Source organism: Budorcas taxicolor, chromosome 24 (assembly GCF_023091745.1).
Source record: "Budorcas taxicolor isolate Tak-1 chromosome 24, Takin1.1, whole genome shotgun sequence".
Classification (NCBI taxonomy): Eukaryota; Metazoa; Chordata; class Mammalia; order Artiodactyla; family Bovidae; genus Budorcas; species Budorcas taxicolor.
The window spans coordinates 14,908,257-15,190,217 of record NC_068933.1 but is presented as its reverse complement, the minus strand read 5'-3'; the positions used below and the strand labels follow the sequence as shown (position 1 = coordinate 15,190,217).

At 41.5% G+C, this 281,961-nt stretch overlaps 8 protein-coding genes across 12 annotated transcripts; 5 read left to right on the top strand and 3 right to left on the bottom strand.

Annotated features, from left to right (window-relative positions):
- The first annotated feature begins 35,702 nt into the window (after positions 1-35,702).
- Positions 35,703-64,662, top strand: PDLIM3 (PDZ and LIM domain 3). Of its 2 annotated transcripts, XM_052661279.1 has the most exons (8): positions 35,704-35,897; positions 44,902-45,053; positions 46,294-46,378; positions 53,529-53,596; positions 58,588-58,851; positions 60,388-60,518; positions 62,152-62,263; positions 63,687-64,662. In XM_052661279.1, exons 1-8 carry the CDS (start codon positions 35,805-35,807, stop codon positions 63,874-63,876), a joined length of 1,095 nt encoding a protein of 364 aa, XP_052517239.1. In that variant the 5' UTR covers positions 35,704-35,804; the 3' UTR covers positions 63,877-64,662. The 2 variants fall into 2 exon arrangements, with proteins under 2 accessions (XP_052517240.1, XP_052517239.1); XM_052661280.1 differs by lacking the exon at positions 58,588-58,851 and having other exon boundaries at positions 35,703-35,897.
- A 7,992-nt stretch (positions 64,663-72,654) lies between these two features.
- Positions 72,655-84,928, top strand: CCDC110 (coiled-coil domain containing 110). Its single transcript, XM_052661258.1, has 6 exons — positions 72,655-72,664; positions 72,996-73,100; positions 79,865-79,920; positions 80,354-80,419; positions 81,865-81,975; positions 82,817-84,928. The coding sequence occupies exons 1-6, from the start codon at positions 72,655-72,657 to the stop codon at positions 84,926-84,928; spliced, it is 2,460 nt and encodes an 819-aa protein (XP_052517218.1).
- Positions 84,929-88,463: 3,535 nt separating this feature from the next.
- Positions 88,464-99,321, bottom strand: C24H4orf47 (chromosome 24 C4orf47 homolog). The gene is made up of 7 exons (XM_052661509.1): positions 99,178-99,321; positions 97,827-98,046; positions 96,317-96,454; positions 96,147-96,222; positions 94,349-94,528; positions 90,129-90,295; positions 88,464-88,512 (listed from the first exon to the last, which is right to left on the bottom strand). Exons 1-7 carry the CDS (start codon positions 99,275-99,277, stop codon positions 88,464-88,466), a joined length of 930 nt encoding a protein of 309 aa, XP_052517469.1. The 5' UTR covers positions 99,278-99,321.
- Positions 99,322-104,329: 5,008 nt separating this feature from the next.
- UFSP2 (UFM1 specific peptidase 2) lies at positions 104,330-123,114 on the top strand. The gene is made up of 12 exons (XM_052661426.1): positions 104,330-104,400; positions 107,252-107,330; positions 110,213-110,396; positions 110,478-110,544; positions 113,194-113,351; positions 113,744-113,936; positions 115,493-115,639; positions 116,059-116,223; positions 116,423-116,547; positions 118,030-118,106; positions 119,014-119,138; positions 123,016-123,114. Exons 1-12 carry the CDS (start codon positions 104,398-104,400, stop codon positions 123,100-123,102), a joined length of 1,410 nt encoding a protein of 469 aa, XP_052517386.1. The 5' UTR covers positions 104,330-104,397; the 3' UTR covers positions 123,103-123,114.
- On the bottom strand, positions 109,407-125,850 carry ANKRD37 (ankyrin repeat domain 37). Of its 4 annotated transcripts, none has more exons than XM_052661427.1 (6): positions 125,711-125,850; positions 125,339-125,491; positions 124,440-124,612; positions 123,714-123,917; positions 119,801-119,903; positions 109,407-109,538 (listed from the first exon to the last, which is right to left on the bottom strand). In XM_052661427.1, the coding sequence occupies exons 1-5, from the start codon at positions 125,735-125,737 to the stop codon at positions 119,897-119,899; spliced, it is 564 nt and encodes a 187-aa protein (XP_052517387.1). In that variant the 5' UTR covers positions 125,738-125,850; the 3' UTR covers positions 109,407-109,538; positions 119,801-119,896. The 4 variants fall into 4 exon arrangements, with proteins under 4 accessions (XP_052517387.1, XP_052517390.1, XP_052517388.1 ...); XM_052661430.1 differs by having other exon boundaries at positions 124,440-124,531; XM_052661428.1 differs by lacking the exon at positions 119,801-119,903.
- Positions 125,851-126,175: 325 nt separating this feature from the next.
- LRP2BP (LRP2 binding protein) lies at positions 126,176-155,459 on the top strand. Its single transcript, XM_052661514.1, has 9 exons — positions 126,176-126,208; positions 132,768-132,894; positions 133,617-133,729; positions 138,130-138,243; positions 150,416-150,558; positions 150,639-150,744; positions 151,660-151,883; positions 153,254-153,428; positions 155,394-155,459. The coding sequence occupies exons 1-9, from the start codon at positions 126,176-126,178 to the stop codon at positions 155,457-155,459; spliced, it is 1,101 nt and encodes a 366-aa protein (XP_052517474.1).
- Positions 155,460-158,422: 2,963 nt separating this feature from the next.
- On the bottom strand, positions 158,423-249,327 carry SNX25 (sorting nexin 25). Its single transcript, XM_052661411.1, has 19 exons — positions 248,968-249,327; positions 226,128-226,212; positions 222,686-222,902; positions 218,354-218,526; positions 216,266-216,452; positions 198,674-198,744; positions 189,509-189,690; positions 184,529-184,660; positions 182,547-182,819; positions 180,030-180,194; positions 178,637-178,768; positions 175,149-175,289; positions 173,612-173,725; positions 168,627-168,791; positions 166,807-166,924; positions 162,865-162,931; positions 159,850-160,043; positions 159,290-159,390; positions 158,423-158,769 (listed from the first exon to the last, which is right to left on the bottom strand). The coding sequence occupies exons 1-19, from the start codon at positions 249,325-249,327 to the stop codon at positions 158,689-158,691; spliced, it is 2,958 nt and encodes a 985-aa protein (XP_052517371.1). The 3' UTR covers positions 158,423-158,688.
- A 13,624-nt stretch (positions 249,328-262,951) lies between these two features.
- Positions 262,952-279,173, top strand: CFAP97 (cilia and flagella associated protein 97). Its single transcript, XM_052661485.1, has 4 exons — positions 262,952-263,969; positions 272,131-272,396; positions 277,784-277,934; positions 279,043-279,173. The coding sequence occupies exons 1-4, from the start codon at positions 262,952-262,954 to the stop codon at positions 279,171-279,173; spliced, it is 1,566 nt and encodes a 521-aa protein (XP_052517445.1).
- The last annotated feature ends 2,788 nt before the right edge of the window (positions 279,174-281,961 follow it).

Sequence of the window (281,961 nt, the reverse complement as noted above, 5' to 3'; positions counted from 1 at the left end):
AATAAAGGGAATTAAGAGAAATCAGTGCAAAATATAGAGAAAATGTGAGAGATAAAAACTAAAATGTCTGAGATTCCTCTGGAAGTCAAGTGGTGAAGACTCTGCACCTCCAGCGCAGGGGGTTATGTGTTTGATCTCTGGTCAGGGAACTCAGATTCCACATGCCCTGTGGCATGGACAAAAAATAAATAAAATAAAATACCGTCTTCTAAAAAAATAAAAAAGAAGAAAGAAAATGTCCTGTGTACTTTGTATACTTTCTCTACATACTCATGTTGCTTCACAGAGAAGTAATTATGCTACGCACAATCTTCCTGCTATGGGCATGACACTTTGTGGAGACCAGGATAAATAATTAAGACACCCATGTCCATAGTTTATTTCTCTGCTGTTTTGTTCCAGAAAGGATTCCAAGCAGCTGACAGGGATAACTCTCAGCCTACAGGAAAAATGAATGGCATAGGATTAAGGCGCTTCAAAAAAAAGGAGAAGAATGTTTCTTCTTTTTAGAAGCATTTAAAGGTATAAACTCTCTAGTTCACACAGAAAAAGCAGAAAGAAATGTTGGAGATGATATAGCTGTGTAAAGAAGACAGACCAAAATAAGAAAAAAATGAAGATTCAATCAAGGAAAGCATGGTGAAGAGCGTGTGGGAAGTGAGCTGGGCGACATGACACGCAGCTTAAGAAGATGACGCTGGAGCCTTTAGAGGGAGCAAGACGGAGGCCAAGAAACTGGCGGCCATGCTGGTCCAGGTGTGGGGAAAGGAGAGTCTACAGTAAGGCCGCAGCAGTGGAAAACGTGTCAGAGGGGTTAGAAAAATAAAAGCAGCAAGACTTGGCCAATGACTGGGTTAAGGATGAAAGGAAATGGTGGGGTCTGTGACAACTATGCGGCTCCAAGCCAAGCCAACTGCAGGAATAATAAAAGCAATATGAGAAATGGCCCACTTCCAGTCTTGCTCTTAGAAAAGAGTGATGGTAATTTATTTTCCACATAAAAGTTTTCTGTGATAACAGTATCTATAGACGTAAAAGTAAAAATGAAAATTTTTAAAAATTTGTTCTGAATCAGTATACTTAATAGCTGTAAGAAGCACTCTGATTTACAACATAACATGTCATTTGTTATCTTTGAAGCATAAGAGAAATCAAAAATATAAAACACTGACTTAACCCAAAGTGTTTGAATTTATAAGTGTTATCTCACACTGAGTTTATACACCTTGTGGATTGCTTTATTTTTGCAGAGCTATCTATGATTACCAGTTTTGGTTTTTGTGGTTTTTTTTTTTAAAGTTTATTCTTTGGTAGAAATAATGTAAAGCTATTTGTAGTCTGTTAAGCAACATGGTACCAGACTAGGATGGTACCTAATGGTACTTTCTGTCTCTATGAATTTGCCTATTTCAGATATTTCTTACCAATTGGATCATAGACTGTGTAGCCAAACAAACTGCCGCAAGAACTCATACCCTGTTGAGCAGCAGTAAAAATTTACTTTAGCTCAAATTTAGTAATTAGCATCTCAGACACTTTTGGTTTAAGACAATTTAATTTTGGTAAAGATTCATTAAGAGCAAAGCACACTGGCTAACCAATTTTTTCTCCCCTTCCCTCTTCCTTCCCAAATTGCTCTGGATCTAAGGGAAACCTGAGGATCCTCCTAGCAATGGTGGGGGCAGACGTCGTCCTCTGCTGGCCTCTGCAGGGCGGCGGCCTGATGAGGCTGGACTCTGGATCTTTGCCCTCGGGACAACTGGTCCACGCTGGACTGGGCAGACGATGGCTTCCCTCGTCGCTGACATCTGAGCCCAACACTGTCTCCCGCCACCCAGATCACTGCCCATGGCAGTCGCCAATGCCAACTCCTGGCTTCTGTATCCACACAGAGGGTGGGCCTTTTTCCCCCCTCTTCACACCCTGCGCCTGTCATGGAGCCTACATAGAACAGGCATTCAACAATGTTGTTTGAGTGGGTGAATACATCCTTCGAAATCCAACTAAAATATTATCTCCTCTATAAACCTTTCTTTAATGCTGCCACCCTTCGCACCCTCCATTGCTTGTTCTGTGCTTCCATAACAAGCGGATCTTGCTGCCAGTGGAGCAGGCTGCATCACAACCCACTGTATGGGTATCATCTCTCACATAATAAAAATTCCACTGCCCCTCACTGCCCAGAGGAGGAGCTTCCCAAGGCCGCCCTCAGATCCTTGCCACATAAAAAATATGCTCTATACCCCAGTGGAGACACAGACATAGAGAACAGGCTTATGGACACAGCTGGCAGGGGAGGAAAGAGAGGGTGGGATGTATGGAGAGACTAACATGGAAACATACATTATCATATGCAAAATAGATAGCCAGTGGGAATCTGTCGTATGACTCAGGGAACTGAAACACGGGTTCAGTGACAACCTAGAGGGGTGGGATGGGGAGGGAGAGGGGAAGAGGGAGCGGACATGGGTAAACCTATGGCTGATTCACGTTGATATTTGATAGAAATCGACACAGTACTGTAAAGCAATTATCCTTCAGTTCAATTCAGTTCAGTTCAGTCGCTCAGTCATGTCTGACTCTTTGCGACCCCATGAATTGCAGCACGCCAGGCCTCCCTGTCCATCACCAACTCCCGGAGTTCACTCAGACTCACATCCATCGAGTCCATGATGCCATCCAGCCATCTCATCCTGGGTCGTCCCCTTCTCCTCCTGCCCCCAATCCCCCCCAGCATCAAAGTCTTTTCCAATGAGTCAACTCTTCACATGAGGTGGCCAAAGTACTGGAGCATCATTCCTTCCAAAGAAATCCCAGGGCTGATCTCCTTCAGAATGGACTGGTTGGATCTCCTTGCAGTCCAAGGGACTCTCAAGAGTCTTCTCCAACACCACAGTTGAAAAGCATCAATTCTTTGGCATTCAGCCTTCTTCACAGTCCAACTCTCACATCCATACATGACCACAGGAAAAACCATAGCCTTGACTAGACGGACCTTAGTCAGCAAAGTAATGTCTCTGCTTTTGAATATACTATCTAGGTTGGTCATAACTTTTCTTCCAAGGAGTAAGCGTCTTTTAATTTCACCTAACCTGCCTCTTGTGAAATCTGTATGCAGGTCAGGAAGCAACAGTTAGAACTGGACATGGAACAACAGACTGGTTCCAAATAGGAAAAGGAGTGTGTCAAGGCTGTATATTGTCACCCTGCTTATTTAACTTATATGCAGACTACATCATGAGAAACGCTGGACTGGAAGAAACACAAGCTGGAATCAAGATTGCCGGGAGAAATATCAATAACCTCAGATATGCAGATGACACCACCCTTATGGCAGAAAGTGAAGAGGAGCTAAAAAGCCTCTTGATGAAAGTGAAAGAGGAGAGCGAAAAAAGTTGGCTTAAAGCTCAACATGCAGAAAACGAAGATCATGGCATCTGGTCCCATCACTTCATGGGAAATAGATGGGGAAACAGTGGAAACAGTGTCAGACTTTATTTTTGGGTGCTCCAAAATCACTGCAGATGGTGACTGCAGCCATGAAATTAAAAGACGCTTCCTCCATGAAGTCCTTCAGTTAGAAATATTTTTTAAAAGTATGCTCCATAAACATTCAAAGTAATTAAAGCCTTGTCATTTTAAATTAGTTAGATTTCTTTTCAAAAATAGTAATATGGAAATTTTACAAAATAATCATATGGGTATAAAATGAAAAGAAGTGTCCATTCAACCCCAAATAGTTTCAAGAGCCAGTATTGAAACTCTTCAGATTTCTTTTTAAATGAGTATTTAAAGTACTGCCTAATAACCTGAGTTAGTAAAGGAGAAAATTTACACTAGAGGTTCCTAAGTGAAGAGGCCAAGAAGGGATTAAAGGCAGAAAGAATTGCATTTGCAGACTCACGCACCGCACCAGAGGATGAAGAGGCAAGTAGGGCCCTTGACGATGAGAAATTTGAATTTCCTCCTGAAGCCAAGGACAAACCCTGCCTAATCAGTTCTATCAACAAATATGTATCTCAATTCTCCAACGGAATGAAATCTTTCCAATAGTTACTTGAATTTTTCTCCACTGATTACCTGATAGCACCTGCCTATGGATGGTTTCTGACATAATTTGGTTTCCAGAAAAATTAAATCCAGGCACTTGTGGGTTCAAGAAAATCTGAAGATGGTGGTACTGAACTGAGACGTTCAGATTGTGAATGTACACTGAGTTGGGAAAAGAATGAACACTGAGATTTTTATTATTCTTTCCATATCAATATGTCCTCTGTTTTCTCTAAAGTCACTTCAGAATTTTTCGTACACAATGTCCCCTTAGAGGAGGCTTACAGAAAAAGAAGACAGGCAAGCTAGGTGGTCTTCCTACTAAATCGGCAGAAAAGTTTTCTCCGGACAGTTTCCCCAGAACCAAAAGTGCTATTGATCAAACTAAAAGATGGAGAACACAAGCTGAGGCTTGGAGAATGGAGGCCTCCCAACGGAGTCAACAGAGAGCCATGGTTCTGAGCACTGGTTCTGAATCAAGCCGCCTGGATTCAGACCACAGCTCCACCATTCACTGCATATCCTGGGCAGGTAATGTATGCCTTCTTCTGTTCCCTTGTAAACTGAGATCATTACAGGACCTATGGCTAAGGCTGGGGGTGGGGGTGGGGGTGTGAATGAGAGTCAAGTTGATATATGTGTCCTGTCATCATCCCCTCCATCACTCATCATTGTCTGTGTTCCTTCACATCACTGTCTGTTTTCCTCATCTATCTTCTGTGGCCTCCTTTCCAATAAGTATTACCTCACAGCCTTCTATTTTATCCCAGATAACCATTTCTTTGCCTTGGAAATGAACACAGATCATTCTGTCATTTTTGAGATTGCATCCAAGTACTGCATTTCAGACTCTTGTTGATTGTGATGGCTACTCCATTTCTTCTCAGGGATTCTTGCCCACAGTAGTAGATACAATGGTTCACCCATTGCAGTCCATTTTAGTTCACTGACTCCTAAAATGTCAATGTTCAATGTTTAACCACTTTCAATTTGTCTTGATTCATGGACCTAACATTCCAGGTTTCTATGCAACATTGCTCTTTACAGAATCGGACTTTACTTCCATCACCAGTCACATCCACAACTGGGTGTTGTTTTCTCTTTGGCTCCATCTCTTCATTCTTTCTGGAATTATTTATCCACTTTTCTCCAGTAGCATTTGGGTATCTACCAACCTGCGGAGTTGATCTTTCAGTGTCCTATCTTTCTTTTTGCCTTTTCATACTGTTCATGGGGTTCTCAAGGCAAGAATACTGAAGTGGTTTGCCATTCCCCTCTCCAGTGGACCATGTTTTGTCAAAACTCTCCACCATGACCCGCCCATCCTGGGTGGCCCTACACTGCATGGCTCATAGTTTCACTGAATTATACAAGGCTGTGGTCCATGTGATCAGGTTGGTTAGTTTTCTGAGATTGTGGTTTTCAGTCTGTCTGCCCTCTGACAGAGGATAAGAGGCTTACAGAAGATTCCTGATGGGAGACTGACTGAGGGGAAAACTGGGTCTTGTTCTGATGGGCAGGGCCATGCTCAGTAAGTAAATTTTTAATTCAATTTTCTGTTAAATAGTGGGGCTGTGTTCCCTCCTGCTGTGAAAGTGCTGTACTCAATATGCCAGAAAATATGGAAAATTCAGTAGTGGCCACAGGACTGGAAAAGGTCAGTTTTCATTCCAATCCCAAAGAAAGGAAATGCCAAAGAACACTCAAACTACCACATAATTGCACTCATCTCACACGCTAGCAAAGTAATGCTCAAAATTCTCCAAGCCAGGCTTCAATAGTACGTGAGCCGTGAATTTCCAGATGTTCAAGCTGGTTTTAGAAAAGGCAGAGGAACCAGAGATCTAATTGCAACATCCACTGGATCATCAAAAACGTGACAGAGTTCCAGAAAACATCTACTTCTGCTTTACTGACTATGCCAAAGCCTTTGTGTGATCACAACAAACTGTGGAAAATTCTTCAAGAGATGGAAATACCAGACCACCTGACCTGCCTCTTGAGAAACCTATATGCAGGTTAGGAGGCAACAGTTAGAACTGGACATGGAACAACAGACTGGTTCCAAATTGGGTAAGGAGTATGTCAAGGCTGTATATTGTCACTCTGCTTATTTAACTTATGTGCAGAGTACATCATGAGAAATACTGGACTGGATGAAGTACAAGCTAGATTCAAGATTGCTGGGAGACATATCAATAACCTCAGATATGAAGATGACACCACCCTTATGGCAGAAAGTAAAGAGGAACTAAAAAGCCTCTTGATGAAAGTGAAAGAGGAGAGTGAAAAAATTGACTTAAAACTCAACAAAGAGAAAACTAAGATCATGGCATCTGGTCCCATCACTTCATGGCAAACAGATGTGGAAACAGTGACAGGCTTTATTTTGGGGAGCTCCAAAATCACTGAAGATGGTGACTGCAGCCATAAAATTAAAAGACACTTGCTCCTTGGAAGAAAACTTATGACCAACCTAGATAGCAAATTAAAAAAGCAGAGACATTATTTGCCAACAAAGGTCCATCTAGTCAAAGCTATGGTTTTTCCAGTAGTCATGTATGAATGTGAGAGTTGGACTATAAATCAAGCTAAATGCTAAAGAATTGATCCTTTTGAACTGTGGTGTTGGAGAAGACTCTTGAGAGTCCCTTGGACAGCAAGCAGATCCAACCAGTTCATCCGAAAGGAAATCAGTCCTGAATATTCATTGGAACGACTGATGCTGAAGCTGAAACTCCAATACTTTGGCTACCTGATATGAAGAACTGACTTATTGGAAAAGACCCTGATGCTGGGAAAGACTGAAGGCGGGTGGAGAAGGGGATGACAGAGGATGAAATGGTTGGATGGCATCACCGACTCAACGGACATGAGTTTGAGCAGGCTCTGGGACTTGGTGATGGACAGGGAGGCCTGGCGTGCTGCAGTCCATGGGGTTGCAAAGAGTCGGACACAAGTGAGAGACTGAACTGAACCATTTCTTTTGGGGGCTTCCCTTGTGGCTCAGTGGTAAAGAACCCACCTGCAATGCAGGAGATGCAGGTTCATTCCCTGAGTCGGAAAAATCCCCTGGAGGAGGAAATGGCAATCCTCTCCAGTATTCTTGCCTGGAGAATTCCATGGAGAGAAGAGCCCGGCAGGCTACAGTCCATAGGGTCGCAAAGAGTCAGGCACAACTGAGCGACTGAGCAACACACACACAACCGTTTCTTTTATACTGTAAAATTAGGAAATGAAGAACCCAAATACCTATGAGATATCAGTATTAGATAGAAAGACAACTTCATTTTCTCTTTTCTTTGCATAATGCTTTTCCAAACTCCTACTCTGGCCACTCCACCAGAATGGAGTAAAGGCTCCCAAACAAAGGGTGAACATGAATGAAACTACACCTGGCTTCCCTTTTCTGGCTGGTGACACTCCAGCCCCTGACTAGAAGGTTCAAGAACCCTGTTCTGGAAATGGATATTGGAGATTTGGAGAATGGCGATTTGGCTCCTGTTCATAAGCAAAGGCTTCTTTGAGAAAGAAAAGACTGTGTTATTTTACAACCTTATCAAGTTATACAACCCTGGCTGATTTCTGGAAATAAGTTTGTCATTGAAGGCATGAGGCAAGCACCTTTTTAAATTATTGCAAGCAATCTGTGGAAGCATAATGCCAACCCCCACTCTCAAAGGCCTCATTGTGACTGCTGGTGCTCGGAGCTGCTAATTGCTGGCCGCCTTCCATCCTCCTCCTGCAAACACCATACCATATTTGTCTTTCAGCTGTCACTATTTGTTAGGGGCCTATAAACAGAGAAGATGCTTTCTTAGCAACCACTGTGAAAACGTAGAACACTCCCTTCCCCCACCCCCAAAACAAGCCTGAAATGAGGAAAGAAAAGAAAAGGGACCTGACCAAGGTCCATGAGAAAGTCAGAAGGACAATCCAGTACAGAAAGTTTCAAATACTGCTGGCTGCCTTTGGCTTGGGGGAAAACAAAGGAAAAAAACTCACAAGAAGCTTTCAGAAGCCAGCTGCCAACAGATTAAAGGGCGACTAGAAATGATCTCACCGCCATTTGTAGACGTCTGGTCACACGGATATCTGAGAGATAACCAAGAATAATCTGGTTACGTTATTCAATTTTACTTCCTTGGGGAATGCTTTGGGCTTCATCTTGCTATTTTTAGTCTTTGGTGTCAGACACCACAGGAAGTCATGGCCAAGGCAGTTCAAGGATGACATGTTCCTCCAGAACAGGTAAAAGTTCTGGAAACCAAAATGACCGAAAAAGCAGCTGGAGATCAAAGCATTCAAGAGATTCTGGAATGGAGGAATAGGGAGGAGATAGGGAGGTTTTTGTCGATAACCACAGAACAGCCTTGATGGATGCTACATTTTAAAGAGCATTACAGAAAATCGTCATGTTTGTAAAGAAAGCAGAAACTTAAAAAAAAAAAAAAGTACCACAGAGGATCTGTGGGAGCACCTCTGGCCACTGAAGCTTTCAGGAAGTTGAAAATGTTTCTGGAGTTAAATCAGTTCACTCTCGCCAGCCTGAGAACAGCCAGTTTGGAAAACAGGACTTGTAGGCATGGAAACAGCAGGCATCTTGGTAACAAAACTCATTGCAGGGTTTAATGGAGAAAAAACTGTGGAGAATCCTCAAGAGGGAAGGATAGTTTGGTGCAATACTGCAAGGCCAGAGAGTATGAAACCTAAACTGAGAGTAACTAAAATATGCTAAGCTTCAGTAATTGAGTGCAAGAGTTTTGTGAGCCATGATCCTTCAAGTGCTGCCTGTTGGCAAGTTATCTGGGATGCTAATTATCAAAGCAATGAAAGTAAAGGACACCTAGAAGAAATTATTTAATCCTATATTCCCACTAGGTCCTTGAAGACATATGACAGTTAAGAGATAGTTAAGAACTAACTCTCATGAACAACGTTTCAAAATTGGAAAAAGCAAAAATATTGTGAACAGAGTTTTTATATTGAATGCCAACTTTCTTGCTCATCTTGATCCCCACAATAGCTCGTTGATAAGGATATTATCTGGGCTTCCCCAGTGGCTCAACAGTAAAGAATTCGCCTGCAATGCGGGAAATGCAGGTTCGATCCCAGAGTCAGAAAGATCCCCTAGAGGAGGGCATGGCAACCCACTCCAGTATTCTTGCTGGAGAATCCCAAGGACAGAGGAGCCTGGTGGGCTACAGTTCATGGGGTTGCAAACAGTCGGACATGACTGAAGCGACTAAGCAGGCATGCATGCACACAAGGATATTATCTCTACTGCATTACACATGAGGAAACTGAGGCCCAGGGGAGTTAAGGTCTGTAAGCATCAGAGCCAGGCTTCCAGCCTAAGCCAGGACTGCTCCTCCCCTTCATCCAGCCTCCATCCTGAACATACTGTGATTCAGGTAAGGCTGTAGTGACACATGTGGGTACAACAAGCCACTCCTACAGTGCTGGTCCTGCCCCCATCAGAGCATGCCACTGCATGAGCAGGCAGAGGGCATAGTGTGCATTTTTACTGTAAAAACAGGAAACTTTGTTGTATACTGTTTGTATTTTTTTAAAGCTCTTTTCCTTGGTCACAAATTTTGTCTTTGTGTTTTTCTCTTCCTCTACCTCTTCCTCTTTTCTCCTTTCTCTCTCCACTTTTACACACTCAACTTACACTGGAGCCCCAAGAGTAAAAGGAAGCTCATGAACTCAGGACTTCCCAGGGTACTGGCTGTGGCCAGTAATGACCACCACACCCACATCCTCCTCCTCACCCAGCCTGACTCCAGCTGCTTTGTTTGCTGATAACTAAATAGTAAAGGCAGCAAACGGGCAGCCTCAGGGAAAACAGGGGAAGCAGTCATAGCTATTGCCAATTTCTCATGACCTCTGGTCTTCTAGGAGGCCCTGCTAACATGGACAGAGAGTGATGGTGGAAAATGGAAAATTGAGTGGAAAGTACACTCACTGTTAAGATAGGTTTGGTGCAATTTGGCTGCCCAGCTTCTGAAATCTAAAGGTGGAGCTCTGGTCTGGGGACAGCAATGTGACAGTATATGATTAGAACTACTGTGAATATTCTAACCTAGTCCCTCAGTTTCACGTACAATATTTAATCACTTGTTGTTCCTTCTCCATTTTCCCCCAATTGTAATTTATAGATTTTTTTTTTTTTCTGCCAGGATACTAATAGCAGTGCTTTTCATTAACCTCAGCTACAATGGGTTTAACTGTCCACTAGTGACTAGAATATGAACTTCCTTCCCTTAGTGAAAAGAAATTGACTTAATACAACATCAGAGAACAAAAGAAGAGGGAGATCTATAAACTACTTCAGTTGCCTGTGTGCTTAGACATGTCTGACTCTGTGTAACCCCGTGGACTGTAGTCCATGGCAAGGATACTGGAGTGGGTTGCCATTTCCTAATTCAAGGGATATTCCAGACCCAGAGACCAAACCCACATCTCCTGCATCTCCTGCACCGGCAGGCAGATATTTCATCCCTGCACCACCTGGGAAGCACTTTAGCTACTAAAACACAATAATTCTTCAAGATTATTTTCAATACATGTAATTACTTATATTTGCAACCATTCATTCACATGAATTTATACGTTATGAAAATGTGGTATATACTGACAATACCAAATGCTAGCAAGGATATAGAGTAACTGGTCCCATACACTGCTAGTAGGAATGCAGAAGAGAACAACCACATAGAAAAACTATTTATCAGTCTCTTTAGTTAGATATACACCTTCCATAGGATCCAGTCAGTCCACTCCTAGGAATTCACAAATGAAAACATAAGTCCACACAGAGTTAAATATAAGCATTCAAAGCAGTTTATTCATAATAACCCCAAACTGAGGGGAAAAAAAAACAATTTTTCATCAATAGGTAAAGATACACAGACTGTGGAATATCCACAGTACAGAATACTACTAAGGAAAAAAATAACAGAGGAGGAGGAAGAGTGGACAACTGATACAAAATACAGGTGAATCTTAAAATCATCATGCTAAAGGAAAGAAGCCAAACACGAAAGAGTCCATACTGCATAAGCCGATTTATATAAAATTCTAGAAAATGTGAACGAAGTCATTGAGACAAAAAGCAGATGAGTGGTTGCCCAAGGCCAGGGAAAGATGCTGCCAAACATCTTACATAGTATGAAAGCCCCCTCATAATAAAAACTATTGGGCCCAAATATCAGTAGTGCTGAGGCTGAGAAACCTGAGCTAGTCTGACCAACCAAAAAGTGAGAAGACTCAAATTACTAAACTCAGGAATGAAAGATGAGACATCACTACCAATCCTACAGAAAGTAAAAGGATTATAAGGACAGGCTATGAATACTTCTATGCTAACAAATTAGGCAATTTAGATGAAATAAGAAGGTTCAAAAATAAAAAGGTATACAGTAACAAAACTGAGTGAAAAGGATAAAATAGGAACAGATCCATGACAAGTAAAGAATTTAAATTAGTAATTGAAAATCTTTCTTCAAACAAAAGGCTAGGTCCAGATGTCTTCACAGGTGTATGCTATAAAATATCTAAAGGACAAATACCACCATTCCTTCAAAACTCTTCCACAAAACACAAGAGAGAACACTTCCCAACTAGTCACTCAGGACTAGTATTCCCCTAATACTAAAAAGACAAAGACATCAAAAGAAAAGAAAACTACAGGCCAATAGTCTTCATGAGTCTAAATGCAAAAATTCTCAACAAAATGTCAGCAAGCTGAATTCAACAACATATCAAGAGGATTATATACCAAAACTGAGTATGAGTACAAAGCTGACAATATCTAAAAGTCAATGTAAAATCATTTTAATATAATATGAATAAAGGACAAAAACCATGTGCTCATGTCAACATATAGAAAAAAAGCATTTGTCAATATCTAACACTCAGTCATGATAAAAAGTCTCAAAACTAGAGATGGAAAGAATTTTGTCAACTTGATAAAAGGATTCTTTGAAAAAATCTCCAGCTACCATCACACTTATTGGTGAAAGACAATGCTGTTTCCTCTAAAACTGAGAAAAAGACCATATATTATATGACTGCATTTGTGTAATGTCCAGGAAAAGTTAATCCATAGAGACAGAAAAGAAGAGAGAGAGATACTTACAGGGTAATACGATTTTATTCTTGATAAATGGACTTTTCCTTTCTCAAGCTAGCTGGTAACTGCTGACTAAACTCCTCCTTGGCCCCAGGATGTCTATATTTTTTCAGAAGCTCATCTCTGATCCCAAGGAGCAGGCAAATACCCTCTGCATGCAGAAGGAGTGTGTGGTCCCCTCAGAACCAGAAGGGGTTTGCTTCAGAAATACGGGAAAGGAACATTGAAGAAAATGCTGTTAAGGTCTCCAAACCTGAATTTTATCATTCAGAGGAACAGGTCCACATCTAAGGAGACAAACAGCACATGTTCCAGGAAGAAATGTCACTTCAACACAAAGGCATTGCTCTGGAATCAAGAGAGTCAGAGAACCCAGCTATGATGGCAGTGCTTTGGAGATAAATCCCTCTGTCATCACACCACTTGATAAACAAGTCACACCAAGCCTCTCAGCAACTACAGGAGTTTTCAGCACATCACAGAGAAATAAATGGAACCTAGTCAGAGGGGACTGTTGAGAGCAGAAACACTGTTACCTGCAAGTAAGCAGCACCATACCCGGAATGCTGTGAGCACTTGCTCATCAGCATATGGATGCAGCTCAAATCCCTTCGCTGTCCTCACATTACATAGAGCATGGCAAGACCTTGAGTCCTGGACACCACTGGTGGAGGAGACAGATGTCACCATCCACCAAAATATCTATCTGCATTTCGGCTGGTAAAGTTACAGAGTGCTGCCTTTCCCCATGTATCATTTTGCAACCACGACCAACCAAGAGGCAGAGGACCAAGAAAACGATTGATTAGTGGCCTGATTCTTTCTGTTTAAAAGCCAAAGAATTTCAAAATCTGCCTGCTGAACTAGCATAATCTTATGTGTGTCCCAAGAACAGCAAAGACCATGGTAGAGACATTTATCATCATGATGGGAGAAGGGTGTCTGGAGGATGGATCCCAGACACAACAGCAGGGCCTAGGTAGGAAAACTGCTGATCCCCAGCCAGGAGTGTAGCTGACGCTCCAGCCACACTGTCACAATATGTATGCTAAAAGGCAAATGGTACTCACAGTAATGGAAAGAGATGTGTCATTAGAGCTATAAGGCTTTGGTGTTTTGTTGTCAAGGAGGTTTGTTGTGGGATATTCTTGGCTGAATATAGGCTTAAGCAACCACGAGGAGTAAAAAGTTCAGTCAGTCCCCTTGGGAGGCAGAGATGCTGGTGACCACAGAGACCAGAAGGTGCCAGGACCAGAAGTGCTAGCATCCAGCCCAGAGGCTCCATGGGTCTACCTGTCATGTAAATGCCATCACTTAAGTACCAGTGCATCCCGGAGCAAAACAGAAGCAGGTGTTTTCTCAACACCTGTATAAGGACTGCCTTCACGATGAAAGGAAGAGACCAAGAAAGAGCAAATTGGCCAGATTGGTCCTACTGTGTTGAGGGTTAGTGTCTGAAGAAAAGAGACCCAGGCCCACTGCAAAAATAATAACATTAGAAACCTTGGAGCATGTCTGCCCCTCATTCTCCCAGCGAGAGAGGCCTGGGGGCATCGCTCTCCGCTGACTCCAGCAGCACACTAACGCCAGCGGGAGGGAAGGGCCCCAGGGCACCCAAGCCAGGGGAGCGAGACCCAGTCCTCTCTGTGCTGGGCATCTGAACTGACTTCCCATGGAGTCTCATCTATGTGGAAATTCACATATATCTATTCATTTTCAACACTGCTTTCCTGAAGTTTATAAGTTTATGACTTTATTCTTGACTTAGTCATAAGTACAGTCTGTGCTTATCTGGCCAAGTAACCCCCTCAAGAGAGAAAAAAAAAAAAAAGGAATGTATGTACTTTCCAGTTTGGAAAGGAATATGTACTTGGTGTACATTAGTCTTATTTATCATGTTTGCTGGCTTTCAAGCTTTTGCTCAGGAACTATAAAATGGGTTTAAATAAAGCAAAAAGGAAATTGAATTCCATCAATCAATACTCTGAAACACAACCAAAATTAGATGTCATAAGGTTATACCATTTCATCACTAATAATTAATATTGTCTGTGCAGGCCTCTTTTGAGAAAATATTTATGTTTTGTTTCCTTTCCTAAAAAGAAATTCATCTTCTGGCCTCCCCACAAATTGAAAAGTTATATTGTAAGCTAGAAAAAAAAAACAAAGAAAACTATTGTAGCCCCATTGGTTAATTTTAAAGTGAAATCTGTTGCAGAAAAATATTCTTCCATCTGAATAGTCAGAAAATAAACTGATTTTGAAGCTTTCTATTTTTCTTCAAGAAAAAGTCTGACTTAGAGGAACTATAGGTCACAGAATCACTATTTTGCTGAAATCAAAATTCATATTAAACTAATAGTTAAATCAGGAATAATTAAAATGTTTGATGTGCACTTTTTTCTTTTTGACTAAAAATGATCATTTCTCAGAAGATATAGTTTTTCTTATGCTTCCTTCCTATATGTTATATAGGGTCTTTTGATTCACTCAAGGAATTACAATATTTAGTGATGAGAGACAGGAATTGTGTGGGAACCCAGGAAGGTAGAGCACAGCTAGGGGCACCTTGGGACTGGACTGAGTGTGGTAGGCAGAATCCTAAGGTGGCCCCAAAGACTCCCACTCCCCGGAGTACACACCCTGTGTAATCCCCTCCTCTTGAATGTGGAGCAGTGAGTATGGTAAGACAGTCACTCATGATTACACTGTTATATAAGACGCTGAGTAGAAGACTGGAGTGAAATCCCCATGCTGGGCTTGAAGAAGCATCCTGCCAAGTGCGGAGATGGCCATGCAGCAGGGAGTGACAGGCAACCTCTGGGAACTGAGAGCCTCAGTCCTACAGCCACGGGAACTGAATTCTGCCAATTGAGCCTGCCAATTGAGCCTGGAAAACCCTGAGCCTCGTCTGACCACAGCCCCGCCGACACCTTGACTTCAGCCTGTGAGAGCCTGAGCAGAGGACCCAGCTAAGCTGTGCCTAGACTTTTGAAATTGTGGTAAAATAGATTTGTCTTAAGCAGCTGAGTCTATGCTCATTTGATATTCAACAATGGAAGATTAATGTGTTAGTTACCGTCTTGCCACTCAGGGATAGAAATGTGACAATGCTACCAACCTGTGTGTGATAAGCAGCCCACATCCTTGATTCTCTGCATTTTGACTCCTCATACTCATGGTTTCTTCAGGACTCTCCTACTTCATGCCCACATATCTTTTCTCATGCTCCCACTCATAAGTCTCTATTTCATAGAAGCTGGACAGACCAAACAATAAATGTCCTCAAAAGTGCTTTACCTTACTGAAGCACCTTCGTAACGTCAACTAATCCTCAAAACAGCCCTTTGGGGTGAATGTCATTATTATTCTCATTTTTTTTTAATAAATCAAGGAGTTAGGAGACTTGAGTGGAGATTCCAGGCTCAAACCCAAGACATCCTGCCTGATGTCTTGGACACACAAATATTGAAAACTTCCCAGGAGAGTACTGACAACATACACTGCATTCTTTCCTCTTGAGACAAACCATGGACAAGCTACTACAGAACCACCACCCAGCTGCTCTGATTATGATGCTTTTGCATTCCCAGTAGTGCCTGAGTCAGGAAAACCTAGGTGTAAATATTTGCTCTGTCTATGACCATGACGAGTTACCTCTGTGAGCTTCAACTTTCTCAGCTGCAACATGAAGCTATAGCAGAACTTACTCCAAAATATTTTCATAACACCAACACCAAGACAAGGGCCACTGCCATGTCTTACACCTCTGTAGCTTGACAACAATTAAGCAACCTCTAAGGAGGACTCAGATGAATAAGCTACTTCAATTCAGTTCAGTTCGGTCACTCAGTCGTGTCCGACTCTTTGTGACCCCATGAATCACAGCACACCAGGCCTCCCTGTCCATCACCAACTCCCAGAGCTCACTCAGACTCACGTCCATTGAGTCAGTGATGCCATCCAGCCATCTCATTCTCTGTCGTCCCCTTCTCCTCCTGCCCCCAATCCCTCCCAGCATCAGAGTCTTTTCCAATGAGTCAACTCTTTGCATGAGGTGGCCAAAGTACTGGAGTTTCAGCTTTAGCATCATTCCTTCCAAAGAAATCTCAGGCTGATCTCCTTCAGAATGGACTGGTTGGATCTCCTTGCAGTCCAAGGGACTCTCAAGAGTCTTCTCCAACACCACAATTCAAAAGCAGTTAATTCATATTCTAATCTGAATGGATGTCCATGTGGGTGAGGGAGTTTCCATGAAAGAAAGAACTGACTCTTTTTCATTTGGGAAATAATTTCTCAAGAATTTAAGAGCAGTCAGAAGTCCTTGAAAGAGCAAACTAGGAGTGGGTTTGCTCAAGCACAGGGCAGTCCTACTTTTGGAACTCTATTGAGGGGGCCAGCTCATCACCATGAGAAAATTTCCAGAAGGTTCAACATCAAATTTAAACTATGTATAGAATCAAGGTTAAGATAAGAGCATGGACTTCAGAGTTGCCCCTGGATTCAAATCTTGCCTCTGGGTGTCCCTTGGTGGCTCAGTGGTAAAGAATCTGCCTGCCAGGGGAGAAGGGTTCAATGCCCAATCCAGGAAGATCCCACATGCTGCAGAACAACTAAGCCCGCGTACCACAACTACAGAGCCAGCACTCTAGAGCGTGCGTCTCAACTATGGAGCCCAGGGGCTGCAACGGCTGAAGCCCCAGGGCCCGAGAGCCCGTGCTCCACAACAAGAGAAGGCACCACAATGAGAAACCCTCACTCGCCACAACTAGAGAAAAGCTCACACAACAACAAAGACCCAGCACAGCCAAAAATAAATAAATTATATTTTAAAAATATCTTGCCCCTGCCATTTATTCCCTGGACTTGCCTCAATAAGTACTTAATATTTTTGTGTCCTGGATTCCTCATAAACAAAAGAAGGATATTAAGTGTTTTCTTCATGGTGTTACAGAGAGTATTAAATGAGTTAATATATATCTAAAGTGCTTAGAACAGTGCCTGGATGTGGTAAACTCCTATATACGGCTGAGGACAAAAAAGGAAGAAGAAAAAAATTAATGCTTATTGAGTGTTCATGAATAAATCACTCTGATAGTGTTTTACATATATTCTCTTAATAACTTTTTATTATAGATCTTATTAAGTAGATACGATTTGCCCTGTGTTTTAAATGAGGAACATGGATAAAGACAAATTAACCATATTTTGTAAGGTTACAGAGCTAATATGTGGTAAGGCAAGGACTTGAAGTCAAAACTAGGCTTAATCCTGCTTTTGCTATAAACACAAGCTCTGTCTTTGAAGAATGAACTATCTACAGTAAAGGTTCACAAGTAAATGACTAAATATAATAAGATGTAAATGCCAAAGTAGAGCTGTATACTAAATAGAGATACGTATCTGTAGGAACGAGGAGTTCCTTGGGGTGTCAGAAAAATGACATTTGAAACATGAATAAGATTTCTCCAGAAGAACAAGGGCTTTCAGGTGGGAGACAGGGAGAGGAGTGAAATACTCACAGATTGAGATGCACAAAATAATATCTGAAGTACTGGAGGGCCAGCAAAGAAAACGACCAAGACTGCCGTCTCTGTGAATGGGGACTTGGGTGGCAGTTCACACAGCATGTTGCTACTCACAGTGATTCCAGGAATTCATCTCTGCCTTCAATGTCAGCACTTTCTAATTGTAAGCACCAAACTGCTCTGTGTCACTGCCTCTTCCCAGCAGCCCAACCCCAGGCCAACTACACACCTAAACTGCACACATCTTTAAGGTGTTTCTTCTGTCCTCCTTGACTGCTAGCACCCACTGCACTTTATGTTAGAGTGTGTACGCCTCTCACTGTATCTTGATTTCTATCAGTCTGCAACAGCTTCCAGAGCCTGCTTCATCAGTTCCACCTGCTTAAGAATATATATTTTCCAAAGATTTTTCAGCCCTGCCTCTATTCCAGACAAAATGAATCTTCTGTATTGTTACAGGCTATTTCCAACAGACCTTTATTATGTTGCAGTGACTGTCTATGTGCCTCTTTTCCCTAATGTCAAGTCATTAGAGCGAGCAATAGGTATGTTCATCTCCAATTTTCTTGTCCAATGCCTCACATATAAACATGCGATAAATAAATGAACAAATGCATGAATGAATGATAACTCAAAGGCCCCTGCCAGACATTGTAAGAACCTCCATCAGATGGATCCACCCATTCTATCCAATGTTTTCTTCCAATAACCTTCACAAGACAAATTTTAGACTGGTCTTCTTCTTACTCAGTCTTTCTCCTCCCACTCCAACCATTTTCCAAGCTCCCCACTACCTCTTCCTTTACCTTCAATCACACAAGATGCGTTTTTCCACCTACATAGTTTTTGCTAATGTTTACCAGCCTGCAAAGCCAAATCCTCTCTTCTCTGCCAACTAATAACAAACATACTCTTCACAATGTACAAAACACCCAAGTATCCTTCCCTGACTGTTTCCCATCCTTGAGACTGTTTAGAATTGTCTTTAACTTTTGAAACCGCTAACGCTCATTTGACCCATTTACTAATCTCAAGTTGTTTTGTACAACCATATTTGTCTTCTTGAAGCCAGGGAATGTCATCTTATGTTCCATTTTTTTCTGTCATTATCCAATGCAAGACACATAGGAGTTTTTAAAATAAATGAATAATCGAAAAACTGGCAGATTCAGAATGGCTGCTTAAAGGCTAATCTAACACAGTGTTATCCAAAATATTTTCAGTAGGAATAATAAACTACTATTGCAATTAAGTATGATATATGGACAAGGAATTTTAAGAAAAACCAAGCTAATTTTCCTCTGCTAAGAGAACTGAAATATGACTGACCTTTGTCATGTGTAAGTATTTTCAGAGATGATGCAACATACCTAGATTCAAGGCCATGCAATTGTTCCGTGAGTGGATTTTGCTGGCTGGAGAGCTCCACATTTGCTCACAGGCACACAGGCTCCTGAGACCATAGATTCCATCCGCACTCCTGGGTCCAGCTCACATTGTACGTGGACTGCGGCCCTTGCTCTGATCCCTGAAGCTCTGGCTGACAGCCCACCATTTCCATCCAAATCTTCTCATCTGGAATGAGCAGATCCATCTTCTTTGCCAGAATAGGCCTCAGCCCTAAACCAAGTCAGGGCAGCTGTTTGCCAAACTTGGAGATGACGTTTGATTCTATCAATATGGCGCTGAGCCACTGAGGAGAAAATGACAGAATGGAAAATAATGACGCCCAATTTCCAGAGGAACAGCCATAATGTATTTTTAAAGGATCTATCTAGCTGGCTTTGGCCGGTAGGGCTTCAGTAAATCTCATCCTCATTTATATTCTTTTTACATGTTTGTAAAGAATGTAAACAGAATATTTAGTTTTACAAAAGTCTCTTTCAGTGTAAAGTTAAATTGGACGTTTCTTGAGATTAAGGAACTTTTAAACACTTCTGACATAAACAGAAGAAAGACGGGAAAAAAAAATAGGAAAGCAAGGAATGCTTTATAATTCTCCCTTCTTGATTATTCACTGGTTCCCTCTAGATGTGTAAAACTTCAAAACTTCAAAATGTAAGCTGATTATCTGCCCAAACTGGTCAAATCTCATTCTCAGGTTGCTTTAACCTGAGATGAAAAAGAAGGCCACACTCAATGGCAGAAGACTACTATCTGACTCTGCCCCCACGACTGGGCAGTCCTCCCAACTTCCCTGTTCTCCCCAGGAGTACCTCACTTGTACACCACGATGCCTTCTTTCATGGTCTGGTTCCTAGAACTGTTTATACCAAAAATGACAGCTTCTGCCAATGTAACATGATGAAGTCAAAACCGCCAATGCCCAGAGAAGCTTCTATCACTCCTGCCTATGCCCACTGAAGTCACCGATCCAAATAACAGTTCCAAGAAAAGTGGGCAATACAGCTACACCAAGTCCAAAATGTACCTGCTCCCTCCCAGAAGCAATGACATTACTGCTAATGTCTACTTATGTTGTTGGGCCACCAATCCCCAGGAGTGAACCATGCCCACTGTTGAGGGTACTGCTGGCTAACGAAGTTGCCCTCTGAAGCTACCAGTTTGTTCACACTAGAGTAACTGTCAGTTGTTGTTTAGTCACTAAGTCGTGTCTGGTTCTTTTGTGACTCCATGGACTGTAGCCTGCCAGGCTCCTCTGTCTATGGAATTTCCCAGCAAAGAATATTGGAGTGGGTTGCCATTTCCTTCTCCAGGGGATCTTCCCGACCCAGAGATCAAACCCATGTCTCCTGCATTGGCAGGCATATTCGTTAGCACTGAGCCACCGAGGAAGCCTGTAACTGGCACTATGTGTCTTAAATCACATTGACATTTTCATGAAATCACTCTTTCTCATTCTTATAACTTCTTGCCTTAGGGCTTAGAAACCCACTGATACATGTTTTGATATTGACTGGTGTGGCTGACCTGAAATGATAACTACTAAGTACAACACACCCACCCTTTTAAATTCTCCAAGCCAGGCTTCAGCAATACATGAACCGTGAACTTCCAGATGTTCAAGCTCATTTTAGAAAAGGCAGAGGAATCAGAGATCAAATTGCCAACATCCAATGGATCATTGAAAAAGCAAGAGAGTTCCAAAAAGACATCTATTTCTGCTTTATTGACTATGCCAAAGTCTCTGACTGTGTGGATCACGGTAAACTGTGGAAAATCCTGAAAGATGGGAATACCAGACCACCTGAACTGCCTCTTGAGAAACCTGTATGCAGGTCAGGAAGCAACAGTTAGAACTGGACATGGAACAACAGACTGGTTCCAACTAGGAAAAGGGATACATCAAGGCTGTGATAATATACATATACATTTAACTTATATGCAGAGTACATCATGAGAAATGCTGGGCTGGAGGAAGCACAAGCTGGAATCAAGACTGCCGGGAGAAATAACAGTAACCTCAGATATGCAGATAACACCACCCTTACGGCACAAAGTGAAGAAGAACTAAAGAGCCTCTTGATGAAAGTGAAAGAGGAGAGTGAAAAAGTTGGCGTAAAGCTCAACATTCAGAAAACTAAGATCATGGGATCCGGTCCCATCACTTCATGGCAAATAGATGGGGTAACAGTGGCTGACTTTATTTTTCTGGGCTCAGAAGTCACTGCAGATGGTGACTGCAACCATGAAATTAAAAGACGCTTACTCCTTGCATGGAAAGTTATGGCCAACCTAGATAGCATATTGGAAAGCAGAGACATTACTTCGTCAACAAAGGTCTGTCTAGTCAAGGCTATGATTTTTCCAGTAGTCATGTATCAATGTAAGAGTTGGACTATAAAGAAAGCTGAGCGCCGAAGAATTGATGCTTTTAAACTGTGGTGTTGGAGAAGACTCTTGAGAGTCCCTTGGACTGCAAGGAGATCCAGCCAGTCCATCCTAAAGGAAATCAGTCCTGAATATTCACTAGAAGGATTGATGCTGAAGCTGAAACTCCAATACTTTGGCCACCTGATGCAAAGAGCTGACTCATTTGAAAAGACCCTGGTGCTGGGAAAGATTGAGGGCAAGAGGAGAAGGGGATGACAGAGGATGAGATGGTTGGATGGCATCACCGACTCAATGGACATGGGTTTGGGTGGACTCCAGGAGTTGGTGATGGACAGAGAGGCCTGGAGTACTGTGGTTCATGAGGTCACATGACTGAGTGACTGAACTGAACTGAACTGAACTTATGGACTCACACCAAACCTCCGAGTATTATCCAATTTCTTATTCTCTCTTGCTCTAGGATCAATTTCTTCAGAAGAGGTTACTCACCACAACTACCTGCCGGGCTCTTCTGTCCATGGAACTCTCCAGGCAAGAATACTGGAGTGGGTAGCCATTCCCTTCTCCAGGGGATCTTCCCAACCCAGGGATGGAACCTGGGTCTCCTGCATTGAAAACAGATTCTTTACAATCCGGGCCACCAGGGAAGCCCCAACTACATGCAACTGCTGCTGCTGCTGCTGCTAAGTCACTTCAGTCATGTCTGACTCTGTGTGACCCCATAGATGGCAGCCCACCAGACTCCCCAGTCCCTGGGATTCTCCAGGCAAGAACACTGGAGTGGGTTGCCATTTCCTTCTCCAATGCATGAAAGTGAAAAGCGAAAGTGAAGTCGCTCAGTTGTGTCCGACTCTTCGTGACCCCATGGACTGCAGCCCACCAAGCTCCTCCATCCATGGGATTTTCCAGGCAAGAGTACTGGAGTGGGGTGCCATCGCCTTCTCCAGCACTGCACCTAGTAGATAGCAACTAACACTTTAGTGCCTGGCCAGCTCATGAGTCCTTTATATATGCCAGACAATCTGGAATTCCATGGCCTGCCTGCTACAACTATGTGTTTTCTTTTTTGGGGAGTATTTACTTCAAAGACAATAAGAAATGGTCTTATCTTTGTTGATGCCAAGTGGTGGACAAACCCAGAAGTTCAAAACTTGAGTTCCAAAAAGCATAGGCTATGGACAGGGAGGCCTGGCGTGCTGCGATTCATGGGGTCACAAAGAGTCGGACATGACTGAGCAACTGAACTGAACTGAACCAGCTCAATTTTGACTACTTGGTAATTTTGTTTTTCTTTGTTTCTTTTGTGGGTGTCTCTAGAAGTAACTTCAGATCTTCTTTAAAGAAGTTAAAATCTGTATCCTAATTCTGAGGAAACCCACCAAAACCTTAACAGAATATGGTACAGAAAGTTAGTATCAAGAAAAGAAGTTTTGAATTTCTTACAATTCATTTAATACCACAGTAATTAATTGGAATTTGAATTTCATAACCAGATATCACAATGTAAGGATCACAGGACTCTGTTTGACAAATCTGTGATAAAGAGTGCTCTTCTAATTTGAGGGTCACAGAGAAAAACCCACAAGAAGATACACTGCTGTCAGACGTGGACGCCCCGATTGCCACGGCTCCACCCACTCCCCATCACAGCTGGATCACCAGGCAATATGAAAGCCCCCCAGGCAGACTAATTCTTTGTCATCTATTTTAAACTGCTTGGTAAAATGAAATCAGACATGCCTGCAATTCTAAGAATGCCTGCTAAGCCTCCCACCAACCTCTCAAGTCAATCACCATCTCATCCGCCTTCAAAAAATATTTAGCTAAAGGGATATCTTGCCTCCAGTGGGGCCCTGTGTTATTTAAAAGAACACCATAAGCTATGGGCGGAGATGTGCTAAGTTTAACCCAGGAAAGAGAGAGAAAACCTACGGTGTTTTCCTAGGACGAAAGGGTATGTCTCCACTAAACAGATGAGCATGTAAAATATGATTGGCAGGCAGTCTTTATAGTAGAATCTCTGTGACACCCACAGATGCAGTGTTTTCTTTCTCGTGTTAGGTTCTTTTAAATGTCACACTGCCAGGCAAATGTACAATTCATTATTTACGTTTCACTTGCAGACTAGCATAATCAAACTGTTTCACTGAGATTTTTAAGAAAGAAACAATCTTAAGAAATATATATATATATATCTTAAGAAATACACAATCAACTAACATTTTTCAATATTTGACACATTTCAAAATAGCTTTTAAATCCTTTCATGGTTTCATTTTCAGGAAGCTTTTAATCTGTGGTAGGTCAATTTGCTAGCTGGAGGCGAGAATTTAGGGAAATATAAATCAAAGGATTCAGTTGCCATATTAACAAGCTGGCTACAACCTATTTCACGCCCTCACACCATTCCACAAGCCCAGTCAACCACCTAAAGTATGCACATACCCAGTAACAGGGAAATTAGACAAAATGTATGTGCAGAGAATTTCCCTGATGGTTCAGCAGTTGGTAAAGAATCTGCCTGCAATGCAGGAGATGCAAGTTCGATCCTTGGGTTGGAACGATCCCCTGGAGGAAGAAAAGGCAGTGCACTCCAGTATTCTTGTCTGGGAAGTCCCATGGACAGATGAGCCTGGTGGGCTACAGTCCATGGCGTCACAAAAGAGTCGGACATGACTGAGCATGCATGTATGTACAGAACAGCAAAAACGCATAACCATTGATAGAAAACTCCCCAAAGACCATGACCTCTTGAAAGGAATTCATTTTTTCACCTAAAGAAATGCATAATTATATCTACCTCTTCTAATTTCTAAGAATATAGATGACCCCAAGAATAATGCTACCATTCACTATCCTGAGAACAGAAAATGTTCACCAAGTTCACGTGCCTCATTAACTTCCAAGCAAACAGCTCCAAGAAGATAGTACTCCCTGATGTAGGAATTCAGAAAACCTTCAAAGAAGACTACAGACTCCGGCTGAGTATCAGGGTGGAGAGTTTATCAAAAGCATGGAAGGACTCCAGTTGCCTCGCTGATCATCTTTGGTAAGCTGAGTAATGACATGTGAATTATGGATCTGATCTCATTCATGATTCAAGTTAACTTTTTTGTGTGGTAAGGACACTTAATACGAGATCTACCCTCTTAGCAAAGTTTTAAGCGTACAGTATGGAACTGCTAACTAGAGGCACAGTGTTGTACAACAGACCCCAAACTTATTCACCTTACATAACTGAAATGTTACCCCCACCGAACAGCAGTTCCTCATTTCCTCCTCCCCTCAGGCCCCTGTTTCTATGAGTTTCTGTGGGTTTGACTATTTCAGACACCTCATCTAAATTTCCCTTATGCCCTCATGGCTCAGCTGGTAAAGAATCCTCCTGCAGTGTGTGAGACCTGGGTTTGATCCCTGGGTTGGGAAGATCCCCTGGAGAAGGGAAAGGCTACCCACTCCAGTATTCCGGCCTGGAGTCACAAAAGAGTCACAAAAGGGTCAGACATGGGGTCACAAAAGAGTCAGACATGACTGAGCGACTTTCACACACACACGTCTAAGTAATGTTACACAGTATTTGTCCTTTTGTGACCGGTTTATGTCACTTTAACATAATGTCCTCCAAGTTCGTCCAGATTGCAATTTGGTAGCAGTAGGGGCATTCTCTGAGGGCATTCTCTCTCAGGAACCACAATCTAGTTCCAGAATCTTTTCATTTCCCCCAAAATGAAATCCTGCACCCATGAAATAGTCACTCCCCATTTCCCATAGTCTCCAGCCCCAGACACAACTAATCTGCTTTCTGTCTCTATGTATTTGGCTGTTCTGAATATTCAGATAAATGGAATCATACAACATGTGGGGAGTGCTCATTAGGTGGCTGCGAGGAGAAGGGGAGCCAACACCTAGGTCTGAGCCTTGATTAGCAACACTGGAGGTGCTCCTCACCAGAACGGAGGGGAGAGGAAGGGAAAGAGGCAGAGGATTCAAATTTTGGACAATCTGAGCCTGCCTTTCTCTGAGGGAAAAGGTTAGCAGACACTTCGATATATGGCTCTTACATCCAGAAAAAGAAAGTAATGACAGAATATATATAGCTCATTAGGGGAGACAGACTTTCAGTTTTGCTTTGAAACTCAATTATATATTATTATCACTCTAACACTTCCTGTAAGTTTAAAAGCCTGGGTACTGACCAGAATTTTAATCTCTTATGAGGCCGTATGGAGATTTGTCTTGGTTTATGGTGACACCTCAGTTTTCAGCTCCCTTTAGGGGCTTACAGGCATTCTCTGTCACGTCTAGAGCAACTCTGCACACTGTCTGTGAACCCCTCCTTGTCTAAGCATAGACAACATGTATAAGTGCACCACAGGGATACCACATGTACACAAATACTTCCCAGGCTTTGCCTACCTTTACCATGGTCTTGACCCAACACTCTATAACCAGGGAGCTTTGTTTGCAATTATAGGCGTACACTAGGCTCTTTTGGACTTCCACAGTGGGTCAGTGGGTAAAGAATCTGCCTGCAATGCAGGAGACTCAGAAGATGCAGGTTCAATCCCTAGATAAGGAAGATCCCCTGGAGGAGGAAATGGCAACCCACTCTGGTATTCTTACCTGGAGAACCCCATGGACACAGGAGCCTCATGGGCTACAGTCCATGGGGTCGCAAAGAGTTGGACACAATGGAGTATCCATTCATACATACATAGGTTCTTTCAGATTTCAGGAATGATCTGAAAGACTTGGTAAAAACTGACCCATCTCAGAAGCCTCTGATCAGAAATCAGCTCCACATTGAGAACATGGCTTACCTACCCAGAAGGAGTCAACCATGATTCCCATGGCCCCACTCCACCCCCCTTACATATCGGTCACGATGCCTGTAGTCCTTCTGTACATTTATCTCTTAAACATCTACCTTTAAAAAAAAATTTTTTTTTGACGTGGATCGTTTTAAAGTCTTTACTGAATCTGTTACAACACTGCCTCTGTGGTTTATGTTCCAGTTTTTTGTCCTGGAGGCATGTGGGATCCTGGTTCCCCAATCAGGGATCAAACTCACATTCCCTACATTGGAAGGCAAAGTCTTTCACTACTAGACCACCTGGGAAGTCTCAACATCTATCTTTTTTAGTAGTCTGCAAGACTTATACCAAAAGCCACGTGTTATTGCCCACCGTCACTCTATGTTCTCATATAGTGACTGAAAGTAATTAATCACATAACTGTTAGTAACATGGCCTAAGAAACTGGTGGTGGTGGTGGCGGTTTAGTCGCTGCTGCTGCTGCTAAGTCACTTCAGTCATGTCCCACTCTGTGCGACCCCATAGACGACAGCCCACCAGGCTCTGGGATTCTCTAAGCAAGAACACTGGAGTGGGTTGCTATTTCCTTAGTCTCTGAGTCGTGTCCAATTCTTGTGACCCCATGAACTGTAGCCTGCTGGTCGCCTCTGTTAATGGGATTTTCTGGCAAGAATACTAGAGTGAGTTGCCATTTCCTTCCCCAAGGGATCTTCCCAACCCAGGGATCAAACCTGTATCTCCTGCATTGCAGGAGGATTCCTTACCACTGAAGCACCAGGGAAGCCAGGGAAGTTGATTAGATACATAGGAAAGGGTTTAAGTTGAACTGGGGACTGAGACCAAGAGAGGAGTGAAGGTGAGTGAATGAGACAAAGACGAAGTTGGACCATCCCCACCCACCATAAACTACAAAGGCATATACAGTATATATCTTTTTCTATAAAAAATATTTGGAAGGAGGCTCCCAAGCCACTCCAGCCCATTAACCCCTGTCCCTGTTAATGTTCTCTAAACAAAAAGGATGTTGCTACCTCCCAGTACCATGGTTAGTAAACATTTGTGTGGACTAGCCAGTATCATTCTAGCTCAAAATAAAGACTCTTCTTGGGGACTGAAAGTAGATTTTTATAGGGGCCCAGAGGGCAAGCATTGGAGAAGGAAATGGCAACCCACTCCAGTGTTCTTGCCTGGAGAATCCCAGGGACGGGGGAGCCTGGTGGGCTGCCATCTATAGGAGCCCAGAGTCTCGCACAGAGTTGGACACGACTGAAGCGACTTAGCAGCAGCAGAGGGCAAGAGGAAAGCAGTCAAGAAACAAAGACAAAACAGAGATCTAGGGGACTTCCCTGATGATCCAGTGGTTAAGCTTAGGGAACCCAAGTTTGAGCCTTAGTCAGGGAACTGAAATCTCACACTCCAGCAGGACAACTAACCCTATGCACCACAACTGCTGAGACTCCTGAGCTCCGGGGCCCACAAGCCACAGCTGGAGAGTTCACACACCCCAAGCACAGCCAAAAAACACAATAGAATAGAATTAAAAACTCAATTAGATACTGCTGCTAAAAATGAGTAAAACCAACCAACCAACCCCAGACATCTGCAATAGTCATAGTCATGCTAGTTAAGAACTAGGTGGCTCACTCAGGCAGGTTTAGAAGCTGGAGGCAGACGGAGAAGCCTAGAAAACCAATGTCTGAGGACTCACCAGTGCTTGATAAACACCATAGAACGTCCACCTGGCTATAGCCATTATCAGTAGATAGGCTCGGCGAGCAAGGACCCTCTCTGCCCCTCAAGAACTCCTGACCAGTGAGGAGCCCTCCATGGTCTCTGAGGGTGTCCGACTCCCAGGTGACAAGAAGCCCTGGGTCCGAGCGGGGCGGGTCCTGAGCTGTTACCAGGCGAGTGGTCCGCGTCTCCCTGGCCGCCCTGCTGTCCGGCCCTCAGCTCCTACTCGGAGGTCACCCGGCCAGAGGCTCAGGAGCCGTCCAGGCGGGTTGAGTCCCCATCTGCCACGAGAAGATGCTGTCCGCGCACCACACCCGGAAGACAGACACCGGTTTCACCCTTGACCCGGCCAACCTGACCTCTCGGGCGCCGCCTGCACACCTGGCGCTCAGACTGCAAGATGCTCGCTGGGGCGGGACCAGGTACCAGGCGGCGGCTGCTCGAGCAGAGGCTGCGCCTGTGAGAGCCCGCGGCGCATGGTGAAGCCTCCTCGCGTGTCAGGACACACCCAGCCCTCGGCGCAGGCCTCGTGGCACCTGCACTGCTTTTTCCTCCGGCGACCTCCCCCTAGCACCTCACAAACCCGTGGCCTCGCTGGAAAACTACTGCGCCCGACCTCACAGAGCTGAAAAGTTTCCATGCGTGCCGAGAAGGTCCCCAAAGTTTCCTTATGTGCAGAGGCCTGAAGGGGTCGGGGGCCGCAATGTACACAGAGGGTATCCGTCTCTTGCCGCAGCCTCTTGGGTTCCTCCTGTTCCTCCTCTGCCTCTGGTTTCCGGTCACTCCCTTCCCCAGGTTTCCAGCTCTGCGGAGCCCTTCTCCAGGCCCTCTGCCTCCTTGCTGGCTGATAAGTGAAGCCAGACAGCCATCCAGAATTTTTTTTTAAGGTGTGTTTTTTTTTTTAACATAGGCTATTTTTAAAGCCCTTATTGTGTTCGTTAGAACCTTGCCTCTGTTTTATGTCCTGTTTTTTTGGCATGTAGGGTCTTAGTTCCCCAACCAGGGATTGAACCCACACCCCCGGCATGGCAGATGACGTCTTAACCACTGGACCGCAGGGAAGTCCCCAGACTTTAAGTAGCTGCAGGCTTTTATGAAACCTCGCAGTGAGATGCCAGAACATGAGATGATCCTGGAACCACTGACATTTAAGAGGCAATTATGGAAGGGAGCTTTTGAAGAAACTCAGGAGCTTCCAGTGATACATGCCAGGAAAAAAATCCAGAAAATTCCATGACAGGATCTAACAGATCCATGGGAAACAGATGGAGAAACAGTGGAAACAGTGTCAGACTTTATTTTTGGGGGCTCCAAAATCACTGCAGATGGTGATTGCAGCCATGAAATTAAAAGACGCTTACTCCTTGGAAGATAAGTTATGACCAACCTAGATAGCATATTCAAAAGCAGAGACTTTACTTTGCTGACTAAGGTCTGTGTAGTCAAGGCTATGGTTTTTCCTGTGGTCATGTATGGCTGTGAGAATTGGACTGTGAAGAAGGCTGAGCGCCGAAGAACTGATGCTTTTGAACTGTGGTGTTGGAGAAGACTCTTGAGAGTCCCTTGGACTGCAAGGAGATCCAGCCAGTCCATTCTGAAGGAGATCAACCCAGGGATTTCTTTGGAAGGAATGATGCTAAAGCTGAAACTCCAGTACTTTGGCCACCTCATGCGAAGAGTTGCCTCATTGGAAAAGACTTTGATGCTGGGAGGGATTGGGGGCAGGAGGAGAAGGGGACGACTGAGGATGAGTCTGGATGGCATCACGGACTTGATGGACGTGAGTCTGAGTGAACTCCGGGAGTTGGTGATGGACAGGGAGGCTTGGCGTGCTGCAATTCATGGGGTCGCAAAGAATCGGACACGACTGGGCGACTGGACTGGACTGAACTGAACAGATGCACAATTTTAATGGAATAAGTAGACCAGAGCCTTCACTGAATTGGTTTTAGTTTGTACCAAGAGCATCCAGTTCTACATATAAAACTTAAAGGTTTCATTATCCTGGAGGAAGAGCAAGTGTGTGTGCTTTGCAGATGGTCTTCCTGTAGTGAGAAGGCTTTCCTCCAACTACAACTGCTTGGCCAGGACTTGGAACCTGAAATGTTCATTCTCTTTGTGTGACCAGAAAACTGGAACAAATGGGACAGAAGTACTCATTTCCCTCCACTCGACACAAGTGGAGGCTGAGCCCATTATTCTAGAACAGCAATAACATTGTCCAAATAATATAAACAGACTATATATAGTAATTACTCACTAGTTATTGTCCCCGTTTTTCATCTTAAAAGTCTTCAAGAATTTTAAGAAAAGAAAACATGGGGCCAGTAAGATGACTGTGTATGGAATCTAGTTCTATCTGGACTAAACTGATATACCAAGTACAGAACACACACGTTTTATTTGTTCAGACACCAGTCACGCGGCCCAGTGGTGAAGCAGGTGGAAACGCTCAAGGAGATGGCCAAGGCGTCTGTGATAGATTAAATTCTAGCTTTAGTGCTTCCCTTCAAACCTTCTGGGTGACTAAATCCAGGCCAGGCATCCAGCCATCCAAGTCTAGAGCTCCCTGTACATTTCCCCAGGGTTTCCACTCACTCTGTTCTCATCTGAAATGTTTTTATAGTGATGATAAAATGACTCCAAACAGAAAAGCTCCAAAACACATGGTCTCTGTTACCGAAGCATGAGTTCTAATGTATTTCTATTATAACTATTACCTTGGCTCTTCTAATGGCTCGTAAGCGTGTTTAAAGAGAAATCTAGATAGAATCTGAGGGCAGTTAACCCTACCAAGTAAAATACCATTTGACTGAAGATCAGGTCTTTGATTTCCCAAGACCCATTTAGGCAGGAACTTCTAGGGACCCTGAAACATCAAGAACAGGTTGCGGTGAGCAAGATCAACGCCAACTTTCTGAGGAGTCCTTTTCCACTGGGATTTGTGACTCCACCTAGGTCCCCAGGGAAAACAAGCTTCTGGCTTCTAAAAGACCTCAAACCATGGCACTGAATAGCCAGGAGAGGTTGTTAGAGGCTGTCTGGGGTGGATAAACCTTAGCAAATGTGCATTAAGAGGCAACATGAAGGAACTTCCCTGGTGGTCCAGTGGCTAAGAATCTGCCTTCCAAACGCAGGAGACATGGGTTTTGTCCCTAGTCAGGGAACTAAGATCCCACCTGCTCCAGGGCAGCTAAGCCCATGCACCACAACTACCGAACCCATGCTCTAGAGCCAGGGGCTCCCTAACTAGAGAGAAAGCCTGTGCACCGCAGCAAAAATCCAGCACAGCCAAAAAGAAAAAAAAAAAAAAAGCACTGTGAAATAATAGAAGAAGCAGGAAGTGGCAGAAAGGGACAGATCTAAGCTTGAATCCAACTCTGCCACTTATCAGCTATAACATCTTAGGTAGCTTCCTTATCTTCTCACTGGCCCTATTTCTGAATAATAATTTCATAATAATATCTATTCTGCAGGATTGTCTTAGGAATCAGAAATAACTAGCCTGTTAAATGCTTAGCACAATGCCTGACATGCCATAGTAGCTCTTCTGGTCAAGATCAAGTTCACTTTGGCAGAACTAGAAACAGGTAAGTAGTCCACAAAGAAAGAAGCTTCTTCCTCAAGCTGCCAGTGCCAGGAAGCAACCTGCCCTCACTCAGCTTCAAGTCCACCCACAGGACAATCTAGTAAGGATGGAAATACCCCAGATAAGCGGCTGCAATGGGAAAACATGATAAAAAAACTCTCATCCTCTGACCAACTCTCTCTTTCTCTCTCTGACACTGCAATTTGCAAAGGCCTAGCATGCAAATGGCAGCCACCAGCAGTAAAAGAGGCTGGTACCCAGAAGTCGCCCCTATTTGCTGCTCAGTCCACAGTGCCTCAGTTCTCATTTCCAGCATACTGATGAGTCTCTTGATTGTTATTAGTTAATTCAGTACAAACAGTGGGAAAACTCAGTGACATTTCAGAGGGGAATACCAAATGAACTTGAGCTGAACCATCGCATGGTCCCAAGGAGTGTGACGACGTGGGAATGAAACAATGGAGGCTCCTGCCAGCACCGAGGGCAGGCACAGAGCATGGAATTCAGTGTGGTTAATTCTCCAGAAGAGATTTCACAAGGGCCCAAATCCTCCAAAGCATGAAAATCACACGGGCTCTTACCAAAGAGGAAGTCAGATACAATGCAGGGAAGGGCTTGGGAGCACTGGCTGGCTGCCCGGGCCCCTGGGTAAGTTGGTTTGTGTGGCCCATACCAGCAAAGACACGCAAATACAGCACCAGCAAGGTAGGGCTGGGGGAGCTGAAACCCTTGTGAACAATGAGCATAACAGAAGCTGTCAGGAAAGGTGCTTCTTGGTAGGACTATTGTGGAAGGGAGAGTCAAGAAGGAACAATGAGCTTCCCTAATCCAACCAATTCCAGTCAAGACCAAAACCTGCTTCTGCCTATGGAAGATCCCCTGGAGGAGGGCACGGCAACTCACTCCAGTATTCTTGCCTGGAGAATCCCGTGGACAGAGGAGTCTGGCGGGCTACAGTCCATGGGGTCACAAAGAGTCGGAGACGACTAAAGCGACTTAGCACAGCACGGCACACTTACCGGTAATTACCGACCACCTCCTCAAAGCCCTGTACTAGATGGCAGTTTTGGTAAATTCCAATGAAATAGGACACCTGCCCTGGAGGAACCTATTGTCTTGTTGGGAATGCAAAATAACTCTCAGGAAAATGTCAACCTTGGGACTCCGCTGGTGGGCCAGTGGTTAAGACTATGCTTCCAATGCAGGGAAATTCTTGATCCCTCGTCAGGGAACTAAGATCCCACATGCCAAGCAGCCAAAAAATAAATAAATAAATAAAAGTAAAGAATAAAAATAAAACATCATCCTTGGAAGATTATGTGCCTGTCAAAATCCAGACTCATCCCTTGTCCCTGTGTTTAACCCCAGCATCCATCACGTTAGCAGGCGCTTGGTTATACTGGAGAAGAACTAAATTCAAAATCAGGATATATTGATGAGAAATAAGAGTTAAGTCAAGAAAATGTTCGGGGTAGATACTGGTGGCCAATCGAGTCTTCCCATAAAATGTGGAAAGGCAGTAGTCTGTGATAGAGAAAAGAGGACATTTCCGAAAGGATGAACCACACATATGAAGCCACAGTATAAGATTTTAGAATCCTATGCGTTGATTTACTTTTTCTTAATGTGTGGTCCACAGACCACCCACAGTGGATTTTGGCCCGAGCAACTGAATTCAGATCTCTGTAGAGTGGAGCCCAGGAGTCCACATCTCTGATAAGCACCCAGGCTGTCTTGTGCAATGTGCTGTGCTGAGTTGGACACAACTGAACAACTGAGTTCAACAGCTGAGTTGTTCAGTCGTGTCCAACACTTTGAGACCCCATGGACTGTAGCCTGCCAGGCTCCTCTGTCCATGGGGATTCTCCAGGCAGGAATACCGGAGTGGGTTGCCATGCCCTCCTCCAGGAGATCTTCCCAAGCCAGGGACAGAACCCAGGCCTCCCATGTTGCAGGCAGATTCTTTACCATCTGAGCTACCAGGGAAGCCCCCCAGGCTCTCTTAATGCGCATCAAAATTCAGAACCACTGACTGAGGGGGTCTTAGACTTAAACACATATTCTTCCTTTAAAGACAGAAAGAGAAGTAGGGAAGGAAGAAAGGATGAAAGAACTGTTTGGGACCAGAAAACACCTATCCTCTAGGATTTTATATAACCTGCCACTGTGGACAAAGTAGTTCCAACCCAGGTTTTGCGATTTACACGATTTCTGGGCTAGTCAACTTTGCTTTCTGCTTCCTGAATCTGTCCCCTCTCTGAGTCTTAAAACCACATACAAATAGATTAGGCTGCTAATAAGGCATACTCTAGCTCTTCTTATCTGAAGTGAGACAGCCCTGTTGTATAGGGCATGAAGTCCAAGACACTCATCCTTGGGCTTTTTAAGCATTTCATACTTCTCCTCCCTTGTCCCTCCCCTTCTCCTTGGGAATCAGAGCATCCTGGAATATAACACAAGAAATGTCTGATTCCACATGGAGCCTAGGCAGGACCCCCCCTCAGACTATCCTGGTCTTCAGACCTACACCAGCCACACCCTGGAGTCAGGCAGACCTGGGTTTGTGATCACAGCTGTATCACTTATTAGCTATGTGATCTATGCAAGTAACTTCTAAGAAATTACTTCTTTACCAGAAAAAAAAAAAAAAAATTGAGAAGAAAAAGAGCAATCTGATGGGCTTGCCATGGGGATGAAAAGGACAGGGATAAAGCAATCACCGTAGCACCTGGACAATTAAGATGTTCACTGCACACCCACCCCTCCTCTTTCTCCTATACCCAGTTTCATCCTGTTCAGGGGTCCTCTTGCACGGCTCACACAGGACAGTCTCAGCTCCTAGGTTTCTGTTACACTCGCCACCCGTGTGTCAAAAACATAAGTTTACAGACTGAATTTGAGGGAAGTACAATTACTCCAATCAAAATTAAACAATACTTTGGGTATACTGGGGTTCCCTGGTGGCTCAGACAGTAAAGAATCTGCCTGCAATGCAGGAGACTTGAGTTCGATCCCTGGGTGGGCAAGATCCCCTGCAGGAGGTCATGGCAACCCACTCAGCATTCTTGCCTGGAGAATTCCATGGACAGAGAAGCCTGGTGCAGGTTACAGTTCATGGGGTCGCAAAGAGTTGGACACGACTGAGCGACTAACACTTTCACTAACACTTTGAGTATACTGACGAATTATCTTTTCATATACACTTTTAGATGACCCATTGGATTGGGGGCCTTTACATAATATTTTCACTTTTAGATTTCTTTGTTTTTTAAAAAATAGAAGTTTAATATAGTTATATTATCATAGATTACATAAGGGCTTCCCAGGTGGCGTTAGTGGTAAAAAAGAAAAACTGCCTGCCAAGGCAAGAGACATAGGAGACGCGGGTTCTATCCCTGGGTGGGAAAGATCTGGAGTAGGAAATGGCATCCCACTCCATTATTCTTGCCTGGGAAATCCCACGGGCAGAGAAGCCTGGTGGGCTAGAGTCCATGGAGTCACAAAGAGTCAAACTTGACTGAAGTGACTTAGTGCACAGGTACACACCCACATGTGGTGCGAAGCAATGTGCAGAAATAGTTCATTTAATTCTCACAGCAACCCTACCAGAGAAGGACCATAATTCCCTGCAGGGGAAACTGAGGCTTAAGAAATTAAAGTACCTTAGCCAGGGTCACACACTAGTAAGCCACCATCAAAGAACTCAAAATTGCTCAATAACCAATTGCACTGATGATGCTGGTCTTCTTTTAACTTGAAGTATAGAGGCTGTGGTTTAACTGCTTTTAACTTCCAATGAAGTTCCCTGTGGCTCTCCAAGCAGAAGATAAACAGTAGGACAGGTGTTACTTTAAGAGAGGGATGGGAGTTGTAACCCGAAGCCTCCTCCAGCCTTAAGCCCAAGAAGTCTGGGAGGCTGCGCCCGACCCGGTGCGTCTGTAAACTCCCGCGGGTCTGGCACGTCTCTTTCTTCCAAAGTTGGAGCTCTCCTTGGTGGGAGGGGGCGGGGAGGAGGGGAGGCCAGTGACGTCACTCGGGAGCGGGGATAAAGCTCCCGGGTCGCGGTCCAGCGAGGACACTGCCCCGGGAGTGGAGTGGGCCGTGCCGCTCGGGGACACTCGCTGCGGCCCCGCCCGAGTAAGGCCGTGCCAGGAGGCACCATGCCCCAAAACGTGGTCCTGCCCGGGCCGGCGCCCTGGGGCTTCAGACTTTCGGGGGGCATAGACTTCAACCAGCCTTTGGTCATCACCAGGGTATGTGTTTTCCATCCTTCGGCTGCAAGTCGGGGACTCTGGCGTGCCGCGGGCCCCCTCGGGGGAGGAGAGCGGCCAGTGAGCCACTGGGGTGTGCTGGGTGGGTCCTGGCTTCGGGTTCACAGGTCGAGGGACGGCAGCATCTCAGCGAACAAAGTTCGGAGGATGCGGAGCGGCTTAGAGAATTAACCACGTCCGTCCTGGTGGTCTCTGTCTGCAGCCTCTTGACCTCCCACAGTTTTCCGATGGGGGTGAACTGGTTGCGTGGTTTCCCTGTGAGGTGGGCTGCCTTCTCTCCCTCGAAGCCGGGTTTCCTTTCAGTAACAAACGAGGTGGGATCAGAAAAGCGGAGACGGTGGTGCTTTGTTGGAGAGAGCGGAGACGGTGTTGGAGAGAGATGCGCGTCTGAATGCTTTCCTTGTCTGGATGAAAAGTTCAGGGCGCTGTTCGGAGGGCACCACCTGGGCTGGCCAAGTTGGAATCTATCATATCAGCCCAGACGGGGAAAGTTACTAATTTGTATTACTAGGTTTCCAGGCATTTTGAGTAAATACTTTCCAAAGCTGGAACTTGGCTTAGATATCATCACCTATAACTCAAACTATAAAGAAAACGTGTCAGACAGCTTCCTTCATCTGATGGAGAGCCATCTTTCAGACTAGTAACTCTGAAGATAATACTTCATTATCAAAATCAAGCTTTCCTTAAACTTTCAATTTCCTAAAGTATTGTCCAATTAAGAAAAAAGGAAGTGAAAAAAAATTCAGGATCTGTCCTGTCAGTAAATTTATAGTTGGTCTAGTTGATTTGTTTCTAACATCGTCTTAACATAAAATTGATATTATTTCAATTATTGCATATGAATATATATATTAAACCTAATTTTCAAACATAAACTTTCAGCATATTTATATCTTTACTATGCTTTATTTTCTTCCTTATTGCTCATACTATATTTTATAAATGTATACTTTATAATCTGACTAACGGACTTTGAACAAAGAATTCTAAATTCTAAATTCTACCTATGGGTTTTAAGAACCAATGGCTTTTTAAAAATATCTCAAAACATATGGATGCATGGAACATTTCAAGCTTTGTTTTACATTTTTTGAAAACATAAACACATCTGACATGTGTTTTCATATGGACATAAGAACTTAACATACTCCCAAAATGTTCCTAAGTAAATTAGGCAGAAAATGGTTCAATGATCTGGGCCAAGCAATGCCTTTTATGGATTTACCAAAGGAAACAATTTCCATTATCTCTACAGAGAAATATTTTTAAAGTTTCTAAAGTATAGTGTTCATTTGTTTATATTAAATGAAATAAGCTTTTGAATCCTAACAAATCCTATTTATATTATAAATCCTAACAAATCATATTATAGTAAATCTTAGGGAAACAACTTTGTCACAAAAATCCTTTCAGTGATTTATTAAAGAAGTATCTTGCTATTACTGTGGAACATATCAATATGATTAATCTCATGCTTGAAATGTTGAGTTGTTGACTTTATAAACAATGTTTATTTCAAAGCAGAACTTAACATTTTGCACTTGACTGCAGGAGCTATCAGTAAATATATTTGATATAATGACAACTATTATTTGGTAAGCCAATTCTGTTTGAATTTTTAACTCATAATTAATTTGTGTCACTCACAGTGACACTTGGTTCAATAACAGTGCATATGAACACATATGATTATTTTATTTCACTACTGATTCTCTCTTCAATTAATTTAACTCAAGGACAGCAGGTACCGCTACACTGCTTTGTTTTCATCCACTTAATTCATTTCATCCACTTAATTTACCTACAACCTCTTCTTACATTATACCTTGTACCACAATTGTTTGAATACATCTGTATCCCAGATTGCATGCTCCCCTGCTTAGGGCAACAACCAGCAGATTTAGGGGGCTACTCAGTGCCAAGCACAGTGTCTAGTATCTCTTACATTACAGAATAAAAGTAGACACAATATGAGTGATGAAGTCATTTACTTTTGAGATAACTTTATAAATTTATCCTAATTGGTGTACCTTTTATTATTCTAATAGGTGTACACTTTATTATCCAAGTGTACCCAAAGCCGTTCACACGGTAGATTCTTATTCAATAAATGAAAACATAGTCACTTGAACTTTTTTGCTTTAATGAACACCTAATTGAGAGTACATCCACTGAAATTATTAGAATACTAAAAATCATTTGGGAAAAAGACTAAAAGATATGAACATACTTATCAGTATTTTAATTAGGTGGTAGAATAATTGTATTAATTTCTTAATTTTTATACTGTGTTAAAAGGTAGTGGATGAGGTTGTGTGTGCATTAGTATACTTTTGCCTGCCATGCACCCTTCTAAGCCTTTCATACCCACTAACTCACTTGAATCTCACAATAATCCTATCAGAGAAGTAGTAGTAATATCCCTTTCTGCAGATAAAGCGAGTAAGTCTTCAAGAGCTTTATAACCTGCCGATGACCACAGTGGTGGGATGGACTTTGATGCAGGTCGACTTGCTTCCAAAGCCTGCATCCTCCAAACACATGAAAGATTCTGCTTATTGTACAGATATTTCCAAAGAGGCATTTTGTGCCATGCAACTCATCACCAGGTCCTGTTGATCCTATGTCTTTCAGATCTACCATTTTCCTCTTTTTCTTCCACTGTCCCCCATCAAGATTTCATAAGTTGAAACCTAGTTGTCTCCCTTCTCGATTCACCATGCATATTCTCACCAGCCATCTCTGAGATGGTTGCTGGTTGATCCTATCTTCCCCATTTTTAAAAGTTCTTCAGTGGTGTCCCCAGTTTATAGAGAATAAAATGTGTGGTTTTTAGCATGACATTCACGGCTTTCACCTTCTCTCTCAACTCAAGTGTCCAACTCTGTTTCCTCCCTCTCTTTTCTCTCCTTTCTTCCTCTCACTGTACAAATATGTAGTGGGGCCCATACTCTGGACCGCTTATGATTTCTCTGACATAGCTTTCTCTAATGTAGCTTTGCTCTTGCTATCATTTTTCTCCAGAATTCTCTTCCCCACCCATTCCACTGTCCTCTGTGCCTCTGGAAACCCATTTAAATACCACTCCTCCAGCCTGATTCTGGTAGCCATCATTTCATCCACTTAATTACTGTAGCTCTTGACCTACATCTCCTTACATTACTCCTTGTACCACAGTTGTCTGAGTACATGTGTATCCCACAGATTGCATGGCCCCCTCTTGGCAACAACCAGCAAATTTGGGAGGGGGGCTATTCAGTGCCAAGCACAGTGTCTAGTACCTCATATATGTTACAGAATAAAAATAGACACAATATGAGTTATTAAATTGTTCACTTTTGACATAACTTTATTTTCCTAGTAGGTGCAAGTTATGTTCTCAGAAATATCCCACAATAAATAAAAAGGAAAACTTTTATTGTTCACTGATTTGTTTTATGTAAGTTCTTAAGCATGCAAAGAATTAAAACACCAGTGCCTGTACTGGACACCAGAATAAGTCCCATGAATGAGATATGGTCCTCAAGACAATTCAATTTTTATCCTGCAAGCAATGCCCACCCTTCCCTTCCTCACACTCTACAAAAGCAGATGATAGCAATGCTACTTAGACAGTGGTCCTCTGCTCCAGCCTCTGCTGGGGAGCATGGTTTACAAAATAACTCTTTCCATCAGTTGAAATTACAGTTCACAAAATTAGGACAAAGGGTCCCCACCCAATAATTGTTTACCATCCAATTAATCAGCCAGGTAAAACTCTGTATCATAAAAAAAACATTAGAAGTAAGATAAATTGGGGCTTCCCTGATGGCTCAGATGATAAATCAAATACCAAACAATCTCAAAAAAATTTTTGAGCAAATTGGTTGTGATCCGATTTGTAGGAAAGTAGTTTCTAGGCAGAGAAGGCAATGGCACCCCACTCTAGTACTCTTGCCTGGAAAATCCCATAGATGGAGGAGGCTGGTAGGCTACAGTCCATGGGGTCACTAAGAGTCGGACACGACTGAGCGACTTCAATTTGATTTTTCAGTTTCATACATTGGAGAAGGAAATGGCAACCCACTCCAGTATTCTTGCCTGGAGAATCCCAGGGATGGGGGAGCCTGGTGGGCTCCCGTCTATGGGGTCGCACAGAGTCGGACACAACTGAAGCGACTTAGCAGCAGCAGCAGTTTCTAGGCAAAGGTGCTCTTTACTTGGTGCAATGTGAATTTAAGTTGCGGATGTTTAGTGTGGGGGAGGGCATTGTTACTGCAAACACTGTATACAGCTGGCCTAGGTATTTCACAGAAGGTTCACGTCTCTAAGTGAGCAGCTTTTCTTCTTCTGGAAAAAGTTTCTAAGGAATCTCTCTCTGTCTTAAATGTTTGGACCACCCTGAAGGTAGATCTATTATCATAGCCAAGTTACAGACAGTTTGTTTTCACAAATGGTCCAGTTTGGAATAAAGCACAGGCTTCTTTTGTGTACATGATGTAAAATGACTGTATACATCTCCTGCCAGTATGTCCCTTCCCACTCACTTCCTCTTCCCTCCTTTGTATACCGAGCACACCCAGGATCAAGATCACTGTGACTGAGAATGCTGTATACGGACCCGGGTCCCAACATAGAAAATGTTAGGCTTTAACACAGAATAGTACTTTAATATAAACTATATTGGAAATTTGAACTTTTAGAAAGCAATGTTTACAGTTGAATGAGGTCTTTTCCCACATAGCCCTCGGCAACTACTTACATAGTATTTACATCACGTTAGGTATTATAAGTAATCTAGAGATGATTTCAAGTATACAGGAGGATGTACCTAGGCTTCTGGATTGGACTGGAATCTTTATGTTGAGCAAAGACCCCCCACCTCCCCTCCCCCTCACCCAGTGATTCTTCTCATCCGACAAGTTTGAAACCATGTGTTCAGTGACTGGCGGCAGTACTGTTTCCAATGATCTCTTAAATGCTTTTGACTTTTGAGACACTAATGAAACTGAATAATAATCCACTGAAAACCTCTTGCCTCATTTTACCTCTCTCTTCTCTAATTTGGGGAAATGTTAAACTATAAGCAGTAATATAAATGAAATGCAAAGTAATAATATAAAGTAACGCTGGGAAATAATAGATTCTTGTGATTAAACAGATCGTTTAACTTCCTAAAACCAGGCCAATTTAGTGGTCACTTGCTGATCACTAACCTTGCTGAACTTGAGACCCAGGAAGAAGGGAAGATCCTATTTTCTCCTTCTCTCTCGTCCATCTCTCGACACACTTTTTTTCTTTCTTATCAACTCTCACCTTGGAGGTCCCAGGAAATCAATGTCCAGGTTGAATGCAAAGTCAGACTCTGGTTCCGGCGTCACCATCAGCCGCCTTTCCTATGTGACTTAATGAAACCACTGGCGACAGAGCTCCCAGCTTAGTGAGAAGCCATAGGTTCCTTAGTCACTTTACCTCCTCTCATGGAAAAAAAGCAGCCTCCTTTGTCCAGCCTGTCTTAGAGTTGTAATGGTAGAGTTATTAGAAAGAGTTTTGTAAATGTAATATTTTGGGTAAGTATAAGATAGTTATTAACTTCCATATTAACATTGCTAATTACATTTACTCATGCGTGCAAACTAAGTCACTTCAGTCATATCCGACTCTGTGCGACCCCATGGACTGTAGCCCACCACCCTCCTCTGTCCATGGGATTCTCCAGGCAGGAACACTGAAGTGGGTTGCCACGCCCTCCCCCAGGAATCATCCTTACCCAGGGATAGAACCGTCGTCTCCTGCAGCTCCTGCATTGCAGGCTGATTCTTTACCACTGAGCCACTGGGGAGGCCCACATTTAGTCATATTCAGTATCTAAGTTCAGCACACCAGATGTCTCTGTTTAAAATTTATATAGAGCAATACGCACCAAGCCTACCCTCAGATGTTTACACTTACTGGAACCAGAGCTAAGAAATAACGTTAGGCTTTTCTAAATCAATATTGAGTATTATATGTAAACCAAATTTAAGTATATTAGAAAAGCTAGTTGAGTCTTTAAAAGCAAACACATTGAGCCATGCTTTCTCATGTTTTAACTCAAAGAAAAGCATTCTGAAAAAAAAAAAAAAGCATTCTGGTCTTAGAAGTTTTAAAATAGACTGTATTGATTTTTGATGAACTATAGCTAGAGAAAATTAAAAGTTTGAGGTTATTTTTATCTCTACAAGCCACACTGGGAATGGAAACTCTTATTCTTCTAACAGTTGTGAGTCTGGGAGAATTTCTAAATGGAAAAATGGCATGCCTCCCAAAAGTTGAGATGTAATAATCTCCAGTTGTCTTCACCCAGGGCCCCATTATGTGTCCCTACTGGAAAATAATCATGATTCCTACTGTGAGATGATCAGAGACATGAACTGAGTACAATAAACATTTTATTGATGAGACTGAAGATCTAGGACACATGAGAATTATTTATTTTCTTCTTATGAATATAAATTTATATGAATTATTCATTTATACAGGGCTTCCCTCATAGCTCAGTTGGTAAAGAATCTGCCTGCAATGCAGGAGACCCTGGTTCGATTCCTAGGTTGGGAAGATCCGCTGGAGAAGGGAAAGGCTACCCACTCGGGTGTTCTCAGGCTTCCCTTGTAGCTCAGCTAGTAAAGAATCCTCCTGCAATGTGGGAGACCTGGGTTCGATCCCTGGGTTGGGACGATCCCCTGGAGAAGGGCAAAGCTACCTACTCCAGTACTCTGGGCTGGAGAATTCCATGGACTGTATAGTCCATGGGATTGCAAAGAGTCGGACATGACTGAATGACTCACTTCACTTCATTCAATTATGTGAATCTTGGGTCTCTCTTAGAGCCATGAAGATAACTCAATGACTAGTTATATCGATGACTAGATTAAGCAAGTGGAGAAAAAATGAAATAATGACTGATCCTCAGTTAAACATTAGGAATGATCTAATTTATTCCTGGAGCAGTTTGAGGTTTAAGTCAAGTTCCACATATTATCCAGGCTTCCTGCATAGCTCAGTTGGTAAAGAATCTGCCTGCAATGCTGGAGACCTGGGTTTGATTCCTGGGTAGGGAAGATCCCCTGGAGAAGGAAATGGCAACCCACTCCAGTATTATTGCCTGGAGAATCCCATGGACAGAAGAGCCTGGCAGGCTACAGTCCACAGGGCCGCAAAAGTCGGACATGTCTTAGCGCTACCTTTCTTTTCTTTCTTTCCACGTATTATCCTGCTCTAACCAGTGGGAACTTGCAAAAGGAGCAGTGACAGATTGACATTAATAGCCATCATCTTTGGGTGTGTGCGGACTAGTTCTTTTTTGTTTCATAAGCTCTGATTAAATGTCCACTTCATTCATCTTTCAAGTAGTTATTCATCAGCTGGGAACACTGAGTATACACTGGGAAGCATTAGGAATATACATAGTATTGTCCTTCAAGAAGTTGAGGTTGGGAAGACACAATACCCAAGTAAATAAACAGGCATGCAAATACAAGTTGTCTTCATAGAGGGAAAGAATGGGGCGTCACAGTGGAGAACGATGGGGAGGGGCTGGAGACGCTGTATCAGAGGTCTGGGGAGGTCCCATCGTGACGTTTAAACCTAAACCAAAAGGATGAGCAGGAGCAACAGGCTGACAAGCATGTGGAGCATTTCAGGCAGAAGGAACAGTGCGTGAAAGCCCAGAAGAGGGTGCAAGCTTGGCCTATCTGAGGAGCTCAAAGGAAATCTGACTGGCTGTAGGGCAGTGGACGAAGAGGAGCAGAACGTTGTGAGATCACGCTAGAGAAGTAGGCAGGGTGACACCAAGTGAGGACTATTCATTGTCAATTGGATATACCCAGAAAAGCTGGGAGTGGGTATAGCAATCAAAAGAAACATTACGCTTGCTCCTTGGAAGAATGCTATGACAATGTAATCAGTGGCACAGTTTAATTGAAAGCCGCCATCTTATTAGTTGTTTTCTACTTATTCCATCTCTTCTTCGTTTATGGAGAAGAGACTCTAAGTGGACACAAAACTCTCTTGTGTCTGTAGTTCCCAGGGGTTCTAGACTCTCACTGTTTAACTCATACTTGGCCTTTAGCAATTTGTTCACAGTTATAGCTAAATTCTTCTCACTAGCTTGTACACTTGGCCCCATCTTCCTTTGTGCTCTGATACAAGTGAGCCTGTGCTTACGTCTCATCTTTCCATGGAGATGCCCATCTTTCCTTAGATTCCAAGCTAGTTGGTTGCCCTGCAACTTCAGTTCTCTGGAGTCTGTGCAAAGTTATAATTTTGCATATTATCTGGCTTCTTGTTAATACAAGAGTGATTCTCTTTCCAGCTTTCTATATCCCACCCAAGTGCATTATAGGGATGCTAAATCTGTTTCAATTCAAATATAAAAGCACCCCAAATATATTAATAGCAAAGTTATATTCCCAAATAGAGAGTCTGGGGTGACCAAAGACTCTAAGAAAGCAAATTTTTATTTAAAGCAAAAATATGATTCAAACAGGGAGTCATGGAAGATGTTTTCAAAGAGAATTAGAAATGTCAAGATGGAGAAAATGTGGTTAGTAAGAAATAGAATTATCTCACATAGCAGGAAAGTAGAATACAATTGGCCAATTAAGAGTTAAGCTAGATATAATATTTTCTGCAGGGGACTTCCCAGGTGGCTCGGGGGTAAAGAATCCACCAGCCAATGCAGGAGCTGCAGGAGACTCAGGTTTGATTCTTGGGTCTGGAAGATCCCCTGGAGGAGGAAATGGCAACCTACTCCAGCACTTTTGCCTGGGAAATCCCATGGATAGAGGAGCCTGGCAGGCTGCAGTCCATGGGGTCACAAAGAGTCACACAGGGCTGAGCCACTGAGCACAGTAGTTCCTGCCCAGTGAAGCATTTAGAATGTTACCAAGGTGAAGTACAAATGTCAGGCACAAAAAAGGTGCCACAGGGTGTTGATTTTTAGCTATGTGATGATTTCTTCCAGATCACTCCAGGAAGCAAGGCGGCAGCTGCCAACCTATGTCCTGGAGATGTCATCCTGGCTATTGATGGCTTCGGGACAGAGTCCATGACTCACGCTGATGCACAGGACAGGATTAAGGCAGCAGGACACCAGCTCTGTCTCAAAGTTGACAGGTGATCTTTAATTAATGGGGGTAAAATTTGATCTGTTTTGCAGGAGGACCTGAACCAGAATGATAAATGACTTCATCCTCCCCGTGAGGAAGAATATTGCAGGACCCAGAATTTTAACTGGCTTTTTTATATGTTGGCCACTTTGGTCTGTCCTTCACTGAAGTCAGTCTGGTAGCTGTTAACAAAGGAGTTCTAAAAAGAATTCTCTGGAATGTCAGAATAATGAAAGAGGCTAAAAGAATTTTTTTTCCTTCACTAACCCAGTTGGTCGACCAAGAAAATAGTACTGGCCATACAAACACCAAACAGCATGTCTAACTACACTGCTGTTCTAAACATGGTAGAGAATGGAATGGAATTTCCCAGAAGAATCTTCTGCTTGCCAAACTGTTATCCTATTAAAATTTGGTTGCTAATGTCCTGTATGCTGTTTTCTGTTTTGTACTGAATTCAGCCCGGAAGAATCTCACAAGGTATGAGAGGACATGGGCACATGAGGGTTTTTAGACAAGGAGACATTTCTGATCAAAAACAATATTAGGAAATCGAACCTGATCTTTTGCCATCAGACCCGAGATCTGAAACTGAACTGTGAAAAGAATGATCTGTGGCCGTGGTTAGCATGTGTGTCTATCCTGCTGCTGTTGGGTCCACAGTTTTCCCTGCTGTGGTCCAGAGGACACAATCCATCAGCCAGTCTGCCATTTCATGGGGTGAAACTGACTCTGTCCCTGTCTCTGCATCACCTGTGTTCCTGCCAAGCACATAGTTCCGTAGGAGCCACACGACCCTGAGTAGATACATGAGAAGAGCTGGACGGAGCCCATTTCCTTGATGCCAGCAGCAAATCCACCTGGCACATCATTCACTGCCTCCTGTGGTGCCCTACATAGGACAGGAGGGAAGTTGAGAAGATCCAGGGGGGTTGCCCTGTGGTCATCTGCAGGGCAGGTCGCCAGGATCTCCCTCTCCCGTATGCTTCCCGCATGCACGGCAGACCCACTTTCTCCAGAAACTCTACGGTGTCCTTGCTTTAGTCCAAGTTGCTACAATCGAATACCATAGACTGGCTGGCTTAAGCAACAAACATTTATTTCTCACAGTTATGGAGGCTGAAAGTTCAACATCAGGGAGCCAGCATGGTTGGGTTTTCGGGATTCACAAACACAGGAAATTAAACTGTATTAAAACTAGAAGTCCCATTAGAATTTGGGTTTACAAATTTTATTTTTATTTACAGGGCGGAAGCTCGCTTATGGTCTCCACAGGTAACTGAAGATGGAAAGGCTCATCCTTTCAAAATCAACTTAGAATCAGAACCACAGGTATGAATTTTGGAGTTAAACGATGTTCACATTATGAAGAGAAGTATTCTTAGGTAAATATCTTATTAAAAGACAAATATGTTCTCATTAGGGAAAAAGAGGTTATATCTATCTATAGCCTGCTTATTTTTTCATTTTTCATGATGGACATCTGCCAAATGACCATGAGGTAACTCAAGAAATTTAAGATGTTGAAACAAAGCAAAACAAAGAAAGGTCGACCATTTGAAACAGGTGTCTCTAATCTAATAGTTATTGTGACCTTCAATTCCTCAAAGTCTTCACCCAACTCTGAGGTTACATCCTTCTTTAATTATCAGTTCAGGCATTCTATAATTAAGTTTACTCTAGGAAGAGAGTTTTGCATTATGTAATCACAATAATATTCTGCCTATGCAGCTGAATTACAAAAGAAAAGGATTTTCCCTTCAGGCAACTCTAATGAGCTAAATTAATCTAATAATCTGATGCTTATCTGTCTACTTTCAAAATCGCCAAAACAAAACAAAAAAAAACTGAAATTAAACTGACTCCCAGTTGTGCTGTGTGGACAGTATAATCAAGAAAAGGAACCTCTGCTTGGTTAGATGCTCCCCCCATTTAGAGAGACAGACAGACATAGTTTGAATAGTCCCTTTTAAACAAGTATCACTACTAAACTGATTATATCTAATGAAAATGAACTGAAAATATATTTATAATTTGTGCTTCAGCAAGGTTTCCATTTTCAGGATCATCAGCTCCTGAATTTGTCCCTCACATTTTCCCCTTGAGGGCCTAGGCCCCCATTCATTTTATTCTTGGTAAAATACGTGGAGAGTACATACTACATGTGTCTCATAGGGCTTCTAAAGATTGAAATAAAATAAGATAGGAAAACAACTTGGCATATTGCATTGCTCTTAGACTCAGTTCAGTGGGCGCTCTCATTATTGCTGGCGTACCACCCCCTCCTGCCAGGCTGCGACCGGAAGGGCTCCTGGCCTCTCCTGTCGGTGACATAGGAGGCTGCCTAGGTGACAGAGGCTGAAGGTGGCTTAGCCTGGCCTCAGAGGTGGGTGGGTGAATAGCACCTGTCATCAACATCTTCTCTGATAGAAGAAAAGGTTGGAAGGAGGAGCGAGAGCAAAGTCCTCCAGGCAGAGCGGTCACTTGTGGACAGCCCTTGGCAGTAATGCCCAAACCCACCTGCTTCCTCCAACCCTCATCACTCAGAGGCAACACAGGAAAACAGAGAGCACGTGGTGCTTTAAAAAAACAAAAACAAAGAAGGAAATTTACATGCATATATTGACACCCCCATCTCCTATTATCACTAGGACAAACTGGATAGAATTCTGAGTTTCCTTGATCCATGTAGAGGACACATTGAAAATTGTACGGCACCCTTCTGCACATTTCTATTCAAACTTTCTCCTAATTTTTTAAACCCAATTTCACTGATATTAAAATAAGGGACCAATTACACATGCTTGACCAAAGTACCAAATCCTCAGTGATCCCTGATCATGTTGGAGCACCCACTCAGGCACATGGATGATTCAGCAAGTATGGATTTTATTAAGCACAGGGTAAGCTGAGAGCTTGCTGCGAGCCTGTGTTTTTCTATCATCTCCCCAGACCAGACTTGGAGCTTATCTGACCTTTATTCTTTATTGCAGATCCATGAGTTTTAATTTATGGCTATGGTTATTCCAAGACTTAATTTTAAAAGATAATCCAAATGTTAAATACCCTGGTCTCTTGTCAATCATTTGTTAGCACATGTGTCCTGCATTTTGGGGTCAGACAATATAAATATTTATGATACTACACATGGGGAAAAGATAAAGAATGGGATCGTTTTTATTAAAAAAAAAAAAGAGGTGAAGACTGAGTTAAGGGCTACAGAAGTCAGTCAGATGGAGCCTTTGAACATTCCATTAGACTGAGTCATGACTAACTTCTTACTTGCACCCTCTCTCTAAGAGGCTGGTGTTTGAAGAGCTCAGAGATAAGGACCATTTCTGTTCTTCCCCTAAAGAACCAAAATATTCCTACTCCTTATGACCCTCAGCCAGATTTCTGCATGACCAGCTCATATAACTTGGCATTTCAGGAAAGACCTTCCCTACAAAATATAGCTAAATTTCAGCATAACCTCTGCTATCTGAAAATTCCATAGCACAAACTGGAACAAAATGTAGGGATAAGTATCAGTGAATTAACTTGTAGACTGAGACTGAAGAACTGGCCAAACTGTGCTTATGTTTGTATTCTTTTTCTAAAAAAAATTAACACAAAGCTATGCAAAGAAACATCTTGCAAACAGATATCTTTTCTTTCCCCAAATGAGAACTCCACAACTAAAGCAACCCCTTCTGAGCAATAAAAGTGTGTCAGTCTGAAAAACAAATGCCAGTAAGTCTTTAAAATGCCATTGTATATGAATGGTAAAATGTTGCATTTGAGTGATAGAATAGTTGAGTTCTTGTTTCTCAACCCAAGTCAAACTTCTGTTGTAAGTTATGTGACCTTTGCTATTGAACTAAAACACTATTTTTCATTTTAAAGGCAATATATATTTACTGGAGGGGTGGTGGTGGAAACCATGACACCCTACCATGCAAGTACAGCCATAAATAATAAAATGTTAGTGTATTTTTTTTCAGCTTTCCCCCCTAGGAATAGGTTTAAGCTTTGGGGACTTTTTCTTACATAGTTATAGTAATAAATGATACTAAATTTTAACATCTAGATTTTTTTTCATTTTTCCATGCTATTATTATATAGCTAAATTTTGGTTTTATGAATTAAGACTCCAATCTTAGGCTTAAAAGAAACCTTAGAGGTTGTTTAGATCAACCCCTGGCCATTGGATAAACTCCTTCTAGACAATCCTGAACATGCCTATGAGCAGATGGGTGCATTTTTCTATATAAAGTATAGAAAAGGACAAAAGGTATGTGTTAGAGTTCTTTGTCCTTCTTCAAAGGTTACATTCTCCAATAAGGTATTACCCTCATCTTTGTTTAATATTAGCTGAACTATTCAAAATTATAATGTAGTTATCACAAGACAGGAAAGACGCTTTTCAGAAATAAAAATGCTGTTTTCTAAATGAGAAAAGACTGCATCCTTTCCATAAAAGGTTTGACAATAAAAACATGCTATCTGCACAGTCAAGTAGGGTACAGAAGTAGGCTTGAAGTTGTCAGATTTTCATGAAATAACTTCATTCTGCAATGTTCTGATAACTGGGCGGCAGCCCGCCCAAAACGAGTTTTCATAAAATCCTCGTTTCCCCAAACTCCTCCCCACTGACTTATGGGAGAACACTTGAAACATATCACTGAAGTGAAAATATGAGTGGTTTTGTTCTTCACTTAAGGGATGAGCATGAGGATGGGACAGGGATTGTTGATACATTTCAACCATGATAAAATATAATCATTTACTAAGTGTACTTTGATCTGAGCGCTTGATATAGTTTGTTTCCTAATTTTGCCACCGTTTTTTCTTATAAGTAGCTCTACATACTGTCACACATGTATCAGACATGTTGTGTCAAAGCTGGTCATTGCCTCAGTTCTCAGACCAAATATTTATTCAAGTAAAAAACTGAAAGGTGAGCTCTCTCTGAATGACAACATCTCTGAGGTCATTTCAAGGACTGGGGAGATTGCTGTCAAGAGCTGCATTCTCCCAGTGTCAGCAGATCTCTGTTAAGTCTCTTAGCTTTCAACCTGGCAGCTCTAGCATTTCATTAATTCAAAATATTATTCTTTAATATGAGATCCTACCATTTAAAAATAACATTGAAAAATCTAATTAATCGCAATAATTACTTATTGAATTCCTAAGAGAGAAGCGTCATTTAGATGCTTTTGTCTGGGTAGCAGAAACACAAGAGCTGGACTATATTAACTGCTAGATAAAATTTTGACAGTATTTTTCCATTACTAATGATTTTCCAGGAAAATATAAAAAGGAATTAAAGTAGAATAGCAAGCTTCTAATTGGTCTTGTCTTTTGATTCTGTTTGACCATCGACAGTGATGTAAGACTTGGATAGAATGCTGCCTCTCTGTGCCATATTTACATTTTTTGTTTACCTTTAGTGTATACACTTCACTGTGCTTTTTGGAATAACTCCAGCAACCCATAAACTAATGCTTTGCAAAGCCTGAATACAAATGTTTGAAGCCTGTATTAGAAACATTTCCTTTTAGGATCTGAGTAAAAAAGAGAGGGGTTTATTGTTTCATTTTAACAAATTACATTTTTGTGACATTTGCAATATATAACTAAAACTGAAAATAGCAAAGAAAAGCTTGGAGCTAATTAACTTATGTGCTGCTTTTTGAAGTACTACTAGGGGCTATTATTGCACAAATATTTTCAGAGCAGATGCCTCATTTATAGGTCAGTTGCCATCCATGTTTATTTATCATTTTAAGACTAAGAAATAAGGGCAGAGATTTTTTTTCCTCATAAAGCGATCACATTATGTTACCTAATTTTTTGTAAAATCAGTATTACATACCAACATCTTTAAGGCATATCACTCTCACTTAAAAAAAGAAAAAGCTAAATTCCACAAAGCTTGAGTCCTTCAGTACTTCTTTATATACTCTTTTGATTAACCTGAGAGATTTATAATACACCAAAACTAAATTGGGCAATTAGCCTTCTGTCTTCTTTCACATCCAAAGTAACCAAGGCTTGAATCATGTCCATCGTCATTATTTACAATTATTTCCCATTTACTTTTTTTCATGCCATAATAACGGCTAATTGTAATGGTTAATCATAAAACACAGCCCATCCAAATTCATTATTAAATCAGTCAAAGCAATCAGATGGTACCACTGTATCAATCTTTGTACATGTTTTCACATTTTCTGGGATTCAGCACTCTTCTAAAGCCATATTTGATTGTTTCAATCATTCTTCTCTCTAATATCAGCAACTACATTGTCACTCAACCAACTCCTAGGCAGTGAGCCATTATTCTGGAGATTAAAGATTGAATCAGTAAGATATGAGTCAAGTCAATCATACTATAGAATCACAGACCTTCTTTTCAAGTTCAAGAGGCTATTAAAATATGCTGTCCAAAGTAGTTGAGAGAAAAGCTCTTATTCAGCACATTGCAGATTTTCAGGTACCATGAGACTTGGGGCAGTTGGAGTCAAAGTCTCTGTTAGAGCTAGTGTTTCCATTTGCCTTGTCATAGCTATTTTGTAAGTGGGCTTTTTCCAATAGGCCTAAATGGGGGAACACGAGTGTATATGATGACTGCCTGCTCAGGAGAACCAAGAAGAAGCATTGTTCTGGTTGGGTCCCTAATGTAAGTTGTTGGCAGTCCCTGAAATCCACGCAAAACTGTGGTTCCACCGCTAAGAAAGGAACACAAGCTTTTTTCTGAAAAGCACACTTCCACACCTTTCTCATCTATAATCACAAGGGGAAAATGACACAAATAAGAATATTACTAGATGTTTTTAGTTTTTAAATCAAAATTGTCTCCATTAACATTTCAAGTAATCATAAATGTTTGTACTATTTGAGATCTCTGTGAAACACTGTCGGTGAAGTCACAAAAGTAAAGGAGGTTGATGTGAATGTGTGAGTGAAAATAATGTAAAGACGGATCTTAACTAATTCTGCCAAATGAGAAGGTTTGAAAGAGAATCAGCTTGTGTGTATTTTAGCATTTGTTTTTGGTTTTCTTCTGTTGCTTAGAAGAAGAAAAAGTTTAGTGACCTGACAAAATTATCCATCTGTATAAAAATTGGAAAACTTGATTCCTACATTGAAAGATAATAACAGAGTTTCAGATCATTCAGGCATGTTTCAAACTCAGAGTTTTGGATTGAAGTTTGTTCTTTTTCCCTGAGCAATAAAGTGAAAATGCTTCTGTAAATCACCTACATTCACTGTCTCTGTAAACTTGAACCCACAACATGAAATCAGCACAATAAAAAGGGAGGGTTTTCTGTAAATATTTTTCCTGCTTTAATAATGGAAGTCCTTTAATTTCTATTATTTTTTCAAAATTTAAGGCTACATCTTAATGCAAATTAAGAATTTTGTTTATTGTAGGAATTAAGAAAAAACAGGAGAAAAGACTTGATTAGTTACAATGATGCAGGACAGTTATTCATAAATGTTCACTCCCTTTCTGATTGCTTTAGTCTCCCATTTCCTAAAATGGGGGAAATGTTAAGAGAAATTTTATCTAAGTTCTACTTAAGACAGTGTTACATAGAATCATTTTTCTAAGCCAAAAAATCTTATTTTTGACACAAAATTTCTGGATTGAAATGAATCCTATGAGACTTTCTTAGATGAAATCAGTAGCGAGCAGACAAATGGTACAATATTTGCATTATTTTATACTTCAAATAATATCAGCTCCTTTGCACCTTAACATACAGTGACGTTCACAACACATATGCAGTTCACGGCAAACGTAGTCCTCCTTTAACCCTGCCATTAATCTCGTAGTGGATAAAGAAGCCTTGATTAACAAGAGCGATGCTGTTGGTTTGTGTGCTAATGGCTTTGTTGTGCATTCTGTGGCTTTGTGTATTTTGTCTGCCATTGTACAGGAGTTCAAACCCATTGGTGCCGCGCACAACAGAAGGGCCCAGCCTTTTGTTGCAGCAGCAAACATTGATGACAAAAGACAGGTAGTGAGCGCTTCCTATAACTCACCCATTGGGCTCTATTCAACCAGCAACATACAAGATGCGCTTCACGGGCAGCTGCGGGGGCTCATTCCTAGTTCGCCTCAAAAGTAAGTATTCCACTGGTTTCTGGCTGCCATGCTCTCCATGGTGATAGTAAGGCTGCTTTTCCTTTCCAAAGTCCAGCTCTTGCTGTTTGATTTTTACTTTCCTGAAGGCACGGATCAGATTTTTCTTTTAAAGACAAGCATCTAGAACATGGTTCTAGGGCCCAGTCTGCCAGTTCCTGAATGTTTAGTGAATAAATGGTTGAGAGGAAGAAATCGCTCTGGCTCCATCATCACCCTTCTTACTCATGTCAATATCAGGTGATAAACAATCCTTTCTGTACAATTGTGCATGTAATTTTATCTAAAATATATATATATATCTAATAATCCTCCACTGAGGGGCTCTTTAACGCTTTGTTTTTACAGGATGTGAACTACTTTGAACACAAGCACAACGTTCGGCCCAAACCTTTCATAATCCCAGGCCGAAGCAGGTCATAAGCTTTAAGATGGTGAAGTGTGGAGTGCATGCCTCCTTAATAAATCCTACTAATCACCAAGATACATAACTCTTAGGTGTTTGGAGTGACTTTTCTTTTTTCAAGCTTACTGCAAAAGCAAAAGAAACAAATTCACCTAGCGGAGGCTAGCAGCCAACTCACCTCCATTTCTGAGAGTAAATATTGACAAGATTATAGAGCTGTGAAATATTATGCAATCGCTGTGTGTATTTATAACTGATACCCCGGCTGCTCTGAGAATCCCATCCAGAACACAGTGACCTTTGAGGTTAGCAGACATACCCTGTCCCAGGGCAGGATGGCCCAGTCAGCAGGAACAAACATGAAAACCAGCCCCCAAGTCAGGAGTAAAGAAGCAGGTGAGGCAAACGTGGAAAGGCTGGTGCAGCTTTCTGTGTTTGACGGACTCCATTCATCCCATCTCAGCACCTAGTTCTCACTGTGTCATCAGAGCCTGCTGGGTAATCCCACTCATTCTAGCTCTTACATAAAAATAAATTTGCCTTCTTATGGATACTTGTGTGGCTTCCCTGGTGGTCAGCTGGTAAAGAACCTGCCTGCAATGCAGGAGACCTGGGTTCAATCCCTGAGTTGGGAAGATCCCCTGGAGGAGGAAATGGCTACCCACTCCAGTATTCTGGCCTGGAGAATTCCATGGACAGAGGAGCCTGGCAGGCCACAGTCCGTGGTGCCGCAAAGTTGGACACAACTGAGAGACTAGCACACATACGTACACACACACACACATATACATGGATACTTGCAAAGGAAGAGAAGCCACTTGGCATTTTTCCACTTGGGGAAAATAAGTATAAAGAGAGAGTTGGGAGGGAGGGAGATTTACTGGGTAACCCTCATGGATAACTGTGCACAGACTGGAATAATAATGAGCAAGATCTCTTCTTGTCTGTCAGAGAAACAGATCATCGTCAGACGATCCTTTACAAATCTTCTCTAGAAATTAAATTCCAGCCTACGAGGAAAGAAATGAATGTCCTGTATTGCCGCATCAGGCAACAGTGACTTCAGGAAACCTGAAGTCCTCTGACCTCAGCTCCATCAACCAGCCCAGAGGAAGGAAGTAGGGGTTAGGCTGGATCAACCCTAACAGATCAGTGAACAATGATTTACATCAGGTGTCCCAATTGGTGGTCCATAGGTGGAGTCAATTCACAGACAATGTTTTCTTTAACCCTCCCATTGTTTAAACATACGGAATTTAGGTCAGTGCCTTAAGATGGAACATCTACTCTCCATCTTGGCAAAATACCTTTAACTCCCAAGCATATCACACCTGGCCCATTTTCATATATGTGTGACCCTCCTGGCCCCTGGAGACATCTGAGTTTATGCTGCTTGCCATGGATGGTCAGTCATCACTAGATATATGATTTCCATGTGCAGACCTTTCCATGAGCTAGAGTCAGGGCCAGAAAATGACCTCAAAGTAAGCCAATTTTGTGATATCAGACTCAGAAAGAGGAAATGGAGTAAAAGAGCTGGAGAAAGATGCTATTAATAATAAGGCAATGACCACCAAAGACATCTGACCCCACTAGAATGTAAACATATTATATCTCCACTACCAAGAAATGAGGCTAGGACAATAAATGCTCAGCAAATGTTCATTAGATAAAGGAACAAAATCTCGAGAGTGCCTAATTAGACTTCCTAAGTAGCAAGAAGAATCAGGAGCTGTTATTCCTCCTGCATACTGGCAACTTTGAACAATCCTTTTTGGCTTCTTTCAGTTTTTTCCTCCTTCATATTTCATTCTCCTCTACATCCCTTTCTATTTCCCCACATTCAACAGTTTTCCAACCCCACTCTCAATAACATTAAAAAAAAAAATTGGGTTAAAAGTTAAAATGCTCTTTTACTATTGAATAAATATATATACATACATCTTCCTAAAGAAGCATAGTAAAACAGATACACTTGCATTCTTTTGAGGTTAACATAAATGTAAGCTCACTAACATGAGCTAAAGAACTCCATGAGGCTTGAGTAAAATGATACGAGTAACACAGATCTTGCTTCTGCTAAAGACCAATAACATTTAATAGCAAAATTCAGGGTAAGTCAGAGATTCAGGTACGTAATGCCCTTCTTTTATATTTTCATTTAATTCAAACATGGTGATAATGACAAGCTACTCATAATTTTTTCATTGTAAGGTGCCTTTCAATCTAGCTAAGTTTGGAAGAGGGGAGAGGAAAACCAGATATGAAAGGATTTGCTTAAAAAGCCGGTACCAGTAAACAAACCTTAAAAAATTCTAAAATTGCTTCTATTATCCTCCCTGTCTTCCTGTGGCCCCTCACTATTTGCTCTAGCTTCCGAATTTCTTGTTCTTACCAAATAATTCTTCATCAAGGTGGAATTTTGAGTGGCTACTTACCAAGCAATAACTACACCATTAATAAATGACTTTTGAATCAGATATAAGTTGGAGATACCAATATAGTCATCTCCCTGGGTCTTAATACTAGTTAGGGTTCTTTTAATGGTTTCATCATAACTGACCCATATTAAAAGAAAAGTGTTTTCATATGAAAATATGTAAATGTTTAAAGCCAAAACTAACATTCAAAGTACATACAAGGCATTTTATAGATCCAAGTGATAAAATACAATCCGGTTAGTGGTTTTTGGACAAGCTGCATCCGAAAGCATGTCCCCAAAAGTCCATATACACAGCAGGGAAATGAGTTCTGTGTCTAATGATCTACCCAGTTGTATGATAGTAATTGAGCATATCATCAGCCTTACAAGTTGCCAAGTCAATAGCTCAATGTCATGAAATTTCAGCAGTATCTACCTTTCCAAGTCACAGGAATAGGTCATGCTGACCCATGATCATCTCCACATTGACTAGAGTCCATGAAAACTATTTTTTAACCATCAGTTCAAGAGCTTGTTTAAAATCGTTCCAGAAATGTATAAAAAGATAATTGTCATTTGCTTAGGTTTTATTTCCTATGTGAATAGATAGACATGGGCCCTTAAATAGAGTGATTACGAAACTAGGAAATAGAAGACACAATCTCTGCTTAAACAAAATTATGTACACGGACATGCATGTATATAAGAACACTAATAAGAGAGGGAAAATAATACTAATTACAACTATAACATAAGTTCTATCTGTAAGTTCTGAGTTAACCATAGTTTACATCTCCACCATCTAACACCATGCCTGGGACACAGTAAGGTCAGAGTAGTTATAAAATGCTTGTGGAAAAGGTTCACTATTTTAAGCTCCAGTCTCCCAATATTGAAATTCAGTGTCTCAAATCCCTAAATTACAATTCAATAAACTTCATTACACTGAGGTCAAATCAGTATGATCCTGACTGAACTGCACTCTAACTGAAATTTCATTTCTACTCTTTTATCAACTGAAGTCAATTTCAGCAACCAGTATAGTGTTAAGCCTATGAAAATGGTGAATAAACCACTTGATATTTTTGTGTGTGATCAGCCAATTTACTGACTGAGTTTCAAACAGGTTCTCAACAGCCAGGAAGTAAAGGAGCACGTTCACATTAACCTGCTTCGTTTAGTCTGTGCAGGTCAAATCGGATAACACAACACAAAAAAATTTTTTGTAATTTATTTAGCGACATGGGTTGCCCAGACTAACCAGGCTGCAACACTGATGAAGCCAACAAAATCAATCCTCAATATATTGGGTTTGGAGTTTTTCCTCTCTGTATGGGCCTGAGGTTGACATTAATAGCCCTAGAGAGTAAATGCAGGCAGGGACCATACTTGAGCGCTAAGGGAACACGGACTTTGAGATAAACACGCCATATAAACTGTTCTCTGCCTTGAGTTTACAGCAACACTAACTTGCAGACATGATAGAAGCTGACATCAATGCTAATGTTTCCTTTGGCTTTGTCTTAAATAACTATGCTTTAAAAAAACACAATATATTCCATTTCTCAAAAAAATGCATTTGTCATGCTGCATTTAAAATGCATGTAGAAAAATGACTTTTAGTCATCAGCATGTCAGTTATGACTAACCTCATATCTGTAGAGAATTCTATTCATAGAGAATATGAAATTTCTGTAGTTCTTAAAATTGCATGACTGGCCTTTCTGATGTTTTGGTAAGTTCCTTTAACTTGACTTTAAAAGGAAATGAAAAATATGCATGAAAATATATATGTGCTTTCAAAATTTTGCAAGAAATAGCTGTGCATTAAAGAAATATATATACATATCTTAGCCGTAAGTTGCATCCAAAGAGTCTGAGATCACTTTATTTGCTCTCTAATTATTAATTTCAAGGTGACAAGCATTTATTGGCTATTTCTAGGACCTGTATTAAGTCACCAAACAATTTCTTAATGTGTAGTCTCCACAAAATTAGAGAATTAAATAGAAGAAGTTAAAATAGTAACAAAATATTTATAAAATGTCATAAAACAATCTTTATCACATAACCTCAAGTTGCCAATTACTTTGAATTAAGCCCAACTATATTTCTGAAAATACTTATTTTGCAATGTTTAGCCTGAATATTTGATTGGATCTTCACTCTGCATATTCATATTACTATTTGTGTAGGATCATTCATTAATATTTTAATTTTAAATACTGCAGCTCAGAAATGTAAAAGGATTCCAGCTAATGCAATTCCCCTGAGCCACTTCCTTTATACACCACTCTTTTCCCATGAAGCTTTCACCTAGCAGAGCCTATTTTATAGTACAGCGGAGCCAAAAAATGCAGTATCACCGGTATCTTTTAATTCTGTGAAACTTTTTTCAATCGTGAATTTTTTAAAGTGTTCCCTTTCTAAAACAAATTCTAGCCAGAAATAAACATTTCTTTTCCACTTGGTTTAATTCACCTCTTACTTTTAACCTCTCTGTACTTGTTCTCTGTGTTCCCCTGTCTGGACTTTCTGGTTCCTGTGTTGTCTTCTGTGTGGCGTGGTCATTAACACAGCGGACGCAGTACTCCGTCCGGTGTTGACGGCGGCAGTGGGCGTAGCACCCCTTCTTCTGTCAGTACTCTTAGTACTATTTGCCCAGGTGACTTGAAAGTTGCTGCTAAGATGGCCCCTAACATTCCTTTGGAAATGGAACTTCCCGGTGTGAAGATTGTACATGCTCAATTTAATACACCCATGCAGTTGTACTCAGATGACAATATTATGGAAACACTTCAGGGTCAGGTTTCAACAGCTCTAGGGGAAACACCCTCGATGAGGTAATAAGAGTCTTTCTGAACCGTGGGCATATTAACTAAACACATGGGCAATGTCGACTTTACTGTTATCTTGTAACATTGTCTTAATCGAAAGAAAGCTTTCAAGAAAAAAAAAAGTACTAAGGATTTATTGCAGATATCTAGGCCTTGTGATAATGGCAATTTGGGAAATTAAGCAAGCAGAGTTTTATGTGACAGCAATAAAATGAAATCATGGCAGGATGAAATGTACATGTCTTTTGAAAAGCTACAATGTACTTTACAAATCTCTGGTACAGTACTTCTCAAAAGTGATTTATAATCTGGGATACTGTGTTTCTTCTTTGGGTATCAAAAACTGGGGAAGGGATGGGAGGTTCAGAGAAGTTTTAAAAGAAATGATACCTTTTGTCTCTTCTAATGGCATCTTGTGGAAGAGTTAATTATTTTTCCATTTACTATTTGTGCCATGAGTAAAGGTTTGTAAGTGAATATCTCAGGCTACTAATGTAGATATCTAATTTCCATTGGTCTCTATTTTGACTAATTTCTTCATTATGCATATTTGTTCAAAGTACTTTTCAATTAAAAAGATTAGAAGATAAAACCTAATTACTTCTTTCAATATTATAGAACCATTATAAAGTATTATGATGCTTACAAGTGCTATGTAACAATATCCCAAAGATAGCCCTTGGGATGAGATAATAATAGCATAATGTATTTCAAAGCCATTTGCAAGGAGCTTCAGATAGGTAAGATGATTATTTCCAAATATGATATAGGCAATAAAAATTTGTGCAAATAGCAACTACCTTTTCTAGATAATGCAATTAAATGACAAAATAGTAAAATATTACAGTGCCTGACATGTATTTTTATTGTGGCATTTTTTATCGTTCATCATGAATATATTTGTAGAAAGTCTATTAAAATATATCATCTATCATTTTTGTAAATGAATTATAATGTAGCTATTTAGTAGCCTATACAACTGACTTCTGTGTGAAAGTCACTATATTATGCGTTTTCAAACACTGACAAGTTGAATTCTTCGATTTACAAGCAAAATGTTACCTTGATTCAGGAGTTAACAAAACTAAATCATATTTGATATTTGGTTTAATATCAAAATTGAATCTGAATTTTATTAACATCTTTATGACTGAGATAAACTGGGCTCACTCATGCACTTTCTATCACACATATGTGGTCTTTTATTTCTAAAAGGTTAATTTTGTTCACATTTTAATTATATATCCATCAGACGCACGCATTATTTTTTAAATTACTATTTCCTAACAACATTTCAGTTGCCCTCCAAAAGATTCTTCCACATGGAGAAGTGCTGAAGTGACCCCCAGGTTAATCAATGATATTTTTAAGGCAACCCGTGTGAATTCACATTATACTTAGCTGTAATAGAAATTAACTTGAGAATACGGAATCTCTGTTCGGGAGTTGCTATAAATATAGCAGTCACTGCTTATTGATATCTTGTGTCTTCCTGCGCATACGCACGCTCCTGATGCGGCTTCGCCCGCCATGTCGTTTCAGTGAACCCACGGCCTCCGTGCCCCCCGAGTCGGATGTGTACCGGATGCTCCACGACAATCGGAATGAACCTAGTCAGCCTCGCCAGTCGGGCTCCTTCAGGGTGCTCCAGGAACTAGTGAACGATGGCCCTGGTGAGCAGTCCGTGAATGTCTGCTGAGACGTTGTTGACAGAGGTTATCGCAAGGGTCAGGGGAAGGGAGGGCAGCAAGCATAACGGGAATGAAAGTCTAAAAATTTATTTTCATCAGTCATCAAATGACTCTTTGCTGTAAAAGGATTTGGTGTTGCCTGGTTTAGGAGGAGAACATCCAGAACATATTTAAGGAGCCATCAACTTGATGGTAAAAGATCATCAAAGATAAATCCTATCTCAGTAGTCAAGGGCTAGTTCAGCTTATTGATCATAAAAAACTGCAAGATTTCTCAGCCTCCCCCTTATCCCAGGCTATCATAATCATCAAATTTTTAGATAATACTGGAATGAACACTCGCTTTGTCCCAAATCCTGTGCCGAGCTGCTTTGCACATGTAATCATTTAATCCCCACAATAACTCAGTGAGGTAGGAGCTATTATTTCCCTTATTTAACAAAAGAGAAAATGAGGCATAGAGAGGGTGGATTTGCACAAAGCCACACAGCCAGTAAGAAACAGAGTTGGGTCTCCAGCCCACTCCTGGGGTCTCCAGAGTTCATGCTCTTACCAATGATTTTCTGTGTCCAAAAGATATATACTGTCCTTCAGAAGTTGCACAGAAATGCAAAATGCCCCATTAGTATAGCCATTATTAAAAAAATGGAAAATAAGTGTTGTTGAGGATGTGGAGAAATGGGGACCCTTGTGCACTGCTGATGGGGAATATGAAATGGTGCAGCCACTGGGAAAAACAGTATGGCAGTTCCTCAAAAAGTGAAACAGAATTGCCACGGGATCCTGCAATTCCACTCCTAGATGTATGCTCAGAAGAACTGGAAGCAGGGACTCAAACCAATACTTATGCACCAGCATCCACAGAATTATTCACAACATCCACATTATTCACAACAGCCAGAAGTTGGGAACAACCTAAATGTCTATTTACACATGAATGGAAAAACATAATGTGGTATATATCCATAAAGTATGCTATTATTCAGCCTTAAAAGGGAATGAAAATTCTGATATATGCTGCAACATGGATGAACCTTGAAAACATTCTGCTAAATAAAATAAACCAGGGACATAGAGACAGATATAGCATGATTCCATTTATATGAGGACCTTAGAATAGTCCAGTAATAGGGACAGAAAGTATAATAGAGGACACCAGGGTCTGGAAGGAGAGTGAAATACAGTTAATGTTTCCTGGTTACAGAGTTTCTGTTTTAGATGATGAAAATATTCTAGAAATAGGTATCAGTGATGGCTGCACAAAATTGTGACCATACTTAATGCTACTGAATTACACACTTAAAATGGCAAAGATGGTCCATTTTATGCTATGTATATTTTACCACAATTTAAAAAAAGAAAGATGCAAAATGTTCTCTGTTCCTTTGGGCATTTGGTAACAGCTCCCTACAACAACAGTTTTTTAACTAATGTTGTTTCCTAAGGTCCTGTTTCAGAATAAATTATGCTTGAAGGAACCCTGGTTCTTTCCAAATGATCATTGTGGGTAGGGCTAAGAATTCCTCAGGTTAAAGTGCACACCTTAAAATAGAAGCAAAGTATCAACGGTAGCCAGCTGCTCCCTGGCCATAAATGGAAGCACTTTGCTTTTCAGATGACCGTCCCGCTGGAACTCGGAGCGTGAGGGCTCCAGTCACAAAGGTCCATGGCGGCGCTGGCGGCACGCAGAAGATGCCATTCTGTGACAAGTGCGGGAGTGGCATCGTGTAAGTTTCGTTTTCAACCCCAAATTCACCATCAGTCTTGGCGTCAGTTCCCTACTTCCTCTAGAAGAGACTTGAAGTTTTACAAAAGACAAATTTCTATTCAGCGAACTGAAATATAAATGTCCGCAACACTGAGGGCAGTCTGACCAGAAATCCTTTTAGGTGTACCCCAAAATTAGCATAGAAGGTGAACTGGAAATCCTGACTTATAATTTCAGGTATATGTTCGTAAAAGGAAAATGCCCCAGAAGTATATCCTAAAAGTCATTTCCGAGAATCATGATTTCGCTTCAAAAAGCCCTCCCTGTGTTGATGCATAGTCTTTTAATTCTTCCTTTTCTGTATAAACCCAGGAAAACAAATATGGGGGTCACCCAGTTGTTCATTAAAACACATTATCCTTAGTCAGTTTCTTAAAGTTGCACAAATACTGAAATATGATCTTTAGACACACAGTCAGCTTCCATTTTAAGGGGCTTTAGGTGTAAATAGCCACCCTTGCTAGTTTCAGATCTTCAGGTGAACCAGATCATTGCAGTCCCTCCACCTTCTGGCCCGGGGGAGCATGTCTTCCATCCCCTTTTTCTGTTCCCCTGTCACTAGCTCTCACACTGAGGAGCTATCAGTGTAGTCACCCAGGAGGCATCCCAGGAGGGTAGGGGAAGGAGATAAGCCTGCTTATAGCATAGAGGGGGTTGGGAGATAGAGAAACTAGCAGGACAGGGGGTTGGGGGCAGAGAGGACCTCGAAACACACGACAGGTCGTGATGTTACCCAAAGTATTGGGGTGGCCAAAAAGTTTGTTTGGGTTTTTCCATATGCCGCAATGGACAAACCCGAAAGGAGTTTTTTTGGCCAGTCCAACAATTGTTGCTCCCAAGTTGGAGTAAACTGTCTCAACACTTTACTGTCAAAATGCAAGTGTACCCACGCATGGAAATTCCATCTCTGCCCTTTGACATGTTCTGTGTTCCATAGCGTGGACGCTGGACCACCAAGCTAGACAGTTTAAGCAGAGGGACTTTGGTTGTATAGACAACAACCTTGGTCACAATCCGATTCCTTTGCAGAGGATTGATTATCTGCATCATCTCTCCTGCTTCCAAAGAAACAATGGGGAGAGATCATGAAGTAAGATCCTATCATTTCTCTAAAAAAAAAAGAAAAGAAAGAAAGTTTGTTTGAAAAAAAAAAGCTGAAAAATATTCACACGTGAACAACAGAGAGAAACCCATGCAGGTTTATTGTTGTCTTGGCTCTCCCTGGTAACTGCATCAGTTCCACAGCTGCGCCCAGTTTTACAGCTATTCTTTCCTGAATGTGAAACACCTGCCTTATCTGTAGTGTTGTCTCCCTTTCGGTCATATTTTTGGCTGTATGTGTGTGTTTGTGTGTTCACGAGGGTCTCCTTTTTCCCCACCAGTGGTGCGGTTGTGAAAGCGCGGGACAAATACCGGCATCCGGAGTGCTTCGTGTGCGCAGACTGTAACCTCAACCTCAAACAGAAGGGCTACTTCTTCGTGGAGGGGGAGCTGTACTGCGAAACTCATGCCCGGGCCCGCATGAGGCCCCCAGAGGGCTACGACACAGTCACCCTTTATCCCAAAGCTTAAGTCTTGGGCAGAACCAGCACGCACACACCCACGCACATCCACACAGGCTGGTGTTAATGGCTTTGGGGCAGATTTATAGCAAAGTGTTGACGCCAAATCTAGAACCAAGATTTTAGACACTTACTGTATTTTTAGGAGAAAGAATCGGAGGTACATGCCTGTTGTAACACAAACATGCATTCAACTGTTTGGGGGGGGAAGCTTAGCAATAACTTAATGGCATTTAAAGCAATAATTTTTTCATGCCATTCTCCACAGTTTCCATTTATATTATTATGACCATCAAACGTAAACATCAAGATATTTGGGGAGTCCAATTGTCTTTCCTTAACCAGCTGATTTTGCAATTCTAGTAAATACCAAATGACAATCTCGTATTCTAACAAAACCTGCAGTGTCTGTTATCTGTTTCAACAATTACAGTGCATGTCAGAAATTTTCTAGATCTCTCTAGTTTCATATTCAACAGTCATACTGCTGGATGCAACATAACGTAATAAATACATAAAATATTTTAAAAATACCTAACAAAGTGGCACTCGCTGAATTCAGATAAAATCAACATTCCAATGAGGGAGCCCGGTCCTAATTTGTCGTGTACAACCTGAGTTGTACATGAGTGATAACTCGGATATTTTAAGGAAAAAAATATGGTTTCTTTAATTTTTATAACTCATTTGCTCTTTCTTATGAGCCCACAATTTCTGCTGATCAGAGGGGCAGTTTTAAATTTGCTAGTTAAAGGTGATACAGTGTCAGATTAAAACTGTTTCTGTTGCTTTGAAATAGTCTCTTTCATTTTAAATGTCTCTTTCAGATAAATATTCAAAGTTCAGACTCCATCAAGGCTAGTTCTTTATTCTCAAGGCTCACCACCACCATCTTCACTTCCCAAAGGTGGCACCTCCAAGAGGAGACATTCAGGGGACCCTCTGGGGAGGAGAGGGGCTGCTGCGTTCCTGGGGTCCTGCTTGTATTCTCTGCTGAAAATCCATGGTTCCACTTGTGCTGTTTTCTCAACATAGTTGGAACCAGGCAACAAGCCACCTTTACCACCACCTCCAAAAGCCTCAGCTCAGCTTTCCCTGGAGTCATGGTTTCTTTGCATCTCAGACACGAACCCCATCTGGCCCCTGGCTCAGCTCGGGCACCTTGCCCTTCACCATGGTGGTGCCATGGCAATGCCCCCTGACATGCATGTCTTACCTACTTCCCAAGCTTGTCCCTGGGGACAAAGGAGAAGTTACGAAACTGTACTCTCCAAGTATAAACCATGGGAACCAGCAGGCTGGGGAGGTGGGAACTGTCTCAGGTCCTTGGTCTCACCCCCTTGTCACAAAGCCATGTCTACCCGACAGCAGCTGCTGCCTCTGGGCTGGGAGCAAGGATCCTCCTATTGTCCCAGATGGAAACTAGGGCCCGTGTTGTACTGCTCTGGGATTCTCCTAAACTTCTCTGATTATTTCTGACTCTGACCGGTCTGGGGTTTTGAACTAGTGACACAAGACAGAATACCTGCCCCACCCCTCTGGGCCATTTGAGATAGAAACCGGAACCCCTGCACCAAAACATGAATTCATCCACAGAGCAATTCAAAGGAAATAGAAAACTATGTGATCAAAGAAATGATTGTGTTCAAACACATTACTTTTTTGGTTCAGATGTTATTTTTAATTTTTTTTTTTTCTGGGAAGGACATAATCTTAAAAGTTTGGAAGCTAGAGAGCAAAGGAGTGGGAACTGATTTAGGAAAGCTGAGAAAGTTAAAATCCAAAGCAGCAACGGAGAAAACTGAAGACTCAACCCCGAATCTTGAAAAGGCGAGGGAACTGATAATATGGGCATTTCTAGACTAGGGGATAAAGGTAGGGTTAATGATAATGAGGATCATGGACAAGCTGTTTGAGAAGCACTTAATCCCCACTGTATCCCCTCTCTGCCCCTCTCTCACACACCCATAGCCTTTCCTAGTGGAAGTTTGCCTGGTATTATCTGGAGAAAGTAAAACAGCATCTCTGGAGTCAGGAAGCAAAGTTGAGGGTACGTGTACCATACTAAAAAGAAGTTAAGTAAGAATGAAAGACTCATGAGAAGAAAAGTGTACATTAGACATTATGCTATACATTAATGCATGCTTTGTTAGATATCAGACAGTATTTTCCTTAAAACTATATTTTACATATTTTATAATGACATTAAGTTCAGATGTTCAATAATGAGGGGGAAAAGTAGTACAGTTTGAAAAATAGTAGTAGTATAGCTCTAATCTGAAATTCAGGAGCCATATGGCTTAAAGCTGATAATTCAGTCTATGTGACTAAGGTTTGTGATTATTGTTGTTTAGTCACTAGGTCATGTCCAACTCTTTGCAACCTCCTGGACTGTAGCCTATCAGGCTCCCCTGTCTATGGGATTTCCCAGCCAAGAATACAGGAGTGAGTTGCCGTTTCCTGCTCCAGGGGATCTTCCTTACCCAGGATCCAACTCGTGTGTCCCGCATTGGCAGACAGCTTCTTTACCCCAAGGCTTATGAAGCAAATTCTCAAATTGTATGTTCATTATTTTTAATTAAAATTATTCTTTTGATGATTAAACCTAGAATTTGAACATTAAGATAAATTTATGACAATTAACCAGTAGAAATGAATGCAATATAAAAGTCATTTTAAAACATACAAAGTACAGGGTGAAAACAGCAATGTTAAAATAGAAAGGAATTTAAACTTTTTAAAAAAGTAAACAAATAAAAAAGCAATATTTCTGCCTGTACTAGCACTTTGTCTTTCAATAATGAATTCATACCTGGGCTTATATAGGAATTCATGCCACAGACAAAGAATGCCAACCGGTTTTTATTTGGCTCTCAGAATACTATATCTTCTGAGAAAACAGATTAGTCACTGTTTTTAATATTTATAAGCTTATTAAAACCAGCAGTGATCAATGAAATCATCTCTGTTTAACAACTCTAGGCTCATGATTAACTAAATGGCTCTTTTTTCAGAGTAAACTCAGGATAGAGTTGCCACACCCTCTACCAATGGGACAACTGTTTGAATAAAAAACAGTTCTGGTTATCACATACATTTGCCCCTGTGTAAGCAAAGTAAAGTTAATGGCTAATATGATATGCAAACAGTTCATTTATCTCTACATAAGATAATCTAAAGTTTGTCCATCACAGGAACATTCCAAGATAGGCAGGATGGAGCTTGGGGGTTCTTCTACTAACAACCTGAGTTGCAAAAGTTTGTCAAGCTGTCCTTTAAACAGATTTGATTTTAGCCTTGAGAAACTACTACTTTATAACCATTACTCTTTATTACCATGTCATCATGGCCTAATGTCCTTTTTTTTTACTTATGCTGTGCTATCTGAATCTTAAGCATAAAAAACAAAATTGGAGAAAGATTGAGAGCATTCAGATAATTCAAGCAAATAAACCATTTACTTGATCTACATGAATATTTCAAGATAATTGTCTTAAGCTTCTATTCATGTTGGAGAGCACTCAATAAATACTTAGTTGACCCCTTACCAAGTAAGATATGTTGACACCGAACCCAACGAAATGGATTTTTGAATACACTGGCTATATTTACAAACTGACATTTTCAAGCTAGCTAGAATGCTTCATGTGGTGAAGGTTAAAACAAAGTACCTATCAGAAGTGGTTGCTTTATCATAATTTCTTTCGTTCAAATTTTGTAGCAATGTTATTCATCACACTTCAGAAGGGCATAAAATGATTATATACAAGTTGTTTCTGAGCCAAGGGCAAGAATATGTTGCAGAGTCTCAGACCTACCTCTTATGAGATCAAATTCCCATTTTATCTCCTTTCCTGAAGTAGAGAGAATTGAAAAACACAACATGAATTACCTATCATGTGTATATATGCTAAAGCGCACGTGTATCTGTGGTTCACTAACGCACCAAGGTTATGCTACTAATGTGGCATGAAAGAGCCTGCTTTGTGTACCATGATGCCTCACACAGGGGCACATGCTGTTCCGCCTACCCCTTCACACATCTGGGCTCCAGATGCTGCTGAGTTCCCGAGGCTTTCAGCCTTGACCCTTCCGGAACCCTGCTTCATGTCTCAAACCTTGTCGCTCCTCCACATGAAGACAGTCCTTGATTCCAGTGCTGCTTCTGCCAGCCAATGGAAAAGACTAATTGCCACTAACAAGTACTATTAATTTTCTACTTGCCCCCTTTATGTCAAATCAAATACTTGTGTCTTGTTCTGAAGACAGCCCTTTAATCTAAAAAAAAAAAAAAAAAAGACTTCAAGGGTAGGAATTCTAGACATATGGAAGACTTCAAGGGTAGGAATTCTAGATATATGGAAAAAAAAAGTTGGAAAGAGAACTTGAGGAATAGAGTAATGCGCATGATCTGGACCAATAAGGACCAAGTCTCTCTCTCTCTCCTTTTTTTTTTGACTGTGCTAGGTCTTTGTTGCTAGACATGGGCTTTCTCTAGATGCTGCGAGCGAGACTACTCTATAGTAGTAGCCACACTACTCTATAGTGTGGCACATGGCCTTAGTTGCCCCAAATCATGTGGAATCTTCCCGGACCCAGGAATTGCACCCATGTCCCTTGCACTGGCAGACAGATTCTTAACCACTGGATTACCAGGGAAGTCCAGACCAACAGTCTCTTTGACCTTAGGAAGGTTTGTCCAATCTGTAGAGATGATGATACTGAGCTTGGCTCTCTGACAGAGGCTGAAGCAATATGGAATGCACTTTCTCTGAAACGAGGCACTTCCATTAGATAAGGCTGTGTTTGTGAATCTTACAGAGGGTGCCTATTTTTCCCACTCAGTCTTTCTGTGTCATGGACTCTTCTCAGCCTGCAAGTATGCTCACATACTCTCCACCATGCTAAAACTCTCTCTTTCCCTTATATCTATCCCTTCTCAAGCTCCCTTGATAATCCTCTGTGTATCTCTTTAGTCCAGGCAGATCAACTCCACTTTCTGAGTTTCCCCACTACACCACTCTTTATAAGTCCCCTAAGGCAGCAATCAGCTTCCTAAGAGCCAAAGCTACCGGCTATTCTTAGTGAGTTGTGGGGTCTATTCTCCTATATAGACGAAATCAGGTTAAAATTAGCTCCAAAAGATACCTAAAGATGGCTGTGGATTTGCATTTGCACATAGTAGCCTTTGAGATGGTCCAGTAGCCATACAAGACGTAAGTCACCAGCACAGAGTTCCCCTGACCAAAGCACTAACCTCATGACAATTGTCCAAACTTACCATGTCCCTCGTGGCTCATCTGGTAAGAATTCGCCTGCAATGTGGGAGACCTGGGTTTGATCCCTGGGTTGGGAAGATCCCCTGGAGAAGGGAAAGGCTACCCACTCCAGGATTCTGGCCTGGAGAATTCTATGGACTGTATAGTCCATGGGGTCTCAAAGAGTCAGACACGACTGAGCGACTTTCACTCACTCACTCACTTGGTCACTTTTTCACACTACTATAGACCTCAGCTATGATTAATGATAGCCTTGTGATCTCAGGGTTCTAAAAAGATCTTCTGGAGCTAAAACCCCAGAAGCATTTCAGTCTGGTAATAAATTGCTAAGAATAGCTTTGACTAGCTTGTTTTTGTGCAAGCTCTTGAATTTGTTCCAGATTCTTGATTCTGCAGCTGTTAGTCAACAGGTGAAAATGGATTCCGTAAGAAGAGCTAGTATTTGAAGATTCTGAAATATTGTGACTCACAGATTTAAAAACAAACAAACAAACTGGCAGTACAGATTTTAATTCCAACCTTTAGCAATGAGCTTCACAATAAAACATAAACAAACAAATCAGACATTTTCACAGCAGTTTCCGCATTGACTGACATGTATGGCCAGGGAAAGCATATCCCCTGACAGAAAATTCTCCACCGTCCACCTGATATGAGGTCAAATGAAATAGGAACAGTCTCACCATACTGAGAAAATAGTACAGGTGACATGTGACACCATATCAGGGAAACAAACTTTTAGTTCTAACATTAATATTTATACCTCCTCTATACTTTTGTAAAATTTAGATGAAATGTTGTCCTATATCATAAAACTGTGATTTGCTATGGGTAAAAACAAAACAAAACAAAACAAAATAAACTGATTTGTGGCAAAACTAGGGTTTCAGAATCAAGAAGTCTAGCACTGACCAGTTAGGAGAGCTTTTGAAAAGTTCCTAAACCTTCCCATGTTTCAGTGTTTTCCATACAAATCTGGAAAATAACATTTTTCCATGAAATTCCACACTTCTCAATACCATGAAGTATAAGCTAAGAATATTTCACCAAAAATTTAATTATTAGGGCAATAATTACACTAGGGAGGGAAAAAATTGAGCATCCCTCAGAGTAAGTGTTTTGATTCTAAATTTTGCTCACCAATTTCAGCTGGGATCATCAACCTTTTTAGTGTCACAGGCCCAGAACTATGATAGGTGGGGCCACGAATAATCAGATAAGACTTCCCTGGACATACATTCACAAATGCAATAAATACTCCCCAAAGTGACCAAATACGTCCATTTTGGGGGTGACAGTTTCTCTCCTTAACCATCCAGTTTCTCTCTCTCACCAAAAAACAGGGTCTCCACGTGTCTCTTGGTGTGAGGCCCTCACAAGCGGCCTCTTCTGAGGGGATACCACTCATATCGTAGACACTTTGATTATTAAAGATATTTTAAAAATGTATTATAACTTTGTTGGCTCCAAAGATGGGCTTGTTGTATATTAGTGATAATGATTTTTGGACAAATAAATTATTTTTAAAAGTTATTCTTTAGTTTACAAAAGAGAAATGAAGCTTGTAATCAAATGATCTTGTTGACCTAACATCTAAAATCAACTGAACTTCTAAGTAAAGAACTGCTGCTCTCATTGATGAATTGATTGGGAAGTATCTTAAAATTAGAGTAGACATCTACTGAAATTAGCACACTGGCCAACTTTGAGTTTTTTGATACTGTAGCTCTTATCATCTCCTTTTTATATCCTGTACTGAACGGTTTGGTTGAATCATCTCATGTAAATCTACAAGTAATTTCTGTGCACACATCTGCCATCCTAACCCACAAACATGACACAGACAAAGCAGCTATTGTAGAATATTACGTTATATTAATTATCATGTTATTAGATATTAATATATAATGTTGCATAAAATAAACTATTTTATAGTAATTTCTTATTTGTTATGGAAATTTCATTAGTATAGTGATTAACTTCCTAAAATGTAATGCTCTTTTGTCTACATTCTCCCTTCAAAATACTGAAGTTTATTCAGAAGAGTAATTTCACAGATACATTGATGAAAATGTTTGCAGCTCTTCAGAAAAAGTTAACTTTGTCACCATCAATCATCAGTGGAGAACCTAAGTTCTCAAAATTACAGTTTGCCAAAACTGTCTACAACACCACAAAAAGATGGCCAAATCTTCCAGAGGCCATTTCTATAGGCTAGGAAACAAGAAATTTACAGCTAGTAAACAATGAAACTATGATAAAGAACTTCATTTCCATGAAATCGAGGCACATAATTATTACATAATAAATTATTCCATCATGACTTGAAATTCCTTACTGTGACTTAAAATCTGAACTTTCAATTGTTTTATATTCCATCTATAATGGCTGTTATCACAAAATAATAACATATACTCATTTAATAGTTTCATTTAAACTGCTCCATTTTCTGATGGGCAAGGGGGTTGACTGTGGCCAGGGTCAACCCGTCTTTACTTGAACAAGCCCCTGCTTCCAAGGCAACATCCGTCTTTTACAAGTGGTTTACCCAGCTGCACAGGAAAGCAGCATGCTCTACAAATGAAGACTGGCGCCTCTGCGACAGCTCTAATGTGGACGTTTCAATACACTGCTATTGTAAGTTCATTACTGGAAATAGGGGTCTTCTTTTAACCGCAGCAAATAGATGTCCCTGTCTAGGATAGCTTGAATCTCAAGTCGCTGAAACTGACCTGACAGATGGGTTGAAACAAGAGGAACCGAAGAGAATGAAACAATGAAATGGCAATCAGAGAGATCAGAGCAGGAGGGGAGTTCCTAGGTGTCTGTGTCTCTCCAAACACCTCGCTCTGTCCACACAACTTCGGCTCAACAGGTGCTGCGTTAAGACAGAGTCTGATCAATTTCTGGATGAGCCGGGGAGACGCGGGGGGCAGGGAGGGGGGCGCCCTAATGAGTTTGTCACTGGATTTGGGGGGCACAGCGAAGGTTGGTGGAGAAGGAAATGGCAAACCACTCCAGTATTCTTGCCTCGAGTATCCCCTGGACAGAGGAGCCTGGTGGACTGCTGTCCATGGGGTCGCACAGAGTCGGACACGACTGAAGCGACTTAGCATGCATGCATTGCAGTGGAGAAGGATATGGCAACCCACTCCAGTATTCTCGCCTGGAGAATCCCAGGAACAGAAGAGCCAGGTGGGCTGCCGTCTATGGGGTCGCAGAGTCGGACACGACTGAAGCGACTTAGCAGCAGCAGCGAAAGTGGGACCTTCCCAACACGCGACCGTTGCAGATGCCGCTCGGGCGGGGCGGGCGTTTGGGACCCGGGACCCCAGACCCCAGCGCGCATCTTTCTCCTTCCCACCTCCACCGCTGCGCGCGCCCCTACTGCCCCTCGCGCGGTCCCCGCCACCCCGTTGCCAAGCAACGAGATGCCTGGGGCTAGCAGCAACCGAGCAGAATGCCTGGGAGGAGGGAAGGCAGTTGGGAAGAGGCCTTGAGTAGCAGAAATGAGCCCGGGTAAGAGCCAGGCTGGGGTGGGACTGGCCTTTGAGGGGGCGCCCTGGGAGGTGGACGGGTACTGGAGAGCGCCGCCTCTCCGACCCCGGCCCCTTTACTCCCAGAGCGAGTCGGGTCTGGGGTGCGGATCTGCAGGACCAGCCGCGCACCTCCGCCGGCCAGGAGGAAGGCATCCCGGCGCCCGCCCAGCCTCCGGCCCAGCGCGCCCTCCGGTGGCCGCTCAGCGCGCCCGCGCCCCGCATCCCCAGGCCTCGTCACCCTCCTCCCCAGGCCTCGTTTCCCTCTTCCCGGCAAAGCCAAAAGGCTGAAGCCCAGTGCTGTTTTATTACAGAAAAGCGTCCTGAGGAAGAGGATGAGGTTGACTGCGTCCTCCTTTCAGCATCCAAGATCCTAAATTCTTCTGAGGGAGTAAAGGAAAATGGTAGCAGTGAAACAGGTAAAAAACAAACAAACAAACAAAAAAACCGGCCAAGCTCGGCCCACAGTGATGCTTCTGCCTTTTTACTGTAGCAAAACTACAATAAATGACGTAGCAACCAGTACGCCGCCTAAATCCCCTGGCCCAGCTGGTGTACTTCCGGTAACTGTTCGGCTGGTACTAACAGTAACTAACACAGAACATTTCCTTTGGGCCACGTGTGGTCCTGAGCACTTAAATGGATCAACTTAATCTTCACAACAACCTTATGAAGTAGGTACGACTGTTCTCATATTACAAGTGAGGAAACTGAAGAACAGAGAGGCTAACTAACTCCTCAAGGTCACACAGCAAGTGATAGAGCCAGCATTCAGCAGGGTAGCTGCAAATGTCCAGGCCTTAACATACCTGCTACACTATACTGCTTCTCTGAATATCAAATAAGAAATTGCTGATTTTTCTGGACAATCACTAAAAAGATAGCAATTCTTTCCAAAAGAACTGCTTTTATAGTAAATATCTGTGGACTACTGGAAGGGTGTATAGGGAGGGTGTTTGAAATAATTAAAGAGCCGCAGTTTTCAAGCTCCATATAAACCATGAATAAGATGTGCGGGGGTGGGGGGGCATCTAAGCACACTGAAGTTGGAGTCTGGCTTCCTCCAGAGAGGCTGCAGGAGGCTCCAGGGCTCTCAGAGGGGCCTGGTGTTCATGAGAGATGTCAGGAGAGGTGCAGAGTGCTGGGGGCGGGAGGCCGTCTCTAAACTAATGGGCCACGTTCAGATCTACAGTTGTCCCTAAGCCACACAGGACACGTGGGCCATCTCCACGCAGAGGGGCTGGGAGAAGTAACCAGAAATCTGAGGTCAGGACAGGTTTGTCCACCTTCAGAAACCAGGGACCTTCACAAAGGCTTTGTTAAGGGCTCTGAAAACAGGGCTGGCACAGCCACACCCCTGCAGACAAAGACAGTGGGATGCCCGTGACCACCAGGATAAGCCATACCTCAGTGGCCCCCACGAGGACAGTGGGCTGACCTGCCCCTTCTCCGCTCTTCTGAGCACCGCCCATCTTCTGGGGGGAGGCCAGGCAGGCACCCCTGTGCAATGTGTGGGTGGGTGGGGGTGGTTCCCGAAGTCCTGACCCAGGGAGAAGTCCTCACAGATGGTTTAGACAGTTCCATACCGCAGGGAGCGCGTTTAAGGTCAGAAGAGACTGAGACTTGAATTTGGCAAGACTGTGTTCTCCAACGTGAGCGAGATGTAAGGCTCTGGAGGAAAATGCCAGCATTCACAGAAAATGACGTTATATGCAAAGTAGCACATAGGCTTGGCTGAGAGAGCCGGTCTTTCTCGCTAGATGGTGGGTATAAGGGCAGGGGCTCAATCAGTGAGAGATATTCCAAGTCAGGCATGATGAAGGATGGCAGGGATCTTCTGCCTACAGCTAAAGATGAAACTCGGACATGTGACCCTGTGCCCCACCCTCTTTCTGTTCTCTTAGCTACATTTCATCATCACCACGAGATCTGTTCTTTGGGTACTGACCAACAGAACATTAATGTGATTTGCATAAATAACACCGAATTACAATGCTCTGCAATAGTTCTCAGGTCTCTGATTTTAAGTAGTTAATATATGAAGTGGTGGAGTATATGGAATGTCAGAGGTGGGTGGGGAGTGAGCAGTTTTATTTCAAACAGGATGGGAGGAGACTTCATTAGCAGATGACATCTGGGCAAAGGCCTGAAGGAGCTCAAGGAGTTGTCAGTGCAGATTTCTGGGGAAAGAACATTCCGGAGAGGAGAGCAGCTTCAGGGGCCCTGAGGTGGGAGGAGGCCTGGTATGTTTGAGGAATAGCTAGTGACGGGGGCAGAATGAGCGAGGAGGGGGAGGATGGCAGGAGGGTTCAGAGAGGAAACTGGGCTTTGCAGTTCCATGTACGATGAGAGGGCTTGATCTGAGCAAACCAGGAAGCAGTGGCGAACTGGAGCAATCATCCCTGCTCTCCATCTCAATTAGAAATTTTAAATTTATCAAACCATCATCATATTGATAACATCCTTGCTGCTGCAGTAATATTAGTAACGTTTTCTTGAGTACTTACTGTATGCCATGCACTGTGTAAGGCTTTGCCTAGAAACTAGACAGTATCCCTCACAGCAAGCATCTGGCGAAGTCAGGCTTCCAGCCCAGGCAGCCTGGCTGCAGAGCTCCCGGGACAGTGCCTTGTTCAGGGACATACCCTCCCCGGTGCCCTACATTTCCCCCAAAGCAGTTACTCCCGTCCTACACACTCTATCCTCTGTGCCCCTCACTAGAAGGAGAACTTCACATGGGCAGAGATGTTGCGTGTTTTGTTCAACTGTAAGATCGCCAGCACCTTGGACAGTACTTGATAGACACAAGGTGTTCAAAAACAGTTGTTGCATGAATGAATGAAGGTTTGGATGGAGCAGCTCACAAGGCTTCAGAAAACAATTCCTTCTAGGAGTGAACGGGAATTGCCACACCAAAAATCAGTGTTTGAACCTGAGAATTAAAAAGCTTCAATTACAGAGTATCTAACATCATATATAGAATTATTACCACATCGCATTTTAAAAATTCAATTGTTCTCCCTGCTCTGTTAGCTACAGCTATGTCCTTAAAACTTTCTCTATACATTGAATGGGCTGCCCTGGTGGCTCAGTGGTAAAGAATCCACCTGCCAATGCAGGAGACTTGGGTTTGATTCCTTGGTGGGAAAGATGCGCTGGAGAAGGAAACGGCAACCCACTGCAGTTTCTTGCCTGTGAAGTCCTATGGGCAGATCTGGTGGGCTATAGTCCAAGGGGTCAGACATAACTTAGCGACTAAACAACAAAAATATGTCTACTATGACATAAGCTCCTTTAGACTTTAGAATAAATTCCCCATATCTTTACCTAAATTACCTCAAAAGGCATCCTGTTGCAAACCATCTTGTTTTTAAATTCCGACATTTAAATATGAAACAGCTAGAGAATTTAAGTTGAATCTAATCTGAATAATATTTCTTTCAATCTGAATAGAGATTAGGCCTCTTCAGGACTGGCACCACATCCTCTACTTAGTCTAAATATTTCCCAATATTGTACGTTTAGCAAGGACTTAATAAACTGTGATGTGTGATTCTGTTCCCTCTCCTGTGCTTCATTCATAACTTCTCTCCAATTCTAGAATCACAAAATCCTATGTGGTTCTTTAAGTATTGATGAATTTTAAAATCATCTTCCCGTTGGGAGTAAGGAGCAGCCAGTGTCTCTGAAACTCATAAGAAAAATAAAAAGTTCTTTTGATAGCTTTTTAAAATAAATGACTCTGTCTGCCTAGCCTGTATCTTCACTGAATCATCGGAACTTTGCTGGAGAAAAACACTCACTTCTGAGTCATACTGTGGATCTCAATGCCATTTGGAAAAGTTACTTTATTTCCCCAGAAAACACTTTATCAAGCCCCCTCCAAGATAACTATTTCACTTTTCTTGTTTCATGAAATCTCCAGCACCTCTCACCACTGCCTCTCAATGGGCAACATGATCTCATACTGTATGAAAAAATTAGAAGCAGTCAGACCCAAACACCCTGACCCTCAACCTTAAATTCTGCCAAGCTACCTGGCTGTGTCCCACATTCTCTGCCGCCCCCACTTCCATGGAAGGACTGTCCCTGCTCCATCACAGGCCATTTCCTCCAGATCATATCTCTCCTGGAATTCTGTAGTTCTTAACTTTGGCCTCATTCTCCAGAATTATTCTTCTTCTCCATTTCCACTACATGGTTTCCATAGCAAGCAAGTAGATTAGACTCTCTCAAGTTAAAAAATTTCTTGGACCTTCATATTTCTTCCCCCAAATGCCTGTCCCCACCCAGGCACCTTATCCACTGCCACAGTAAAGCCAGAAAATGCTGCCTATATATATATCCAGTGCCACAAACCTCCACCTTCCACAGGAGAATGAGATGGAGGGAGGGAGGTCCATGTAGAAGCCGTCTAGAAAGCCCATGCTCTTTCCTTAAGATCTTCATTCACTTTATCTCTTAACCAAGTCTTTGGATTTCTTTTTGCCCCACATTTCTTACTCCATCTTAGCAAAAGGAGTCCTTATATTCAGCCGTAAGCTTGCAAGTCCTAACAAGACAAAGGAAATCTGTGCAGAAAAGGGAGACTGTTGCTGCGGGTGCAGGAAGAGATAAAATTGTGAATAGGAAATTCATTAAGAATAAAGCTAAAGCCTGGGAATATTTACAGCAATAATATCTTCGGGTTTAAATAGTTTTGTGAGAATTATAGTTACAGAACAAAGTGTGAACATCATGAAACATGAAAATATCACTATCAAACATCATGACAACTGGGGAGGAAGGACGAGGCCAATTTTCTCATCATTTACCCCTTTTTTTGGCACGGATGGAGTGAATCACACTGAATATTCACATATGTTATTTGCAGGCGGCTTCTTTACCTGCTGAGCCATCAGGGAAGCCCCACTTAAAACATAAAATTTCCAATCTCTTAATCTATTTCATGACCCATTTCCAATATTTTATGAGAGGGCTCTCATAAGAAATAATCTCTCATGCAGTGAGTAAAAATCTGAATACTAGCAATAAATTTGACTATCTGCAGTTTTATTTTATCAAATAAAGTCTAATATTATTATTTAAAAGTAGAATGCATAATATGATCTCATTGATTGAAAATCATTTGTTTTCTTCCACATATGTATCTAGACAGCTGACTCACGGGTAGGTACCTAAAGTTTTGTTGTTGTTGTTGTTGTTGTTGATCAGTCGCTAAGTCGTGTCTGACTCTTTGTGACCCCATGGACTGCAGAACACCAGGCTTCCCTGTCCTTCACTGCCTCCTGGAGTTTGCTCAAACTCATGTCCATTGAGTCAGTGATGCTATCTGACCATCTCATCCTCTGTCACCCCCTTCTCTTCCTGCCATCATTCTTTCCCAGCATCAGGGTCTTTTCCAATGAGTCAGCTCTTTGCATCACATGGCCAAAGTATTGGAGCTTCAGCTTTAGCATCGGTCCTTCCAATGAATATTCAGGGTTGATTTCCTTTAGGATGGACTGGTTTGAGCTCCTTGCTGTCCAAGGGACTCTCAAAAGTCTTCTCCAGCACCACCATTTGAAAGCATCAGTTTTTCAGTGCTCAGTCCTCTTTATGGTCCAACTCTTTCACTCGTACATGAGTACTGGGAAAACCATACATAGGTTTGACTATACGGACCTTTGTCAGCAAAGTGATGCCTCTGCTTTTAATATGCTGTTTAGGTATGTCATAGCTTTCCTTCCTTTTATTCTGGATGGTGAGATTCTAGGTGATATATTCGGAGAAGGCAATGGCAACCCACTCCAGTACTCTTGCCTGGAAAATCCCATGGACAGAGGAGCCTGGTAGGCTGCCGTCCATGGGGTCCCTAAGAGTCGGGCACGACTGAGTGACTTCACTTTCACTTTTCACTTTCATGCATTGGAGAAGGAAATGGCAACCCACTCCAGTATTCTTGCCTGGAGAATCCCAGGGACAGAGGAGCCTAGTGGGCTGCCGTCTATGGGGTCATACAGAGTCGGACATGACTGAAGCGACTTAGCAGCAGCAGGTGATATATTCTTTTTTCATTTGTATTTTGATCTATTAATATTTGAGTTCATCAGAAGAGGTTATTTATTTATTTTAAAATTTTATTTATTTATTTTAATTGGAGGCTAATTACTTTACAATATTGTAGTGGTTATTTTAGAGTTTGAAAAACTTTGGGATGCCTTACAGGACTGGTCCAGACCTTAACTTGAGTGCCTTTTTTCCTCTCTGAGATGAACATTTCTGACTACCATTTTATTCCCAGTAAGATACAAAGCTGAGCAGTAACCAGATGGACTCATTGTCCATCCCTGCCCTGTGATGAAGGTGGGATTCTTCAGTTGGCCAAATGACTCCAGGTTGTGAACCAAAGCTGCTCTCTCAGTGATAAGGGCCAGATTGGGACAGGATGGGAGGGAAGAGGCTTTGCAACCAGTTTCTATAACATCTGGCAGACTTCCATTCCAAAGGAGCTATGCTGAACTCTTTAGAAACCTTCTCTTAAACAACAGAAATTGCCAGCCTAGGGGGAACATTCTAATGTAACTTTCATTTCATTCAGGACATGTTTCTAAAATTTTTTAAATAAAATTTTTGCATATGTCATGAAATTTGAAAACATTATATAGTGTCTCCGGCAGATCTAAGATCTGCTTTTTAGGGAGGAACACATGGATCTTTATAGCACTTTGCTTAAGAACATGATAAGATCTATGTTCTATTAATCCAAACTGTTTTCCAGATTAAGGAAGAAAAACATCACATGGCTGTTTCATAGACACTGAGACCTACATAGTACTTTGCCAAGGGTCTCCCATCATATGAGAACTGTTCATTTTTATACCAAAAAATATACAGTTTATATCCCTGAAACAAACAAAGGTATCTAAGTTTCAGAGTAGTCTAAGTTTGGTGTTGCAAGTTAATGATTTATTATAAAAGTAAAACCACTGTTACAACCTCAAGTAGGTGGAGTATTTTAAGTCAGATGAAAATTATTTCTTAATTCGTTATACAGGTAGCACTGGGTGTTTCCTAATGTGAGTATCAGTCGTCTCATTATCTCTTTGCCTCACCATCCAAAAAGCTAAAAGATTGCTTTCCATTAACATTGTTTAAAAATAACAAGAATTAAATCACATCATTTTTCAATTTTACTTTTTAGAACACGGCTGTGTATCAGAATCAGAAAATCAAATCCAGCCACAATCAGCATTGAAAGTGAGTATATTTCATTTTCTCAGAAAACCTATGTAAAGTCTTTTCTTTCTCAGAAAACTTGAGAGTGAGCAAGAATGATTAAGAATGTAACCCAGCCACCTGACTCTCCATATGATCCCCGTAATAGGCAACTTTGAGGGATATCTTTTTTAAATTCTAACAAAGTGTGCATTCATGTGTGCTAAGTCGTTTCAGTCATGTCCAACTCTGTGCGACCCCATGGACCGTAGCCTGACAGGCTCTTCTATCCATGGGATTCTCCAGGCAAGAATACCAGAGTGGGTTGTCATGCCCTTCTCCAGGGGATCTTCCTGACCCAGGTCTCCTGCATTGCAGGCAGATTCTTTACCATCTGGGCCACTAGGGAATCCCATAACAAAGTGTATGTTCACCTACAGATGTTCAATTGCATCCCTGTATAACTTTGTTATAGGCCCTTCAGCAACAACTGGAATCGTTTCAGGCTCTCCGAATACAGACTCTGCAAAATGTTAGCATGGTATGTTTCTTTTAATTTACATAGAAAATATCCAAACTGAGGACACCATCATACATATCTAAGCTGATGACCCCTAACCACTTGATTACTTGAAACTAAATGTGATAAAATAGAGCTGCAATCTATTCTAGACCCCAAATTTGGAGGAAACTACATTCTATTATACCTGTATTTTTTTTAAAAAAAAAAGTATGTTTAAACTGCTACCTATATACAGTCTACAGATAGGGACTCTCGTCATAATTGATACAAAATCTAACTCAAAGTAAGGGGAAAGTGCACTTTGTTAGCTCTGGTAATGAAAACCCCAGGGATAGTGCACTTGCTGCTGCTGCTGCTAAGTCACTTCAGTCGTGTCTGACTCTGGGTGACCCCATAGACGGCAGCCCACCAGGCTCCCCCGTCCCTGGGATTCTCCAGGCAAGAACACTGGAGTGGGTTGCCATTTCCTTCTCCAATGCATGAAAGTGAAAAGTGAAAGTGAAGTCGCTCAGTTGTGTCCAACTCTTTGCGACCCCATGGACCGCAGCCTACCAGGCTCCTCTGTCCATGGGATTTTCCAGGCAAGAGTACTGGAGTGGGGTGCCATTGCCTTCTTCTCCGCATAGTGCACTTGGAGACATCTTTATCCATATGACCAGGACTATATCATTTGAGAACCAGCCTCCCTCCTTATCATGGTTCTGCTTTTGACAGTATCGGATTCTCAGACTCTAGGTGGTAGCAAAAGGGTTGCTAAAAGTTCTGGCCTTTATCTTTCCAGACTCTAGTTAGAGAAGAGACTGTGCTTTTCTCTCTTAGCACTTTGTCCTGATTCTGATGGCCCCACATGTATTCTTGAAAGCAGTCCCTGTTCAGAGGGAGGCAACGCTCTAACTGGTCACATGCTCACCCCTTGGAGCTGGAGGTGGGCTCTCTACCATTGCCAAAGGCACAGGAACTTTATCCAGAAGAAACAAGGGGTAGTGTTAAGAGGACAGGGTGTGGATACTGGGGATACAAAACACAAAACTTACAACTAGAGGGTTGTAAACCCTCTATAAACTTCATCCTGATATTCCTGTACTAGAAGCAAGTGCAGGGAAACGGGAAGAGAAGATAAAATCCTCCTGAGGCTGACACAACAGATTCCACTCTGATGACAGAGATCAAGGATCTCTGATTTATTCAACAACATAAAAAGCAAACATCTAAAGTTATTTTAATTCAGAAGATTTTACTTTCCTCAGTTAAGTCTTTCTGATTTTATAATCACATAGTAAAGGCATACTTTTCTTAAAGATTCCTTCAGTGATAGAGATTATAATAAGTTTAACTTATTTATATTTTATATGATGGCCAATAATTTTTATGTATAGGAAATTTAAAGATATCTTTTAATTATAATATCTATTATTCTTGTGCATTCGTAAGTTTATAAGGTCTGATATTCTTGTCTTTTAAAGGTACAGTCTGAAATCAGTGAAATATTGAACAAAAGTATTATTGAAGTAGAAAACCCACAATTTAACCCAGAAAAAAATCTAGTATTCAGCACACACAGTGAAACGGCTTTGGTATGTTCTTCAATATAAAATCATTTCTACATTTCGGTACTTCAGAAATGTTACAACCTTTGATCTTCATCTTTACGTTCTCCCCTTCTTCACAGGATGATTGGATTGTCAGAAGTGAAAATAAGGAAACTCCTGTCCTGAAAACCCTGAAAGATGTATGTTTACCTCCTCCATACTTCTACAGTTTTCTTGTTTCTCTTAGAAGAGCAAATGAGGGGCATTTGACTTTGTCCAGATTTCTAAAGAGTCCCAAGTAAATGGAAATGCAAGGCAGCTTTTATGGCCTTTCTGTCCACTTATGAGTTCTCCTACTTTTAGGATTGACTTAGACCTAGAGTGAATTCTCTAGAACAGCTCCAAACCAGAGTCACTGTGTCTCCACTTATTAGAACTCACATTTCCAGAACAGTCACAGCCCTAGATTCACTTGAAACTAGGAAGACAAGCTAAGGTTGACATACAGAAGGAATGAAAATTTTCATTTTCTTTAAACTTCCCTTTGAACTATGGCTGCTCTCTTCCCCATCAATGTATGATGGTCTCTTGAGAAATGCTAGATTTCTATTTCTGAAATTGAGGGGTTGACCCTGCTATCTCACTACTTGAGAAAATAAGTATAATTTCTAAGCAACCGGTGAAGACCAGAGTTACAGACCTCAAAATAAAGGTAGATTTTCCTGCAGAAAATGAATCATACTTGTTAGGCTTCTCTGCTGAAGAAATGGATAAAATGTTCATTCTGGTTGTAAAAATATATCCTCCCCAAATATTGTCTTAATTTGTTGGTCATGTAGCAAATGATAGTACATTTACAGTGTGATGTGATTTTTATTTTTACTAGCCTGTAGAGAATCAAGAAGAAACCCTTTCTACGGAGAAAATTCATCATTTTGAGGATTCCAGGACTCTTCATTCAGCAGAAGAAAAATTCAGTAGTGACAGTATTGACAGTCTTCCTCAAAGTATAGATGTTCCATGCCAGATACATTTCAAGGACATATTAACTCTGAGAACTTCAACAGATAATTCAGCTTCAGAAAATTCTGACAGGTTGAAGAATTATAATAACTTTTATAATTTTCTACCTAATGCACCTCAAAATGGGATGTCTCAAGCTGAGACATTAATTCTGGATAAGTCCAGAATGACAATGCCTTTTGTCAAGAATGGATTTTGTGAAAATTTAGATGATATTTGCCATTCCATCAAACAAATGAAGGAAGAGCTTCAACAGTCACATAATAGGGAACTGGCACTTACAAATGAACTGCAGACTTTAAAAGCTGTTCCAAGGCATGCGAATTATGACCTGCCCCCGGTTCACAAGGAAAAAAACAATTTCATTAAGGAAGAAAATATTGAAAGTAACTTAAGTGAAGATATAAAATCAAAGAGAATTTTGGAATTAGAGGCATTAGTAAACAAATTGCTCCCACTTAGGGAAACGGTGTCAAAATTCCATGTGAATTTTTGTAGGAAATGTAAAAAATTATCTCGGAGTGAAATACACAGGGGAAAAAGGAATGAGAAAAACAATAAAGAAATTCCTATCACTGACAAGAATATTGGAGATTTAAAACTCCATTCCAGAGTCCCGAGACATACACTGGCATTCTTTGACCCAACAAAATATGAAATGAAAGACAAAGAAAAACAACCATTTACAGTAAAACGAGGATCAATAATATTTGAAAATGAGAAAACATCCAAAGTCAATTCTGTTACTGAGCAATGTGTAGCAAAAATTCAGTACTTACAGAATTATTTGAAAGAATCTATGCAAATACAGAAAAAAGTAATGAAACTAGAGAATGAAAACCTAACCCTTAAAACAAAAATTAAACCTCTTGTCTTTACCACACAATCTCTGATACAGAAAATTGAAATGTATGAAAAGCAACTTAAGACATTGGTTGAAGAAAAGAATACTCTCCAGTCCAAGTTAACTAAAACAGAAGAAGATGGCAAAGAATGTCTTAAAGAATTGAAAAAAATAGTTAGCAACTATAATGTTCTCCAAGGACAAAACAAAACCCTCGAGGAAAAAAACAGTCAACTTTCTTTGGAGAATCAACAAATAATAGAAGCATTAGATCAACTGAAAAGCAAGGAACACAAAACTCAAAGTGATATGGCCATTGTCAATAATGAAAACAAACGATTGAGCATAGAAATGGAATCAATGAAAACAAATATTCTATTGATACAAGAGGAAAAAGAAATGTTAGAGAAAAAAACACATCAGCTTCTAAAGGAAAAAGGTGCACTGGAAAATGAACTGAAAGAAACCCGCCTAGAGACAGCACAGCTGAAAGAGAAAGAAAGACTGGCAAAAATCGAACAAGAGACACTTCTTCAAATAGTAGAAACAGTTAAGAATGAAAAGCTTCATCTTGAAACCACCTTACAAGAATCTACTGCTGCGAGAGAGATGATGGCAAGAGAAATTGAGGCTATTCAAACATACCAGTCTACCGCAGAAGAGAATTTTCTGCAAGAGATAAAAAATGCAAAGTCAGAAGCAAGTATTTATAAGAATAGTTTGTCAGAAATGGGCAATGAATGTGAACTGTTATCAAAAATGGTAATGGAAATTAAGACCGATAATCAGCTTCTAAAAGAAGAACTAAAAAAAAATAGTCAAGAAAGTATAAAATTTGAAAATAGCATCAGTAGACTTGAGGAAGACAAAATACTCCTAGAAAACTATGTAAGAAGTATAGAGAATGAAAGGGACACCTTGGAATTTGAGATGCGGAATCTTCAAAGAGAATATTCAAATCTAAGTGAAAAAATCTGCAGTCACCATATTGACCTCTCAAAAATGGGTCACGTTTCAAGGAAAGATAAATTCCATTTTGACATCTATGATATTTATGAAGACACCTCTAGTCCTGGGAATAGGCCTCTAGCCCTTGGTTTGAAAGGTATGTGTATCTTGGTGGATTCATAGAAATGTGTTTAAGATTTCTTTTGTTTATCAGGCATTAGCCAGAGGACAGTAATAAGGCAAACATTATTTTTGTAAGATTTGTATCCAATTCATTACACAGTTGAATTACTTAGATTTTGGTCCTTTGATGAGATGTGTTATTTATACTACTTCTATATATTGTATATGGCTAAAGCAACTTTGGTAGCAAGCAGGAAATTTTGTTAATTATTTCCACAGTACACTTAGCAGTCCCATCTTTTCAAAAATTCTCCTTTTTTTCCCCCCAGGAACTCCAAGTAAACTGTATCAACTGCTTCCATCCAAGACATGTAAATAAATTTCTGAAAACAATATTTCAAAATCTTTCATCCGGGTACTTTTTTCAACAAAAAGCTTTAAATTTACCTCCACATCTGATCACAATTACCTTATAATTGATTGGGCTAATTTTTTAATTAGAAATTGGAATTAGGTATATATTCTCATGCTGTCAAGAACTATAAACACCTTGAAACTTTATCCAGTTTGTAAGCTAATAATGTGTTATAGCCTGACGCAGTGTTTTGAGTTCCAGTGGAAGACATGAGAATCCTGGATCAGAGACAAAGGAGCTTGTTGCTCCCGGCAACAGCAGTAGGCAGAGTACCAGCCCTTTCCCATGGGTTCTTCCAATTCCGACAGGCAACATGAAAAAAGCCACACAGTGGTTATTACAAGAGAGAACGCTGAGCTTTCCCTTTAAATACAATAATAGGTCAAATAGCCATTTTAATGTCTTTATTTGCTAATTCCATCTTCTCTACCATTATGGGGTTCATTTCTATTGACTGATTTTTCTCCCCGGTTGTGAGTTACATTTTCCTGCTTCCTGGCACGTCTAGTAGTTGTGTTTTGTTTTTGTTTTTAAACTGGAAGATGGACTTTTTTTTTTAATAATTGTATTTACTTGTTTATTTTTGGCCGCGCTGGGTCTTTGTTGCTGCGCAGGCTTTTCTCCAGCTGCGGTGTGCAGGCGACCCTGGCAGGTAGGCTTCAGCAGTTGCTGCTTGTGGGCTCTGGGGCACAGGCTCAGTAGTTGTGACACACACAGGCTTAGGAGCTCCACGGCATGTGAGATCTTCCCGGATCAGAGTGCAAAACTGTGTCTCCTGTATTGCCAGGTGGATTCTTCACCACTGAGCCACCAGCGAAACCAGGATTTTTGTGAATTTTCCATTGTTGAGCATCTGAATTTGGTGTCTTCCTTCAGAGATTGTTGGACCTGGTTGTGCTGGGTTGTGCTTACTTCTGTTGGAAATGGTTGTACTTACTTCTCTTTCAGTCAGATCCTTTTGAGCCTGGTTTTTTAGACTTTCATTAGGGTGGGTGCAGAGTAGCCTCTAGCCTACCCTAGCAGCTCTGGAGCCACCGCCAAATGCAGAGGTGGGAACACTCTAGCCTTGGCTTGTTTGGTGACATTTATCACTATGTAACGAAATGAATTTTAATTCATTTATGTCTACCCGGAAAAAGTATTAGCTACTCTGAGACAAACGTATTCCCCTCTGAGGCTCATGATACCCCTGATACTGTCTTTGAGATGTTCATTCCACACTGTCCTTTGGATAGGAAATAAAAATCTTAAATATTCCTTTAGAAAACATTTTTCAGTTTTCTTTAAAAATTTACTCTTTTAGAAAAAAAGTAAACAGTGATGAGGCATGAAATAAAAATACACGTTTGGCAACAGGAAAACTTCTCGGTACCCTCTGAATCCCTTCAAAAGTCACATGTGTATCTGGATTGACCAGGCTTCTCCACCATTGGAAAAAACTGGGTCTTGAAGCAGAGCACTGCAGCCTCTACACATTCTGATTTTCAGCTCTGGGAGGCCTAGAATGGCAGAGGGACGAGTACTAAGAAAAACACCATGAATCAAAAATAACTCCCCCAACACACTGTATTAATCAGTTCAGTTCAGTCGCTCAGTCATATCTGACTCTTTGCGACCCCATGGACTGCAGCATGCCAGGCTTCCCTGTCTATCACCAACTCCCGGAGCTTACCCAAACTCATGTTCATGAAGTCAGTGATGCCATCCAACCATCTCATCCTCTGTCCTCCCCTCTCTTCCTGCCTTCAGTCTTTCCCAGCATTAAGGTCTTTTCAAATGAGTCAGTTCTTCACATCAGGTGGCCAAAGTATTGGGGCTTCAGCTTCAGCATCAGTCCTTCCAAAGAATATTCAGGACTGATTTCCTTTAGGATTGACTGGTTTGGCCTCCTTGCAGTCCAAGGAACTCTCAAGAGTCTTCTCCAACACCACAGTTTAATTAATAGATACTGTAAACTTCCCTTTTAAATACCACCACTACCCCACCCCAACTGAATGAGAACTATTGAGAGATACCTCACTATGAATTACGGGAATGTATTTAAATCATAACTTTTGAGAACAGATTTTTTTAAAGTGATAGGGCCAGTGAAGAGGTAACATGGGAAGGAAGAGGATAAGACCTAGAGAGGCAGCTACAGAGGCGAATGAGAGAACAAAAGGACCAATTTCATCCACCTTGAAACCTGGCCATTTTTTATAAGATACTGAACTGAAAGTGCATTCCACAGTCTCTCATCTCCCACACACATCCTAGACCCTCACCAACCCTGCTCAGCCTGGGGCTGCCACTGGCAGATCTGACGCTTTACACGGGATATACATAGAAGGCACCATACCATATTAACTGAGCTATCTGCCTCACTATACAACGTATGTATATGAGAATCTATTAAATAAGATTGGATCAGTACTTCCCTGATGTTAAGAATGCTTTAATGGACCGAGACACTTGGATAGCTGTCAATTCAACCTCCAGATACCTCCAAGAAGGAACAGCAAATTAAGAATTTACTGTAAAGCAACTATACTCCAATAAAAATTAATCTTAAATCAAGCTATAACTTGATTTAGGATAATATTTGTGATAATGTAAAAAAAGATATTTCAATAAACTCAAAATACTAAACAAATGATAAACTTCTCAACAATCAGATACTTTTTTCCTTTGCTTTAAACATATGTGCTAGAGCATCATAGAATTTTCTCAGATCTGTTCTCTGGATAGCCAGAAAACTTGAAACCACACTCCTCCCCACCCCACACAAAAACCAACCAGAAAAACAATAACACTTAATAGAAAAATAAGCATTCATTGTCCACGTTCTACCCCTCCAGTCCCCATTTTCATCCCTACCCTCCAACTCGGCAATATTTTTAATGTTAGGAGCAAAATGTGTCAAATGAAAGAGTATACTTTGAGATCTTATAACAGTTTCAAACATTCCTAAACATCTCCTCAGAAACACAGATCAAGAAACAGAGCAATTATTAACAAATATTAGTCATTTATTGATATAATAGTATGAAAAGAAGGAAGAGCATTAGAGTCTCAGCCTTAAATTTCTTCTGAATGTTTGAGCTATTTGCTCCACACATCTTACGTATTTTTTCGGATAATGAGCACTTGGTAGTATATTTTTGGTAGTCATGACCTGTAAGGTTATTTGTCTTTCAGATGCTAATAGGACTGTACTGAAGCAGTCTTGTAGTTCTTCGTATTTAGTGCCCTAAAATTGGAAAATAAATGCATATTTAATTTGATAGGTACAGGTAATAGATCTGTATATTCTTGCAAAAAAAAACATTTTGCAATTAATAGTTAACAATCCAAACAAAACCAAACTTTCTCACTAAAGAAAAAGCTTCATGTATATCAGATATACTTTTAAAATGTAATTTAAGAGGAAAAACTGGTTTATGAGACCAATTTTAAATACTACTTCTCAGAGTTTTAAAATTAGGCTAAAAGAAGCTATAACTTGATTTAGGATAATATTTGTGATAATGTAAAAAAAAGATATTTCAATAAACTCAAAATACTAAACAAATGATAAACTTCTGAACAGTCAGATACTTTTTTCCTTTGCCTTAAACATATGTGCTAGAGCATCATAGAATTTTCTCAAATCTGTTCTCTGGATAGCCAGAAAACTTGAAACCACACTCCTCCCCACCCCACACAAAATTCCATTTATTTGAGTGTGAGTGTGTTGAGGAAAATTCTAACTTTACTGTCAGTTCGGTTGTCAAAGGATAAAGGTCAAAGGACATGGAAAAAAGGCTCCACATCTTTGTTTCCCAAATGAATCCTCTACCAACTAGCCTGCAAAAAAATATTCCTATAGACAACAGTTAAACTATATAAATAATGAAGGGGCAGCCTTACTTTCATGATTATAATAATGATGTTTTTACAATCACTATCCACAAGTAATAAAGATGTACTAGTGTTTCTACAAAAGGCATATTAATTTGATGTCCTTTTCCTAATCCATCGTATGATTACAATTAAGTTAGAAATATGTAAGTTAGTCAAATTGGCATTAAAACTTTTTCAGTGAATAGGCAGAAAGGGAATCAAATGAACTCTTAGTAATTATGATCTTTCACATATAACAAAAGAATGACAGGCTGTCCTTTTCTAAATTATATTCTGAACTTCTAAGAACTTTTCAGTTTTGAGAGTGCTCAAAACCTAGGAAAGATTCAAGTTTTATGATACATGAATAATATATACTTTTCCTCAAAGTATTTTTAATTAATCAGAATATTTCCAGTTCTCATAGAGGGTTATTTAAAAGTTTAAGACAGAATAAGTATCATTAAGAGTCCACACAATTACTGAGTCTGGGGCCTATACAGAGATAATAATTTAATGAGTCAAAAGATCCTTTTAAGAAACAGACAATGTTAATATGTACTACTAAGTGAAATATATATATATATATATATATATATATATATATATATATATATATGCATGCTAAGTCACTTCAGTCGTAACCAACTCTTTGTGACCCTATGGACTGTAGCCCACCAGGCTCCTCTGTTCATGGGATTCTCCAGGCAAGAATACTGGAGTAGGTTGCCATTTCCTTCTCCAGGGGATCGTCCCAACCCAGGGACTGAACCTTTGTCTGCTTGGTACAGATAAATTAAGCTTTTTCAATTGAGAATTTCAGAAGATGGGAAAGAACTTCTATAGGGGAGGGCAGGTATAAAGAAGAAGCTGAGATTTCTACAGTCACCCAGATTTGTCAACTTTTGAAAGTGTATGTAAATAAAAGATATTACTCTGAAGAAATCCAAAAGCTGGAAATAATTTATGAGCTAACATTACCACCTTTTGACATTCAAAGCCATTATACTTTCAACTGGTCTGCTTTTTGGTCCACTTGGTGGATGGAAAACCTTAGCACTTTTGCTGGATGGGCTTTTCAATTTAACCACGTAAGGGTCAGCAGAATGTGAAGGGTAAGGATCAAATGTTCCTGCCTTCATTCCACCAGCCTACAAGTAAAAATGAGACAGTTTAATGTGGTTCTGTCAAAATGCTTCTAACAAAAATTAGATGTGAAAAAGGTCATATATATTTGTGTACTGTACATGGAGCTGGTTTTACATTTAAAGAAAACTGTTTATTCTGTTTAATTCAAATACCAACAAAGGGTCTTCCTACCACCAATTTTATGGGTTAAGACACTATAATTCCAAAAGTTCTCTATTAAAATGCATACAGTTATAAGAAGGTAATATTCTCAACTATTGCCAACAGTTAATATACTAGTGAGTTAATCAGATCAGGCTATGAACTACACAGGATTTGAGTCCATTCCTGAGGGAGTGAGACCCAGGTCACATGTATTTCGATACAGGAAGAAGTTAGGGTTCAGAACCAGAGGACGAGAGATGAGGCCAAAGGTAAGGTTTATCCAAAAGGAAGCCTGGCACAACACGAATTCAGTAAACATCAGTAAATGATGGGGAAGATATTGAAAAAAAGTTTTTAATAAAAATAAAGGAATAGTACATAGAAAAAGAGAGTGAGAGGCAAACATAATCCACAATCAGTCCTCCACACCAGCAAGGTCTGCATCCTCAGATTCATCCAATCTCAGGGTGAAAATATTTTTTAAACGAAGATTTCCAGAAAGTTCCCCAAAAGAAAAATTGAACTTGACATGCACAGGAAACTATTTACATAGCATTTGCATTGTATTAGATATTGTAAGTAGTCTAGAGATGATTTACATTATACAGGAGGATGTGCAAAGGTTACATGCAAATACTAGGCCATTTTATGTAAGGGACCTGAGCATCCTTGAATTTTGGTATTCTGGGGGTAGGGGGCAGTGGTCTTGAAACCAATCCCCCATTGATACTGAGGAATAACTGTACCATACATTGTACTTTTCTTATAATCTATTAAGAGAAGTCAATCATTTTTGACCTATATGCAAAACAAACATTTGCTTTGACTTTTTAAACTGATACATATCAACAGGATTTTCATCATATATGGTCACCAAGAAAACTCTATTCAGTCATAATAATCCATTTAATTAGTCATCCTTTCTCTTACAGTGTCTAAGTCAGATATATAAGAAAATGTGATTTATTTGAAAGATATAGTTGTAATTTTTCAAGTTATCAAGATTGAGACATATGGATTAGTTTAAAAGCAATAAATAATAAGGATTCTAAAGAAAATACAATTGATTAATTAATTGATGTAAAAGCAAAACAGATGAATAGAAAATAGAAAAATATATATGGTAAGTAAACCAACTCACCAGATGATGCTTAAAAAATTAACAGGTAAATCTACATTATAAAGATTGAGAAGCAGGTGGAAGAAACCTATACATATATGGAATATCAAAAACTGTAAGATAATATTTTTTTACACCTCTACATTGACAAATTTGAAAACCTGAATTAAATGAATGGTTCTCAAAGAAAAATATTGTCAAAGTGACTCAAAGAGAGGACACCTACAGAAAATAGGTGGACATCATGTAAGAAATTAAGATCAGAACACTTACTATGAGAAGTCTTTTAAATTTTCAAGGAAAAGATATATTTGATGCTATTAAACTCTTACTTTAAGATGCTAGCATCTACATATATCAAAATAGAACAAGGAATGTAAAAATATAGACCAGTCACAACACTTATAATAATTGATGCAAAAATACTTAATAAAATATTAGCAAATAAAACACAGTATTACACTTAAAGATTAATACAACACAGTCAAGTGAGAATCATTTCAAGAAATCTATTATTTTTACTCACCTTATAATAAGTTAGTGGAGAAAAACAAGATGGTCTAGATAGATTATACCAAAACATTCAACATAATTCTACAAACATTCCTGATTTAGTCTTATTTATTTAAACATGAACGCTAGAGGTATTCCCATGATCCCCATATCATGTCTAAACACTGGGCACAAGCATGACATGAGAGAGAGAAATATTGGCAAGGAAGGAGCAAAATTATTTGCAGATAATATAATCATATATCTAAAGATTCAAAGAGAATCAATGAAATACCTATTAGAATATAAAATTTAATAAAGTGCCAGTTACTTTTAAAAAATCAGATGTTTTAATAAGAGCAACTAATATAAGTGGATTGATGGGGAAAAGAAACTATTGACCAGGACCTTAAAATAAGAATAAATATGATACATAAATCTATGTGAAACAAAATATAAAAATCTATAAGACAAATAAAGGTTTCTGTAAGTAGCTTAATTCTAGATAAGAAGATTCAAAGTATAAAAATGCTAATACAAGCTAAAATCTAAAGATCTCATTTTAGAGCAAAACACCAAAGGTCGTTTTTCCCCAGAACTTCACAAAATAATTCCAAAGTTCTAAATAATAACTACTGGGAAACAGTCATATAAACTTATTTAAAAAATAATAAGAAACTAGACCACCCAATATTAAAATGCAATAATAATTAAAAATAGTTTGGTACTGGTAGAAATAAACATCAATTAAACAGAATGAAAATTCAGGGGAAGAAAACACTAAAAATGGGAATTTTGATTTGATACAGTGGCATTTCAAAACAGGGGTGTTAATTATTCTATCTGTGAGATCAGGAACAATTGGCTCTTTAAAAAAAATTCAAGTCTCAGTATAATAAGCTACACCCATTTTAAGTTTACAGATTCTGTGAGTTTTCCAGTAGTCATGTATGGATGTGAGAATTGGACTATAAAGAAAGCTGAGTGCTGAAGAATTGATGCTTTTGAACTGTGGTGTTGGAGAAGACTCTTGAGAGTCCCTTGGACTGCAAGGAGATCCAACCAGTCCATCCTAAAGGAGATCAGGGCTGGTGTTCATTGGAAGGACTGATGCTGAAGCTGAAACTCCAATATTTTGGCTGCCTGATGTGAAGAGCTGACTCATTTGAAAAGACCCTGATGCTGGGAAAGATTGAGGGTAGGAGGAGAAGGGGACAACAGAGGATGAGATGGTTGGATGGCATCACTGACTCAATGGACATGAGTTTGGGTAAACTTCAGGAGTTGGTGATGGACAGGAAGGCCTGGCATGCTGCAGTCCATGGGGTTGCAAAGAGTCAGACATGACTGAGTGACTGAACTGACTGACTGATATACCATTGAAACCACAAAGGCAATCAAGATATGGAACATATCCTCCCCTCAAAGCATCCTTCTGTCCATAAACCTGAATTTTGAAAAAGATAAAAGCTGGATCCTTACCTTGTTCTTTCCATCAAAATATATTCCAGATGAAAATTTAAACGCAAAAGGATAAGACTAATTCAGAAATCAAGAATGCATATTTCACTAATGTTGCTGGGAAGGAAAGTCATTCTGAGAATGACATAAACTCAGCACAGAGGACTCATAAAATCATTATTTTATATGATTTTATCATTATAAAGTTTATATTTTATAATGATAAATCATTATTGCTATTTCTGAATAGCACAGAATACTATAACCAAGTCAAAGATTCAATAGACTAGAAAAATTATTTTCAACACAAATGATAAAACAATATCCTTAATATATGAAAAGATCTTACAGATCAATATGAAAAAGACAAATGTCTTAATAGAACATTTGCAAGTAAAAGGAATACACAATTCACCAAAAAAAAAAAAAAACTAAAAAAAACTATAAACTAAGTCTATAAACTGTAAGGGAGATTTTTATTTTTATTCACACTTGTAAACCTCAGCAGAAGGAAGACAGTTCATTTTAATCACCCTTCAAAAACTAAAGATGGTCTGACTTTTTATGGTTTTGAGAAAAACTATACCTAACATCTAGACAGGTGCTTAGAAAATTCATTGTAAATTAAAATACTTTAGAGATGAGTAATAATTATTTCATAAGGGCATCCTTATTCCTTATGGTATCCACATTCTATGACTTTTCATAATTTCATCAAAACGGGTTTCATGATTCATGGCAAGAATATAAACAAATGGGAAATAAAATAATATGACAGCAAGAGGCAACATTTCTTTATGATGCTTAATATTTTTTCATTCTAAAAAATTTAACTTACCTTTTTACCAGGAGAAGAGGGCTTAAAAGGGTTTCCAACTGTTTCTTTCTTCTCTGCTTTTTTAATTGGTGGTAAAGGTTTGTCAGACATGTAAGGATTGGTATCAAAATATTCCCTTGGGTAAAGATTTAGTTTGAAAGCTGTCCCTTTAAGTAAACGATGATGTTCTTCACTCTCTTTCTGTAAATTAAGGGGTTTGAAATTACATTAGGTAGCATAGCAAAAAATTACTCAACACTGCAAGTAACGTAAAGTTAATTTAACTTTAAATTTTAATATAAGCGTGCAGATTTTTTAAGTATATACTTCTGGGTTCACGTTTTTGAAACATTCCTTTGCTATGTTCTATTTTTATGACACAAAAGATATGCTTGCTTAGGAAGAAGCACAGCTATGATTGTTCATCTTGAATACAAATTTATTTGATGTATATAGCTATATCACTTGAGCAAATCTTTATTAACTATTTATAATATGATATAATACATTAAAAATAACAGTCAGTTTCTAGTTCAAACCCTAACTCCTTCCTGCTTTCTAGCATTTCCCAGGGACACTGGGAAAATTACTGACCCTTTTAGTGTCACATTTTCTTCAACTATAAATGACGATTATAACATCCCCCCGACCCTTAATGCTATGATAAAGATTAAATGCAATTATGTGTTCAAAGTACCTGGCACATGGTAGGCCTTCAAAGAAATGTCAGCTTTTCTCCTAAGAATAAGGAATACTTACTTTTTACATTACAACACTTCTATGTTACAATATTATTTTAGGAAATTCAGGGACATAAAATTTCTGACTTATGAATAGTAAGTTCTAAATGCGGAATGAAAGAGTTTTATTCTAAAGAGAGAAAAGTATCTTATATCCATAAACGTAGGATGAAAGACTAATTATAAGCTATTGATAAAACTGCCTTGTATGTATTTATATATTAGGTATTAACATTCCTACAGAATATATTTTTCTATTCTATGTAAAAAGTAGTTTACATAGAATCTTATATAAAGTGAAGAGTCCATACATAGAAACAAGAGATGACTATTTTTAAATGACCAAGGTTTCTGCTCAATTTAATAGAAAACTTTTCCTGGGTTTGGACATGCCCATTTGCAAAATTGGCCACTATTCTTCTATCTCATGCGTGCATGCGTGCTAAGTCACTTCAGTCGTGTCTGACTCCGTGTGACCCTATGGATTATAGCCCGCTAGGCTCCTCTGTCCATGGGGATTCTTCAGGCAAGAATACTGGAGTGGGTTGCCATGCCCTCCTCCATCTATCTCACTGCCATTTAAAGACACCACAGCCAAAATTATTGAAGATTGCATGCTGAAAAAAAAACGAAAATTTAAAAACTTATATCCTTTTCTAGTCTCCACTTCTTCCCTTCTCCCCAATATTCTTCCATTCTGTTCACTCACCATAATGGCCTGATCAGCCCAAAAGGACAACCACTGCTTTCTTAGGCACAAAATATTAGGGTGTGTTGGGAATACAGCTAAGGATTAGGATACAATGCTTAGAATCAAAATAGAGAAGAGTTGATCAGGCCATGCTGACAGAAGTCTCACAGCTAGTTTAGAGAGATGGAAGATAAACTATAGCAGAAATTAAAGCTCATCCAGGGAATCTAAAATCAAAACGGTAAAATTATTACAATTCCTAAACATCAATCTGCCATTGCCCACATAATACAAATAGATAAAATAAACCCTAATTGGATCACAAGTGAATTCTCTAAGTCAACTAAATAAGAGAAAGAGTGAAATAAGTTACAAGAGATTCCTTTACCTTGTTATTTAGTTTTGCTGCATCATAGAGATCAGAAGAGTGTGAAAACTGCTTACCTATGGTAATATTTGCATAGCTAAGGAAGGAAAATAATGATGATGACTTCAGGGTTCAGAAATTAAATTTTTAAAATTCAAAACAAATGATATGAAAGTATTGAAATATCTTACCCATATCCAGTTCCTTTCTTTCCTGGGTTTGTGTATAAATTCTTTCCAGGTGGCTCATATTTGTCTTTGGGTTTAGACTGAGCACTGAAAAACGGGACTGGGCCCCCTATGGTTCCATAGTAACTTCCTAATCCACAGCTTAAATACAGTGTAACGAGAACAAAAAGAAGCAAGTTCAAATAGCGAACTTTGTGTTATATGTATTTTACCAAAATTTATAAAATATTATTGAAAGAGGAGCAAAATATACGCAGTAGATTTGACTTGCTTAACTTCAATAAGAAAAAAAAAAACTCTTGTTATTTTTTTAATCTAATTTTCCCTATTATTCAAAGTCAAAAATTCCATTTTAAATGTTCTACATAAACAAAGCTTTAGCAATCTCTAGGAGGTTAGAAGAGTTTACATTAGTTCAGTTAACCACAAGAATAAATAGACCCTTTGTGTGTTCTTCTGCTGTGTTTTTTCTAAAATTATTATTTTTTTTAAGCATAGTTTATTGACAATATTATATTAGTTCCAGGGGATGGGAAAGTTGAACAGGAAAAGTTGTTATAAGGATAAAATACATATGTTACATGAAAAAGAAATAAAGTAGTAGCCCCAAAAATACACATTGTAATTTACATCTAAGAAGAAAAGTAAGAAACCCAAAAAGAGTAGTAATAATGATAATAAATAGTTCACACTTCTCCAAAGTGTACAAAGGTAGGAAAAGATAAAACTATAATAACAGAAAAGAAGACATTCTCTACTCTTAATAAAGACAATTTAACTTGGAAGACTGAAGCTTTACTAATCTCAAAATCACAAATAAGCACAAAATTATTTTTCAACCAATCCTCATCTGTCATAAACTCTAGATTGAGAGTCAATGTTACTGAGTGTGAATTAACATCATATTATAAAACTCAGCTATAGTATATCACATAGATTATATGATTTTATCAGTTTAAGGATTTAAAGGTTAAAAAAAAGAGAAACTTATACTGACAATTTTACAACTAAAATACTGTTAAGCCCCTACATGTAACTTCATCATGATTTTTAAACAATGTACCTTTGATAAATTATCCTTTTTACCCAAAAAAGATTTCTCCTAATTTCACATTTTTTATTTATACTTTTTTAAAGTTTTAAAAAGCAGAAAAAATAGTCAAGGCCACAGACATGATGACCCAAGGCAATTTTTTTTCTAGTCTGACTATTGCAAGATTTTCAACTAAAACTTATTTTCATTATTTAGTTGGCTTTATTAGTATAAATTGATAGAAAATAGTGACATAGATGACTAAAAATTTAATGTGACAGTGAGAATCTACTTAATCAATTACCCTGCAACTTAAATCACCCAATACAACTGTCTCCATCTAAGACAAACTTAACGTAAAAGTCACACTTTAAAAAATGAGTCATACAAAAGTCAGTCCTACAGAAAAATCAACAATTTAGGCTGCAGCAGAGAGAGTGATGCAGGAGATAGATTTAAGATTTTCTCCCCAATACTTACGGCTTTTTCTCTCCACTGCTGGGGAGGAAAGCTTTGCTTAGATTTTTTTTGGCTTCTTCCATCATGTACCGTCTCCTCACTTGATTTGGATTGACATAGCTTTCACCTTCAAAAATCCTTGCAAAATGGGGATCAAAATAACCTGCCTGGAGATTGGACATTTCTTTGGATCCCCCAGGTAGCATCTGTCTATTTTTGCTTGCAGCTTCATTAAAAGGCCCTTTAAAGATAAAATAGGAATATGACAATTTTGAGCTCACCATTAATAAAAGGAAATGAAAAATAACAGAAAACTTTCCTGATCCTTGCCACTAGAACACCAGGGCAACAGAGAAAAGTTTCAAAACATGATTTGAGCTGATGAGTTTTGAGCTCTTAAATGCTGTTTCAAAATGGTCACTGAAAGATCCATATCAAAGGCTTCACTGACAATAAGAACTAAGGCATTGCCATAAAACAGTTTAATAATTAGATTGAGATTCTCTTAAACTCTGAATCTGAGAGCTGGAAGAGGCCTTACAGGTCACTGAATCCAATGCTTTCCCATAGGAAACTGTTTTGCATCTTGCCTTTTTAACAATTTATCTTAGAGATGTTCCATATCAGCGTATTCTTTTTTATTGTTTTATTTATGACTTCTAAAAAACTCAGCATATTCTTTTTTATTGTTTTATTTATGACTTCTAAAAATCTCTCAGGTATTTATTTGGCACTTCATTTTCAAGAAAGTGATCGTGGATGGCCATTTTAGATGTAAATGTAAACGCTATTTGTATAGTAGAGTGTCCCAACTAAGGGGAAAAAAAAAAAGCCAACAGTTCAGTCCCTTCATGGCTGTGATTCCCTTTTTGGGCTTTCCAGGAGGGGTGCCAGTGGTAAAGAGTCTGCCTGCCAATGCAGGAGCGACAGGGCATTGGGGCGATTCCTGGGTCCAGAAGATTCCTTGGAGAAGGAAATGGCAACTCACTCTAGTATTCTTGTCTGAGAAATCCCACAGACAGAGGAGCCTGGAGGGCTACAGTCCATGGGCTTGCAAAAGAGCCAAACACAACCTAGCGACTAGACAACAAACAAAATATTCTGGGAGAAAACTGCCATGCACCTTGAGAATAAAATACAAATACCTATGAGGAGAATATATGAAGGTAGGATAGTCCAAGAAAATGAGCTTCCTGATCTAGCTTAAAAAAGTTATCTCTTACCGATAGTGAAATTTCACAGGTATTTTCAACTTTATACTGAAAGCTTTAAAATACAGACCATTCAAAAAGATCATTTAACAAACATTAAAATCAAAATTTTATAGAGGAAACATCCACTCAGGCTGTAAAGAAAACCAAATTATACTTACGATTAAACTGTGACACATATTTATCCCCCACAGTGATATATTCCATCTCACTGAAGAGGCCAATCCTCTCCATGTCAGTCTTCCCTCCTTCCACAGGCATGGCTGCTCCCTGTTGGCCGTGTGCTCTATGTTGGTGGCTTCAGCGGGTTTCTTAGTGCTACTTCTATAGCAAAATTCTACTCCACACTGAAAAAATACAGGAGAAAATGTAGGGAAAACGTGATTCTAACTTTTAGTCCCAAATAGTTTCAGTCTGAGAGTTAACATGCACATAGTTACATCATAAAACAATAGTCCCAAGCTATATATGGGGAAAGAATCTACTTTGTGGGGCTGAGGGGGAATAATGGAGATTCAAAATTATCACCACGAACTCTCCCCTTGAGTCTCCAGCTGAAATATCCACAAATTAAAAAGGAATGTTTATCTGTGGCACTGCCATTCATCTGTTACAAACAGTAATATTATGACGGTACAGTTCAGTTCAGTTCAGTCACTCAGTCGTGTCTGACTCTTTGCGACCCCATGAATCGCAGCATGCCAGGCCTCCCTGTCCATCACCATCTCCCAGAGTTCACTCAAACTCACGTCCATCGAGTCCGTGATACCATCCAGCCATCTCATCCTCGGTCGCCCCCTTCTCCTCCTGCCCCCAATCCCTCCCAGCATCAGAGTCTTTTCCAATGAGTCAGTTCTTCTCACGACGTGGTCAAAGTACTGGAGTTTCAGCTTTAGCATCATTCCTTCCAAAGAAATCCCAGGGCTGATCTCCTTTAGAATGGACTGGTTGGATCTCCTTGCAGTCCAACGGACTCTCAAGAGTCTTCTCCAACACCACAGTTCAAAAGCATCAATTTCTTCGGCGCTCAGCCTTCTTCACAGTCCAACTCTCACATCCATACATGACCACTGGAAAAACCATAGCCTTGACTAGACGGACCTTAGTCGGCAAAGTAATGTCTCTGCTTTTGAATATGCTATCTAGGTTGGTCATAACTTTTCTCCCAAGGAGTAAGTGTCTTTTAATTTCATGGCTGAAATCACCATCTGCAGTGACTTTGGAGCCCCCAAAAATAAAGTCTGACACTGTTGCCACTGTTTCCCCATCTATTTCCCATGAAGTGATGGGACCAGATGCCATGATCTTTGTTTTCTGAATATTGAGCTTTAAGTCAACTTTTTCACTCTCCTCTTTCACTTTCATCAAGAGGCTTTTTAGTTCCTCTTCACTTTGTGCCATAAGGGTGGTGTCATCTGCATATCTGAGGTTATCGATATTTCTCCTGGCAATCTTGATTCCAGCTTGTGTTTCTTCCAGTCCAGCATTTCTCATGATGTACTCTGCATAGAAGTTAAACAAGCAGGGTGACAATATACAGTCTTGATGTACTCCTTTTCCTATTTGGAACCAGTCCGTTGTTCCATGTCCAGTTGTAACTGTTGCTTCCTGACCCGCATACAGATTTCTCAAGAGGCAGGTTAGGTGGTCTGGTATTCCCATCTCTTTCAGAATTTTCCACAGTTTATTGTGATCCACACAGTCAAAGGCTTTGGCATAGTCAATAAAGCAGAAATAGATGTTTTTCTGAAACTCTTCTGCTTTTTCCATGATCCAGTGGATGTTGGCAATTTGATCTCTGGTTCCTCTGCCTTTTCTAAAACCAGCTTGAACATCAGGGAGTTCATGGTTCACGTATTGCTGAAGCCTGGCTTGGAGAATTTTAAGCATTACTTCACTAGCATGTGAGATGAGTACAATTGTGCAGTAGTTTGAGCATTCTTTGGCATTGCCTTTCTTTGGGATTGGAATGAAAACTGACCTTTTCCAGTCCTGTGGCCACTGCTGAGTTTTCCAAATTTGCTGGCATACTGAGTGCAGCACTTCCACAGCATCATCTTTTAGGATTTGAAACAGCTCAACTGGAATTCCATCACCTCCACTAGCTTTGTTCGTAGTGATGCTTTCTAAGGCCCACTTGACTTCACTTTCCAAGATGTCTGGCTCTAGATGAGTGATCACATCATCATGATTATCTGGGTCGTGAAGATCCTTTTTGCACAGTTCTTCCATGTATTCTTGCCACCTCTTCTTAATATCTTCTGCTTCTGTTAGGTCCATACCATTTCTGTCCTTTATCGAGCCCATCTTTGCATGAAATGTTCCCTTGGTATCTCTAGTTTTCTTGAAGAGATCTCTAGTCTTTCCCATTCTGTTCTTTTCCTCTGTTTCTTTGCATTGATTGCTGAAGAAGGCTTTCTTATCTCTTCTTGCTATTCTTTGGAACTCTGCATTCAGATGCTCATATCTTTCCTTTTCTCCTCTGCTTTTCGCGTCTCTTCTTTTCACAGCTATTTGTAAGGCCTCCCCAGACAGCCACTTTGCCTTTCTGCATTTCTTTTCCATGGGGATGGTCTTGATCCCTGTCTCCTGTACAATGTCACTAACCTCATTCCATAGTTCATCAGGCACTCTACAGTGTGGTATAATTACTGTATAAACAACATCCTTCTTTTGAGAAGTTCAAAGTTGACTGTAAGATCTTAATTATATAAGGCAGTCATTTTTAGTTTAAACCCTTCTATCTAAACATACTACATTGTCCCTTGTATTAAAAATTACAACTTACTTTTACAGAATGCACAACACACCTAGGGCATTACCTTATAATTCTTGAATTTTTTCAAGTTTAATGTATATAACAAATGTGCCACTTGGCGAAATCAGTTCACAACGGGGATAGATAGGAAGAGAGGACAACTGACTAAGCAAGATAAACACAAAGAAGAGCAAAACAAAAATCCACAAAGAATTCAGAGTATTTGTTAAAGAGCAGACTGCAACTACGAGTTCTTGAAATATCACTCTAAATATGCAACTACATATTTGGATGTTTCCTTTAACTAGACACGTTCTAAAAAGTTGGACCGAAGAACTAAGAATGCTTGCCTCCATTTCATGGTAATATTTTTGAAGCACCAACTAGATCTAGGTACTGGACACATAGGGTGATGAATAAAACAAACATCGGCTTACACTTCCCAGTTTATAATCCAAGGCAAGAAACTTCTGCTTCGAATTTATAGCAAGCTGTTTCAATGACAGGACTGCCTATTTGAATCTGTGGCTCATCCTCTCCTCCTCCTTGCCATCCTACTTCTGATCACCTATGCTTTAAAACTAAACGTCAGTCAGTTGGAGGGCACTAATTCGATTTGTTTCATGTTTCAAGGCTCCATCTCCACCGCAACCTTAAAGCCTTCCTGTGCTGCTACAGGGGCTCAAATCCTTTAAATGGCTCATAAGGCCACTATCACCCTCACCTGTCACCATGGCAACCCCTCTCCCTGGAACCTAAGCTCCAATTGTCTTTCAGTTCTCAAGTCAGCCTCTCCAACCACAGGACACTAGCACATGCTGTCTCACTTTCGCCAGGTACTTCACTGTGCCTACTCCATTCTTTCCTCAATACTGATCCTTCTGATGAGCTCATTCTTCACTTCCTTAATTCACTTCATCATAGCGCCATGCACTTCCCTCTCCAAGCCCTGATCATGGATGCTTATTTTATATTGGGTTATTTTACATTCACCTTGTAGGGATCTTGAATTAACTGCTGTTTTCCCTCACTGGGTTTTTCCAGTGGTCATGTATGGATATGAGAGTTGGACTATAAAGAAAGCTGAGCAGTGAAGAATTGATGCTTTTGAACTGTGGTGTTGGAGAGGACTCTTGAGAGTCCCTTGGACTGCAAGGAAATCCAACCTGTCCATCCTAAAGGAGATCAGTCCTGGGTGTTCATAGGAAGGACTGATGTTGAGGCTCAAACTCCAATACTTTGGCCACCTGATGCGAGAGCTGACTAACTGAAAAAGACCCTGATGCTGGGAAAGACTGAGGGCTGGATGAGAAGGGGACAGCAGAGGATGAGATGGTTGGATGGCATCATCAACTCGATGGACATGGGTTTGGGTGGACTCCGGGAGTTGGTGATGGATAGGGAGGCCTGGCGTGCTGCGGTTCATGGGGTCGCAAAGAGTCGGACACTATTGAGCGACTGAACTGAACTGAACTGTGAAAAGTGAACGTGAAGTAGCTCAGTCGTGTCCGACTCTTTGCGACCCCATGGACGTTAGCCCACCAGGCTCCCCAGTCCATGCAATTTTCCAGGCAAGAGTACTGGAGTGGGTTGCCATTTCCTTCTCCAGAGGATCTTCCCAACCCAGGGATCGAACACGGGTTTCCCGCACTGCAGGCAGACGCTTTACCGTCCGGGGGGATCTTGAATTAACTGCTGTTTTCCCTCACTAAACTGTGGGCTCCAGTGTGACACAGAGGGAAGAAAGGAAAGGGAACAAAAGGAGAGTTTTTGCCTTGAATTTTTCCACTACTTAACTCTTCTTGAGCAGCATTGGCAAAATTTTTCATTCACTTATTTAACGTTTTGCAAAACCCTCCTCTGAGTAGGGCTTGCTGGTAGAAGTTATAAAACTGAGATTTTAAAAGGCATAGATACTGCTGTTAGAGAGCTTATACTCTTAGACAAGACAATAAAGTATAACATAGTGGAACACGGCAAGTACCCTTCCAAAGTTATGGATAAAGTGTCTTAGGGGATGAAGGAGGGACAGAAAACTTCTGGGGAAAATGATGTCCCATTAGGGAAACGGAGGTTCAGGTATCTAAAAGACAGTACCTGATAGCTGCCAGTACCAAGTCACCTCGGAGAAGGGTACAAAGATCAGAGATCAGACTGTTTCAGCTTCAGTCCGAGCCAAGCTGCAAGAGCGACCAGCGCCATGAAGCTGCCCCCGCGCGAACGATTCCCGCGCTGGACTTCGCCACGCAGCGGGTCCGCACGCTAGCCGAGCGGCGGAGACCTTCCGCGCCGCGTTGCCCCGGCTACGGGAGAATCCATTCCGAGAAGGAACGTAGAGGGAGGCTAGGTGGAGGGTTCGCATACGGTCGAGGAAGACACAGACAGAAAGACGCCAAGAGGATGCGGAGGACCTGCGTCCATCATTCGTTAGGACTTCCGCTCCCCGCCCCGTTATCCCCCCGCGAGATCTGGAGTGGTGGTACGCCCCGTGACGCACGCCGCAGGGCATGTTGGGAACGGTAGTCGGCCCTCCCAAATCCCGCCCCCCGGCGGAACCACTTCCGAGCCAGCCTCCTGAGCGGTGGGTGGCCCTCCGTGTTGCTGTCGGCGCCGCGTAGCTGATATGGTGAGTATTACCCCCCCAGCCGGCCACCGACTCCTGTGTGGTCACCTCCGACCTCACTAGCTGCCTGCGAGTGGGGCTCTGCGGCCCTTGAAAGAACTGAGACTGCCGGGGACCGGTGGTCCGGGCCTTCCCGGTAGGGCCGGAGGGAAGCCGCCCCCGGACGACCTTCGGCTGCCCGGCTCCACTGCGCTCCCTGCACCTTTCCCTTGCGCGTGCATTTTGAGAACGAGGGAATCATGAGACGTTTTTGAAGGTTTCGAAGAAAGAGTGGACATGGAAAAGAGAAGAGTAACTTTCCACGTAACTCTTGTTCTCTCGGCAGTGTGGTGGTAACACTTCCCTGGTTTCCCCCTGACTGCTCAGGCACGTTCTGCTGCAGTCCGGTATCCCTGGATGTGTGTTCAGTACTTTTCTTTACACCCTGTGCTTTGTCCAGAATTTGTATCTCTAGCTTAGAGATGTATTATGAGCTCCAGAGCCGCATATCTACTAACTGTACCTCCACTTAGTTGGCCCATATATATTTTAAACTCAGCAAGTTCAAAACTGACTTAACCATACCCACCTCACCCTGCTCTTCCTCCAGTGACCCTGTCTCGGGTCATTGCGCCACCACTCACCGCACCGTTGTTCATGCCAAACACCTGGAAATCATCCTTGACATCGCCCTCTTCGCAGCTCCTGAACATCTGTTCCGTGACCAGATCCTATGAAATCTACAGGGGATTCCCTGATAGCTCAGTTGGTAAAGACTCCGCCTGCAAAGCAGGAGACCCCGGTTCAATCCCTGGGTTGGGAAGATCCCCTGGAGAAGGGATAGGCTACCCACTCCAGTATTCTTGGGCTTCCCTTGTGGCTCAGCTGGTTAAGAATCCGCCTGCAACGCGGGAGACCTGGGTTGGGAAGATCCCCTGGAGAAGGGAACAGCTACCCGCTCCAGCATTCTGGCCTGACTGTATAGTCCATGGGGTCACGAAGAGTCGGACACAACTGACACCTAAATGGTTGTCAGTCATCACAGTCTCCAGTTATTCTTGTCCTTGGCATCATGAGATCTAACCCTTGGTTTGGTCTCTTAAGTGGTCTTTTAAGCAGGCTTTCACAGTCAGAGCCTCTGCCTGGGAAAGGCTTGGCCACCTTCACCCCTATCTTTACTTTAGAATTTGGAATGTTCTTTGGAGTGTTTCCTTTGGAATACTCTACTTACCCCTCAGATCTCAGTTTAAATATTATTTCTTCAGAGAGAGTCTCAATTCAGAAGTGTAAGGAGATTCTAGTGTGTTCACATAAGATCTCTATGGAGCCTTCAGAACAACCCTGTGATGTATATTTTTCCAGTATTACAGAAAAGACACACTTGAGTGATTAGTTACAAGGTCATACAGAAAGTCACAGTTAAGGGTTGCTGTTGCTAACTTTTATTGTCAGTATCTTTCAGTGCCATTAAATATTTTTTATTCAAATAGGTACATAGTATTTAATCAACTTCTTATACTTAATAGATTCTTATTGATAACAATTTAGGTGGGATTTTGTTTGTTTTTTGCTGTGATGAACAACAGTATGAGAAGTGGACAGCATTCAAGCTAACTTTGTCCTGAGCTTTCTTGATTATTTCTTTAGGATAAATTCCAAGAAGTATAACTGGGGCAAAGGGCATGGCCTTTCAGTAGGTTATAATTTGGAAAAAAGAAGCAGTCGCCTTTGGAACAATGTGACAGAGATTATAAATGAGAAAAATAGTAATGGTACCTATTTTGAGTATCAAAGTTAGTATATGTCCAGTCATTTAGCATAGTGCCTTCTACTTTTTTAAGAGCTCAGTAAATGTACTACTTACTGATTTAGTTAAAAATAGGACTTTTACTGTGTAGTATGGTTCTTCATCTTGTTCGGGGCATATTTTGAGAATCTGATGAAATCTTTGAAACCTTTTCCCAGAGGTTGCCTTCCTCTTTCCCACTCTTTTCCCCAAGCAAAATGATATCTCTTTTGTCGTATGTCATCAACTACATGAAACTCAACATATGGACCCAAATTAAGAACTGCTAATAATTTCATTTTACAAGTGCTTTTTTTCCCCTTTATAAGTTGCGCGCATTTTCCTACAGCATTAAATATTCACATAAAGCATGATTTTTCATTGCTATATAATGTTTGTAATTATTTAATTGGTTTCCTCTTGTTGACAGGCTAACATTCATATACATTAATCTTTGTGTGTTTTGCAAATTTCCTTAGATTAAATTTCTGTATGCAGAATTACTAGACCAAGAATGTGAATGTAAGGCTTTGGATTCTTATTGCTACATCACCCTATGATGAATTCTAGGAGTTTATACTTCCACCATCAGTGATGTATTAGTTTCCTCTCATTGTCTTGCCCACCAGTTGTTATCATAATAGGTTCAGTATTCCTGTCCCATTCTTAAACCATTTCTTGACCGTTGATCTTTTCATGGCATTGTTAAACCCTATGATTGTGAAGACTACAATTTAGAAATACTGTCCCAGAGCAGTGTGGTCCGCAACCTTTTTCCTTTAGAATCACTGATATAGAAGAGTTTTTAAATATCCTCCCCAGACCAATTTATCAGAATCTCTGGGAGTGTAGCCTAGGAATGGGTACTTTAAAATCCTCAGGTGATTTCAATGTGGAACAAAGGCTGAGAATCTCTAATACAGAATTTATGGTGTTGTGTTTTTCTCCATAAAGCAAGGAATTAACTCAGAAAATAATTTGAAAAGTCACAGTTAATTTATGCCTTAATCTAAATTCACTTAGATTCTAATTTATATAAGGATGAGTTTCTTTTGTTTTACAATGAAATTTTGGTTTTATTTGTCTTAGGTTATTTCAGAGACTATGGATATACTCTTCAGAATAAGAGGTGGCCTTGATCTAGCTTTTCAGCTAGCTACTCCTAATGGTAGGTCTTCCAAGATACTCTCCTTTTTTACTATAAAAGCGACAATGAAATATGGTGAGATTCTTCCCATTTTGCAAATGAAACTGAGTGTGAGGGTGAATAAACTGTCTAAAGTCAAATAGTAAGTGATATGAATTGGATTTAGATGCTGCATTCCCCACCACTGCTAGCCCATGGGGCTCCTCTGCACATTAAGGTGTCCCCTTACTTAAGAAGCTTTACTGCCCTCTCCAAGAAAATTGTCACAATAAATGCAAATATCCACCCTGAGCATACTGTAAATGAGACAGCTAGACTTACACTTTGCAGACTTAAATAGTATATAACCCTAAGACTCCAGAACCCATTCTCTTGAGGTCGTGTGGTTTAGGAATGGCAGGCAGGTTCTATGGGAGAAAAATCAGCAGTGTTGGTATAAACCAAACTCTAGGATGTCTTCCTGTTTCTGACTGCTGCCACAAACCAAGCTAAAGGATATCAGAGGAGGATGACAAGGAGCTGTGTTTGAGATGTGTTTCATTTGAAATGCCACAGTACATCAAGTGTGAATTTGCAGCAGGCAATTGGTAATTTAAGTCTGAAACTTGGGGGAGAGTGGTCAGAATTGGAGATAGAGAACTTAGTATATCCCAAGGATGATAGTTAATGCCTTGTATTAGATGAAATCACTCAAGAAAAGTATGATCAAGGGTGTCAGGAGCCACAGAGAAGTTCAGAAAGGTGAGGAATAAACAGTGTCAGAGTTCCTTCAAGATCACCAGCTGATGATTATTTACTGGTCCCTTGGAAAGAGGAAGGGAGAGAATGCAAGATGGTCTTTCTGACCCATCCCTTCATATTAAAAAATTGTTCTCTGTGTTGGTCCACATCCTGACCCCACTCCCCAACCAAATAAGTAAGTCTCAAGGACAGAGACTTGGGCATCAGTAAGTTTTTTAGTTGATTCTCTAATGTGCAATCAAGATGAGAATCATTTTGCAAGAACTAAGTCAAACTCGTTTTTAAGCCTATCTTATCAGTAAAGTATTGTTTCTTGGGCTTCCCTGGTGGCTCTATCCACCAATGCAGGAGACATGGGTTGGATCCCTGAGTTGGGAAGATCCTCTAGAGAAGGAAATGGCAGCTCATTCTGGTATTCTTGCCTGGAAGATCCCATAGACAGGAGTCTGGCGAGGCTGTAGTCCATGGTGTCACAAAGAGCCGGACATGACTTAACTACTGAGCTCCCACACAGTGTGTTACTTGTGTGGATAAAGCCTTACATTTTACAGCTCGCTACAAATTGAAGTTATCCTTTGCTATGAACTTAACTGCAAAGTATAACTGATCTATCAGTCAACAGACATAATGATGTAATTTCAAATGTAAATACGGACTGCACATACTTTTCACCCAAATAATTGATGTATTTGAGCTTGTCTTCTGACTTGATAGTATTACCCCTGCTGTACCCAACTCTTTGAAACACTCCTTGAAGGGAATCATTAATGAGGAAATACTGAGAACGGAGGTGCTTAACTTTAAAGACATCACAATTATTTAGATATTTCATGGTCTTCAGGGATGGGCAGAAGGTAATCCAGGAATTATGTTTGTCTTTTGTAGTAAAACTATAAATCTTTAAATTTGGATTTCTGAAACATATTAGGATGCCTTTATATCTGACTTGTTATAAGTAATCTTTCTCTCCCACAACTTCAAGGTATTTATTTATCAAGATATTGACATGATAGTTAAATATTTTAACCACAGAGTTAAATAGGTTTAGGATTTAGGAGTATAAAACTGGGACAAATATTTAAATATTGTCTTCTTCAGATATATCTTTTTATATAGTTTTGACTCTGGAACCATGAAAATGGTTTTTATATTCAAAAAATTCTATTAAGTAAAAAGGAAATCATTGAAAATGAAGTCAGACAAATACCAGGTTGGTGACATACCACATAGAGGGAAAAAGAACATGAGTTAAGAACACAATACTTTGTACAGTCTTAGTGGGATATAGTTTGAGGAAGAGAACTACTAAGAAATTCATATCTCACTCGAGTTTTATTTCTGTAAGTAATATGGTATTTTGAGAGTGATTGGAATCCTCATCCATTGCTGATGGGAGGGTAAAATGATGCAGTTCCTCTAGAAAGCGGTTTGACAGGTCCACAGAAAGAGAGCCACTATATGATCCAGCAGTTCCTTCTGGGTTATTACCTAAAAGAATGAAAGACATATCCACACACTAACTTCTGCACAAATATTTGTAAAATCATTATTCATGATAGCTAAAAGATAGACACAACCCAAATATGTATCAGCTTACAAATGAATAAAGAGTATATTCTGTTCATATAATAGAATATTATTCAGCTATAAAAAAGAGTGAAGTGCTCATTCATGCTAGGGATGGATTCACAGTTGGTTGAATCTTGAAAATATTAGGCTGAGTGAAAGAAGCCAGACACAAAAGGCCACAAAATGTGTGATTTTATTCATATGAAGTGTCCAGAGTAAGGCAGTCTATAGAGACCAAAAGTAGGTTAGTGATTGCCATGAGTAAGTGCAAGAGTTTGGGGAGTGACTCCTGGGAAGTCCAGGGTTTATTTGGGGGTGACGGAATGTTCTGGGATTAGATAGTGATGATTGTAAACCTTGTGGTATACTAAAAGCAACTGAATTGTACACATTAAAAGAATGAATTTTCTGGTCTATGAATTTTATCTCCATTTTTTTAAAGACAAAACAAACCTTTTTTACATTATTGAATCTGAGGAATGGATGTTTGGGGATCACTTTTACTGTGCTCTATATCTGTGTGCTTGGATGCCTTCATGTTGAAAAGTTTACAGTTTTTCATATTAACTTCTGTTTGTGTTCTTCTAATTTAGAAATTTTTATCAAGAATGCAGTAAAACATGTACTGAGTGACCTGTCAACCAAGCTTTCTTCAGATGCCCTTGTGTTCAGAATTTGCCATAGTTCAGTGTACATATGGCCTAACAGTGACATGAACACCATTCCAGGAGAGCTGACCAATAGTTCTGCCTGTAAGAACATAATGCGCTTTATTCAGTGAGTATGCTTGAAGATTGCTAGAAATGTCTTTACAATATCATTTCATATTATAAATATCTCTGTATATTAAATTTTTAGATTTGAACAGGAAGAAGATACAAAACGAAAGTTCATGAAGAAGAAAGATAAAAAGTTATCAGACATGGTAAGCAAATCACCTGTCTTCTTAGTGATAAAAATTTTCAGCCCTTGAATTTGGAGTTGGGTGAGATCTTAGAAAGTTCTTATTTTTTTTTTTTTTACAGATCAGATGATTCAAGTCCAGAAAGATTAAGTGACATGCCCAAGGTTATACCTCTGTTTTATATATCTAAACTTTTGTCCTTGAGTATGTTTACAAATTACTTAAAAAGGAATCATTCTGAAACTTGACACTAACACATTATGCTGTATGAAATAGTAAATGATAAGTGATTTACTTTTCTTCACAGTTTTGGTTCTGTTGATTTTTGAACCAGTACTCTTGAGTATCTGCCACGTGCCACAAACTTTGCCAGGTATTAGAGATGAAAAACAGAGCAGCTACTTCAAGGCAGGAAGCTGTAGAAAGTTAATATTTAATATGACTGTAGCATTTTTCCAGAGTGGACATGAGGCTGGAGATGTGGACAGAGACCACTCAGGGGACTCTGAACAAAACCAGTAGCTGTAGTAATAAAGAGAAGGGAATGGATACAAGAAATATTTAGGGAATGAGAAGGATTGTACTTGGAGACTAATTGGATGTGAGATGACCAGCTTCTTGCTTGGATAAAGATGGGAGATGGGGAAGACATGAGGTCAGTGTTGGTCATACTGTTTGAGACACCAGTGAGGTGTCGACCAGAGCTGTGAGATTTTTACATGTGGAATGTACAAAAAAACTATGGGCTTTGGATAAGGATTTGAGAGTTACCAGTCGTTGGAGGAAGGCAATGGCACCCTACTCCAGTACTCTTGCCTGGAAAATCCCATGGACGGAAGAGCCTGGTAGGCTGCAGTCCATGGGGTCGCTAAGAGTCAGACACGACTGAGCGACTTCACTTTCACTTTTCACCTTCATGCATTGGAGAAGGAAATGGCAACCCACTCTAGTGTTCTTGCCTGGAGAATCCCAGGGACAGGGGAGCCTAGTGGGCTGCCATCTATGGGGCCGCACAGAGTCGGACACGACTGAAGCGACTTAGCAGCAGTAGCAGTAGCAGCAGGAGGTTGACATCTTGAGGGTTACAGGTCAGTTATTTTGTAGAATGTTTCTCAGATTGGGTTTGAGTTTGTTCTAGGCCACCTTATGGTAGGTTCAGGTGGTCATTGTTGATAGGAATACCAAAGAAGTAACGATGTCCTCAGCACATCGTATGAAAGAGGCATATACTTAGTTGGTTCTCGTATCAATGACGTTAACGTTGATCACTTAATGTGGTAACTGCCACTTTTCTCCACTGTGAGGGTCCTATTTTTTGCCCTGATAATTAGAAGGTATCTTGTGGGAAGATGCTTTGAGTTTATGTATATATCCTATTCCTCATCAAGTTTTTACCCAACACTTCTAACATCAATTGATAATTGTTGTCAGAATCTAACATTAATCTGATGGTTGCATAGTGGTGATTTTTTTCTAAGTCTTGTTTCTTTTTACATTTACAAGATGACTTTGTACTGTAAGGAAGAGCTTTTCCTCTTCGCTGTGTATTAACTGCGTGGAAGCATGGATTCCTGTTTTATGCAATGAGTTGTCTGTTAACTGTCATCAGTTATTTTGATGCTCGTATTTTCTAATTTGGCCAAGAGAAACTTTATGCTGGCTCCAATGTCCTCTTGATACTGTACTTTTGAATACTTAGTACTTTCTTCCAAGGATGTTCCAGGTTCACGTACTTTTGCTATTTCATCTCAAGAATCAGCCATTTCCCCAAGGAAGGCAGACATGTATGCACACATACTATACATATAGAACGCACACATCAATATTTACCCATGTAAATCATATACCTCCAGTTCTACTTCAGTCTCACACAATTCCTAACCTTTTCCTGGTGAGAAACCTGGCTTCCAGTACTCTTTAATATTTTGCTAAATTTGTTTAATATACAGAAAGCATTTTCAGAATTGTTTTTCCATACCACTATCAAAATCAAACCTTCTAATAGAGTTCATTATTAGTATGTCTTTAGAGCAGAGGTATATAGTCATAATATATGTTTAAAAGTTGTCTTGATGTGTGGTATTGTATCTTGTTTATTCATTTTTTTGGAAAATTTTAAATCTATACAAATATAGTACAATGAACCATGGTGAACTTTTAATGCTTCTGGATACATAATCGGTCTGGTTTCATCTTCACTTCCCACTCACTCTATGCCTCTCCTCAGATTATTTTGAAGCAGAGAAGAATTTTTCTTTAAGCTAAAAATTGTGCTTTTAAATAATTTACTGTAATATAGTTTGCTGCCGCTAAGTCGCTTCAGTCGTGTCCAACTCTGTGCGACCCCAGAGATGGCAGCCCACCAGGCTCCCCCGTCCCTGGGATTCTCCAGGCAAGAACAGTGGAGTGGGTTGCCGTTTTGTTCTCCAATGCATGAAGGTGAAAAGTGAAAGTGAAGTCGCTCAGTTGTGTCTGACTCCTAGTGACCCCATGGACTGCAGCCTACCAGGCTCCTCCATCCATGGGATTTGCCAGGCAAGAGTACTGGAGTGGGGTGCCATTGCCTTCTCCAGTAATATAGTTTATATGGTCCTTAAAAAGTCCTTTTACTTACCTTTTATATTATTGTTCAGTGTGCTTTAAGTTAACTATTACTGTTTATCTTTATAGCATCAAATAGTAAATATAGATCTGATGCTGGAAGTGTCAACCCCTCTGGCCGCCGTAACGCCCATTATTGAAAGAGAAAGCGGAGGACACCACTACGTTAGTATGACTTTACCAGTTGATGCAGTTTTATCTGTTGCTCCAGAAGAAACGTGGGGAAAGTAGGTATCTTCTAATACTACTGTCACCTTTAAATGAGGACCCTCCCCCAAAGTAATCAAAGCCCATTTTTAAGTGTCATTGAGGCATATCTAGGGTGGTGGTTGTTCTTTTTTGCTATGATTTACTCCGTGTTTATTATTAAACTAAGAGTCATCTAGTAATTCAGTGTTTATTGAGGAAGTAGGATAATATGCAAAACCTATAGAATTTTCCATTTATTTGCACAGAGGAAATTTAGTTTATTTAACATTAACTTTTTATTATTTAGACTTACTTTAATAAACCCAGTCCTATCAAGGGCATATTAGGAGTATATTCACTCTACACTTTCAAGTATCATAACTATTATAACTTTTATTAATGCACTTGTATATTCCGCCCCCCCCAACAGAGTTCGTAAACTTCTCGTTGATGCAATTCATAATCAACTAACTGATATGGAAAAATGCATTTTGAAATACATGAAAGGAACATCTATTGTGGTTCCTGAACCACTGCACTTTTTATTACCAGGGGAAAAAAATCTTGTAACAATTTCATATCCATCAGGAATTCCAGATGGTCAGCTGCAGGCCTATAGAAAGGTAAAACCAGTTTTCTTAGAAAAATAAAAATATTCATTTTGTATTTAATTTTGTGCTTCTAATAAATAGCCAGTGTTTTGTGATTTAATTTTATAAAGTGTGGATGCACACTATTGGCTTTACATCTTATTTGATGTCTATTCTCATGTAACTATTTAAAGTTTTTTAAAAAAAATATTATGCTAAATTATATATAACATTTTAATGTCATATATTTAGTGAAGTTCATATGTTATTTTTCTATAGTGAAATTTAAGAATGAAAAGATGCTTACATGCCTAGAGTAGCTGATGAGTGCTATTTAATAACTTCCTTTTCTTTTCCATTACTTGCAGATTTATAAAAAATACAAGATTACAGTTAGAGAAGGGAAATTAGATTTTGTTCTGTTTCTAATTAGGATTTTTAGTACTACTCCATCCCCCACCTCCCAGGGTCATTTGGGTTTTATTAGAGGCATTTTGAAGAAAACATGATCAGCATTCGAAGAAATGAGATTTATTGGCAAATGACTGGTTTGATAGTGTATATATATATATATATTTTTTTTTTTGGTAGTATGTATTTTTTGTTAGTATATATTTTTGATATGTGGCCTTGCCTGCTGCTTCTGCTGCTAAGTTGCTTCAGTCGTGTCTAGCTCTGCAACCCCATAGACGGCAGCCCACCAGGCTCCGCCGCCCCTGGGATTCTCCGGGCAAGAACACTGGAGTGGGTTGCCATTTCCTTCTCCAATGCATGAAAGTGAAACGTGAAAGTGAAGTCGCTCAGTCGTGTCCCACCTAGTACCCATCAAATTATACCATGGAAACATCTTCGCAATCTCTGTCCCTGAAAAGAGATGTAACACTGTAACCTTCTGTGCCTCTCTGTAAGTGCCAAATGAATTGATTTGCAGAGGCAACAGTTACACAAGCTAATGATCTCATTCAAACTGCTCGAATACATAGGAGATATCAAAAAGATGTCAGACTTTCAGAGTAACTACTACATGTTTTTATACATTTAGAAATGTGTTACCTTTTAAACATATATGTGTATTTTTATTTTGATGCCATATTGGTCTTTAAACCACCAATTTCCATTCTGTAATCTAATCATTACCCCTTATATTTGTTAAATACTCTAAGCATGATTTTTAAAACTGAAAACCTAAGCATGACTTTTTTGGTATAGTTATATCATTGTTAATTACTCATTTACAAGACTTTCAAAACTAGTCTTTAGCCTGGATTTATTTTAGCAGACTGTGTTACAATAAGTAATTTTAAATTATCTCAGTTCTTTCACTGTAACAAATTATATTCAATTTTCTATAATCTCTTCCAGTTTCTATCCATATACATAGATAAACAAAAATAAATCCTTTTTGGTTTTAGTTTAAATCTCACCCTCTTTGACCTTCATGAATTAAATCATAAGTGTTTGATAACTTGTATAACCAGTATATAGTAAATTTTCTGTTTTGTATCTAGTTTGGGTTTATTTATTGACTAGGAACCTATATCATTTAACCTTTTTTCTCTTTATTTCCTGTTGATTCTGGTTTTATTTAGGAATTACACGATGTCTTCAATCTGCCTCATGACAGACCTTATTTCAAAAGGTCTAATGCTTATCATTTTCCAGATGAACCATACAAAGATGGTTACATTAGAAATCCACATACTTATCTCAATCCACCTAACATAGAGACTGGTATGGTGAGTTTAGTAATTATTTATACGAGTTGGTTGATCATTAGTGTCATTAGTTGTTTTTTGCTTGTGCCCAGTGGATGTTTGATTATGATTAATTATTTTTTTATTCTCGGCAGGACTTAGGTTGCTAATATTTTGTTAAGATTTTTGCATTTATGTAATGATACTGTCTTATAATTTTATTTTCTCATACTGTTCTTAGTTCACTTTTGTATCAGTAATACACTGATACACTGAAAGAGTTGGAGAGTATTTTTTTTTAATTTTTTATAAGGCACTAAAAGTAACAGTCTAGCTCTGAAAACAGTAAATGACTCGAGCATGTGTATGTATATATTATCTTAATAGATGGTATACATATGTATACATATAACATATACATCTACAGTTAATATTTTACTGTGTTTCTTCTTTTTATATAGGTTTACGTGGTCCAGGGTACATATGGTTACCATCATTATATGCAGGATCGAATAGATGACAATGGCTGGGGCTGTGCTTATCGGTCTCTGCAGACTATCTGCTCCTGGTTCAAACACCAGGGATACACAGAGAGATCCATTCCAACACACAGAGAAATCCAGCAGGTACAGAACATGCCATTGTGAATTATATGGACGTTTCATGAACCCTAATATACCATTAAATAATTATACCTACCTCATGGTCCAGACTTACTTCTGTTTTGAAGGGAAAAAACATACATACTGGTAATCAAGGGAAATGCCCTACACATAATTTTTAATAGCTGTCTTGTCTATAATTTTTTTTGTATTTTTAAATAAGGCTCTAGTTGATGCCGGGGACAAACCAGCAGCATTTGTCGGATCACGGCAGTGGATTGGATCTATCGAGGTACAGCTGGTGCTGAACCATTTGATTGGTGTAACTTCAAAAATACTGTTTGTCAGGTAAGGAAACTTTAAGAAATTTGAGAAATCACTTCAAAGAGAGTTTGTCACTTTTATTAAAAGAAAAAAGTGCATTTTTCCCCCAATTTGTTTTTGCTCTTTTCTCTTCCTCCACATTGCCCCCTTGCTTTATAAACCTCATTTTTTCCAGTCCTAAATTTTTTTGCTGTTATTTTTTAGAAGATGTTGGTGAGTAAACTTTGTGATATGTACTTGTACGATCTAGGCCTAGTCTTAGTCTGGAAGAGGAAAAATTGGAAATATGTCAACTTTGAGTAGTTACAGAAGATCTGGTTTTTTAATGCAGAAGTCATTGAATTCTTGGAAGGGAAAAATCACATATTGATCTATTACCTACCTTTTTGTTTATTCCTACTCTCTTGCTTCCTGAGATCTTAAGAAACTAATCATGTATCCAAATATAATTTTATCTTTTCCTTATCTATTATAATAGGAAATTTTATATAGGAAATAGGAAATTTATAATATAAAAATATAAAATCTATAAATAGGAAATTTTCTTTTCCTTATCTATTAAAAATAGAATATTACTATTCTAATCACGCTTCTAGTATTAAATATGAGCAAATATTAGATAAGATTGATTTCTATGACCATCTCTAGCTTACTCCTTATATATGAGCTTATGTTTTTAATACATTTATTATGACAACCTTGATAACTATAATGTCATAATCCTTATTGTCCAAGTACTTTAGTACATCTGATTTCACAGTTGCAATTTGGATTGGATGTGGAAATCAGTGCTAACAAATAAATAATAGATTAAGCAGTGAAGTAGATGGTGATTAAAAAGTGAATGTTTTGACACATGAAAATGTTGCTTCATACATTCCTTACGAAGCAAGAGCTAAGGGTTAGTTAGCACCACCTGGCACCTACATTCTAAAAAAAAAACAAAAATTCATCTATTCATCTTTTCTATTCTCAGAAGTAAAAACTGTATGATATTGAAAGATTACCTAAAAATATGTTGTACTTGAAAACGTTTTGCAGTTTTCACACTGGCTTCATAGACATTGTCTGTTTTAGTCCTGGAATCTCCTGTCACATAGAATGGCAGGTATTTTTGGTCCCAGATTAAAGATGAGGAATTACAGGCTCAGAGGTTGATGATAAGAAGACAAAATCTCAGGATTTAAAACCTATCCTTCTGAAATTAAATCCACCCATAAGAGTCCCCTCAGTATCAAAATGACCACTTTCAATCTTAGGTTAAAAATCCAGAACCTTCTTTATGCAGTTCTAGAAGCAAAGAATCAAGATCTTCTTTCCTAGCTCATTTAGTGACCTTAAATATTTAGAGCTTGTATTGCTTTAATTTGCTCTCAGTTCCCTACCACATAATTTTACTTAAATTTATATCTATATTTTTAATAACCAAAAAGATAGAAAACATTAGTTCCCAAGCTCATTTGATCTTCAGAATAGTTCATCTGATAGAAACTGGTTTCTTTCTAGCCAAGGTTCTGAAATGGCCTCTCAGGGACGGGAACTGGCTAATCATTTCCAGAGTGAAGGAACTCCAATAATGATTGGTAAGATGTTTTGGAATCTTGTGTCCTTTTGATAGATGGAGAATATGTGAAACTTATCATTAATGTAAATACATAATGGCACATAATATCAGTCCTTTGTAAACATATTAAAATTAGCTTTTACATCATGCATACTGACCTCGATATTTTTTAAAATTTCCAAGGTGGGAGGAAAGTTATAAAAAAGATTATAATAACTAGAAGTAGTAAAGGCTAAGAAGAGATTTGATAACTGTGTTCAAATAGACTTCAGAGCAGATTGGAAAAGAGACAGTGGTCACTCAGTATAGCATCAGAAGTCATGGCTGTCAGGAACTTGGCTCGCTGTGTGACATTATGCAAATTGCTTAACCTCTCTGGGCTTTCTTTGTAAAATAAGAGAATTGGATTAGCTAATCTAAAGATTCATAATTCTATGAGAAATAAGACTTGTCCTGGGTGACAGAAGGCAAGCTAAGACTGGTATGTAAGAAATGCAGGTAGGCAGATGTCAACAAACTACAGAAAGTACTGACTGAGTAGACAGGCTGCACCATTGGAGGCACTCAGAGCAGAGATAACGTGGCTTGTCTGCTGAGAGAGGCACCAACAGCAATGATTGTCACCCTGCTGTGAGGAGTTTAGACCCTCTCTGGCCCTTTTTAAGTCCAGTTTAGGTAATTCCATGAATATTAAAGTGACATAGAAACCTAATATGATTATAGATGTGATTGTATCTTTTCTGTCCTAAAGATGTGATTTTGTCTTTTTGGAGTATATTTGACATTATGTCTTTTCCAGTTTAGGGCAATCAGTTTTAATATTATGTTAGATCAATTCATAAGCAAAATAATCTTTTTCAACTGAAATTGAATGGAAAGTTGAGACTAATATATGCCCTCTCATTTCTTTATTTCCTCTTCTATAGGGGGAGGAGTTTTGGCTCACACAATACTAGGAGTTGCATGGAATGAAATTACAGGACAGATAAAATTTCTGATTTTAGATCCACATTATACAGGTGCTGAAGATCTGCAGGTTATTTTGGAAAAGGTAAGTGTCTGTTTAACAAATAAATACAAGGAAAAGAACCCAAAACCAGGAGGGAGAACTGGAAGCTAACAGAAAGATGGATTGTAAACTGAGAACAGAGATCCTCACTATAAGGAAGGACTCTCAGCCTCTGATGAGTAACTCTCTCTAGGTATGAAGGCCAGGGGGGAACTAAAGTAATAGAATACAAAACTCATAAATATATTCCTTTGGAGACTTTACAGCATTTTGTGAATATAGTGAGATTTATCAATGCCTCAAAAAAGAGTGAAATATATAACGTTTATAATTTTCAAATTAACCAAAAATTGGCAGTATGATGGACATTATGGAGACTTGGCTGCTTTTATATATATATATATATATATATATATTTTTTTTTTTTTTTTTTTTTTTTTTTACATATAACTTAATCTCATTCTATGAAAGATTTGAATTTGAAACAAATTTAAGAATATTTGTTAATGCCTAAACTACCAGCTCGGAGAAGGCAATGGCACCCTACTCCAGTACTCTTGCCTGGAAAGTCCCACAGACAGAGGAGCCTGGTAGGCCGCAGTCCATGGGGTCACTAAGAGTCAGACACGACTGAGTGACTTCACTTTCACTTTTCACTTTCATGCACTGGAGAAGGAAATGGCAACCCACTCCAGTGTTCTTACCTGGAGAATCCCAGGGACGGGGGAGCCTGGTGGGCTGCCATCTATGGGGTCACACGGAGTCGGACACCACTGAAGCGACTTAGCAGCAGCAGCAAACTACCAGCTAAAGGAGGTATAAATTTATGTTAATTTATAGGCAACTAATTCAGATTTAGTACTGAGTTTTAATGAGAAGTTAGTACTAAATTTCCATGAAACCCGTACTAAATCTTTTGGAGGCAAGTGTTATATGACACAACTTGAATTTTTTAAAAGTTTCATATTTTTTGCCAAATAAGTCATTAGTACCAATAAAAAGATTTCTTAAATTAGAAGTACTAGGGAATTCTGGGGAAATGGATGGTTTAACATTGAAATTCACTTATGAGAGATCTTCATAACTGAATAGCTATATGAGATTAGTAAAACCCTATGGATGAAATGTTTATGTAAAGAGTTTTTAGTGTTTTATGTAGCTGAACTCTTATATCCCCACTTTAGTAAAGTCTTTTGCCAATTATTGGAGCATCTATAAGTACAAACAGAATATAAACACATTCTTAAAATTTTAAATGCCACATACACACAGTTTTCTCTTTCAAGGCATTTGGATTTCTATGACATGTTCTTGGCTGGTATACATATCTTCCTGAAAGTAGGAGCAATTTCTGTAGCAAAGTGTTCATTCATTGGACATTCATTAAGTACCTAATATTTACCATCCACTGTCCTAAGCACTGGGGGTATTAAAATGGATCTTTAGAAGGACAAAGGAGAGTCCATAAAGGGCTGCTGCTGCTGCTAAGTCGCTTCAGTCGCGTCTGACTCTGTGACCTCATAGACAGCAGCCACCAGGCTCCCCCGTCCCTGGGATTCTCTAGGCAAGAATACTGGAGTGGGTTGCCATTTCCTTCTCCAGTGCATGAAAGTGAAAAGTGAAAGTGCAGATGCTCAGTCATGTCCGACTCTTAGTGACCCCATGGACCGCAGCCTACCAGGCTCCTCTGTCCGTGGGATTTTCCAGGCAAGAACACTGGAGTGGGTTGCTATTTCCTCCTCCACCATAAAGGATTCCTTCCTCCCAAAAATGTGGTGTCTTTGGTGGTGCTTACAAGGCTGCCCCTGCAAAGGGATCACTCTTAAGTGAAAGGAAAGCTGGGCATTTTCTGAGAACTGTGGCATTTTTAACATGACTTGAGATGGTGGAGAGGGGTGGCTGATGGCTGGAGGGATCTGCAGGAGCTAAGTCAGGATGGCCACTGAGAGCCAGACTGAGACACACGCGTTCAGATTTTATCTTAAAGGCACTGAGAAGCCTTATAGCTGCTGTAACGGAACACTATAGAGGGAGCAGCTTCCAGTAGCGGAGGTTTATTTCTCAGAGTTCTGGAGGCTGGGAAATCCAGGATGGAGGTGCCGGCTGATTTGGTGGGTGGTGAGGCCCACTTTCTAGTTCAAAGACGGCAGACTTCCTCACTGTCCCCACGTGGTATAAGGGATGAGGGAGCTCTCTGGGCACCCTAATGATGGCTCTATTGTCATTAAAGCCACTTCAGATGCCAGCACATTGGAGATTAGGGTTCATCATACAAGTCTTAGACACATTCAGTCTATGTCAGGGGCCGGAGGGATCATCCTCCCTCTGCCTGACCTCTACCCACTTGGGGAGCTTTCCTGTGTAAGTTCCCTAAGCCAGTCACCTCAAAAGAAAGGCGTCCAGCTCCTCTCCTTATCCCCACAGTTGCTGGTTTGGGCACCGTCTCTACCCACTTTTCTTGAAAAAAATTTGAGACCAGTTACCTAGAGATGGCCCATATGTGTGGAAGATTAAAACAGAAAGTGTAAGCCTTTTTCTATCATTAGGAAAACAGATTTTAGGACATGAAATTCATTAGAGAAAGTTTTGCTGAGAAAATGAGATGATAAAAAGAATTTTATGTAAAGAAACAACTCTCAATGGAAATAAATGAGACTTAATTGGTGGTATCTGTAGGCAGGGGGAGCAGAACTGATAGAGGACTTTTTAATTTTTACTTTCACCTCATTTGAATTTTATTATGTGTATCTTATTTTTGCAATCAGAAAAATAATGAAGACCTAAAGAGCATCTCTACTCAACCCTCTCCCCTCCACACTGAAAAACTGGCTAACAGACCATCTTCCTCTGTAGGAACTATGACCTTTGACTTCAGGTCCCTGCCAGAATGCCCAGCAGCCTCCTAGTTAGGTGGGCTTCCCTGATAACTCAAGTGGTAGAGAATCTGCCTACCAATGCAGGAGACACAGGAGACTCGGGTTCCATCTCTGGCTTGGGAAGATCCCTGGAGGAGGAAATGGCAACCCACTCCAGTACTCTTGCCTGGAAAATCCCATGGACAGAGGAGCCAGGTAGGGTCCATGGGGTCACGAGAGTAGGTCATGACTGAGCACGCACTCATACACTCACAGCTAGGTAGGGTAAAGGAGCAAGACCACTGCCTGTCACTCAACGCAATGACATTTTGAGTCCTCACTGAACAAGTATGTGTAAGTAAGCATTTCATTTCAGAATGATGTAAACTCAGACAAGTCATTAGCTGGGTCTTTAAGAAAATGAATCAATGGCCCTAGAAGAAATTTGATGAACTTAACTATATTCACAATGAAATGTTGTTTGAAAGTAATTTTATCTGCTGGAAAAAAGGATTAATACTGACATGAAGCTAGGAAGTGGCAGTGATTACAGCCTGAGAAAAATGAAGAATGTAGAATGCAACTCCCAAGGGCAGGTTCAGATTCCTTTACTATCTGGTATCACTGCTGAGATGCCACTGCTGGGAAATCAGTGGTTGAGGAGGCGCACTTGCAATGAAAAGGCTCATAGGCTTTCTCACTGTCTCTACAGTCTTCCATGGGACAGATGGCAGTTAAATTATCACATGCCATCAACTACCAGAATTATAAAACCATACATCTTAAAAATCAATAAAATATGACATTGAGTAATAGTACCATAATGAAGGTTTTCCTTTTTAAAATGATTCCTATGATTAAATATCATAGAATTAAAAATTTTTAAATTCTATCTGAAATGAACCCAAATAAGCTACTTTTCTGTGCTTAATAGGAATTCAGATACTTGCATTGTATAGGTATTTACAGTCTTACTGCAAGATTCAGTTGTCAAATGTTACAATTTCAATTATGTAGTCCTGTAACTTCTTAAAAGGTTTTCCTTTCCCTTCTCCCACATCTAGGGCTGGTGTGGATGGAAGGGCCCAGAGTTTTGGAACAAGGATGCTTACTATAACTTATGTCTCCCTCAGCGACCAAATACTATTTAAAATATCTTGGACTCAAAGACTGTAGTAAAGTTTTACTTTGTAACTTTGTTGATAAAGAATAAATTTAATTTCAAATTTGATGGTTTTTATGAGTTTTTCCAAAGGTTGTAAATATCATGAAGAAAACAATTTATTGTTTAAACATTCTTTTAAAAAGTTAAGAGACAAAGCATGCACAACTGGAACATTATAAGCATGTAAATACATGTATTCTTGAACGTTATCTTCGCTTAGAAGAAAGGTTTCCTCCTTCTTAGAAGGAGTTTAGACACACTTGATGAGCCTGAACCCACAGCTTTTAGCTGAGCGGTAAACCTGCATGAAGTGAAGACCTTCTCCACACCTCTTCATGACCAATACATCTGTTGTTGAAAAACATATTAACATTAAAACTTTTTTTAAAAAAGGTTTCCTCCCCAATCTTCCACCATGCAGGACAATTTTTGGTCTCTAAAGTCAAGTAGTAGTTACTACATCCAGTATTAAAATGTGTTAATGAGAATGAAAAGATATATAAAACATAAGACTGGCAATATTTAAATGAAACAATAAATTCTGTTTTAAATAAGAAATCCTTAAGAGAGGAAGAACGAAGAAACTGAATTACTTACCAGCACTTCCTTTTCCCACTTGTATTTTCCTCACTTCCCAAACTTCGTTTCTGTGTGAGCACTTGAACACAATGATCTTTATTGGGGTGTTCCCTTGATTTTATTGTCTGCATACATTTAATTGTTGTAAGAAACTTGGCACATTCTGGAAATCCACATGACCAAGCAAGATCTTCAGCTGTTTGCCCATTCTTATTACATAAACTAAGACCAAAAAAAAAAAAAAATGTGTTCAAGTAAAAGTTGACATTTGTTTAGCCTTTTTAAAATATATTTCTAACAAAGGTGCTTTGGGCTCATACAAATGTTGGTTGCAGAATAAAAGAGGTAAAGGAAGCACAGAGGAATTCCATGTTTGCTCACTATTTGTCCTTACTTGGCACAGAGGACAGCACAGAATGGGCACTTCATTTCTGCACAAATAAGTATTCTGTTTTCAATACAATGAGTGTGTACACAAAGGAAGTCAGTGAGAACATCTATAGAATGGATTTTTTAAAACTAAGATGTAATACTGCCATGACATATGAAAAGAACTGCACCTCTGATTGCTTAGGATCCATTTTTTAATTTACTTGAGTAGTATCAGGTAATCATTAACAGCCTAAGTTAACATTTAAATGGTTCCACTACATTATCAGTTAGGCAAGCATCATGTAATTGAGCTGCAGGAGTCTGATTAACCCAAGAAAATATAACACTTGAAGTCACTGATTCCATACTCACTCAATTTGGGCATCACTGGCTACAAGCAGGCTGAGGCATTCCATGCTTCCAACTCTTGCTGCCTTGTGTAGTGGAGCTTCTCCAAAAACATCCTTACAGACAAGACAGCATATTTTAGTCTCCCCAAAGCACTCTTGTGGAAGTTGATGAGTGAGGTTTATTGCTTGAGGAAGCTATTTGAGGAAGTAGGGTTAGAACTGCATTGTACTGGACTGAATCTTTTAATTCTTTTTTAAAATAAAGTTCACTTGGTGCCCTATTAAATATAGAATTGTCACTAATAAAAGCATGTGCAGTCATAGCTACATACATTAAATTTTAAGTGATTAAAAGCAAAATAGAATCCTACAGAAGTAAAAATTACAATTTAAAATTTAACATTCAATGGAAGATGCAAACTACCCTAAGTTCTATAAGGAATTATATTGATTGTGAGCATGTCTTACAAGTTGTGCTACCCTGACTTAATTTTGTAATGGAGCAGTTCCTTTGGAAATGAATGGTAGACCCTGGAAATGTCTGATGTAGTAGCCAGCAGCCATCTATCCGGCTAATGAGTACCTAAAATGTGGCTAGTCTGAAGTGAAATGTGCTGTCAATGTAAAATACACGGAGGGTGAGAAGGCATGTCCTATATATATATCAGTTATGTTTTATATTGATTACACATGAAATAATATTTTTGATTAATTGGGTCAGTTTACTAAAATGTTTTGCTTCATTAATGTGGCTACTGGAAAATTGTAAAGTTACATAGTGTCTCACACTTCTATGGGCATCGCTGTACTAATCATGTTTCTAACAACTGAAACGACAATATCTTGATGTCTAAGAAATGTTTGTGTGGATTTGGGGTGAAGGGGAGGGTTGCACACGGCAACAATCAGTTACCTAGTTACCTGCTGGTTGAGGTCAGCGCCCGTCTGCAGCTGCCAGAGAAGAAAGCAAGCAAGGCCGCCACCTGCAGCCAAGTGGACAGGCGACTGCTCGCAGGAATCCGGGGGTGCGTTAACGGAGGCCCCGGTCTCCAGCAGATGCTTCAGACTATCCACCTGCGAGAAAAGAACAGCTCCAGCACCCCTTCTCGCTTTTGTCCAGGCTCCTGCCCTCCGGGGATTGAAATCCTCCGCTACTCCAAAAACCCTCCAACTCTGAAGAGGCTTGACTTGGCAGCGCCAAGTGGTCAGTACACCCTCACCCTATCTAGCCCTCTCTAGAAGACAGACATCTGGACGCTTAAGCCTGCCGGACAAAAGCAGCCTGAGTCTCACCTCTGGGTTGCAATCGAGCAGCAGCATCTCCCGCCTAAAGTAGAGGACAGGCGTCCTTGGGAGAGCTGAGCAGTGCGGCGCTCGCTGCAGACGGACAGGTTAAGAGTGGACAGGCAGCCCGAGAGCCGGAGAATTTAAAAGATCACCAGAGCCAGGGAGCCAGCCCCTCCCCACCGTGCCCCAGCTGCGGCTCGGCCTGAGCAGCCCAACCCTAGGCTGTCAGCCTTTCTCCGCCCAGCAGTAGCCGCACGTACACAAACAGTAGCACGTGTAACCTGGAGCCCAGTGAGGCTGGCTGGGGCAGGGTTGAGGAGGAGGCAGCGAGGATGCGCCAGCTGATTGGCCAAGGGGAGGTGTCAGGCCCGCCCACCTTGGGGCGGAGCCCTGAGGCCGTTCCCTCCCAGGCCTCGTTACGCGTGCGCCATGAAGGACTGGAGTCAGGAATGCTGTGTTTCACCCGCCGCCATGAGGCGCTCAGAGTTCGGCACGTCTCACGCTGCTTGTGCCTAGCTCATTAGTCCCTCTGGGGAAGCGGAAGTCGCGGGTGGAGGTTTTGGTTTCTGCTAGCGCGCACGTAACCAGGAAATGAGGGAGCTACCAGGATCTTGATCTTGGGCGGCAACGCAACCTTTAGAAGCTGCTACTGCGCTTGGTGCTGGACCCCCGCGGCCCCAGCCTCTGGCTGCTGAGGAAAGAAAGCTCTTTCTGAGTCATCGTGTTCAAAGCCGCCCCAGACTTGCCTCTGTCCCTCAGGCCCTGGACATTTAGGAAAGCTAGAGCGGGTGGTGGTGGAGGGGCGGTTAACATGAGCCAAGGGGCTAGGTTTTCCCACAGGACTGCTTCACCCACACCCCAAAATGACACCATGCCCTTTCCGGGAGTGACGTAAAGTGAGCCTGCCATTGTAATGTGGCCCCTCAGAGACAGGTCAGGTACAGTGCTGGACTTGTGGCCTGGGGAAATGGTGGTGCCAGCTCTTACCCTGAGCTCCCTGAGCCTGGAGCCCCGCACTCAGGCCATGGATGTTTATGACCACTGGGGCTCTTCCCTGTGGGCAGGGCTGACCGTACCTCAGAAAATTGTAGAAACAAGACATCCTGACTTCAAAGCCATAGCCATTGACTGTGTATTTTTATGTCTGGACAGTTCCCAAGCACTTTTTTTTTCTTCCCCAGGTTAATCTAGCTAAAAGCTAAAGTTCCAACCATGTATTTATTTTCCCTGATATCTTAATCTGTTCCCCTCTATGTGCTGGTACCTTTTGCGGGCAAGACTGAGTTTATTCTGTTTTTGGAGAACAAGCTCAGTGTCCTCTGAAGATAGATGGGTGGCCTTTTTGTTCTAATTTTGGCTACAGATTCTTGTTTATTTTGTAATAAGAGCCATAAACTAATTTTGCAGTAATTTATATTACCAGATTTATGCAGTTGATCCAAGGTGTCAACTTAGAGAAAAATGTGCAGCATGAGAGGTGTGAGTTAAAGTTTATTCAGGGTTTTACTGAGGACTGTAGCCCCAGAGACAGCCTTCAGATAGCACTGAGGAACTACGCCAAAGAGGTGGGAGTGGGGAACCTAGTTTATATGTGATTTTTTTGATGTTAGGGAGTACCTACAGTCAACATGTATCTTGGTAAAAGATCTCTGCTAATTACAAAGAACAAATATTCCAAGTTAATGATTATAGTGCTTTTCTATGTATGGGAAGCAGAGTTCATTAAAATTCTTCAGGAAATGCATTTAACTAAGGGCCTGGTTGTCCAAAGCACAGAGTATCCCCTTTTCATCTTTTATTTCCTCTGTCTGAAGCACTGAGTGCACCTCCTGTTATCACCTTAGTCTCTTCATCTGAAGTATTCAGTGCCTTGCTGCCTAAAAGACTTGGTGAGCAAAATTCTCTTTTCTTTTGTTTGCAAAGGGGTAGTTTTAAACATCTTTGTTTATATGTGTACTTAAGCATACACACACACACACACTTATATTCAAGCATGTATAGAATCATGCTTGTGTTCTTTTTTAAATTTAAACTATTCACAGTACTTTTTGTGCTGTTTAAAGACTGTCAGAGATATATGAGAACACATGTCCATATTGCCAGTTTTCCTTTTCTCGTGTTTTTCATCTAGATAAGCACTATTTTTCAAAGCATATAATTAAGCTTCAAGTTTGCACGATGTTCATTTTCAAGAATTCCTAACTAATACAAGGTGTCATCAAAGAAGTTCTTAGAGTTCTAAAACATACGTTTTGCAGTTAACATATGAAATGGAATATTTGTGTGATACATGCACCTCCACATTACATCCTTTTTCTTGAAAACAAGATTCTGTTCAGCATGCATTAAATCTGGTACTTATTGTTAACTTCCTGTGACATATTTAAATTTCACAAGGAAAGGGAATTTTGTGAGTAGTTTTTAAAGCTTTTGTCCCTTTAATCACTGCATACTTGTCCATCGCTCATAATGTTTCCAGACAACTCTTTATGTCTCAGCTATGTCTCAGCTAAGTATCTGATTTACTCTTAGAAATGGGCCTAAAAGCTTTCTGAAAACTGAATAGAGCTGGTGGAGTACAGAAGTATACAGAATAAATACATTCGGAGAACAATATCTTTTTTCTTTTGTTTTTCTTTTTTGTTGTTTTTTTCTTTATTTTTAAATTTTTATTAGAGTATAGTTGATTCACAATATTGTGTTAGTCTAAGGTATACAGCAAAGTAAATCAGTTATACATATACAGATATCCACTCTTTGTTTCTTTTTCCACATGGGCTATTAAAGAGTATTGAGTAGAGTTCCCTGTTCTATGTAGTAGGTTCTTTATTATCTATTTTATATAGAGTAGTGTGTGTATACTACAAGCCCCATCTCCCAATTTATCCCTTCCTCACTTATCCCTTGGTAACCATAAGTCTGTTTTCTAAATCTGTTACTCTACTTCTGTTTTGTCAATTAAGTTCATTTATACCTGTGTGTGTGTGTGTGTGTGTGTGTGTGTGTGTGTGTGTGTGTGTGTGTCACTGGGGACAGTATCTTACTGGCAAGGGACTGGAGATTTTACAGAACATATAGCAGGTGGGATCAATTTTCTAAAGTGGTAGATGGTCTAAGAAGCATATGGAGTAGTCACTCTTCTAAGCATCGCCAATTCTACTTATGTGTAGTTTGCTGGTAGTTGTGTTTCCAGAAGGGTGTCATTTAGAGTGAGTTTAAAAAAAAAAAGGTTGAATGATGACTAAGTGACCAAATGAGCGAAAGATGTGTGGACTAAGACTTGAAGGGTAAGAGTTTGCTAGGTCATCCAGAAGAGGAAGAGAATTTATAAGAAGTGTTAAATATCTTCCAGTGTTGAGAACTGTGTGTAATTCAGCCTGGTTGCAATATATGTTACACATATAGCAGTGATGTGAAATAAAGATATACAAATGGGAAGTTATATTAAGTGACCACTAATGTCTATTCCAATATGTTATTGTGTTGAGGTACATTGACATTAATTGGGCACTTATTATGCCCCATGGTTAATACAGATAGGAAAGGAAACTGATACTTAGGGAGATTTCTATAACTTATCTAAGATCATATCATTATTAAGGAGTGGAGCTGGAACTCAGGCAATTTGACTGAAGAGCCCACATTCTTATACCTATATTTTAAAGAATTGTGGTCATCTTTGGTAGTTCAAAGCTACTAAGATTGACTGCTTTAAAGCAAAATGAAGTCCTTAGAGAAGATTACTACAATCCATTGAAAAACACTCTTAATGATGACTTAATGTAGCCTTGTTTCTAGAACTGAATCTCCCACAGTGCTTAGTCCAATGCCTTCTATTCAAGGAGTTCCTTTTTAATGAATGAATGAATACATGCCAATTGGTGAAAATTATTAAAGTATTTGGTGGACAGGCTAATTAATTAGATTAGGCTAATTTCATCTATTTCCTGTTTGCCTTTATTGGCCAAAAAGATGACAAGAAAACATTCCCTAAATGCATAGCATTGAAAGGAGTAGTAATTGGGAATAGCTTCTAATCCCCATTTATCACTATTATGTAATATTTAATTACATTGTGTACATTTAGCAATAATGCTATAGAGAACTTTAGCTCTAAAGCAAATGAAGAAATATAAAGTAAAACTAAAATTCTCAATAGTTTACTTGGTTTCACATGTATTATTTAGATCTCTTGAGAACTGTATAACCCCCAAACATATTCAAGTAATATTCCTCAGACATTTCTGAATATGATGTTTCAATTATTTATTGTCAGCTAGGTGCCCTGTTATTTATATTAATGTTGACCAGATTCCAGTGAGCCTTAAAAGTAACTAGATATTAATTATTAATAAACATGTGTGGCAGATATATTTCTATAGCTCACACACTGAAGATAATATATCACTGCAAATAAGAAAACTTTTCAAAGACAGAAGATGATAGTCAGAGATGGAATTTCAATAACTGTTCTTTGATTTTTAACAGTTTTTTTTTTAATCCACAGATTGAAAATAACTTGAACTAATCAATATAATTATGACCTTCATTGGCATAGGCAGTCAGGAAATCCATATATGATCCTAGTATGATTATAAATGGAGAAGGAACTGGCAGCACACTCCACTGTTCTTGCCTGGAAAATCACATGGACAGAGGAGCCTGGAGAGTTAAGAGTCCATGGGGTTGCAAAGAGTTGGACACCACTGAATGACTAGCACATGTAAAAGCAAAAGGATTTCCCACAAAGCAATTCTTCTTGTGCCTAGTTTATACTGTATAAATCCTTCCAGCCTTGCTTACTCAAACTTCTGGGAAAAGATGATAAATTATATAGTTATTCTAAACAACTACTGCTCCAGGATATTATGGCACAAATAATAGATACTGGGTTGGTAAGAAAGTTCGTTCAGGTTTTTCTGTAACATCTTATGGAAAAACCCAAATGGATTTTTTGGCCAACTCAATAGATAACTGATAAAGATGGATAGATAGTAAGGAAAGAAGTATGGAAAAAGACAGCTCTTCTTTACAAAAGCATTCCAAACACATCATTTAGACATTCCTCACTCCAGAAAGTAGAGGTTAATCCCTACCTCACCCCATCCTCCTCTGAGTGTGGGCTCTGCATAATGACTTGCTTCCAAAAAGTAGAGTATGGGAAGTGAGGGGAAGTGACTTCACAGTGGGGGAACCTGTGAAACACTGCCCTGGCCAGGTGTTTGTTTATCATCAGTGATAAGTCATGCACCCTTGATATGGTCTGCCGAAAAGATACTTCACCTCTGCGTCTTCCCAAAAGTCCATAACCCAAGTCTAACCATGAGTAAAATATCAGGTAAACCCTGATTGGGAAACATTCTACAGGATATCTGGCCAGTACAAAACTGTCAAAGTTGTTAAGGAAAACCTGAGAATCTGTCATAGACCACAGGAGGCTAAGGAGACATGATGACTATGGGATCCTGGAACAGAAAGAGGAAATAACAGTAGTCCCCTGTTACCTGCATTTTCAATTCCTGTGGTTTCAGGCCCATCATCATCTGGAAATAGTAAATGGAAAATTACATAAATAAGCAATTCATAAATTTTAAATTGCATGCTGCTCTGAGTAGTGTGATGAAATTGCACTCCATCCCTCCTGGGAGGTGAATCACCCCTTTTGTCCAGGTTAGTCACCTAGTAGCCACCTGGGTTATCAAATTTACTTGTGTTCTAATAACCCTTATTTACTTACTGATGGCCTCAAAGCACAGGAGTTGAGATATTGGCAATTCAGAGATAACAGAAACATGCTGTGAACATCATCGTATTTGGATTGTCTTAGTTCTTCTAAACACTTCACCTAATTAACATTTAGTGAAAATATTATCAGGACTTGTACCTTGTAACTGCTTCACCCTAAAGTTCTTTGGAAATTTCTATATTTACTAGTACAACCATAGGTTTTTGGAATCATATAATCCAAGAAGTTTACAAATCTAGGAACAGATATTTTGAAATCCTCTAGTTCAAACTATTTATAATCCAAACTACAGATGAGAAAATTAACTCTTAAAAAAAATTAAAATCACAGATACTTTGGTGATTTTTTCCTCTGGTATACTGATTTATCTCCCTTTCTGCACTTCATTCTCATTGTGTGTGTTAGTCATTCAGTCATGTCTGACTCTTTGCGACCCTGTAGACTGTAGCTCACCAGGCTCTTCTCTTCATGGAATTCTCCAGACAAGCACAGTGGAGTGGATTGCCATTCCCTTCTCATAAAGCAATTTATTGTCCAAAATAGTATCATAAAATTGTACGATTGTGGCTTTTCAGTCATGCTAAAGATCTATTGAGTTCACCACCAATCAGGAAGCTTTACTGGAAGCTTGTTCCTGATTGGTGAGAGCATGCTGTAACAGTGGAATTCCATGGAGTAAACAAAAAAGCGTAGCAACAACTGAGTTTGCGGTCTCACTATCCTCAGCCTAGACCAACCTGGACTCCTTCATCCCACATGAGGTGGCCTCTACATTTTATATGAAGGCTCTGTTTTTCCGTTCAAATGTGATCCACCTTATAACATGGAAACCCAATACAGATGGAAAGATAAAACTGAACAACACAGTTGAAATAAAGTGTATTCCCAGGTAAAATAGACAGGTGCCTTTATTTAAAATGGATTAGTTTGATGAGCTTCAGTTAATGGGAAGATACCAGTGCACAAGAACTGTACCTATGAGCAGTGTCACCAATTCCTACTAGTGGCAGCAGCTGTGGTAGGTGACAGGATTTGCTAGAGCATGTGATTTCATAGCCAGAGAGGACTTGCAGATAGCTCTGATCATTGACTCCATGTGGTGGGAACAGACATGGACAAGGGCTGTGCTTCTCGTAGCTGTGAAAGGTCCTAGTTTCCTAAGAAGGAATGCTCATATACCAGAGCTATTAGTTTGGTGCCCTATCCCTCAGTGATGCGGGGAGGATGCTCTTTCTGTCAAGTGGAAATGGTATCTCTTGGTGCATTTTCCTGGAGGAAGATATTTCTACCATATTATTATTTTATTCTCTTTTACAGAATACCCACTGTGGAGACAGGATGAAGTTGACCAGTGAAAAGTTGCCCAAGAACCCCTCTTATACTTCCCTATCCCACTTCGCTGCTAAGAATACAAAAATCTTCCAGTGGAGAAAGGAAAAGACTGGTACAAGTCCTGATAGTATTTTCACTTAAAGTTAATTATGTACACCAGAGCAAAAGAGACAGGAAATATGAGTCTTATTCCTGGCAAGAAAGTGGTTTACAGTCCTTACTAGCTTTTCTGTAAGAATTTGTGGAATTGCTACCCAGCTTATCTGGTAGCAGATCATCAATGAAGAAGTTTCATCATGAGATCCTGCTCCTGGTTTTACTCTCAGGACTTTAGAACACCCTTCTTGAAAAAAGAAGCCAGATGTCACTTCTGTTAGAGAGGACAGTACCGTACTTTGTTTGAAATAGGCATTTAAAGCTACCATTTCTTTTTCTATAGACCTAAAAAAAATTGGGGATGATTAGCTCATTTAGTTAGAGTAGCTCTAATTAAGACTGAAATTAAGAATTTCACACAGAGGCCAGCTTTGTCTAAAGAATTCCACACAGACTACATTGCTAGAGCTCCTGCCTAGTAGGAAAGAGGGTTAGTTTGACAGCCCACCAATACACTTCTTAATTATATAAGGTACAATGTCTGGTATTGTGATAGCACTTTCTTTTTTCTAAGGTGGTGCTTTTTCCTTGAACTAAGGAGGTCAGTTTTAGGAATGAGAACTAGGAAGGAAACCAGTATAAACAGTGTCAGATGAATTCTATATACTTTATTACTTTAAGAGAAAAAATTCACATTGTATGGGTAAAAATGGAATTCTTTACTTTTTTAAAAACCAGATCATTACAGCCACGCTAATTTGGTGGATAAGGCCTTGCAGCTCTTGAAGGAAAGGATAAGAAGAGGGGATACTATGGCATATTTTCTACGAGGTCAACTGTATTTTGAAGAGGTACCAGTTATTGTGGATTTGTTTTCATTTCATATAAAGCCATTGTTAGATCTTCATAGCAAAGTTTCCTATAGAGTTCCTTACCATTGTTAAGCTAGGAAAGTTCTGTCAAATTCCCTAGATTGTGTTTGTGGCTTTGAGCATGATACATTGGTCCCAGCTTACAGAGCTATTCAACCTTTCTCCATGTCATTCTAATAAATGTCATTTATGGGAGTCATTTTGTTATGAACATTTGCACATAATAAATAAAAAGTCTAATTTTTATATTTTGCTAAAATATTCAGTGTCATTTGTAAAATATTTTTTATTATTAACAATTAAAAATCCTGATTCTTATCGGTTAATGGTACTTAAAGGTAGCTTTAAGTAAGTTTCTCTATGGATTAAGGAGAGAATTTCCCTCTTTATCCACATTATGGTGAGATTTACAAAGTAGGTCTAGGTACACCTGTGCAAGATAACACTCCAGCTTCAGCAAGATAGCTTCAATTGTTCATTGAACCCCAAGGGAAGATGCAAAAAGGGACCAGCTGTCCCCAGCCCCTCACTATCTCTTGAATGCTTGGGCAACCCTTCACCTATATCCCACTTACTAATCTTTTTATGGCTCCTTCCTTCATTCTGACAACGAATATTTGTTGAGGACTCATCATGTACCTGTCACTCTGAGGATCACGTAGCATAATGTTTAAGGGAATGATTTTTCAGCTTTGAGCATGGGTTCAATTGCGGTTCTATTGCTTGTTAACTATACCCTTGGACACAAAGGCTTAACCTCTTAGTGCCTCAGTTTCCTCATCTCTAAAGAAAGGGTAATAATATGTGTGCCATAGAGCTATTATGAGGATATATTAATTGTAAAAATACTGACTAATAGGGCCTGCCACTTGATAAGTGCTTTATAAGTATTTGCTACTATTATGCTAGGTACTAACTATACAGTGGTGAGGGAATCAGAATGGTCCCCATTTTATGGAGCTTATAGTCAAGAGGAGGATAACAAGTTAATATATGATTACAAATAAATTAAAAATACTATGAAAGCAATTAACTGGCTACTCTGATAGAGAATAACTTAGGGGCAGGGAAGAAAGACCTGTTGTTGAAACTGAAACTTAAGGAAACAGGCAATGCAAACAGCCACAGGAAAGTACATTCCAGGTAGAAGGGGAAACAAATGCAACATTTCTGAGACGAAGAGTTTGGTGAACTCTACAATGTGAATAGAATACAAAGTCAAGTGGGCCTTCGGAAGCATCACTATGAACAAAGCTAGTGGAGGTGATGTAATTCCAGTTGAGCCATTTCAAATCCTAAAAGATGATGCTGTGAAAGTGTTGCACTCAATATGCCAGCAAATTTGGAAAATTCAGCAGTGGCCACAGGACTGGAAAGGTGAGTTTTCATTTCAATCCCAAATAAAGGCAATACCAAAGAATGCTCAAACTACTGCACAATTGCACTCATCTCACACATTAGCAAAGTAATGCTCAAAATTCTCCAAGCCAGGCTTCAATAGTACATGAACCATGAACTTCCAGATGATCAAGCTGGATTTAGAAAAGGCAGAGGAACCAGAGATCAAATTGCCAACATCCGCTGGATCATGGAAAAAGCAAGAGAGTTCCAGAAAAACGTCTACTATGGCTTTATTGACTATACCAAAGCCTTTGACTGTGTGGATCACAACAAACTGTGGAAAATTCTGAAAGAGATGGGAATACCAGACCACCTGACCTGCCTCTTGAGAAATCTGTCTGCAGGTCAAAAAGCAATAGTTAGAACTGTACATTGAACAACAGACTGGTTCCAAATAGGAAAAGGAGTACATTAAGGCTGTATATTGTCACCCTGTTTATTTAACTTCTATGCAGAGTACATCATGAGAAATGCTGGACTGGATGAAGCACAAGCTGGAATCAAGATTGCTGGGAGAAATATCAATAACTCAGATATGCAGATGACACCACCCTTATGGCAGAAAGCAAAGAAGAACTAAAGAGCCTCTTGATGAAAGTGAAAGAGGGGAGTGAAAAAGTTGGCTTAAAGGTCAACATTCAGAAAATTAAGATCATGGCATCCGGTCCCATCACTTCATGGCCAATAGATGGGAAACAATGGAAACAGTGACAGACTTTATTTTCTTGGGCTCCAAAATCACTGCAGATGGTGACTGCAGCCATAAAATTTAAAGATGCTTGATCCTTGGAAGAAAACTTATGACCAACCTAGAGAGCATATTAAAAAGCAGAGACATTACTTTGCCAACAAAGGTCCATCTAGTCAAGGCTATGGTTTTTCCAATGGTCATATATGGATGTGAGAGTTGGACTATAAAGAAAGCTGCTGCTGCTAAGTCACTTCAGTCGTGTCCAACTCTGTGTGATCCCATAGACAGCTGACTGTGGAAGAATTGATTCTTTTGAACTGTGGTGTTGGAGAAGACTCTTGAGAGTCCCTTGGACTGTAAGGAGATCCAACCAGTCCATGCTAAAGGAAATCAGTCCTGAATCTTCACTAGAACGATTGATGCTGAAGCTGAAACTCCAATACTTTGCCAACAAGCTCCCATCTTGTTATAGATATGGTTTTTCCAGTAGTCACGTATGGATGTGAGAGTTGGACTATAAAGAAAGCTGAGTGCCAAAGAATTGATGCTTTTGAACTGTGGTCTTGGAGAAGACTCTTGAGAATCCCTCAGACTGCAAGGAGATCCAACCAGTCCATCGTAAAGGAAATCAGTCCTGAATATTCATTAGAAGGATTGATGCTGAAGCTGAAACTCCAATACTTTGGCCACCTGATATGAAGAACTAACTCACTGGAAAAGACCCTGATGCTAGGGAAGATTGAAGGCAGGAGGAGAAGGGGACAGTAGAGGACAAGATGGTTGGATGGCATCACTGACTCAATGGACATGCATTTGAGCAAGCTCCAAGAGTGGGTGATAGACAGGGAGGCCTGGCATGCTGCAGTCCATGGGGTTGCAAAAAGTCAGACACGACTGAGTGACTGAACTGAAGGGCTCTAGACAAACTTTGTTTCAAAAGTAGTGAGAAGCTGTTGGAAGTGTTTTGAGACTGTGATGAATGGACTGGAAGGGAAGCATAGAACCAAGACCAGTTTTAGAGAGAAATTATACTAGTTGGGGCAAGAGAGGATGGTGGTCTTGACCAGAGTGGTGGCAGTGGAACTGGGTCCTGGATTTATTTCGGAGATACAAGGAATGGTGGCATGGACTGAAAAATGGAGAAGTGGGTGAGTTTTGAGGAAACCATCAAGAGTTCAGTTTTTGGACATTTTATGTTTAAGATTCCCCATCGTCATCCAACTATAAGGTTTCAAAGTAGAAACTACATGTAATACTCTAGATCTCAAAAGAAAAGTCAGAGTCGAAAGTAAATATATATCTGAGATTTTTCCAGCATGTATATGGCATTTAAAATCACAAAAACTGTAAGGGCCTCTCTTCTCTTTCTCTGTATAGAGTATTCTGAGTTTTCCAGCCTTCATATCTTGGCCAAACATTAGCCAGAAAAGAGAATGACTTTACAAGTCATTTACTTATTATTAGCATTCTGGTGCAATTTTTATTAATTTTATCAATTTGTTGATTAATTACAGTTTAGGAAAAGAGAAATTCAGTAGTTCCTGTGTTTTCCAAAAGTTGTTTTTGTCAGGCCTTCTCATCCTAGTATTGACCTTTCAACTCAGAGACTCTTTTTCCATTGTTTCAAATGATTTATTCTTTAAGGCATTTTCCATGGAGGATTAAGATACAAGCTCCATGTTTGTTCCTTACACTTTAGCATATTTCTTATTATATCCTATGATGCTAAGGAGACTTAAATGAATGACTTGTGACATGGAGGTTTCTATAGGACATATGGGAGGAAGAATAATTTTTGAGAATCACACATTTGCTTTTCTGTGTCTTCTTTAGCTAGAAAATGGCAAAACTGGAAAAGCCATATTAGAGTGGATATTTAATAATAATAGATGTCCTGATGCTTATCTTTTCTCAGAGACTTTGGCCCCAACTCTGAAGTTTCTCAGATTCTGGGAGTGATGAGTGATATGGCAGGCTGGGATGAGCACCGAGCTAGGCTATCGTTAGAGGGTAGTTCAGTAATAGCCAAGAATAAGAGTGAAAGTCAAAGAAAGCCCCTCCTAGGTTCCTCCTCATTACTTCCCTCAGTTCCCATGCTTAGGTTTATTTAACTGATTTTTATACTGTGTTGGTTGTTGTCAATGGCTCACTTGTAAATTCCATAATTTTCTTTCTGTCTTTTTTTGTTTTATTTGGTGCTGCTAGCTAGATTTAGGTGGGAACTAAGTATCTGTGATTACTTTAAGATAATAAAGAAAATAATTCAATATTTCCTGGGAGCTTACAGGGATGGTATGAAGAAGCATTAGAACAGTTTGAAGAAATCAAGGAAAAGGATCATCAGGCAACTTACCAGCTAGGAGTGATGTATTATGATGGCCTGGGAACAGTCACAGACTCTGTAAGTGATTGTTTTGTTCAGTGTTTAAGATTTCATGGTTTTTGGATTATTTGTAATATTTAAAATTATTTGTATTTTGATAATACATATCTGTACTCATATTTTGGAGAAGGCAATGGCACCCCATTCCAATACTCTTGACGCAGGAGCCTTGTAGGCTACAGTCCATGGGGTCGCTAAGAGTCAAACATGACTGAGCGACTTCACTTTCACTTTTCACTTTCATGCATTAGAGAAGGAAATGGCAACCCACTCCAGTGTTCTTGCCTAGAGAATCCCAGGGACGGGGAAGCCTGATGGGCTGCCGTCCATGGGGTCGCACAGAGTCAGACACAACTTAAGTGACTTAGCAGCAGCAGTAGCAGTACTCATATTTAAATAATTACCTGTTCTTTCAGCATTTACATGAAAACAAAATTTCTTTTTGCCCCCTCCTTGCTACCATTAGCCATCAATAACATTTGTGTTTTAAAATGTTTCCCTTTCTTCTTTTTTTGTTTTTTTTATTTTTGTCTAAGTTGTAGATTTTATTGTCACAGAATTCTTCATAATATTTCTTTATTAACCTTTTTTAAATTTTTTTATTTTTACTAAAGCTACATGAACATGGAGAGAAGTTAGAAAATAAGCAAAATTAAGATCACTCCAAATTTTCCTATCAAATATGAAGTTATTATAGTTATTATTTTAGAGTATATTCTTTCATGTATTACCCTATGCAGAAAAATTTATGTGTATACATACCTACATCTTAAAAATATAAGACCAAGTATACATACTGTATTGTAATCTTTTTTTCCACCTGTGTTTTGAATGTCCTTCATTGTCAATAGATAATAGTTTACATTTTCATTTAAATACTTGTCTAATAATCTATTGTATATTAATAGTATTTTTAGGCCTCATATTTTTGTCATGCTCGAAGATGAAAGAATAAGTTAAATTATGATATTTGGAGATCAGTAATACAATTTTCTCTATGCTTTATTGTTTTCATTTTTAAATTCTTTCCCCTTTTTTTGCCTCATCTTACAAAGAAATTTCCTATGAAATTTATTTTTAAAATTCTCAAAGATACTTAGAATTTAATTTCCCTGTATTCACTTGCAAAGGTGTCCTGTCTATTTAGGTCTATTACAAATTCTAAAATGTGAAGTACATCAGGCTTTCAAATTTTCGCTTTATGACTGGTTTCAAATCTTGATTTTGCCACCTATTAGCAGTACACTCTTGGGAAACTTATTTCTAGCTTTCAGTTCAGTTCAGTCACTCAGTTGTGTCAGTCTCTTTGCGACCCCATGAATCGCAGCACGCCAGGCCTCCCTGTCCATCACCAACTCCCGGAGTTCACTCAGATTCACGTCCATCGAGTCAGTGATGCCATCCAGCCATCTCATCCTCGGTCGTCCCCTTCTTCTCCTGCCCCCAACCCCTCCCAGCATCAGAGTCTTTTCCAATGAGTCAACTCTTCGCATGAGGTGGCCAAAGTACTGGAGTTTCAGCTTCAGCATCATTCCTTCCAAAGAAATCCCAGGGTTGATCTCCTTCAGAATGGACTGGTTGGATCTCCTTGCAGTCCAAGGGACTCTCAAGAGTCTTCTCCAACACTACAGTTCAAAAGCATCAATTCTTTGCTGCTCAGCCTGCTTCACACTCCAACCCTCACATCCATGCATGACTACTGGAAAAACCATGGCCTTGGCTAGATGGACCTTAGTCGACAAAGTAATGTCTCTGCTTTTGAATATGCTATCTAGGTTGGTCATAACTCTTCTTCCAAGGAGTAAGCATCTTTTAATTTCATGGCTGCAGTCACCATCTGCAGTGATTTTGGAGCCCAAAGAAATAAAGTCTGACACTGTTTCCACTGTTTCTCCATCTGTTTCCCATGAAGTGATGGGACTGGATGCCATGATCTTAATTTTCTGAATGTTGAGCTTTAAGCCAACTTTTCTAGCTTTAGTGTCCTTATTTGTAAAATGAAGATAAATAACCTCAGAGATACATCTGTCATTTTCCCCTCGCCTTTGGTCATGGCCAGCCTTGATGATTGAGTACAACCCAATCAGCTACAAAGAGGAACTAAGTCCAGACATGGTCTCAGAACTTTTATCAGTACAAAGCTTTAAGGATACATTACCAGGTTAATCCATTGGAGGCAGCATAAAAAATAAAACTCATTAACCTAACTCACATAGTTGTTAATGAGATTGGATGACAACACATAAAAATAACTAACACAAGGCACATGGAGTAAGTGTCCAAGAAGCATTTTCCTCCCTGACTTTATCTTGTATAAAGCTAATAATGAGGACCATACTCTAATTCCTAAAATTCTTCATTTTTCCATATTTATAATCATTGTACCCTATGATGAAATGAATGGTAAAAATAAATATTTGCATTAATTGTAAGATACTCGTAACCTATATATAGTTTAATTTTTGAAAGTTTAGTAACCTACATTATCCATTACTACATTGCCTGCATTTACTCCAAATTTAATACAGCTGACCACACCCTCCTTGCAACACCCTCCCCCCTTAGCATCTGAGATATCTTTAGTTCATCTGATTCTCCCTCATACTTCGCACACATCCTTCTACCATTGTTTGTATATCTGAAATACAGTTTTTTCTGTTTGCCTCTTCACAGCCGCTCCTCAGACCCTTGTGCTAGCTGCTTCTCTCCCATCTAATGTTGAAATATGTCAGAACCTTGGCCTCAGCCCTTCCTGCCTCCTCCTCCTTTCACTCTCTCCTTGAGTAGGCTCATCCAGTCCCATGGCTGACACTTTTAAAAACTTTCTGATCATTGTCTTCATACCAGAAACTAATTCTGAGATTCACATAACCAGCTGCCTGCCTCTCCCTAAATGATGAATCAGATTTGAATCTATGAATCAAATTCATAGATTTGGTGTTACTTTCCATTCTTTCTGTTTTCTCAGTGAAATAAAAGTGAGGCCATGTGTTTGCTTTAGCAGCATGTATGCAGAGCCTGTGCAAAGATGACACACAAACTCATGAACTGTTCCATACTTTTTATTAAAAAAATATTTTAAAAATCGAAGCCATGAGCTGAGGCTGAGGAGTGGGAGCAGGGAGAGCAGAAGTTTGAAGAGAAAGAAGGTTTGAAATAGTATCCCCTCTTTAAGATAAGTGGGAGAGACTATTGTTGAAACAAATTGATAGTATTACTTGTGAGGGCTGAGAGCTTGCTCTAAAATTTATAGTCATAAATTTTAAGAAGGACCTGTTAGCATGGTTATTTTTTTTCCAGCCATGTTCAATGGTTTAAGTACAGCAGAGTAGGGAGAAATAGGGTATGCGCCTCATGAGTGAGTGTCATGGAGGGAAAGAGGGACAAAGGAATGAGTACAGTGACAGATATAGAATAAGCTGATAATGTGGCAAGAACATGAAGGTGTGGAAAGATAAGGAAAATTGGTAGATTCAGTAGGTTGGGATATGGCAACTCCACAAAGTAGAATGACTTCAATGTGATTACATATGGAGACCAGAGAGCTAAAGGAAGATGGCTTCTGTAGGTCTCTTCAGTTAACCCCAAGGTAAAGGAACAAAGAGCAAATTCTTTTAATTTTTATCACTTTATAAATTTACTGAGTTGTTCTTGAGACTAATTTGGCCCAGAGTCTGGTTGAAGCAAATGTGCTTTGTGTGGTAGACCTGAAATGTCTTGAAATTTACTTTATAAATCCCCAAATACAACATAGTTATGTTTACTTTAATCATATATCTTTGGAAAGAAATTGAGAGGAAAAAATAAATACACACAAGTGACCCAGATAATCACGATGGTGTGATCACTCATCTAGAGCCAGACATCCTGGAATGTGAAGTCTAGTGGGCCTTAGAAAGCATCACTATGAACAAAGCTAGTAGAGGTGATGGCATTCCAGTTGAGCTATTTCAAATCCTGAAAGATGATGCTATGAAAGTGCTGCACTCAACATGCCAGCAAATTTGGAAAACTCAGCAGTGGCCGCAGGACTGGAAAAGGTCAGTTTTCATTCCAATCCCAAAGAAAGGCAATGCAAAAGAATGCTCAAACTACTGCACAATTGCACTCATCTCACATGCTAGTAAAGTAATGCTCAAAATTCTCCAAGCCAGGCTTCAGCAATACGTGAACCGTGAACTCCCTGATGTTCAAGCTGGTTTTAGAAAAGGCAGAGGAACCAGAGATCAAATTGCCAACATCCGCTGGATCATGGAAAAAGCAAGAGAGTTCCAGAAAAACATCTATTTCTGCTTTATTGACTATGCCAAAGCCTTTGACTGTGTGGATCACAATAAACTGTGGAAAATTCAGAGAGAGATGGGAATACCTAATCACCTGACCTGCCTCTTGAGAAATCTGTATGCAGGTCAGGAAGCAACAGTTAGAACTGGACATGGAACAACAGACTGGTTCCAAATAGGAAAAGGAGTACGTCAAGGCTGTATATTGTCACCCTGCTTATTTAACTTATATGCAGAGTACATCATGAGAAATGCTGGACTGGAAGAAACACAAGCTGGAATCAAGATTGCTGGGAGAAATATCAATAACCTCAGATATGCAGATGACACCACCATAATGGCAGAAAGTGAAGAGGAACTGAAAAGCCTCTTGATGAAAGTGAAAGAGGGGAGTGAAAAAGTTGGCTTAAAGCTCAACATTCAGAAAGTTAAGATCATGGCATCCGGTCCCATCACTTCATGGGAAACAGATGGAGAAACAGTGGAAACAGTGTCAGACTTTATTTCTTTGGGCTCCAAAATCACTGCAGATGGTGATTGCAGCCATGAAATTAAAAGACGCTTACTCCTTGGAAGAAAAGTTATGACCAACCTAGATAGCATATTCAAAAGCAGAGACATTACTTTGCTGACTAAGGTCCATCTAGCCAAGGCCATGGTTTTTCCAGTAGTCATGTATGGATGTGAGGGTTGGACTGTGAAGCAGGCTGAGCACCGAAGAATTGATGCTTCTGAACTGTAGTGTTGGAGAAGACTCTTGAGAGTCCCTTGGACTGCAAGGAGATCCAACCAGTCCATTCTGAAGGAGATCAGCCTTGGGATTTCTTTGGAAGGAATGATGCTGAAGCTGAAACTCCAGTACTTTGGCCACCTCATGCGAAGAGTTGACTCATTGGAAAAGACTCTGATGCTGGGAGGGATTGGGGGCAGGAGGAGAAGGGAACGACCGAGGATGAGATGGCTGGATGGCATCACTGACTCAATGGACGTGAATCTGAGTGAACTCTGGGAGTTGGTGATGGACAGGGAGGCCTGGCGTGCTGCAATTCATGGGGTCGCAAAGAGTCGGACACGACTGAGTGACTGAACTGAACTGAACTGATGTATATATGTGCCTGTTTATCTTTTATATTTGTACATATTTACCATTTCTGGGGCTCTTCAGTCCTTCCTATCAAGGTGGGTTCCCGTTTGGCACTGTATTCTATTTCTTTTCCACCTAAAAAACTTCCTTTAAAGAGCATTTTTTGTATAATGTGCAGGTGATGAGTTATCTCCAATTGTGAGTACCTGAAAATGTCTTCAATCTACCTTCATTTCTAATGAATTGTTTTGGTGTTGAGGTCTTTCTTACTCCACTTTAAAAATGCCATTCTAAAATCTCCTGGCTTCTCATGAGAAGTCAGTCTGTTTGTGTGTTAGTATTGTGTGTTAGTCGCTCAGTCATGTCCGATTGTTTGTGACTCCATGTACTATAGCCCATCAGGCTCCTCTGTCCATGGAGTTCTCCAGGCAAGAATACTGGAGTGGGTTGCCATTCCCTTCTCTAGGGGATCTTCCCAACCCAGGGATCAAACCCCTGTCTCCTGCATTGCAGGCAGATACCTTACCATCTGAACCACCAGGGAAGCTCTGTATTATGTTTCCTGTATGTAATGTGGCCTTTTTCTCTGGCTGCTTGCAAGGTGTCTGTAGCTTTCAGCAGTTTGACTATGATGTGTGCCTCGGAGAGGGTTTTTGTGTATCCTCTCTGGGGTTTACTGAATTTCAAGGATCCCTTTCAGTTGTAGTTTTCAAGACTTATTCCTTTTCCAGTTTATGTTTGCTTTGGTAAACTTCCTAGTGCCTTTAATAAGTGGTTCTATATGTTGGTCCCAGTTTAATCACTGCCATCTGTGGGAGGATTTGCACAAACCTGTCACTCTACTGTAGTTGTACCCTAAGTTCTCTCTTACTGACAAGCTGGGGGTGGGGAATAGTAGACATCTACTTCACACACTCACAGAAATAGATCCATGTGATCTTGGACTCAGTAAAACACTTTATTTTCTCATCTTTTACTGTGGTGTTTAGCCAAGAACAGCATTTTGAGAGAGCAGTGAGGGGTAAAAGTTAGAATGAAGTGTACACAACTGTACATGACTGTTAAATATAATTTTTTTCTTTGGAGTGACTTTTGAAGGTTTTGAAACTGAGGATTAAGTCCGTTTTACCTGCCTTCATTTGTCAAGGTTGTTTTAAAGCTAACACGCCCTCCAGGCAGCATGAGCATTAAACCATAAACCATTACCCAAATGGTTGTCTAGAAACTGGGAGTCAGCTGCATCTAGTTTGAGCAGCTGGTTGAGACTGGATCGGGCCCCCCACCCTCCAGCCAGGCATCCACAGATGTCCATTGCTTGGTGATCTTTTAAATGTGCCGAAGCCTGTAGCTTAGTTACACCTGCACAGAGCGAAAATTATCCACCAGTCACCGCACCTTTCCCGATACCCTCCACGCTCCCCACACCTCCAACTGCCATGCTGTGTTATTCATTATCCTGTGACTACCTGGAGCCACTTGCCTTGGGAAGCTGGTTTGAGGTTTGTTCTTCCTGTCTTCTGGTTTGACTGCCTTGCAAATAAACCCTCTTTTTGCTGCAGACCTTGGTGTCTCAGCGTTTGGCTTGCAGTGTGTCTGGCAAGACAAATCTAGCTTGGTAACAGATGTGGTGAGCCAGCCAAGAGGTAAGTAAAAATAAACCTTTCACCTGTGGCTCGTTAGCCCCTTGCAGGCGCTGAGGACCTGGGGATGAGCAGACCCTATGGCCCTTGCTCCCCATCCCCGCATCCTTTGCCTGCCTTCTGTGTGGAGAAAAACTTCAGTCAAAGAATGAATTCAGAGAAATGAAAGTGTTGAAGCAAAGGAAAACAAGACCAAATTACACTACTTCAGTCATTAAACGAAGCCAAGGCCCTTTAGTTCCTCCTCAAGGGCTACAGGTAATATTCTAAACCACAGCCTTTGAGCTGTTTTTTAGCCACTGAAACTGCCACCAGGTGGAAGAAGTTAAATACATGATGACCAGACTAGCCATGAGAACTGGCCCCAAAGAAATGGGAACAAACAAACCCTGGAACTGAAGATTAAGTGTACTTAAAACAATCAAGATGACACTGACCAGACCACTTCACGACCAATTTCAAGATGACTGTCAGAACTGACGGTGCTGTTCTGCATGCGGCCCCCTCTCCAACTATAAAAGTTCTTGCCCACTGATTGTCAGTGAGGAGTTTGGCTTTCAGACTTGAGTCCACCGTTCTCTCCCACTGCTGGCCTCCGGAATAAAAAAAAACTTTTCTTTCCACCAGACTTATCTGTCAAGTATTGGCTTCTGAGCAGTGAGCAGTCAGACCTGATTTTCAGTAACATATTTTGGAGGTTTTGGGCTTTGGAAGATTTCTTTGGGTGAGTAACTTCGTTAAAGAAACACAACTATGCCTAGATTGTCTTTGCAACCCTGAATGGATCATGGACCAGAGGCCCACTTGGAGGGACTTTGGCAGACAGTACAGACAGTTACAGGCCTCTGTATCTGGGTCACAGGCCCAGGGCCATAGTTTTGTTTTAGTCTTGCTTATCCATGTATGTGTGTGTCTGACTATCTAAATGTTAGGAATTGGCTACTGGGGATTGAGCTGAGGTGTCCAAACAAGCCTTGAAAATGCCTTTTTTTTTTTTTTTTTTTCCAGGAGCTAGACTGTCAGATGGGGAAAAAGCATAACTTTATATATATACCTGAATGTCCCATTCCCCATCTGGGAGATTTACTAAATACCAGGGTTACCTTTGCACCTGGGCAAATGGGCATTAAAGTGCCACCAGAGCAGGCTTGCAAATTGCAGGCTGTACCCCAAAGAGAAGAGCCTGCAGCTATTCCAGGAGAGATTGCAAAGAAGAGTCCAGAGGCCTGGGTGGACAAGAGATCAGCAAGAGCAGAGAGCTAGGCCTATATAAGTTAGGGCATCACCTGAAGTCAGCTTGTACAAGGTTTAAGAGCAGTCAGATTGTAAAAGAGGCTCATGGGGCAGTCCCTAAGCCCTGCACTGTCACTGATCTGTCCGCAAAGTGTGGGTCTACTGTATGAGAGGTGACAGATGACTTTTCTTGCACGTCCTTGTTTTAAATCCCAAGAGTTGTTTGCTTTCAAGTGGGAAGATCTGATACTAAGGTAAACAACAGTACTGCCAGACAGTACTTCCTCAAGGATTTAAAACTTCAACCATCATATTTGGAGAAATCATGGCAAAAGATTAAGGGACCCTCAACTAAATGAGGGAGGTAGGATGGTATTCAGATTACCAGTAAGACAAAGGACACTTGAGACCAGAATATGATTTTTATTTCTTTATTTTTTTGGCTGTGCTCTTTGTTGCTGGCGGTGAGCAGGGGCTCCTCTTCGTTTTAGTGCTTGAGCTTCTCATTGTGGTGGCTTCTCCCATTGCTGGGCATGGGCTCTAGGCGTGCGGGCTTCAGTAGTTGCAGCTCCCAGGCTCTAGAGCACAGGCTCAGTAGTTGTTGGCACATGGGCTTAGTTGCTCCGAGACCAGGGATCCAACCTGTGTGCTCTACGCTGGCAGGCAGGTTCCTATCCATTGTACCACCAGGGAAGTTGCCAGAACATGATTTTGATATCAGCCTTTTTGGTTGAATGAGTCTATCAGGTATCCAAGAAAAAGCAGAGTTCTCAGCCCTCTGGTAAATATTTGGATTTTGATATTTGTCTCATAAGGACAGAGACTTGCCCTCTGACAGAAGGGGAGCTCTAGGCAGAGCTGCAGCCCCCACCAAGAGACTGCTGCAGGAATCTCTGGGAGTGGCCAGCTTCTGCATATTTGGGTCCTCAGCTTTGGATGCACAGCAAAACCCCTTTCAGAAGTTCTTAAAGGAGGAGATAATGAACCTCTAGACTGAAGTTGTGGAGAATAAACATTGTGAAGCCCAGCTCCATCTTCAACAACCAGGAACTGGCCAGGAGAGGGAAACCACACTGCAGCAGGAATATCAACCCCAGCTGCTCCCAGGGGGCCAGTGAACCCCCAACAGCTCTTAAGTTTCTATTGAGGAAGAAGTCATGAGAAAGAAAGGTGAATGGGGTTGCTGTGGTGGTGGGCTTGAGAAAGTAAAATTCAGAGAGCAATTTAAATAACTCATTAGTTATCAGATTGTTTTTTGTTCTGCTTTCTCTTTGTTTATAACCTCCCAGGCTTGGAAGGACAGTTCAGTGATCAGAATTTTTCAGTCTTTGGCAAAAGTAGGTAATTTCTCTACCTTTTGGCTGTCATTCAAAACCTTCTGTATTTGATCCTGTTGACCCCTTAGTTGTGCCTGTCATTAATTGTTGACCATCCCTAACTTCACTGTGACTTCAGGTGTGACTGTTGAATTAGGCTAATCAGTAAATTTCCTGTCCTTTGTATTTTCTTGACTAAGTGAAAATTTGGTCTTCTCCTCTCGTCCTCAGAATAAAAAAACAAAACAAAACCTTTGGCATCTCCCCTTGCCAAGGTTCTGTTTGGTGAGGATATTTCAGAAACCACACTTTACTTTCCCAGCCTGTGTCCCTTCCATATTATCTGAGTGTTTCCGTCAACTGATAATGATCAAGACACTCCAATATGTAAAAAGTATTATTAGACAGAGATCCTTGGCTCGCTGTGTCCCAGTTAAAATCCCCAAGGATGAGAGTCTTAGGTTTTAACATGTCTGGTATTCTGTGTGCCCTCAGAGGGTACATAGTTGTCCCCACTCCCAACCTGCTACATATTTATCTACAATTTTTATTACCAGTGTTGGGCCTGTGAATACCCTGACAGCTGGTGCATAAGTGATATTTGTTTGGGATCACAATGTTAACTTGAGGGACTTGCCTGGTGATCCAGTTGAGATTTCACCTCCGAGTGTTGGGGGTGTGGGTCTGATTCCTGGTTGGGGAGCTAAGACCCCACATGCCTCCCAGCCCAAAAGCCAAAGCATAAAACGGAAGCAATGTCATGACAAATTCAATAAAGACTTTAAAAATCATCCACATTAAAAAAGATGTTCACTTGAAACCAGGAACATATTCTCAAATAAGTGCTTAAGAGATTGATTCAAGCCCATGTTAAGCCTTTTCAGCAGGAATTAGCCAGAGCTGTCCTTGCCCCTTTTCCTCAAGAGTGAGAAATGGTCAAAAGGTAAGGCGGGGACTGAAACCATGTTCAAATCCATTTCGATTGCCTTCACTAATCCAGGTGCTTTGAAGACTGGTATGTCTCCCAGGCAGCATGTAGCCTAAACAAGATGCTTGCCCGAGCTCCTTTTAGGAACCTGGAGTCAGGTATGTCTCCTTTGAGCTGAGCTGGTTCAGATGGGATGGAACCATTGGCCCTTCATCTGGGCATGCCCAAGTATCCATTGCTTGGTGACTTTTTGAACATGCAGAGCACTATAGCTTAGGTACACTTGCACAGAACAAAGACTCCCACACCTTTTTCCAGTCACTTTTCCCCATGCACCCTATGCCTCCAGTGGCTGCTTTCTTCATCCCATAAATACTCAAAACCTCTTGTATGCAGGGGGTGGAATCTGAGATTTGTTCTCCCATCTACTTGGCTGCCTTGTAAACCCTCCTTGCTGCAAACCTTGGTGTCTCAGTGTTTTGGCTTGCTGGGCATTGGGCAAGAGGAACCTGGTTTGGTAAACAGTTAGTGTCTGGGTTTTTGGAGGCAGGGCAAGCCTTTTATTAGCAGTTAGGATGGGAAACAGTGTCAAAGACTTTATTTTGGGGGGCTCCAAAATCACTGCAGATGGTGATTGCAGCCATGAAATTAAAAGACACTGCTTGGAAGGAAAGTTATGACCAACCTAGATAGCATATTCAAAAGCAGACATTACTTTGCCAACAAAGGTCCATCTAGTCAAGGCTATGGTTCTTCCAGTAGTCATGTATGGATGTGAGAGTTGGACTGTGAAGAAGGCTGAGTGCCAAAGAATCGATGCTTTTGAAATGTGGTGTTGGAGAAGACTCTTGAGAGTCCCTTGGACTGCAAGGAGATCCAACCAGTCCATTCTAAAGGAGATCAGTCCTGGGTGTTCTTTGGAAGGAATGATGCTAAAGCTGAAACTCCAGTACTTTGGCCATCTCGTGCGAGGAGTTGACTCATTGGAAAAGACTCTGATGCTGGGAGGGATTTAGGGGCAGCAGGAGAAGGGGATGATAGAGGATGAGATGGCTGGATGGCATCACCGACTTGATGGACATGAGTCTGAGTGAACTCCGGGAGTTGTTGATGGACAGGGAGGCCTGGTGTGCTGCAATTCATGGGGTCGCAAAGAGTCACATGACTGAGCGACTGAACTGAACTGAGGATGTCATCTGTGTTTTGTGACTACACAGACATATATGAAGATGAGTGTAGTAGATATAAATTTATCACTGAGCACGGCTAGGGAAAGTGTGCTTAAAGAAAGAAGACAAGGTTTAGGGCTCACATGCATCTTGTAGGGGTTAAAAATTTGAAAGTGTCTGGTTATTCTTACACTTTGACAAGTTCTAAGAACTGTGCTGATTCAAAATAAGGACCATGAGAAGAGACAAAGGCACTCATTGAGACGTGATGCAATTGTGGAAGCTGTAATATGGGAGGAATGCCTTACATCCCAGAGCTCCTAGGAACGCTGACTTGGGAGATGGACTTTTATTTTACTTCTAGTTCTGCAAACTCCAGGACAACCATACTGTTAGGTACAGACTCGAGACTCTGCATCATGTCAGAGTGGGAACGCTTCATGGCATTGTCAGAAAACTTAGTTTTGGTAAAACTAAACTGGAATTTGGGTAAAATTAAACTGAGAATTTCTGTCTTGTTCTTTTCCTTTGTGGAAGGAAAAAGGAGTGGAGTATATGAAGAAAATTGTTGATTCTCCATGCCCCAAAGCAAGACACTTAAAATTTGCAGCAGCTTACAACCTTGGAAGAGCTTATTATGAAGGAAAAGGTGTTAAACGATCGGACAAGGAAGCTGAAAGGTAATCTGGCCTAAGAACAAGATTTTGTTTCAATCAAATGTTCTAAACAAAGAATAACTCACCTTCTCCTTCTCTTCTAGACTGTGGCTTTTTGCTGCAGACAATGGAAACCCAAAAGCTAGTGTGAAGGCTCAGAGTATCCTAGGATTGTATTACTCAACAAAGGAGCCCAGAGAGCTGGAGAAGGTAACAGCGGTGCATTTGATAAACTGTAGTATCATGTGTAGATTAATATTTGGTTCACTATTCCTTCTGTGAATGGAGGATGGTGAGGAATAAGTACGTAGTCCTGTATAGCTCATAATTCTTTAAAATGTAAAGGAAACTTACATATTAGGATCTCCAAGCTCATCTTGCCCTTTCCTCAACCATGAATGCTGCCTCCTTCTACCAAAGGAGACCACAGATATGAGCACTTTGTGTGCTGTGGAAAACACACCTACAATATACTCTACCATACAAGGTTAAGAGGAGGGTGAGTTAGTACAGTCTCTTAATCATCAGTGATGGGAGCTGTTGCCAAGAAATCTTACAGGGAGGAGGAAATGAGGCGTTCAAGGCAAGCTTGTAGGAGGCACGTAACCACCACCGCCCGCTCCCTGGGCCCACCCTTCCCCTCCCCCCCCCCCCCCCCCCCCCCCCCCCCCCCCGCCAGATCCTTGGCAGATAGCTGAACAGCTACCTGGAAATCCCTGTGAACTCAGACTCACAGGGCGGATGTGCCACATGCAGGTTTGTGTCCTTGGTTGTTTTGGGTCCTATCAGAGCTCAGGTGGGCCTGAGAGATGGCCGCCATCTAACGTCATCAGCTGGTCTCCTTGCTGTGCCGCTTCACAAAGCCTTTCAGACACTTGGCTCCTGTTTCCCACCTTCTCTGTGCTTCCTCTGGAAAACCTGAAAATCCCAAAACCTGAATAGCTGAGCTCAAGCCAGTGACCTGGCCTGCACTGTGGGGAGAGAAAAGGGGAGCCTCCCTCAGCACCCTCTCTGAGGCCTGTGAAACTGGTGCCAGCCTGATCTGTGTTCAAGAGGCTGGAGCTGTGTCCTAGAGATGAATTAAATTCCACCTGGTGAATACTGTGGAATTGTGCTTTTTCTTAGGCATTTTATTGGCATTCAGAAGCTTGTGGCAATGGAAACCTGGAGTCCCAGGGTGCCCTGGGGCTCATGTACTTCTATGGACAAGGTATTCGCCAGGATACTGAGGCCGCCCTGCACTGCCTGAGGGAAGCAGCGGAGCGTGGCAACGTCTATGCTCAAGGGAATCTTGTGGAATATTACTATAAGATGAAGTTCTTTACAAAGTGTGTTGCATTTTCCAAAAGGTGAGTAAGCTGGATAAAAGTATTTACAAAACTTACTAGATGTTCTGTGCCTGGTCTGTTTAATAGAACTCACTGCAGTATTGGAAATGATGGCTGTTGGCACTTGCAAAGTGGCCAGTGCAACTGAGGACTGAACTTGTAACTTTCATTGGATTTTAATTTAAACAGACACACACAGCCTATGGCTTCCGTATCAGATAGTGATTGATGAAACATCTGTGCCATCAGTCTGCATGATTTCAGTGCTCTTTGCTTTATATGCCAGCTAAGTGATCTTAAGCAAATCTTACTTCTGAGGGCACCAGTTGTTCTTTTGCAATCTTACAGAAGTATTTTCTTCTTGATTCAAAATAATAGTGAATATAAAGCATGTAACATAGCTTGGCACGTGAGAAATTTTTTTTCTTCCTACACCCTCAGCCCCAGGTTCTTTAACTGCAGTTACACTGTAGCTTGATGAGGACAGCAAAATGAGAATGGTTAAAAGGACTCAACACTAACAAAAAGGATATGGAAATTTGTTTTGAGGCCGTGTACTTTCCCGTCTTTATCTACAATGCACAAGTGCAACGGAGAAAGAGACCGTGGTGTCCTCTAGAATGGCTGTAAGGCCATGCTGACATCTCCTTCCCCACACACCCTCCCACAGAGCCCACAGGCACCCAGTGTGAAGTGGACATCTACACTGGAGGATGAAGCAATGCCTTTTGCCCTCACCTCCCCAGCATCATGGGCTCTGGCAGCAGGCCACTTGACAGTGTGGTCTCCAGTGTCTCAAATCTCCCAAGTGCCCACCTGGGTAAAACTAAGACTTCAAATAGTCCTTTAAAAATCTTTGGAACTTTCCATTATTGTCCATGTTCCTGCTTCCTACAGTATCACAGCTGACATGGAATGGACTCTTCCATATAACTGTCCATCTCTGTATCTGGGTTATAAAGAATGACTTTTTATTGCCCACTAACATAGATGTGCAAGTTTCTCAATGTGTTTTCTGGTCCTCTGTGACTGAAGTCCAAATTCAAGGCTGATGTATAAATACCCAGAGAGATAGAAGACTGCTTTTCTTTCCATTGTTTAAATCTGCAAAGTGGTAAGAGTTTTTGTAGTAATATTTTAAACTTAATGTTTTCCAGTGGTTATTAAGCCTGACAAGTGTAATCCTGGAGGGGCTGTAAGGTAACCACTGTGGTTAGTTCCTCGTCCACTTGTGTTAGTTGACTGTATTTACCCTTCCCCACACAGCAGTTCTAAAACTTGTAGAAACGCTAGGGAAACCACTTGGGGCACAAGGACAATTTCTGGATGCATTTATAAAAATGTAAACCATAAGTGATAGTGTTTTTAAATCTGACAACTGGGTGTTCCAGGATCGCTGACTATGATGAGGTTCACGACATCCCCATGATAGCCCAGGTCACGGACTGTCTCCCGGAATTCATCATCAGAGGCATGGCCCTCGCCTCCTTCTACCACGCGCGCTGTCTGCAGCTCGGCTTGGGGGTCACAAAGGATGAGGCGACAGCTAAACGCTATTATTCTAAAGTAAGCCCTATCACAAACATAAATGGACTCAATTAGAATTTCTAGGTTTTTAGTTGAGACTTTTATAAAACATTTATAAAATGTTTTTTATAGTGTTTTTTTTCTTACTTACTATGCAGATAACCTCTGTCTACCCAGAAGTTGTCAGACATGCAGCTTGTTTGCAGACAATTTTCTCATTCTTTTTTTAACATAATTAAGCTCAGATGGTAAAATTTCTATTGATGCAAATTATTCTATTTCACTGTCTGCAGCCTAAGGCTCAGCACTAAGACCTTAAGGCCTGCACAAGCATGCCTTAGTTCACCCAGAGAAAGTGTGAATCTCTATTTTCCTTCTGTATACATTAGAGTACATTTCATTAAGGTTTCGTTATGCATGACATCTACTACAACCAGTTAAAATAAGCCTTTTCATGTTTTAATACATGTGATCAGTTTATTTATACCAAATAGATTTCACATTTAAACGCAACTGTTAAAAACTGTAGAGGAAGTGAGAAAGGCAGTCATTATGAATAGTAACTGCAAGTTCATTTTTTAATAAAAAGAAAGCAAAAAATTGCACACTTTAGGTCCATGACATCCATAAGTCCAAACTGGAAGTAGATCATAAGCATTTGCATAATACACAAATTGTTCAGCTGGAGCAGGAGAACAGAGCAAAGAAGAATTTTCTAAGTCCCTTGCCTAAAAATCTGATTATGTTATAGCAGTGGTTCTCAAAATTATTTGCATGTTAAAATCACATGGGGATCTCTTAAGAATCCCAAAACCTAGGCCTTATTTCAGAACAATTTAATGTCCTAGAGTGGACACGGGCAGATTTAAGTTCCCCAGGAGGTTGCAATGTGTCGGCAAGTTTGGAACCCTAAATTATTTTGTTGGAAATTAAATGTCCACAGTATTACACCCATATCAACACAAATATCAGAATATGGTACAAAAATACAACTAACCTTTGAGATATCTACCATTACACCATTCTATGAGTATGAGTAACAGCTGTCTTTTTAAAAATCTAAATATTCTTTTATTATACCAGTTTCCAAACCAAGTCAGTTTTAGATTCTGTACTAGGTGTCCTTTCCAAGTAGACATAAGCAAAGAGAACTCTGGGTGAAAAATATCCAGAAATGTGGTACATGTTCATCCTAAACAAAACAGCATAATGAACAGGTACAACTGTAAAACTGTTTTCCTTAGGTTGGGAGATAAGACAGACCCATTACTCAGTTTTGGTCACTGGATTTTATGGGAGATACTTCCTCTAACTTTTCTGCATTTTAAAAGTATACTCGTGAAGGGTCTGGAATCATGTCAGATGAGGCACAATAAGGGAAATTCTAAGCATTTTACTCTGAGAAAAAGGACTTGAGGGGCTTCAGTGGTGGTCTTCAGCAGACTGCGAGGCTGTCCTAGAAGAGAGGCACAGTGGGGAGAGGCTTACAGCCCAGGCAGTTATGGGAAGGGGAGGGCAGCAAGCAGGTGCCCAGTGACCCACTGTTGAGGGGACTAAGGAGACAGTTTCTGCAGGGAGTGAGGTTTGGGCGAGGTGCCTTCTGTCTTTCAAAGTCTTGACATACTATGAAATTATGCACCTTATCACTGATTTAGGCATAACAAAACCATATATTTAAAAATTATCCATGCTGCTATTCACATGAGATAGCAAGTTTGAGGTCAAATAGTAATGCTTTCTATTTTAATTACTTTAATAATTCACATCAATGTGTAAATTCATTATTTTGGGCACTGAAAATTCTCTCTCCCCCAAATGATAATAGCATGGTTATTTTTAGTATGATCTATTTTGCGTAGGTTATCTTGAATTCCCCTAATTAAGCAATTAGAGTAGAAATGTATTTTAATTACAAAATTCCCTTAAATCACTGTACTCTACTTCTTAAAAACAAAAGGTTCAACAGTCCAAAATATGTCTAAATAACTTTCTCTGAATTTGAAGGCTTGTCGTCTGAATCCTGCACTGGCAGATGAACTTCACACTTTACTTATTCATCAAAGAATTTAGATCACAATGCATTTCAACAAAGATCATCGATTCTAGATCACAATGCATTTCAACAAAGATCATCGATTCTAACAGCTTAGAATGTATGTATTTTTATAATTTTTATAACAGCTATGTTTTCTGCCTCACACATTAGATTAACCTGGGTATTTTAATGGTGGCATGGTAACCTGGGTATTTTAATGGTATCATGATGGCATGATACCTTCATTCCTGAATTTGTATAATACAACTTGAAGCGTAGCTAACAAGATCAAATTGCAGGAAGAGTCCTCAGAGATCCAACTCTTAGTCTAGAGAGTGGCCCAGACTGTGTCAGGTATTGCAAACTATTCTGTAAAGCCAGTGTTTTTTTCCATTCTTTAATAGTGTCCTGAAATACTTGATGCAGTCTTAGCTTTAATAGTATAAGTGCTACAAACGTACTCCAAAAATGACAAAGTTTACTTCTTTAAATTTCTTTAATCTTTAGTTTTGTGAATTTTTAATAATTTTATTCAGTCATCTAAAACTCTAAAATAGAAAATTCCAAAGTGAAAGGGAAAACTAGAAATCTAGATTTGAAAATAAGTGGGTTTAAGGAACTGCTTACAATTTTGCCTCTCTATATCCTCCCTTAAACATCTTAGTGAGTAAAACTACTATACTGAAACAAGATGTCTCTTTGAACTTCAAGTCCTTGTCTACATTTTAAAACCCTCAGTGTATTTCAAAGATAAAATCTCAAATCATCTACCAGTATAAGACCTAGAAACTGTTAAATCAGCAAGAGGCTTTCCTTATCCGTTACATCTACAAAGGCAAAAGCCAACAGAAAAAATAGAATCCATACACAAAAGATTTTAAAGGAAATACACATCTGTAAAATAAATATTGAAAGTATTGTTTAAGATACCCAAATGACACCTTCTCTGTAAATGTTTTGGCTTTATTTTATAAATCACACCCGTCCTTTCTAAAGTGAATAAGAACTCATCTTAGCACTGGTAAAATACAATTAATATGTAGTTGCTGGTCACTAACGAACTATTAAATGGCACAAAACTACCCGCTTTTGTTTCATGTTCTGGTTTGTCTATATTACTTGAACTTCATTTTGTCTTTATCTAAAGGGAAGAAATTTCAACAAACTTTAGGCCATATACTTCTCCTTAAATCTCTTAGAGTAGAAACTTAAACCATCCCTGAAAACCAGTCCTTTCCTTTTCGGATCTCTAGTGAAGACTCTGTTCTCCCCCAGGAACAACTTTTCCATTTCTCTAGCCCACTACAAGATCCCATAAAAACCTAACTTCAGTCATTCTACAGTACAAACCCACTTGCTTTGCTCTTGTTTTCTTAATAGCATCCATAGAACATTCCTTCAGTTATTTGAAAAGCCATATTCCCAAGTGATATTTTCTTCTCCACACTCAGTCCATTTCCTGGAGCCTCTAAGAATCTTAAACAGAAATGTAATAAGGCTGAGTATGGGGACTTTAATGGCACCTTTAATAGGTCACTCTTCAGTCTCCAAAGTGAAGACGACTTCAACGGCCATCAGAACACAGGTTTGAGAAACCCTTAAGGTAGGCATTTGACATGGCATATTTTGTGATATGCTATGCTTGCATGTCCTAAGTGAATCCAACACAGAAGTTAAAATCTCAGTTTACTGTAGTTACCATAAGGCTGGCACGTCTAGCCCAAGTGAGCCCCTGAAAACCATTAATATCACTGCCGCCAGCCATGATGCATACCTTGACCTGTGATTGGAGTCAGTCTTTAAGGGAGGTGAAGCTTCAAGATCATTAACTGTTTTCGAAAAAAGATAAATCTAAACTTTGGTTAAGTCCTTATAGTTGATAACTTTTGAAAAGGTAAGACTTAAGATTGAGAAGTCATAACAGCTCTGGTTTAATTACAGAAGATGGACACTTCAAGTAATTGCTGTGAGGTTCCTGGGGCTTGCTGACCTCACTCTGCTTCTCTTCTCGAATGTCTTTTCTATGTCGCTGTGAATGATAATTCCAAGTACAATATCTTGGTTTGAGAAAAGGATCAAAGAGCTGTAGCTAACAGAATCTCAGAGATAAAATTTGCTTTACTAATTTTTAATCATTTCTCTTTCAGAACTTACATTTTATATCAAGAACTTGGCAGGTATGCTCTAACAATGATATAATCAATACCATTTTAATATACATTTACATAGTATTTTTCTTTCATGGATTTCAAACTGAATTTCTGCTTAATTAGTTTCTTTCAGTATTCCTGGAGGGTAGGAAGGGGAAGTGTTTCCTTATCACTGCATAATAAATGGTAAAACCCAGGAAAATTAAGTCCCTTGTCCATGCCCTACTACTGAAAACAAAGCAATGTCTGTACACGTGATGCCCCTCCTAGTCCCCAAGACTTGACGGCACAGTCAAGTCGTGAGCAGCATGAAGTAACTTCCCTCCTCTCTGTTTCCCCATCTCATTCCTGCCTGTCTTTCAAAATTTAGCTCCCATCCCACATCCTGAATACAGCTTTTTAAGCACCCATTGGGCTCTTCTCATTCAAATAAAAATCGTATTTTTCACATTCATTCTGGGAGAATGGCACAACCTTTATACCTCCTTACAGAAGAACTCATATGCACAATGTTTCCTACAAACAAGGCACTTGATATATATCTGAATGGCCTTTAGTGTTTCACATTTTTTTTTTGAGAGAAGGAGACAAGCATCTTAAACATCAGAGCTCTGATTCATTTTTATAATTTATTGCTTCAAATGCTTCAAACTATGGGAAATCTTTGGTAAAAATAAAGACAGGAAAATTTTCACAATAACTTCACACAAAGCATTGCACAACAATATTCAGTACACACGAATAGAGGAATGTTCAGAGTCCTCAGTGAGGAGATTAACTGTACAATGTTCAGAGTTCTTCATTTAAAACAAAACTTCATAAATATTTAAAATATTTCCTAGGTTCTTATCACATATCAACATTTATATTTCAAACAGTATGTTGTCCTTTAAAGGATTTATATTAAAATAAAAATAATTAACAAGTGGTTTTTTTTTTCTCTTGCCTAATATACAGCATCAAGTTTCCTCCCCAATTCTGCTTAATTCACATAAAACTAGAGGGAGGTAACTAAAAGTTCAGTATGGTTCTCAGTCAAGCCCTCTGTGGAAAAGAGGAAAATGTTTCATGTCTATTTGTACAGACATTTCTCTGGTGGTTTATTTGTGCAGTCTCAAACCGGACAAGCTTTAAGTTGATCTAAATGAGTTCTCAGCTCAGGACACAATTCAGTTAGCAGCAGTTCCATCAGCACCTGAACCAAGAAAGAAAGAAAGAAAAAGTCTTTTTCTCTGAAGATTTATTCAGATATCTACATCTAAGACTAAAATCTAATTTTAAGCCTGAGATGCTCCTCAGTGAACAAGTTACTCTCCAAAGGAATCCATATTCTATAAACTCCATTCAGATTATTTTATTTCATGGTCCATTAACCATCATCAGACCATCAGGGTATTTAATATTGCTCACTATTATAAGACAGACAGCTAGGAAACAGTTTGCTTTGTTGAAATAAGAAAGCGAAGCAGTCAGGCAGAGATGTTACAGCATAAGAGAGAAACAGCAGCAGCTAGGAAGTGGAGGGGGCATCCACTGGGAGTGTTTTTTTTTTTTTTTAAAGCAAATTGAACAGACAAAAATAAAGCAGAGAAAATGGGTTCAGAGTTATAAGTAATAAAAATGATTATGAGTATAAAGAATTAACATCTACCCCCATATGTGAACAGAAATGTACAACTGAAGAAGCAGTGAATCCTCTGGGAGGCTTTACTCACATATAGCAGGTGCTTATTGGCTCTCTTTTCTTGAAGTGCATTGAATATTTTTATTATACCATAACGGGCATTTTGCTGTCCAACAAGGCTCTGAAGCATATCTGAAAAATTAAGTGTATATTCCGAGCGGCCACTGATACAAGTGCCCCATGCGCAGACCTTCAGTGAGAGGCCGTGCCCTGCGCGCACAGCACGTAAAGGCTCCGAGGAACCTGAGGGGTGGGTTCCTGCCAGCGTTTCAGGAAAATATAGTTTTTTGACAGGCATTTAAACAGAGTATAATTTTAATACCCCAATTAAAACCATAGCTCTCAAAACAGGGATTTTTAAAGTATAAAATTCTGTTATCTAAAACATTGTTCCAGTGAAATTATAACCAGTACTGTTCTTTTGGGGACTCTCAGTATAATTTCTTAGCAAGGGACAAGACATGATTTGAGAGAAAAAGGTACGATCACTTTTTTTCACTGTAAATAATGTTTCCTAAGTGGCAGATGTCTTAGTGGGGCTGACGACACTCCCTTTCTGTCTGACTTTCAGGAGCAGAACCCAGGCCTCACCTGGAATGTTCTCGAGCAGCTTCTGCTGGGCTCTCTGCTTTGTTTCCTGGCTGCGCGCGCGGCTTTGTTCTTGGCGTGGGATTGTGTTTGGCGGCGCCAGCTTCCCATTGGGCCAAAAAGCATCCCGGAAAAGGTTGATGTAGTAAACCAACATTTGCTCACTGAAAATCCAGTTCACTGTGTCCCGAATTTGTCTTTTAAGAGAAAAATATGTCTCGGATGAGGTTTTTAAAAATTGTATTCTCTGTTTCTCAAAAGGCATTTATCAGTGGGTAGGTTAAGATACAGTGTGATCTTGGCGTTTGATGAATAAACTAGGAATTGGATTTTTAAACACTGACTCTGAAAGTTATTTTTCCTTTTGGTAACACTGATGGCCATTCATTCCTGCAGCTCACATTTCCACCGTTACTGACTTCTCTAAATGTTTGCCACACGGTGTCTTTCAATTTTGAAAGGCAAGAACTGAGAGGAGATGGATTCATTTGAAGCTGGCAACTACTCTAACTGTGCACGGTACTCAACATACTAATTTCTCCATAAAGTGTTGCAAACTGAAAACATCCATCCATGTAAAGACAGCGAAAAATGGCCTGAAGACCTTCCTGAGCTCTGGCAATCCCAGGGAGAAGCAAGCTTTTTCACGAGTCGTCCCTTGGGGCTGCTGTGGCAGGGGGTGCTGGGCAGAGTTCTCCAACCCGGGAAGCATCTCACAGGCTCACGAGGCAAAGAGGGGAGAAGATACCCCTTTCCCCACAAAGAGGAGCATTCTGAGAGGATACACTGCCGTCCAGCCACTCCAACCTCCCACAGGAATAAAGACCGACAGACCCTGACCCGCAGAGTTATAAGTAAGTGGCTTTCTCCCCGGTCACTCAGGTCTTCCATAAAGCCGACTTCAGCAGCCCAGTTCCAACCCCCCATGGGATCACTGCTGTCAAGAGACCAGCAGAGCTCACAGGGAAGCTGAGCTACAGTCCTGAGGGCGGAGAGAGGTCTCTACAGGAAAGGGGAGCAGAATCACCTTCGACTCTTAGCACCAGGAAGGCCTGAGACTTCAAACTTAATTCACAAATAATAAATCAAGTAGCCCTTTAAGAATGTGACATCCCAACCAGATTTTTAAAGGGATGATGTCTGGTTTTCAGGAACAGTATCTGCAATAGATGTTTCAAGCCCAGCACTGTGCACAGAGTAACCTAGTCACCAGTGAAGTCCAGAGTCCACCATGAGTCAGAACCATGGTAATCCTGTAACTGCATGTCTCCTAAGACACTTCCCAACACTGCTTAGACTAAATAAAATAACTTTATTTATTCAGTGGGACTTCTGCTTCAGGAGAGAACCTGCTGACCTGCCTAATAAAGTCTACATCACAAAACAGTCTGCCTTGCCTGGAGTCTTTGGGTTACTCACTGGCACTGCATGAAGAAATGAAGAAGGAAAATTTCAATTCGCAACTTAGAATTAGGTGAGTGGCTTTTACCAAAGGCCATCTCCTACATATGTTCTATCAATTCAAGTCTGACTTTGTATTCGCCAAAACCGTAGGAAGCTTCTGAAGCCATTCTGGCATGTGAATGACAGTCAGTATGAGGCAGGAGGCACATGGAGCTGCTGCTGAACTTCATGGTGTGCCATCGTCTGCCTGAGGCAGAAGAGCAGAGGGCAAGGTGCTCCGCCACTTCTCTACCCAAGGACAAGCCCCCGGAGCCAGCAGCCTGGAGATGCCTACCCGGTGCCCCTCCCCCGGCCAGGAAAACCACTGAAAACATGTTCACCACTTTCAACCCACAGCTGCTCATCTTAGCATTAAGAGCCAACATCATAAATCGGAGCAAGGAACGTACACATGACTTTCTGAAACTGGAAAAGAAATGTGCAAGTCTGGAGTTCTGAGAAAAATGGGGCCATTCTGAAAACTTTATCCAAGGCCTGTCAGTACTAAGTTAAGAGGTTTTCATCAGACTGAAACTGTAAGTTAAACAGGGCATTTTTCTGTTTAAAACAAAAGCCCACAATACTAAGTCAACCAAACAAGTCACTAACACCATTAAAAAAAAAACAGAAGTAAATTTTGAAATATACTCTATTTGCAAATGAATAAAAATATGTTCTTTATTATGTTAATATATGTTCTATATTATGTTATATTATATGTTCTTTATTAAATTGTGTAATAAAACTATCACTTTAGCCTTGCACATACATTTGACAACTAAACCTTTCACTTTGAAAAATATCTGATAATCATCTTAAAACGTATTTTGCTGTTAAATTGACTTTCCCTTCAATTTTAGCATTTGAGTCTCAGTTTTTCTTGTGTGGGGAAGTCATGTTGCTGACAGCCTTGAAGAGTGCTGGGTATAGAGTATATAGAACCTTTATGTATATGGATAATGTGCTACAGTTTAGAATACACATATGGCTTATATAGCAGTGTAACAGGATATACACACCCCTTCGACGGGGGAGCCTGGTGGGCTGCCGTCTATGGGGTCGCACAGAGTCGGACACGACTGAAGTGACTTAGCAGCAGCAGCAGCAGCATGGATACTCAGATATCATCTAACAAGAGAATATACTATTTTACTGCCATCGCAACTCTAAAAAAAAAATGTATGGTGTGCAGACCCTTCAAATACATACCGGACATGTGATGCTCATCCTACTTTCCTTTGGCTCAAGAGTCTAAGCCTTTAAACTGATCCCCATCATGTGACATAAAAATGTTGCACGCATGGTACTAAAACCAGTCATCAGGGTCAACAGAGAACTTTACAGAACAGTCTTCCGACCCTCACCAGCCAGCCAGTGGGAGCATGCACCAGCTTGTCATCTGGTGCACCGTGTGTTCTGGGGGAGAGATTCTTGCAGAAATTTGTTTCCCTCTCCAGTCTTAGAATCATATCAGAAATACAGAGAGAAACTAAGAGACCTTCATTTGTGGAGGTAATCTGACTGTTGAGGCAAAAGGTAGGGCATGAATTCAAATACTAACTTCATGCAACTTACTTGTTGATGGTTCTTCCAAAAGTGACCTGAACGAGAGCAATCAACGTTCTTCTCACCCATTTAAACACTGAAATACAAATCAGAGGGAAAGCATCACCACGGGCGATCACAGTCGTGACATCTTCACAGCAGCACAAAGCATAAATCTCACCATGTCATTCAACCTGAGTCCTGACACCAAGTCAGGGGCGATGAGCTCCAGGATTTGCATCTAGGTTAGCAAACTTCTCTACCCAGGAGAATTCTAATAAGCTTTCATTTGCTGCTTAACAACTGATGAAACCTACAGGTTTTTTGTTTGTTTGTTTGTTTTTTACAGCTTTTCAATGCCTAACAACAAATGAGCTAGCAAATGGAACTAAAAACTTCATGAGTCCTTGGGCTGCTGATATCTTGTTTCCAACTAGTGGATGGTGCAAACCCAGACAGAAGATTTCTGTCTGGCTTCTTAAAGCCAATGTTCTAACAGTGCTGTGAATGTGAAGCATCTGTAGTCAAATGTTGACAAATATTCTGAAATATTAATGAACTGCTGGGTCTAACTGCTCCCTTTGAATACTGCTGTGTAGACCAAGGGCTTTATATATTTTTATGCCTGTGGGGGAAGAAAGGGGAACTGGGAAGACCCAGGATCCCGAGTGAGCCATGGACCCGGCGCAGCTGCACCACTGCCTGGAGCAGCTGTGCCACTGCCTGGAGCAGGCGGCTGCCATCCCCTCTTCCCAGCCTCCGGCGCCTCACCTGGGAAAGGGCAGTGTTAACGCAGACTTTTTTTTTTTTGCTCAAAGAGTTGCATCAATATTTTGTGTCAGAGTTTTGTGAAGGGTCCTTCCTACAGACCTAAACTCTTCACTATTAGCATTAGATTAGGAGACACATTGCTTTAAGTGTAGAATATGAATATAAACCAAAAGAAGGCAAGGAAATGCTGTGAGGATATTTTTGATCTGCAAATTAGAATCAAAACCAAATAGTCCCTTTATATATTCACCTCTGTGCACTGAAATGTTTAGCTCCTGACACACGGCTTGGCTATGATGGAGCCAGGAGTTCAGGTCTCCAGCACCAGTAAGAAAAAAAAGGAGTAAATTCACAAACACCTCTGTACAAATATCAACAGCAGTTAACACAGACTTGGAACTAGGCTTGAAAACATTCTCAAGTCATTTCTAACTTTTAAAATGTGTCCAGGTGCAGTAATGTCAATCCTTCAAGCAAGAGTCCTGTCCTGGAATCAGAACCACGCCTCAGAAGTGCCCTTCATGTTTGATGGAATCCAGAGCAGCGGGGAGGCATGTGTCTGCTGGGGAGGGTCACTTCTGTGCACCTTCTAGGGCAGCAGAGAGGTTGCCACACCCAGAGAGGGTCTAAGACACGAGCGGCTCCGGGAAGAATGCCTGACGCCCGAGTGCCTGGCCATAAATATTTAAAACAGCTGTATTTCTGGTTCCTTTTCATAAACTGAACTAAAGCTCTGCTACAAATTCTCTCCTGCTACCAATTCCCTTGACTCTGGTGTGTTTTCCTAACCTTCTCTAGTCCCCCAGTACACACACACAAACCCATTATTCCTTCCAAGGACTCATCCCTTTAAAGCCACAAGGCAGCTGCAGCAACACTAGGACTCAGCTGATGGCAAACAAATCACATCTCATTATCAATGATGTTCTATTTATTGCCCTCTGAAAGTCACTAGCAAAAGCAAACACTCTTCTGAGCAGGCATGAGGAGGAAGTGCACGCTGCGGAGACAGGACTTGGGGCCCGACTCCTGGCCTGCCTGCCTCTGACACGTCCACCTCTCTCTCAGTCTCCCTGTGGCAGAGAGAACACACTGACCAAAGGTGAAGACGGTGCTTTCTCACTGTTACCAGCTCTGGAGGAGTCATGGTTCAACAGACCAGATTTCACTGAGAAAGAGTCAGACTCTCGGTGGGTGGAGGAGAGGTTTTTTTCTGCCTATACAAACATTAGCAAACATCTCAAAGTGTCTAAAATATAGACCAGGTATAGCTTTTTCATCTGAAAAGATCCTTCAGACTTAGACAATACTCCATCGTGTGGATCGTTCTTAATTTAACTACCACCTGTTTCTGAAGTTTGACTTCGTTCCAAATTTTCATTATTAAAATTATGCTCAAATGAATATCCTTATATATAAACCTCTGCCTGGAGTTTAGAGTTTAGTTGTGTCTGTTGCTCAATGTGAATTACATTTTGGGGACCCTTATAGTGTAAATTCACTGAAGGAAGATTCTATCTCTGAGATGTTTTTTGTTTCCCCTAGGGAGTTATAGCTAAAACCTAAGTTCCTAAAGTGTTTGATTATTTTAGATTTGGTTTAGAGGAAGAAAGAAACCACTGAGCTGCTCTGGTGGCTCAGTCAGTAGAGAATCTGCCTGTCGTACAGGAGATCCAGGTTTGATCCCTGGGTCAGGAAGATCCCCTGGAGAAGGGCAGGACAGTCCACTCTAGTATTCTTGCCTGGAGAATTCCATGGACAGAGGAACCTGGTGGGCTTTATAGTCTATGGGGTCCCAAAGGGTCAGACACAACTGAGTGACTAACACACACAGTAGAGAAAGAAAACCTTAAACGACCAAAGCAAGCCCAGCACCAAAAATTTTCTTGCCTATTCATTTATCTACCCAAGCACTTTCTTAATCACCTACTATGGATCACGGATGAGGCATTATAACAGACACCGAGGATTAAAAGACAAAAAAGATGTGCTCAAGTTTATAACAGCCCTTGGAAGTTTCTTCATCTGCACAGAATTCTTTAAGTGGCATGTTAAGGTGTATATAAGTAAGCAGCTACACACAGCCTAGGACCAACTCTCAGCACTCATTGCCCCAAGGGAAGAAATGCTCATCCAAGGGGACAGAGGCCAGGACACTCTCAGGGCAACACATACTGGCTAGTGGCATGACTGTGCCTTGTGACACCTGGCTCCTCCCATGTACTTCCTCTTCTAGGCACTCAGGTGTGCCTTTAGGCACCTGTTGCACCTCTAGCTAGTACCTGAGGCTCCGGGTGTGCCTGAGTATGCTGGCCTCATGACTCAGAGCTGGGGGCTGTGCAAGGTGAGCATGGGCAGAGGGTCCCACTCAGGAATCGAGATAAGAGCCGAGCAGTGCAGTCTGACCTTTGACCCAGTGCTGCTCTGGGACAGAGGCGCCCATGCAGGTCTGAGCAGAACAGTCTCCTGATCCTCTCGATGCTCGTTTCTTGGAAGTCCATCTCCCCCGGGGGCCGTCAGGGGAGGATTTCTCAACATGGCACTGCTGTCACTCGGGTCAGGAGAACCCTGTGTGGTGGAGCTGCCCAGGGTGCTGGGGGTGTACATGCAGCAGCCCTGGCCTCCACCCAGAAGATGCCCGAGGTGCCACTCTACAGGCTGTGACAGCCAGGAATGTCTCCAGACATGCCCAGTGTCCCCTGGGGACAAAAGTCCCCCACGCCTCTGTGGATGACCACTGCTCTGGGGCAGAGAGGTGGCTGAAAGCACCGTTGGCCACCGTGCATCCCTGGCCACATACCTTCAACAAGTGGCTCTTCCCCTGATGCGCAAAATCAATTTTTGTATACCTTTTGGCGATGAAGTCATGAGGCTGTGCTAAGTCCGATGAAAAGAAATTCAAAGCATTCCAGCTTTGAATTCAATTCTTTCTATATTCAAATTCTATTTCTTTCAAATTCAAAGCTTTCTATACTCAGAGGAACAGGGGGCAGGGTAAATCAGGACCCTGCATTCCAGGAGCACAGAGATGATACCTGTCCTAAGAGTCGACCTTGGTGTCTGGCTGGCCTGTGAAAGTATCTGCTGGATGGATATAGATACACGTCTGCTTCAGGAACAAAGGGATGTTAAATATACGTGTGTCCATGTGTGTAGCCACCCAACCTGAAAACACGACTGAATCGTAACAAAGAGGCTTACTTCCTCGAAGTTCAAAAATCTCCCCAATCAACATGAAACAGGGTTCAGCCAAGGCATCCTTCCTTCCATCCGCATCATCACCATAATCTGATAGGTCACTGTCCTCCTCTGCCTCCTCCTGGGGGAACAGAAAAGTCACAGAAAGCAGGTCACTCACCCAAGACAGATGCAGGCACCATCCCTCTTGCAGTGTCAGTTCTGAATGACGTCAAGGTTCAACCTCACACGGTCCTTCCACTTCCTTACATGCAGAACTCCAGGCCTTTTCCAAAAAGGTCAAAGTGTATCTAACCCCAGGGAAAACCTTGATCCCAAGGCCTTACTCAAGCTCTAAAGCAATTCTGAAACGCCTCTGTCACTGCATTAATGAGGAATGAATTCGCAGATGACAAAATAGTTGTCTAACCATTTGGGGTTTTAAAAGGCTTTTCAGCTTAAGTGATTTTAAATTCACTGTGTTTTACAGGCATGTATCATTTAAAGTAATTTATTTTTAAGGCTCTGAATCAAGCTGTTATTCTGTATTTCAGCTGGTCTCATTTCCTGATCTCCATATCAGCAATCTTCAGTTGAAAACTCATTATATGCCAGGCACCAGGCCAGGGCAAACGAGAATGACGCGGCTCTGGACTTTGAGAGGCCCTGAGCTCTGTGCGGGGGTGACCAGGAGACACGTGGCTGTTTCTGTAGCGGGGTACAGAGCAGAGGCAGGGGTGCAGACGTCAGCCAGAAGATGACAGCCGAGGAAGTCCACTCTGCTGTCTGCAGAGGGAGCAGCTGGCACTGTGGACCAGGGCTTCGGGGTTGGATGGCAGAGGAGCGGCCGGGAAGTCGCAGAGGAGGAGTCCTCCCACCACCAGAGGCTGCAGAGAGCAGGGAAGAGCCACAGACCAAGGAGGCCTCCCCTTCAGAGGGCAGATTTCTGCAGTAACTGGGCCACAGGGTACACGGCAAGAGGTTCAGGGATAAACAGGAGGTGGCAGAGGTGAGGGGCCAAGTCAGGCCAGACACAGCATGTATGGCCGTGAAGGAGAGAGGCAGGGAGATGCTCGGGAGGGAGGTGGGCACGGGATCCCCTGTGGGCTCTGCTCCAGCTCACAATGCAGCAGACGCGCCTTCTGCGGTCACTTCCTTCTGTCCGAACTCATTAAACCAATTCCGGTGAAGAGGCAGAGGGGTCTCTCACTGAACTACAGAGATGGCAGATTTCAGAGACGGGCTCGTGTAATTTGCTGGAGAGCCAGGTGAGGGCCACAGCCCAAGTAAGGAGCCCGCAGGAGGGAAGCCTGAAGCCCGGTTATGAGATCGCCCATGTCCGCTGTCTCCCTCTATTCACTCCTTCACCCACTAACATCACTGCCAGGTTCATCTTGCTTCACAACACACCATGGCTTTCCATCCCCTGAGAATAAAGCTTGAATCCCACAGCCTGGCACAGCCTTGCCCCTCCTTCTACCCTCTGCCTCATCAGCCCCCTTCCTGGAGCTGTCCCCCAGTCCAGGACCTGCTGGCTGTCCCCTCATACAGCCTTGTCTCCTGAACCTCATTATCAGCTCCAACTCCTCCATAGTGAAGGTCCCCATCCCAGGGAATGGCCAGGCGGCCTTCCATAGAGGGGCTCCCGCAGAACTTCTGCCACATTCCACCTACCTACCTGCTTACCCATCCTGTCCCCCAATATGACTGCAATGGTAACTCAAGGGGGTTGCTTTCTCCCCACGTGCAGCAGGCCTGCCACAAACACCTGCTACTTCACACAGCCTGCAAGAAGATGTTTGCTTAAATACGTTTCAAAGACATACAAGCTTTAGACAGCTCACCTCCTGATGGGAAAAGAAGTCGCGAGGGAGTCTTTCCAAAAATGAGGCTAATGAAAAACTGGCTTTTTTCCCCTGCACGTCAATAACCTTGAGGTAGTCAGGAGAAGGGCTCAAAAAGGCATAAAGTGCTTCACTCTGACACAGTCTTTCATCCGAAAGCAGATTCTGTGGGAGAAAGAGGATTAATTCTTCCTACATGGTAGGAACACGTCCGTGCACTGGGAGCCCCCGACGTCAAGATGAAGAGCTGTCTACTTCCCTCGCGATTCTGAACCTAAAGCCATTATCCTTTTCCCCTGAAAGAAAATGCATTAGCCCAATTCTCACTGAATCTCAATGGCAAACAACTCTAGGTAGGTTGACTGGAGCTCCCTGACCATTCTGCTGGTGGGAGATGCTCGCCCACAAGAGAACTCACGGCTTGGGGCAACAGAAAAGTCTCGCTTTGCAAACCGCCTGCAGATCCAGGGGCCACCACCTTTCAAAGTCAACTTAACTGTCGCTTGTCTGTGTTGGAACAAGGTACGTATTCGCACAGCACACCAGGATCTTACTCAATCACTGTTTCATGGCTACCTGTGGACTTTGCACATCAGCTGAGCAAAGAGCTCTGTGCTGCCACAAGGTGGTAACTGCCTGCCAGGTGGCAGCTTTCTGTCCCTGGGCTGCCACATTCCCCAGGTGGTGTGTGCTTACATGATTATGTAACTTTTTATTGGCCCCTAAAGTGGAAATTTCCTTCAAGTTCTCTACGTGTTTGTCTGGCCTTAGGAGAGAGGAAAGGAGGACATCGTCAGGTTCATTTCTGTGCTAAGCAGCTGCTCCTGGTTGCAGGATCAACGAACCAGTAAGAAATCCTGCCCCATGGATGGGGTGACCCCCTGGGGGATGGAACTCGGGTTCTAAGGGCAGAACCCTCTCTGCTGGGAGAGAAGAGAGGAGCTGCCCCATGAGATTTCTGTTATCTTTGTTCAGATGCAAGCTGACATCTGATAAACTCTATGACCCTCCCTAGAAAAGCCCCTCTGAGAACGCCTAATACTGCCATACTGGGGACTGGGGTCCTGGGGCACCCTGCCCCCGGCCCCCCACACTCCAGCGGTGGTCAGCTCCCTATGTCCTGCAGAAGACTGGCCTGAGGCTGCAGGTTCTGCCTCAGGTGTGGGAAGGAGACTGCGGGCACGGGCCACTGGACTCATTACTGCCTTCCCGGCCCCTGAGCGTTTATTCCTTTCACAGAGCCTTAAATGCTCAGTGGTACGTGAGCGTGGATGAGCAGGAGTGAGGTATTCTCCTTCCACCCTGACTTCCTGGCTAATCTACACTCTGACACTCTTTCATAAAGTCATGGAACGGGTAACTAGTGGTAAGCCTCAAATAATACAACAATCATAAACGTGGAAATGATTCAGGACGTGTCAAGTGTTTGCACTGAGTTATATTCTATTATGAAGTTAAATTAACAAATTAATTATGTATGAAAAGTTAGACATGTTCTCAAAGACTATGTCCATGGGGGAAGGTATAATTGGGATTTTATCACATTTTAATGCTAAGAACAGAATTCCAGTCCCAATCCTTCCCCCCGAGGGCTCAGAGCATGTCGTTGCATGTGGCGGAGAGTGGAGGAGGGCTGCGGATAGGAGGGGACAAGTATACAAGGCATTCTGGGAAGAGCAGATAGCAGGGTCACCCCCAGAAGCAGGTGCAGCGTAGTCGGGGGAACGGCTGGAGTAGTGTGTGAGGAACAATCAGTTAGATTACTAAATATCTGTTATTAGTTTGCCTCGACAGAGACCCATATATAAATATTCACATGAACACACACTCAATGGAAATCCTCTTTTCTAGAAGGTCCTGTGGACCTAATAATATCTGCCTTTCAGACTAAACCTTTTGCATTTTGCTTTTCTCATTTATGGGATGATATTATGAAACTTCAGTCGGCTGTGTAACCTACCTAAATATATCAAACAGTGAGCACTTTCAAATAAAGTCTTTGAGGAAACGAAAAACAATTTCAACAGTTACTTCCTGACTTACAGTCCTCCTGATTGGAAGACAAGCTGCTCCTTGGGAAGCTGTTGGACCTGTTCAGGCAGGTGGTACCGCCCCCAGCCTCACCCGCGCCACCTAGTGGCAGCGCAGAGCACATGCTCCTCTTGGCCCCAGGGCAGGAACCACGAACCTATTTCCATCACCAGCAACCCAAGTGGGGCAAGCCTGGCCCCTCTCCACATCCCCAGAAATGCAAGGGTGCCCCGGTCTCTGAAGTACAGCTGGAAAGGCGGCTGAAAGGCTGGCAGCACCGAACAACCCTCCCTTCCCAGAGACCCTCCCTCCCCCAACAGCAGAGGCTACAAGGAAATCCAAGTGTCAGCTGGAGGGTCCCAGAGCCACACACGAAGGACTTCACAACCTGGAACTGTGAATAATGCAGATTCGTTTCACAAACAAGACCTTAAATTCGTCTGAATGATTTAATCAGGTACAATGCTCGAGTGGGTTTAGTATTTCGGAGGAGCCTGGTAGGCTGCAGTCCATGGGGCCGCTAAGAGCGACTTCACTTTCACTTTTCACTTTCATGCATTGGAGAAGGAAATGACAACCCACTCCAGTGTTCTCTCCTGGAGAATCCCAGGGACGGGGGAGCCTGGTGGGCTGCCGTCTATGGGGTCGTACAGAGTTGGACATGACTGAAGTGACTTAGCAGCAGCAGCAGCACATTCTGAATCAGCAACAAGATAGTAATATTTCTGTAAGACCACTTAAACATAAATGATTCTCTATCCCACTTCTGCCATAATTAAACTCAGAAAGTTTTTCAAAGCTGCAACTGTTTTATTTCCTGATGGACACACGCACACACACAAATTTATATATTTATAACAACACATACATGTATCTTTAGAGAGAAATGAATATATGAGAGAAAAGCAGAAACTGACTGACACCTGTAAAGGAACTCTAGCTAAAGTTTACCTAATTTAACTATGATCCATACACCTGATTCAACTGAATATATTTTAATATAGCCTCTGCTGAGAGATGTTCCGCCGCAACATCTGTGAAGTCCCAGGACTTCCAGCTACTTCTTCATTGGCAAACAGTGTTTTATGAGGCGAAGGTTCATGCCCCCTGCCCCTGAGAACTAGGACTCGGGGGCCCACGGTGTGAGTGACTTAATTATGGTCTGAAGACAGAGGCCCCAGCTAAGGAAAAAATAAATAGTGGTTGCTACTGGAGACAGCATAGCTTTGTCCGGCCTTATTCTCTAAACATAGACTGAAGGAAAACAAGTGTTTAGAGGAAATCAGGAGACTATCTTTAGGACCATGCAGTAGGCAAAGAGCTCAAAAAGCATTAAGCACAGAAAAGGAAAAAAAAAAGGATAGATTGGACTAAAATTGAGAATTATGCTCATTAAAAGAACTCATTAAGAGACTGAAAAGGCAACCCACAGAAAGAAAGAAATTCACAGCACAGGCTTACACAAGAGACTTATATCCAAACCACACACCCAACTCCTGCAAAGCGATATGGAGAAGACAGGTGACACAACAGAAAAACAGACACAATTTTAACTTCACAAAAGGAAACGGTCCAGTGTGGAGCGACCAGAACCCTGCATGCTGCTGATGAGAGTGTACAAACTGCTTTGACTACTGAGGATAAAGGAAAACCCCCAATCTCCAGGGACCCCCCAGCAGATATTCACCAAAGACCAGCAGTGGCAGCTTCAGCTTCGCTCCCCTGCACAGCCTCTGGCTGCAAACTCTCTGAACGCCCATCAGCAACAGGATGAATGAAAACAAGAAGGAGAAGGAAATCAAAGATGGTCTGCAATGAAGAAGTTCGGGACCACCACCCTGACTGAAAGGAGTCACACAGAAGCGGGTCCACAACCTTCATTCATGTGAAGTTCAAAACCTGCTGTAACCACGCAGTTGGGAGTCAGGACTCTGGTCCCCTGTGGTGATGCTGGTGGGACAGAAGACATCCTGTTTCTGGGACTGGATGCTAGTTACAAGGTTGTGTCCAGCTACAAAACTGGAGAAAGCCTTACATATGGTATCGGCATATTCTGTATCTATACATCGGGTCCCATCACTTCATGACAAATAGATGGGGAAAAAGTGGAAACAGTGACAGATTTTATTTTCCTGGGCTCCAAAATCACTGCAGATGGTGACTTGCAGCCATGAAATTAAGGACACTTGCTTAATTTAAGGACACATTAAGCAAGGACACTTGCTCCTTAGAAGAAAAGCTGTAACAAACTTAGCGTATTAAAAAGCAGAGGTATCACTTTGCCAACAAAGGTCCACAGAACCAAAAGCTACGGTTTTTCCGGAAGTCATGTATAGATGTGAGAGCTGTAAAGAAGGCAGAGCGCCGCCAAAGAATTGCTGCTTTCAAGTTGTGCTAGAGAAGACACTTGAGAGTCCCTTGGACTGCAAGGAGATCAAACCAGAAAATCCTAAAGGAAATCAACCTGAATATTCATTGGAAGGACTGATGCTGAAGCTCCAATACTTTAGCCGCCTGATGTGAAGAGCTGACTCACTGGAAAAGACCCTGATGCTGGTAAAGACTGAACGCAAAAGAAGGGGACAACAGAGGATGAGAGGGTTGGATGGCATCACCGACTCGATGGACATGAGCTTGGGTAAACTCTGGGAGATGAAGGACAGGGAAGCCTGGCGTGCTGCACACAGTCCATGGAGTCACAAAGAGTTGGACAGGACTTAGCGACTGAACAACAACAACAATAGTTTAACTATAAACACACACACACACACACACACACAAATAATAAAAACAAAGAAGAACAAAACCCCAAATACCCCAAACCAAAGATATTTTGAGGATCTGGCGTGATGTGTGAGAATAGAAGGTGAACAGGCAAACAGTTAGAATGGAGTCAGTTTAACCCCAAGTTACTAATGTTTCCTTCCATATCCAAAAAGTTTTCAGTGGCTTACCTGTAAAAACTTATTTAATTGATTCTTTGACTTTTCCATAAACTTTTGATCTACAGATTTGAAAGGCAGCTTGCTAAGAGAAGGCAACTGGACTTTTTTTAAAGAAGGGAAACACTGTGAGAGAAAAGAAATAAATGTTAGTTATCTCAAAATTACATTTAAATCTTTAAAAATTTATTTTAGATTTTTAATAAGAACAAACCAAGTAACTTCATCTTGTATTCATTTCCTCTGAGACTGAACACCTTGAAAACCTACCTGTTCTAACCAGGCTCAAAGAATATGGAGGAATAGGACACATGACGAGAAAAGCTAAGACTCGTCCCTAGACTGACAAGTGCCTGGAAGCTGGAAATCTTGGAGCCAGGCTGGGAAGACGGGTCTGCACACAGCACAGAGTTCTAGGTATGGACAACTGACTCACGGCAAGAGTTTTTCTCTTGGAATGTGTTTTGTTTACAACACATCTGTAAAACGTTATCACAGTTAACCGAAGTAGAGCATGGGAAGAACCAGCTTTACAGGGGCAAAGTGCAGAATGTAAATATATGAATAATAATGGATGTTAATAAATAATAACAACAGGCTTTTCTTTGTGGATTAAATCCTGTGTCCTGCCAGACACTGTACGAGAAGTCTGGCGTGTGTAACAGCTATGCATGTGTTTAATTGCTCAGTCGTATCTGACTCTTCACGACTCCACAGACTGTAGCCCACCAGGCTCCTCTGTCCATACGATTTCCCAGGCAAGAATACTGGAGTGGGCTGCCATTTCCTCCTCCAGGGAATCGTTCCGACCCAGGGATGGAACCCAAGTCTCCTACACTGGCAGGTGGATTCTTTACCACTGAGTCACCAGGAAAGCCCACTCTGACTGTAATTACTCCTAATAAAAACAAATAATGTTTGCTATGTGTAGCACATTCTTCTAAATGCTTTGTGCGTGGTTACTCCTTTCATTCTCATGACAGCTCTGGGAGGCGGGTGAGAAGACACTGTTAGTATCTGTGCCCACTGATGAGGGCAGAGAGGCAGAGACAGACGGAGTGGCAGGGCCAGTCACAAGCTGGTGACCGGGGAAGCGAGGATCCAAACTGGAGGCAAACTCCGGCAACCTGGCCCCAGAGCCTGTGCCTTCCAACACCGCACTTCACAGACTCGATTCCTTTGTGTGATGCAATGCAATATGTTCTACCCTCTACTGCTGCAACCCCGAACGGATCCCTTTATCCTCTAACGAGTCACAACCAGCAGCTTTGAAACCACTGGCCAGAGATACCCTCAGCTGTCCTCCAGCTCTGGGGTTCTGTTGGATTCAACGGAAGTCAGACAGCGATCTGTGTATTCAAGGACTCCGACTAGACTAGACGGTTGACCTACAGGTAAATTTCCAACCATCAGGCTGAAAATACCACTGTGCCAGTGTCAACAGCAAAGGGGAAAGAGGGACCAGTTTCCCTGTGTCATTAAAACGGAAATGGGCCCTGAGATCTCTTCTCGCTCAGTAATTCTAAGCCTGTGCCCCAAGCGTTCGTACCTCACTAAGTCTCCGGTGTAAATTCTGAAACTCACTGAGCCTCCTGGGGACTGTCCAGTTCTTGGTTTCAACTCCTCCAACTTCCTGTAAGCTTACCGTGACAAAGTAACAGGGCATTTGCTCGCCATTCTCTTCTGTGACCTTGGAGAAACGGGTAAACGCAACAGCAAGAAAGAGCACGGTGAGCAGACATGGCAGGCAAGATCCCCAGTACCCCTCCAGGCGCCCTCTCCTGGGCATGCAGGTCCCGCATCGTCCCGAGGACTTGAAAAGGACGGGCTCTGCTCTGGCTTTAGGCTACCTCAGAGGGCACAGCCCACCTGAAACCGGGCCTATCCTAACCTCAGGGGCCCTTGCAGAAGCAGAGGGATTTCTTTGGTGAGTAGAAAAAGAATCAGAGGAAGCACAAGAAGGATCTGATATGCGGTGCAGGCCGAAAGATGGACTGGGCCACGCAGAAAGATCTGGAGTATCTCTAGGACCTGAGAACAATGCCAGGCTGACAGCAGGAGAACAGAGACCTCAGCCCCACTGGGAACCCGGTTCTGCCAAGAACCTGAATGAACCTGGAGGGAGACTTCCCCCGGACTCTCCAGACAGGAACTTAGTCTGGCCAGCAGCCTGACTTCAGCCTTACGATACAGCGAGCAGAGAACCCAGTCACATAGCTGGACTCTCGACCTGCAGAATTGTGAGCTAAAAATGGGTGATGTTTTGAGCCATGAAATGCGAGAAAATTTGCTCTGCGGCAAAAGAAAACTAGCCCAGTGAACTCAACATCCTAACTGTGTTTCCTTGAAAAGGCAAATTAACAGTAAGCAGACAGGTGTGAGAGAGCAAAACCTCTCTCAGAGAAGGAGGGGAGGCTTCCCCAGTTTAACACAGGACTCCACACACCGTGGTTTCTGTTTTCATGAAATTTCACGTTGGGAGACATGATTTCCTCTACCTCCCAACTGAAGACAGCTCTTAGGCACTCACACACACACCCTGTCATAATTCAGAAAAGGCCACCATTGCTCCTAATGTAAATGGATAAGAGAAGAAACAAAAAGAAAATATGCTCAACTGAAGCTTGAATTAGCGTCATGAACCGAATCAGAGACAGAGTAAACAGAAGAGCAAAGCAAAGGGACGCCATTCTGCTGAGCACCAGCTGAGCCCACTGGGCAGGAGGACCACCGTCCCTCGTGGGAGGCAGGAGGTGGGGCACAGATAGCCCGCGGCTGTCCCGGGGGCACAGCTCGCGGAGCCTCGCCTGGCTCAGAAATCTGGAGGGGAACACCCCCCCCCCGTTCCCACGGGGGGCTGCTTCGCAGATGCTGGGTGGTCAGACGACCCCTCTGTGTCCACTGCCGTTATCTTTCCAGGGACCAAGGTCACAGCAAGCTCCTGAGTAACAACTGATGACCAGGGCAAAGGGCCTTGTGAGGGATTTTCCTCCTTCCCTCCCCTCCTCAGTATCTGCCTTTGGAAGACAATTGTAAGCAACTGTGAAACGCCAGAGGCAGCTCTGGGCAAAGCTGAGGAGGCAAGAGAATCGGTTCGTACCTCACCCCCAGGGGCTCCTCTTTTATACCTTTTGACACCACGTGCCCTGAGTGCCCCTTCCTAGACTTCTACACCAAAGGTGATTCCATCAGCAGTGAGTAAGCGTTTCTCAGTGTTCTAGGCTCTGGGCAACCTCGCCTGACCCGCTGTCCCCCTCCCCTCGACAAAGGCACCTGACCTGCACCTTAACGGGAGGACAGCGAGCACCAAAGGCACACGGACGGCGCTGGGTAAGCGCTCGCGTGGCGTGGCTTTCAGGCCGGCACCTGGAGAACGTGCACGGTTTTGCTTCCTAAACAAGAAGTGAATTTCAGATTGTGAATTCTAAGCCTTTCCCCAAGAGAGAGTGTCAGGCCACTGATGATGGGAAAAGCAGGGATGGACACAGATAAGTTGGGCAGATGGGCCCTTGAAAATCTCAGGAGTTGAGTACTGGTCCAGACATATGAAACAATGATGGAGACCAACAGTCACACTGAGGATCAATAGTGTGTGTGTGTGTGTGTGTGTGTGTGTGTGTGAGTGAGTGAGTGAATGTGTGTGTGGGCACAAGTGTGTGTGTATGTGTGTGTGTGAGGGTATGTGACAGGGTGTGTGAGTGTGTGTGTGTGTGACAGGGTGTGTGTGTGTGCGACAGGGTGTGTGTGTGTGTATGTATATGTCTGTGGGCACAAGTGTGTGTGTGTGAGTGCGTGTGTATGTGTGTGTGTTAATTGTAACCTCCTAATTTATACCTCCACCACCCTACACTTTCCCCTTTGGTAACAGTAAGTTTGATGCTTTTGAACTGTGGTGTTGGAGAAGACTCTTAGAGTCCCTTGGACTGCAAGAAGATCAAACCAGTTAATTCTAAAGGAAATCAGTCCTGAATATTCATTGGAAGGACTGATACTGAAGCTGAAGCTCCAACACTCTGGCCACCTGATGAGACGAACTGACTCACTGGAAAAGACCCTGATGCTGGGAAAGATTGAGGGCAGGGGGAAAAGGTGATAACAGAGGATAATATGGCTGGATGGCATCACCGATTTGATGGACATGAGTCTGAGCAAGTTCTGGGAGTTGGTGATGGACAGGGAAGCCTGGCGTGCTGTGGTCCATGGGGTTGCAAAGAGTCGGACACAACTGAATGACTGAACTGAACTATAAGTTTGTTTTCGAAATCTGTGAGTCTGTTTCTGTTTTATAAATAAATTCATTTATATCATTTTTTAAACTCAGATTCCACGAGTGATATTATATGATATTGACTTTCTCTGCTTAGCATGAGCATGATAATCTCTAGGTAGGGTGGACCTGACTTTCTTCTCCAGGTGTCAACAGTCAGTTAGATGGAAAGGAAGTTTACACTAATGATATGAATGTATATAAGCATTTTTCCATCAAATGAAATTATTTTTACATTCAAAAAAAGGGATATGGTATATTCTGAAAACTACTGTCCCATGTCCCTCAGAGAAGAGCAAAATATTTCTAATTCCAGAAGGAAATATTCATTTTTAAAGATCTTAGAGCTACTGATGTTTGAGCCACTGACATCAGCAGAATGGATCAATCAGAAATACATTAAAAAATTTTCATCTCCAAATTTCAAGTAGTGTTTTCCATTTTTTTCCAACCTCGGTAGAAAAGGAAATTGGTAATTTGAGGACATCAACTGTTTCTATCTGAGAGTTGCTTATGATTTGTGAATGAGGACAACCTTCTGTCTCAAGGGGAGGGAGACGAGATCTATACCAGGCAACCCGACAAACAGCTCCCGGTCAGGAATAGAACGGAGATACGGAGCGAGAGGACGAGGGCAGTCCAGAAGGATGAACATGAGCTTTTGACTCCCAACCCTAATTCTTTGGGACAATATCTAATCTGGTAAAGTCAAACTTAACACTCTGGGAACAAATAGGTAATCAACTGGGAAGGGAAGCAGTCAGGCCTACCTCTCCACTGGTGATGGAGGCTTTCCACAAGCCCAGGTTCTCACACCACCAGTCTGTTCGCGCCATGTGCAACTGGAGGTCTGTGCGTTCTTTCTCTATTAGAATTATCTCCTCTTTCAATTTAGAAACAATCTGTCACAGGGGGAAACATCCTGGGAGTTACAAAACCATCTAAAATGCTGTGCAGTTCACGAAAGTAGCACGTTACCAAATCAACACACACAAGTCAGCTTTGTTTCTATATACTGACATTGCATACTCCAAAAAGGAAATTAAGAAAACAGTTCCATTTACAATAGCATAAAAAAAAAATCACAAAATACTTAGGAAATTAAGTTTAGCAAGGAGGTGAAAGATTCCTACAATGAAAACTACAAAGAAAGAAAGACATTATGGAAGACACAGATTAAGGGGAAGACACCCCACAATTTACGCAACTCTATCATTTGAAGCCAGTAGCTTTGCCTCAAAACTCTCCTGATCATGCAGTCTACAAGGACCTGTTCCTTCTTGAGGGAGCCTGCAGCAGGCCTGTCCTGCACTGTATCATCAGCACAGGCTGTAATTGTTTCATCTCTGGTTCCACCGTCAGCATGTTTGAGCCCCCCGCACCCCCTCCCCACCAACCCCGACCAGGGCAGGTTTCTCTGTTTACTCTGGTTCTTCATCCTGCCCTGCACTTACTCATCACTGAAATTTCTGAACGCACATACAGAAGGTGTCAGAGGAGATCAGGTTGGCAGAGCAAAGAGCGCCAGCCGTAGCTACATTAAGGGAAACCTCCTTGTCGGACCCAAGAAGCAGGAACACAAAGCAAGAGACCGCACCATTGCCTGGGTGAGATGCTGTTTACATTTTTTTTTAACTTTCAAAGTCTGTTGGTTTCTAGCAAAACAATCCTTCCCCCCCGCCCCCCCCCACTTTTTAGCCGCACAGCATGGCATATGGGATCTTAGTTCCCTGACCAGGGATCAAACCTGCGTCGGAAGCAATGTCTTAACCACTAGACCGCCAGGGAAGTCCCCAAACAATCTGTTTCTTGCATAATTCTATGAGATGATCTAAGCTGTGCTTGGAGTGTTTGAAAGAAAAAAAAAATTAAGATGGTCCCTGCTTAGTTAACTCACTTCTAGAAATAACTATGGCACAAGGGGCAGTTCAGCCCCTTTCCCAAAGGCACTGCAGACAAGTCAAATAAAAGACAGAGAGTTATAGCCCAGGATGGAGAACACAAACCAGACCATAACAGGTAAAAGACAAATGCCCCCGAATTCTATTCTATAAGCAAAAAAACCCAAAACCCATAAAAACAAAAAAAGTGGAACTTAAAGAATTTCTATCAAATTAGAAAAATGGCAACTTTTACAGACAACCTTGAAAATGGAAGAGTTACCTTTTTGTCGGGTTTTGGCGCACTTTGAATAGAATTTAGAGCTTGCCTTTTATACTCAAGTTTCTCATTTAGTTCTCGTAGCTTGTTTACAGCAAAGCTGGCTTGTTCATTAACCCGACTGGAGCCTTCATCCACAGCTTCCTCACCGACCTCACCTCCCGGGTCCTGGTGGAGAATGCCACGTGAACCACCGTATCTCATACAGATGGAATTTTCCCTCAGTATTACCTACACTACAGGCTCTAGGGCATGACAATACACCACTCCAAATCACTGGATTCCACTGAGGAAAGAACCATAGTAGAAAGCCTAAAAGCAGCCTGCTTTTTCTCAGCAAAGTGAAAAATCACAGTATTCAGAATCAAAGTAACTGGTATTTGGAATTGCAGTGAAAAATGAAATATTTAATAGCCTAAAGAAAGGAGGAAAAAAATTTCATATTGCTATCTCCCAAATGGGAACCTGCACAGAACAAGGGAAGGCAACTGAGTTATATTTCCAACTAAACCCAGATGTTCTGTGCCTAAACTCTGCCCCCAAAATCCTGAGACCTGGCTTGCTTGCTTTTGGTCTCCTAGGATATTATGAAAAATTCATGCGAGTCTCTTTAAAATCAGTTCAGTTCAGTCGCTCAGTCATGTCCGACTCTTTGCAACCCTGTGGACTGTAGCACGCCAGGCTTCCCTGTCCACCACCAACTCCAGGAGCTTTTAAAATAAAATTTCCAAATTCCCACTAGTGAAGGTATTTTTAGCATACACTTTGCTCAGCCCTTCTTTTAAAAATGTATTTTACTAATCAAGAGGTAGATTATTTTACAAGTTAGGTGGTTAGCACTTGAAAGTGACTTAAGGTTCATAAAGAACTACATAATTTGGGAAAAACCTGAATAGATTACCAACAAACAGCATGTTGGTAATTAGATTCATGAGCAGCAGGAACATGAAAGAACTGCTGAGAATTGTCTTCTGGTTCGTTTACTCCTTAACTTTCTTCCACATTTGTTTCTTCTAGTTTTTCTCACTTGTAACCAACAGTAAAGAAAAAAAAAAATGTCAAAGGAAAATATTAGTAATCATAGAATACCAGGCTGTTTCCATTTTTATATATTCTCCCTAATTCTTGTCCATGAGTATATGTATTATGACATTATTCTACGCCTTTATACATTCAAGAGGGTATTCTGCCTTTCTCATAAAATATATTACTACAATGCTGCATATTTGAGGGTACTGTAATCTTCAAAATTATAACTGCTATGGCTGCAGAGTATTCTATGAATTGATAATAAACTGAGGCACATTCCTATTGCTACTCCTGCTGTGGGTTGATTTCTGCTTTTTTGCCATCCCAGATGTGTTAAAATAAACTCCATAGTGCATAAACCTTTTCCCCCCTACATTTAAATTATTTTCATAGGATAAATTTCTAAAAGTGACTGTACTAAAACAAAGAATAGGAACTTTCAAACGGTCAGTGACACGAGTCACCCTTCTTTGAATCCTAGGTGACGCCGGACATTTTCCCTTTTTGTTTACGATTTATTACCTATTGTATCAACAGGCAGTTCAAGTCTTTATTCAATTTATGTGTTGGATACTCACGTTTTTACTAATCTGAATAAACTGTTCACAACATTTACACATCAACCATTTTAATTTTTGAGCTAGAGATAAAGACCAGTTTGTTTTAGCTGTGCTATTCTAAAAATAAAATGCAATGAGTAGTGACCAATTAGTTTAGTGGTTCTGTTCACTGAAAATGTAAAGATCCATAAGAGAACTTTTTTTAAAAAGTCTGAATGAAGTTCAGAGACATCCACTTCTAAAACTATCATGAAGAAGCACCTGATTCCTCAGGGCTTGAGATACAGTGAAGTGGACAGAAAGAGAGAATCCAAGATACATTACAATCTTTCTATGTAAAGTGACTCTAAAACACTTTTTCTTTGTACTTTCAAAACTTTCAAACTTATATAAATCATTAATAGCGAAAGGGAGATGGCCACTGGGCTACCCAAAATGATCTAATACACTGTAAGAAAATTAGAATTCAGGTATGGTTGGACAAGATTTGTTTCAAAACATCTTAATTTCACCTGATTGTGTTTAAACTCCAAAATATTCCCTGCAGGTCTTCCTACATTCTCTGCCTCTCATCTTTTCCCCATCCTTTTTGTCTGGTCTCAGGCTAGACTGTCAAGCTACTGATTCTCTTACTTGGCTTAAGTCGCAAATGTCTCCCCCACCCGCCAAGAGTCCTGCCCTCACTTTTCAGGCGTCAAACTCACATGTGTCCCAGGCAGAGCAAGGAGGTCTCTGACTCAATGCTGGGTAGCGGTACCCAGCCGGTCAGGACAAAGAAAGAAGCACCGACCAGAAGCAGTGAGGTGCTTCGAAGTCCTATATGTTACAAGACGAAGGCGCACACCCTATCTGACTCCCACAATCTGCGCCCACCTAGTCACGTCCAACGCGTAAGCACTTGAAAGGCAGCAGAAAGGTAAAGGAGACTCACCACTTCATCCTTGTTGGAAACCAACTGTGAGACATGTTTTTCTTCCTCTTTCATCATCAGTCTCTCATACAGGTCGCTGACAATGAATGAAGGGTAATACCTATCCTTCAGGGTCTCATAAACGTCTCCCTGGATTTTGCAGAACACTTCAATCCCTTTATTGCCCACAAGACACTGCTGGATTTCTTTGTAAAGTGATTTTTCCACTGATATTTCTTTGCTCTCCACGAAGAAATTCTGGTAAATTTCACCAACTAATTGCGGGATTTCATTCTGAAAAGATGGGAAGACAAGGAAAGAGAAAGTATGACATACCATCTCTGAGAAAAACTATTTTCTTCCGAATTCGCTGCATTTTAAAGGTGGAAGGAAGACACTGGAATGCAGGATGAGTGTGCAGCTTTGTGGGCACATTCAGGGCCAAGGGGTGAGCATCAGACCCTGAAAAAACACCAGTTGAGTCCTTAAAAGGAACACTTTACACTGAACAGTTAACAAATATGAATTCTTTTTAATGCTGAAAGGAAAAAACAAAGAATGAGAACAGTTCTCTTCTTGCAGTGGATTCCCTTCTCATAAATCTCAGTTTCACAGGAATATAATTCATTAGCTAAATTCAATTTGACTTTTCCATCTAATATAAATAGAAGTGCCAACTTCCTACTCCAGCAGAAAGTCAATATAATAACTGTGGAAGTAAGAGACATATTCTTCAGAATGATGACTTACTACACTGTAATCAAGCTTGGTCTTAAACACTAGACTTAGGTCACAGCCATCCTACTTTGAATGTGCAAACATCTCTTACATCTGATTAACAGAACCTTTGCATTTCTGCTAGAGACAACTCTAGGGATGATGCAGAGTCTTTAACAGCAGCAATAAAATAAAGATAAGCGCCTTAGTGAATGCTACGAACGAACATAGACAACGTTGTGGAGCTTTCACATCCTAATCAGTGTTGCTAGATCAAAAGAGAGTTATTTGAGGAAGCTATACCTTCTTGCTGTACTGACATTTTTCAACTTGTTTTTAATAGTTTAGGAAATTTTTTTAGATTGCTCTTTACAGTATTCCTCTGATAGCAGCCAAATCCAAGTTTGTAGTCAAGTCTGGTAGATGAAATATGTAATAAAGCTGGCTAGTACAATATTGAGTAAAATGAGGTCATTGGTGGCTTATAAATTAACACTGAAAGAAATTCCTAAGATTTCAAAATAGTACAAGACTGGATTTAGTTCCTTAACCAACACAGCTGTGATTTATGATGTCTTCTAAGTTGGTGTTATGCTCTAGCAATATTCATATTAAGTATAAACGAGTAATTTAATGTAGGTAGTGCTCTTTGGGCTTATTTTAATAAGCCTCTCAGAATGCACATATTATATATGCTGTATATATTATTATATGTTTGTTGATATAAATTCACAGATATGTATTTCACATTCTTCAACTTAATTCTTAAATATATATTGAGAACTTGCCAAGCACAAAACACAATGCTCATTATTGGGCTTTCCTCTGTAACAGGCATCCGTAATCAAGAATTATTTTTTGTCTTCCTTAACACAATCATTTAAAATAAAAGGACAGTTAAGTGTGCACATTACAATATTATTAAAAATAACAAGGTTATGAGAATGAGGTACAGGTGATAAAACCAAACTTATAATAGCAAAGTGGGTAAGATGTGCCTTTTGATAATGAATTACAAAAAACTACCTGAAATTAAATTCAGGAACTGGTACATCTGTAAATCTTTTCTCCTTGACTACACATTTAAAAGCACTTTCTATAAAAATAAAATCTAATTTTTATTTACCATTGTGAGCTAGAACATAATGCCAATGATATGTCTGGTTTAAAGTATTATTTTAATGTATAGCTTATCTTACGCTTTATTGAAAAACACAGATACACTGCCTAAAACACAAGTTTTCATCAGCCAGTGATTAACATTCCTTTGGACCTATATATCCTACCTTGTTAGCATTCTTTAAGTACTCCACAGACTCCCAAAAACTAATTAGAGCTCTCTTGTCCATCCTTTCCATGTATGTTCGAAACTGCTCTCGGTAGACAGCGTTGGCCAAGATATCTTCGAAATGAAGAATCTATGAAGCAAATGTAATTAGGAGTTTTTAAAAATCTAATTTTATATATCAGTTCACTTTGACTTCCAAAGGATTCATTTCCACATTCAGGGAAAAAAATGCCTCATTTTCTAAGGTCATAGAGTGCCTGTTTCACCTTCCTAAACTTTAAACTGAAAAAGCTTACTGAACATTCAAAGTGCACATATTCAAAAAATACCAATTTTCTATTAACCATTAGCTCATTCACCAAAGGATTTATTTGGCTTCTATTCTGTATCAGGCACATTTCTAAGAAACAGATAAAAATCCCTGCCTTGCGTGATGAACTGCTGAAAGCAACCATGCTCATAGTAGAAAAAGTCAAGAGAGATGTTTAAAAGACCAGGTAGCTGGACTCTAATAAATTGGTATTTTTGTTTTCCATCCTATTTTCATATAGGTAAGGAAATCTACGAATGATTTCATACCTTGCCTTTTTGTTTATAATATCACATTCATTTAAAAAAAATCTCTTGTATGTATCATATTATTTTAATTAACCCATAAAAAGTCCATTGTATGTCTAGGATTCTATTCACACTAGGTCAAACAAGTGGAATCAAAATGTCATAAATTCTTCAGTTACGCAAAAATTCATAAATTTTCTAAAACATATATATTGTACACATTATTTATATGTAACAAAAACTTCTCTACTATGCTTGATAAAGGCTTGAGATTTCTAATTTGAAAAAACAGATATGAAACAAGCAACAAAGGTTTACTGTGTAGCACTGGGACCTATAGTCAATATCTTGTAATAATTTATAATGGGAAATAATTTCAAGAGTAATATATGTGTATATGTATTACTGAATCACACACAAAAAATTCTACTTTTTGAAATTAAAAAAAAAAAGTCCAATGTATGGAATTTTCAAAATTACCCCTTCATTTACTATTTTGAGTGCTTACATCTTAAGAAAAACCACTACCTGAAGACACAGTGCGATCAATCTTGAGCACGGACCGCTAAAGAAAAAGTGGATAACCTTTATAGTAATTCAGGACTTAACAAGGAGAAATGCCCCAAATTAGTTTAGAAGGGATTTAACTCCTATATCCTGAGTTACCTATTTAGTAATAAAAATGATGTCTAAGTATAATGCGGAGAGGGCAATGGCACCCCACTCCAGTACTCTCGCCTAGAGGATCCCATGGACAGAGGAGCCTGGTGGGGTGCAGTCCATGGGGTCGTTAAGAGTCAGACTTGACTGAGCAACTTCACTTTCACCTTTCACTTTCATGCACTGGAGAAGGAAATGGCAACCCACTCCAGTGTTCTTGCCTAGAGAATCCCAGGGACGGGGGAGTCTGGTGGGCTGCCGTCTCTGGGGTTGCACAGAGTCAGACACGACTGAGGCGACTTAGCAGCAGCAGCAGCAAGTCTAAGGCAATAAAAGGATAACTTATATTTAAGATTCTTTAGACTTTATCTTTTGGGGCTCCAAAATAACTGCAGATGGTGACTGCAGCCATGAAATTAAAAGACCCTTACTCCTTGGAAGAAAAGTCATGACCAACCTAGATAGCATATTCAAAAGCAGAGACATTACTTTGCCGACTAAGGTCCATCTAGTCAAGGCTATGGTTTTTCCAGTAGTCATGTATGGATGTGAGAGTTGGACTGTGAAGAAGGCTGAGCGCTGAAGAATTGATGCTTTTGAACTGTGAGAAGACTCTTGAGAGTCCCTTGGACCACAAGGAGATCCAACCAGTCCATTCTGAAGGAGATCAGCCTTGGGATTTCTTTGGAAGGAATGATGCTAAAGCTGAAACTCCAGTACTTTGGCCACCTCATGTGAAGAGTTGACTCATTGGAAAAGACTCTGATGCTGGGAGGGATTGGGGGCAGGAGGAGAAGGGGACGACAGAGGATGAGATGGCTGGATGGCATCACTGACTTGATGCACGTGAATCTGAGTGAACTCCGGGAGTTGGTGATAGACAGGGAGGCCTAGCGTGCTGCGATTCATGGGGTCGCAAAGAGTCAGACACGACTGAACGACTGAACTGAACTGAACTGAACTAAAACTAACATTGTAGCAGATGGAAAAATTTCAGAAATGTTATCAGTAAGATTTTTCTAAAATCAAGTGCATATGATCAATGCATGTTCACCTCCTCAGCCATGCACAGTAAGTCTTCAATCTGTTTTGTGGGCAGAAAGGGGCAGGCATTTTTCTAGCAGCTTTTGGTAACTAATTAAAAGAATGACCATCCCTTGCTACAGATCATTAATACTTAGGATGTAGTGTACTAACTTTGGGAAATCATAGAACGTACCCTCACTTCAGGTAAACCTACCAGTGAAGCATTTTAAAGTACAAATTCTAACTGTACAGGCTCCAAAGAAGTCTGAAGGCTCCCATATCAACTCTGATAGGAATGACAGATTAATCGGAGAACAACCCATTTTCAACACAGGGAGGAGCTGAGCAGGAGAGACATCCAACAGTTCTAAGGAAGTCTTCCCAGTCTAATCTCAGACTGAAATAAATTCCAAGTTAGATACAAATTCTTGTATTTGCAAAATTAAGCCCAAAACATCTAAAATAATAGCCGCTTTTATTCTCTTATTGTGTCTTATGAACACTCTTATGTTTAGTTCTAAAAGCGCACACATAAACAAATAAATGATTAATTTAACATCTGATTCATCTCATATCTTAGCTGGTGAATTAACCTTAAGTTCTCTACTCCAAGTTTTTTGTTTCTGTTTTTAATTTTCTCTTGAAGCCTGCATAAGCCTTTCACTGAGTAACGCACACTAACGGTGTGGGTCTGGGTGACCAGGATGAACAGATGGCACACTTGTGAATCAAATATGTTAACGTGAGATGAACCCAACCTCCCTGCATTAATCTGAGATGAGCTATTCTCAGAAATTCTGAGACTTCGTACAGAAGTGGGAAAGAGAACACTGGGTAGGTCAAAGTGGACACTACTGCTCAATAGATGATTTAAAAATACAAGTATATATACACAACATAATACCAATTACCATTTACTAAGGGCTTCCATACAGCAAACACTATGCTCTTGTGTTAATTACCTCTGTTGGATTAACACATTTCTTTCTGTCCTAAAACCTCTGGTAATTCTGGGAGGGGTGCTGCCACAAATAATCTCTGGGCAGAAAACAAAAAACTGTCCTGGTGGATGTTTCCTGTGCCAAAGGCCACGGAGTGTTTCAGGCTGGAAGGTGCCCTGTGATCATTCTTTATTCCCCGTCAGGGATTTTTATTTACTTCTTTTCACTATGTCCCAGTCCCACTGGATCTGGTTTCATGATGCGTATGCTATTAACTAGTTTTATGTTTTGTGTGTGTTGTCTCTTAACCCACAGGCTAATTTTTCTATAGGAAATACATCCCTATAGCACTCAAAAAGACCACAAGGCCTAGAATAGTAAATAAACATTCTCCTAAAACACCCAACATGTTACCAAGAGGGACCCAGGCCCAAGATTCTCCGGCTATGGAATATCCACAATATACTCATCAAATTGTCAATAGCAGACTAAAGAGAATGTGGAGAACCAGATCCTGGGAACGATGTTTTTTATCCTGAAAGGAGAGTTCACAACTGGATTCCTCTTACATTTATGACATCACTAAAACATACCCCCGAATAATTAATGCCAGTTGTAACAGATGTTTATTGAGTGCTCATTATATACTGGCTACTGTGCTTATCATTTTATGTACATTAAATTCCATAATTATCATGCCCTGTACAGTCTGTACACCTATTGTTACTTTACAAACAGAGTACAGAGAGGCTAACTGACTTGCCCAAAGTGAATCCCCAGTGAACCTGGGATTTAAGAGCCAGGCTTTCTGACTCTGTAGCATAACTTTTTTGTTGTTGTTGAAACTTTTATTTTATACTGGACTATAGTTGATTAACAATGTTATGATATTTTTCAGGTGGACAGCAAAGGGACTCAGCCATACATATACTTGCATCCTTTCCTCCCATCCAGGCTACCACATGACACTGAGCAGAGCTCCCTGAGCTTTACAGTAGGTCCTTGTTGGTTACCCATTTTAAATAGAGCAGTGTGTACATGTCCATCCCAAACTATCCGTTCCCCCCATCCCATAATAAAAGACTTACTCTTCTTAAGAAATTACCTGATTTGTATTCAGGCCAAAAGATTTAGCAAACTAAAAACAGTACGGAAGTCAAGAAAGAAAGGTGGATTGAGAGCTCTGTAAGAACTTCAGGGGAGACAGAGCCGGGGAGTCTTTTCACATTCAAGTGCAGGATCCTCAGCTATACTCAGCCTTGTGAACCAACCAGATCCGGGTTTTTATATAGTTCTGTCTCTTCCTATCCACATGGCCTTAGTAGGTAATTTACTTACACTAACTGTTTCTTCATCTTTTGTAAAATGGAGACACAGAGTACATATTCATAGCCCTGTGGCTAGAGCTAAGTAAAATAACCTCTAGGAGACCTTCTGCTTCGCGGCTGGTAATTTCTATCCAATTAATAGTGAGTAATCTGATTGGGCCCTTGAAAATATAAATACGCTCCTCTGGGATGGTGGGAGGACAAAAGGGAGATAGGAAAACACACACAGGCGTGTAAACACACACACACGCATCTCACACCTCCTGATCACACCAAATACCACTCGCGGAAGTCAAGGACACTAAGAAATGTGGATTCTTGACTCCCAGAAGTCAACATGTGAGTTTGTGTTAGGGAATACATCTTTTAGGTTAAATTACCAAGAAGTGAAAGCACTGTCTACGTGGTGACATCAGCGTTCACAACAAACACAAAATGGCAAAACAAGAAACCGCCAAGTTCTACCTTCTGGCTCTGAGGCCCTTCCCCTTCGTCAGAGGCCCCGTCCTCTTGCTGGTCATAGGCAGGGCCTCCCAGGACTCTGATCCTCTTCTCACACTGCTTCTTCGCCACAGTCAGCTGGTTAATGTACCTTTTCATGTTCCTGGCTCTCAGGAGATCAGCCTTCATGGCGGCAGTTTCCTTACCTTGAATGAGACAGATGGGTGGTAGGCAGTCAGAGGAGAAGGTGCCAAAGAGGGAGGGAACACGGTCATGCTGGGCCAAATTTGTGAAAATGTGGGGCTGAAAATTGGCCATTTGTGACACGGATAGACCTGGGGGTCATTATATTTAGTGAAGTCAGTCAGAGAGAAAAAAAATAAATACTGTATGCTTTCACTTATATATGGAATCTAAAAAAAAGAAACGAATGGATACAACAAAAAAGAAACAGACTCACAAGTAACAAACTACTGGTTACCAGAGCGAAGAGGAGTGTGGGGAGGGTCAACGCGGGTGAAGGGGACGAAGAGGTACAAACCGCCAGGTATAAAACAGGTGAGTTACAAGGACAGAACACACAGCGCAGGAAGCAGAGCCAACGTTTTTTAATAACTATATGGCGTATAATCTGTAAAAACAGTGAATCCCTAGGCTACAGGGCTGTCTTTGGATTTGCCTCTCCTGGATGCTACATGGTCTCTGGTGACCAGCTTCCTGAACACACTGCGTAGCTTCCTGTGGGGCTTCAACAGCCATTATCTCAGCAGATCCCCCAAGAATCTGCCTGGCTCTGTTCCCTGTCCCCTTCAGGTCCCTAGTTCAGAGCTCAGCAAAGACATCTCTGGTCACCCTCCTTCTCCCTGCAACCTCCACCCTGAAACACCAGTCTTCTCCCGCACGGCTTTATACTTTCTCTGCAGCACGACTGCCATACTATCTATTTTACTTACTTGTCCTCCAAGTGTGTCCTCAAAAAGTAGCATTTTGTTTGTTTATACACGGCTGTGCCACCAGCACCCACAACAGTGCCCGGCAATACCGTCGGGACTCAGGGAACGCGCTGAGTGGATGCATGATCTATGTCAGATGTTACCGAGGGTTCAATATAGCAGAGCTAATGTTCTGCTGAGTCCTTGCTATGCATCGGGTACTCTGCTCTCTCTCGAGCCCTGGCTGTGAGAGAGAACCAGGGTGAGACTCCTCACCTCCTGCTCCTTACCTTACTCCAACACGGCATCTAGCCCTCCCTGCCACCAATCAGCTGTGGCCAGGACCACAAGCAGACAAGTCCTGTGGACGGCTGTCAGTAGAGTCTGGAATCAGACCAGAAGCTGGTCTCAGCCACCCCGAGCTCTGTGGTCTTGGGGAGAATTTTTTCTTTTAATTTAACTTAAAGATATTTACAATGGTTTGCTTCCTTAAGTTGACATTATGTAATTTAAAGCAAAAGCAAAAAATTCACACAAAACTGATTTTTAAAAATGATTAAGCATCGAGCACCTCCTTGTGGAGAAGGGACTAGCTTTGCACATATAACCTGCAGGCAGGGCGGGGCAGGGGTTGAGGGCAGGCTTTTTTCTGTTAAATGGGTGAGAAATGAGCTGGTTTTAATGCTGGTGGAAGGAAGTAGTTAAGAAGGAAACAGGCTGCAAGTTGGGAGGGTGGTACCCAGTAGACAGTGAGGAAGGAGGCTAGCTTTGGGGGAGGCCACCCCACCCTGTGGTGACAGGAAAGCGCAGGGACGGATGTGGACACCAGCCAGTCTGGACCTGGTGTCGGGAGCTGCAGCAGTCCCCTTCCTAGGGGTCTGCTGTCTGGAAGCAGCGAGTGAGGTTATCCGCTCAGAGAAGTGTTAGCCGTTCAGTCGTGTCTGACTCTCTGTGATGTCAAGGACTGTAGCCCACCAGGCTCCTCTCTCCATGGAAATTTTTAGGCAAGAACACTGGAGTGGGTAGCCATTTCCTTCTCCAGGGGATCTTTAGACCCAGGAATCGAACCTGCGTCTCAAGCTAGGCAGGCAGATTCTTTGCCATGAGCCACCAGGGAAGCCCTCACACACCGAGGGAGACCTCCAGTTCCCCAGGGTGGTCGTCACACCCTCAGGTCACTGACTCGGTCTGTGCAGGTGCTGACAACCATGCCTGGACAGGCTGCACACGTCCAACAGGAAAAGCTCAGGCAAGGACCACAAGGCACGGATCTATCAGAGCAGCCTTTCTGACATGCATCACCAATGGTCACGCACAGACTTCAGGTCAACAGTCGGCCCTGTTCAAGGGGGTCTGTCGTGTCCCAGGGTGTTTTCAAAGAAGGGGACGAAAGATGAGATGGTTGGATGGCATCACTGACTCAATGGACATGAGTTTGGTGATGCACAGGGAGGCCTGGCGTGCTGCAGTCCACGGGGTCGCAAAGAGTCAAACACGACTGACCGACTGAACTGAACTGAACTGAACCGAGGAGGCATTTTCATCTGACGCCAATGATGGGTTCTCAGTGTGTCCTGTGCTTGGCTGACAGGGAGGCCCTGCTTGAACAACTGAACTCAGCATCTCGAGAGGAAAAGTAGTATTTCAGAGCCCTCTTTGTGGGAAGAGAAACGTTTGATGTATGGCAGAAACCAACAAAATACTGTAAAGCAATTATCCTCCAATTAAAAATTTTAAATAAAGTAATTGCTAGTCTGTCTCCAAATTAGAATACTGCAAACTGAAATTATTTATGGGTGTACCTGAAGAAATACTTGCTTGGAATTGTGACTTTTTCAGAAAACCTTTCATTTGTTTTTTTCTGCTTCCAAAACTCACGTTATTTCCATTACACTTAGATTCCAAGGAGCTTAAACTCCCACAGTTGCATTCCACGATTCTGCACTGATTACATTTATTTTAAAAAGATTTAAAGCATAATATCCTTAAACTAGTTTGAATTGGTTACATTTATTTTAAACATGCTACACGTATATTCTTAAACTCTAAATTCTGTGCATAATCTTTAAGCTATTTTAAAATGCGAGGACAAAAAGTTGGCTTTTATAAAATAAACCTAGACTACAATTTTAACTTTGGGTTAAAACAGGCTAATCAAGAGAGACACAGAGCAAGAAACTGATACACAATTAACAACAAACACATTCTTCTCCTGAGAAGGCTTAAAAGTCTTTCTAAAAGGACAAAAACAGGCAAATTCCAAAGGGAAGGGAGAAAGAGAATAAACCTTCCCCTAAAACCCAGCTGCAGAGCTGAGGAAACATCCCAGAGTCCTGCTGGAGTGTCCCTGCTCGCGTGAATGCCTTCTCTTTGTTGAGGGCCAAAGTCATTGTCTGATCACAAAGCTTGTCGCTAACAAATGCAATGGCAGTTTGTTGCTTAGAAAATTCTGTTTATTTTTTTGCCTCGGAAAACTAATGCCACATTCAGGGCTTAATGCCTAACAGGGCGCTGCTGTAGAGCGTGCGACTGTTGTGCAAAAATCCTAGGAAATCCAGCAAGAGAGATGAATACACTTCTTTGTGACCTCAGGACCCGTCCAGCCAAGAAACCCTCTGATCAAGAGAAGCGCGGGCCAGCGGGTGGATGACACACTGCCGGGTTCATGCCAGCCTCCTGCGGCCGCGTCTGCTGAGCCCTAGGTAACACATGTGCTGTTGAGCCGGGTGAATCACACAATGTTTATCCAGGTTAAGGAAGAAGGCCGCGACCACGAACGGTGGCAGGCGCCACAATGGGTGCAGCGGCTCTTTAGAGGGGTGCCAAGAACAGGTGAGTGCCGTAATTGTCTAAAACAATCAGTGTTTACTGGCTCCCTCCCAGCGAGTCCAGATTCTGCTCAGGTGAAAGCAAAAGGGAAGGGGGTCATTTGCAGGAAGAGAGAGCTGGATCAGACCTCGGAGGAACCCCCTGCGGGCACTGCAGGGGACCGGTGAACTGCGTCACAGAGCCCTTTGGACTGCAAGCCTTCCGCCCACGATACCGGTCCTCCTTGAGGGAGTAAAGTGACTTGCTGCAAAGCAGAAACACCGGGGACAACCGCTGGACGCTCCCTCCAACATGGCAAAGGGCAGTGAAGTGACTTACAGAGCAAACCAAGGGCCCTGAAGCGGCACCAGCGCAGCTGGATGAACACGGCACCCCCGCGTCTGTCGAGCACTAAGAAGCACCCACAGCAGAGTGTTTCTCTTCTCACGTCAGACTCCAAGGCGCAGCCTAACTGTGGCGGCCTCGGCGGGCTACCTGAGGACACAGAGGACACACGGTCTTGGAACCAGTGACCTTCTGGGCGGTGAAACCTTCCCTGTGGGGCTGTCCCGCGCGTCGTGGGACGTCTCGCAGCATCCCTGGCCTTTACCACTAGCTGCCAGAGGCACGCCTTCCCCCTGGGTGACAACCAGAAACGTCTGCAGACCTTGTTAAATGTCCCCCGTGCCTTGGAAGGCAAAACTGTACCCCCCACCACATTGGGAGGATTACTATAGAGGTTCAGCTCCGAAGGGGGTGCAGGAGGCAAGGCTGCGCTTGCCCACCCCCACAGGGCTCCCCAGCATGATTCCACCCCCCACGATGCACAGGTCTCCTCAGGCCCCCCAGGCAGTGGAGGGAAGGGATTATCGGGGCTCCTCGCTGGCAGAGGTCAGGCCTCCGTCCACACTGACAGGCTGACAAGTCTTTGAAATCGCTCCTGTACACTGAAACAAATGTTTCAGTAAAAGGTCCTAAGAAGGGGGTTCAAGAAATGGGTGTGTATTTATTTAGGGATTAGTGAAGTTTCAGCAGAGAAGGCAATGGCACCCCACTCCAGTACTCTTGCCTAGAAAATCCCATGGATGGAGGAGCCTGGTGGGCTGCCATCTATGGGGTCGCACAGAGTCGGACACGACTGAAGTGACTTAGCAGCAGCAGCAGTGAAGTTTCAGCAGGAAAAATGCTGTTTCCTTCTGAATGCAGAGCTGATGGCAGTTCTCGGCAGTTACCGATCATCACAGACTTCCTCAAAGTTATCTGAAGATCACCTCAAAAGTTGCCCAGGAACTAACGCAATATTTACCTTACTTTCCAACTTCAGGCCGGTACGCTTTTAAAAAAAAACAAACAATAAATACAGAACAAGTGGGATTCTCTTATCACAGCAAACACCTGAAGTTTCAGAGTCGAGTGTGCCGCTCCCCTTTAGTAGGAAGGATACTTGAGGAATGAACAGAGGCCCCAGCAGGAGCTCCCGGCGGAGCCTCTCCTGTTACAGTGGAGAAGATGACAGAGACCTCGAGGGCCAGGCGAGGCCTAGGCCAGGGGCCTGCAGCACACCTTTTATTCATGTTTCCTTCCTTAAATATATCAAGTGCTGAAACTTCCAGCATTTTGCTTGGTTGAAGGCCCTCCAACACGCTGGCAACAGATTTTAAAGTAATAAGGTCCCATCAGTTAAATCCACATGCCAGATTACAGGAGAGGCCTGCTCCCAGATGAGAATGTGACTTGAGCAGAGAGGAGTAAGAAACCGAAGACACAGCTCTGGCGCATGCAGCTTCTGAGCGCCGAGCGCGACCCTCAGAGCACCCACCTCTGTGAGTGAGCAGGGCAGTGGGAAGAGTGCAGGACACGTGGGTTCATGCCACAGATCAGCACGTGACTGACCACACACTTGCTGAAAGCCTCTGGACCTGAACTTTACTTGAATAAATACAGGTTCTTAGGACGTACGATGACTCAAGTTTTTCGTGTGGGGAAGGTGGGAGCAGAGTTGGATATATAAATTATGAGACTAGAGAGCATTCCCTAGTGGCTCAGCCACAGTGCGGGAGACCTGGGTTTGACCCCTGGGTTAGGAAGATCCTCTGGAGGAGGGCATGGCAACCCACTCCCATAATCTGGCCTGGAGAATTTCATGGACTGTGCAGTCCATGGGTCACAAAGAGTCGGACATGACTGAAGCACTTTCAATTTCACAGAGAGCACAGGGCTTCCCTGGTGGCTCAGACGGTAAAGAATCCTCCTGCAAGGAAGAAGACCTGGGTTCGATCCCTGGGTTGGGAAGATCCCCTGGAGGAGGGGATAGCAACCCACTCCAGTATTCTTGCCTGGGGAATCCCATGGACAGAGGAGCCTGACGGGCTGCAGGCCACGGGGTCACAAAAGAACGGGACGTGACTTAGTCACTAAGCCACCACCACCAGAAGGTGCGTAATGGAAGTGGCTGGCCCTTGGCCACAAGCGAGCGATGGGACAGGGCTGCGCTGGGTGCTGGGGAAGGGACCGCAGGCTCCGGGCACCGCCGCGCTCAGGGTGGGAGGGCCGGGCAGAGAGAAACCCTAGCAAAGGCCCTGCGAGCAATGGCCTGCGGTGTAAGTTTAGGTCATTCATAAATTAGAAATGTGTCAAATTACTGCAATACTACGAAATCAGAGCATTAGAAAGGACTCTGAAAAGTCCTCTAGAGTCTACAGAATAGCTCCTTCCTTTAGGCAGGGACACTTTTAAATCCAAAATCAGATAAGAAATATGATTCAAAAATTATTCCTAATGGAAATCATTATGGTTTTTATCAACAAGTAACTGTGCATGTGTGTATACGTATTCAGTATATTCTGAAGTTCTTCCACAGTTCTGCTTGGTATAGTCAATTTCAAAACTCTCTACTTACACTCTATACAAGGCGCACGATGGGCACGGCACCCCCATGTGTGCAGTATCTATATAGAGCAGTTTCTATTAGACTCAGATCAACATCCTGTCCTGCAGCCAGCTAAATAAATATTACTCTTGAATCACTTTATTCTTGCTAACATTTCAGAACCCAGAACAACAGTGAGGGAAAGAAAAAGCCTTAAAGGGAGCTGAAATAGAAAATAATAATTTAGGGTAACACACAGGATACAATCAGATGTTCTGGGATTTTTCTTTTAAGTTTCCCACTAAATTGACCTCATACCCCTCTTAACGGGCTGACAGGTTTTGCTCATTGCAGATGTGACGGGAACAGGGAAAAATAAACTACGGATAAAAAGGGGTCCAGGCATTGGGGAGCTATGGTTTCTCAAGCAGCTGTTCTAGTAGTTAAAGCCTAAATGTCCACTCTCTTAATGACATGTCTGAATTTCCAAAGCAGGATTCTGATTCGTCCCTGTTGTTACATGTGCTGACAGGATCCACCCTTCAAAACAACTGACCCAGGGGCCAGGTCTGGGGCGGGGAGGCTCCCACCAACCAGCCCCGTGGAGACTCCCTGCCCCCTCCACTGCCTTGCAGGGTAAGCAACATCAGACTAGACATCAGGACAGTAAATCCCAGGGCTTGCTTAAGGAACTGTATGGTGATAACTCGGCTGGCTTACACACCTAAGAGAAGCCCATATAATTTAAAATAAAGTTGCCAGCCAATTAAAAACTATAAAGAAAAAAAAAAGAGGGAGCTAAAATACTGGGCTTATTCGCCTTCAACAGCAAAGAAGTCGTAGCATATGTTCCACTACTACCAGAATGCCGGCTCTTGGCCAGTGTCTTAGTTTGGGCAGCTATAACCAAACACCACAGACTGGCCAGCTGTAAACAACACAAACGTGTTTCTCACAGTCTGGAGACTAGGGCGCCAGGGCGGTCCTTGGTGAAGCCCCTCATGCTGGCTGCAGACTGCCAGCTTCCTGTTGTGTCCTCATGGCGGGGGAGGTTGGGGATCTCTCTGCAGCCTCTCTCATAAGACACCAAGCCCATCCATGAGGGCCCCACCCTCCTGAGCAAAGTAAACTTCCCAAATTCCGTGACCATCAAGCAGCTGATGGGATTAGTGGATAAAAGTCACGCCTCAGTCAGTATGTTTGGCCAGAATGAATGATAAAATAAGGTCAGAGGCAAGGAAATTCTGTAAGCGCACTTAAAACTTCTGAGACCAAGTGCTTCAAAAAATTTATAAACTGTGCAGTATTTATAAATTTGCTCTAAGCACCTGTTTCTCCAAATATTCCTAATTTTTCTTTCTCAGAGGACAAAGATCTGGGTTAGATGGTCTCAAATTTTTTTTTTTATTTCTATGATTACTTAGTTTTCCTAGAACAGTACCAGCAATTAAACTAGTTAAGAGATTGTAAAGAATTCAAAAGCCACTTGATACCTTATTTCTTAAAAACATCAAAATTCCAAAAGAAAAAAGCCACCAAAAATCAAATTAAAATTTCTACATTGTTAAAGAGAGTAATTTGGTCTTCTACTATGAACCTGAAACATTCTCAGAGTGTTGTGTGGATTTGCTGGAGTTTATTGAAGCTTCAGAAGCTTTATTTGAACATTTCTGAATATACAAAGTAAAGAGGTCCTCCCAGCCCTCCTGTGTTACCCTGAGAAAAGTCCATGCAGAGTCAGCTAGTTGATTCCTTAAGGTTTTAGAGGGCACGCAATCGGGTATTTTCTCCCTTTAAATCCTCAAAATACTTTCACAATTACATACCAATTCCTAATCAATGAGCAATTATAACTGAAAAAGACTTGCCTGAAACAAACATATTTATATGTAGCAACAAAATTATATTTCAGCATATTCATTCTACCTTCATTTAAAAAAAAAAGTTCTCATCTCTAGTTTGAATCCCAAGTATTTTTTTTTTTTTAATACTTCTTTAGTTTACTATTCACAAAGAGAACACGAAACTAAGGCTAAGGAGAAACAACCCTGGACATGAGATTGCTTAGAGCCGCACACACAGCCTGGCGGCACCACTACATGGTCACTTCGGGCACAGCCCGACTGTCCAGCTTTCAGGACACAGTGCGGGCAGGTGGGGCGGTGGGGAGAGGTTACCATCCAGACGAGGCGCTTCCCAGATGCTGACCAGATTGCATTCTCTCTAATACAGAGCTCTCCAAAAACTAACAAAATAATTCTTTTTGGGGGGAGCCTTTTAATATGAGAAAAAACTATGAAACTTCGTTTAGTATGTAAACAGAACAGCAGCATGATTCTACCCGCTGACTTCAATATTCTAAAAATTATCAACACAAAGTTTATCAGGGAACACAGAACTACAAAGGTTTTTGTTAGGATGAAATCATACTTACTTTCTCTTTTGCTGATATAGCAATATTTTAACAAGTTTGAAATACTTGAGTGTATACATGTCAAAACTCTGACAGGAGAGAGAAGACGGGGAACTAGACCCAGGACCTTTAGGACGTAAAAGCAAAGAAACTGAACTGGTTCTTACCTTTGTGCCTCTTCAGCTGCGGGAAGCTGCTGATTGTTGTTGCCTGGATTATCTCCACTACAATTTGATACCTGAGGATTGAAAAGAGAGAACAATTAAAGACGGAACAGGAAGGAAAGACTATTTTCAGGGAGAATTTCAGACTCTATTTGTAGTGATCCACTGTAACACGGTGAATCCTGCCTAAGCATCCTGAAAACCATCCAACACGGATGAAGTCAGCGGGCTGGGTGCTGCGCCATGGGCTCCTCATTCCTGGGGCCTGAACGCAAGGGTCGTGAACGTACCCCCACCTCCTTTCCCTGTACAGAAGCATTCCCCCCTGCCTCCCGACTCAAGAGGGAAACCCTGAGGTCATGAGCGACTCCTCCCCCTCCTTCACCCCCCACCAGAGCCCTCCCTGACAATGGTCACCAGAGCCCTACTGATTCCACCTCCTAGACCTGCACTGTCCAGGAAGGTGACCATGAGCCCTTCCCGTGGGCTACTTAAATCCCAATTTTAGTTCCTCGTTGCACCATCCACACTTGAAGTGCTGAGCCGCCTCACGGACCTCATAAACCACAGTGGACTGTGCAGATAGAACACTTCCATCTATAACCTTTACTAGAGGTAACACTTAGGGAATACTCCATCATTATAAGATATGGTGGTTCACAGGACGTTTTCCCCCAGGACCTGGGACTGTGTCAATGTGAGGAAGCTGTGGGTGACAGACGGCTCCAGGAATATGTATGTGTGACTGAGAACACCTCTGCTTGAGGAAAAAGAAAACCTTACATTTTTAGACCAAGTATAATCCTAGAACGATGGCTATTTTGAGCACGTTCATGTCAGGTAGGTTATAAACCCAAGTTCTCAGGGGCTATTCAATTATTATTAAGTATTTCCCTAATGGAACTCATCAATCCTGAATGTTTCTCAGCCCTTAATTATACTAAGAACTTGCTTATAATAAAACTATGTAACATTAACTCTTTATCAGAACACAATCTTAGCAGCATTTTAAGATTTAATGCTACATCTGGCTGGCTTTTTTTTTTTTTTAACCCCACCACCTGGCTTGCTGTATCCTCATCCCCCAGCCAGAGGTTGAACTCAGGCCTACGGCAGTGAAAGCCCCAAGTCCTTAACCCCTGGGCTGCCAGGGAGTTCCCTTGGCTGGCTTTTAGAGCACAAAATATGTTCTTCTGCTTTTCAACTAATACCTGGATGACTCGAATTCATCAGTCATAGCTCTTCATGGGTTCAGATTCACATCTTTTTATTTCTTCCTTTGCATCATATGAATATCGATGCTACCCCACCCCTCAGAGAACGGGCTGTCAGGAGCACTGGCCAGCGGTCTCCTGTGGCAGACTGCCGGTTGCCAACACCCTTCATCTCCTTCTTCCCCACTAACTGGATCATGCTGATCGGGGCAAGCAAGGCCCCAGACAGAAATGCTAACCTTCTTCCAAGCAGTTAGGGACAGCCATCTGAAATAGTTCTAGCCGATGAGACATGAGCAGAACTGGCCGGGAGGGGGTTCCAGAACGGCTTCCTACGGGGCGGACTCCACGGGAAGGCCCCTTCACCTTTTGTCCCTGACTTTCCTTAGTTCTCCTGCCTGGGACAAGGATGCAGCGGGACAGAGGCGCAGCACCCCCAAGGATGAAAGCCACGCAGTGATGGGAGAAGATGGGAGGAGCTCAGGTGTCCAGAGACACCACTAAGCCGTGACTGCAGCCCTAGCCTGGCCATCTCAGGAGTTTCTGGTATTGAGGGTCATAAAGCCCTGACTTGTTCAAGTAACCGTGTGTCAATGTGTCTTGTGGCCAAATGCCACCTGACTGGCAGAGAACTTTCTGAAGTCTCCGTACATGGAGAAGTTATCTCCAGGCTGAACACACACTTGGGTGATGTTCTGCAAAAGGAAGCGTTACTAGGACATTAGTGACCATCACAGTTGTAGGATAAAGCCACCTGCATTCCTTCATTAATGGTAAAACACAAAGACAGTTTTTCATGCAATTTTTCCCGCCAGTTACTGAACAGATGAGGGAACAGCTTATAAGAAGCAAACACAAACCTGGAATCATCAAAGTCTAACACTCCCTAACCAAGCCTTTATTTTAACCTTGGACTTAGGTTCTACAAGCAGAAAGCACTGACTTTTTCCAGGCAACTCAAATGCATGTCACCAAACTCCATAGGCTTGTTGTAGCAACTTCTACAAAGAAAAAGCACAAGAATAATTTATGTGGTCAATATGCTTTCATTAAACAAACACTTGTTAATCGTTTCCAGGTTCTAGACACACAGAAGTAACACCAGTATAGTGTCTGCTTTCAGAAAGCTCCAGGGATATATCAGACGGAGAAAACAGCCTATAATATCTGTAATTATGAAGACTACATAATAGATTTTAATGATTCTACAATGCAAAATGGCAGGTATATTTATGATTGCAGGTATCTAAATATGTGGGTCTATGAACCAGGGCTACAATGCAAAACAGAGATATAAAGGAAAGAACAACTGCATAAAAATGGTAGAATTATAAGTCATCTTAAAACTGTTCCCAAACTACTTCCCTATCTGAGCCAGTTCACACTAGACTTACCTTCCTTCCTGCACAGGAAGCTTTCCTCCCCTCTCCATTTCCACACGAGCCCCATCATTTCTATCCTGTAGGCTCGAAATACCATCTTTGAAATCTGCCCTCCCGTAAATATGAATCTCCAAGTCCTGAATCTTTAAACAAGTTCCTCTCGTCCTCTTCCTCTAGACACCACCCTTCTTATCCATGGGTCAGCTGCATTAGCTGGACGGCCTGTTTCCTTCATGTCAACCTATCTCCCACCCAACCCACGCTGTACAGCGCTGTCAAAGCCCCTTCCTCAAGGACCACTCTCAGCGCCTCCTCCTCTGGGGAGGTCCCTGGAGGGTTTGAGCCTCCTCCTCAGAAGAGGACCCCTCTGCTCCAGCCTGTGGGTCCCTCAGCAACCAGCGCTGGCCCCCTCGCTCAAGCCCCATAGAAACCTGAAGTCAGGATGGCTTCCACACAGCTCTCCTCAAACTGTAGCCACTTGCCAGGTTTTGGCTTATGCTGTTTCATTCTGAAAACAACCTCCCTTTTTGACCACCTAATCAGATCTTGCATATATTATTTCTTCCCTCAGGTTATCCTCAATCCCTCTCATTCACATCAACATTTCTCCTCTCTGAAATCCTAAATTACTTCTGCTCTATAATATCACCCATTTATCTACTATTTTCCACAAAGAATCTTGTGAATGAAGAAAACGGTGTGTTAGAGGCTTTTGGGGCCTCGCCCTTCTTTTTAACATGGTAACAAGTCTTATACTTAAATGTAAGCAGTGAGCTTAATGCCATCTGAGGAAGAAGTATGTTCAAACGAATCCACAGAATTCTAAAGTAATACCAGCTAACAGATTCCTTTCATCAGGTACCAGGTACCTAATTAAATACTTTATTTTACATTATCTCATTTAATTCTCACAAGGTACTATAATGAACCCCACACTACACAGGGAGAAACTGGAGTTCAGGGGGATTAAGAAATCTATACAATATTAACGCATATTTATGGAATTTAGAAAGATGGTAATGATGACCCTATATGTGAGATAGCAAAAGAGACACAGATGTAAAGAACAGACTTTTGGACCCTGTGGGAGAAGGCGAGAGTGGGATGATTTGAGAGAATAGCACTGAAACAAGTATATTTGCATATGTGAAACAGATCGCCAGTCCAGGTTCAACCAATGAGACAGCGTGCTCAGGGCTGGTGCACTGGGATGACCCTGAGGGATGGGATGCGGAGGGAGGTGGGAAGGGGTTCAGCATGGGGAACACATGTACACCCATGGCTGATTCCTGTCAATGTATGGCAAAAACCACTACAATACTGTAAAGTAATTAGCCTCCAATTAAAATAAATAAATTAACCAAAAAAAATCTATACAAGGTCTCAGTGCTTTTAAGTACAAGTAAAGCCTAAAACAGAAATACTGGAGACTAAAACGAAACTGTAGGTTTGTCTATGAAAAAAGATTTGCTGTTTTTATCTCCAACTAGATCAGGAGCCTTTAGAAAATAGGGACTGAGTCTTGAATTCTTCAACCAAGCCTAACTTGGCAGTAAATATTTCAGAGTGCCAGGGACAGGGTGTGTGTGTCCCCTGCAAAAGTCACAGGTGAAGCCTAAACCCCAGTGTCATGGTGTTTGGAGGCAGGACCTCTGAAAGGTCATTAGGTCTCAAGGGTGGTCCATGCCCATATTAAAGAGACCCCAGAGAGCTCTCTCCATCTCGTAAGGACAGAGCGAGAAGACTACTGTTGAACCAAGAAGCAAGACCCTCACCAGACACCCAGTCTGACTACCAGCGGCTTGATCTCGGACCCTCCAAATTCCAGAACTGGGAGAAAGAAACGTTTGTTCTTTGAGCCCCCCATTCTATGGTTTATTTGTGATAGTGGTCCAAACCAAAGAGCTAAATTCCTAAGTGTTAACATCTGTAATGGTTAACAGGTGCACGTAACATCCTGAACAATCTGTTCTCTGGGTGTTCTCAGTGATTCACACTCGGGAACAAATAATTCATCAGTGGTACTGAGATAATACGTGCCATCTAAGGAAGAGGCATGTTCAAACAAGTCCACAGAATTCTAAAGTAACATCAGCTAACTGACTCCTTTCATCAGGTACCAGGTACCTAATTAAATACTTTACATTACCTCATTTAATCCTCACAAGGTACTGTAATGAACCCCACACTACAGAGGGAGAAACTAGAGTTCAGGGGAATTAAGAAATCTATACAAGGTTTCACTGCTTTTAAGTAGAAGAACCAGCATGATAACCTGGGGCTTGATGATGCTAAAGCTCAAGCTCTCAGCCATTTTCCAGCTTCCCTAAAATTCAACAGGTTAGTGTTTAGCATGTCTAAGGCCCTTCACAGCTTATCACCACAGCCAAGGCCAGACCATCTTTCCAGCCAAACTGCCTTCCACATCCCTCTCGGATACCATTTTCCAGGCAAACCAGGCCACATGCAACACTCCAAACACACTCCAGCTCTTTCCGACCAGCCGGGCTCTGCTTTGTTTCTTCTCCTTCCTACACCTCACCTCGCCTCTTCACCTGCTGAAATCCTAATCACTCCAAAACATTCAAGCCTCAGCCAACTCCTCTCTGAAGCTTCCTAGATCCCGCTCACCTACAGCAGGAAATATGTGCTCCTACCCACTTCTTTAGCTCTTCCCACTCTACTTATGGCCTGACTGTCTTGCTTCACATTTAGTGATTTACATCCACAAGGGTCTCCTGTTTTGAACAGCAAACACCCTGATGACAGGGGAAAGAATCGAGGGTCCAGAGTCAATTCATCTTTACAGATACCAGACCCTCCTCACACGGTGCCCAGCACACAGGAGGCATCTGAAGATGCTGACTGAATCTGTGGAACTCACTTTCACTTGATACCAAAAGGCAAAGCAGGAAAGGAAGGACTTTTCATTCCGGATGCTGGCCAAGGCTGATGGCACAGCCTTGCTGGTTGTCTGAGGAGCTATCAGGGGGTACCTGGCACTCACTTGGCTCGTCCCCTCCAGAGAACGACACAGCCTTGCTGGTGCCAAGTTCAGTTCAACCACTGCAAGGACTATTATTTGTAGGCTTCCTCTTGATCAGAAGAGCAGATTGTTAGTATGTCTTTTTCCAAAATGATGATGTAAACTCAAGTCTTAGGAGGAAGCAGTATAGTAAGAATTCAGCTCTTTCCAGTCCTCACAAGGTCCTACCCAGAGCATCTTTGTCTCAAGTATAACGAGCTTGCTGGCGCCTGCCACTGAGTCGCCACCTCACCTCCCTTCACTTTTTTACACGTAGCTAAATTAATAAAGACTTAGACCAAGATTATTTTTATAAACTCTCCCCAACGACCTTAATCTCGCCTGAATGCTACACAGTCCTTCAAAACGCGTGCTCGGTCACTCAGTCGTGTCTGACTCTTTGTGGCCCTGTGGACTGTAGCCCTCCAGCTCCTCTGTCCATGGGATTTCCCAGGCAAGAATACTGGAGTGGGTTGCCATTTCCTGCTCCAAGGGATCTTCCCGACCCAGGGAATGAACCTGTGTCTCTTGCATCTCCTGCACTGGCAGGCGGACTCTTTACCACTTGCACTACTTGGGAAGCACCAGCCTTCAAAATAATTACCTTGGAAATCAACACTTTCTACTATCAAATGTTCAGAACAGCTTTGGGATCCTATCAGACTTGATGTCAAAATTATTTAGAAGCCAAACCAAAAAAATTAGTCTCTCCACTTCATCAGGCACATCCTTGAAATATGACTTTAGAGCTGTCTTGGGAGTGTACATGCTGCAACATCTTAGGAGAGTCAAAGGCTGTGGACAAATTGAGGTGTACAACATGGTAAATGGTTTAAAATACCATCTTATACTAAAATGAGCAAGGTTCTACCATGGAACAGAATATCATATACATACAAATGTGTTAAGAAGAGAATCATAAATTTTAAAATAGTGTTTCAGAACTGCCACAGGCTACTCTGTACTAGGCTAGGGATAATGTTTCCATTACAGAGACTTCACGTAAAATGTTTAAAAAATGAAGCCACGGCGATTTCTGCTAGCTAAGCTGGCGCCATCTCCCACGTCCATGACACTACCAAGGTCTGCTGGATAATTTAGAAAGTATATCAGAGTAGTTAAGAATGTGAGCTTTGCGGACTTCTCTGGTGTCCAATGGCTAAGACTCTGTGCTCCCAATGCAGGAACCTGGGTTCAATCCCTGGTCAGGGAACTAGATCCCACAGCCAAATATTAATATATAAACATCAAATATAAAGAATGTGAGCTCTGGCACCAGATGGGCTTTGTTTGAATGCTGCTTTCAATGCTTACACTGTCACCCTGGGAAACTTTCTCAAGCTTTTAAAACTCAAGAGTCCTCATTTGTAAAAAAAGGAATAGCAGCATTTTTCCTCATAGGATTTTTATGAAGTTACATGAGAGAACTTAAAATATCTGGAACTGCATCTGCCTCACAGTGAGAGTTTAACAATTATTACAATTATTGTCCTTTAACACTGCTGCTGACTCTTTAGACGTGTATTGTTTAGGGGGATGGTGTGTGTGTGCTTGTAAAATATATATAGAAGCCATTTTATAATAAGTAACCTCACTTTTTTTTTTTCCTATGAGAGTCTCAGCCTGACCACCAGGGTCATGATAGTCCCAGAACATCAGGCTTCCTGACCCACTGCCATGAACAAGAGGAACCATGCGGTACCTCCCCAAAGAAAAAGATAAAAGTTACCATAGGATTCTGGGGAAAGGCAGGGTGTGGATGAAATGTAAATGAAGCGGTGCTGTGACAAGCTCAAAGCAGGGCTTGTAAAAGGGTCAATTTCAGATGAACCCAGGGCCCTACTGCCTTGGAAACTACAAAGTTAAGGTCCGTGTAGGATGCTGAGTCCAGAAACCCCTATCTGCAACTCTGGGTTAAAATGGGGCTGCTGCTCTGTGTCAAAGTGACTGATACCCTCCAGGCAAGAATAGGATGTGTCATTCCTACTGATATAATTTCAGGCAGCAAAGTTTCTGATAAAATTTAGAGAGGCGTGCTTTTCAGTGAATAAGAAAGCAGGGGTTGCTCAGAAGGGAGTATCATCATGACATATTACAGGTGTATTTGGAAGAAATACTATTTCCTGTTAACTTGGTAGCTGGTTTTAGTGTCTGCTCCCACCAGCTTGATAAATGGACAGGCAGATTTTACTTTCTCGGTCTGAGCCAATTTTTACTTTCTCTGAAGTAACATAACGCTCTTTCAAGAAAATGAGAAAGTACACAAACTATGGAATTCAAAGTTAACTGCTATTAACATGTGGTATCTTTATAACATTTTTTCTATGCAAACATGATTTTCTTTCTGTTTTGTAAGATGGAATTTTTGCTATAAATACTGGCTTCAAACCTCTTTTTAGAATTTATTTATTATTTATTTATTTATTGGGCTACGCAGGTCTTATTTGCAGCGTATGGGATCAACTTCCCTGACCTGGAATCAAACTCAGGTCCCCTGCATCGGGAGCTGGGAGTCTAAGCTATTGGACCACCAGGGAAGTTCTCTATAATTTATAAATCTATAGTTCAGTTCAGCTCAGATGCTTAGTCATGTCGGACTCTTTGCAACCCCATGGACTGCAGCACGCCAGGCTTCCCTGTCCATCACCAATTCTTGGAGCTTAGTCAAACTCATGTCCATTGAGTAGTGATGCCATCCAACCATCTCATCCTCTGTCATCGCCTTCTCCTCCTGGCTTCAATTTTTCCCAGTATCAGGGTCTCTTCTAATCAATCTTTTCTTTGCATCAGGTGGCCAAAGTATTGGAGTTTCAGCTTTAGCATCAGTCCTTCCAATGAATATTCAGGACTGATTTCCTTCAGGACTGACTGGTTTGATCTCTTTGCAGTACAATAGTTACTGTCTCCCAATAGTATTAAATATTCTGTTTCCACACTATTATTACATGGCAATCCACTGTACAGGTGAGCCAAAACTTTTTTAACCGACCCTTATTGTTAGATGTTTTTAATTATCTCAAGCCAAAACTTTTTTAACCGACCCTTATTGTTAGATGTTTTTAATTATCTCAAGCCAAAACTTTTTTAACCGACCCTTATTGTTAGATGTTTTTAATTATCTCAAGCATTTCTCTATTTTAAATAAAATTACAAGAAACATTCTTGGAGAAATCTTTTCTTATATTCCTGATTATTTTCTTAACATAAATTCTTATGAATAATGAATCTATCTGAAAGAATGCATATTTTGTGCCCTGTTGCTCAGATTATAAAAGCTGTAACAGAAAGGACATAATTTCAACCCGCAGGACACTCTTGATGACATACTAGGTGTCAAATGTTTAATCTTCACTAATATTATGAACAAAGAGAAGTATCTAATTTTAGCTTTTTGGTCTGAGTACTACTGAGGATGACAACAAGCTCCTGAGCTATCTTTCCAGGAGGTATATTCAATGGTCTTAAGCAGGAAGTACCCAGAGCTATAGCACAAACAGGGGAAATTTTCAGTTAAGATTCAGGAGAAAGAGGCACTTTTTTCCCCCACTTTTCCAGTGTGCAGAAGGTGGCTGATTCCACCGAGAGTCCAAGGCACGTTTTCCCAGCCTTTTCCCACTCGCAGCACACACAGTGAGTCACAGTATCTGATCAGGACACGGGGTGACCACCATCCCTGCCACCTCGTGTGCTGAGGGCACCCTCATCCCTGCACACCCACACACTGTGCTTTAGTCATACTAGCTAGAAAGCTCTGCACCAGAGCAGCCTCAGGAATCCAGAGTGTACGTAAACACACACACACACACACACACACAGTTCATGTTATATATACAGAAAATAATCTGGAAATATACATGTCAAGTAGTCATAGTTTTTATCTGTCTGCAATAAGTAATTTCTATTTTCTTAATCTTGTTTGTATCTTTTAATCTTCCTAAAATAACGACTGTACATTCATTTGCTAGTTTCCAGAGTCTACAGAAATTGCACGTTACAGAAGCAGCCAAAGCTCTGTCACCGCTGGCCAGCTGGTGCCCTTGAGTTAACCTCAAGAATGCCAAAGTTTTCCTCTGCCGCCAGTATCTCATTTCTACCTGTGTTCCTCATATTTTTATGACATTAATATTGTTATAAAGTATTTACAGATGTATTTATAGCATCACTGCTATATGTTCCATTCCCAATTCTCATATAAAGCATTTTCATTGAGAATGTCTTCCACGTATCACCTTCAGTTGCCTAGTTTTATCTTCCATACCAAAAATGTCCTAATGACTTTTCATACGTTTTGAACCAAGTTTTTCTGCAATAAGATATACTGTGTCACGTCATCACCTCCATTAATCGTGTGCAAGTCAGGACCTGATAGTGTTCCTCCTCCTTCTGACAACTGTTATTTTTTCAGCTCTTACCCGGAGCCTAGCATGCCCTGCCTTACATGCATTATCTCATTTAATTATCATGACAACCCTAGGCAATAGGAACTATTTTCTCTGTTTCACAGTTAAGACTGAGGCTCAGCGTGGAAGTGACTTGCCTCCGGCCATGCATGCAGCAAGCAGTGAAGCCACAGTGCAAGCTAGGTCAGTGAAATCCAGGCCTGTCGGACCCCTGAGCCGGTGCTGGTGGCCAGGGTCTGCCTCGATGCTTCACAAGATATTGACCTCTTACGCTGTTAACGCTCATCTGCCTTTAGAAGAACTGCATTAAGTGCAGGACATCGAAAGACAGGACATGCGTGGCCTCGACTTACTCGCTGCAGGGCTGGAGTCAGCCCGCCAGTCCTGGGCGGGCTCTGGAGAGCCGGCTGCTGCGTTTCAGGAATTAAGCCCACCATTATTAAAATTACACAAAGTCATGCACGGATGTAAAAGCTGGACTATAAAGAAAGCTGAGCACTGAAGAATTGATGCTTTTGAACTGCGCTGCTGGAGAAGACTCTTGACAAGTCCCTTGGAGTGCAAGGAGATCCAACCAGTCCATCCTAAAGGAGATCAGTCCTGAATATTCATTGGAAGGACTGATGCTGAAGCTGAAGCTCCAATACTTTGGCCATCTGACGCGAAGAGCTGACTCATTTGAAAAGACCCTGATGATGGGAAAGATTGAAGGTGGGAGAAGGGGACAACAGAGGATGAGATGGCTGGATGGCATCACCGACTCGAGGGACATGAGTTTGGGTAAACTCTGGATGTTGGTGATGGACAGGGAGGCCTGGTGTGCTGCAGTCCATGGGGTCGCAAAGAGTCAGACACCACTGAGCGACTGCACTGACTGAACTGACCATTTTTTTTAGGACTGAAAGTACTCAAAACTGACTGGTTCCTAATGATTTCATTGATTTCTTATCTCTGTGGGAGGTTCTTTATACCCACTGGGTCAATGTACTGGAAATGCTACATGAACACATACTCTGTGGGTCTCCTCCCAGCTCCGCATGTGCTGACATCACGCTGGTGGCTTCCCACCGGCCGTGCTGGCAGTGTGGACACTAGGGGAACCGCCAGATGCTGCAAGTCAGGGCTAACAAAAACCCTCCCACCACAGAGACCAGCTGCTCACAAGGACCAGCAAACCACCTCCACCAGCCTTCACCGCTCTTTACTACTCGTAAATCACAAGTTCTTTTGTTCCCGCAATCATCTGTAAAAAAAATTTTTGTTTTCGTTTTTTGCGCCACACTGCGTGGCATGTGGGATCCTAGCTCCTCTGACCAGGGGGTGAACCTCCTGCAGTGGAAGGGTGGAGTCTTAACCACTGGATGGCAGGGAAGGTCTGTGAGCACCACGATGTTTGTCTCTGTTTTGTTTTTTTTAACGAGACAGGCAGTACCCACAGACCTCACCCTACTCTCAAACCCTTCATGTTTAAAGTCCCAGAATCTCCAACCCTGGCCTCTCTCCATCTGCCTCTCAGTCCTCTCCTCCCGAGACGAAGAGGCTTTTCATGTGATCACAGAGGAGGAGGAACTGGGCAAGTGCCGTGCTGCCCTCCCGTGCCCTTTCCTCTCAGGGGCATGTGTTCCTGCCTCCGGGAACCACATCCCTGCGGCAAGTGGACCACGCCCGCCAGGGATGAGCAGGCACAAGGAGAGGGACTCCAGTCCGGCAGTGCTGGGCAGGAAAGAACGTCTAATGCTGAAACTCAGTTTTAGCCAGTGTGCTGCCCACATATGTAAACCATGTTCTCCATGATCCATCAGTAATAAAAGTGACACTGAGGTCTTCATTTGCCCTATGCCTTTATCTGAAGATGGATCAGATTTCAAGATAGACAAGACCATTGCTATCAATGTTGTTGTTCAGTTGCTCAGTCATGTCTGACTCTTTGCAACACCATGGACTGCAGCACACCAGGCTTCCCTGTCCTTCCCTATCTCCCAGAGTTTACTCAAACTCATGTCCATCGAGTCAGCTGTATCATCCAACCGTCTCATCCTCTGTTGTCCCCTTCTCCTCCCACCTTCAATCTTTCCCAGCATCAGGGTCTTTTCCAATGAGTCAGCTCTTCATATCAGGTGGCCAAAGTATTGGAGCTTCAGCTTCAGCATCAATCCTTACAATGAACATTCAGGGTTGATTTCCTTTAGGATGGACTGGTTTGACTTCCGTGCTGTCCAAGGGACTCTTGAGAGCCTTCTACAGCACCACAGTTTGAAAGCATCAATTCTTTAGCACTTAGCCTTCTTTATGGTCCAACTCTCACATCCAAAAAGGATTACTGGAAAAACCAAAGCGTTGACTAGATGGGCCTGATCACGACAGCTCCTCAAACCCTAAGATGAAATGCTATAATCTCACAGGCCTTGAGGAGCTGCCCAGTCTTCACAATCATATTAAGTCCATCTGCAAGCCTTGGTCTAGTGATTACAAACAGTAACAATACTAGTACCAGCTAACAATTAGAAATACGCAGGTCTTGGGCCAAGTGCTTTACATAAACTGACTTGGGGTTCTGTCATTCGTAAAGCAGGGAACACTTACCCACAACTAACCCAGCGCCAGAGCTGCTCCAAACACAAGCACATAAGAGATCCTTTACTTTCAGCGACAGCATCAACTTCACACCAAAATCCCCCTTCTCATGTCACATTTTAATTGCTGCCAACACTTAATCTTGCCTCCTAAATAAAAATAACTTGGGCCCTGGGATATGTTTAACCCCTGCCTCAGTGCCCTCTGCTATTTCTCAGACATTGGAAGCAATTATATTCTCAAGTCAATGCACTTTTATTTTTTCATAAAACTGAGAGATCTTTTAGACATTTTCATAGGCAGTCTCGCATTTTAATACGTGTTTTAAAACTAAATTTATATTCATCTATTCTTTCCATAAAGATTAGCCAGGCCTCTGTTTTACAGGTTGCATTTCCATCTCCCTGTCCGCCCACACGAGCCTTCCTTAGCGGTTTACACATGCTCACTGATTTCTGACACACTGCAGTGGGTTGTCTTAAGTATGCTTGACTTCTTTTTTTCTTGTTCCTCAATAACGTGACCCTATTTACTGCTCAAGATTCACATTTTCAGAATCCTGTTCAAAACACTAAACATTCAAATAATTTGAATTTTTCTACACAGCAGCATGAGATTTTAAGAATTTTATTATTTTTAATATCTTATCTTCATGTGCAGATGTACCTAAACTGATTCAGAGTTGAAAAATCCAATGCATTATGAGAGCCAAAGAAAAAGTAATTAGAAACCCTCTCAGTAACCCATGCTAATGTTAAGTCACGCTCTCTTCAGTTAATCCAGTTAGGCCCACTGCCTCTTGCTTTAGTAAAACTGCAAACACCATACCAATCTCAGTATGTGCTAGATAAAAGGTTTCCTTCTCTGCTCCAAGCTAAATAATCTTTAATTTTAACCTTTCATTTATTATTAGAATTTCCTCTCTATTTTTAGGTTCTCCACACTGCTCTCTAAATGAGGGTCAGAAATAAACAAATACAGAACTGAAAAATCTAATAAAGATCAGGCTGGCGGTAAATGAGATTATGGCAGTGACAGGCTGCTCTGATTTACTTTATTACTACTCGTTTCTCTGGCGGTCTGTCACTGTCTTAATAAAAGGTGATGGTACTTCTGATGGTTACTGCATGAGTTATACCTAAGCCAGGGTTGGTGCCTGCCAAGCCCCACCAACAGTAGAGTCGTCTCCACGCCAGCAGGCAATCCCACAAGACTGGGGCCGTGTCTCACTGCTGTTCTCTGCCCGCCTGGCTGGCAGGTCACCCAGCTCTACAAATGCGTGTGAAGTCAGACAGACTCGAGTTCAAATCCCAGCTCTGTTACTGATTAGCTTTGATCCAGGGCAAGTCGCTTTGCTCTCCTCAACCAAGCCATGAGCAACACACACCTATTGTACATGGGGGTTATAAGGATCAGATGATCATTACAAAGAATCTTGCATTGCGCTGGATACACATTAGGTTGTCAACAAATAGTAGCTTAAAACAAAAAGAGCTTTCCTTTCTTGAGTAATTGCTTGGCATCTCCTTAACCCTGGTGAATGTCCAGGCCTGGAAAGCACCTTCCCACTGCCTGTGTGGGAAGCAGTGCTGCTCTGCCTTACTCTAACCCACAGCACATAGGACCGGGGCAAGCATGCCTACCTGCCTATTCCATACCCATTCTTTAGTCTTCCTTAGTAATAGAACCCTCCATTTATAACTAAGCCTAAGGGTGCCCAGAAAAAGACTACTTGTTTTTTTTCTCAATTGTTTTGACCAACACAACATAAACAAAAATGTCATGCAGCAGCTTCTAGAAATTTCCTTAAAAGACAAGCAGTGCATGCATGACCTATGCCACCATCTTTCCTGGCCTCCCTCCCACTTCCTGGGATGAGACCCTAGAGAACGTCCCGACCATGAGGCCTCTGGAATACAGGAGGGCAGAGCAGTGAGCTAGGAGGAGCCTGGGTCCTTGAGAAGGTTGGGACCCCACTGGACACTCCAGACTTCTGTGTAAGGAAGAAAACACCCTCTGTTCTTTGACAAGTCGTCATTATTCTGTGGGTTTTCTAATTTTCAGCTGAATCTAAACCTGACTAATATAAGACAGGGCTTCCCAGGTGGCACTGGGGGTAAAGAACCTGCCTTCCAATGCAAGAGACATAGACCCCTGGGTCAGGAAGATCCCCTGGAGAAGGGCATGGCAGCCCACGCCAGTATTCTTGTCTGGAGAATTCCACTGACAGAGGAGCCTGGCAGGCAGGGTTGCAAAGAATCAGGCACAACTGAAGAGACCAAGCAAGCATGTACAATATAAGTACAGTATCTCCAAACTGTTCTTGGAGTTACACCAGTGGCTCTTAAGCAGGAACATTTTTGTCCCCCAGAGGACACACAGCAATGTCCAGAGACATTCTGGGCTGTCACAACTCTGGGGGTGCTGCCGGCATTCGGCGGGTGGAGGCCAGGGGCGCTGCTTATGTTCTACACTAAGTTGAACAACCTCCACAACAAAGGATCATCCAGCTCCATGTGTCAGTTTTGCCAAGGCTGAGAAACCTCGGGTTAAACACATCTCTCGGGAAGGTCGGGGGTAAGATGCCCTTTGCTCGTGACAGTGACCCTGGCAGAAGAATGAGGGGCCCGGATCAGCTAGTATTCCCCCATCAGAGTTACCGTGCACCTCATACAGTGTAAGTCGTTTTCAAAGAATCAGAATAGGATGAATTACATGACAAGACATTTGGCAAAAACTTCAGACTGGCAGCAGGTGAGAGGACATTACATTTAAAAGAGACACCACAGTCTTGGGGTCCTAATCGCGTGTTATGATCCCCTGGGAAGCTGATGCCCCAGTTCCACTCCAGACCAGTTATAACAAAGTTCCCAGGGGTGAAGCCTAGGCATCTGTACTTTCCATGGAGGAGCAAATAATTTTCACAGATAACTTTCCATTGAGGAGCAAACAACTTTTCACAAATAACCTTAAGAATTTCAGAAGGCAGACAGCCCTGGATATGCCAGATTCCTGGACCATAACCTGCCTACTTGTTTACAAAAGGTTCCATCAGGGACTTTCACTTCTCTTTTGCTTAATGTTCACTTTGACGCCCGCTTTATCTTCAAAATAAAGGAACATGCGGTCTTTTCTCTAGTCCAGCTGTGACTGCTGCATCTCACAGGTGGGTGCATCTTAGCTCTGAACGAGGCTCTCTGCCTTTCCTTTATGGTGGCCTCACCCCACCAGCCACTCCACCACTGGAATCTGATCAGCTGCCCTTTAACATCCTGCATCAACACAACATTCAGATTACCGGCTCCTGTTTTGTTAGCAGAGCTGCTCACTGCTCCTACTAGAAGACCCAGAAAATTCAAAATATTAACCCAGTCTAGCTCCCATATCCTCAGTTTGACATCTTGGAGGCTAGAGAAGAAGAACGAGGAAGTAGCCTCAAAGAAACAGTGGGATCTCAAGCTGTAATTTTTAAAAGTCTGGTTGATTCTAAAATACAGCCAGGGGTGTGCCTGACGGATGCATTTCCAGCTCTACAACCCTACCATGAAAGCATCTCGTGCTGACTCAGAAAAAAAGAAAACAAAGTTTTTTTTTGTAGTTCTACTGCAGAACTGCAAATAGCACATTCAAGGGTTTTTTGCTGCTGTTTGTTTATTTTTAATGCATTCTAGTCTAGCAGAGCTGAGTGACTATCTCCTTTAGAAAATACTCATCTTTCTTCCAGGCTTCCCAAGTTATGCAGTGGTAAAGAATCCCCCCGCCAAGCAGGAGATGCAGGTTTGATCCCTGGGTCGGGAAGATCCCAGAGGAAGAAATGGCAACTCATTCCAGTATTCTTGCCTGGGAAATCCTACGGACAGAAGAGCCTGGAGGGCTACTGTCCAAGGGGTCGCAAAGAGTCAGACATGACTGAGCAACTAAGCACGCACCCGTGCATCTTTTTTCAAACATGTATGAAACAAATATGGTTTCACTTAGTCTAAATAAGATGCAATTCCTGCTTTAGGCAGCCTATCCCAAAATTTTACTGGGGGCAGTTTGAAGACAGGGACCTAAAATGCTAATACAAGTCGGAGAGCAGAGTCCTCTAACTGTACAGGAAAAACAACGGGACAGTTGAGATTATAACTGAAGAAAGCAGCTCCATTTGTGCTGATGAGCCTCATCGATGTGGGTTTCAGACAGAAGTCTGATAAAAAGCAATTCCGTCTGTCAATATGAGTGGGCAGAGCTGATCCTTAAATAAGAGGGCAATTTTTTTTTATCAGATGAACAATAAGTAGCTAAGTAACAAGATACTTTATGCAGCGTCACCTCCTCTTTGAGCAGAAAGATCAATCCCTGCCGTCATAGAGTTGTTCCTGGCAGCCTCTCCAGTACAAGAAGCAGAGAGTAAGAACTCATCCTCAGGTCTGTGCCTCAGATACAGCGAACAGGGACAACCACCCAGAGGATGAAACATACACCAGTGCCGCCTCAAAGAGAACTGCCCGAGATGCTACGTTTCAGCAAAGCCCTCGGAACTCTCCCAGTCACAGGTGAGGGAAGGAGACTCGACTCCCCTATGAAAGAGACTCCTGGGGTGTTATTTCCAATGTGTTTTCTCAAGACAATCAGTCAAGAACCCCTTTATTCCCCAAACTGGGCCTCTGTGTTTTCTAAGAAAAAAGAAAATCAACACAAATGTTCTACACTGTAATTTTAAACACACATCAGTTCCTTCCACTGCTTTCCCCAAGGAAGCATCTGAGCAGCTACACAGGTTCTAACAACTGATCGACTTTCTATTATAACCTAATCATTTGAAAAACATGGTACTTTGAACAAACGAACTCCACTGCTAAGGAAGAAGCTCGGTAAATTTTGTTGTTACTGATTAGTGAGATTTATGGACTTCCTTTATTTCTGCTTCCCTGACAAGCACTTTTTTTTTTTTAAACCTAACCAGGCAGAGAAGGATAATTAGTAGCATTGTCATGCTATAATTAAAGACCAAATACCTGAGCTGCTTCAGGAACTCAACATCAGAGTTGCTGTTAATGAGCTTGATGAACTCTTCATAGGAAGGCGCGTACGTGTAGGCTCTCTTGTGATGTTCGTTCATGTGCTCCCTGCGCTCCAGCTGGGCGAGCAGCATCTGGTTAATGTAATCTGGGTTACTGAGCAGCTCCACCACCGGCTTCAAGACTGCGGGACAGAGAAGAGAGCAACACTGAAAAGGCCTTCTCCTTCAGAGGAGCTGTGTTCATGCTTCCGTAATTGAAACTGCACCTGGCAAACACTGTGAAACTACCCAAGTGGGCTGCACAAGTGTGCATGCATGCGTACACACGCAACACACACATACACACGGACCCATCCTTCTGGGTCTGCTACCAGCTAAGGCTACAACCAAGCAGTCATTTTAACAAATGAGTTACACGGAAAAGGATGATGAAAGAAAGTCATTCGGAACCCAAGAGGTTAACAAAGCTATCAAAATTAAGTACATCCATTTTTTTTCCTTTTATTTCCATTATAAGGCTCAACATGCTTCGTCTGCCAAAAGATTGAAAGTTAACATTCTCCCAACTGGTGAAACCTCAGGGAGAAAGTTGTGAGAAAGCCAAGGACACCATGAAAGAGTCATCCTACAAACTTCAGGTTAAAAAGGTCACCTTCTCTCTATGGTTGGCTGTATCAGCTAATGGGCAGAGCTGGCTAATCCTGAGACAATAAATGAGACATTACATCAATGCATATAAACACAACATTCTTTTGAGATTCTGCGGTAGGAAAAGTTTCTCTTTAGATGATATTTTCTTCCATTTTTCTTATCCTAGCTAAGCATTTCCTTGGATACACTTTTTTGCTAATAACCACATTATATTGTAGTACAGCTCCTTTTTTATGTATTCTAAGTCACATATGTTAGTGGTGGTGCTGTGCTCAGTCGTGTCTGACTTTTTGTGACCCCATGGACTGTAGCCCGCCAGGCTCTTCTGTCCATGGAATTCTCCAGGCAAGAACACTGGAGTGGGTTGCCATTTCCAACTCCAGGGGATCTTCCTGATTTAGGGACTGAACCTGCATCTCTTGCATTTCCTGCATTGGCAGGTAGGTTCTTTACTACTGCTCTACCTGTGAAGACCTAAGTCACATATAGGTATTACCAATGAATATTGCAGCAAAGGTACTTTAAGTGCATGCATACTAGACCTTGAGTACAGATATTCCTTTGTTTACGCATATAATGGATGCTACATTGTGAAGGGCATAAGGACTGGTTCAGTTCAGTTGTTACTCAGTCATATCCAACTCTTTGCGACCCCATGAATTGCAGCACGCCAGGCCTCCCTGTCCATCACCAAATCCCAAGGTTCACCTAAACTCATGTCCATTGAGTCGGTGATGCCATCCAGCCATCTCATCCTCTGTCGTCCCCTTCTCCTCCTGCCCCCAATCCCTCCCAGCATCAGAGTCTTTTCCAATGAGTTAACTCTTCGCACGAGGTGGCCAAAGTACTGGAGTTTCAGCTTCAGCATCAGTCCTTCCAAAGAACACCCAGGGCTGATCTCCTTCAGAATGGACTGGCTGGATCTCCTTGCAGTCCAAGGGACTCTCAAGAGTCTTCTCCAACACCACAGTTCAAAAGCATCAATTTTTCAGCGCTCAGCTTTCTTCACAGTCCAACTCTCACACCCATACATGACCACTGGAAAAACCATAGCCTTGACTAGATGGACCTTTGTTGGCAAAGTAATGTCTCTGCTTTTGAATATGCTATCTAGGTTGGTCATAACTTTCCTTCCAAGGAGTAAGTGTCTTTTAATTTCATTAAGGACTGGTTATCTATTATTTTAAAAAAAATGAAATGGACTATGTATTTGGCAATATGTTATATAAAAAAATTTATCACATAGGGCCAAGTGATGTCTTCTTCAAGTGACATTTAAAACTTGATCTTTTGAAAATACTTCAATTCCCATACATCCCACAGTATACAAGGTCTGTACAGGTATCACATAAAGTGTTCTCACATTTGTATGGAGCACATTAGTTTGCATTAAGCATCGCATTAGTAATATTGATTAGTTATGAAAGTCTACCTTTTGTTGTCAGGATTTCCGCGAGCATTATGCGTAGGCTGAGAGACTGGACGTTCTTCGAAGGGAGGAGACAGAGCACCAGAACCCGAGAACACGTCTGCAGAAATCTGACTTCATCGTTTGAGTTCCTCAAGCAAGAATGCAACACAAAAGGCCTCGGCTGCTCTTCATGTCTGAAAAAATAAATACATGAACAGAGGGAAAAGGAAGGAAAGAAATTTCTAGAAACAATTTGGTCATGTACCATTAGCTTACAAAAAAAAACACTTCAGTTTTAACAACTATGTTCACTCTTCGACTATCAATAGTCAATAATTTTCTCAACCACAGATTAATCTGGAAAAATGGGCTTTTGGGATTTCTAACCTTAAGTAGCATGAACGGTTATACAGAACTCCTGAATCGTAGCAACAACTATCCAGAAAGGGGTGAGTGTCTTTTTAATTCGATTTTAAAATCTTCTAGCTCTCTTTTTAAATGTCATCTAGAGTTTAAAAAAAAAAAAAATCGAACAAAGCATAAACCAGGGTCACCAGGTCCTGACAGCATCCTTCCGTCAGCGTCCTTACTGCAATTCCTAGTACTTACCTCTGGGTTCTCGTGCCTTGAGTAAGCAAAAGGATGTTAACCTTCTATACATTTCATATGCGCAGTCTTACTTAATCTTCCCACCTACATCAAGAAGTGTATTTATCATCACCATTTTACAGATGAGAATATTAAGGATCTGAATGATTGAGTGAACAGTTCAGAGTCACAGAGGTAATTAATGGTAAAAGCAATTCAAGTTCTGCTCTGACTCACACATCCCCAACTCTTTAACACAAAGCCAAAATTAGAGATTAAGATGAAAAGGAAAAAAAAATTCAGAGATAAAGAGAAAAATATGTGAAGAAAAGCATTATTTTGTCCCTTAAACAGCATGCCTGGGCTTTATGAGTAAAAAGAACACACAGACTGTAAAAAGGAGGCTATGAAATTAAAAATGGTATTGATTTAATAGCATAAAAACAATCATTTTTAAATTTCCTCAAAACATGCTAGAACAAGACAGATGGGGCAAAGGAAGAGGAAACAGGCAAGAATTAAGTGTGATCTGGATTGACTCAGGGCAGCCAACGGCATGTCGGCTGGGAAATAAATACGGGCTGACCGGAAAGCTGCCTCCACACAATTGCCCAACAGTCAACCAGAGGATGTGTCGCTTTTATTAATGCAATTTATTATTCTCTTGCCTGACTGTGGCCAATTCAATTGGGTGCCTCCTGGCTGCCACTGTCATTTTGCAGTCAGTGGAAATCTGCACCCCAATGGCGATTTCCAGGGCGAAGGCACAGCTTATCTGGGGCAGGTGAGTGCAGAGATAACCACAGAACCTGGATGCATTTCTGCCCAGTCTCATTGTGATGTGTAGAAGGTGATGCACAATCAGATATTAGATCCCCAGCATTCACCTCCAGGGCACCACCATCTATATGCAAAACACCAGTGACCTACTGGCACTTTTCCAAATATCCATAATCTCAGAGAACAATGATAGAGTTCCTTCCTTTAATAAGAATCATCAACTAGAGCTTCTAGGCATAGCCCAGACACCAATAAATCTATCCTTGGCACAAGAAAACTGGAGGTCCAAACAGAAGGCACTTCTAAAATGCAACCAGGGCTCTGTTTCTATTATTCTGATGCTTACTCATAATATCTTTATATAATCCACAAAGGCAGTCATTTCGCAAGACGGTAAATAAATGTCTCAGTGAAAAATATATTCTCATGTTGAAATCAGATAATCATAAAAACACTCCATTTCTCTAACCACCTGCTCTTCTCCCAAACCTAAATTCATCAGTCTTCTAACTGGAATAAAACAATGATCTAAAAATACTGTCCTCTAGTGAGCCATAATTTAAATACTTTAAAATGAGCTTCCACTGATAACTGTATCCACCAGACAGAACTAGGAAGCACTTTATGGAGTGGACGCCATAGCCGATTAGGTGCTGCACGGGCCTCAGAACACTCAGGAGGAGAGGTTGAAGCTTCTGAGACTCCAGCAAGGTGACCCTTATAACTTCCTCATCGGTTCACATACCCTCTCCTTACTGGAAGTTACTTTCTCTAAAAACAATGGTTTTCAAAGGGTGGTTTCCAGGCTCCCGCGTGTCCCCCAGACACTGTCAGGGGGTCTGTGAGATCCAAACCCTATTCATAGCAACGAAACAATTCCCGGTGTCTTGCCTGCTCTCACGAGTTGTAGCGGAGTTTCCCAGAGGCGACAGACTGTGTGGTGACCTTGTCACTGTTGACGGTGAGTGGAAAGTGAACTGTGTGTTCTTACACTTAAAAAAAAGTCTTAGTTTAATATCTGATATGATAAGTATTGACAGATATGATGAGTGCTGAGCTGGTAAATGTTTAACACCGGCCTCTCCAAAGGGGAGAAAAGCTCCCATTTGGAGCATCTGCCCCATTTCACGGGGTCAGTACTCCTGCTGTGGCCAATTACAAAGTGACAAGGTGCTGCTCACTGACCTCAGGGTTGCTCCTGCACCAGCACAAGCTGGCCCCAGGACCCCACGGCTCTAACTCACACAGACAAAAGCTCTTTCAGGTCCTCAACAACCTTCAAGAGCACAGGGCTATTCTCAGACCAGGAAAACTGAAAACCACTGCTCCACAGTAAATTTTTCAAGCTGTGGATTGGGACTCAAGGAACAAGGTAAAATTTAATCTCAGATGCCATTTTTGTTAATGATAAAGAACCAAAAAAAAAAAAAAAATCAAAGTTATCATAGGTAATGAGCATTATTTGATGAAACTGGATCACAATATAAAAAGTATTCCCAACTCTCACAATACTGTTAACCTGCTATATTGTAATACAAAATAAAAAGGTTAATAAAACAAAATTTTTAAAGGTATCCCCCATTTTATTTTTAAAATCTGCAAAAAATATGGACATGTACACACTGCTCTATTTAAAACGGATAACCAACAAGGACTTACAGGGAATCCGGCTCAATGTTATGTGGCAGCCTGGATGGGAGGGGAGTTTGGGGGAGAGCAGATACATGTATATGCATGGCTGAGTCCCTTTTTTGTCCATCTGAAACTATCACAATATTGTCAATCGGCTATACTCCAATGCAAAATAAGTAGTTAAAAAAAAAGAGAGTTTGCAAAAAACACTGGGGGCAGTGAGCTGGAAAAGAATAGGCATACAGTGGCCCTGTGGATTCTGGCCTCGTGAACCTAAGCTGGGTGAGCATGGCGAGAGAGATGACTCCTGGACAGCTGTCACTGCACGACCCCCCTTAACAGCCAGGAGCCCCCACAACCTCATAGGCAGGGCAGCAAGTGCTCGCAGACCAATCCACAAGACAGGGCTTCTTAGAAGGAGGAGAGCTACCACCTGCCCGAGGAAGATGCCTCTGCTTCCTCATCCCCTTACATATTGCAAATACTTTCTCTTCTCCCCTAAAATAGAGGCAGCGCTGTATCAGCGAGAAGAGGCCCCAGAAACTGCTGGGACCCTGCTTCTACTCCAACTGAGTGCGTATCCAGTAGGCAGAAGGCTACTCGCTGCAGTGAGACTGCTCTTTATGTCCAGGTTAGAGGTGCTATGAGTCGTCATGCTCTCACTCAGGCAAGAGTAAGACAGACGTTTAGCATCCTATCAGCAAACCTAAGGAAATAACGATTTGTTATGAGCCCCGAGGTCTTGCTGAAGTCTTCTTCCAAAGGAAGAGTCACCTCTCGGGCACAAACCTTTCCTGGCTAATAGTACAAAAGGCTGACAAACCTGAGTGCTGGCAATTTTCACATGAAAACACCTTCTCTAATTATGGCCTGCATGCTCCAATACTGAGTTCCTTTTAAAAATCAAGTTTTAGGATACTACGATGCAACAGAGCTCTTAACAGAGGACTCACAAAAAGAAACATTAACTTTATTTAAACTTTCTCAAAAACTGAAAACTCACTGACACTCTTCAGAGTGTAAAACAACTATATTTAAATGTTGTTTCTAGGCACCTTTAATGCTACTAAATAGATTCGTGATAGTGCTGGCTCTGTAAAATTAATCTCACTGCTTCAGCTATTTACAAAATCAAACAGGTCTATATCGTGGTTTTCTGGTAAAAAAAAATTTTTTTGATTTGCTCTATCAGAACATTATAATGATTCCCCGCAATGTCAACATTTCCAGCCAAGGGCCAATAAGAGGATGAATATGCTAGAGTTCTGTCTTGACTCTGACTCCTTTTCTCAACAAGGAAAACACTTTAACGTGAGTAAAGGGAGGAGAGGTTGTTCCCACTGTAACAGCTACCTGGCACTCGCCGCCTTCAGGTCACAGAAGTGAGTGAGCAAAGCTCGCACGACATCGTTGCAGACGACTTTGACCACGTCCACGTGGCTCAGCCGGTGGCGCAGCTGTCTGGCGACTTCCCAGAAATCCTCGGACAGCAGGTGGTAGAGCCGCCCCTCGTCTCTGCTGAGGTTTCCGTACCAGGACAGAATGTAGTCTCTGTAGCTGTAGTCAAACACTACCAGGAAGAGAAAGGCCGCGCGTCAAACGCAGGCGAGGGCCGCAGACTCTGAGAGCACGCTCCTGCTGTCTGCTGCTATTTAAGTCACTTTGAAATATAAAGAGTGGAAAGCAAATCAAGGGAAGACACACTGTTTCCTGAAACCTTTCAAAGAGAGATTCTTACCTAACTCGAATTTTGCGGGTGTGGAGACCCGAGGTACTGGATTTTCTTGGATAGCCCAATCTTTAAATAGTCTACCTTAATACCCAATTCCCTGATTGTGTGTTTAATTTCAAATTGCTCTAGATGGGTGGAAATCACAAGGAAGTTGCTTTTTTCTATTCAACACAAGGAAGAGGTGAACAAAAACATTAAAATTATTCAAGAGATTGCCACATTAGATGATGGATGCGCCATCGTAAGAAATTTCAACACAAGCGGAGCATTTAATGGATAAGGATGACATGGAAGAAAGTACTTCCTGAGATGGTAAGCTGGGTTACATGACCTCCAGGCTTTCACATCCTTTTATCTTCCTTCTGGGCACCCCAGTGCCAAGCAGCAAGAGCGTGATGACACACACTTTGCCAATAAAAACACTGCTAAGCTCTTCATGTGCAATTCCTTCTCTCTTACTCTTCTATTAAACTAAAAGTTGTCACGCCAGGGATTTTTAGCTAATAGCAAATAAATCTGCAAACCAAAGCATCTGGAAAATAGAAGCATTTTTTCTTTCATTAAAATTTAATTTCAAATTAAAGCAGGAAATTAAGAGCAATTATCAGAGACTTAATACTTAAAATTAAGATCTTTTCAACATGCTAAAGGATTTATGTGAAGGCCATATTCACCTATGTAATGTTTCATTACATTTGTTAACCACATTGCATATTCTGATTACTATAACTCTAAAACACTCCTCTGATAATACATTTTGGTGAGAAATGGATAAAAATGAATACTGGCAAAAATCTGTACTTAATAATAGAGATATGTGCTAGTCACAGGAATATCTTCTTTCAATAGTTCATCAGCACCCCTAAGTATCATAAAAATATAAAAGTACAAAACAAAGACACAATTCTAAGTATGTGTTATATAACTACAGACACTCATTCATACAAGTACAAAAAAACCCAAAATATTTCAAAATATATCATCTGTGTCAATTCAAGGAGACAGAGAAATTCATGATAGTAAAATCATTTTATGTTCTTCATTAAGAAATATGCATGAGTAATGTAACAAACCACAGTAAGAAATGAAGGAACACTTATTCTCACTGCCAAGCAAACAGCTTTTCTTCTAAAGGTGTAACAGCCCACAAAAAATCCAATGCTATTATGACTTAAATACATCTATTTTCTAGGACTGCTCTTCACGAAATAAGCAGGTAAGAGGGGATCACAGCAGATTAGAGAGAATGGAATAACATGATTAGAACTTCAGTTTTAGTTGGATTAATCTGAAAAGACGATTTAGGGTAACAAGAGAGAAATACTAGAGGTGAGGAGACCAGTTTAAAAGCTACCATTCAGTCTAGAAAATGTGATGTTAGGTAAATCTGTCTATAAATGTTCAGAACAAGGAGTGACTCCGTCTAAGTAAACGGTATGAGAGAGAGCCATTTTCCACCTCTGCCTTCTCCCCACGATAACTCAGGCACAGTCTTCCATGCCCAAGAAGGTAGAGCCCCACAGGTCAAAAGTAGGGTCCATGACCCGAGTCTCTTGGAACAAAGAAACAGTCATTCAACCAGGCACTGTCCTATTGACAATGACAACAACCGCAGTTCCATTGATCACACAGATGTCCCTCTGTGGTTTGCAAAGTTTTCAAAAATGCAATTAGTAATTGCTCTCTGTGTACAGAAGAAAAGTCATCTTCTGGGAAGATCTGAGGTTATTAGCTTATGTCACTGGTGGATCTATTGATTTATTCAAGAAAAATGAACATGTATTTCATACCACTGGGTAAAGAGACATGAACTAGATAAGTTGAGCCTATAGAGAGGGGGAAAGCCATGCTCTTTGAGGTACCAGCTATGCTTCTTTTGTGTCAGTATCTAATCCTTGGACAGTCTGAATTCTACTGAGCAAACAGCAGGTACTTAATAATTGCTGAATTACATTTCTTGCCCACATTACTGAGATAATTCAGGGCAGTCCAGTGAAAATTGGGCTGCAGATCTAGTGAGATTTGATATTAAGTCAAAGAGACTTTTAAAAGTCTACCTTCTGCCAGTTTTCCAGGAAACGTAACTTGAGGAAAAAAACTTTTAAGGGTATCTGATATAGAAGAGCAGTTGCCAGTTCTCTCCTAACTTCATACTTAACACTGTATATTTTCATCTGGAAAACCTCAGACTTTTTTTTGTATACAAAAACTGAAACTGTCAGTTTTTAGAAATTTGATTTTTAAAGCACATTTTTAAACTTTAATTTGATCAAAATATAGTCTCTTTTAAACTTTAATATTTGTAATTACACTTACTCATACCCATTTCCAGACATACAACACTGTACCCGCCACAGTCCCCTTTTCAACCATTTTTAATACAAGTTTCACGTCTCTGTCCATTCTTTTGTCAAGGTTGGACAAGATCCCTTAATTTGGTTAACTGGTTTGTCCATGAGCAAGCCTGAGTGTATTTATTCCCAACACACTTTCCCTATGTATATCTATTGACAAAAGAAAAAAAAAAAAAGGCTTCCTGACACCCACTTCAGGTATCAGTCAACAACAGATTCTTGCTTCATATCGTGGAAGCACCCCACTAAGCTGGCTAGTTTCATGCAATCTGCAAATTCCTGTTTAATCAATGTTTAGATTCCATTCATTTAACTGAAACATGGATATATTTGGGGGCTTCCCTGGTGACCCAGTGGTAAAAGAATCTGCCTGCCAATGCAGGAGACACAGGTTTGTTCCCAGGGTTGGGAAAATCACCAGGAGAAGGGCATGGCAACCCACTCTGGTATTCTTGCCTGGAGAATCCCAAGGACAGAGGAGCCTGGCGGGCTACAGTCCATGGGGTCATAAACAGTCAGATACAGCTGGCTGACTAAACAACAACTGGATGTATTTACTATGTCTTCAAGTAAAAATTCATGATGAAAAAAAATCCAAATGCCATCAAACAGAAAGAGGATAGATAAATTTGCTGGAAATTACTATCTTCCTTTTAGAACATAATGAATTGCTTCCCGTGGTAATTATATACCCTCACTTAATCCTTACCTTCTTTTAGAGCTTTGTCCATATTATGAGAAATGACTACCCTTCTAGACTGAACTGACTCATTTGAGTCTCCATACACAGGACTCTGAAATATAAGAAAAAAAGATACAGATTACTGAATAAATCACATAAATATAAAACCAAAAGTATGAAAAACCATTTAAACAGATGTTAAAATATTTCCTAACAGATTATAAAGTTCTTCTGGAAAAGTAAATACATGCTTAAGGTTAATAAATTTTTGAAAAAGAATTAAGGAAGGATTTTCCCTAGCAGATATCAAGACAGTGTGATGCCAGTGTAGAAATAAACAACTGAATGGTAGAAAGTACAAAAACATCTATACAGAAATGCAAATATATGAGAGTTAAGAACATAATGAAAAAATTTGAAATCTGTGAGGAAAACACAGACTATTCAATAAGTAGGGCTGGCATAATTTGATATTCATGTGGGAAGAAAGTTTAGAGTCTTACGTCATACTTCATATATTAATAACTCCAAACTGATTAAAGAGCTAAATATTTTAACTAAAAATGTATTTAAAGGAAACAAAGGAGATGCTGTGTTTAATCCTGGGATGGAGAAGCCCTCTCCAAAATAAGACACAAAAAGATTTATAAAGGAAAAGAAACCTGACAAATATAACTAAATAAAATAGGAAATTCCTGTTTGACAAAAGATAACTATAAAATATAACTGACAGACAACATCTGCAAGATGTATAACAAAGGACTATTATTTCATATATACAGAGATCCCAAAACAAGAAAAATAACTCAAAAGAAAAAACCAGGCAAAGAAATTAAAAGAGCAATCATAAAAGATAAATACCAATCAATTTATGAAAAAAAATTGCAACCTCTTTTTCAATGAGAGAAATGCAAATAAGTGCAATGAGACACCATCAGACTGACAAAGCAGGGGCAAAGTGTCATCTAACCTAATGTTGGCAAAGACATGTGGAAATGGCCATTTTCACACATCGTGAGGGGAAACGTCCATTTCTAAAAGCTTTTAAGAAAACAACTGAGCACATATCAAAATTTAAAAGCACTCTGTTTATTCAGCAATTCTACTTCTAGGAATCTAGCTAAGATAAAATACTTGCACATTAAAAAAAAAAAAAGTACACATACCCAGACTGCTATATTGACTCTAAGGGAAGAAATTGGAAATAAATCAAGTGTATCAGTTCAGTTCAGTCACTCAATCATGTCTAACTCTTTGCGACCCCATGGACTGCAGCATGCCAGGCCTCCCTGTCCATCATCAACTCCCAGAATCAAGTATATATCAATAATCAAAGAGTTAAATTGTAATGGTTCATGTTTTAGAATATAATGCAGCCATGAAAAAAGAATGAATTAGGGATACATATGCCTTCATGAAAAGTTTTCCATGATGGAAAATGTTTGGAAACACATAGCTAAACAATTAAAAATGGTTTCTTCCTCCATATATGTCTGTATAACACAATTTAAAATTTTAATTATAAAAAGGTACTAGTTGGCAAAAACAGAGAGGCAACATGCAGGATTTAAACCCCACTATCAGACAGCTAAGGGTACTTTAAACAGAAAAGCTTCTTAACTGATCACATTCCAAAGTGATCAAAAGTATATGTATATTGTAAGCATATGCTGGACCATGAAGAAGGCTCAGTGCCGAAGAATTGATGCTATAGAAATGTGGTGTTGGAGAAGACTCTTGAGAGTCCCTTGGAATGCAAGGAGATCCAACCAGTCAATCCTAAAGGAAATAAATCCTGAATATTCACTGGAGGAACTGGTGCTGAAGCTGAAGCTTCAATACTTTGGCCACCTGATGTGAAGAACTGACTCATTAGAAAAGACCCTGATACTGGGAAAGATTGAAGGTGGGAGGAGAAAGGGACAACAGAGGATGTCATCACCAACTTAATGGACATGAGTTTGAGCACACTCTGGGAGACGGTGAAGGACAGGGAAGCCTGGCATACTAGAGTCCATAGAGTCGCAAACAGTTGGACACAACTGAGCAACTGAACAACAAATACTGCAATGGGTGTACTTATTGGTTTTAGAGGCTTCCCTGGTGGCTCAGTTGATAAAGAATCCACCTGCAATGCAGAAGACCCAGGTTTGACCTCTGGGTGGGGAAGATCCCCTGGAGAAGGAAATGGCAACCCACTCCAGCCTTTTTGCCTGGGAAATCTCATGGACAGAGGAGCCTGGCAGGCTACGGTCCATGGGGTTGCAAGTCTTACAATGATTTTGTGACTAAACCACCACCACCACTGGTTTCAGAGCATAAAAAGAAGCTAGTTATTAGTGGAATGTAGAGAACTTTTTTGTGCATGGGAAATATTACAAGTGCTTGACTACACAGCCACTGTCACTCAGGAGGTCTAAATGGCTAAGGGCCCTATCAGCTTCATTCAATAAATGAGGGTGAGGAAAGCCCTCCATCCTCAGGCAGCCACCCCAGCACAGCAGCAACCAACCCCTGGCCCTGGACCACCCAATCCTGAGAGCAGAATTTCCAATGCTCAGCTTAGGTTCACACCATCTGTGGGTCAAACGCCAAGACCATCATCCACTTTTGTGATCACTGTTACTAAAAAAAAAAGTCATAGTGTTAAGATTCCTTAGTTGAAATACTTTTAAAAGTCTTAAGATGTATGTGTTACACTCAGAAAAGAATCCCTTTAGGCTACAAATTGGGCTTCCCTGGTGGCTCAGAGAGTAAAGCATCTGCCTGCAGTGCAGGTGACCTGGGCTCAACCCCTGGGTCGGGAAGACGCCCGGGAAGAGGGCATGGCAACCCACTCCAGTATTCTTGCCTGGGAAATACCACGGACAGAGAAGGTCCTGGCAGGCTACGGTCCATGGGGTTACAAAGAGTCGGACACGACTGAGTGACTAACACATATATACAACGCTACAAATTAATACATAACATTCAATACTTTCTCAAGGAATCATTTTTTAAAAAGACAAAACCCTTAATCATAATCGTATAGACAAAAGCCATCTTACCCTAAAAGAAATATACTCTCATCTATCGAAAATTACTTTCTAGTTTCTGAGTAACTTGTTATAAACTTAAATGGTCAGGACATTTTACTGTAATTTTTAAAATTTTAGTTCATGAAAGGAAAAGACTGAAGAAATGAGAAGAATTTTTAAATTCCAGTGCTTTTTAGAACATCAGGCAGGTATTTAAACAACTTAATACTGTTAGAGCACTATACTGATAAATAACTTTAACCACAACTTCTCAAGCCTTTGGCAAACACGCTGGTATAGTTTTCCAAATATAGGTACGGCAGTTTCCTGCACAATACTAACCAGATGATGAAACCACAGCCAAATGATGCTTAATTGAGAAGTTCCTGAATTCGGGTTCTTAAAATGGAAACTGTGGTTAACGGCTGGGAGAGAAGCAGGTGTGAATATGACAACACATGCCTATCTGAGCATATTTTGTACTTATGTGTCTATCTTTACAGCTTCCTTCAGAACAATTTTGTGCTTATTTTTTACCTTTCCTTTCTCTCCCTAGTTGCAGCTTTCCCAATTCTTACCATCTATCTGCACATTTCTTGTCTCTCTCTGCTTCCCACTTAGACGTAATACCTACAATAAACATGTTTGTCCCTACTCACTGTATTTGAATTAGACGTTTATGCGCTTTAACTTAAAAAAGTTTATGAGAGTAACATTTTCTATGTTGGTTCTTTCTCTAAAAGCATTATCAGTTTTTCTATCTGGTTCTGGATTTCCCTGCAATCTGTCCCCCAGGACTCTTATTAGGGAGGAAAAAACAAACAAAAAAAAGAGTTCTTCCGCCCTGTCACCCCACAGCCTGATTGAGAGTCTGGAAGTAAGGAGAACAGGAAGATCAAAGAAAACATCACGGGCCCAAAGCAACTGGGTAACCACACATGGAAAGTCCTTTTTTTTAAGGATTTAATATTTCTGGAGCCAGTGGCAGCTAAGACTCAGGCACGTGAGCATGGCTGTGGCCCAGAGGGCGGTGAGGCGAAACCTGCCTTCTCTCTCCTTCCATTTATAGGTGTGAAAAGAGGAACCACTCACCGAAGAGACTTCCGCAAGAGACGTGTTCCAGCGAACGCTCGCCCCCAGGTCTGCACCTCGCAGTCCCTCCCCCTCCTCAGGGAAAGCCTGCCTCAGACAACCACTTTCCCAATAGCGCTGGTCCTGGGGAGGGTGAAACACGTGCATGCTGTCCTCAGCCCTCTGCCACAAAGTGTAAGTGACAGGAGGCTTCACCACTCCATCCAGAACTGCAGACTTCGAGTGTCGTCTGAGCGGTCAGCCCTCGCCTGGAGTCTGGCATCAGTATCCCAAAACTGGGCTTCCCTGGTGGCTCAGACGGTAAAGAATCCGCCTGCAATGCAGGAGACCTGGGTTCGATCCCTGGGTTGGGAAGATCTTCTGGAGGAGGGCATGGCAACTCACTCCAGTATCCCTGCCTGGAGAATCCCATGGATGGAGGAGTCTGACAGGCTACAGTCCACGGGATCACAAAGAGCTGGACACAACTGAGCGTGTGCCAATACTAAGATTGAGGAACGTCTGGTGAACCAGAATCCCTGCCATGTAAAAAAGATACACCTTATTCTCCATTTCATTAAGATAAATGAAACTTATCTTCATTTTAAGATTTAAACCTAACTTAGACCCTACTTGTTGAGGTCATTTTAATCACTCAGTGAGTTCTCTGGAGAGAGAAAGGGAAAAGCCTCAACAAATAATTGCTCATTCTGAAAACGTTCTCCAAAGACAGGGTAAAACCTGAAGGCTTTGCTCCAATATACGAGTCTCAGCATCAGAGAGTAGAAGTCGGATCAACAGATGCTGTCCTGAGTACCTACGTTATCAGCTTTCTGTTTACTCCTGGATGTCAGCTTTTAGTCTACAGCCATAATACACTCCACTTGTCTTCGTGTCAGAATTAAGACACCCTCTCCTGAGGGAACAACATCTGGAGAGAGAATCCACGCAGAGAGCTGGGTACCCTGACACCATTAGCAACGAGACAGCCAGGGGTGACCTGGAACCCAGCCGAGACACACACCTCATTTTCCACTGTTTACACGGACGACACTGCTTACTGTGTTGCTTCCTGTGGGAGCAGAGACAGGGCTGGTAATTCCTTTCATGCCTATTACCTGGATGACTCAAATAAACAAGTATCTTTCTCCTTCACTATATGCTTCTATAATAAAAAATTTTTTTAATGTATTTTGGTTTATTTTAAAAAAGAAAAAAAAAACTGTACAGAGTTGATGGCGTGATGGGCATAATTTCCTGTAAAGCTACTGAAATGATGATTTATCTTAGGAAAACAAACACAAAACCCCAACCATCATTACCCACACGGAGCTGTCACATGGCCCAGTCTTCCCAAGTATTCGCAGCATCAGACGGTCTACTGGGATCTTGTGACTAATATTCTCATTCTTAAGCTATGTTCTTCTCAAAACCATAGCTCCTTTCAAACCAACCGTATTCTGCCTCATCCTCAAAACATCATGTAATCAAAAGCAAAGAAAAAACGACCCACACAGATCCCTTCTCAGGAAGACAGGAAGGGACTGAGGTATGGAAAGGCCACCAGACTTGACTGAGACCCTGAGGAAAGAGCGTGACGTGACAGCAGCCCTTCCAGCGATGGCGTCCAGTCTGTAACTGCTGGCTTGCAGAAAGCATTTAGCAGAGGGCCTGGCACCTAGTGGCAAAGTACAACTATCATCACTAATAAAACTCAAAGCAGGATCAACTTTCAACACACTGAAGTATTTTTGCCTTTGAGGATGTACTTTCCAGAGAGGAAAGTGTCCGTTTCCTGGAGACGTTCTATCGTGTATAGGCCTTTACATTCTCTATCACTGGTGAAGTATTCAAGTGTTCAAACAAAACCTGGTTTGATCAGAACCAGTTTCTTGGATTGTCCTTTATAACGTTTAATTGTGAACTAACAAAGGTCTGGTTCACCTTATCTGTATCCAATATATACTGAAAGGTTATCATTTAGGGAGATTGTACTGATAGAAAGTACTGGTTTTTGGTCTTTTTCCCCCTCTTAATCAAGTATAATTTCTGTTTTAGATAGAAGAAAAGCTACTCTCTGAAATTCAAACCTACAAATGTTCTCAATATGCTTCGATTTCTTTTAAAATTGCTAGTTCTAATATATCACAAGTAGAGAGGGACACATTCTATAAATGTAAAGAATTAAATCAGCCTATTCACACCAGTATCCACAGATAATCCCTACTGATATTTTGGTCTATTTCCTCCTAGTTGGTGAGTCCATTTCTTAACACGTAGCTGTGGACAACTTACTTTTCCATAACGGCTTCAAAGGCCTCATCCGTAAAACAAAGATAACAACGGTACCTACCTTTTAGGACTGATATGAGCATTGAATTAATACACATGAAGTCTTTGAAACTGTGCTGGGCAATGTCTTATTAATTATAAATTACTATTGGTACTTTATTTTCATATACTTTGGAAGAAATTACAACTATCACATTCACACATTTCTGCACCTGGTTTTTCACACTCAGTATTTTATCCTGAGCATCTTTTATGTAATAAAGATTTGGAATGTTTTGTTTTGAATGACTTACACTGCATTTTAACTATTTTCTTATTACTCTGTATTTACTTTGTCCTCAATACGTTTTTCCAATTTTCCATGAAAAACCTATTCATTTCCATGCTATCGACCTAAGTGTAGTATTACCAAAAATGATCTAAACAATACTGGAAGTGTCTATGAACCATACAGTGGATTTGAACTCTGACTTCAAACAACTGTGTGCCTCGAGAATGTTGTTCTTGTCTTTAAGGAGAGTCCTCTACCAGCTAAGGAGAAACTGATCGAACAACAGGGAGTGGTATGTATAGGATGCTGTGAAGCACAAATTACGCAAAGGTTAACAGGAACAGTCCCTGTCCAGCTTTTTGAACCAATAGTAAGTAACCTACGTGCCTTGAAAGTCCAACACTGCAGGGTGTTTCCAGATGGGAAAACGAGTAATGGCCACAAGAGGCAGGTGCAAGCCAGGCTTTCTCTACCCTCGGGGACACTCTCGGGTAAAGGAAACCACCTGTCTTCTAGAAGCATAAATCCCCACCATGATTTCACCTGAAATGAACTTTGGCAAGAGATGAATGGTCGATTACATGGTGAGTACACACCAGTTATCGGAAGTATTGCTGTGTTCAGGCTAAAGGCCAATGCTGCCTGCATGCAAATGTAGGAATCAAGGTTCTGTTTCTATTTCTATAAAGAAAGATAATCAGTTAGGTTAACTCCTGAGACCAGATCCTGTGACTGGGTATGAAATCAATTAGATCTTTTCTCTGAACAATATGAAATTCAAGTGTGCTTCAGGCAAGGGCACAATCCCAATTTTACTACGAGGGCAAAAGCACATGACATCACACGACAGCGACAAGACTTAATTAAGACCCAGAAAAAAGTTGGTTGCAGTCGATTCTTTGCCATTTTCTTGCTGTGTTATGATGAATATGTCCATTTCTCTGAGATTCAGTTTAAATAATGTCTGTACTATTTATACGAAAGGATTGTTATGCATCCCAAGAAGATAATGTGCATGAAAGGGTTTTTTAAAGTGTAAGACTCTTAGTCGCTCAATCGTTGTCAGACTCTTTGAGACCCACGGACTATAGCCCACTGGGCTCCTCTGTCCATGGAATTCTCTAGGCAAGGATACTGGAGTGGGTTGCATTTACAAAGCAGTATTCAAATACAGATCATTTTTACAGTGCCAAAAGTCATAGTCCAAATTTTTTGCAATGTTAATCAAAGAATGATTATTGTTATATTACATGTGATTAATGTTATGACAGAACATACTTTCAGATTTGACTATCACAAGCAAATTCCTTTCATAATGTTTCTCAGTTATTAATCTACTAAAAAAATGATTATTAATCCAAAGGCAAAATCTGTATTAACTGATTAACAGAGATATTTTTTGAGACAGGTTAACATACTAAGGGTTGTTTTTCCATTCAGCTGGACAAATTAGGCTCGTGGGAAGAAAAAAAATGTGCTTCATTTCTAATGTCAAGGACTCAGATCTGAAGCTCCTGAGAAAACACATTCCACTTGATTACAAGAGAAATTTCAGTGTATTTCAAACCAGACACAGATTTAGAAACTGAAATTATAACGTGCACTTGACAGGACACAGGCAGACAGCAGGATGTCTAAACTGGCAAGCACAGAACAAGAGACTAGGGCTGGGGGAGAAGGAGGAGGAAAAAGCAAACTGGCTTAGGAAAGATCACTGATGCCTGGCAGCAGCTTTTTGCATTCCTACGAAGATGTGCGTAAGAAAGATTCTGCAGCCATTTTCTCACTGACTCACACTGTAATTCTGAGCTCATGAGGGAAATCAGAGGTTTTCACATTTCCATCAACTCATTCAGTCATCTAACCCGCAATGAGGACTGTGCGTCTGCCACTTAGTTGGGTTCCAGAGACAAAGGTAAATGCATTCTCTGTGCTCAAAGGGGCTTAATCTATCCCTGATGGAACAGAAGCTCATCATCGAATAACTGATGAGCTTGAACACTGTGGGAGGTTCTGCTTAGGAATTCTAGCGTTCTTCCTCCTCTAGTCTCTCTTCTACATCTCACTCTCCAGCCCAGGTCACGGAAGAAAATTTACTCAAATATGCAATCAATCCAAGAGATCATTTCATAAGAATTCTGAAGGTCAGACACAGTGAAGTAAATTATAAAAATTATTTTCATAACAGTTCTCACTGAAACCACTGAATTGAAATGGAGAAGATGCCAGAGTGGTTCCCTCGCTTCAAAGCTATCATGTAACTCAACAACTCAATGAGTCACACAGAACTGCTTTTTTTCACAGAGATGCTTTAATGAAAGCAATCACTTTTTTTTTCTTCATTACTGTCCCAAATACCCATAATACCACTCATTAAATTTGCTGACTGGCTTTTAAATGAAAACTGGTGATAAAATATTCAGGATCTAGCTGCAAAAACATCACATTGGTGATTTGATTCAGGGAGTTTTCTAATATTTTCATAGCTCCCTTGAAGCAAAAAGCTGAGCTCCAGGCAGCGGCTTTGATAACATACATGTACTAAATACAGATATGCGTGAGATAGATTACTACCATATAAATACTAGCTGCAAAAAAGAAGAAAAGAAAATACAATTCAATGGAATCTACTCAAAGAGATGGACTTTCACGTCCCTTATAACTGGAGAGTAAAAATTATCTACCCCAGCCTAGATCTAGATCATAGAAATTCTTCCGTTTCTATATAAAATAAACGTATAGAAATTCAAAGAATAAAACCTTCTCCTTATGGGAAACGTGGTGTTAAAGATAAGCTTCAGTGCAGCAGCCACTCCACCTCTGAGCAGAGAGGATGGCTGGTGAGTGTGGGTCCACAGGACAGGACCGCCACAGTCCTCCGTCCATGGGATTTTCCAGGCAAGGGTACTGGAGTAGAGCCATCGTTTTACGTCATTTGGGACAGAGTCACAAAAGACTCACGGAATCGCTTATGACCTCAATAAAATTACCCCGACACATCATCCTCCTCACTATCAGCAATCACTCTGCCTCCCACTTACCAAGAAAGTCAAGGCGACCCAGTTTGAAACATCTCAATTCCCTGCCAGCCTCGCGGCCTACGAGCTTCTCTCTCTGCTCCTGTTTCTACCTCCTTCCCGATAGTCTCGAGCCTGAATCCTCCACCCATGCCCTGACCCTGTCCACCCGGACACTGCCCTCACCTGTTACCATCCTGTCTCTGGGATCTTCAGGCTCTTCCTCTCTACTTTGCAAGATTTCTCTTTAACCCAAAACTGCACTCAAGTCTCTCCTCAACTACAAAACTGCCCAAAGCACGCCCAGCACATACACACCTGTGAAGGCCACCTTCTCTCCTTCTCAGCCAAGCTGCTAGGGGTGCCGTGCACCCCATCTCTGCTTCCTCACCTGCCCCTCAACCCTCACCCAAGAGGATCAATACCATATCTGCCCCGTGTCCACCCTGCCCTCCCAGACACCACCCACATGGTCTCCAGTGTCAAATCTGGGGTCACTTTCCTCCCTCTTTCTGGACCACTAGCCAGGGAGAGCCAGGCCCACCCATGGGGAGGGCAGAGCTAAGAGAGACAGAGAGGAGTGGTCCTGAGGGGTTGTGTCCACACGCAGCCTGACCTCCTCCATGACTTTCCTACCTCTGGGTTATGTATCCCTTTTTAAAATTTTTTAAGAGCTTCACTCTAGGGATATTGAGAGAGGTGGATCCAGGTTTTACAGAGATTGGAATTTACACAGTATTGAAGGCTTACTTAGGAATAAAAAATACACAATTATGAGCACAGTGTTAGAGACAGAGATGGATGCTTATTCCAAATAAGGAAATAAATAAAAGAAACTGAGCAGCCCCTGCAGGTGAACTCAAGCTTCACAACCTCACCTACATCCACCTCCAAGATGTAGGTGTTCTCCTTGGCTCCATGTTTATAGATGAGACAACTGAGACCTTGGTTGAGTAAACCAATGTATCATATCTTAAGATAATAAATCTCATTGTTTAAAAAAAAGGGGGGGGTGGGATTTACAGGTATAAGTCATGTTTAGAAAACATATTTAGAAAACACCGGGTTAAAAAAAGTTAAATGGGTTCCTTTACTTGGATTTCTCAGAACATTAGTACAGCAATACACAGTGAAAAGCTTCAAGAACTTTCGTCTTCAAATTGATGTGACCCACCCCCCTCGACAAGCCTCTCATCTTGCCTCTTCTGTTTTTGCAGTGTATAATAACTAAAAGCATCTCCAAAATTAAGTGTTTACGGATCACAGTTTAGAGAACTCTGATTTTTCCCAGAACAGAAGAAAAAGAACGTGTGACTAACTGTTTGATACAGTATAGAGAGGGCAGAGTGGGAACCCGGAGGCTTCACGGTCGTTCCACAAGGTTCTCACACAGAATGGCAGATGGGTCTCACAGTATATGCCAACTAGTAAAATCTTAGTAGCCTCCTGGAATCCTATGTTAAAAAGGATTCTGAGACTTCATCCGGACTGGGGGGCGGGGGAGAGAAGCAGCCTTACCTGATCAGCAGTGACTGTCATGAGCACAGAAGGGGCAGTTGTGACGTCATTCTGAGACCTCTAAAGTGACACTAATTCCTAAACAGATCCTAGAACCATCCCAAAGATGCTCAAGTTTTCTAAAACCTGAATCAGGCCAGACTAATCTTTAATAATTAAAATCTTTCTTTAATAATTAAATAATTAAAATAACTGTAGAGGCTCCAAAATAAGAAAGACTTGGGTTTAATTTAGCTCTTCCGCTTGCTCTGGGCACATGCTTTAGCCTCTCTAAACTTCAGTTTGGCCTTCCCAGGGGGCTCAGTGGTAAAGAATCCACCTGCCAAGCAGGAGATCTGGGTTTGTTCCCTGAGTCAGGAAGATCCCCTGGAGAAAGAAATGGCAACCCACTCGTTTTCTTGCCTCAGAAATCTCATGGACAGAGGAGCCTGGCAGGTTACAGTCCATGGGGTCGAAGAAAGTGATATGACTGAACAACTAAACAGCAAAATGGCAAACCTCAGTTTTCCCACGTGTAAAATGAGATTAACTGGTCCTACCTCACATGGAAGACAAACATTTAACTGGGTAATGCATATACATACATACATACAGTAAGTGCAATAAACATTCAGTTTAGCTACAGCAATTACTAAGGCATTCACTTTATGACACTCACATTATGACTCCTGTGGTACATGTGTTTGTCCACTATACTCAGAGCCATTGGTTACAGTAAAATGACTCAAACGTCAGCCATAGAAGCCATTTTCCAGAACCCATTATCAATGTCAATTTATAGGCTATAATAAGCAAATGGCAAAGCGCTATTCAAAGCAAGTGTTACCTGCCTTGAAGGAGACACAAGAGTATATAAATCTAACTACTGAGTGGTTATTCTTTGCAAAAGACAGATCTCTTACATATTTTTTCCAGCCTCTCCATAGAGAAGGCCAAGACACAAAGACCAAACCAACAGCAGCAAGCCTCCCTAACACCTGGACTGGGTCCCCCACCCCCTCGGGGCATAGAGTTTTCGGTATGAGAACCGTGACAGCCCTAAGCAAACAGGGACAGCTGCTCACCCCAAGAACAAACGATCAGCTGAAGTCCCAACAGCTACGTCTGAGTCTGGCTGTGCTGCTCAAAAGTGAGACAGAATGAATTCTTGAAATACTATTTCCACTTAAAAAATATCAGGGCTCTTTGTGGAGAAATGGCTAGTTCCAGGTGTGAGCAGAAAACACTCAAAATGAACCTGATCTATCTTGCTAGACCAGACAGCAAGAAAACTCTCAGACTTAGTGGGGTCATATCAAAAGGACCAAGGAATCAACTTGAAAAGACTTCCACTGGCCAGAGATGAGACTGCCTTCAAAAAAGAAACTATGTAATAATAATTACAACTAATTGGAACCCATAAAATATATTCGAATTCATGAGTTCACAATATTTTTTTAAACACATAACTAACTGGCCACCTTCAGAGGATGAGGGGGAACCAATCATTATCTTGGAAAACTGATAATGGGAAAGAATCTAGTATTTATCCTGCTTTTTTATATGAACTGTACCACTGTGCAACCAAAGAGCAGATGATTGGAAAATGTCTCTTTCCAAAAAAAGTCAAACCAATAAATGAAAGAAATGGCAGAATTAAAACACCCCTATTTGTCACCCCTAACAAATTAACAGATCCAAGTAACTGAGCATCAACAGCTACTAATAAAACCAAAAAAAGATAATCAGATATTATGCACCTCTTGATGAAAGTTCACACACCACCTACAGTCCTGCCAAAAGGGTCAAACACAAGTCTGATCTGGACAACAGGCAGGACATACAAAGGAAGAAACAACAAACTGAGCTGTATCATTCATATATCGTTGTTTTAGTTGCTAAGTCACGTCCGACTCTTTTGCGACTCCAGGGCCTGTAGCCCACCAGGCTCCTCTGTCCATGGAATTCTCCGGGCAAGAATACTGGAGTGGGTAGACATTCCCTTCTCCAGGGGATCTTCTTGACCCAGGGATCAAAGCTGTGTCTCCTGCTTGACAGGTAGATTCTTTGCCACTGAGCCACGTGGGAAGCATTCATATGCAACCAGCAAAATCCAGATTACAAGATGCTAAAAAAAAAATGCTCCCGGTTCTTCAATAGATAACCCACAGGGAAAACAAAGGATACAGGGAAGACAATTTTTTTTCAAATGGGCAAGACTAAACTATAACATCCACAGATGCCCATTTGACTGATAAAACTGTAACAACACACAAAGAAGTGATTATTATGGAATCAAGATGGCGTTACTTAGGTGGAAGGGAAGGGGCTGCCATTGGGGTGGCCATATAGGGGAGCTTCAGGAAGTTACAAGAGTATTGTCTTTATAATCACTCACCCAACTATACATTTATTTTGTATAATTTTTTTGAAGCTGGATCTTATTTTAAAAGGTTCTTTTTTAAAAGGTAAAAGTGGGTAATTCCCTGGCAGTCCAGTGGTTAGGGCTGGGCACTTTTGCTGCCAGGTCCTGGGTTCAATCTTGAGTTGCGGAACTAAGATCCCATAAGCTGCATGATGCGGCCAAAAAATAAATTAAAAAGGTAAAAGTGTAAAATCCACCTTTTAACACCTTCTAATTCAAAGCACTTTCACAAACACCAGCATTTGTATCTTCAAATACCACCACGTTGTTCCAAACAACCTCTGAAAGTATTTACTACTTCCACGTTTCAGACTGGCAGACTGAGGCTTAGAAATCTTAAGTAAGCTGCCCATTGTCCCACCATTATCAAGGCAGAGTCAGATTGAAATTCAAATGTCTGGCTCACTCCAGGACCATTCTCTGAATGCCTGTGCTCCGCTGATTCCCAGCTATTCATTCACTCAAGAAATGTTTACTGCCCACCTGCTTAATTATGCTAGATGTTAAAGAGACAGAGAGGAGTGTCTGCCTTCATGGAGTTCACGGGTTAGTGAGAAAGACACAAGGAACTGTGCAAGTATCTACAACTGAGCCGAGCACAGTGAAGGAAAGGTGCATGGTGCTATGAAAATATATGCAGTTGGAAGACAGGGAGAGCCGCTCTGCAGAAGAGACGGCTGAAGTTAATTAGGCAAGCGGGCATCGGAGGCTAGAGACAGAGCAAGCAATACTCAGAGTCAACGTCGACAGAGCGGGCTTAGCACTCTGATGGCTGAGGATGGAGCATGAGGAGTAAAGGTAATTATGACAGGAGACCAGGCTGGAGAGCTATGAGGACCAGGAAGCTGCTGAGGGCTTTTAATTAAACATGGTGAGGAAGAGGGATGGGACTCGGCTTGCATCTTTAAGAGAATGAATTGGAGGAGGGACAGAGAGGCAGACAGAGATGAACTGAGGGGCTACTGCAGTCACCTGGGAAGCACAAGATGATAGCTGGGACCAAGCAGGAGAGATGGGAAGAAGTAGGTGGACGTAAGATACTCCAGAGGTAAGGAGACAGGTCTGGGGGATGGGACTGCTTGTGGGAAGGAAGGAGATGCCAGGAAGGCCTCGGGCTTCCGGATGGAGGACTTGCAGAAGGTGCCAAACTCTGACAGGAGCAGTGGGAGAGGGACGGGGACCGATTACAGGACACATGGAAACTTGGACTTGATGATTTGGGGCCCCACTGAGAGCACCAAGTGAAAAGATCAGGGTAAGCAGTTGAATGAGTGAGTCTGAGCCTGAGCAGACGGTTATTTGGGGGTGGGGGGGGCCGCCCAGGGTAAGACTGCCTAAGAGCCAGATACTTCCACAAATGGGACCTCAAGAATGATCAAAATTCAAATGTAGGAAACAAAGCAACTTCCTGTGCTTATCTAGGGGTTGAAAACTCAGAAAGGTTCAGTGAGGTGGGGGACAAAGAAAATCAGAAGCACAATACAAGATTAACAGCTGCACCTCAGGAAAAACCCACTGCAATTTCTGGAATGTTTAGGATGTTAATTTCACGTCAAACGAGTTGGCACCATCTGCACAACCATATCTGCATATGAGGAGAGGCCTTTAGAGTAGTGGCTCAAGGTTGGAGACTCGAGAAAGCTCTTGACCCCAGGGGCTGCTCTGAGTCCGGGATATGCCCAGCCGCTCAGTCATCTCTTTTGCAGGGATAGAGAGGAGGCAGACAGAAGCAATGAAGTATCTTCACAGGAGATGCAAACAGAGACGTAAGCTCCTCTCAGCTTCCATTACAAGGTAAAAACTAAGTTTAATTATACTCAGTGTGAGAAACAAGGCTATACTGTCAACTTCCTTAAAGCACATAACGTGGCTTCGGCTCAGCAGGAAGAAAAAAAGGACCAAGCCCTCCTGGATCTCCAGTTTGAGGGAGCTGAGAGAGCAGGAGCCAAAGAAAAAACATGCTTTTTCACAGACTGGCTTGGTGACACAGAGGAGCTTCTCTCAAATGTTCTGCAGTCACTAGGTACAGAAGAACATAAGTGAACGCACTCATGTGTGCAAAATCCTGCCTGTGGGCTGGCAGAAATAAGAAGACTGCAGGATGAAGCTCGGCGTGAGCAGACAGGAGCAAACTCTGTACACTCTGAGTTACTACTATTAACGTAAACTCACCCATACCTACAAGGTGGGTGCGAACTACAGCAAGGCAGGTTACTTTAGAAATGAGTACTTGCTAAAAATGCACCCATATTTCCAAGAGGTGTAGTCTACACTAAAACAGAAAGCTTACTATTAAATAGATCCTAGTGACCTAAACAAGTTCCACTGTCTTATTCTAAAAGTGCACAATTCTTTCTGGCTTCCCCCTTGGCCTTGGAGCCATTTTACTTGGAGTTACCATATTCATTTTTCTCTACGTCCAGCTCACGGGTGTTCATACATGGAAGCCCCGGGCTGGCTGACAAATGGACTGGGATTGGCCAGGGCCTAGCATCACTAATAAGCTCGGGTCAGCCGTGGGGACAGAGCCCACACACGTCACCTCCTAACTGCATTCTCACAAAGCATTATTCAAGCTGAGGAGCCCACCAGAATGCAACCCAAAACCCACTGGGCTTTCTGGAAAGCTCCACTGTGTTTGGAGAAACTAAATAAGCACACACGCTAGGACTAAAGGAGGGTGTAAGAATGACTAACTGAACCCAACCCCCACGGTGCCCAGCAGAGTCCCCAGGAAGGGCTGTCTATCCACCTCTGTCATCGGTCACTTCCATGCAAACAAGCAGCCCTCATTTAGAAAGTCACCTAACAGTGAAGTTGGTAAAAAATACAAGCTCCAAGTTCGCAAGTTTTTCTTTCAAAAGCAAAGCTGCAATTAGAAAAAAAAAAAGGCAAGTTTGTATGTCATGATTTTAATACTAACAGGCTTCCACAGACATTTCCTTTTCTAAAACCTAAGCCCTCAGCACCAAACTTGCTGAGTCACTTTTTTTAGTACAAATGTGTGCACTATTCTGACTGCACGAGGGCTCAAACATTCTAAGAAAAGTAGGGCAATTCCTACCCTCAAAATGATAAGGTTGGGAAAAGAAACCTAAGATATCTTTAAGAAGGCAACATTTAATTATGAAAGCTGACATCGTAGCATGTGTCCAAAACAAAACTGGCTTAAGATTCAAGGGAATTAGAAATAAATCTCTTGGGAATGATCAGAATTTAGGCTCCAAGTAGCACTGATCAAGCTTGGAGACTTTGGTCTTCACATTTGTGAAGAAATAGTAGGACTCTTAAGTTTGGGGCTGAGTTTATTATATAAAGAGAATGTTAAGATGCTCTTGAGAAGATTCTTGAACCCATCTGTAATGATAACTACTGATAATTATCATGAAAGAAACCTCTCACAGGAAAGTCACCGGAAATTTCACCCATCATGACATTAACATGAAAGAAACATGAAAGTCACTCTTGGCTGTGATCTCCCTTCACACAGCTTCATTAACTCTCACTTTGAATCACTGCAACTGATTAGTGCTTCTCCTCCAGTATCCCCTAATCACATTTCCATTTAGCATGTCCATAACCTAGCTTAGATGCCACACTCCAGAGTTCAAAAGGTATGAGGAGCTGCCCCAACAGCAGGCAACAACCCAGCCCTACTCTCTCACAGCTGCAGACTTCCACAACCCAGCCCAAGCCATCTCTACAATCCCGCCTCCTAGGATTCATCTGATTACACTCACCAGCAACTCAAACCCGGAACAGTACATGTACTCTGTCTCTAAAACAATTTCCTAGGGGTGCTTCCCAGGTGGCTCAGTGGTAAAGAATCTGCCTGCCAAGCAGGAGACACAGGCTCTATCCCTGGGTTGGGAAGATCCCCTGGAGAAGGACTGGAAACCCACTCCAGTTTTCTTGCCTGGGAAATCCCATGGACAGAGGAGCCTGGCAGGCTCTAGTCCATGGGGTTGCAGAGACAAGACTTAGGGACTAAACAACAACAAGGGATCATATTCAAAATCTTGTAATAATTTAGGATACAATATGAAAAAATACAATTTTCTGGGTTTGTTTTGAAGTGAAGTGAAAGTCGCTCAGTTATGTCCAACTCTTTGCGACCCCATCCCATACAGTCCATAGAGTTCTCCAAGCCAGAATACTGCAGTGAATAGACTCTCCCTTCTCCAGGGGATCTTCCCAACCCAGGGATTGAACCCAGGTCTCCCACATTGCAGGCAGATTCTTTTCCAGCTGAGCCACCAGGGAAATCCTTTTGCTTTTGTACAAATTGTGAAAATATATATATGCTTCCTTCAGACAGCTTTGCTAAATTCAAAAATACATGTTCATCATTTCTTAGTATACATTTGCTGGTTTTGATGACCATTTTTTTAACGTTCCAGGTTTAATCATGAATTGTAGCTTCCTACTTTGAAGTTATCACTCTTCACATGTAACTTCTGATGTCTACTAACCCTAAGAAATAGTTCCTTCATAATAAAGATACAGAAAATAATTTTCTTTTATGTGTAATCACTATTTATATTGTTTTTGAGTATGTATTTGTATTTGCTTGTATATACATAATACATATCTAGAACAATCAACTGTTAATAATGGTTGCCTATAGGGGAGATTTTTTTTTTCAATGCATATACTTTGATATGTTTTTCTTTTTTCTATTAAAGCCATGTGAATCCATAACCTGCAAAAAAAGTTAAATTTAAAAATTATGAATAGATGAATTTAAGGTAAACAATTCTTACACTATAGTTAGATTTAAGGGGGTTTCAAAAGCCATCTTGCTCAAAAACATTTTTCCCAGTAGCCACCCCGACTTAAATCCCCCAGTCAAAAGTCAACCTAATAATCTGAAGACAGTAAGTGTATTACCCCACTATCCACTATCAAATTATTGAGGATTAGTTTATCACATTAGCATAATAAAGGAGCGTCACAAAGAGGCTGTGTATAGTCTTCCTACATCTTGGTTCTTTTCCTTTTTCCCTTGAGTAACTAAATCGAGTTTGTTTTACTCAAAAGAATTTTTGTATCAGTAAAAGAACTCATTTAGGGATTCTAGAAGTCCCACCCAAGCCAAGTGGCGCCTTGGATTGCTGTGTGAATGTTTTTACTGTCTCTATAAACATCTGCCCTCCCCTCCAGTTCTCCCTATCAATCTAATCTACTCAGCCTGAGAAGGCAGAGACACAGGGCATCTTGTTCATCTCTGGATCCTCCCCAACACTGAAAACACTGCCATCCACTTAATGCAAAGCAACTATCGAAGTTCTCAGTGACACCTACCTTGAGATATTCTTGCCTGGGAAATCCCATGAACAGAGGAACCTGGAGGGCTAGCCCATGGGGTCCCAAAGAGTCAGACAAGACTGAGCAACTACACACCGCGAGACTGTGATCCCTTCTCTAGGGAACTGTGGCTGAAATTTCAAATTTAAAAATGTCAGTCCGATACTCAAGTCTGTTCTCATCTCAAACAATAATCCATTCATTAGGGACAAAAACCCATCCATAGAGAACCTACTATGTGCCTGGCACTGACATTTAGCAACTAACTAAGCCAAGATGATCTCCCAAGATCAGAAAAGCAATATGCAGCAGATATACAGTAAATGCTTATGAGCTTTGATGAACTTCTTGAACTTTTCTGTCTAAACTCGGAAAAGTCTTTCACTAATACTTTCCTCACATAGCAGTGGACTTTAGCTTCCCATTATGCTACTAAGCACCTTTGTGGACCTTCTTGTATCAGGCCCCCAGTCTTCATTTGTCCAGTGCTTATTTTTAACTTAATGGTATAAATCAAGTGTAAATCAAGAAACATCTAATAAATTACCACGTAAAAGAGAAAAGTCCATAAACTACGTGAATAACTGACATCTTAAAAAGTTATTCCTTATTTTTATCACCAAAATGTAAGAAATTATTTTTCTTTTTTCCATTATATGAAGATACACTTTGTACCACTGGTCTAGTAACGAAAGTAAGGTTTCTAAACTATTGATTCATTATTCCCATGTTTTTCTTGCTGTTGCTTTGGGTAGATCATGTGCTAGGGTCAGGTAACCGCAGCTAGTGAATCTGAGGCCTTTGGTCCACGTGAGTTGACAGGTCTGGCACAACACCAAACTACAACCTTGGACTAAGAAGCACAACTCTACGGCAGCCTACTCAGCAAAGCAGGGCTAACAACTGTTGCCCCAGAAGCAGGCCAACCCCAGAGCATCACAGCTCCAGCCAGCTGGCCTGCAACAAAGTTCAAGTTTTTCTAAAGTGGGGCCCAGAAAGCAAATGTTAAGACTTAACCGTCAACCTTCCTGACCTTACACAAAGCTTTTCTTTTTTTTTGCCACCTGAATATACCACTGGATGTTCTTTCCACCCGAGTTGAAAAATCAGTTTTACTACTTTAATCAGTAATGATTACCAGCCAAGCAAAATAAAATTCCTTGCACATAAGTGATGCTCAGTAAACACTAGGTTAACTGAAGGGGAAAAGCCCTCAGTTAGTGACCACAAACTGACCAAATTATTTTCATTATCATCAGCAAACACTTTTTGGAGCTCCTGCAAGGTACAAGGGATAACAAAAGATATCAGTCAAGGATCTCAACCACAAAGAGTTATGACAGCCAACAGCTACCTTATAAAGCGTGCAGGAGCATTTGAACACGTCTAGACATGAAAATGCCTTCTCTCTTCTAGTTTAGTCTTCTCTGGTTGCCTACTTTTAATAGTATATGCATTTTTTTCCCTCTAGAGAAGTCAAGAAGGGGGAAAAAAAAAGGATGGACAGATAGGATAGATCCTAGTGTCTGACACGCTCAGCAGATACTAGAAGAACCTGAAATATACAAGAACAAATGAGGATTCTTTTCTTAATGCTGAATCACAATTTCTGTAGTAAAGTAGTCACTGTATCTTAAGAGACACCATTTGGTTCACTACAAAATAGCCTCCCCCTCCACATATGTTAGATGACCCGTGTGGTCCAGCTCCTACCCCCACAGAACTGACAGATATTTTACACTACACCACATGCTTATGCTTCCATTCATAAGGAGCATTTTTTAAAAAACTTAAGCATAAGTTATTGGATATACAGCACAATGAAAGGCTTGAGTAAACTGCACTGGTACTGTAAATATATATAAATAATTGTAGACACGGGCTTGATCCCTGGGTCGGGAAGATCCCCTGCAGGAGGGCATGGCAACCCACTCCAGTATTCTTGCCTGGGAAATCCTATGGACAGAGAAGCCTGGCAGGCTACAGTTCATGGGGTTGCACAGAGGTGAACACAACTGAGTAGGCACAGACATATGAATAGCATATGTGCATACACTTTAATTCTAGGTAACAGAAAGCAAACCTCCTAATGTACTTATTTTCCTACTTAATGCTGTAGGAATCTGAATTCAAAAAGAATGACCAATCATCGCCTGTCCTTAATGTACACGTATACCTCTTCTGCTGCCTGAAATTTTCAGGTAGTATACACGAGAATCACATAAGCTACTTCCTTTTCTGTCACCTCTAATGTAGTATTTTCTCTGCTTCCTCTACTAAAGCATCTTTCTGGATGATAACCTAAGTTTTATCAGAGGTACAAGTGAGGTGGGAGCTTTGGGGGAATGTATTTTCCAGGAAAAAGGGAGGTAAACCACCCGTGAGGCTTCCAGGACAGAGGAGTGATAATACTAAGGCTTAGACCCTGACCCCACCATCTAAACTTCCTGCCCCCACACACCAGGCACTCTTAATCACTTAACTCTTAACTACTTTTGGTTTCATAAGCATTTAAGCATTTATCACTATCCAAAACTAACGCATTCTTTGTTTAATGCCTGATTCCCTCATAAGTATATAATCTCCAGAAAGCAGGGCTTTTGTTTGTCTTGTTGATTCAACCCCAGCTTCCAAAATAATACCCGGTTTCTGAAAGACTCAATAAATACGATTAAATACACATGAAATAGACTACAACATCTTAAAATACTCTAAAGAACTGTAACGTCATTCACACATCAACAGTAAAATTCTGGGGTCTTTTATCACTGTAGGGGAAAAGCAAGAGGAAAAATACACCTCCTCACCAACTCTTGCTAAATCAGATATAATAGCTGGGTGAAGGTTTTTAAGAGAAATAAACACAGCTAGTTTGGGGCTATTTATGAAAACTGAAGTTCCTTTTCCTCAACATACTGAACAGCTGCTTAACTTAGTGGGGATAGGCGCCCCTTTACTTACACCTCTTTACCCATTATTTCAGCTCTGCTTTCTGAACTAACACACTGAGGAAAGGGTCCTTTTGGCGAAGAGGGTGAGATTTAAAACAAGAAGAAGAAGAAGCAGGTCGTATTATAAACAAACACAAAACCCAGGGAGTAATAATGCTTCTAACAAAATACTCTTACGAAGTTGAGCCACAGCCACTTCTCTTACTACAGAGTGAGCAATTTCAGGTTAATGACAGTAGAATTCAGTCAAGCGGTAAGTCAAGCTACGACAGAACCGAGTTGCTTTTCAAGGGTTGTGAAAATGAAGCTCCTGGAAGGTAGAGAAAAAAGCAGCGGTTTGGCACTAAGGAAGTGGAGAGCTCATTTAAAACACTGTCTTTCCCTGAATTCCTTAACCACGGTCCTCCACTAGATCGCCACACCCCACTGATGATAACGTTCCTTTCGATGCAAACTACAGTGATTTCGGGCATCCGTTTCCTAAACCACTGAAACTGCGATACTTATCCACACGGCGGAAGACAGGACAGCGTGATTTAAAAAAGAAAAAGAAAAAAAAGCGTACCCGGGCTTTCAGCATGAGGTATACCGGGCAGGGGACCTAAGCCAAGTCAGCCCCTCTGCGCCAAGTTTCCCGGTCTGTACAAGGGCATAAAAGTTACCTCCCACGGGGAACGGTTACCAGAACCCAGCGTGATGACCGGCCCCAGGCGCAGCGCCTGCGTACAGCGGCCGCCCCGCTCCCCAGCGGCAGGGCCACAGCCAAGATCTGGAAGGATTATTCAGCTCCCGAGCCTGGGACTGAGGATGGAGTCGAGCAACTAAGTACATCACCTGCTAGCGTGCATCTCGGCCCGCCCCACGCGGGGGGCCGAGAGGACGCGAGCATCTATCTCCCCGCCCGGCCGGCCCGGCCAAGCCCAGCCCCCGCTTCCCCTAGAGTAACGGCCCGCCGCGACCCCCGGCCCTCCCAGAGCGGGCGGGCCGGGCGAGGCCGCGGGCGGACGCCCAGTACTCACCTCCGGCCGGCGGCGTGCGGCCAGCCGTCTCCAGGCGGCGGCGAAGTCGGGCGGCGGGGCTCGCGGGCTCCGGCAGACCAGGGAGAACACGGTCCCCAGCAGGAAGGCGGCCGCGGCGCAACCCAGGTACAGGCTGAGCCTGAGCAGAACCGTGCCCGGCCCCGCGCCTCCCGCCGCCGCCGGCCACCAGCCGGCCAGCAGGCAGGAGGCGCACACGGCGGCGAGGGCGGCCGCCGCCACCCACCAACTCCCGCCGCCGGGTGCCCCCGGGGCCGCCGCGTCCCCCCGGGGCTCCGGCCGCCGCTCGCCCGGGGCGCCCGCGAGGCTGGCGCCGCCGCTGTCGGAGGGATCGGGGTGCATGCTGCTTGCTGGGCCGCTAAGGACAGGCACATCTCCCGCCCCGCTGTCCCCCGGCGCTGCCCCGGACGGTGGCCTCCGCGCGGCGCCTCCTTCCCTCCCCGCTCCCGCCGCGCCGGAGGCAGGAGTCCGCGCTCATGCCCTCGTCGGCGGCCCCCGCCCGACGGAACGGCTCTCACAGACGCCGCCGGCCGGCGCCGGGCCTGCAGCTGCCCGGCCGGGCGCGCCCCAGGTAGCCGGACCGGGATGGGACTCGCGCTGGCGGAGCCCCGGGGGCGGAGCGGGGGCGGGGGCGACCCGGAAAGCGTGCCGGGAGGGGGCGGGGTGGGGGCGGGGAGCCACCGCGACCCGCTGAGTGACAGCCGGGGGCGCCCCGCCCCGCCCGGCCCCCGCCCCGCCCCCCCGCGGCCCCCCAAGCCCGGCTCCGCCCCGGCCCCGCCCACCGGCCGCGGGCGCCCTCCTCCCGGGTAGGGGGCGCCGCCAATCACGCGAAAACGGCTCTTTCCTGCGCTCCTGTCCCCGCCCCCCCCCAGGATACCGTCTGTTGATGGAAAATTCTGCTGCAGGTGTCAGAAGCGTTTGCAGCTCTCCAGCTCAGGTGATCCCTTAATCCTCGGCCCGCTCATCTCTTGACAAGTAACCTCCCCGTGGGTGGGGGTTTAACAGCCCTTCCTTCAAAATTTCTGCCTCCTTTGCACCTGCTGTTTGAATAGGCAACCCTTCTTGATCCTCACTTTTAGCCTAGTTCCCCTGACAACCTTCTCTTTTTCCCACCCATCCGCCTCCGGGACGGGACCAAGACAAACGGGGAGCAGTAAATGCTGCCTGCAAAATTCCTAGGTACAGAGAGGTCCCCCTCAAAAGTCTGCCTGGCGCCAGGGGGCGTGCACAGCTGCCATCCTCACTGTGGCTCCAACTCCCTGTATTTTTGTCGCCAACGATTCAGTACAAATGCCAGTGCCCACACGCAAGTGAAAGTGCTCCAAGTAATTTTGAGAATACATATTTTCTTCTCGTACCACGGCCCCCGCGTTAACATACAGATAATGCTTACTGAGAAGATGCCAACATGCTAAACACTAGAAATTACTAAGATCAACAAAACAGATATATCTTTAATGAATAAAGGAATTCTAAGGGAGATGAAGGAACTGGAAAGAGATTAATGCTTACTTAAAAGGGGGTGATAGAATAGAGAGGGCAAATCAAGAATAGAAAGGGGAAGAAAGGGAAGGGGGTAAATAGATGAGGGATGCCATGGAGGATGTGGGAGACAGACATCAAAAAGCAAAACAGTTTAAAAGCACTAGCACTTTCCAATAAATTGAGTTACAGCCTGCTTCCTAGGAAACAGAGTTAAGTAAGCACTAAAATATATTTTCAAATACTGTGACTATACTGTGCTTTTCTATAAAGAATCTCTATCGTTTCAACTGAGAAAAAAATACAACATTCATACAAAGTAAACTAGTGGATATTTTATTATTTTAACTATTAAAATTTGGCTGGGCCCGATCTTCATTGCTGCACGTGGGATCTCCAGCTATGGCATTTGGGATCCAGCTTGCAACCAGGTGATCAAACCCGGGTCCCCTGAATTGGGAACGCAGTCTTGGTCACTGGACCACCAGGGAACTCCCTGTTTATTCTTTTAAAACAAAGTATTATCCAAGAGGTTATCATTCAAACAAAAAAATACTAGTGTCCATAGACATACAAAGGGCACCCATGTATTCATGTTTTTGTAATAAATTTCCCTGGAATGGCATGGATTACAAGTGGGAGATGAAGTAGGAGGCAAAAAAAAAAAAATCATCCCTAATATTAAGCTCTAATAAAACAGTACAGAAATGAATTATTTTATGTATCTACATAAAAACAAATATGTTCACATTTGTCATTTTTAAAAAGCTGATTGTTTTAAATATTAGTATTCATGGACCACTTTATTCTTATTCCTTGTAAGTCAAGGACAAGGAGGTAATGAGTGCCTGAGGCCAGATGTGACTTTGCCATGCCTAGGTGATGACAGGGGATGACTTCAAAAGTAGTTACTACCTTCCTGTCTTCCTTGTCTTCTCTTTTTTGTTTTTAAATTAAGCAGTGTAACTGATCTTGAAGGAGCCCTTTTGCCCCTAAAATAGTTAATGTTCATCCCACTGGGGGTCCTCAAAGTGTACCCTACAATTCCAAATTATTTCAAATAAAGCATAGTAATCTGATATTACCGACAATAAGATACATTTGTGTGTGTGTGATCCTTTACATGCAAGGGACAGCATGCTGAGCGCTTTACATACTTTATATATATTTTAAATTTTACAAAATATGGGTTTACTGCAGTTGACAATAATAGTAACTGAGCACTAACTGTGTCAGATACTGTTCTAAGCACCAGATATACTTCATTTAATCTTCACAATCACCCGTGAATGTAATCTCCACCTATCCATGAGGAAACTGAGGCACAGAAGGCAAAATAACTTGCTCAACTGTTACAGAGTTATCAGACTTTGGTTTTATCACCCACCTGCTCTGGCTCTAAGGCTTGTGCATTTAAGCACTAACTCATGGTACTTTCTAAAAACTCTGTCTCGTTTAGTCATCCCATATGACAGACGAGAAAAAAACAGGGTTTAAATCCATGAGCTTATTAGTCCCTGTATTCCATGCTTTTACAAGTGTTTAGTTTTGTTGCTTTTTGAGTATGGCTGGTATCATAGCCAGCCACCCGACAAGTGCAAAATGATTTATAGTAATCCGTAAAGTTGGTAAAATCGTATAATCACTAAAGAGGAAACCGTCTTTTATTGAGAGCCCTGGTCTATAACTCACGATCTTTCCAGCACACTATATATATTGTTCCCAAGAATGAGATCTGGAGAAATGTACACTTGTGGTCAGGAAACTGCCTTAAAGCAAATGTCATATTGCTGCGAAGTCAGCACGGACAATTCAAACATTTATTTAAAAGTAGTAGTTTGGTTTCTACCCTGTGCAAGGTTTGAGGAACACTGGGAGGTGACAAGGGAGTGCCTGAGATCAAGAGGTATTGAGGGAGATGTCAGGTATTAAATTAGAATCCAGGAAGTCAGTTCCTTCCTGGAAGTCAGTGCTGAGTCCTCCCAGGTCTAACTTAAGACCAAATTAAGTAGAGATGCCTTATTTATTATATTCCTTATGGCCAGCACATTCTGACAGCTTTGTAATTAAACACTCCATGGGCTATCTTCATTATTCTTTTTGGTAAGCTGGGAATGGTGTCTGTCTGAATTCATTGGGATACTATAGGGATAAATTAAGTGAAAATTTGACATTTAAAGTACTGGAGTGTAAATAGGTATACAACACCCAATCTCTGTCGATAATATGTAATGAATCTTCCCCTTCACTATTTAGTATTGCGCTAGCTGCTCAGTCATGTCCAACTCTGCAAACCCATGAACTGTAGCCCGCCAGGCTCCTCTGTCCATGGAATTCTCCAGGCAAGAATACTGGAGTAGGTTGCCATTTCCTTCTCCAGAGGATCTTTCCAACCCAGGGATTGAACCCCGCTCTCCTGCATTGTAGGCAGATGCTTTACTGTCTGAGGTACTAGGGAAGCCCATTAGTATACTTCTTAAAGCCCCTGGATCTCCTTAAAGGTAGCCGTAGGGTTAGAGAGAAAAACACTGTATTTGCCTTTGCCCACCTTGGGTAAAATTTTGTATAGGTATTAATAGGAATCAAAATACCTAGATATCATTATCGTTTCTTCTGCTGATTTACCACAAGAACATAACAGGTCTGTTAACCTAATTCTCTCTCTTGTAAACTTTCAAGCAGAGTGTAGTTTACAGAAAATACGGTTGTAAGTGGGGCCAAATTTCAAAAGGAGAAGTGAAAAAATTATAAAACACTTTAAAAACAAATAGACTGCTAAAGCTTAAAGGAAACATACTATAGCATTTGGAAGAGGAAAAGTAATCTGTGAACAAAATTTTAGGACATTGATATGTAAATTATGCTGAGTGCGCCTCTTCAAGTAAAAATATTCAATTTGGGAAACTTTCAGGCAGAAGTGTCTTTGTATTAAACTTCAAAGAGAAAGAGAATTACAAAGCAAAGTAGTATACACTGAATTAGCTGGTATCAAGACAAAGAATTGACAAGGGTAGGTCCCCAAAAGAGGATAATTTCAACTTATCCAAGTTTTGACCTGAAATTTAAGGAAACAGTATGTCAATTATCTACTGTCATATAACAAACTACCACCAAATAACCATCACTGGATATGCTTATGATTTTGCAGGTCAGTCAGTGGTCTGGGGTCAGTTGGCTCAGTTCTCCTCTTCTTGCCCGAGTCACTAACGATGCTGTGATCTCCTGGTGCACAAGCTAGGACTACTCTGGCTATGGAGCCTCCATTAACAGGGCTTGTCTCTGTTCCCTGAGTTCTCATCCTTCCAGAGATTGCTTGGGTCTCTTCACATGACCAAGCCAGAGATGTGATATACAAGTTCTTTTTAAGCTTTTGCTTGTGTTACATTTGTTAACATCCCATTGGCCAAAGCAAATCATATTGGCCCAGCCAGGAATTAAATGAGAGGGGGCCTACATACACATGTGCTCAGCTTTGTCTGTCTTTGGAACCAATGAATTACATCTCTCCATGTTTAAATCCATGTAAAGGTCCCCTCCCAGGTGGTGCAGCAGTAAAGAATCTGCTTCCAATGCAGGAGACTCAGGTGCAGTCCCTGGGTGGGGAAGACTCCCTGGAGGAGGGCATAGCAACCCACTCCAGTATTCCTGTCTGGAGAATCCCACGGTCGGGGGAGGTTCACGGGCTACAGTCCATAGGGTTGCAAAGAATCCAGCACAACTGAAGTGACTGGGCATGCATGATATGGCTTACCAGGTGTTCCTTTCTCTACACTTTCATGTAAAAAATATTGGGTACCTATTGTATTAATTTCCTGTTGCTGCTATAACAAATTACTACAAACTTAGTGGTTTAAAACAACATGAATTTATCTTACCGTTCTGGAGGTCAAAAGTAAAATTAAGGTGTGACCCGGGCTGCTTTTCTTCTGGAAGCTTCAAGGGGAGAACCCTTTTTCTTCCCTTTGTCAGTTTCCAGTGCATGACAAGTTGCCTCAGTGGTGTCGGACTCTTGGCAACCCTATGGAATGTAGCCCACCAGGCTCCTCTGTCCATGGGGAATCTCCAGCTTCTATCAAATATACAGCAGGGTATTAACTGTAGTCACCACGGTGTATATTACAAGCTCTTGCTTCCATGGCCATGTTTTGTTTTTATTACTGACCTCAAATCTCCTGTCTCCCCTCCTATGAAGACACTTGGGATTACATTGAGCTCACCTGGGATAACCTAGGTTGATGTTCTCATCTGAAGATCCTTAATCACAGCACAGGTTTGAGATTAGCAGGCCGGCATCTGTGGGGTGCCACTGCTCTGTCGCACCTACTATGTGCTTGCGAGTTGAAACACAAAAAAGGGCTGCATTCAATATAGTGGACGGAGATCATTTTTCCCAGATTGTTTGAACAACCCATCTCATTTACCAGTAGTCAGAGGACTTTCTCACGTGTTTACCAGCCCCTGGCCCACAGGGCTGTTTAAACCGAACTTTGCTGATATAAGCATATTTATATCAGCTGCCTCCATATTTATTATTACTCTTGCTGTTTGGGTACAACATCACAAGACCATCAAAGCGGCTTTCCTCGTCAGCAGCGGAGGCGGCAGCAGTTAACACCTGGGCGGTGCAGGACACAGCCGAGGGTCCAGAGGTCACTTTCTTCCCGCGTCCCTTTCCATCCGAGAGGGCGCCCGCTGGCCAGGCCCCGCGCGCCCGGGAGCGGGGCGGGCCCGCCGCGCTCTGTGACGCCCGCCTCGAGGAGCCTCGGCACCGCCCGGTTCCCGCGGGATCAGCGGCGCGGGCCCAGGCGACCTCCTTTCCCGTTCCGCTCTCTCCGCCTCCGGAAGCTCGGGCGGCCGCCGGGGCCGCCTGGAGGGGCTGCGGGAGCGCGCGCGCGCGGGCGCACGCCCGGGACGCCGGCGGCGCGAGGAGGTTGCGGCTGCGGCGCCCGGTGAGCTGCGCGCGGGCGACCCTTCCTCCGCGCCCTGCGCCCCGCGTTCGGGATCCGTTTCCCCTCTCCGAGGCCAGGCCGTGGCGAGCGCACAGGGTCGGTATGCGGAAGGCGGACCGGCCAGGCCGCCCCCCGCTCTCCCTGCCCCAGCCCTCCAGGCCCCGCCGCCTCTGCGGCCCGGGCAGCCTTGTCGGTAGGCGGGTGTAACCCACACGGAGGCGTCCGGAGCCGGCGCGATCGCAGGGCCAGCGCCCCTCGTCGGCCGCGCTGGGATGGCCGGGCCTAACCTCGGGGCGCGTTCGCGGGTGGTGTGGGGTCGGGATCGGCCGTGAATTAAGATGTGATCGCCCCCCACCCCGTCCCGGGAGATCCTGGCTCAGGTCTCCCCCGCCCACCTCCGCGGAACTTGACCCTGAACTCAGAGGAGGGAGGGTGATGTCAGTTATCCCCTACCTCGTGGCTTCCGGAGTGGGTAGTGTAAGGACCCTCAGATCCTGAAAGACAGGTGTTTTCTTTGGGCTGAGATTTTCGGGTATCCAGTAGGTTTCCTTCTTTGGACCAAATCATATGTCTTAATTACAGAAACGTCATGTCCCAGTACCTAAAATGACAGTTAAAAATGCCAGATTCCTCTGTGTGTTCTCCTGATGTAAGACGAAAGCGTTGGTATTTGTATTGCTGGTTCTGCAAGGGCTCTACGAACCATGGGTGTCTAAATGAAAAGCAAAGACATTACTTTACCAACAATGTCCGTTTAGTCAAGGCTATGGTTTTTCCAGTGGTCATGTATGGATGTGAGAGTTGGACTGTGAAGAAAGCTGAGCGCCAAAGAATTGGTGCTTTTGAACTGTGGTATTGGAAAAGACTCTTGAGAGTCCCTTGGACTGCAAGGAGATCCAACCAGTCCATTCTAAAGGAGATCAGCCCTGGGTGTTCTTTGGAAGGAATGATGCTAAAGCTGAAACTCCAGTACTTTGGCCACCTCATGCAAAGAGTTGACTCGTTGGAAAAGACTCTGATGCTGAGAGGGATTGGGGGCAGGAGGAAAAGGGGACGACAGAGGATGAGGTGGCTGGATGGCATCACCGACTCGATGGACGTGAGTTTGAGTGAACTCTGGGAGTTGGTGATGGACAGGGAGGCCTGGCGTGCTGCAATTCACGGGGTGGCTAAGAGTCGGACACGACTGAGCGGCTGAACTGAACTGAACTGAACTAACTCCTGGGCAGCTTTGGCAAGTACTTGTTCTTATTGCGTATCAGCAGGGTTATTGCAGCCTAATGAACTGTCATTTGATTTTTATGCTTTCCCAATATGTTGTAAAGAGAAACTTTACTATCTTATTAAGTCCATGTTTTTATTACTCTTTAATATAAACTGAATCTCACTAACTGAAGTGAAGGTTATCAAAAGGACTGCTTAGTGGTTGGGACAGTTGGATATTTTTTCTGTTCATTAAGTCACCTGAATGCTTCAGTTCAGTTGCTCAGTCATATGCCAGCTCTTTGCAGCCCCATGGACTGCAGCACACCAGGCCTCCCTGTCCATCACCAACTCCCCGAGCTTACTCAAACTCATGTCCATCGAGTTGCTGATGCCATCCAACCATCTCATCCTCTGTCGTCCCCTTCTCCTCCTGCCTTCAATCTTTCCCAGCATCAGGGTCTTTTCTAAGGAGTCAGTTCTTCGCATCACGTGGCCAAGGAATTGGAGTTTCAGCTTCAGCATCAGTCCTTCCAATCAATATTCAGGACTGATTTCCTTTAGGATGGACTGGTTGGATCTCCTTGCAGTCCAAGGGACTCCCAAGAGTCTTCTCCAACTCCACAGTTGAAAAGCATCAATTTTTTGGCACTCAGCTTTCTTTATAGTCCATCTCTCACATCCATACATGACTACTGGAAATACCTGAATGTTTAAGTCTTTACAATAACCCATCTGTTGGATGTTAGGAACCTAAATCTATAAACCTGAAAAGTCTCTCAGACACTGATCTCCACACCCCTTCTCATGAACTGTGACCATGTAGGGAGACAGATGCTCACAGTTGTTGGGGACTACAGGGACCTTGTGGGGCTTCCCTGGTGGCTCAGATGGTAAAGAATCCACCTGCAATGCAGGATAGCTGAGTTTGATCCTTGGGTTGGGAAGATCCCCTGCAGAAGGGAATGTCTACCCACTCTAGTATTCTTGCCTGGAGAATTCCATGGACAGAGGAGCCTAACAGACTTCCGTCCGAGGGGTCGCAAAGAGTCGGACATGACTGAGTGACTTTCACACTCACAGGGATCTTGTAAATGCAGATAAGGGGATAGTTGCTTCTAGTGTGTGGGGTAGGAAGGGAATGAAGGACAGCTATGGAAAACTATCCAGGAAAAAAACTCAGGTGAAAGAGGTGATTTTTCGGCTTACATAGCTGGCTGTGCTCAATCGTGTCCAACTTTGCAACCCCATGGACTGTATCCTACCAGGCTTCTCGCTCCATGGAATTTTCCAGACAAAAATACTGGAGCAGGTTGCCATTTCCTCCTCTAAGGGGATCTTCCCGACCCAGGGATTGAACCCATGTCTCCGGTGTCCCCTGCATTGGTAGGCATATTCTTTACTACTGCGCCACCTGGAAAGCCCTACATAGCTGGCTCAATCTTAAATCTCCTAACTCCAAACTCCTTCATCAGATAAACATTCTTTGAATATCTAGTATTTGTCAGGTTTGACTTTAGGTGCTAGGATATAAAGATGAGCAAGGTACCAGGAGTTCCCAGTTTGGTAAGAAGACAGGGAAGGCAGGAAACAGCTATGAAAAATGGATTTCACAGAAATATCTGTAGTCATTTGGCTTAGGGATAGACTTTGGGATTTAGACCTAGCTCATGTTAGGGTTGCGAAAGGTCATATCCTCCAGACACACAAATTCCCTCTGCAGCACCCCAGCATATAGCCGTCTCGTCTTTGCTCCAGCAATATTAGTGACTTGTGGCTAGATGACTTATGGCTCATAATCCTTGAAGGGAGCTCATTCCATTTTTGAGCAATTCTAATGTTAAACTCAGAACAGCTTTCTTATGCATTCTATTTGTTGATGCAAGTTCTGCCTCTGGAGCTGCAAATAATAGCTCTCAAGTGTGTTTCATATCACTACTCTTCCATTATCTGAACACACCCTTTCCCTTAGTTATTTCTTTTATTTCTGTGAGCCCTTGGTTGGTAAACCATTAATCATAACTCAGGTTCTAGACTCTTTGCCATAGCACTCAAAGCTAAGTGCTTCATCCAAAAGGTGGTTTGACCAAACAGAATATGATACAAGTTGTACGATGCTACCCCAGGTTTGTCACCCTCCTTGCCAGAAATACCTGGGAAAATGTTTACTGTCTTTGGAAAGGTGGTTTGATCACAAGCTCAGTTTGGGATAGAGAGTCACAAATCAGTTCAAAGTTCTAAATTCTTATTACCTACGTTAACACTTAAATTTACCTAAGGCTACTGGTTTATGGCAGAAAGTGAAGAAGAACTAAAGCACCTCTTGATGAAAATGAAAGAAGAAAGTGAAAAAGTTGGCTTAAAGTTCAACATTCAGAAAACTAAGATCATGGCATCCAGTGGGGATGGCAAATAGATGGAGAAACAGTGACTCACTTTATTTTCCTGGGCTCCAAAATCACTGCAGATGGTGATTGCAGCCATGAAATTAAAAGACACTTAACTCCTTGGAAGGAAAGTTATGACCAACCTAGACAGCATATTAAAAAGCAGAGACATTACTTTGCCAACAAAGGTCCGTCTAGTCAAGGCTATGGTTTTTCCAGTGGTCATGTGTGGATGTGAGAGTTGGACTATAAAGAAAGCTGAGCGCCAAAGAATTGATGCCTTTGTACTGTGGTGTTGGAGAAGACTCTTGAGAGTCCCTTGGAGTGCAAGGAGATCCAACCACTCCATCCTAAAGGAGATCAGTCCTGGGTGTTCATTGGAAGGACTGATGGTGAAGCTGAAACTCCAATACTTTGGCCACCTGGTGCGAAGAGCTGACTCATTTGAAAAGACCCTGGTGCTGGGAAAGATTGAGGGCAGGAGGAGAAGGGGACGGACAGAGGATGAGATGCTTGGATGACATCACCAACTCGATGGACATGGCTTTGGGTGGACTCTGGGATTTGGTGATGGACAGGGAGGCCTGGCGTGCTGCGGTTCATGGGGTCGCAAAGAGTCGGACACGACTGAGCAGCTGAACTGAACTAGTTTATTCAGTTTGTGATGCCAGTGAGATTTGTTCCAGATTATTTTGCTAGAGGAAAACTGCTGCACGGCAAATATATCCAGCAAAATGTGTGGCAAACACTAGCATGTGTATCTAATTTTCACTGGGCAGGCCATCCTTTTTTGCAAAGAACTGTTTCTAAAGCCGAATTGCTAAACAAAGCCCACTTTCTGTTCAAACTTCCTACCACGGGAGGGATTATTTTACTATCTTGGCCCCTGTTTACTGTCAAATAAATCATAGATAACACAACAATGTGTTTTACAGTTCAAAGAAGGAAGGTCTCAGTTTTTTTCTTTCCATAAGGCTAGGACCATATTTCTAAAGCAGAATAGAACAGTGGTTAGTCACGTGATCCTCAAAGCTGCCCACTTTAGAATCCTGGTAGGTCACTTAACTAGCTGTGTGGCTTCAAGCAAGTTCCCACTTACCAGAGAGTGACAAAATATCTTAAAAGTTGTCAAAAGTCCGTGAGTTAGTACTTCTTTTGCACTTAGAACAATCAAACCTGAATATTCATTAGAAGGACTGATGCTGAAGCCCCAGTACTCTCTGGCCACCTGATGTGAAGAGACTCACTGGAAAAGATGAGGTTAGGAGGAGAAGGGGACGACAGAGGATGAAATGGTGGGATGGCATCACTGACTCAATGCACATGAGTTTAAGCAAACTCCGGGAAATAGTAAAGGACAGGGAAGCCTGGTGTGCTACAGTCCATGGGGTCACAAAGAGTTGGATGTGACTTAGCAACTGAACAGCAACAACATATAAGTACTCAGTTAATGAGTACTAAGTTAATGTTTTAACTATTAGTAGTAGTAGAATAACAACACTAATACAAATGAGACTTAAGTTAGTAATTTTATTTCCTGAAAAATGTAAACAAGTTTTGCAGAGGGACGGAAGTTGGAATAATTTGGATGATTTGTTTTTGAAAAGATTTATGTTTTAAACTGGCTAAGAAAATTTGCTCTGGGCTGTGCTATGAAACTGTTTGATTTTAGAATTTGAAGAAACTTGTTAAAATTTTTTTAATCCTTAAAGGCATTAAACAGTGGGATAAAACGGCTACCACAGCTCTTTTATTCCTTGACATTTTAAAGTGAATTATCTTACAAAAAAGGATAGCTTTGGGGAGAATTTAATGACTATTAATAAGCACTGTCTATCATTCAATAGCTTATTTGCTGGTTTTCTATTTGAACTCAGGTGGGCAGAATTAGATCGATAATGATCAGTCATACCTTTTTGTATTTGTAATGATTCATGATCACAGAAAACCAATTCTTAATTCTTCCCCTTTGTCCCCTTTTCCAGCTTCATTCCTCCTCCCTCCCTGGATAGGCTCATACTCTTAGATATTTAATGCATGTCTTCCCAGGCCAGGCTGGTAGAATTTTATGTATATGTTTGTCCGCTTGAAGAGTTTAGCGCTGTTTTGTCTGTGTGTGTGTATGTGTGTTAAGTTTTTCATGATTATATTGTCATTCAATTCCACTCTCTTGGTAGACATGCTTTTTGTGGCTCTCAGCTCATCATTTTTGACTGATACACAGTATATAATACACAACATTTCTCTTCTCTGCTTTCCTCCGACTGGACATTGAGTTTTTCCCTCTGTCAGCATTGTTGCAGACAGGGCTGTGATGCCCCTTCTTGTCCATGTGCCCAGGAACACACAACTGAGAAGCAGTAACACCACGTTTTGAGCCTTAGTATCTGACCCAGTTGGTTCTTTTTCACTGTGCAGACTCCCTGTCATCACTTCCTTGCTTAGTTTATTACATGAACACTATCACAATAACAGTAGTAGAAACATTAAAAATGCAGTGGGATTGTTGATTTTTCAACTCTTCATTGTTTGTCCAAATGTCTAAATTGTATTATTAATCCAATATAGCCAACAAGTTTATATTAATGCATTTTCACGCTGATAATAGCACCAACATCAGGGGGCCACAAAGGATCCGTTGGTAAATATATTAGGCTGTGTGGGCCCTGTGGTATCTGCCACAGCTACTTAACTCTGCAGATGCAGTGGGAAAGCTGTCAGAGACAGTTCTTCAACCTGTGAGTGGGCCTGTGTCCCAATAAAACTTTTTTTTAATGAAACAAGTGGTGGACCAGATTTAGCCCATTCACAGTAGTTTGCTGACCTGTGATTTAAATAATGATTTTAATGGGCTCAAAATATTCCTCTATTCAAGTTTTGGGGTTTTTTTTAGTATTAAAAGTAATGCTGTAATTGCACATTCATAGCCAGTAACCATCAAGGGTTCTCCCTAAGACTGAACCTCAGAAAAATGGAGAAGGGAATGCCTGGCTTTAAGACTGTGAGCCTGAAGCTGTGACCTGTGACTGTCACACAGGTTAACCAAAAATGCCATAATCTACGGATGCCACACAGAGGGACAACAAAAAGTTTAAGAACTTAAGAACAGCAGCTGAGACTGTTGCTAATGCCTTAGATTTTGATCACATCTCTCATCTTTTAAACTGATTGAAAACTGCAGGCTCCAAATGGAGTCCTGACTGCTTGGCCATCCCACCAAACTGGGGCTTTCATAACTAACCTTGAAGCTTCAGCCTGCCCCAGAAATGTGAGTCTTTAACCGGCCAGTCTACCAGAATGATGTCTGTTTGGGCTGGCTTAGCATTCCAAGATCTGCTGCTGCTGCTAAGTCGTTTCAGTCGTGTCCAACTCTGTGCAACCCCATAGACGGCAGCCCACCAGGCTCCGCCATCCCTGGGATTCTCTAGGCAAGAACACTGGAGTGGGTTGCCATTTCTTTCTCCAATGCATGAAAGTGAAAAGTGAAAGTGAAGTCGCTCAGTCGTGTCCGACTCTTAGCGACCCCAGGGACTACAGCCCACCAGGTTCCTCCGTCCATGGGATTTTCCAGGCAAGAGAACTGGAGTGGGTTGCCATTGTCTTCTCCAATTCTAAGCTCTAGCTGTACTTAATTTATGGAAGTCAGTTTTTCTTTGGCGTTCATCTACATATCCACGTTTGTAATATACTTGCCTTGATGATCTCTTATTATTGTTCAGATCATTGGTATAACTTGTTATTACTCCTCTAGCCCCCATTATCATTTCACTGAGTTACTGTTTTTATGGTAGGTTTTTTCTTTTTCATATTTCCCTTTGTATATTACCCAGACTTCTCAGTTTGGGAAAATTTGCAATTACTGTATAAAAATAAAAAGAGTAATTTGGAAGTTACTCTTAGTCTGATGGTTACACTTTCCTTCTTTTCAGATATATTGTTGCCAGCATGGATCGGTTTGACGATATATCAGAAGGTGAAGTGGACCATTCTTTCTTTGACAGTGACTTCGAAGAAGCAAAGAAAGGTGACAGCAGCTCAGTTTTTGACAAGCAGGATGATGACGCTGAAGAGAGAATAGACAAAGATACGGAAAATGTAAACTTGAAACTTGGACTACAAAGAAAGGAAGATGATCTTACTGAGAAGGGAACGGAGAGCAATGGGAAAACTCCTCCAGAGGATCACCCTATAGAAGATGATAATTCCTCGTCCTCGACCACTTCTTCAAGATCAAAATTGTGTGATGCTAGAGTGGAACATAAAATACGCTTGCCCACTCCAAATAGCCTTCCCCCAACTGTAAAAGACGGTGAGCACGACTACTATACAGATGGAGAGGAGAGCACTGATGATGAGAAAAAGCATCATGTCAGGTCGAAGTCAGCTAAGCTGCCGAATAACTTCAAGAAAAGCCTAAGTAAAAAGTATTCCAGAAGCAGTTCCTCTTCCTCTTTGTCCTCCTCTTCAAGTTCTGATACAGGCTGTTCAGATAACGGATCTGATGTCGGCCTGTCTGATTCATCTCCATCACTGAAGAAGTGTCTCCCTGGCGCCACCCACTTGTCACCCAAACTGAAATATAAACCAGGAGAAAAATCACCAGGAGCCCACACTTCAGGTACAAAACCCAAGGTTGGTGATGACACCGAAGAATCGGAAGACACTGTGACGGATGTCACTCCTTTATCGACCCCGGACATCAGCCCGGTTCAGTCTTTCGAACTGGGTGCCTCAAGCGACCGAAAAATGAAAGTTAAAAGGCAAGAAAATGTGAGGCAAGAAGTATATGAAAATGTTGAAGATTCGAAAAATAACTCGAAATCTTTGAAATCAGCCAAAAAAGGGAAGGAAAAACATGAACCCAGTCTCACCTCAAAGTCAATGCCGTTGGATTCCACTTTAGACCACAGATATAAACAAAAAGTCTTACATGACACAATGGACCTGAGTCATCTCTTAAAAGGTAATTTTCAACACTGTGTTTGGAATTTATTTTTTAAATCACTATATCTGGAGATAGGGCCTTTATTTTGTAATTTATTTTTGGCTGCATGGACTAGTTGTGGCAAGGGGTGGGGGCTACCCTCTAGTTGGGGTGCACAGTCTTCTTATTTTGGTGGCTTCTCGTTGCAGAGCACCCGTTCTAGGTGCATGGGCTTCATAGCTGCAGCACGTGGGCTCAGTAGTTGTGGTATATGGGCTTAGTTACTCCTTGGCATGCGGGATCCACCCAGACCAGGGATCGAAACCCTGTCCCCTGCATTGGCTGGTGGATTCTTATCCACTGTACCCCCAGGGAAGTCCTGTGTATTGAAGGTAAATATTAAACCTAATATTATATTGAGCTGAAATATTAAATGCTATGAATTTGCCTCGATTTTTCTAGTAGGTGTGTTTTATTGTTTGAGATCATGGATATATTATTATAATGTAACCAAGTTATTTCATTTAAAAATACCTGGAATATCATTATTTATATTACTGTAAAACTGATCAACTGGGACTAGAAAGTACTTCACAGTGATTCTTAGAAACTCAAAATGCCTCAAAATGCGTGGAGAGCGGATAATGTTTTCCTACGTTTGATGGAGACATGGGTGTAAGATATATTTCACTTTCTTTAAGAAAGAAAGCAAGAGCACCAAGTTTAAGGGAAGGTGGCATGAATGCTGGCAAATTAAGAGAGCTCAGAGTAAACTGTAGGAGACATTCAGATTTTAAGTTAAGTCTAGAGAGAATTACTGGAAAATAATTACCAAGCTGATGAAATAGCATGATTCAAGTTTTAGTTACTTTTAAGATAGAAGGATTTAAGAATTAAGATAATCCTGACTACTGTATTTCTGACTCAATATATTTATACCCATTATTTAGTTGGAAAGAAACAGTATATTCCAGGTGAAGAAAAAGCAACCTCAAACTTCATCTGTGACTAGTTAATACAAAACTAAAAATATTGAGCTTGCAGGTTAGGTTTTAGGGCAATTGAAGATAAAGTTTTTAAGTTGCAAATAAGACTCTCTTGTCTTCATTTGTTTGAAATGTTAGTTGAAAGAATAAATCTTCAGCTACATAATTTACATTATGTAAATTCCTATCATGGCCTGATAGAAGGGCATAAATAAGTCCCTTATTTGGTCAAATGAGTCTCATAGATTGATAAAATGTATTTTGGAGCAACTTACACTTGTGAATGTCCCCTCTTTTATAGGTTTTCTTTGATTGTTACTCATTGATTGCTTAATTATTTAAAATATCAATAGTATAAGGAAGAATACTCAGAAAGTAAAGTCTTGAAAAAGATATACCAGGCTGATAAGAAAGAGAAAATAAAGTATCAATCTTGTTAGTACACAAAGTAGAATTCAAAATCAGATTCTTGACATTGCCTATTACTATCTAGTGGCTAAGTCTCCACTCAGCATGCCTTTCCTGATAAATGCTCATTCAATCTCTTAAAACTTTCAAGACTGAGTTTTCTATTCTTGCCCATCTGCTTCTTCCCCTAACAATGGGAATGATCTTTAAAAAAGTAGATCAGACCTACTAGTTTCCTTCTTAACTCTTCAGTGGGCTTAACTCTTAGGTTAAAAATAAATACCAAATTTCTTACCATAGGCTAACAGACTATTTAAGGGCTTCCCTGGTGGCACAGAGGTTAAAGCATCAGCCTGCAATGTGGGAGACCTGGGTTTGATCCCTGGGTCAGGAAGATCCTCTAGAGAAGGAAATGGCAACCCACTCCAGTATTCTTGCCTGGAGAATCCCATGGACGGAGGAGCTTGGTGGGCTACAGTCCACGGGTCGCAAAGAGTCGGACACGACTGAGCGACTTCACTTTCACTTTCAACAGACAATTCATTCAGTGACTCTTCATCCCAGGAAGTATGTGAGCATCTCTTGGAGAACTACGCAAATTATTAAAACAAACTATTAAGTACTGATGCTTGGGCCATGGAGAGCCTGGTGCACTTGTCTAATATGCAGTTAAAGTTGATGAACCATGGCTCGCCATCATATGTTTACTGCCTTCAGCTCCTCTTTCTCTCATTACCTCTCTGTCCAGTCACAGTACTTCCTTACTGTTCATAGAATGTTAATACTTTGCACTCGTGGAGTATTTGCACTTGAGGTTGGCCTCTCTCTCTGTAGAGGCTACTTCAGTCTGTTGCTCGGCCCTCAGCTTATCCATCACCTTCTCAGAAGTACTCTTCTGAACGTGCTGTGCAGAAGTTTCACACCCACCCCTGCCTCACGGTCACAAAAGCCCATTTCCTTTCAGGAGACTCTGGAGTTAGTGTAAGCAACATGAGGGCAGGATCTTATTCTTTGCTGGAATCCCCGCATTAGACACTATTTGTTACCTAAAGGACTGTGGGACACTTCTGTCCAAAGTGCTAATGGTCAGGAAGTATGCATCTTAAGTTTCACTGAAATTGGATTTTGTAACAGTTACTCACTAGTCTTAGGTTTGCCGTCTGAAATACATACAGTAAGTCTTTGCCTCCTGCTTCTACCTTATAATCTTATCCTGCTTTGACTCGGAAACAGAGCTAAAATGTGGCTCAGTCTCTAGGCACATGGGCTAGAGCTTTATTCAGTCTGCTGCCCTCTGGGGATCCCTGATCACAGGACCCACCCATAGAGTACGTGGTGCTCAGGGTTACTACAAGCCCAAGAACAAAGTGGCATTTTTCCCCCTTGATGCATCTGTTTTTGGAGTCACCAATATATCCCACCAAAGATTCTTTATAGCAGTAGAGTATGTTTTAAATACTAATTGTGGCAATCAGTCTATGCATACGGTGTTTCTTGAGGTTTCTCAAATTATTATTCCTGCTGAATTTGCCCAGTGAAGCTTTCAGATCCAAGAATATTTTTGTTTTTCTTTTTTTCATTTTCCCCATAGAGCTAAGCCAGGGACATGTGAGATGTGTGTGCGTGGCCAAGCTGTGTCGCTCTGGCTGTCTTCTATTAAGGCAGGCAGTAAAAGATTACAGAAGTGTTCAACTCTGCTTCTCTTCTCACTAATTTTTTATTTTTATAAAATGTGATATTTACATAGAACTGGTTTATTATTTTCAGATGAATTAACAGATATCTTTCAGTTTTTTACCATTAATTTCTAACATGGTAAATATTGATAGATATAACCTACATAAACATTATTTGGGGTCCTCAGTAAACCTGTGGTGTGAGGTCTGTTTAAGAACTTCTATACCTGAAGAATGGATTTATAATCTATTAGAGAAAAAATAAATTAGCATAGTCAGTCTTCAAAAAGGGGGAAAATGGGGGAAAAGAACCAAAAAAAAAAGCATTTTTTTGAAGATATAAAATTGTGAGAAGAGATCAAACAATATAAGTAAATTGTTTTGACTTATCAGAAGGTCTTATCAGAGGGGATAAATTTTTTTAATCAAGTCCAACCTGCAAAGATGTTTAAAATGTCAATAGTATAGGAAGAATGAAAGTAAAGGTTTGAAAAAGTTATGCCAGGCAGGTAACAAGGAGGAAATAGAAATATCAATCTTATTAGTACACAAAATAGAATTTAAGATGTGAAGATCGCTGAAAGGGACAAAGAAGAGTATTTTACATGAATCAACTGACCAGGTACACTAAAAAAGATTTAACAGTCGTTGATTTGAAGTGTTTGATAAAAGCCAAACAGAGCTAGATGATGAAATTGATAAAGCCGTAATCACTATGGAAGATTGGTAGATGTTAGACAAAAAATAAGTATGAACTACCCACTTATGGGCTGCACTTGGCCCATGGGTTTTGTTTTTTTTTTTTCTATTACATAATATATATTTTTAAGTGATGAGATAGCAGTTTCTATTGCTACATAACAAATTACCCTAGTACTGAGGGTATAGTCATAGTCGCTCAGTCGTGTCCAACTCTTTGCAATCCCATGGACTAATGTGGCCCACCAGGCTTAATTCTCGAGGCAAGAATAGTGGAGTGGGTAGCCATTCCCTTTTCCAGGGGATCCTCCTGACCCAGGGATCGAACCCCGGTCTCCCACACTGGAAGCAGATTCTTTACCGTCTGAGCCACCAGGGAAGTCCCTTAGGGTATAGAGAGAGACTCAAAGGTGGGGATGACTTGACAGGTGGGGCCTGGGATCATCTGAGTGCTGGTGTACTCACACAAGTGTCTGGGCTTGGGGTGACTTAGAGACCCGGACTTGCTGAGCAGAGGGCTCGTGCGTGGCCTCTCCCTGTGGTCTAGCTACTTCAGGTACCGTAGCCTCAGTGCAGATGATTCAGAGCCCCGAGGACAGTGTTCCAGGAAACAAGGCGCAAACCTTACCACCTTTTATGACCTAGCATCGGAAGCAATGTGGCATCATTTCTTCCATGTTCTATTGGCTATACACCTTCCCAGATTTAAGAGCTGGGGCGTAGACCCTCCTTCTTAATGGGAGGAGTGTCAAATAACACAGACACTCTGCAAAACTTCTTTAGTCCACCCTCTGGCCATACATTAATTTACATTCCTCCCAAGTGCAAAACTATGTTCCCCCTTTTCAAAGATCCCTCCCACCTGGTGATCCAGGGTTAAAGCAAGTCCCAAGGGCAGCTGTGGCTCATTGGGCGTGGTTCCTCAATTTTAGCTCGAGTACTTTGAGAATCTTCTGCCAGGAGAGACTAGGAAGCCGACATAGTAATAATTTTGAACCCCAGAAGTCCCAACTGTGATATTCTCTACAAATCCTGCTTGAAAACTGACCGATTCCTTTTTTAGTTCATCTGTTTTCTGTCCTGTCTTCTTATGGTGGTAAAATAAACTATTGATACTTTAAAGATTTTCCCTGGAGATCTGCTTAGCAAAATCCACCAATGGCAGAAGGTACGTTTTCCATTTTCCTTGCTGTCAGAGCCAACAGTGTTGCTAAAATTCTGCCACTTGATCATCTTCACCAGCAGTCTCCTCCAACCCTTTCTAGCTCCACTTACTATCTGGTCTCAAAGCTAGTGCTCCAGATGTTAGGTTTTTGTTGAAGTAGTACCCTACTCCTGGTACTCTGTTCTGTGTGTTAGTTACTATTGCTCTGATGACAGACCACAATCTTAGATGGGTAAAGTGGCAGCCTAGGATGACCTGAAGGCTGGGATCACAGTGCCCACGCCACACATAGCCCCTCTATGTGGTTTTGATGTCCTCACAGGGTAGTCAGCCTCACAGCCTCAGGGCAGCCAGACACAGGGTGGCCCAGGGTCCCAAGCACAAGGATTCCAGAGACAAGGCGGGGTGGGCTGCATCTATCTCTATTTTTGCCAAGCCTTGGGCTGTATCGTGTTGGTCCCCGCCATCACAGACCTGCCCAGATGCAAAGGAAGGAGACCGGAAGAACGTCTCAGAAGTTCTCATCTGATAAGATGTTCATAAAGAAGATAAAGAAACTTAGTAAATTTAGTTATTATTCCTTGAATCATCACCTCTCAGTTACAAGAGTTGGGATTTAAAAAAAAAACAAAACCTTTGAAACATCATTTTAAAAAGCAAATATCATTGGTTTTTTAAATTGGGATCGTGAATATGCCTACAGGGTGGATTTTTTTTAAAGAAAAACTAGTATTATGTAAATAAGGACATAATATGGCTTGGGATAAGTTTTCCATTAATAGTATTCACATAAACATTTTAAATGCTGTCTGTATCACAGTTTAGGTGCAAGTTAAGCTGGTACTTCTAGTAAATGGTGTTACTGAGTCAAGAAGTGGCTCTAGTGATAATGGACATATTGAAATACTATAAAGAGTTTGAGCAAAATGTTTCATTAACGAAAATTAGGGAAAAGCAGTACTTCTTAAATGTGTCATTTAAATAATGTACATATTTATATTAATATATTTTTATCCCTGAAACTTTATTCAAATTAATATTATTTTCGATCTTAATTGGAAAGACAGTGGATCATATATTGGAGGTTGCCTCATACTAAAGTGTATAGTAGCCACTTTAGAAAAATGTGTTAATGATACCTGGCATCAGTATGTAAGCACTCAACATATACTTTTCCCATCAAGGGAGGTTAGAATGCTGTTTTGTTTTTTTTTTTTAAATGAATTAGTTTGAAATCCTTCCTTTATTTTATTTTTAGCTGTTGCCTTATTTTACTTATAAAAGCTTTTTGTAAATGACATTAGGAAAATAGCTTACTTTTAATTCCCTCTAGAACTTAATTTTAAAGGCTAAATTAATCTAGAAACCTTATTCAATTCTACAAAATAGATATTTCTTGGAAGTAAGATAATTTATATATCTCCTTCTAAATGTGTTCCTATTCAGGTTTCATGATTAGTTTGGTGAGCTTTTCAACAAATTACTAGTCATTAATTTCCTAATTTTTCCTATCAGGAAGTCACTGTTAATATTTTTTTTTAAAGTTTCCTTAATTTCTGATCGTCTGGTTTAAGCGTTGAGATGTACAGTTTTGTGACCTTGCTCAAAGGATTTAACTTTTCTGCACCAGTCACATTTTTAAATGGGGTTAAAAATGCTTGTAACAGCATAAAATACTAAGCAAGTAAAAGAGTGTACTTGCTTAGTACAAGTACAACCACAAGATGGTTGTTGTTCAGTCACTAAGTGTGCCTGACTCTTCGCAGTGCCGTGGGCTGCAGCACGCCAGGCTTCTCTGAGCTTCACTATCTCCCGGAGTTTGCTCAAATTCATGTCCACTGAGTCCATGAGGCTATCTTAACGATCTCATGCTCTGTCATCCTCTTCTCCTTTTGCCTTCAGTCTTTCCCAGCATCAGGGTCTTTTCCAATGAGGAGGGAATGGCAAACAGCACCAGTATTCTTTCCATGAGAACCCCATGAACATAAAGGTACTCTGATATAATGAAAGCAAATAATGGGGGACTTCCAGTGGCTAAGACTCCACACTTCCAGTGCAGGGGGCCTGGGGTCAATCCCTGGTCAGGGAATTAGATCCTGTATGCCTCAACTAAGACCCAGTGTAGCCAAATAAATGATTAATTTAAAACAAACAATGGTTACTTTAAAAAGATATTGTTAAAACAAATGTACCAAATTATATCAAATGTTAATCTGATATAATACATTCATTTTTAGCAGAAACTTTAGGTGAAACAAGCTTAATATGTTTAGAAATTTCTGATAACTGTTCAGTAATAATTGTGACTTGCTGAAAATTATTCTAGTAATATGAAATACTGATAATTTAGCATGTCGATAAAAATTTCATTTGATAATCATAGTATACAAAATATTTTTCTTGATTAAAAGCTCTTTTTATATAAGGTATTCATTTGGCTTATGTCTAGTCAGGAATAATAGTTTGACTTTTATAGTAGAAGTATTTGTTACAATGCCAATATCAAGACCGTAAGTCTTGTAGAGTAAAATTCTTTCAGGTTAAGTTGAAAGTTTCAGAATATTCTAGGTTTGCTTTTGCCATTTTCTGGCCACTGTTTGCGTTGCTGAGAACATTTTATTTTATTGAATTCTGTGTGTCTGTGTGCTCAGTCGTTCAGTTGTATCCAATTCTTTGCTACCCCATGGACTGTAGCCGGCCAGGTTTCTCTGTCCATGGGATTTTCCAGGCAAGAGGACTGGAGTGGGTTGCCACTTCCTGCTCCAGGGGATTTTCCCGACCCAGGGTTCGAACCCGCATCTCCTGCATTGCACATGGAATCTTGTGCACCACTTGGGATGCCTTTCTGACTGATAAAAACCATCTCAACTGAGTATTCTGTCAATGCAATCCACCAGAGGTTTCTAACTTTTAAGCTGCCTTTAGGAGAACATACAATGAACACGACAAAAGCATTTTCCATAAATTATATCTGCAGTCTACACCCAGTGCCTTGTTCATTTCTTATTAAAATATTTTCATGGTTTTGTGTATAGCGTTTATTCCCAAAGAACCCAATGAGCATAAACCTCTAAGCTGCCTCTGTATTTTTTTCTACCCAGTTGTTGTCTGGATGTCGTTGAAATTATTCCATACATCCCTTATCATGAATTAATGTAGTTTCCGTTTATAAAAATTAAAGCATATACCATTATGCCATCATATTGCTGTTTATTTAGCCATTTTTCCTTTTTTTGTTCACTTTTTTTTGTTGTTCACTTCTGTAGCCTTTCTGCACTTAGATAAAAAGAGACCACAAAAACATCACTTTGATCAGCCTTCAGTAGCACCTAGGAAAAACTACTCTTTCACAAGAGAGGAAGTGAGGCAGATTGATCGAGAAAATCAGAGGCTTTTGAAAGAACTGTCGAGACAGGCTGAGAAACCAGGAAGCAAGAGTATGATTCCAAGATCGACTGGTCCTCCCCCTAAGTTGTATCATAGTGCTCTCAACAGACAGAGGGAACAACAAAGGATTGAAAGAGAAAATTTGGTAAGTGACTGATTAACATTTTAGTCATCAAATAAAGTGCATTTGTACTGATTTGTAAGCCCAACTTTCAGCAAACCCAATACAGCCAAATTTTCTAAATGATATGAAAGTAGGAATAGGTTTGTATGGCATAAAACATAGGACGAGCCATGAGCCTGGAAGGTAACAGTATGTGCTTTTTTTATCCAGGAAACTATATTTTAAGGGAGTATTAAATGAAAATACTGCAAGGTCTATTATGTATTTGACTAGATCTGTTAAATTACTATAGCAATATAGGAAAAGGTATCCAAGGGTTAGATACATACATCTTCTGTGAAGTACTCAGTCACTAGCTTAATCTATTTTACTCATTTTATCCTCAAAAGCTAAAATAATTTATATATCATTTATTTTAAATAATACACACATTCTCAGAGAGGTGCCCTGCTGCTTGAATGTATGAAAGACATTGATTATTAAAAATCATACAGTAGTAGTCCTTTGATATCCTAAGAAATATATATATGGAAACTTGAAAATCCTCACATTAAAAAACTACTATTCATAGCATATCATTTTCTTTATAAATGCAATTCATAATTGCTGATATTTACAGAGCTTTTTAATGCTGGGCATTGTTCCAAGTGTCTTCTAAATATTAGCTAATTGAATCCAGACAATAATTCTTTCAGGGACATACTTTATTTTTATCCACATCTTACAGGTAGAATAATTGAGACCTAAAAGGGTTAAATAATTAACCCATGGACAAGGAGCTGCTAAGCAAGTGACTGAGCCAAGATTTTAAACCCAGGTAGCATCTTCAACTAAAGTTAGACTCTTAATGAACACATACATTCAGAGTTAACATAAGTGATAAAGCTGTTATTAAAATTACTAGAACAGTTCCCCAAATTCATCCTTATTATGTTTCATCATCAGTACAGTTCTACTTACCCTGAATTTGTAAGAGTAACTCTTATGAATTTATTACTATCACACCAAGAGTTGGTGAGCTAGGGTAGTATATTTGCAAAAAATAGTAAAATATTGGTCAAGAGAGTTACCCTGAACATGGCAGGGAGTAGATTATAGCAGAACAAGTTGAAATGAGGTTGGTGGGTAGTGAACTAGATGGTAACTTTCTACGTATCACTCTAGCAAGTTCAGGATTCATTTACATTTTATGATAATGGGTAAACAGCTAGAGCAGGTGGTAGAATCATATCCGGGTTTCCTCGCTTCGGGATTACTTTTTTCTTTTTAACATCTTTTTTGAGGTATAATTTACCCATGCTATACCCATCTAAAGTATACAGTTCAGAGGGTTCTGATAAATTACATGATTCATTTTTTTAAGTCATATGTAAACGTAACAAAATTTGCCACTTTAGCTTTTTAAAATTTTCGGTATCTTCTTCCTTATTATTTTGGTATGTGCATACTGCCACGTTTATTTCTGGTCTACTCCTGGCGGGGCTGTGTCTTTGTCGTGGCATGCGGGCTTTCTCTAGTTGCGAGGAGCAGGGGCCCCTCGTTAGTGTGGCTTGTAGTCTCGCTGTGGCAGCTTCTCTCGCTGCAGAGTACACGGGCGCTCGGGCACAGGGGCTGCTTAGCTGTGGCTCACGGGCCGCAGAGCGTACAGGCTTCAGTCGCTGTGGCGCGCAAGCCCAGTTGCCCCACGGCCCGTGAAGTCCTCCAGGACCAGGGATCCAGCCTGTGTCCTTTGCATTGGCAGGCAGGATTCTTATCCATACGCCCCCAGGGAGGTTCACCGTTTTACCTGTTTTGAGTGATTGGTTCAGTGACATTAATTACATTCACAATGTTGTGAATTGTGAGTAAATACTACTTATTTCCAAAACTTTTTTGATCACTCCGTACAGAAATACTGTGCCAAACAGTAACGCTCTGTTCTCCCTTCCCCTCAGCCCTGGGCAACCTCTACTCTACCCTCTGTCTCTATTTGTCTATTCCAGATACTTCATATTAGTAGAATAATAGACGCTTCGGTCATTTTGTCTCTGGCTCATTTCACTCCATTATGTTTTCAAGGTCCATCCTTAGCCTGTATCGGAACTTCATTCCTTTTTGTGGCTGAGTAATAGTCCATGTATGTATATGTGCCACATTTTGATTCCGCGTTCATCTGACCATGGACACTTGGGTTATTTGCACATTTTGGCTATTGTGAATAGTGCTGCACTATAGGTGTCTCTTCAGGTCCCAGCTTTCAGTTCCTTTAGCTGTGTGCCTATGAGTGGAATGGCTGGGTCATATAGTAATTCTATATTTATTGTTTTGAGGAACTTGGGTTTACTTTTGAGAAGTTGAAGCCATTAATATCTAGGGACTATTCTAGATACAAACGAGATGAAAACTGGCAAACAGCTTCTGTTATACCCCATATCAATTGTACATCTCAGCTATTTTAATAAGCAATGGAAAATTACCGCTTTTTTTTCTTTTTATTTTGTTACTTAGTAATTTGTATATGTGAACAATATTTGTCTCCATTTCATGGTAGGATCTTATTTGTTATACTCAGAACAGTAGAACATAAAGTGAACCACATGTTTAATTTTAATTTTCCTAACAGTTACATTAGAAACATCAAAGAAACAGGTGAAATTATTCTACTATAATATTTACCGGACTATATAAGAAATATTACACTTTAACATGTAATAAATACAAAAAATTGTTGAGAGATATTTTACGTTTTTTGGTACTAAGTCTCTGAAGTCTGTTGTATATTTTATACTTAGAGCATATATCAATTTGAACTAGCCACATTTTAAATGTTCTGTAACAATATGTGGCTTGTGGCCTTGGACAGTGCAGCTGTGGATCAAAAGCTTAATTCACAAGAAGTAGAAAAAGTAGCTTAAAGCTAAATGGTGAAATAAGCATAATTTATTAAACAAATTATTATGTTATTGTAAGGAATAGTATCTTCATGGGAAATAGATGGGGAAACAGTGTCAGACTTGATTTTTTGGGGCTCCAAAGGAGGTCAACCCTGGGATTTCTTTGGAAGGAATGATGCTAAAGCTGAAACTCCAGTACTTTGGCCACCTCATGCGAAGAGTTGACTCATTGGAAAAGACTGATGCTGGGAGGGATTGAGGGCAGGAGGAGAAGGGGACGACCGAGGATGAGATGGCTGGATGGTATCACAGACTCGATGGACATGAGTCTGAGTGAACTCCGAGAGATGGTGATGGACAGGGAGGCCTGGCGTGCTGCGATTCATGGGGTCACAAAGAGTCGGACACGACTAAGCGACTGAACTGAACTGAAAATCACTGCAGATGGTGACTGCAGCCATGAAACTAAAGAAAAGTTATGACCAACCTAGATAGCATATTGAAAAGCAGAGACATTACTTTGCCGACTAAGGTCCGTCTAGTCAAGGCTATGGTTTTTCCAGTAGTCATGTATGGATGTGAGAGTTGGACTGTGAAGAAGGCTGAGCACCGAAGAATTGATGCTTTTGAACTGTGGTGTTGGAGAAGACTCTTGAGAGTCCCTTGGACTGCAAGGAGATCCAACCAGTCCATTCTGAAGGAGATCAGCCCTGGGATTTCTTTGGAAGGAATGATGCTAAAGCTGAAACTCCAGTGCTTTGGCCACCTCATGCGAAGAGTTGACTCATTGGAAAAGACTCTGATGCTGGGAGGGACTAGGGGCAGGAGGAGAAGGGGACGGACAGAGGATGAGATGGCTAGATGGCATCACTGCCTCGATGGACGCGAGTCTGAGTGAATGAACTATGGGAGTTGGTGATGGACAGGGAGGCCTGGCATGCTGCGATTCATGGGGTCGCAAAGAGTCAGACACGACTGAGCGACTGAACTGAACTGAAGGAATAGTAATTGTCCAGATTTATGTTTAACTCTTCTTTATTAAGCAAATATTTGCTTTATTAAGCAAAATAAAACTAATTCTATATATTGTAATATTTTTTTCTTGGCTGGTCCTTTGCATTTATTCTTCAAAATAGCTGATTATTTTTTCTTTATAAAATTTTTTAATTAAATTTTTGTTGGAATTGTGTTGAATTTACATTTTAATTGCAGAGTGTTGGGTACTCTTAAAATATTACCTTTTAATCTAGAAATATGGTATGTCCTTCTGTTTACTCAAGCCTTCTTAACACTCGACCTTAGTAAGGTTTTGTAGTTTTCTTTAAAACTGTATTTTTTATGTTACTGCCACGACATTTTTCATTTTGTCTTCTGATTGGTTATTTTCATAAACCATCAACTTTTGTGTATTCATTGTATAACCAGCCACCTACCAAACCCTTATATAGAGCCGAATTGGCTCAAATGGTTCGTCAGTGTGAGATAATACACTTTTTAACCTGTTTGCCGGAGTGTTGTAATCAAAACACACATGCAAGGGTGCACACGTGCACACACACCACTTTTGTGTCCAATGTACTGCACAACCAGGGTCCATTACTTTGTAATTTTCATGATTCATAATCCTTCATTTGCTCCATCTCCAGTGATAGAGACCAGTTCACATGGCCCACAGGCATGATGACTAAAGCAATTCTGTTCCAGTTCCCTAACATCAGCTCCTTAGCAATCCCAGAGGCTGCAAGCCTCCAGGCAAAAGGAGTGGTGCGGTGCAGAACAGGTGTAGAGGACAGCCCTCTCCAGTAGAGGGCGTACTTGCTACATAAAGACCCAACTGTATTAGAACTTTGTTACTTCAAAAGGGGATAATTTTTTTAATTCATAAAATTTGAAGAAAAAAAAAATTAAAAAAATTAAAAATAAAAATAAATAAAATAAAATTTGAAACTGTTCTTGTTAAACCATGTTTCCATATATTCATTTGGACACAATATGAATTCTATTTTTAAGAAAAATTGCAAGAATAATCTTAGCAGAAGGAGAAGGGAAGAGGTCAAGGAGGGTACTTTATAGTTTCCTATAGTACGGTTTAGTTTCACTTGACTCGCTGAAAGAAATGACATTATTTCATGCTCTTAAATGTATATATGTCAGTTCCTCTCTAAGCATATGTTCACAGTCATTTCTAGGGTTGAACACTGGGCTCTTAGCATTATTACTCCCATAATGTAATTTCTATGAGAAAGTAAGGTTTAATATTTTTCAACTTACAGCATCTTTTCTCTAAGATTGTAACCTGACAAGCAAGAGAGCTGTGTCTACAATTAGTTGTTAAAATCATAGTGGTTTTGGTTAGCTGTAGGACAGGTAGAAACTTTTAGATTTTCCACATTATTATTGAAATATCTTTTCCGTATGACTTGAAGTCTTTTCTACTTTATTTTGTGAATTTCAGGTTCTAGAAAGTGTTTGCCTTTTTAAAGAACGATTGTGATTTATCTAATGTTAGCTTTTAAATTGTTCATTTAAATGAAGGCTTTTTTGAAAAGGCTTGAAGCTGTGAAGCCAACAGTTGGCATGAAACGCTCAGAGCAGCTGATGGACTATCACCGCAACATGGGTTATCTCAGCTCATCCCCAGTCTCCAGACGAGTGAGGTCCACCCTCAGCCAGTACAGCTCACTAAGTAAGCACACGCATACGTGTTTTGTACTTGTTTGTACCCTTTTCCCTTTTAAAAGTATATGACTTAGGTTCTTCTGATAGAGTTTTAAATGCTGACTTCCGGGATGCAGTCTGTTCTGTTTCACTGGCATGCCTTGTTTAGTGTTAGTTCACTTAACTTCAGGTTTCATTTTTTTACAGCGTATAATGGCAACATAGGAAGGAAACCAGGAGGTTAAACAACTGAAAATATCAGTAGTCTCTTAGGTAATGAGGAGAAACTTTTAATTTCAGTGTGCTTATTAAAGGAAGAAATAAACAGATAGACTGTTTAAAAGTGGCCAAAGCAGTCTCTTTAGCGGGTGAAGAATTTTCAGTAGTATCTTCCGGCCCTAATGCATGCTGCTGCTTCTTCACTGGTAACTAAGACAAGAATTAGCAATCTGTAGTCCTCAGATCAGTCCCTCTTAATGCTCAGTATATGATCTGCTACACACCCAGAGAATACAGGTGGGAGTGACCGCTGAGTGTTGGAGTGTACAACACACGGAAAGGCCAGACCGCTTTCCCTACAGAAGTCTGTGCCGTTACTTTATGTATGTGTTCTAAGCTATAAAGTCTGTAAAAGTTAGTCCTGACAGAAAGTTGGAACCACTTGTAGTCTTAAACAGTCTGATAACTAGTTTAATTCCATTCATTCATCCTCCACGCATCATTTCCTTGGTAGAGTTAGTGACGAAGACAGCATCTTATTCCAATAACTCACAATATCGTGCCTTGAATGTGCAAAATTATTTGTTAAATAAATGTATAAATGGTTATACAAAGAGATTTTATTTTTCCCACTTGAATCCTTTGAGAGGCTTTTAAAAACACTTACTCCCACCCCAAATCTATCGCATCAAAATGCCCTTGTATAGAGTTTGGTTATGTTTGTTATTTTAAGTTCCGCAGGGAATTCTGAAGTACATTCCTGGTTGAGAATAGAATTAGACTATTAAAAACACATGTGAGATAGAGAAGGCAGTTTTATTTTAATCTGGGCTTCGGATTAGGAAAGAAAGTGTATCAGATGATGATTTGTGTATTTAGTTAGTTCAGATAATTTCTTGCTCTTTGTCTATTTTCAGAAGGAGCTTCCAGGACGTCCAGTGCTACCAGTGGCCTCAGCTGTAAGAGTGAGCGATCTGCTTTTGACACAACTGGTGGTGGCCTGTTGCTAAGACCTAAGCCCCCGAATGTCCGTACAGCTTGGTTATAAAAACTCTTTTTACTTTAAACATTGTTCATCCAATTCTTAGTTGAAGTGCTCTTGTATAATGCTGTGATTCTCTGTGTAGACATCTAAATACTGGTTTAAGCAATTTAAGGTGTACAAATAGTGACTTGTATTTTAATTCGAGGCAAAATGGTTTTCAAAAAGACAACTTAATATAAAAATCAGTGTTTCCTGCGAGGAGGTGTTTATATGAGCCATGTGTATATTTTGTAGAGAAATGGTAGTATACCTGTGTCTTTTCTCAACATAGAAACTGGTTCAGCTGTCAGACTGATGAAGCAGTTGTGATAGCATCCTGCACGTTGGACCAAAATGTTAGCTATATAGTTCTCATTTAATGTGTTTCTGTTTTGTTTTCATTTTCTGTAAGTTTTATACAGTGAGCGTAGCTCTTGACTGACTTGGTTTTCTATTTGCTTCAGAACTTGGGTGGTGTGACTTATACCTTGATTGTAAGATAGTTATTATGAAACTGATCTTGAAATTTGTTCTCATTGGTGGCGCTGATTTAGATTTGAGGAGAAGACAGAAGCTTGCACTAGGGCAGTCCTTGTGATTCACCAGAGGTGCCTACTACCTCTGTAGATGTGTGCACTGAGTTAGATCTTAAAAATTTTATCAACCATTCCAGACCATTTCAAATTGTGAGCCTTAGAAAGCTCAATTTAGAAGCTCCTCTTTTGTGTTTTCCAGGGGAAGTAGGTAAGGATTCTGAGAAGTTAGGTTTCTTTAGAGCTCCTGCATTGTGAATAGTTTGTCCAAGGACCAGATCCTCATAAGCAAAAGCAAGTATTTGTTGAATTAGCAAACGAGCACCACCAGCTTGAGGAACCAAGAAGCAGATCCCAAGTTGTGTCAGGACAGAGGTTTAAGGGGTGTTGTTAATGGGTTTTGCTGTATTCAGCATTTATTGTTTTAAGTGAGAGGAAATGTAAGAAACAAATGCATTGTTCTCAGCCCTTTAGAAGCTCCAGCTACTGTTTTTAAAGGCTGACAAAGAAAACTAAAAATATGAATGATAAAGGAGGAAAAAATCCCATATTTGTTGAGGCTACTTTATAAAAGCCAATTTTTTTGTTTTGTTTTGGCCTTTTGTATTGAATCCTGGAGGTACCATTTTTGCCAGTTTCACTTTCAAAGACCTTTTGAAATTAGTGATGTGTGAGTAGGGTGTAATATAGTTGACTCTTGAAATCAGAGTATTTTTCCTGTCAATCTGTAGGCTCTTGTACAACGAAGTATATCTCGGTCATGTTGCTTCTGCTGTTCTAGTTATCACCGTTTTCACTTCTGGCCTTTTCTGTATACATTAAAATGTATTGCAAAGTTTCTACATTAAATGCCAAATCTGTCTCTTTTTTTTAGTGTGAATTTTTGATCTGTAAACACAGTGAGATTTGTTTTTTGTTTTTCTGGGTTGCTCAAGCTCTGTAGCGTGTATGCCAAACTTAACTTTTCTTAAACACCTTCAGCAGTAAGCCAAACTGCATTTTGCTAAACACCAATTCAGAATGTCTTGGTCTTAGTTTGTATTGATAGATTTTGTTTCGGGTAGGGCTTGAGAAGGGTGGGGAGAATGGAGTTAAAAAAATTCATGGGAAAACAACCTGACCGTAAGATTTTTCTGCTGCTTTCCTTGAGTTATAATGTTCATTTGTTGTTATTTGATATTCTGGTGTATAGGTTTTTACATCACTTAGTGCTTTACTTTATGAACTTTAGCTGTACTAAATCAAGGTTTTGTTTTTTACCTTATTGCGCTTTTTGATGTTTGTGTAACAACCTGTCTTTAAGGAGAGATAAGATAATGCTAAATTTTAAAATTCAGCATTTGAATATATTCCCAGTAGTGAGTTAGCCAATTTTATTCAATTGGTTTTTAAGTTGTTAGGGGAGAAAAGAATCCTTTTATGTAATAGCATTAGTCTCTGAATACATTTTATATAGTATTTGCTGCCATATGTCATATGCCATATGGTACAATTTTAATTTTATACATAAAAGCTGTACTTTTTTTTTTCTTTGATCTTAAATTTTTTTTTTTCTCTGTACTTTGATTTTAGATTCTAAATTAACACCTTCAGTTTTTACTACTTAGGCAGGGGAGTTTCGTCTAAGTGTTACTGATAACAAGGACTCAGCTTGAAGCAAAAGTCAGAAAGAACAACAATACTTATCTTTTCAAAGAGAAATTTACATCGGTTGTCATGATTAGTTTACACTGACAAGTATAAGTAGAGGGATAGGGGTTGAAAAATGTGACATTCTCCGATGTAAGTCAAGATACCTTTTAAGTTGTTACGATTTAAGGGATATTTTTATGAAGAAATCAGAAGCATATTATTTTCATTTTCAAGAACATAAAAAATGTGGGCTGTCTAGCACTGCTTTATATTTGGTTCGCTTGTACCTAAGATATATATTTTTAAGATTTACACGTGCAACTAGAAATGATACTCATCTAAGGTCAGCAATTACTAGGCAAGGTTCTTATTGAGAGTTACTTTCATGTCTGTTAAATGTTATACTGGTATTGCATCCTTCTTAATAAGATCCTATGAAAAATTTTGAATTATTAAAGTTATTTCCTAAGGATAGCAATTACTCTCATACTTCCCCTACTTCCTTTTTTTTCCCAGTCTCCATAAAAAGCTGCTTTCTTAGCTACTACCCCAAATAAAAGTTTTCTCATTTGCTTGTAAATGTAGTGTAATGCAGTTGTTTTCAGCCCATTAACCCAAATGTCCAAAATGGACATCTAGGTAACTTT

What these genes read in the sequence shown, in the direction of transcription:
- PDLIM3 (XM_052661279.1), top strand. Translation starts at nt 35,805, where the DNA reads ATGCCCCAAAACGTGGTCCTGCCCGGGCCGGCGCCCTGGGGCTTCAGA. An exon ending in CTCTGTCTCAAAGTTGACAG is followed by an intron (nt 45,054 to 46,293) that starts GTGATCTTTAAT and finishes TTTTATTTACAG; the next exon opens with GGCGGAAGCTCGCTTATGGT. An exon ending in AAGTGCGGGAGTGGCATCGT is followed by an intron (nt 62,264 to 63,686) that starts GTAAGTTTCGTT and finishes TTTCCCCACCAG; the next exon opens with TGGTGCGGTTGTGAAAGCGC.
- CCDC110 (XM_052661258.1), top strand. An exon ending in CTCTGCAAAATGTTAGCATG is followed by an intron (nt 80,420 to 81,864) that starts GTATGTTTCTTT and finishes TGTCTTTTAAAG; the next exon opens with GTACAGTCTGAAATCAGTGA. An exon ending in CACACAGTGAAACGGCTTTG is followed by an intron (nt 81,976 to 82,816) that starts GTATGTTCTTCA and finishes TATTTTTACTAG; the next exon opens with CCTGTAGAGAATCAAGAAGA.
- C24H4orf47 (XM_052661509.1), bottom strand. Translation starts at nt 99,277, where the DNA reads ATGCCTGTGGAAGGAGGGAAGACTGACATGGAGAGGATTGGCCTCTTC. An exon ending in AAGAAAGGAACTGGATATGG is followed by an intron (nt 96,223 to 96,316) that starts GTAAGATATTTC and finishes TTCCTTCCTTAG; the next exon opens with CTATGCAAATATTACCATAG. An exon ending in CAGCAAAACTAAATAACAAG is followed by an intron (nt 94,529 to 96,146) that starts GTAAAGGAATCT and finishes CTTAATTTACAG; the next exon opens with AAAGAGAGTGAAGAACATCA.
- UFSP2 (XM_052661426.1), top strand. An exon ending in ATAAAAAGTTATCAGACATG is followed by an intron (nt 110,545 to 113,193) that starts GTAAGCAAATCA and finishes TTATCTTTATAG; the next exon opens with CATCAAATAGTAAATATAGA. An exon ending in CACACAGAGAAATCCAGCAG is followed by an intron (nt 116,224 to 116,422) that starts GTACAGAACATG and finishes TTTTTAAATAAG; the next exon opens with GCTCTAGTTGATGCCGGGGA.
- ANKRD37 (XM_052661427.1), bottom strand. Translation starts at nt 125,737, where the DNA reads ATGCTGCTGCTCGATTGCAACCCAGAG. An exon ending in TGCTCGATTGCAACCCAGAG is followed by an intron (nt 125,492 to 125,710) that starts GTGAGACTCAGG and finishes CTTTTCTCGCAG; the next exon opens with GTGGATAGTCTGAAGCATCT. An exon ending in GCCAGTGATGCCCAAATTGA is followed by an intron (nt 123,918 to 124,439) that starts GTGAGTATGGAA and finishes TTTTGGTCTTAG; the next exon opens with TTTATGTAATAAGAATGGGC.
- LRP2BP (XM_052661514.1), top strand. Translation starts at nt 126,176, where the DNA reads ATGAGGCGCTCAGAGTTCGGCACGTCTCACGCT. An exon ending in GTCAACTGTATTTTGAAGAG is followed by an intron (nt 133,730 to 138,129) that starts GTACCAGTTATT and finishes GGGAGCTTACAG; the next exon opens with GGATGGTATGAAGAAGCATT. An exon ending in CTAAACGCTATTATTCTAAA is followed by an intron (nt 153,429 to 155,393) that starts GTAAGCCCTATC and finishes CTGAATTTGAAG; the next exon opens with GCTTGTCGTCTGAATCCTGC.
- SNX25 (XM_052661411.1), bottom strand. Translation starts at nt 249,327, where the DNA reads ATGCACCCCGATCCCTCCGACAGCGGCGGCGCCAGCCTCGCGGGCGCC. An exon ending in GGACAAAGCTCTAAAAGAAG is followed by an intron (nt 222,903 to 226,127) that starts GTAAGGATTAAG and finishes TCTTCCTGGTAG; the next exon opens with TGTTTGACTACAGCTACAGA. An exon ending in GGAAATCCTGACAACAAAAG is followed by an intron (nt 216,453 to 218,353) that starts GTAGACTTTCAT and finishes TCTGTCCCGCAG; the next exon opens with TCTTGAAGCCGGTGGTGGAG.
- CFAP97 (XM_052661485.1), top strand. Translation starts at nt 262,952, where the DNA reads ATGGATCGGTTTGACGATATATCAGAAGGTGAAGTGGACCATTCTTTC. An exon ending in CCTGAGTCATCTCTTAAAAG is followed by an intron (nt 263,970 to 272,130) that starts GTAATTTTCAAC and finishes TCACTTCTGTAG; the next exon opens with CCTTTCTGCACTTAGATAAA. An exon ending in GGATTGAAAGAGAAAATTTG is followed by an intron (nt 272,397 to 277,783) that starts GTAAGTGACTGA and finishes ATTTAAATGAAG; the next exon opens with GCTTTTTTGAAAAGGCTTGA.